The sequence below is a fragment of the Callorhinus ursinus genome, unplaced genomic scaffold (genome assembly GCF_003265705.2).
Source record: "Callorhinus ursinus isolate GAN/ISIS: 27379988/994484 unplaced genomic scaffold, GSC_fseal_2.0 scaffold10, whole genome shotgun sequence".
In the NCBI taxonomy this organism is placed as follows: Eukaryota; Metazoa; Chordata; class Mammalia; order Carnivora; family Otariidae; genus Callorhinus; species Callorhinus ursinus.
This window is the reverse complement of record NW_027397072.1, coordinates 78,420,521-78,684,531: the sequence shown is the minus strand read 5'-3', so window position 1 is coordinate 78,684,531 and position 264,011 is coordinate 78,420,521. Positions and strand designations below refer to the sequence as shown.

At 43.7% G+C, this 264,011-nt stretch overlaps 2 protein-coding genes and 2 pseudogenes across 12 annotated transcripts in view; 3 read left to right on the top strand and 1 right to left on the bottom strand.

Annotated features, from left to right (window-relative positions):
- Positions 1 to 22,024: 22,024 nt before the first annotated feature.
- On the top strand, positions 22,025 to 156,697 carry CRACDL (CRACD like). 7 transcript variants are annotated; one of them, XM_073897831.1, is made up of 10 exons: positions 22,025 to 23,085; positions 106,590 to 106,669; positions 114,727 to 114,895; positions 121,730 to 121,865; positions 122,215 to 122,379; positions 127,973 to 128,200; positions 133,503 to 135,150; positions 153,464 to 153,636; positions 154,876 to 155,020; positions 155,870 to 156,697. In XM_073897831.1, the coding sequence occupies exons 2-10, from the start codon at positions 106,600 to 106,602 to the stop codon at positions 156,010 to 156,012; spliced, it is 2,877 nt and encodes a 958-aa protein (XP_073753932.1). In that variant the 5' UTR covers positions 22,025 to 23,085; positions 106,590 to 106,599; the 3' UTR covers positions 156,013 to 156,697. The 7 variants fall into 7 exon arrangements, with proteins under 7 accessions (XP_073753932.1, XP_073753937.1, XP_073753931.1 ...); XM_073897830.1 differs by lacking the exon at positions 22,025 to 23,085 and adding an exon at positions 23,739 to 23,760 and having other exon boundaries at positions 155,873 to 156,697; XM_073897829.1 differs by lacking the exon at positions 22,025 to 23,085 and adding an exon at positions 23,739 to 23,760.
- Positions 66,127 to 68,820, bottom strand: LOC112821667 (ras GTPase-activating protein-binding protein 2 pseudogene; annotated as a pseudogene).
- On the top strand, positions 77,610 to 90,008 carry LOC112821523 (large ribosomal subunit protein eL19-like; annotated as a pseudogene).
- Positions 156,698 to 218,015: 61,318 nt separating the features above from the next.
- Positions 218,016 to 264,011, top strand: part of MGAT4A (alpha-1,3-mannosyl-glycoprotein 4-beta-N-acetylglucosaminyltransferase A) — a 124,631-nt gene continuing 78,635 nt past the window's right edge. For 2 of the 5 annotated variants that reach the window (XM_073897849.1, XM_025868975.2), the window contains exons 1-3: positions 218,016 to 218,155; positions 222,395 to 222,724; positions 263,846 to 264,011. The exon at positions 263,846 to 264,011 is cut by the window's right edge and continues 2 nt beyond it. In XM_073897849.1, coding sequence (XP_073753950.1) covers positions 222,631 to 222,724; positions 263,846 to 264,011 — 260 coding nt within the window. In that variant the 5' untranslated portion in view covers positions 218,016 to 218,155; positions 222,395 to 222,630. Of the gene's footprint in view, positions 218,156 to 219,535; positions 219,853 to 222,394; positions 222,725 to 263,845 lie in introns of those variants that run through there. The other 3 variants (XM_025868976.2, XM_073897848.1, XM_073897847.1) reach the window with 3 other exon arrangements.

Sequence of the window (264,011 nt, the reverse complement as noted above, 5' to 3'; positions counted from 1 at the left end):
TTCTTTCTTTCTTTCTTTCTTTCTTTCTTTCTTTCTTTCTTTCTTTCCTTCTTTCTTTCTTTCTTTCTTTCTCTTTCTTTCGGTCTTCTTTGATTTCTTTTGACAATGTTTTATACTTTTCAGTGCACCTGTTTTTATAAATTTACCTCAAAGTGTTTTATTCTCTTAGATGCTACTGTTCAATTATTTCTTAACTTTATTTTCAGATTATTTATTGCTATTATATAGAAATGCAATTGATATTTTTATAGTGATCTTAAATCTTGCAATCTTGCTGAATTTTTTATTTAATAGGTTTTTAGTGGATTCCTTAGGATTTTCTGAATACCGTATCATGTCATCTGCAAATAGAGATAGTTTTACTTTTTCCTTTTCAACATTTTTTTCCTGCCTATTTCCCTGATTAGAATCTACAATAAAATGTTGAATAGAAGTGATGAGAGAAGATATCCTTGTCTTGTTCCAGATTTAAGGGTCATAGTAAGTGTAGTTAGCTGTGGGTTTGTAATAAATGCCGTTTGTCACAGTGAGGAAGTTCCCTTTTATTCCTATTTTGCTGGACTTTTTCATGAAAAAGTGCTAGATTTTGTCAAATACTTTTTTCTACATCTAGCAAGATGCTTATATAGTTTTTGTCCTTTATCCTGTTAATATGATATATTACAAGAATTTATTTTTGGATATTAGACCAACAACCTTGCATTTCTGAAATAAATGTACTTCCACTCGATCATGGCATATAATCCTTTTTATAATCTTTTTTATGTGCTGCTGGATTTGGTTTGCTAGTTGAATATTCTTTGAATATTGGTTAAAGGGAAATTTATACTTGTAAGCACTTGTATTAAAAGAAAGATCTCAAATCAATAAGCTAATATTGCAGTATAAGAAACTTTTTCTGTTTCATATTCTGTTGAATATTTTTTGCATCTATCTTCATAAAAAATTGGCCTGTAGTTTTATTTTATTATGATATCTTTGGTTTTGATATCAAGATAATACTAATCTCATAGAATTAGTTGATTAGTGTTTCTAACTCTTATTTTCTGCATGGGTTTGTTAAGGATTGACATTAATTCTTTAAATGTTTGGTAGAATTCACCAGTGAGACCATATTGTCTTGGGTAGCTTTTAAATTCATTCAATCTCTTCACTTGTCATAAATCTTATCAGATTTTCTATTTCTTCTTGAATCAGTCTTGGAAGTTTGTGTTCTAGGTATTTGTCCATTTCATCTAAATTATCTAATTTGTTGGCATACAGTTGTTCATAGTATTCCCCTATAATCTTTTGATTTTTTGTAAGGTTGTTAGCAATGCCCTCTTATATTCTTGATTTTAGAAATTTGAATCTTACTACCTCCCCTCTTTTATAAGTCTAGTTAAAGTTATGACTTTTTGCTTATATTTTGTAAGACTCAACTTTTGGTTTTCTTGATTTTCTCTGTTATATTCTCTGTTTCACTCATTACCAGTGTAATCTTTATTAGTTTCTTCTGCTTGCTTTGAGTTTGTTTTATCTTTCCTTTTTACAGTTCCTTATATTGGAATATTAGGTTATTGATTTGAATTCTTTTTTTTTAAATAAAAGTGCTTACAACTATAAATTTCCCTCTAATCAATGCTTTAACTGTATCATATAAATTTTGGTATGTTGTGTTTTCTTTCTCATTTATCTCAAAACATTTTCTAATTCTGCTTGAGATTTCCTCATTGATCCATTGGTTATTTAGGAATATTGTATTTAATCCTCATATATTTTTGAATTTCCCAAATATCCTTTATTATTGATTTCTGATTTTTTTCTTTTGTGGTCATAGAACATACCTTAATGATTTCAGACTTCATAAGTATATTGAGGCTTATTCTATGGCCATATATATGATCTATTCTGTGTATCTTCCATCTACACTGGAGAAGACTGTGTGTTGTACTATTTTGAGGGATCATGTTCTAAGGTACCTATTATGTCTTATTGGTTTATAATGTTGTTCAGATATTCTGTTTCCTTGTTGATCTTCTGCCAAATGTTCTATCATTATTCAAAATGGAGGATTGAAGTCTTCAATTATTATTGTTGAATTGTCTGTTTCTCACTCAGAATCTATCCGTTTTTACCTCATGTATTTTGGGACTCTGTTGTTAGGTACATATGCTTATAACTGTTTTATCTTCTTAGTGTATTAATTCATTTATAATTATAAAATCTCTCCATTTACCTCCAGTAGTATTTTTTGTTTTAAAGTCTATTTTGTCTAATATTTTTATATAGTCATTCTATTAATGTAATTGTTCCTACTTGCAATAGTGTATATTTTCAATACTTTTACTTTCAACTCATTCTGTCTTTGAATCTAAAATGTGGATTTTGTAGACAACATACAGTTGGATCTTGTTTTTTTCCCAGTCTATCACTGCCTTTTGATTGGATTGTTTAACATTCAGGTTTAATGTTATCATTAATATGGTTAGATTCTTAAAAAGATTTTATATATTTACTTATTTGAGAAAGAGAGATGCAGAGCATGAGCAGGGGGAGGAAGAGAAGGGGAGGGAGAGGGACAAGCAGACTCTGTACTGAGCATGGAGCCCGATGCAGGGCTTGATCCCAGGACCTCAAAATCACGACCTGAGCTGAAACCAAGAGTCAGACACTTAACCACCCAAGCGCCTCTAGTATGGCTAGATTTACCTCTATTGTTTAACATTTTGTTTTTTATATATGTCCTATCTTCTTTTCCCTGTGTTGCTATGTTAGTGTCTTCTTTTGCATTAAGTGAATATCTTCTAGTGTAACATTTTAGTTCATGTAACGACTTTTTAACCATATTTTTAGTTATTTCCATAGTGATTATTCTACATATTATATATCATATTAGAAATGACTTCATATTTTGATTCACTTAATTACAGTTATATATGGAAATATTATTTCTATATAGCTCTATTCTCTCCCTTTTTGCCTCTGTGTGTGTGTATATAAAGCGTAAGATACAGATTTTAGTTCTTTATATATTATAAAGCCAATAGTACATTGTTATATTTACTTCTTATAATTTTATGTCTTTAAGGAAGCTTAGAGAAGAAAAGAAAGAAAAAATATATAGAGTTAAAAAATACATTAACCTTCTTATTTATCATTTTTTATTTCTTCCTGTGAATTTGAATTACTAACTGGTGTTATTTCCTTATGTCAATTCAGTTCTGTTACCACAAATCTCCTTTATGATGTTACTGTCAAAGGTATTACATTTCTATATAGACCCAGTAGTTATAGGCCCATTAGCACAGTGATATACATATTGTTTTATATAATTACTCATAAAAAATTATGTACTTTTAAAAATTGTGATAAAATACACATAACCTAAAATTTACCATCTTTCCCATTTAAATGTATAGTTCAGTAGTATTAAATACATTCATATTGTTGTGCAACCTCACCATCTCCAGAACTCTCTTCATCTTGCAAAACTGAAACTCTATACCCATTAAACAATAATTCCCCATTCCCCCCTTCCTCCAGCCCCTGAAGACTACCCTAAAACTTTTTGTCTGTCTGAATTTGACTACTCTAGATACTTCATATAAGCAGAATTTTACAATATTTGTCCTTTTGTACCTGGCTTATTTCACTTAGCATAATGTCTTGAAGATTCATCTATGTTGTAGCACGTATCAGAATTTCAGAACTTCCTTTTTTTTTTTTTTAGATTTTACTTATTTATTAGAGAGAGAGAGAAAGAGAGCACAAGCAGGGGAGTAGCAGGCAGAGGCAGAGGGAGAAGCAGGCTCCCTGATGAGCAAGGAGCCCAACGCAGAACTAGATCCCAGAACCCTGGTATTATGACCTGAGCTGAAGGCAGATGCTTAACAGACTGAGCCACCCAGACATCCAAGAATTTCCTTCTTTTTAAGGCTGGATAATATTCCATTGTACATATATATCAAATTTTGTTTATCCATTATCTGTTGATGGACATTTGCATTGCTTCTGTCTTTTGGCTATTGGGAGTAATCCTGCTATGACCATGGGTATACAAATATCTCTTTGAGACCCTGCTTTCAATTCTTTTGGGTACATACAGAAACATGGAAATGCTGGATCATATGATATTCTACTTTTAATTTATTGAGGAACTGCCATACTGTTTTCTCTAGCAGCTGAACCATTTTACATTCCGACCAATAACAAAAGGTTCCAATTTCTCTATTTCCTTACCAACACTTGTTATATTCTGGGGTCAATTGGAAAGTCTTCATTTCACTTTCATTTCTGAGAGAGAGTTTTGTTGGATATAGAAATCTTGACTGAAAAGTTATTTTTCCTAGCACTTCACATATGTCCACACTTCACCCCTTTTTATATGGCTGAATAATATTCAAGCATATGTATATATACATACATACCACGTTTTCTTTATCCATTCATCTATCATTGCACACTTAGGTTGTTTCCATATCTTGGCTCTTGTAAATAATGTTGTAATGAACATGGAGGTGCTTATATCTTTTTGAATTAGTGTTTTTATTTTCTTTGGGTGAATACCCAGAAGTGGAATTGAGGGATCATATGGTAGTGCTATTTTTAATTTTTTGAGGAACCTCTATACTATTCTCCACAGTGGGGTATACATTCCCACCAACAGTGCATAGGATTCCCTTTTCTACACATTCTCATCAACACTTGTTATTTCTTGTCTTTTTTTTTTTAAGATTTTATTTATTTATTTGCCAGAGAGAGAGAGAGCACGAGCAGGGGGAGAGGAAGAAGCAGACTCCCCACTGAACAGGGAGCCCAATGCAGGGCTCCATCCCAGGACCCTGGGATGATGACCTGAGCCAAAGGCAGTTGCTTAATCTACTGAGCTACCCAGGCACCACTCTTGTCTTTTTGATAATAGCCATTCTAATGGGTGTGAGCTGGTATCTCATTTTGTTTTGATTTGCATTTTCCTTGATGATTAGTGATGTTGAGCACGTTTTTATGTAGCTCTTGGCCATGTGTGTCTTCTTTGGAAAAATATCTATTCAGAGCCTCTGCCCATTTTTTAATTGGCTTGTTTGGGGGTTTTGGCTATTAAGTCATATGAGTTCTTTATATATATATGTGTGTATATATATCTTTATATCTATATATCTTTATATATATTATATATATTATGTTGTATGAATTCTTTATATCTTTATATATATTTATATATCTAGATACTAACCCTTCATCAGATATGATTTGCAAACATTTTCTTCCATTTTATAGGTTTCCTTTTCATTTTGTTAATGGTTTCCTTTGCCGTGCAGGAGTTTTTGTGTTTTACATTTTTGTTGCCGTACTTAGAGGAAATTTTGCATCTTATACCTACACATTTAGTAAAATGAATACCATATTTCATAAAGCTTCAACAAATAAAAGATAAAATTTATACATATTCTACTTTTGTCCCTCAGGAAATGAAGAATTAATATTTTATGTTTATTTCACTTTTTTGAAGTAATATTAATTATGTGTATGGTCACTGAGCTGGTATCTATTTAGGTATGACAAATATGGTGGCCTGTTTCAATAATTTAAGGAAAAATCCATCATCTGCTTGCTACCTAATTATATGTATTTTGTTGAGCTAGATTTAAACCAGTTTTATCTCAGTATAATACAGACTTTATAGAAATTATTAATGCATTTGCATCATCTCTTAGGCTCTAGCATCTAATATAATAGAGATGCTATTTTTCAGTATTCTGAAATAGAAATCTTCTGACTCTTCAATGTGATAGAAATGTTTTCTGCTTCCTCAGTTTTTTTAAAACGCTGTGGAATCTCAGGAATTATTATTAAAGGACTAGTTTCTTTAATGATGTTTCCATCAAAGTCAGGGCAATTTGATGTAAGCCTAGCTCAGGGGCAGCTAATTAACTTCATCTGTTCTTGTTTATACTTCAGGATAATGGCCTCTAGACAAATAGGCCTATGGGTTGATTTACTTCTGATGACAGTAATAGAATCAAGACTGTGTCTCGTGGTTATCTTGTTTCTGATTATTTTCAAAGGAAAATGTTTTTTTGTAGGTATAATGGATATAACATTTTATTAGTTTCAGGTATACAACATTATGATTTGATATTTGTATATATTGCAAAGAAAATGTTATCTGTATTTAAGTATAAGCTTAATTTGGTATTTAATTTCATATAATTCTTCCTATTTTTCTTTCATTGGACTATTGCAATATTTTTCACCAATTTAGCCTTAAGCACCAATGATTTTCGTATAATAGATGTCCAATAAATATTTGTTGAATGAACACGTGAGTGAAACGTATTTTTCACGTTTATTGGGGCAAAGGGTTTCTCTCAGTACTTTTCTTTAACTCTAGGAACTCACTGAAATTGCACTTCAGTGCAGCCCCATGTCTCAACATGTTTCCCATACATCTGCCAAATGGCTGGTAAAGTACATGCCTCTCCATTGGCAATATAGACTTTGCACTACTGAGGGGTTCTCTTCAATTGCATTTAAGCTTTTGAAACATGGCCCACTTATCTCCACCTTCTAAACATCTCTAACTAAACAAAACATAGCTTTAATAAGTCTATATAATGATTTATATAATCATTTCTTCAGAAAAAAGCAGACAGCAGATCTTTGCACAAGTGAGTGAAAGGCAAATCTGAAGATAGTCACAAGCAGGAAACAATTCAAGAACACTCCTCAATAGAACAGGGTTATAAAATTCAATAATGAAGCTAACCCATGAGGAAAAAGTTACTTTGAACATTTTCAGGACTTCTGTTTGGAAGATGGCAGCTAATTCTGGGTTTTGTAGGCATTAATATAAGGCCTGATTACCTCTATTAGAGGAAAACCATATTGAATGCCTTAAAGAAAAACACCCCTTAATAACAACTATACAGACTGGGAAAACTTTTTATAATAAGTGATTGAATGTATATTTATATATAATATATCCACAGAAACCCAGAAATTTCAATTTCCTATTGCAAAAAATTTCCATGCATTAAAAGTTCTAAACTGTATTTGTGATCAGACTTTGACACTTGCTCTAGAAAAAAAAGATTCTTTCTTCCAATTCTGTACCTTGATTGAATTATGGCAACTGCTATAACTGATCTACATTTGACTACTGCAGCCCCATTGTAACATCTTTCAAGTCCCTCTGCTTATCTACAAACCTTAGTTATTTGTGGGTTTGAGTTGTTCAGAGGATTTTCAGCAAGTAGATCCAAAGATATAAATGACTTTAGATTTTTAACAAGTTTCCATCTAGGAGTAGGTTAGCCTTCAAAGGTTTTGAAATAAACATCTTCACTGGTGTAAGTGGGTAATTCATACATGAAGTAATAGAACAGTATCTCCCTTTATAGCAATGAATGGCAGATTTTTATAGGGTAATTCTTGATGAGACAGAATGAATAGAAATTATCTATTGAGGAGTTTCCAGAGATCATCAAAACCAAACAGGGTGGACCATAGTCCCTCTGGGTGCTTCTTTGTACTATTCCTCTTGTGTACTATCGCTCATTGTTTTGGAGCTATCTGAGCAGAATAAACCAGACATCTCTGAATTCTTCAAGGGGAAGTAGAAGTTTTTCTTTTTCTGGCAAACAATGTTATTGTGACCATGATCTCATAGGATCACAGACCTGATATCAGATATGTCAGATATATTGAGAAAAGCTAGAAAAAATCACCTGTAGGGATGAGGGAAGAAGTATTTGATCTCAGTTTTCTGCATTTTATTATGAGAAAAATCTAATCATGAATAAAGATAATAATACTTAGCAATACTTCATAGAATGCACTTTTTGTCGTAAAGTATTATAAACATACAGAAAAGTACACAATACAAATGTTTTAGTGAACTAAATTATCACAAATCCCCAAAGAACTACTGGGTGAAGATATGGAGTACATCAAGTATCTCAGCAGTTATCTTGGCACCCCATCTCAGTCACTATTCCTGTCTCCCCAAATAACTAGTGTCCTGATTATTTTATTTTCTTATCTAATTTATTTTCTGTTAATTTAGTTTTTCTTATAATTTGGTCTCCTATCTGGAGACTTATAAATGGAATCATAGTGTATATATTTTCTTTTCTTTTTATTTTTATTGAATATTTTGTTTTTGAAGTTTACCTCTGTTGCTAAATTTACCCATATAGCTGTAGTTTCAGTTTGTTCATTTTTATTGTCCTGTATTACTCCATTGTACAAATATGACACAAGTTATTCATTCTTCTGGTAGTGGGCATTTGGGTTATTTCCTGATTGGGGCTCTTAAGAATGAGGCTGCTATAAACATTTGTGTGCATCTCTCTTGGTGGACATGATACATCTAGAAGTGGAATTACTAGTTAGAGAGTATGCATATGTTCACCTTCATAAATAATACCAAACTGTTTTCCAAAGTACTTGTGTTAATTTACACACCCCACCAGCACAATGGGAGTCTAAGGGAGTTCACAATGCCCCACCAGCTTCATATGGTCTGTCTTTTCATTTTTTGTCATGGTGGTAGGTGTAAAACGGTGTCTCACTGTGGCTATAATTTGCATTTCCCTAATGTCTTAATGTGGTTGAACTCCTTTTCAGATACTTAGTTCCCTACTGATGTATTTGTGAAGTTCCTATTCAAGTCTTTTACCTAATTTTTTTGTTAGGCTTTCTGTCTTACTAATTTATAGTTCTTTATATGTTCTAGTTACAAGCCCAAAACCTTCTGCAGATTGCTTTTTCACTCATTTAATGGTGTCTTTTAATAAACAAATTCTTAATTTTAATAATGTCCAATTCATCAGTAATTTTCTATATGAATAAACATTTTTTCTGTCCTGTTTAAGAAGATTTCCCTACCTTAAGGTGATAATGATGTCTCATATTCTCTTTTATATACTTTTTTGGTTTTCTTGTTAATTTCAGAACTACAGTCCCTCTGGGATTGATTTTTGTGTAGAGTTGAGGTAGGCATTGAGATTTTTTAGAATTCCATTTAAGGTTCCCAACTAACTCAGCATCACTTGTTGAAAAGACTGTCTTTTCCCCACTGGTATGCACTACTACTTGTCCAAATATGTGTGACTTTGTTTTGGGGCTCTATACTATTCCATTAGTCTATTTTTCTATCTGACAAATAAACCTTGTTTTAATTGCTATAGCCTTATGATGAAGTTTTGCTATCCTTCATGTTACTGTTCTTCAAAAGTATTTTGGCTGTTTTTGCTTTTGCATTCCCAAATAATTTTAAAAATCATTATTGAAATTCCATTTAAAACCTGTTATGACTTTTAATGTACTAAATGAAATCTATGGATACATTTGGAGAGAATTGACATCTTTCTAATATTGAGTCTTCTAGTCCATGAACATATATTCTTCTATTTTTTTTACTTTTTTCAGTAATATTCATAGTTTTCTGTGTTAAGGTGTTGATCCACATATTTTAAAATATTAAAATATTTGTTACTAGGTATTTGGATTTTTTGATGCTTTTATAAATGAGTACATATTGTCTTAAATTATTTTTTTATTCTTGCTGATGTATAAAATTCATTTGAATTCTATATTTTGACCTTATACTCTACACAGCAACCTTGGTAAAAGTCACGGATTCATTCTAAGAATTTAGTGATAAATTCTTTTGGATTTCCTACATATTTAATCATATCATCCATGAAAAATCATATATTTATTTTGTCACAATTCTTATACTTTTTATCTTTTCTTGATATAGTGCACTAGCTAGGACCACCCACTTGAAGCTGAATAGAAGTGATAATGGACACTCTTGTCTTCTTTATCATTATAGAGGGAAAGATTTCAACATTTCACCATTAAATATGATATTTGCTATAGGCTAGTGTTCTTTTTTAAGGTACTATTTATCAGGTTAACAAAGTTAACTTTAATTTCTAATTCAAGAGATTTAATCCTAAATGGATGTTGACATTTATCAAATCGTTTTCTGCATCTATTTTGGTCATATTACTTTCTCCTTTATTATGTTGTTGTAGTTAATTTGTGTTGATTTATTTGCAAAGGTTAGTTTAACCTTGTACTCATGGAATAAAGTCAACTTAGTTTTTACATGTTAGCCCCCTTTTTTTGAGAGAGAGAGAGAGTGTGTGTGCACTCAGAAGCAGGAGGGGCAGAGGGAGAAAGAGAATCTTAAGCAGGCTCCACACCAGGTGCAGAGCCCTAGGTGGGGCTCAACCCCACAACCCTGAGGTCATGACCAGAGCCAAAAACAAGAGTCGGTCACTTAACTGATTGAGTCTCGCAGGCACCCCTATACATTTACCTTCTTATATATTGGTAGATTTGATTTGCTAATATTGTGTTTGATAATTTTGCTCATGAATGAAATTGAGCTGTGTAAATTTTCATTCTTATAATGGTCTTATCAAGTTTTGGTATTAAGATTAAGCCAGCCTCCAGAAATGAATTAGGAACTATCTATTTTCTGGGAGAGTATTATAAGAGTGGTGAAGCCACCTGAGCCTATAGTTTTCAGTGTGGGAAGGTTTTCAATTACAAATTCATTTTCCTTAATAGTAATAGGGCTATTCAAATATCCTTCTTAAGTCAGTTTTAGTATTTTGAATTTTTTAAAGGAATTTGTCCATTTAACTTAAAATTTTAGACATAATATTGTACATAAAATCATGCAATTATCTCTTTAATGTAGCAGGATCTGTAATGATGTCCCTTTTTTCATGCTTCATATTGACTACTTTTGCCTTCCTTCTCATTGTTTTCACAGTCTCAACAGGAATGTATCAATTTTATTAGTCTTTACAAAGAATCAATTTCTCGTTTTGTTGATCCCTTTCACCGTGCTTTTTTTTTTCCTTTTTTTTTTTTTAAAGATTTTATTTACCTATTTGACACAGAGAGAGAGACAGCTAGAGAGGGAACACAAGCAGGGGGAGCAGGAGAGGAAGAAGCAGGTTCCTGGCTGAGCAGGGAGCCCGATGCGGGGATGGATCCCAGGACCCTGGGATCATGACCTGAGCCAAAGGCAGATGCTTAATGACTGAGCCACCCAGGTGCCCCGTTTTTTTTTTTTTTAAGATTTTATTTTAATTAGAGAGAGAGAGAGAGTATGAGAAGGGGAGGGTCAGAAGGAAAAGCAGCCTCCCTGCCAAGCAGGGATCCCAATGTGGGACTTGATCCCGGGACTCCAGGATCACAACCTGAGCTGAAAGCAGTCACTTAACCAACTGAGCCACCCAGGCGCCCCAATTTCTGTTTTCTTTTTTACCAATTTCTTCTCTATTCTACATTTAAAGGATAATTTGCTGTTATTTTGTCTGAATTCTTGGGGACAGATGCTTACATCAGATTTTCAGTCTTCTTTTCTAATATGTGTGTTTTGAATAGAATAAGTTTTCCACTAAGGCAAAGTGTTTAAGTGTATCTCACGATTTTGTAAGGTCATATTTTCATTGTTGACTGGTTAAAAATATTTTATAATCTTGGGATACCTGGTTGACTCAGTCTGTGTTTTTCACTTTTAAAAAGTTCGATACACACACCTATAATGAAGAAACAGATGGGATAAACAGAAAACAAATAACAAGATGGCAGATCAATCTCTCATCTACCAAGAAGGAATGAAAGCTAGCCTATTAGTCTTCTGCCAGAACCATTGGATGTCTGAATGTGAAATCAAATACATTCTGAATGGTTCCATCTTTTTATTTTACTGATAGGAAAATTAAAGTTTAGGAAGTTTTAGAAACTTGCCTACAGATAGACAATTACTTCAGGCTGAGCTAAGTCTAGGACCAGAGCTTTTTTTACTAATACTAACACCACTTGCATTTATTTTACCTTTCACAATTTAGGTAGCATCTTCTTATGCTTTTTGACCTTGTTTATTGTGTTGTGCCACTCATCCTATGCAGATGGCATTTCTCCCTACTTTTCTTGGGGGAGAATCTTGGGAGATTTTTAAATATTTGTTTCTCAGAACCCCCGTGGTTCTGCAGCTGATTCTACACCCTCAAGTTAAAAACAATTACAGGAAGAAAGCCGTAGCATATCTCCTTGTGTTGTCCTACTACAGGCCACATATTGGTAGTCACAAGAGAAACAGTCATCTGTTTGAGAATTCCCATTCTGCCCTTGTCACTTCAATACTAAAGGGCTCAGAAATGGTCTTATACTTTCAAAGGGGCCTGCAATTGTTGGTGGTTTGCTCTTTAATGAGTCTCATTTTAATAAGGAATAGCAAGGTTGGGTTGCCATTCTGCATGTAAGTTTTTGCAGTGAGTCCTTCAGAGTATGAAGAGTAAACCAATTCATATTGCTCCCAAGACTTTTTCCTTCTTTTTATCTCTCTTTTTTGGAAGGTTACTATCTTAAAGCATATATACATTTGTAGATATAATAAAAGATAAGGGAGATTGTGTGAGGAAATCAAAATATCTAAAATAATTCATCAGATATTAGAAATTAAAATTCAAGGATGGGATGGAAAATGATATATTTTTTCACTCCAATGTAAAAGCTGTTACATACAGTCCAACTGTCTGCAGAAATGGGAAGGAAAAGATAAGACACGAATTCAGTTGCAGAACAAAGTGGTAGTCTTGGATTTACAGCTTTTAAAGTGTTTAAAAATAGGCTGGTCATCTAATACCTTCCCTGAACAGACCAAGGAGGATAATTTTAATTCACTTATTAATTAATTAAACTGCTGTCTAGCCAGCAGTTCATGGAAAGACACACTGTCATGTGACTACATCCAGGTTTTTCCAGTCCAATCATAATATTTGAGCCCACTGGAAGGAGATAGCCAGATTTGCTTTGGGGGGTCTGCCTGTTGATCATGTAGGTTCCTAAATCACTAGTTTAACCACTGGGTGAATATCTAGTGAAAATTCCCAAATGAGGCATGGTCTTCAAACGTGTAAAGTTTGTCGGCAAAGTCTTTAAAGAACTCTACTGAAAAGTCCAACATTTCTTCTGCCAGTCCCTCATAGGAGTCTCACCTAGAGAGATTTGATCTAAGTTTCTGTTTTCCTCAAATTCATCAAATGGTCATTTGGCTTTTTGATGTTTAGCATCTGGTTGAGGCAATGCAGGTACAAACAAGGCACAGCCTGTGGAGGCTTGCGAGCATGGAGCATCCCCCACTGACCACACCACCTCCTCACCTGCTTTCAGGTTTTATGTATTAGTTCACTAGGGCTGCTGTAACAAAGTACCACGAAAGGAGTGGTTTTCAACTACATGCATCTACTATCTCACAGTTTTGGAGGCTAGACATTTGAGGTCATATGTGAATGGAGCTGGTTCCTTCTGAGGGCTGTGGGCGAGAAATTATTCCCTGCTTCTTGCTTAGCTTATGGTGGTTTGCTGTATTCCTTGGTTGGTAGAATCATCACCCTGATTTCTGTCTTCAAATTCACATGGTGGGGTGTGTGTGTGTGTGTGTGTGTGTGTGTGTGTGTGTGTGTGTTGCCTGTGTTCAAATGTCCTCTTTGTATAACGACACCCAGTCATATTGGACTGAGGCCGACCCTACTCCAATATGATCTCATCTTAACTAGTTACATCTGCGGGGCACCTGGGTGGCTCAGACGGTTAAGCATCTGCCTTCGGCTCAGGTCATGATCCTGGGGTCCTGGGATCGAATCCTACGTCGGGCTCCCTGCTCAGCAGGGAGCCTGCTTCTCCCTCTCCCTCTGCCTGCTGCTTCCCCTGCTTGTACACTCTCTCTCTCTCTGTCAAAAATAAATAAATCTTTAAAAAAACCTAGTTATATCTGCAATGACTCTTTTCCAAATAAGGTCACATTCTGAGGTATTGTAGTGGCGAGGACCTCAACATATGAATTTTGGTGGGGACACAAGTCAACCCATAACCCTCTACTGGGGTAGGTCTAGAGGATAGATAATCCAGGGAAAGTTTAGCCCCACTACTAAGGATGACCTCTGGGGTCTTCACTGAATGAACTGTATGATCCCCAAAGACTTTCCCCTCTGGCTGGTGAAAGCTTGCCTATCCCCTTGATGTGTGTGAGCACTGGGAATGACTCAGCTTTTAACTTGGATTGTCCCAGCCTTGTGGAGCTTCACTCTCTGCATGTACAGCTAGTACTCAGAAGAGATTAGGTTTCTGGAGCTCTTCCCCCCCATGGCGTTCTCCTTTCCAGAGCTCTGCTGTGCAAATTCCAGCTTCTTCAGCCCCTGTTAATTCTAATCTCCATTTCCTTTTTCAGCAAGGCTGACACCTCTGTCTGGAGTCTTTCTCTTTGCCTATGCAGTCCAGAAATCACTTTCAGGCAGGAAGCCAGGGTGGTCAAAGATCCTGTGCTACCTATATTTAAATGTCTGACCATAATTGTTTTATACCTTTGTTCCAGTTTTTTAGTTATTAAGTCTGGTCCTTCTTACACCTTTGTACTCAAAGGCAGAAAATCGGGGTGAGCTTTTAAAAACTTTTACTTTTAAAATTGAGCTCTAAAGTCATCTGTATTGATGTAAAATTCACAACTTTTAGATGTCTTTGGAGCATTGAATACTGAGATGTGCTGCTTGCACATCATGGCTTAACTAAAAGGACTGCAGAGCCATCTTCTGACAAAAGCTCATTAGTGACGTTAATCACAGATCTTCTCTCAGCCATAGCCTGTTTGTGTACGAGTAAGCAGGAATGTGTTAGTTGAGCTAAATCTGTTCTCAGGCCACAGGAGGAAGACAAAGTCATGGGAGACAAGGGGGTGGCATCGCTAGGCTTCAGGCAATTCCAGAGAAGCTTGGAAGTCAGCTTCGCCATATGAAGCTCACACAGCTGACTGGTTTTAATGTTATGCCCCATAAGCTGAAAAGAAATACATTTAAGTGTCTATCAAGCATTTGAGTTCAGAACCACCAAATTATCTTAACCCAATTATCAAAATTTCTTCAAAGTCTTTATAATGGAGAGGAAGAGAGGCAGGCCCCATACTAAGTGCTAGAGTCAGCTAATCTAGTCAGACTAGAGTCAGACCAGGTTGGGTCTGAATTCTGACTTCTCCAATCTCTAGCTATGTGAACTTCGGCAATCCTCTCTGAGTTTCCTAACTCCTGAAATGGAGATATTTATTTATAGGTGGATTGTGAGTATTAAATAGCAACGTATGTCTGACACTTAATAAAGCCTGATGTCTGACTGGCATCCATGGAAAAGAAGATTGGTCTTGGTGGTGTGGTGGCAAGTTACCAGAGAACTCCACCCCAGCATCTGCTCCCCCAGTGCCCTGTCTTGTGTTTTTTACCAATAGGCATGCCTTTCTTAGGACTTTTTCTTCCAGGGATTTAAACAAAAAATTACACATACCCTTATTAAATGAAGATAGAGACAGGAAAGTAATATGTCAGTACTTGCCATTTACATCTTTGAAGGGATTAGTTTACTACCACGTTGGTTTAAGGCAGGTGTAGGACACCTGCTGAGTAAGTCTCTGAACTTCAAGAGGACTCCAAGTGCATCAAAAACAAGCTTCACCTACATCATAACTTTGCGTAGGGTCGGCACCCCCTGTGCAATTTTGCATAGAATCAGTGTACATCAGGCAATAATAAATTTTTCTATAAAAATACAGTCCAATAAAAACTTCCATATACACATGAAATAAATCAGATTCATAGATGTTTAGAATGGGAAGAGATCATAGAGATGGCAGTGAAATGATTAACAGCTGTTTAGAGAGTTATCATGTCAGTGGACCCCATTCTATTTCTTTTAAAGAAGTCTCCAAATCTATCTAAGGCTTCATAGACAGTCAGTGGATACATCATTGCCACTTTCCTATTTTTCCATGGAAACAATGAAGAAATTATTCCTCATCCTACTTTCACTCCAAACACTATTTTTAGTGTTAGCATTTGCTATGGAAACATTCACTTAGTTCTTTCACCTTAATGTCATATCATTTCACCGATAGAGACAAGGGGGAGCTGCTCCAGCAGTTTCCAGAAGAGAGCCTATGTTTTGGGTACCAAACAACTGCCTTAAGAGCATGTTTTTGTTCATAATGCTGTCAAAAATAAGGAACTGCCCAAATAGTGACAACATTCTGTGATTGGAAAGAACCCTACATTTCCTTTATTTGTTTATATTTTATTTTTTAAAAAGATTTTATTTATTTATTTGACAGACAGAGAGACAGTGAGAGAGGGAACACAAGCAGGGGAAGTGGGAAGGGGAGAAGTAGGCTTCCTGTAGAGCAGGGAGCCCGAAGTGGGGCTCAATTCCAGGACCCTGGGATCATGACCTGAGCCCAAGCAGATGCTTAACGACTGAGCCACCCAGGCGCCCCTGTTTATATTTTATTTTTTATTTATAATCTATCAAATGAATAATGTTGCTAATTTGTTCTCCTAAGGTAATTAGCTTTCTGTCAAAATTTTGTTGGTGATTACCAGAGATCCAGGAAGCTACAGGATGAGTGAGAGGTGGGCAGGTGCCTAATACAGCCTCCTTTAGAGGCAGGTGTAAGTTGTAGCTCTGTCATAGATGTATAACCTGTGGCTAGTTGCCCAATGTGATCCCCCAAACAATGAGGCTGAAGAACATGAGCTGTAAGATCCTGGATAGATCTAACCTTCCAAATTTGAATTTTAGTCACGTAGCACATTGTGCTGGGGAGGCAAGACAAGCTCCAGGAAGCTCCATCTAAATGAAAATTGTGAACTGCATTGGTTACTCAGAAACACAGCAGTGTGTTCATTGGCAGAGATTATCACTCTTATTCAGTGCCTTACATTTATACTCCCACATTTGTTCTCCTTGCTTCTAAATTAGTCAGTGTAAAGGCTTTTAAAAGATTAGCTAGTTTAAAGCCACATTTGCAAAAGAAGCTATGTGGGCCAGCACAAAAATGAGATATATGCTTGTTTTATCTCTCTGCCCAAAAGTAGCAGTTTAGACTTTTTCTTCATAAGCTTAATTAAATTTCTCAAGTATCTTATTTAAAATAATCTTCCATATAAACATAAAATGGGGACTGTTATGGGCATTGTTCCAAAATAATCTTTTAGATTCATACCCAGTCCAGGAAGCTGATACTTTGGACAACAAATATTTGTTAGGTTAGAATAAAAGTTTTATGGAAAATAATATTAGTGTTAAAAACTAGCAAAACTATGATTCTTAGATGGCATAATGAACACACTTTGTTTTAAGAGGGAAGAACTAAAAATAAATCTCACAAAATTTGGGCAAGTTAAAATCGAAAATGTTTTTGAGTTGCCAGTATATACCGTTATGAACAATCCTGAAAGGTCTATAAGTTGTTGAAAAGTATTTAAGTGGCTGCCCAAGGGTCCAAAATTTTAGACTATCAGTGTTTGGTATTAGTCTCAGCTAAGAGTCTGAATCCCATTAGAGCAGTCTGAATGATAACCTCCATTTAAAATATTAAATTTAGGGGCACCTGGGTGGTGCAGTCAATTAAACATCTGACTCTTGGTTTGGGCTCAGGTCGTGATCTCAGGGTTGTGGGATTGAGCCCTGTTGGGCTCCATGCTCATTGAAGAGTCTGCTTGAGATTCTCTCTCCCTCTTCCACTGCCTCTCCTCATGCTCTCGCTCTCTCTCAAATAAATAAATAAATCTTTAAAAAAATAGAATAAATAAAATATTAAAGTTATTGAGCTGGAATTCAGCCAAGGCATGTTTAATGGGACCTCTGCTATAGACTGCCAGTGAGTAGGGATGGAGAAGTGGAGTTTCCAGCAATAAGGGTAGGGAGTTCTAAAATAAATTTTGTATTAGTTTCCTACGGTTGCAGTAACAAATTACCATAAATTTAGTGGCTTAAAACAACACTAATTAAAATTCTGGAGGTCAGAACTCTGATACGTGTCTCATTAAGCTAAAATCCAGGTGTCAGAAGGATTGTGAATCCATTTCATTGCCTTTTTGAGCTTCTAAAGTCTGCCCACTTTCCTTGACTTGTGGCCCCACCCTACACCTTCAGAATCAGCAATATTGACTTAAGTCCTTCTCATGCTACCATCTCTCTGCTCCCTCTTCCCTTTTTAAGCACCTCTGTGATTACATTGGGCCCACCTGAATAATCCAGGAAAATCTCCCTATTTTAAGGTCAGCTGATTAACAAACTTATTTCCATTGCTGGTAACTTGAATTTTCTCTGAAGAAGGAAGCAAACCCATCTGTTCAGAAGAGTGTGATGGGGACTGAGAACACACACAGCATGAGAGCAGTTAGGGCTAGTTGCCGTGGGGAACAGAGGAAGAAGCTGCCCAGAGACAAATTAAAGTGTTGTCCAGTTGTGTCCTTTGGGTCTTCTTCCTACCTTCTGACTCAGTCAGACTCCTAGACCCATTCATAGCCACTGACTCAAGAATTCCTCCTCTGGATCTTTCCTAAGGATATAATTATAAATGCAGACAAATTACGCAGATATTTGTCAAAGAATGTTTTAGAATACCTTCAAATTGAAAACAATGCAGTAGGGAAACGGTAAAAATCAATCGATATATCCACATAATGGGCTATTAGCCAGTTATGAAGATTTATATTTTTGGAGACTTGGTTGTCATATGGAAGATACTTGTATTATAATGTAGTTGAAAAAATCAGGACTCAAAATTATGTATTTGGCTTCATCGCAACTGTGTAGAAGACATTTGAATTTGCAGGCTAACTCCATTGCCTTTTTTATAAAAGAAAAACTGGAAGGAAAAACAATCAAATGGCAACAGTGATTCCTCTGGGGTTGGAATCTTTCCTTCTTTCTTATTTTATGTATTGTCTCACTTGTTTTTCAGAGAATGTTTAAAGGTAGTAAGGCCCAAGTAAGGCTGGAGACTGTAAATTTTTGTGGCTTTGGTCTGCATGGTTCTCTGATTTTCCTTGGCAGCATGGAAAGGCCTGGCTGTAGGAAGAGAGGAGCCTGATGTAGAGGTGGGGTTCCAACCAGGAAGGCAGAGCAGGAGGACCAAGAGATGAGGGCACTGGTAGTACAGAGGAGCAGTTGTGGTGATGTCCATGAGGATCAGGACTGTGAAGGATGGATGCTATGGAGGAATGACTCTTAGGACAAGAGAGCAAAGAGCAGAAGGCCACTAGAATGTGAAAGAACAAAAGGTTGGGAGAGCAAGACCAAGGTAGGGAAGAGTTGGAAAGAGGGAGTGGGTACTGTAGATTAATACATTTGAGGTAGATAGAGCAATCCAAGGTTGTGACAAGTCATGGTCGGAGTTGATGGATTAAGATGGATAAATCCTTAAGAGGATTTATCAAGCAACTACTGTGTAGAAGCACTCTGCTAAGTGCTGGATATGCAACAATCATGCTCAAAACTGATACAGACTCTGCCCTCTTGGAGTCATGTTCTGATGGAGGACTCAGTATGAAACCAAAAATAACCCCCTACAAAGTGTGATATGTACTCTAAAGAAGAGGTGCAAGTGGGAAATACAGGCCAGGAATAAAAGACCAAAGGAAGTGACATTTAAGCTAAAACCTGAAGGATAAGAGGGAGTTAGCAAGGTGAAGTCAGGTGAGGGTAAGGCGAAGGGCAGAAACAAAGTATTCCAGGAGAGGGGGCTGCTCAGGCAAGGGCACCAGGGCAGGAAAGAAGTTGGAGTGTTTAGTAACTGGAAGAAGGCCAGTTTGGTGTGCAGTGAGTGGGTGGTGGTACTGAAAGGAAGCCCATGAAAGAGACAGGCAAGGAACAGATCAGGCTCCCTTAAGGGATTTGGATTTTCTCTTAATTGCATGAAAACCAACGGAAGGGTTTTGAAAAAGAGAAATGACATGCTCATTCATATCACTGGAGGAGGTTGGGAGGGACAGTGGCTGGAATCTGGATACTGTTGGATAGCCAACTTATGGAAAAAGTCCCTCGGGAATAGGGTTCATGTGGCTTCTGTGAGGCTATTCAATCTGACCTGTCACCAAGGCTCACCTGGGCATAAGAAGGATGGCATCATTTTTTCCTAGATGGTTCCTGGCTGATCCTTCAATTCTCTACCTGGGTAGGGATGCCTGTGCCTATGGGGTCTATTTTTGGAACTCAAAGAAACACAGGCATTTTGTTTGTCTAATGAGGACCCAAGAGCAGAATCCTGGGATGAAAACACTAGACTTAAATACTCTCATTTTCTGATATCCCAAAGGATTCCTCTTCCTGAGTGTGGGAAGGGCTACTTCTCCTTTCTTTTCTAAGCTGAAGGGCGGTTTTGAGTTTGCGGAATTAGTTGCCACTTTTAGAAAGGCAGCCTGTTCAGTGCCAAGCGTGCAGACTGGGGGTTCTGCCACTACTTCCTGCATGACCGTGCACACATCACTTGCCATTTTCATGCCTGAGGCTCTTCACCCACAACATGGAGGTAATAGCAGAATCTCATCTCGACAATGTGGGTAATGGCTGATCTTAGCTCAGGGTTCTTCTGGGGACTGAATTATTTAAATGAGAGATAAATTGTAAATGGCTTAGGACAGTGCCTGGCATTTGATAAAAATATGTTCCCAGATGAGGTGCAATATACTCAGAAATAGCAGAGTCTTCTTTGCTTTGCCATATCAGTGAGGTTCTCAGGGATAGCTGTGAGGTTTTCTGGAGCCATGGGGAGGGAGGAGTGGAAAAAAGAAACCCTTGATCTTAGCTTTACGGTTGTCTATGCAGGCTTCCAGAAACTACATGGTTCTCTGTTTCCTTTGAACCTTTAGCAAAGGCTTGCTAACCTTTTAGCCTTTTCTCAACCCAGCTTCAAGGTTTGGTCCAAGGTGCATTAAGGAGGGAAAGAGCTCTCTTGAGCCACATGGTAGGGCCTTGGGGACTGGAGTACTCAGCAAAAGGTGGAAGTGACTGGGAGGTGGGAGGGGGACATTTTTAAAGGAGGAAGGTGCTTGCTCTACCAGGTGCCAGATAATTTCCCATTTTCCTAACATATTCACATAGTTCCCTACCACTTTCTATTTTGGGTGTTGACACCATGTTCTTTCTCAGCCTTAGCTAATCGCCAAGAACCTTGGTTTTTGTTCTCTCAAAACCGCCAGTAACTTCAAAAGCCACCCACAGCACGCACAAATAAAGCCAGAGGCTTAAGATACTCTGGAACAAATAAAATTCTTAGGTGAAAAGGTGACTTAGAGAGTCAATAAATATTTAGCAGTTACAACAACAACAAAATGTGATTTTGAATAGCAAGAAGTAGAGGCTCAAGGTGAGAGAAGGGTGTGTAGATTTGCTTGTAGTTCAGTTTAGTTTGAGGATTTTGAAAAGAGGACACACAGGGAACAAAGTCATTGTCTCTGAGAGTGATGAGTCACCTGTCCATTTCAAATGCAGGTTGTTAACTTGGGGGGGCTGTAGACTGATTCCCAATATATATTTATTCCTTTCATGCAAGGAATTAATAAAGCTCTTAACCATCAAAGGGGGCTCTTCAGTGAATAGCTTGTGCCAAATGGATATTTAAAAATTTTAAAGGAAACTTCTCCTTATATGCTCAAGTAAATGGGATCTGTCTTTAGCCCTTTTTCCATGCCTCAGATTCTTCTATTTGGGATTTTGATCCTGCTTAAAGCCAGAGGTGGAGAGAGCCCCTTCCAGGGTTCTACCCTGGCTCTGCTGCAGATAGTTGTGCAGATGTTGGTTTCTCCCTGTCCTCACTTGTCTGCAGTGAGAAATCATCAGACCCACCGTCCTAGGATGTGGTGCAGATTCTGGGTGGTCCCCACATAACACCGCCGACGTCGCTGATAATTGGACATCGGGTAACCCTCCCTGACATTAGCTTTAATCTCTTCTAGCTGGAGCGTGAAATTTTCTCGCGTGTAAGCTCTGGTGGCCTCTGTCTCTGCAGGGACACAGTTCACGTTCATCTTCCCTCCTTGCCGGAAAAGCTCCCTGCTCTTGGGGCACATGGTCCTGGGCTGTGCAATCAGCCCACCACGGCTTCCCTGCGGGCTCTCCAGTTGATGAGCTGAGCGACCACCCGAGGCCAGTAAGTTTCCTAAGACAGTCTTCTTAAATGGACGAGCCTGTCTTTAAAAGGAGAAAAAAAGGGGGGGGGGAGCCAGCGAGCCTGAGAAGTCATCAGCAGCCTTTCTTCCCACACTTGTGGTATCACAACAATGATTCACCTCAACACAGGGCGGCAGCTTCCCTAATTAGCCTGGAGACGCTCGGACCCACACGGTTATAAACACACACACACACACACACACACACACAAACACACACACAACTTTTACTTTTATTCAAATGCACACTTCCCACCCACTGCGCCTACTTCCTTCGGCCCCCGGCCCGCGGGCCGCCTGCTGTGCTAGGCGGATCCGGAGCGCCCCAGGCCCCGCACCGTCGGACCGCAAAGCCCCCTGGTGACCTGGAAGGTTGAGGTTCCAGTCGGGCCGAATCTCTCTCCTCGAAGGCGCGCAGGGGCGCCGGGGCGTGGACGCCTTGTCCTTCAGGCCCGTCGGGGTCGCTGGTGGACCCCGGCCTCGCCAAGGTAGGGGTGGGCTGCCCAGGAGCCCCGACAGCGCGTCTGAGCTGGCCGGCCGAAGCGGGGCGGCGGGAGCAGCTTCAGGGTGGCAAGTGGTCCTGGCCAGGCGCACGGGGACAGCGAAGGCCCGTCGGTGTCTTCCCCCACCAGCTGTCGGCCACGACTCGGCCCGCGGGCCGGCAGGGCGGCGACTGCGGCGGCGGCGGCGGCGGCGGCGGCAGGAGCGGCGAGCCGCGGGGGAGGTGCGCGCGGCGGCCGCAGGCGAGCGGAGCGGAGCGGCGCGGCGTCCGCCCCCGCCGAGCCGAGAGGAGCCGAGCGGAGCCGGCGCGCCAGTATCTGGGAGCGCGCGCCGAAGCAGGCTGAAGGCCGTCCCCGCGAGGGTCGCGCCCGCGCCCCGCTCCCCGGCCCCGGACTGTGGCGAGGCCAACGGCCACCTGCTGCGTCGCGCCGCGGGCCTCAGCGTTCCGGCGGGGGCGGCCGAGCGGTTTCGGGCGGGGGCCGCCGGGCGCGCGCGTCCACGGCAGAAGCCTTCCCCGCACCCTGTGGACGGTGTCCCTCCTGCGCTTCGCCGAGCCGGGGCCACGCTCCTGTGCCAGGTACCGCGGTGGTTCGAAGCGGGTTGGCAGCGCGGGGAGACCCGGGCGGGGGCGGCGCGGACCGAGTCGCGACTCGACGTCGTGCCATGTGGGACGGCCAGGGCAGCGCCGGCCCGGCCAGGTGCCCCTCGGACCAGGGGTTGGGGGCGCGATCCCCGCGGCCGCCTCTTGGGGCAGCGCGGGCGTGGGCGGAGGTGAGGCAGACGCCCTCACCCAGGTGCCCAAAGTTTCCCCTTGCTCACTTTGCTGGACTTAACTTTGAATTGTGAGGTGAAGCCTAGCAATTTCAAGCTTTAAGAAAACACAAGAACAGGGAAGACGGTCTTCCCGGGTGTGGATTGTTAGTGTACGAAGTATTTGTGCCTCCTGTCTCTAAAGGCCATTGCAGGAGAAATCAGTGGACAAATTCACTGTCTTTTTTATGCATTAGTTAATGGTTTATTTGTAAATAGGTTTTAGGCTTCGATTACAAGCCAGCAGTAAGCAATTTGGGGTTTGATCTAAGAAATATTCAAATTGGGGGGTGTGATTTTTTAGTTGACATGCAATGTTATATTAGTTGCCAGTGTACAACATAGTGATTCGACAGTTCTATACGTTATGCAATGCAACGCTCACCACAGTGTTCTAATTGTTAATCAACAAAGTAGATCTTGAACAGATGCTTCATATCAGGTAGGGCTTTAATGTGAGTTAACAAGTGATCAGAGCATAGGTAGTTACTCAAATGAGCTAACATTTGGCTTTTGAAATGCCAGGAAAAAGGAATGCCACCGTTTGAATTGGGCTTGTGTAGGTACAGGCTGACAGTTGGCATCGTGTCACTGCTGAACACTTAATTTTGAGCCAGGAAATTTATCAAATGGGAGACAAGCAGCTGTGTCATCCTTTCAGAGCCCACCCCATACCTTCTCAAGCTGGTATCTTAAAAAATCCTACTCCCTTATTCAAGCCGGCAAGCTTCCTTCATTTACATAACACTCGCTCAGGACCATGGACTAAATCTATTTAGACCTCTGGTATTCAACCTGGAACTCAGCCACCCCCCCACCCCCACCCCTGGAATTATGGTGCATGGTGGTCACTCCTAAGAGCCCTTTGAGGTTGTAAAATGGTGAGGGGAAACATCTGGAGACGGCCCCGCAGTGGTATCTGGGATCCCTGTCTTTGGGGGCTGGTGAAGGGTTGAGGTGGCTGGTTTCCTGGCTTTGCCCCAGTGCCTTGCTGGGCCATGTTGGAGCCTGAGGCAAAAGGGAAAATCACCAATATGAATCCTGTCTTTATTTAAAATTGTGATATTTAGTACAACGTGGATTTTGTGCTCATTTTGCTGTTTTGAAACACTGTGTTAAATGTTCGTCTCACGGGGTTTTTCGGTATCTCCTGAAATATTGTGCCTGAGGTACATGCCTCACTTCCCTCACTCTAGTTCTAGACTTGCCTGTGAGACCAGTTTCTTAACTTCTGTAAGCATCGGTTTCCTCATTTACAAAATAAAAAAAGTGGATCCTCCATGGATGTTGCCCAGCTAACGCGCAGCATCCGGCTGTTGCACAGGGCTAGGCATGTGGGGACTGTAAGACGATGGCTGTCCTATTTCTCTTGCCCCTCAGCCTGGTCATCTTGAGCTAGCCACCGAATCCTGCTGAGTCTCGGTTTGCCATTCCGCAAAATGGGAGTAATAATAGCCAGCTCACAGGGATACTGGCGGGATTAAAGGAGAGAATGTGTGTGAAGGCAGTGGCCCTCCTGGAGGGTGAGTTTTCTGTGATGGTTTGGGGGGCCTGGATTTGCCTTGCAAGCTTGCAACCACTTGCTTTACCTCTGGTGGTTAGCCTTATGCCTTGTCATACACAGACACTCTTAAATTCTGCTTGTTTTGCATGAAGACCCTTCAGAAGCAGTTGAACCAAAGTAGAGATGTTTCCTATTGAGGGTTTATTTTGGAGTGGTGAAGTTCACCAGCCGCAAGTCATAGTATGCAGAACGTTTTATAAGTGAACTTAATTTTGCTACTTCAAACAAAATGACTTTGGTTCCCTTTTGGTATATTTAGTCCTCACTCATGATTGTGATTTTCTGGAGCCCAAGTCAAGTAGTATTATCTCAGTCACTATCCAGCTTAAAGCAGCTTGGTCCCTTGAGAGTCAGTGTCTCAGTCTCTCTGGGTTACCCTTGGAGGCCCCTTCTCCCCACAGGTAGTCTCTGGGCACCAGGAGAAGGTTGTAGTCACATCAAGGTGTGCAGGAGAGTGGCCTCTTGCTGGCCGTCTGGTCCTCTTGCTGTCCTCTGGTGAGTTTCCCCTTATCACGACTGAGCCTCCTTTCCCTGTTTCCACTGAGTGTGGTCCAGCTGGGTTTCAGTGGGGTAAGCCACAGCTGGGACCTGGCTCCTGCATCTGGCCTTGAGCTCTGCACTCTCTGGGTCTCTTCTAGGTCTCTCCTGGGCACCTGAGAACCTGCCCAGGTTGGGTGGCACTATGCTAGCTTCCATTTCCGCTGTACCAAGCAGTCCCCAGTGTTCCCAGGAGGAAGCAGGATGAAAACTTCCTATGCTTTCTGTGTCCCCCTCAACCTACAAGGGGTTTTTCTTCCCTTACCACCCCTTCTCCTCCAGGCAAGGTACACAGGGACGAGGGACTCAGTCTCTCCAGGTTCCTCTTTTCTCAGTACCAGCAGAGTTTTGGGGGTTTTTTTAAGATTTTATTTTCAACTAATCTCTGCATGCAATGTGGGGCTCAAACTTACCACCCTGAGATCAAGAATTACATGCTCCACCACTGACCGAGCCAGCCAGGTGCCCCAAGACCTTTTTTTTTTTTTTTTTTAACTTGTGGGGCAGGTCTTCCTTAGGTCATACCTTCTGTCCTCTGTACATTATGACTTAGAATAAAGCTTTGGGATCAACCCTTCTAGGCTCTCCTCTTGATATGCAAAGGGAATTCAAACATCTTTTTCTATGATTTCCCCCCACCCTGCCCCCCGCCTCCCACCCCGGAAAAAATCAGATGCATCCTGGTGGTGTGGGAAGGAATTAGGGAGGAACAAACTGGGAAAATAGGGAAGAAGTTCCCTTCCTCTCCCCCTCTCCATCTTTCTGGCAGGCTGACCTGGGTTATGTGCACTGGACTTCTTAATATGTGAAAGCTGTAGGACCTGCTGGAGATGCCAGTCTGGGAGGAAATGGGAAAAGGGCAACTTTGAAGCTTTGGTGGTGGATGGGAGAAGAGACTAGCTTTCTGCTTACACATTACTGAGTCCAGCCCAGTAAACCAACTTCATGTGGATTAATGTCTTTCAGACTATCACCCCTATTTATGCTGCTGTTTCTTCATCATCAAAATGATCCACTGTGTACTCGGCATTTACTAAAAGCATAGGAGAAATACAGAAAAATCCAAGTCGCAATTAGTTGCTTCTTCAGGGTTCCTAGGAATTATTTGGAGAATAATATTAGCCTTTAGGAAGCCTAAAGCTGTAAAGCTAAGCTCTAGGTTTTGTTCACATTCAGTGGAAGATGAAGTTGTCGGGGAAGGCTTCTTGGAGGAGGTGACTTTAAGTAACATTAAGACTTTGCCACACATGGGGTGCCTGGGTGGCTCAGTTAACCGTCTGCCTTCGGCTCAGGTCATGATCTTGGAGTCCCCAGATCGAGCTCCACATCGGACTCCGTGCTCAGCGGGGAGTCCACTTCTCCCTCTGCCCCTCACCCCACTCGTGCTCTCTCAAATAAATAAAATCTTAAAAAAAAAAAAAAGACTTAGCCACATGGATGTGAGATGAAAGAGAACTTTCCATGAGAAGGAGTTCTCGAGTGCCTAGAGACAGAAAGCCTGCCCAGGGGTGGCCTTTCAGGACCCACTTGTGGCTTGACCCTTCCTGGTGTCATGCTTCTCCCTTTCGTTGTCCAGGTACCTGTAAACACTGACACAGTTACTGTCATCTGTAGGTAGGACAACAGGGAAGGGCAGCATTCTAAGTTCCTTGTGCTTTCCCTACACAATGGAAATCAGAGGAGTTTCCTTCTAACCCTGTTTTCTTAGATAGATACTTGTATCTGGAAAATAATTTTAAACTTTTAGATCAGGTCAGTGGTCCTTGAGACCCATTTCTAATTCTCAGGAATTACCTGAGAATTCTTTGTATTGCTTTAATGTGCTATCACCTGGAATTCTGAGCTCAGCAGGTCATGAACCAGAAGATGCCATGGGAATTTAGTGGCTAACCGACAAGACACAGAGACAGGTGCAACCAGGTAGCCAGGGGTCCCTCCTCAGACCCTGACTCCATGTAGACCCTTGCACTGTTCCTGTGCACATTCCTGGGAGGAAGCACTCTCAAATATTTTTCTTATCGTTAAAGTGTATGTGAAAAGAAATTACAAAAGATCCTTTTGAAAGGTGAGGAGTGGAAAGTTATTTATTTGCTCAGGCCTCTTCCTGGCCCCCATGGGTGTGGCTGATTTGTAAAGGTATGAAGTTTGAGAACTTCCAGAATGCTTGGCCTCACCTCTGAGGCCCACACACCAGTTTCTCCATGGTTTCTGCCCCCCAGATTCTCATGTCTGTGGGAGGCAATAGAAGCATTAACTGTGGTGTGTGAGTTTCCCAAGAAACTGCTTGCAGAACAGCCGTTGTGAATGAGGGATATGAAAATGTCAGGGGGGTTTTGCTTTCTTAAAGCAGGTGGTCCGGATAAGGGGGGGGCAGTCAGGGCTCTGGTCTCAGCTGTGCCACGTAGAGTCCCTGCAACTTCGGGCACCCCATAGTATGGGGTGGGGGGTGATACACACACACACACACACACAAGCATCACTTCGAGGTACTGTATCAGCAGAAGAAACGCTTCATAAATTATTTATGACTATTATTATTCCATTGTCTTTTTTAAGAAGGTACAAGGGCACTTATTATAATTCCCAGTTAGGATCCCCTAATAAGTACCCTGAAGCAATAAAGGGTCCTTCTGCATCTGAGATCTGACGGCATTTAAGGAAAATGAGCAGATCTGCTGCAGAGTGCTCCTGAGCAGAGCTAGTGGTGGATAGCATGTGGGAAGCACACAGTGAGGACTAAGGGGAAAGGATGGGGAAGGGAGCACGGGTAGGAGAGGGTGCGAGTAGGTGGGAGACCCTCAGCACCCGGGTCCTGGGGTATACCATGTTCACGTGTTCTGTGTCTCTGTGCAGCCTTAGCTTTCCCTGCTGACATGTGGTTACAAGGAGCAGAGTTCAAGTCCTAACAGAGGAGTCACAAATGGGAGGTGCCCTGGGCCAATCTCTCTCTCTCTCTCTCTCTCTCTGTCTCTCTCACACACACACACACACACACACACACACACACACACACACACACATTCTCCTGGTGAGATGTAGGGACAATTGTGCCCTGCCACATCTGTGGCTCCCCAGTGAGCCTGATGAATAGCCATGAGTTAGAGGATCAGAATGGGTGTCACCAATGGGTAACCAAATTGCAACCAATATTAGGTTCCTCTTATGTATTTAGTCTCATGTATATGAATATATCATGAATATTTAGTACCTTTACAGCATTTAGTGTATCATGAATATTTACTGCCCAGCTGCCTTAGGTATATTTAGTGTCTCATGAATATTAGGTATCTCTTGTCCTTCCACACCTTTCTCTCTATGTTTAACACACGTCCTCTCCTTACTGAGTTTCATCTATACTAAACATATCTTACAAGTCATCCATCCCTTTGCTGTCTTTTCTTTAGAATTGAATATTCTCAAACAGTATACATTACACTAACTTAGGCTCTTAAAATCAGGGTCCAGGTTGACGATATCTTTGCGAAGCCATTGTCCCATCGAGACGGGTGAGTCTGAGGTGCGTGGGGACGTCTGGGACCAGGTGTGGGTCTGTATAGGCTCATACAGCTTGCTCATACCCACTCCAGGTGTGCAAACCGATGCTGAACTGCATACTCAGGGCTGGTTTCTGCTCTTGGCTCCTCAGGAGAGAAGTGCCCATGGGAGGATGCCCATCAGTGAGGCTGTACATGCTGCTTTGAGCCTTGGGCAGATTAGCTCTTTTTGGTTGGTTGCAGCTGTGTGGCCAGGCACAACATCTGCACCCAACAGGTGCAGGGACAGGAGCACTGCGCATGGGGTCACTCTTGTCCCAGGGCCTAGGCTCAGAGCTGGGCATCTTGACTTCTCCTTACTGGTCTGCAGCTGATGTGGGCCATGCAGTGAGCTGCTCTGAAGCTCCATCCCCTGTCTGCACCTGCTGTCCCTCCCTGGGTTTAATACCACACTCCTCGTCCCGAGGTTCATTCCCTCATCTCGCTTTAATTCCTTAATTACTCGTCTTTTCTTCCTCCCCTCCCCCCAAGAAGTGGTAGCGAGAACTTTTTTGTGGGTCCCCTTTCTGCGTGGAGGATTTATGACTTGGACGCCACAAGTGCTAACTCTGCTGATGGACGCGAGGAGGAGAAGGACGGGGTTTGTTGGTGGGTCAGACCCGCGCACTTGACGTCCAAATCACTTGGTCAGGCCGCTTCACCTGGTGGTTCACTCTGTGAACTGGGAGTACCTCCACAGGATTAGAAGTGGTCACGTATATTTGGATGGTTGCTGGGTGTCAGCCGCATGCTCCGTTGGAAGTCAGATCTTTGAATCACCATGTAGTAGGATTTCCAGTGTGCTGCCTGGGTCAAACAGGCTCTTAAAGTACAAACACAAAACATTTTGCAGATTTGAGTCATTGTTTTCTGAGGCTCGGCCAGTGTCATCTTGTTTCCCTCATGGCCTTCGTGAGCAAAGATGGTTCTTTCAGTTGAGGTGTTCAGGTAGGCGAGGCTTCCTCGGTACCGTGTTTAGAACTGAAATCACTGGGTGTGTTTAGTGGGTCCTGGGGCATCCCAGGGGCATCTCTAGGTGGTGAGGGAACCACTGCAGACAGGACTTGGCCAGGCCGGCAAGCAGGGAAGGCCCAGAAGGCAGCGAACTCGGCGCGGAGCAGGTGGGCCAGCCGTCTGGAGTGCCGACCGGACTTGTGATTTGGCTCCTCACAGTCAGGCTGCGTTTTGGCTGCTCCCTCAGGTGGCATGAGGCCAGGTGCTGCCCAACGCGCTGTCTCCAGCACCCAGTGAACCGGGGGCAGAACGGGAGTGGGCATCTTGATAGGTTTGGGCGCGTAGCCCTGCAAACTTCTGTCTGTGCTATACTGAATATATGTGTCTCTGTGTGTGTGTGCACAAAAGTATATATTTAATATAAAGATGTAAGGTCGGTGTTGTTTTGTGCTGCCTTTTCAGAATTAGTGGTATGTGTTGAGTCTCCTTCTCACATCATTAAATGTTCTTCCTTCACGTCATTGGTGCGGCTGTGAGGAACTGCCATCGTATGGGGAGGCCCAGCCAGCTTGTCCAAGTCCTCTCTATTGGGTGGATGTTTATTTAGGTTATTTTCGACCTTTTGCCTCTTAGTAACAGCACGACGGTGAACATCCTTGTCCACGCTCTTCTGCACACTTGTGTGGTTGGTTCTTCCAAGTACTAGCTCATAAGTAGATTTCCTGTGTATGTACCTGTCTCCTCCTTTGATATGCCCTGCCTGGAATAATCTTTTTTCACACTAAACGTTTGTTTGTTTATCTATCTATCTATCTATTTATTTATTTTTGGATGAGATTTCTTGCCTCTTGGTCGACAGTGTCTTCAGCATCTGTATTATACAGGATTTGCTCTAGTTAGTTTAGGCAGAAGAAGATTTAATGCAGGAAATTCAGGGCTGACAGAATTGTTGGAAGCTTGGCCCTTGGCCGGACAAGCAAGAGTGACCCCTAGAGCCACACTGCAGAGCTGGCCAGCTGGGAGCTGCTCTCTCCCATCCCAGACCCGTTCCACAGAGGGTCCCTCCTTCTGCTCAGTGGACATCCATGAAACTGGGGAAGAGGCTCTGGGACTTCCACCACCCGCCCCCACCACGGGAAAGCCTGATGTCTCCATGTTAGCAGAGATGCACAGGAAACTCCTCCACATGGGGAGCCTGGCAGGGAGCGAGGCTAGGAAGTGTGGCCTTTGGTTTTCTAGACTCCAGGAGGCAGTACACAAGCCTGGCCATGTGAATGGCATCTCAGCCTTTATTTATTTTTCTAATGTTGCACTTTTAATGTTGTATTTGATGCAGGCAGAGGTAAGATTCACAGAATGTAGCCACAGGTACGGTAGGCCTGGTCCCTGTCTCACAGAACCAGTCATTCTGCCCTCAGAGAAGGCCCAGGATCTTTCACGGACAAGGTTTTCGTTTCAGTCCCCGTGGACATGAGCCCCAGCCCCCTTCCTGCTCTCTCTCAGAAACCAGATTAGAAGCTTCCCTAGCCTGAGCTTTGTTCAAAATAGGTGGCAAAACAGTGTGAAGCCACATACAAATAGTTCCTGCACACTTGCCTCGTCTGTAGACTATGTAGTTGAGAATCGGTTCCCCAGAGACCTGCCTCAGTAGGAAGGGTATGGGCTGTCTGGTTTTTTCTCTCAGCGCTGGAGACCCTTTGCTCTCTCTGCTCCTTTCTTGGCGGTATCACATTCATACTGAACAGCCCTCAGTTATTAGGCATGGGGAGGAAGCATGAGTTAACATGCTGCTAAGTTAAGAGCCAGATTTTTTTTTTTTCCCATGAGCCATAATTGATTAGCAGTCAGTTGTTGAACTATATTTCTCCTTGCCTCTTCAAACAGGCTTTTTTGCATAATTACTACAAATTCAGGTGTTTGTATAGTGCCAGGGTCACCCTCTGAGTGGATTACTCTATTTTCAGTTGTTAAGAAAAGCATCGTTGAGGCACCGTTCCAGGAAAGAATGTGTCTTTAGCAACTCCGAGCCCATTGGTGGGCCAGGGTGTTCTGGTGACTGATGGTGCACACCTTTCTGGCCCTAAACGGGCCCTCTCCCACTTAGAGTAACTGTTACCCCTTCAGAGGGGGACTATTTAAAGCAACCTGTTGGCCCTTAACTCGAAGCTCCAAGGTGGATGCTGGGGGTGAGGAGAGAAGAGCCCACCCTGTAACTCAAGGTGGAGTGTGACAGACCTTGGGACTGGTCAGTGGAGGGCCCAGCAGATCATGTTTTAGAAACCCATCAAAGAAATCCTTATCTTTTCAAAAGGGGAAAGTAATAGTGATTCCATGTATCCCAAGTGATTCACCTTGGATTTCTACAGCATCTTCCTTCTAGGAATTAAAAATGGGACTTAACTTATATAAAATGCTGTTTCTCTTTCTTTAATTTCAGGGGGTGTACCCTGATTGTATATTATGAAGTAAACTGGAATAATAATTCTACCAGCAACAGATGTTTTTCTTTCAGTCCTTCCAGCCATATAGAATGAGATTCTGAGGTGTGTGTGTGCGCACGTGTGTGTAGTATATAAACACTGGATGATCCAGGCTGCCTGTCCCTCCACTCCGCCACTGATCTTGTGCTTTAAAGTAATAAAGTGTGAGTATGGGTGCGATTAGAAGAGTCTCTTTCCCTCCCAGAGAGTTAGTGATGTCAGAGCTAGTCACTAGATCTGTTGAAGGCAGGGCGCCATTTGGGTGCCTCACCTTCTCTGACGGAAGCCTTACAGTCACCCTGTGCCTCTCTTTGTAAATAAGGAAACTAGGGCCCCCAGAAGTGAAGTAACATGGCCAAGGTCCCTCAGCTAGTGATTGAAAGAGCTGTGAACCCAGCTTCACCGCTCACCCCGTTTCTCTCAGGAGATGATTTTCCCCTGAAGACAACCCAGGCACTTACCCTCTGCTTGCACAATGCTGTGTGGTTGTTGGCTCTATTGCTGTGAGGTAAATCGAACACCAGTTAGTGAACACACCCAGGTGCTGTCATGGTTGCTTCACCCCTCACTATTCTTAGCCCCATTTTACAGAGGAGCAAACTGAAGCACAGAGAGGTGATGGGACTTACCTATATCACCAGTACCCAGTGGAGTGGGGATTTGAATCCAGTGTCCTTTGTTGCCTTATTTTTAACCTGTCTTGAACTGTTAACTTGGCAACGGCTGGGAAGTGTCTTTATAACTCCCCCAGGGTTTTACTTATTGAGTGAACACGCTTGTCAAATTATTCCCTTGGGTGTGCACAAGGCCTGGGGCATGGGAGGGGCTCCGTATTCCCTGGTCAGCTTCCCCCTGAGCCCACCTCCCTGACTTCCCACCCACAACTGGAGTTGGCCTGGAGACCCTTTCCTCCTGCCTCTCCTGGCCAGCCTACAGCAGCTTTTGCAGGAGAAGAGGGGAGGGGAAGGTCATGGCTGGGGGCTGGGCTGACCACACCCTGGCAGGTCCCTGGCTAATTGGGTCACCTTGAGGACAGCCTTGGGCTCATTTTCCTCCTGTGCACACTGGGAGGTTGAGATACATGCCTCCCAGGGTTGTTGGGAGAAGCAAAGGCGATAGATCATGTGGAAATGGCAGATATGCTGTAACCAGTGGATAAGAGTGAGTTAGAAATGACATTTTATTATAATTAAGCCCTTTTTATTAATACATTTCTAGTTAGAATAAGGCCTTGTGACTGGGGGCTCTGGGCCCAAGGGCTGACTCTCCTTTTCTCCAGCCGTGTGGTCTCTCAGTGCTGCCATTCCCCATCTGGAACATGGGGATGGGACTAGTACCCACTTCAGAGGGTTGTTGTGTAGACTGGCTGGAGTGCTACTGTCGGTAACGTGCCTGGCCCAGGGTGTGCACATACTTAGCCCCTTGCTCACCTGAAGGAGTAGAAGCTAAATGGCTGCCATTGATGTGGAGAACAAAGGCCAAAGAAATACAGAAAAAAAAATTAAACTTCCTTACTACTTACAGCCCATTGACAAGTCCTTGAAACAAGCAGAGTGACCTCCTCCAGGAACTCAACTGCCTGGATGTTAGTAGTTTGCTAGAGGCAAAAGGCAACCTTAGCTTGACGTTAGCCTGACCTTCAGGATCCTGTAAGTCTACTTTAACATATGAAAATCCCTTTTGGAAAATTTCTTTAACTTGACCGCCCCTCCCACCCCCAAGACAGTCATCCTCCAAGCATATGGCCCATGATACACACTGAAGGGTTTTATGACTAAAGGCATACTGGACAGTAATAAATGACCTTTTCCTAACAACAGCTAGCTCCTCAAGGTCGCTTCCAAATTCCTTAGAGACTTAACACTATCCCTAACCCCCTCCCAACTTGAAAGTATACACAACCCCAGTGCAGCTCTGTCCGTCCACAGGTCCTATTCCTGTGCTTTAATAAAACCACCGTTTTTGCACTGAAGATGTCTCAAGAATTCTCTCTCTGAACTCTGACATTTCACATCATTACCATCTGTGAGAATAAAACCTGAAGCGCTACAGTGAGGGGGAATGGATTGGAGCCACCATGGGCTGAGCACGTACTATATTGCAGGCACTGTTAGGCACTTAAGGAATATATTATCCCACTACTTCTGGGAATAACCTTTAAAAGTAGAAATGATTATTCCTGTTTTGAGGTGAGGAAACTAAAGCTCAGGGAGGTGAAAGTGATATGCTTGTCCCCATCTGAGGAGACCTAGGGAGCTGTGACCTGAGGCTTTCTGGCTCCATGGGGCCATCCTAAGTGAACTGTTCACCATGTACCAGCATGATTAGCTGCAGGAACAAATACTTCCCAAACATCATCTGTTCTAGTTTCTCCCCTGTTGCCAAATAAACATTTCTGTTGTGATATCATGTTGAGATTCTACCAGTTCTCTGCTCTTCCAGTGAACATAGAGTCTTTTGTACAAAGTTACAGTTTGAGCCCCTTACTGCCAACCAAACTGGAATTCCCACCTGAACTCACATCAGTAAGCAAGGTCCAGAATGGCCTGTCATGGTGTTTGGTTTCATAAAGGCTGTAGGTTCTCCCCTAAAGCCAGAGTGCCTGGTTTCTGAGAATGAGGGTCCCTTTGTAACATTGAACAATTTGGGAAAACTTTCAGATGACAGTAACTATGTTTTCATGAGCCATCAATGAGGGAAATATATGTAAACAAAAATACACTATGAATTTTGAAGCTCATCTAGATAACTTTTTGTATTTTATTAATCATGTCTACACATATTGAAAAAAAATGACTTGTATATGTATGGGACATAATATTAATGCCCTTTCCAGATAATGCTTGTAGATCAGGGATTCACATGTAAAGAACTAAGGATATATGGTGGAAATTGCGTATCTGTAGCCTTAAAAAAAAAAAAAAAGTGGATGTGCCCTTTTGCAGTTTGCTTTTTCCTGGTGGGTACTTTGCTTGCAATTTCAGTATGTTCCACCAGGGGGTGCCTGGGATCAGGATGCTTCTGCAGTGGATGAGGCTTCACCCCAGCCATGAGACCAAGTGTAGTTTTCTCTTCCCAAATGCCTTCTTTTTAGGATAAAAATACTTTAATTGAAAAAATAAATATAAAAAGAGAATATGATCTAAACGAGGTAACCAAACATGAAGACAAATTTAAAAGATGTAGCAGGCTAAATAACACCAAATTTCCAATGATTAATTATTGCTTAGTTTTTTCTAATTCCGGATTTACTTTTTTCTTAGCTCAAAGGCATTAAAAACAATCCCAAGCATTGGCCACTGCACTACTTCCAAAGGGTTTGAGGCGCCACAGCCCAGTATAGCTTTAGTATTAGAAATATACAGATTGTCTTAGCCGCTAAGGGACCATGAGGCACCCCACACCCCTCTCTTTCACCTGGACTCCAGCAGAAGGCTCTGGGACTCTCGTGGCCAGATCTTTCCCCTACTAACCCAGTCTTGAAGGGTGCCCTGGCCTCCTCTTCACCTGTGAGAGTTAGCTGGGTGTTGAGCTAGTTTGAATACGAAATACACAGCCACAAGAAACTCAGTTCATCTGGTTAAAGTTCACGTGTTTATTCTATTCAGTGTTCTGTCAGTACACACTCATCAAGGCCCCTGTGGAGCTCACAGCCCATACAGTAGCTCCAGATAGATCCGTATAAGTGCAGTGAATGTGACTGGTGAGGGCAGTGGATTCCACTGGGGCAGTGTGTGGGGTCTGGGTTGTGGAGACACTGGGCAGGCTTGAGCTGGGTCTTCCACGGGGCATTTCCAGGGAACTCCACTGGGCTCATGGTAGGATGGGGCTGACTGGCCCAGTAGATGTGGGAGGCATGATGCTGAGGGTCCATACTAGTTTTAGGGGCCCACAAAAAGGTTTTAATTTCCTTTAAAATCAGACGGGAAACATGAACTTTAGGTTCGGCAAGATGTTTTAATACATAACCATCTTTATGCTGATGCAATTATAACATATACTTTTTAATTTTTCTTTAATAGAGGAGAGGATCTATATAGGCAAAGGTGCCAAGAGCCCAAAAAAGTCTTAATGCGGCCCTGGGTGGCAGAGTAACTGGCCTGGACAGCAAGTGTGACAGAGGGACCTCCTGACCTGGGGAACTGCCTAAGGTGGGGGTGACCCAGGCTAGGAAGGGACCACTCAGTGGCCTGGCTCAGCAATGCACGGGTGCAGACTGGGGGGCTGGAGGAAAAGCAGCGACCCTGAAAAGACCATCTCCACCTTGGCCACAACCTGTTCATCAAAAGCAAACAGCCCTTGGTTTTGCATCCAAGTGCTTGGGTACCTCAGGCTTAGGTGTCACCGAGAGATAGATGCTAGGGAATTTTAGGACCTTCAGAGTATTAGCTAAACCTGACACAGTTGGATTTCTCAAATGTGGGGTTTGTTTTTTTTGGTTTTTTTTTTTGGTTCTAGTCCCAACCTGGTCACCTGGGGGTGAGACATACACCTTTGAATGTGTTTCTTCATCTCTAAGTTGGGACAGTAACTCATACAGTTTTGCTGAGGGAATGAGCTAATTCATGTCAAGTGCCTTCCTAGCCTGGTGCCTCGCCTCTGGGCATTGTCAAATGTTGATTTCCTTCTCCTTGGCTTGTCTACTTTGCCTCGTTCAGGGCAGGCCAAGGAGGTGGAGGTGCGCTCCCCTGGGCCGTGCCTTGGCCTGGTACCAGCACCACTTGTGGCTGCCCCAGCCCCACCTACCAGGCTGACTCAGGAGGTCTGGGTGGGACCCTGGTTGTGTTTAACAGGCTTTACAGGTGAATCTTCTGTGTGGCTGGGGTTGAGGCCTTTGGCCTTCACTGGAGCATGTCTGGGCCATGGTTTGGCAGATTTGATTTCCAAGACGGAGGCTCCCACCTTCTTGAGGGAGGGAGGAGCCCGAGACCTTGTCTGGGGAGAGTCCAAGAGTGCAAGGCTGGGCTGGCCTGCGTCCCATCCACTCTGAGAAGGCACAGGCGCTCCTTTGTCCTCAGCCCCATGGGCCTCCCTGTCTTCCTGGAGTACTCCTTCCTTTTGGCTTAAGGAATAAGCAGGGACAGCAGCTTCTGCACACCCACGTTTCCAGTTTCCCTCATCTAGTTTGTCAACACACGTTTGTTGCAGCCATGTGCACGGCACTGTGATTCGAGTCAGGAGAGCTTAGATGTGGGTCGGGCCTTCGTGGCATCACCTGATAGAACACAGACTTGTGAATAACCCTTATAAAGGAGACTGAAATAGGGGTTCCTCCAGAAGATGAACACCCCGCAGGGATAATGGGTTCCGATTACGGAGGCAGCACCAATGGATCTGGAGGAGTGAATCCAACTTGTGCAGTCAGGGAATCACAGGGGGAGGGAGGGGTGTGGCATGTGTGGGACGAGCGTGTCTGATAGGATCTGATGGGACAGGATGTGGATGGCACGGAGGGTTGAGGCAGGCAGAGGAGTTACAGAAGTAGGCTACGGCTGAACTGGGAAGGAAGGCAGGCTCCCTGCAGGCAGTGCTGGCCCCCTTCAGTGGTCACGGCCCTGGGAGTCAGGGGTGACCCCTCAGTAAGGGCTTGGGGGAGTTGCAGAGACGGTGCCCCCATGCGGAAGTGTGCGCAGTTCAGCCTCTATGCCTATCAGCAGGTCAGGAGACATAATGCGGAAGCTGTCCCACTCGTGACAGAATCAAAGATGGAATACTTAGGAAGGGCACTTAGTAGGAAACGTGTAGAACCTGTATGCAGAACATGATAAGGTGGCGCTGGAGACACAAAAGGGCAATGGTATAAATAAAAATGTTTGGTGTGCTTCTGGAAGGGAGGGGGGAATAGTTTACATATTTAAGTTGTTCCCAAATGATGGCTTTAACAGCATCTCCCAGCCGGAATCTGGGTGGGTAACCCACCAGATGTTAAAACAGTATAAATTTGTCATAATTTAAACATTTTGATATAGAGATAGTAATAGAAAACATATCCATGGAACAGTCTAGAAAGTCTGGAAAATAGAAGTTAACAGATTTAGTTGATACTTAACCACATGGGAAACTATCAGGTCCCTCACTCATCAAACCTCAAAATATATTAAATTTATAAATGAAATTATTAAATTCACTGTAAGTATTTGAGAAATTATCAGCTGAGAAACATCTTTCTATCCATGACGCCAGAGGCAGAAGCCACAATGCGACAATTGTTTTGTTTGTTCATCGGGGGAATAAAAACTTCAGTATGCCAAGAGAAGAAACCCAAAAACAAAATCAAAAGTCAGTTGATAAACTAAGAAAAAACTCCTGCAATGTGTATGACACATACTCTCTTATGGAAAAAAAATCTAATAATTGATAATGAAGAAGTGTTATGAATGAACTTGCCAGTAGGAAAGTGGGTGAAGGATATGAATTGATTGGGTTTATTTATTTATTTATTTTTAAAAGATTTTATTTATTTATTTGACAGAGAGAGACACAGCGAGAGAGGGAACACAAGCAAGGGGAGTGGGAGAGGGAGAAGCAGGCTTCCTGTGGAGCAGGGAGCCCGATGTGGGGCTCAATCCCAGGACCCTTGGACCCTGACCTGACCTGAAGGCAGACTCTTAATGACCGAGCCACCCAGGTGCCTATTAGAGAGAGAGAGAGAGAGAGAGAGAGAGCGCGCGCGCACAAAGGAGCGAGGGGGAGGGGCAAAGGAAGAAGGAGAGAAGCCGACTCCCTGCTGAGCAGGGCTCCATCTCAGGACCTTGAGAACATGACCTGAGCTGAAATCAAGAGTCGGACGCTCAACCAACTGAGCCACCCAGGTGCTGCAGTGGCAGTAAATGTGAGAAAGGTCAGTCTTATGGTAATCAAATAGGTGCATATTAAAATTAGATACTAATTTTTGCTATCAAATTAGCAAGTTTTCGGTGTGAATTGTTTTGGTTTGTTTGTGTGAATGGTGGTGCTCAGCACAAGTGGACATGTGTGGCAAGGACGCCCCTGTGCCTTGAGGAGGGGAAGGTACAAGCTCTCTGTCAAGCAGCTTTGGCAGAATGTCCCAAAACCCTTAAAAGAATTCATCCCTTTATCCTGGTGATTCTGCTTTTAGGAATTTTTCTCAAGGAAACAATGAGATCTGCAGTCAAAAAGTTGCTAAACAAGGATGTTCCTCACAATGTTATTTATAAAGATGAAAATCTGGAAGCAACTTAAACATCCAGTAACAGGGAATGAGTCATTCTCATGCCGGAGCGCGGTCGAGCCCTTGAGAGCGTTTGTCAGGATGCTTAGTGAAGGGAACGTCATGGTCTAAGGCTAAATGAAGAAGGCAAGAAGGCAGATGGCAGCCAGAGCTGGAAGGGAGATGAAGGGAGAGCAGGACCAGAGGGAAGGAGCCGGGAGCTAGAGTGAGGATGGCAGAGGTGTTGGGTGAATAGGCCGGTCAACACATTTTTTTAGATTCCCTTGGACAGATTTTGATGGAACAGGTAGTGGGTACATGGCACTGTCATTTCGGCTCAATCTACAGCACAAGGGGGTTTGGGTGGACTGACCCCAAGGAAGGGGTGCAGACACTCCCAGAGACTCGGGCAGTCTGTCACTGAGGGTCAGCAACCCATGCCGTGCTGCGTGTCCCGTGTCTGCCCGGCCTCTCTGGACAGGCTGGCTGTGGGGGCTCCACCCCTCTCCTCACTGCTCTCCCCTCCCTGGAGCTGCTGGTCCCCACCTCCTCTTAGAGTGCCTGAGAGACTGGCATCTAAAACCAAACAAAAAACATTTGGGAAGCACCATTTTAAAATTAAAAAATATAATTCAGAACATAAAACTTTCTAAAAAAGAGATTGCCTTCTACATAAAAACAAATTCGTATATTATTTATGTTTGTGTATAGAGAAAATACCGGAAGGAAAACATTATCACGATGTTGTTTCTGGTCAGCTCTGATAGCATTATGGGAGATTTGATATTTTTCTGTATTTTTTCTTCTAATTGCTATGGATGACTATTTTAAAAACAGCTTTATTGAGATATAACTGACACATAATCTGCACATGTTTAAGTACACATCTGATTAAGTTTTGACACATGTACACATCCATGAAACCGACACCCACCTCAAGTTAATGAACATATCCATCATGCCCTTCGTAATCCCCTCCCTCCATCCCTACAAGGCGACTACCGATCCATTCTCTGTCACTGTTATTCAATATACCTTCCCTAGAATTTTATGTCAGTGGAATCTTGCAATATGTACTCTCTTTGTCTGGCTTCTTTGAGCCTCTTATTATTTTGTAGTTCATCCATGTAGTTGTGGGTATTAGTGATTTTGTCCTTTTTATTGCTAAGTAGTGTTCCATTGTGTGGATACTGCGGGTTTTTTACAGCCCTGTGAATTACTTTCATAATTAGGAAAATCCACATTTTTCTAAGTGTACACTGAGATTGGACAGTGTCATGGGAGTTGGGGTTCCTACTGTCCATCCCTCTCTAGAAGTTTGGGGCAGTTTTCCAAGCCTGACACAGTGACTTTAAGGGCAGCAATCTGGTAAGCCCAGAGGGACCACATGCTAGCATTTGCCAAACAAAGGCTTGGCCAAGCCTTTGAACACTTGTGCTGTATATGGTCGGAGTTTGGTTTTGGTTCTAAGGAGACGAAGTGCTGGTTAGCAGACATTTGGAAGACCTGCCTTTGTGTTTCACCTCAGTCCTTGAGTCAGAGAAAGCTTTGTTGAAGGAGCTTGACCTCTTGGCACAAATTGGCACTGAGTGTGTAACTTTCACCTATCACATGGACCCTGGCTGTGCTGCCCATGGATGACTGGCCTGCCTGCCCGGCCCCCCTCAGCTGACACCGCTCTCCCCCTGCCCCAGAAGCCCCCTCTTCACCTGCCCAGTGCTTCCCCCGCCCCATCTCCCTGCAGCTCCTGCCCTTCCCTTGGACAAAGCTGAGGCCATCCTCCCCCTGCTCTCAGGTGATTTTCATGAGGTCTCCCCATCTCCTGGTTTAGCACAGACCTACACAGCTCCTGCAGGACTCCAGACTCCCGAGGTCTCAGGAGAGTCATATTCTCAGGCATTGCTGGTCCCTGTGGGCATGGGGACAGGCGTTGACATGTTCTTTTGTTGACATTTTTGTTGCCTTCGTCACTGGGGGGTCCCAGAAGTTGCCTCTAGTGTGTGCTCAGAAGCCAGTCCACTGTGACATTCTGCTCTGGTCTTCTCTAGATACTCCTAGGCCAAAAGGAAGGACTTAGCTACCCTTGCAGAAAGGGGCAGCCCCTCTCCCACACTTGGTATACCTCCTTGTCCCTGGGCCCCAAATCTCCTAAGGTCTGTCATGTGATGTCCTTTTCTTTCTTTATCATTCTGAGTAAGGGTTAGACTGAGTCCCTGGGCCAGGCCAGGAAATGGACACTCCCATCCTTCTGCCCTCCCTGCCTCCATTATATCTCTACCCTGAGGGCCCCATGCCAACTCCTTCACCAAAACCACCCATCCTGGAAGAGACCCATGACTGACCAGGGAGCTGATGCCCAGGTGCCTGGGTCTCCTGCTCTGGACTGCACTCCTTTGCCCACTGAGCACCTGCTGACTGCCAGACATTGTCTCAAGGGGCTGGGGCCCTGCTCTGGGAACAGCATGGGGGGTGGCTGAGAGTCATGTCACCCTTCCCTTCCTTCTTTCTCAGGGGTCTTAGATTCCAGGGATGAGACTGTCAAAAACAGAAGCAGGAGAACGGGTGGCTGGCTCTCCCTGGAGGGGTGCTGGCTGATGGGTCCCTGCCCCCAAGGCCACCCCTGCTTGGGGCCCTCCTGTTTGGAGACAATAGGGGCCCATTGGTGGTGAGGGCCCAGGTCCCCTGCCAGTGAACAGTCACCTTTGTAAGCTAGGCCCTGCTCCCCAGAAGGTGGAGAAGGGGACGGGAGCAGGGTTCCTCTCTCCCCAGCCAGACTCTATTTTTTTTTTTTTTTTAAGTCTCCTTCAAAGAGGATGAAAACAAACAGTAGGTTTGCCTGGACAATGTCCAGCTCGTGTAATCTTAGAGCCACTGTGGGCAGTGGTGACAGGAGCCAGCCTCTGTAACCCAAGCCTGGAACAGCGTAGAGGCAGTTTTTCAGGGAAGCTCCAGCGGGCTCCCATGGATATGTGTGTCACTGTAGCCTGCAGCAAGTGGGGGTGCCGCCTGCCCACCTGCACACGCAGGAGCTCTGTGGGGACCTTCAGGGAGCCTGTGCATGAGCATGCAAGCCCAGCGGGGTGGGGGCCGCCCGGAGCATCAGGGTGGGCAGGAGCCTGTGAGGTTTCTCAGGGGGCCCTCCCTTGTACCTGAAGCTGCCTGAGTGTGCCTTTTCTGCATGTTTATAGCAGCGGGGCCGTGCCCTGCGTGGAGAGTGGGACCTTCCCCCTGGGCACCCGGCTCCGTGGCGCTTCCCGCCTAGGGTGGAGGTTCAGAGGCCACCTTGAGTCAGTTTCCATGCTGCTTTGAGCTGGCTGGGTTGCCATGTGGTGCTGGAGGAGGTGACCAACTTCTGAAGTGGAAGGTTCCGTAGAGGAATTCCAGGAACACAGTTACCCCGGCTTTTTAGCTCATGCGTGCTCCCTCTGGCCTGGGCTTGACTTTGAGTCCTGGCTCCTGACAATGAGTGGGGCATGTGTGCCAGCCTGCCCGCCCCACACTGGCCGGTGGGTCATGGGGAACAACAGAATGATAATAAAAGCCTGCAATACAGAGATAATTTCTAAGCCTGGTAACAGGGCACATATTATTCCCATTCTTGTTGATGAGGCTGGGGCTCGGAGGTATGACATAATCTTCCCCAGGTTGTACCAGTTCTTAATGGTGGAGCTGGGGTTTGACTGCCAGCTTATCTGGCTCTAAACTGTGTACTCTCCCCATCATGTCTTACTGGGTCCCTGCAGGATCGCTGGCCACGGGCCAGAAGCTTTGCCAGGGGCTTCTCCATAGCTTATTTAATCCTCAGAACAGCCCTGCAAGGTAGGTTTTGTTCTGATTGTTTATTCTGATCATTGTGAGGCTCAGAGCATGTGAATTACTTGCCCTGCTGCATGCATTGGGAGGGTCTTTCTGCTCCTGAAGTCCCCATTTTCCCTGACACTTGGATGCCCAGACCTGCCTTTTGCTGGCTTGGTGTCTGGCCGCGTAACCACTTCTGATACCTGCCCCTCCCCTCACTGCCTGAAACTTGCAACCTTTATTAAACTCCCCGTCCTCCAGACGTCAGACCTGTGTCCTTGCTGCCCACCGCTGCCCACTCGGTCCGCCCAGCGGCCTGGCTACAGGTCACTCTTTCTCCTCCCTTCCTTCCTGGGCAGAAGTGACTGTCCCCTGTCACTTCCCTTCTGTCACTCTATACGTACCTCCATTACGTATAGAAACGACTGTCTGCTTCCCCCACAGACTGAGATTCCTTGAGGGTGGACACTGTGCCTTAGGTTCTGGAAACATGGAAGAATAACACAGAATAGGTGTTCAGTAAATGGTTTTTGAATTGGATAGAATTGAGCTGCTAGATGTAAATACTCTCCTTTTCTGATCTCATGCTTTTTATGTTTGAGTGCTTTAACAGGGTGAGAATTTTCTATGTGCCAACATGGGTTCTGGAGGTAAGAGTAGCACAGGTTTAATTTTTAACTCCAGATTTTAACTCCATGCTATGTGTACTATGAGTCTATGGCTATGAGTATATGAATCTGAAGATATTCATGGAGTTTAAAATTTGGCCTTGACTCCTACCAGTGTGACGTGGTTGAGGTGGTTAGAGGTCCCAAATCCGCCTCTGGGTTCCACTGCCGGGCCTTGAAGACCCTGGCCCTGGACTGACGGGGTGCCTGGTGGTACCTTGCAGCCTTTCTCCTGGCCCCTGCTTCTGGGAGCCTCAGAAATGAGTCAGAACATGTGCAGCGTGGGCTTGTGCGGGTGGCAGGGAGCCCAGAATTAGCTCAGCTGTGCTGCAGCAGGGTTGCAGCAGGGAGGAGGTGGCTGTGCCGGGCGGGGGGCCCAGAGGCAGCACGGGGGTCAGCTGCCTGAGCTGTGTGGGGGTGGGCTCTCAGGAGGCAGCCCTGGCACCAGGGCATTGGGGGGAAGCCTGCTCTGTGCCTGGCATGCACGCCAGTATAGACGAGCAGGGGGGTCCGAGCTGCGGGCCTGTGCAACCACAGCTGGTGTGGCCCTAGCACAGCTGAGACAGATGTAGGTGCTGGGAGGGCACTGGTGTTCTGCCCAGGATGCCGTGTTGTCGCGGGCAGCTACCTGCTGCTCGGGCGGGGAGGGGCCTGGCACTTGTGTTGCCCCCAAATGAGTCAGCTAGGTGGGACGGTGAAATGTTTAATCGTGTGTGTGTCAGCGTTCTAGAGAAAACAGTTTCAAAGATTCCGGCATGCACTCTGGGTACCTGATGTTACTGCCGTGGTTTCCCCGTTGCCATGTGAAACGCACGCAAGCTGAGTGATTGGTGTGCTTGGGGTTGCCATGGGTTTAGTCGTGTGAGTAGAACAACTTGGGGAAGAAAACAACGCATCCGAAGGTTTTCAGGGTGGCCCAGCTTTGAAGCTCAGCAGGTGATTTCTGCCTTAGAGCCTGGGCCTGCCCTCGATCACCTGCGTTTGTGCTCAGGAGGCCACAGCGGGCTGAGCCTGCCACCATGCCCTGTCCTGCAGAGGATCTGCACTCCCCGTCCTGTAGGTGCCTTTCCTTCTTGTCCTGGCAAGTGGTGATCCGGCCATCCTCGTCAGGGCTGGATATAGGATCTCAGAAGGGGTGTGTTGGGCCACACCTAGACCTAGCAAAGGAAGGGAGAAATCCCCCTCTGTGACAGTCTGAGAGCAGGGACCACGCTTCCGTCAGCTTTGTCCCTTTAGTGCCTGATCTAGTGCTCTCCACACAGAGGTCCAGGACCCTCACGACGTCCCTGTGGGCTCCCTCTGCTGGTACCTGGGGCCAGTCCCTGGGGACATTTGTGCAAAGGGTCCCACAAGTCTGAAGAAACTGTCCTGTTGTTAGAACCATCTGGTTTTTTCAGGGCATACCATGTACCCAAAAGTCTTGTTTGGGTCCCACGTCAACTGTGAGGTGGGCAGGGCCAGAAGTAATGTGCCTCTTTGAAGGACAAGGTAGCTGAGGCCCAGACAGTAGAACGGATGTGCCTGCGTTGGGGGCAGAATGACAGGCATAGGGGCTCTCTGGCCTCTCACTTCCTCACCTTGCCCAGGTGATGGCCTGCTGCCTGGCGCTCTCCCACCAGGCTGTCCCACCAGGCCGCACCCAGAACCCTGGGTGTCATGACTCCATTGGTGAGCCTCAAACAGGGGAATCTTGGAGCAAGAGTAGATCCAGAGATTGGACAACTTCTCTATTTTCCAAGTATGAACACTGAAGCCAAGAAGAGTCAAGTAATTTGCAGTAGGCTGAGTGTTGGAAAGAATTCTTTGGGGAAGAATTAAAAAAGAAAATCCCAGTCAGGGTTTATATTCTTGGCCAGCAACATTGGTATGATACTTGCGTAACAGCTACTCTCAACATTGAGATGCCTCAGGCCTGGAAGCTTCGCTGGATACTCCACTTCTTGACAGCCACCTGGGTTTGAGGACAACTTCTCAACCTTTCTTGAAAAATAGAAGGTTTCTTAGATTGTTCTGATTTTCTGTGCCAAGCTCGTTGGAACCTGAGTCCTGAACTGTCCCTTTCACTAAGAGGTAGTTGTGTACAAACTTGAGCTAATCAGTTGATCTTTATCACCCTATTGAATCCCCCCGTTAACCCCCGTGAGTTAGGTGCAGTTACTAGCCCCACTTTGCAGAAAAGGAAACATGCCCTTGCCGGGCTCACCCACGTAAACAGACCCAGGCCTGGTGGGCTCTGAAGCCCACACCCTAGCACAGGGTGGATGTAGGACACACGCAGCTTTGAGGCTCCTTGTTGGAGGGGAACGGTTTTCATCGTGAGCCAGAGCTGATTCCAGTTCTGAGGGGGTCCTCAGAGCAACAGTTTGGGAAATAAGGAACTTCTCAGAGTAATTTTCAGAGATGTGCTGACTGCTTTTCTCAAAAGGCATGTGGGGTTTCCTGCCTGAGCTTGGGTCTGGCCCCCGGCCCCTTTGGTGAGAGGTCCCTGAAATCTGCCGCCTGCAGGTAGGAGCAGTCAGAGGAGGGGATGGAGCCCAGGTGGGAGGCCGTGCCAGGCAGGGGGCAGGGAATAGAATTCCCCCAAGTGGGGTGTTGGGGAGAAAGGACGCGATGAGGACTACTGTTCGATGTTTTACGAAGCTGGAGGGTTGAGGTCTGTACAACACTCAGCAGTCTCCCCTTCAGGATGAAATCACCCTGTTACGAAAGCTGCCAGAGCCCTGCTACCCTATTCCTTTTGTTGTGGTTTCCCCTTAGCCCTTTTGCTGGCCCTTTGCCAGGCCCACTGGTGGGCTTCGGACCTGGGGACAGGCTCCTTGAGATCACAGGTGGCACAGGAGAAGGATTCCTTCGGCCGAAAGGGAACGAGGGAAAAGGAGCAGCTAGTCAGGTGGCTTGGGGTGTGCGACCGGATGGAGGGTTCCTTGCCAGGGCCCTGCTCCCCTGGGAGGCCGGTGAGCCTCAGCCTGGGCATCAGATTTCACTGGACCTGAGCAGGTCCACAGCAGGAATGTGTGGGAGGGAGGAAATGCCATTTTGCATGGCCAGTGTTTTCTCCTTTCGCGCAGCCTGACAGCTCGTTTCGTTTGCATTTGCAGTTTTCATGAACTCGAGTTTGATGACAGTTGCTTGGGTCTAGATTACATGGAAACATTCTGAACGGCCTCCGGCTTCCTTTATCCAATAATCATGACTGTTTTTCGCAGACATATCTTAGGGACTTTCCCAGACCTGTCCACGTCTTCTTATAAGTTGCAGCAATTACATGGCACACCTGTTACATGTGAATCAGAAGAAAATTGAACCAAATAAAGAAAATAATTTTATGAACAAATAAGTATCCCTTGAGAAGCACAGGGAATCTAATGCAAATATCATCAGGGAAATTTAAGAATTTGCTACTGCTGTCTAGGGCTCTGGAAAATATGAATTTCATGGTGTGCTCAGAAGCCTTCCACAGAAACTGCCTGACAGTTCTCTTCCAGTCTCTCCTTAATCTTCATTGGAGGGTCCTCCCAGGCCTCTGTGAGGGACTGGGGTTTTGCAAATGCTGATTCGCTGTGTGAGGCTGAAAATCAGGGCACATTTATACAGCCTCTACATAAGCCTTTAAACATAGGGTCAGGGAAGACAAGTTTCGGGTTGTGGGCTTTTACTGTGTTGACCTCTGAACCTTTAAGACTGTTCTGGCTAGTTGTACAAAAGAGAATAGGGACTCAGACCCTGCTGAGAGAAAATAGACGAGGTGTAAATGAATTTCTGTATAAAGGGGCATTTAGTGGAAATGGTGAGGCGTGGTCAACTTCTCAAGGACAGACCTTGGCCTTTTGTAGATTGCGAAGGCTTCAGAATTCTGTTCCTTCTCTGTTGGATGCAGTGCCACAGGGGGGGAAGGTCACTGGATCCGTAAGCCACCTTGGAAACCCGAGCCTTGGTCTGTTGTCCAGGGCAAGTGGCAGCTTGTACCAGGGAAGGGAGGGGACGGCTCTTTCAGCTATTTACCTGCCTGATAGACATCCACAGTGATAGGGCGAGTTTGAGTTTGAGTTTTTATTTGGGCTGATAAAATCTTTCTGTTCACATTTAAACTGTTTGGTTGACAAGCCATCCACAGGCTTTGGACGGGAGAAGCAGTGGAATCCTCTAGCCGGGTGGTCAGGAAGGACTACTGGCCTCTCCCCTACCTGTACCCCTATTTGCAGGGCCATAGCCAGGCATTTACTAGGAAGATAACTTTTATTGGAGGATTGACTTGGTCTTGCACCTGTAAGAGAGAGAGCACATGACCCATTCCTGCTCCACAGCTGAGGATTTGGAATTATCTAGAAGAGACCTGATAGTTGAGGGTGATGTCAGAGCTCTCCAGGCCATACGTTTGGGTTCCTCCGCCCTCGTGGCTGGTCGTCCAGATGAGATGGCCAGTCTAGTGGACCTCGGCCAGTCAGCTCTGAACTGGGAAGGAGCTTGTGCAGAAGACAATAGGACATGGTCCTTAGCATTCTGGAAAAAAATATCCTTCAAAAATAAATGTGAAACGAAAACATTTTCAGATTGACAGAATTTGAGAGAAGCTGTTCTCTACAGACTCGCAGAATAAGGACCATTAAGGAAAGTCTTCAGCCTGAAGGGAAATGCCACTAGATAGAATATGGATCCATATGTAGGAATAAAAAGTGCCAGAAAAGGGAAATGTGTTGTAAATATAAAAGAACTCATTTTCTCATTTTAAAAGTTCTATAAAAGACAATTGATGGTTTAAAGCAAAATAGTAGCAATTTATTTAGGAGTTTATAATATATGTAATAGTAAGATGTGTGACAAAGGATGGGAGTACGGCAAATGAAAAAAACACAGACATGGGATAGGGAATAATCAATAAAAACAGAAGTTGGCTCTTAAAAAGATTAATAAAATTGATAACCCCCCAAGAAGACTAATGAAGGAAAAAGGAGAGGAAACCAAATTGCCAATATTAGCGAGGAAACATTTTCCAAATAATTAGAGAAAAACATTTTCCAGGTAATTTCATGAGGCCAGCCTAACCATGGATTAAAAAACGAAAAAGAAGTTACGACCAATATTTCTCCCCAAAATAACAAAACACTAGCATATTGAATACAGCAATAATGATACCTCATGACCAAGTGGGGTTCTCCAGGAATGCAAGGTTGGTTTAACATATGAAAATTCAATGAATGTAATACACCACATTAATTGAATAAAAAAGGAAAATTATATGATCTGTGCAATAGATGCAGAAAAAAGCACGTGACAAAACTCACAGCCTATTTATGATCAGAAATTCTCGGCAAACTCAGAATAAAAGGGAGATTCCACCATGTGTTAGAGGACAGTTTTCAAAAACCCACAGCTGAAATCATTCTAAACTGTGAAACATTGAATGCTCTCCCCCTTCGATTGGGAGTAAGGCAAGGAAGTCTGTGTGCGGCACTCTGTACAGCACAGGACTGGAAGTCCCAGTCCGTGTAATCAGGCAACAGAAAGAAATGAAAGCCTTAAGGGTTGGAAAGGAAGAAAAATTATCTTTGTTTGCAGAAGGCAGAATTCTAAATAATCTTAGTGAATTTAGCTTGATTTATTTCACTTAGCATAATACCTTCCAGTTCCACCCATGTTGGCTAATTGAACTTAATAAAAAAAAATAAGTGAGTTTAGCAAAGTCATAGGATATACGGGCAACATGCAAAAATTGATTGTGTTCCTGTACACTAGCAAGAGTAATTGGAAAATGAAATTGCTTTGTGTCACAGTGGTACCAGCACTCCACTTGGAAGCTACTGATGGCATCTTCCTTCACTCAGAATGAAATCCAACGTCTTGCCCGTGAGCTACAGGGCTTGTTCGCCGGGTAGGCTCCTCTCCCCGGGCACCCACCGTGTCTCTGATCTGTCCCTGTTGCCCCTCTGGCTCCCTCTGCTGTGTCCAGAGGGACTTGGCTCTCCCTTGTGCCTGCACACCGGTCCCCCACATACAGCCCATGGCTCACTGCCTCACTCCAGTCAAGTCTCTGCTCAACTGTCCCCTTCTCAGAGAAGGCTTTCCTGATCACCTTATTTAAAATAGCACCTCCTGGGGCACCTGGGTGGCTCAGTTGGTTAAGCATCTGCCTTTTGCTCAGGTCATGATCTTAGGGTCCTGAGATCAAGCCCCAAGTCGGGCTCCCTGTGCAGTAGGGAGCCTGCATCTTTCTCCCTCTCCTTCTGCAGCTCCCCCTGCTTGTGCTCTTTCTCTCTCTGAAATAAATAAAATCTTAAAGTAAGATAAAATAGCACCTCCCAACCTCGCTTTGTTTTTTAAAACACTTAAAGGTGAGTCTTTCCCTCATCACCCCCTGGCATATTGGATATGTTTGTTCCTTGTTTCATCCCCTTGGAACATTAGGACAAAAATTTTGTCTTTTGTGGTTGTTTGTTGCCCAATCTATAGTGCCCAGCACAGTGCCTGGACCTTAACAGTAGTCAATAAATATTTGTTTCATGGGTGATTGAGAACAAAATGTTGTGCTGATAAGGATGGGGCTTGGGGGGTAAACCCTAACAGGAAAGTCCTTGGTGTGGTAGGCCCTTGAATCTGCCTTTTTCTTTTTTGAAAAATCTCTGTATTTTAGTGTGAAAGCAAGTTTTCAGTTAAAAATTGTGATGTCAAGTCCTGAATCGGGACAGGGCACATCTGCAGGGCACCTGTTGTTTGCGTGGCACTCCATCATTTGCAAAGTGTTTTCCTAGACATTGCCACACTGGATCCACACAGTGCCCAGTGATGCAGTGGGTTGGATGGTGAGTCAGAGAGATTCGGTTACCTGCTCAGGGTTGTACAGAGCTGCTAAAGCCAGGAGTCCTGGATTTCCATCCCATGTTCCTTTCTATGGCATCCTGTGCTGGGAAACAGTCCCTGGAACCAAGTTCTTGCATGGTCACCTGTGGGTAGGGCAGCCCCCAGGTCCAGTCTTCATGAGGTTAGATGTTCTGGTATCTCTGTTTTGTGTACCTGTGCTGAAGGTGAGGCAGCAGGTGGGAGGAAGAGAATGTTGCTGATTTTTGAGGTCTGTTTTGAAGACGGGATCTGTGGGAATGGAGGCTGGGTCAGCTCAGCAGATGTTTTTATTGTGTAGAGGCACAATAAAAGGGCCCTGCTAGCCCTGGGGTTGAGTGAGGGCCCCCTAGATCCAAGTCCTAAGAGCTCCGGAATGTGGACTGTCTTCACCTATAAGGAGAGCCCCGGGAGGCTCTGGGAGGGTCTGTGGGTGTGAGCAGTTCCGTTAGGGCCTGGCTTTTGTAATATATACTCCCTTGAGCTCTGTGGGAACCCATGGGGAGAAATAAAAGTGGCCTTTTTCTTCTCTGATTGACATTTGTGTCAATAAACACTCATGGGTCCATTGCCAAATGAAAGGGGATTGAGCATTTGTGTGCATGTTATCTCATTGGATCCTCAATGTAGACAAGAAAAATGCCTTCTCTGTCTCAGATGAAGAAATAGGCAGGGAGCAATCATATGGATTTCCCAGGAGTATTTCCATATTAGGTAGCACATTTGGGACAAGGACCAGGTCTTAGAACTCCAAGGCAAGTGCTCCCTAGGAGGGCTCCACCCGAGATGCCCCATACATCGGACAGATCACCAAGAGTGATGGGGACAAAGAGTATCATATCATGACTATAAAACCATGATAACCACTGTGCACGGGGAGGCTTCGCAAAGATTGTTCTGGAGGAAAGGATGAGAGAGTGTGCACCCAAAGTAAGGAAAGGGATTAAAATGTGGGTACCTTGATGCCTACTTAAATATTTGGTGTCGGCTTTTCTCAGTAGCCTCTCACTTTTTATAACTCTGTTGGGATCATTTTACCTAGTCCTCACCGGTTTGAGGCTCTGGTCTGCACAGAGCTGACGGGAGCTCGGAGTATCGCTGACAGCCCTGATGAGCATGGCTGGGGCTCTTATACATGCGCTGTTCTTTGCAGATGTCACTCTGGGGGCGAGGCCGGGCCAGAGAGTGCCACCCCGACTGAGGGCCACAAAAGCAGCACTTCTAACTGCAGCAGCGTTTCTTTTCTTTCTTTCTTTTTTTTTTTTTTTTAAGATTTTATTTATTTGACAGAGACAGAGAGTGTGCGCACAAGGAGGGGGAGAGGGAGAGGAAGAAGCAGGCTTCCTGCCGAGCAGGGAGTCCAGTGCAGGGCTCGATCCCAGGACCCTGGGACCATGACCTGAACCGAAGGCAGACGCTTAACGACTGGGGCACCTGCACACCTGTGTGTGTGTGTGTGTGTGTGTGTGTGTGTGTGTGTATAATGCTGGAAAGAATAGTTTCTCACTCATAACGTGATACATCAGAAATACAAATTCTAGGATAAACTTGCTGAACAATTGTCAAGTGAGGCATGTTAAGAATGATTAGCTCACAGAGTTTGGGTATAATCAAAGCACAAATGTGCTTTTATCATTGCTATATCATTGCTAAATTGTTGTTTTAGGAAGAAAAAGAAATCTATTCCTTGACTTAAGTGTTTGTAGTAGTTTAAAACTCCTCCTGCCTCTCGGTGCCCACTGAGCCATGGCTGCTTCCCACAGACGGGATTATATGACACAGTGAAGCGTGACGTCCTCTCTTATCCTTCACTGAGAAATCCTAAAAGGACTCCATGATTTTTTTCTTAGGTGAGATTTTTGGTCAGTAGGGGGAAAATAAAGTGTGTTTTCAAATCAGGGAATTCTGGAAAGTAATATGTCTCAGAGGCGTGTGCATGGCGGGTTGAGGAAAGCCCGTCCCTCCGCCTGGTTGTTGCCAGGCACTCGCTGGCATGCTTGTCCTTGTGTTGATGTGCATAGTTCAGGGACACGGGTGGGAGTGAGCTGCTCCTGCTTCAGGCTGTTTGGATTCAGGGTGCTGGCTCTGCTGGCTTGCAGGAAGCCTCAGGGAGCTCTTGCCTGCCTCTGTGCTGTCCTGGAGAGTAGGTTTCCAAAGGGAGGGAGGCTGAGCCCGCCGCACAGCCGATGGGAGTGAACGCCTGGTCTGTAAGTACAGTCCCCCTTCCCCGATGTGCATGAGGCAGGTGAGTGTGCCAGTGTGCCCAGAGGGGAAGGGTTTTGTCATCTCAGGATGCGAGCTCCCCAGAGGAGACAGTGGTAAAGCTGGTTGTGGACACTGGGACAGTTAGTACATTTTCCTTAATAGGTCTGGTAAACTTGGGGCTTCTTGGCTTGTCCTAGAGAGATGACCTGTAGACCAGGATGTGTCCTCTGAATGAAGAGGTGACAGTTGATCCAGGAACACTGAATCCATAGGTCAGGCGGTGACTCAGGGTTGCAGAGTTTAGGGAGGCAGGCCATGCTGAGTCCTTTAGAGTTGGTGCTTCTGCCCAGCGGGGAGACCCCTATCTAGTGTGGGACCCTAGGTCCTCCCGAACTTTCCCTCCAACTTGAGGGATGATCAGGCCCTGTCAGTAACCAGGGATCTCTTCCCCCACCAAGTGCATTCAGAACTGCTTTGAAAGCTGACAGCCTGGTGTGCAGGTTTAGGATGGCGGAGACGTCTGCTCCGAAGACCAGCACATCTGCTCCTGCTGTTCTTATTAGACACCTTCCTGGCCCCCACACGCTCGCGGAGCACACTTGCTACTCAGGAGATAAGCTGTGCACGGAGTTCTCCAGTGAGAGCTGTTCACGGTTAGGGAAGGAAGGTTTGTTGTTTTTTTTTTTCTGGCTGTGAGACAGGGGGCCTCCTTTGCCTCCTCCCTGGGCCTGACCCTGGGCCTTGCAGGCCAGAGCGTGTGTGAAGGCTTCCAGGGACGCCCTCACCATGGGTCTGGTGACACTCTGAGAGAGGCGAGCCTGCTCCCATGTCTGTGACTACATCTGTCCTGACTCCTTTCAGTGGTTCTGGGGGTGGGGGGGGGGCTGACATCTAAATCTCATTTGCATGTATTTCCAAGTCACGTTTTAGGATTGGTGAGCCTCCCCATAGCCAACTCCATCATTCCGTTTGCAGACCTTCGTAACATTCTCTGTTGCTGTCCAGTCGTGAAACGTTTTGCTGGGATTTGTTCCTCTACTGTTCGTGTCTTACTACTTCAACTCGTTCTTGGGTTCCTTGCGAGGAGAGGCTGTATTTGATTCTGCCTTGTGCTGCCAGGCACAGCGTGTTCTCAGCCAACTGTCGTTCCCACTTGCTGCCGCTGGATTACACTTGCTGATGATGCACACCCGGACGAGGTTCACCAGTTTTGCCCATCCTGGACTCTAGTGAAGATCTAGCCCCTAAGTCTGGATCAGAATCTCTAGACTCTGTCACTCTTGTGATTCAGGACTTTAAGAGAAGACGGAAGGATTCCTTGTGCTGTGTGGGCTCTGTGGTCTGATGTGATGACTTTATGTATGGTTGCATCATACACAGGGAAGCATCTGGAATCAGATGCTCAGTGGATGTGACATCAGCCTGCGGCCCCCTGATTGAGGCGCCGCTGCTGTGTCAGGACCCCCAGGCCACCTGGGATGTCCACTCCGTCCCCCAGGGCCCTGAGCTCTGAAGAAAGGGAGCCCTGGGACGATGCTTTTGTCGATGCCCGTTGTACCAGAGACGGGCAGACCCTTGGCAGGGAGACTGCTTTCTCTGCCACGTGGGAACCAAAGCCAGAAAACCACTTGTGTGATGCTGGCAACTTTCCCGCTGCGGCAGAGGCTCCAAGGCCTCCTGATGGTTGAAATGGTTACCGTTTATTGAGCTCTTTCTATGACCAGGCCTTATGCCAACGCATCGTCATTGAATTCTCAGCAACCCTGCCAGGAGGCATGGTCCCATTTCAGAGATGAGAAAGCAAAGAGAGGCCACCTTGCTCTAAGTGGCAGAGCCAAGATTGAAACTCAGGGCCTGCAAAACCCTGTGTTTTTAAAGCCCTAACCCCAGCGCCCCCCAACCCCCAACCCCTTTCTTTGTTGAACCACTTCCTTCCCTAAGTGAGGAGAGGGGTGTGGGTCTTCTTCCTGTGGTTCTTCTTCTTCCTTCACCCAGCCACTGCTCCGGTCACAGAAGGTGGAGCTGGATGCCAGGCTTCTTCTGAGACAGGGCTCCGTCCTGGCAGCCACCACCAGAGGGGAACTGAAACCATCTCTGATTGTTTCCTGTGGCTGATAAGCAATGCCCAGCAAGGCTTTGGGGGGAGGTGCAGATTCTTCTTGGTTGGGTTGGGGCCCTTGTGTCATTTTTGGGGGGCCAGTCAGGATGGGCCAAGTGTGCGTGGTTCTCCCGGGAGGCCTGCCCTCCTCTGCCCCTCCCCACGGGGGCACAGTTGACAGGCTCTGAGTCCCACCTCTGCTCTTTTTTGGCCCTGGCCCCCCACAACCCCTGGAAGAGCTGTTGCTGCGTGGGTTTTGTGGCCTGGCTCTGGCGGCACGGGAGAGCAGGGCACGCCGCAGTCCACACGCTGAGCCACCAGCCCAGCCCTTGCCTTCCTGCTGGGCCAAGATTTCCCAAACACACAGTGGGGGTCCCAGCCTCAGGCATTCATTCCATCATTGGGCCCATACCGGTTTTCCAGCCTTTTTTCTTTCATGTTCTCCTGAGCCACACTTTTTTCTCCCCTCTGATGGGGCCAGTCTGTCTGCCCACTGCATCTTACCCTTGGCTCTCAGTTGCTTCCCCTGGGGCTGCACTGCCACCCCCACGCTGTTTCTTCACCTGGACCTACGCTTACCTGTCCTTCGGAGTGTGGCTGCAGTCCACGTCAGAACGCCATCCCCGGTGTTCCAGACCTAGAGCCATCTCAGCCATGTGCCCATCCAATTTGGCACTTGCACACGTGCTGCCTTCAGGACATTTTTTCTTTCTCCCGGAGACTCATTTCACTTTTTATGTCTGTCCTCTCCACAGAACTACAAGGTTGTACGTGGACTCATGTTTTGTAATTTTTGTCATCCTTGGGCGCGTACTAAATAGTTTTCACTTTGAGACAAAGGGTTAACGTCCTGAGGTTAAGAGACCTTGTCGTACCCCTTGGCGTTGCCAAGCGGCCGGTGCCGTGCCGGGCCCAAGGCCGTTTCTTGGCAGTGGGCAGACGGGCTGTGGGAGGAAGAGTGGCTGCGTGGAGTTTTGCTAGGATTGGAGCCTGGGCTGAAGGGCCTGGCTCCCGCGGCAGCAGGTGCGTTTAACGTCCTCTGCCACCACTCTGCCTGGAGCGCAGGTGACCCCTTCTGTACTCCCGGCCCCTCTGATGTTCCATGAGGCAGAGGGTGTGTTTGTGGTGTCCTGGCTGTGGGGGGACCGGTGGCCATGAGCTGGCCCTGGGTTTGTCCAGTCACCACACAGGCCTGGATTGTGACTCCTCTCTGGATTTCAGCCTCTGTCTTCCTCCTTTTGGGAAAAAAAGCACCCTTTCTGGCAGAAATTAGTGCATTCTTCTACTTAAGAAGAAAAAGAAAGGTGTGTGAATAGACTTCTGCTGTCCTATGTAGGAAAACAGTCTGCCCTCATGCTGTTTGAGCATAGCGGGGGCATTTCTGTAGCCTTTGGCCATTACGGTTCGCTGTGATGGGATACAGGGCCTCCCTTCTGCACATCCGTGGAGGCTCCATGCTGTGCTGCTGGGGTGGAAGAGGCAGCAGGAGGGTGTTTGGGGTCTGGAGGACCCTGATGAGCTTTGGACAGTGTGGTAGCCACGAGCAGGTGCTGTGTCTGTCTGGGCAGACAAGGCCTGGCCCCAGGAGATCAGGGCTCTCAGCAAGCCCGTTTGAGCCACGTGCATGTGCCCTGGGCCCAGAGCATGCTCAGGGTGGCTCAGTAAGAGGACTCCAGCTGTGTCCCACCTGACCGAGATCCTGGAAGAGCTGATTCTGGCCCTCCCTTTTGTAAACTTCAGGACATTTATCATCTGAGCCTCCCATTGACACTCATCATGGGATGCCGTGCTTTGATGCTTTTCTTGTGGGCACATCTTCTTTCCCCCATAGTCTTAGGGAAGTAAGGACTCAATCCTCAAATCTCTTCAAGACCCCCATATTGCCTACCAAGTTGACTTACACATGGCTCCTTTAATGAATATTGATTGTTGACTGTTTTTTCTTCTTTTTTTCTCCTAAATTTAGAAGTTAAAAATGATCAAAAAAGTTATACCAGCTAGAGCCTTCCGGGCTTTAGTGTTTTACTAATCTGTTGCAGCTGAAGTTGCTGATTTTCCATGTACTCGTTAGTAGGGATCTGGTTTGCAGCTATCAGGGCACCTGTGGCAGAGAGACGATTTCTTTGGCAGCCGTGAAGGAGACAATGTAGGTGATAAAAGGAGCAAAACAAATATACATTTGCAGTGCTTTTGCGTTTAAAAAACACAGTAAACCTCCAACAGCTAGCAATAAAACTCTACATTCCAGACAAGTGACAGTAGAGAATTTTCCTTCAGCTGATCCCATAATCTTTGTATCTTGCTCTTTAGAGTAGTTAAACCCTAATACAATCAATTCTTCATTGCTATGTGTGAATTCACCGTTTGGGGATTATATATGACAAACTCTAAGTGCCATATTAGCTTCCTCCATTGCTCAGCAAGCTTTGGGGCTCTGTGACCCACGTCATTGATAGTGAAAGCATTGATAGTGAAAGCTTGAGGAGCACTGTGATTTATTTATTTATTTTTAAAGATTTTATTCATTTGTCAGTGAGACAGCGTGTGCACACAAGCAGGGAGGGCAGCAGATGGGCAGAGGGAGAAGCCGGATCCCCACTGAGCGGGGAGCTGGATGCGGGACTTGATCCCAGGACCCTGGGATCATGACCTGAGCCGAAGGCAGACGCTTAACCGACTGAGCCACCTAGGCGTCCCAGCACTGTGATTTAAATTGAACTAAGCAAGCTACAGTGAGGAAAGTCCACTGGCTGCAGGAAACCTCACAGTGGGCTCTAGGGTTTGGGGACTATCTGGAACCCTGTCCCTTGAGGGCAGAAGGATGCACCACCTCTCTGTTCCCAGCACTGTGCTGTGCATACACAGGCACTCAGTAATGTCTGTGGAAGAAACTGTCAAACGAGTGAGCATGCCGACCAGAGTTGCCTTGTAGCTCAGACTTCTATCTGTCACTGAATACATGAGTGCTCTGTGCTCCTTCTCCTATTTTGTAAGAATGGTAAGGAAAACCAGAACTAAGGCTTAATTGTATCTCCCAAGTTAGGTTTGTAACGAATTAAAATAAAGGTTAATTTTTCTTTCTTTCATTGGGTTACATGGAGCATCCCTAAATTTAGGAGTTAAAAATGATCAAAAAAGTTATACCAGCTAGAGCCTTCTGGGCTTTAGTGTTTTACTAATCTGTTGCAGCTGAAGTTGCTGATTTTCCATGTACTCGTTAGTAGGGATCTGGTTTGCAGCTATCAGGGTACCTGTGGCAGAGAGACGATTTCTTTGGCAGCCGTGAAGGAGACAATGTAGGTGATAAAAGGAGCAAAACAAATATACATTTGCAGTGCTTTTGCGTTTAATTCCAGAAGGGTAAAAGGAACCGCTATTGATTTCTGCATTGGCTTGGACGAATCTCAAAAGCATCATGCTTAGTGAAAGAAACCAGTTACACACTGGTTACGTACACACTGTATGATTCCATTTTTGTGACATTCTCGAAAAGGCAGGACTGCAGTGATGGAGAACAGATCAGTGGTTGCCAGGGATCGGGGGAGGGAGAGCGTGTGAGTGTAAAGGAGCAACCTGGGGGAGCTTTTTGGGGGGTGATGGAACTGTTTTGTGGCCTGGTGTGGTGGTGGCTACATGAATCTATACATGTATCAGTACTCACGGAACTGTACGCCACAGACAAGTCGGATGGACTCTATGATCATTTACAAATACTAGCTGAAGAGCAAGCAGTGCCTGAATTGTATGGTCACTGACAACAGGTTCGGGCCCCCAGGCCTCTCCCAGAAGTAACTACCTCTGTGCTGAGAGGTTTAGAAAAGCCTCCAACCCCGGGCTCAGGTCCAGGTCCTGAGTGTCATTCGGCAGACGGTTGTCGGGATGCACCCATGGTTGCGATCTGGTTTTCTCTGCTGTGTGAAAGATTGTGGCATTGGCACCTCTGCTCCAGACTTGCCCCCCCTCCAGATGGATGTGGGGTGCAGGTTTGAGTGAATTTTTTGGCCACTCCCAGGGTGTCCTTTTGTAAGTGTTCCTATGAATGTTTACAGGAATGTGTTCATATGAAATTGATAGATTTAGAACAGTTACTCCTTTTTGGCTGTTAATTTCTCTCTTCTCTGAGAACATGCATGTGTGCAGATCTCCATGCATCTTCATTTCCCTCTGGCCAGCACTGCTGAGGCCCCTGTCTCAGGGAGGGATCCACCATCCACTCACGTGCCTGATTTTGAAACCCAGAGTTGATCCTTATTATTCTTGACCAGCCCTACTTTACACACCATGTCTTGTATATTCTGTCTTCCAAATAGCCCTCAGATCGGCCCGTTCCTCTCCATCCCATGCTACCACCCTTGTCCCCACATACTCCTGACTCAACCCTTCAGCCAAGGGGATCTTTCTGAGACTCAGATATCATTCTCCTGCTGAAAATATTGTCAAAATAGAGCCCAAATCCCTTAACATGGCTTAATATTCTAGAGTCATCTAGCTTTCCCCCGCTTATTTCTCTAGCTCAGTGTCTTTACCCTCCTCCAGTCCAGTGCTCACACTTCTTCTAGTGGTTCGAACAGGTTTTGTTCACTTAGTATTTGTCCAACAAATTTTCTGTTCATTTACCCATCCTCAGCCTAGGTCCCACTTTCTTCCGTGCTGAGCATCCCTCCTTCCTGGCCTCAGAGTTGCCTGTTCTTCTGTCCAGGCATCTGCCACACTGTATCATAATTGCTCCCAGATCTTTGGGTCCTCCCTGTGTTGTCACTCTTGTGTCCCGGGTGCCTAGCCCAGTGCCGAGCTAGAAGGTGCTGAGGAAAAATTTTACAATGATGGACAGAGTCCTCTGTAAAATCCCGGAACCAGTGGACCAGCAGGAATCTAATGACCTCAAGGAGCCGGTGCCTGCCTTCTGAATTGCTTATGGTGTGGTCAGGGAAACAGTAACTGTTAATCCACATGACACGGACTCCAGGTGTCCCTGCGGGAGAGCCTGGGGGCTGAAGTGGCATCTGGAGTTGAGGCTGCTGGGAACCTTCCCAGAGCTCCTTTCCCCACATCTCTCTGCCTGTTGTGTCTGCCTCTCACCATGGACTGATCCCCCCTTCTCACACCAGCGCTGAGCCAAGCGGGCCTGTGCCTCGCTCCCTATGGGTGGCTTCAGGGGGCTTCCTGTCACATGGCAGGGGGAATCAGTTATGTGGCCACTATACCCAGCATCTCTCTCTCTCCTTCACACTGTGTTTACATGGTGTGCTGGTGTGGTTGCTTCTCTGCACTAGTCAGCCTGGAAACACTTCCCAAATTGGCCTCTGGTGCGCTCTCCCCCTCCTGCAGAGTGGTCCTCAGCCAAATATCTGTAGATGTGTGGGAGTGGGGCTTTCTCTCCCTTCTTCCCTCTTCCTGCTCCTCTGGACTCCTCCTACACCTTAAAAGATGGCTTTCTGCTTTCAATCAAAGTTTGAGCACATGTATTGCTGATTGGAACCCACGAGGGGTTCCAAAAGCAGTCTCTATCTTGTGGTCTGCCTGGGAGCTGTTCCCGGGAGTGCCTGTGTTCAGCTCTGTTTGTCGGGGATTTCTAGACGCTCTGGGGTTGAGTCTCTGGCTCATGTGCTTGGGCCCACAACCCAGGTAATTGCAGGTGCTAGGCTGGGTGAGCACCCTGCTCAAACAGTCCCCACTGCTGGACCCCTGGCCAAGGAGGGGGGTGTGCTTTGTGCAGAGGCCTGGCTCAGCCATCTCTGAAGCTGGGTCCAGTGCTAAGGTGAGCCAGCCTGCCTTCCTGGTCTTAGCATTCCTTTGGGAGAATTTTGCTTTGCATCTCCCAGCCATCAAGATTGCCAGAGAGAGCTAAGAAGAGCTGCGGGCTTCACTGTTCTGCCAGGGCCAGGGGCATATAGCTGTCCTTGTTTGAGGCCTTGTCTGATTTCCTGATTGGAAACACACCTCCAGGAACTCTCATGGTCTTGGCTTCCAAGCACTGCCTGTGTGGCAGGACCCTTGATTTGTCCTGGCTTCCCACTGACCAGCTGATGGGGCACATGGGTAAGTCACTGGCCTTTCTGGGTCTCTGTTTCCTTGCCTCTCCCAATGAGGGATTCAGATGAGGTGTGGTCAGTGTGATTCTCTTCAGAAGTTTGATTTAATAAAGCTGTTGTTCTGGGAGTTCTAAGTTTGGGGTGGTAGACTAGGCACATCCACTTTCTTCCCTCCCGGGTCCCCATGAAAGGGTAAATGAGAGGCAAAAAGAAGTGAAGTCCTAATACCCTCAGCAAACTGGGAATGCACAGGAATTTCTAGAAGGTAAAACCAAATTGGATTGACAAGGAAACCAGAGCAGAAGACACTACAGCCCAACACCTAGACATGAGTCTTTCATGGGAGCCCTGGAGATGCTCCAAGCACCATGCAGTTAAACAGAATTAGAATAGTCCTCCACCGGAGCACCTGGCTGGCTCAATCAGTTAAGTGTCTGCCTTTGGCTTAGGTCATGATCCCGGGGTCCTGGGATCCAGCCCTGCATCTGGCTCCCTGCTCAGCGGGGAGCCCATTTTTCCCTCTCCCTCTGCCCCCCACTGTGCTTGCTCTCTCTCTGTAGTGCATTCTGTCTCTCAAATAAATAAAATCTTAAAAAAAAAAAAGAGTCCAGCTTGCCCCCAGGACAGAACCCTGAGAGCATTCTCTTCAGGATGCTGAAGAGACTGGGTATGTCCTGGTGGTGGTGTGGGGTCTGAGAAAGAATTGCACAGTCTGAGGTGACTTCAGACCTTCAGGAGCATAAAAAAGGGAAAGATGATGCTGCCCAGGAGTAAAAACATCACATACTTTCCACCCAGAATGAAGCTGTCTTCTTTTTGGCAGTTGTGAGAGAGAGTCCCACCAACCCAGCCAGAGCCCTGGCCAGCCTCCCATTCAAAGGAGAGCCCTGAAGGAAATACATTCCAGCAAAACTTCAAGATTGTAAGGATGAAGAAATACTGTTAAAACTTCTGGAGAGAAAAAGCAGGTTACCAACAAAAGCAGACTCAAACTAGCAGCAGAGTTCTTGTCAGCACCATTGGAAGCCACGGTGGTGTGACATCTGCCAGGGTCTGGGGGAGATAGTCTCCAGCCTAGCACACTGGTCCCTACTAAACTGTTAATCAGGTGCGAGGACCGGAAAAGACATTTTTGTGCCTGGAGGAGCTCAAAAATTCACCTTTACATCCCATTTTGTGTGTGGGCGGGGACAGGGGAATCATTCAAAGAGACCCTCCAGACAAGGAAAAAAGCAAAACAAAACAAAAACACCAAAAAAACAAATACAAAGATTGCATGATGTACATGAAACAGTGGTAGCTGATGATCCAGAATAAGTGAAGAAAGCTGGAGAAAAATGGAAATGCTTTAACAGACCCTGACTCTTGAAGGTTCTGAGGTCCAGTTGAAAGGGTCTCTTTTCCAGTGGACTGGCCACACTATTTGGTGGAGAATGAGTGACACTGGGGCATAATGTCAGCCCTCCCACGCCTGGCTGTGGGTTCCCATGGCTTGATCTCCTCACCAAATGCTGCTTCTACCTCTGCAGTGTCTCTCCAGCTCCACTGTATTAGGAGGAGGTGGTGCTGACCCAGGAAGGGGAGCGGGAGGTGGGTACAGGGATGGCTGGGAGTGGTTTGGGCCCTGTTGAAAGGAGCAAGCCCATGGCTCCTGAACCCTGGCTGCACATTAGAGTCCCCTGGGGAGTTTCTAACCCATCCTAATGCCCAAACCTCTTCCCCACCAATTACATCAGAATCTCTGGGGATGGTACCCAAGTGACTCTCTGAGAGCTCAGGTGGATTTGGGTGGACATGAGGATTCAGAGCCTTGGCCAGGCTCCTGCTGATGGCATGGGTGTCGTCAGCAAAAGACAGTCTGCCTAGGCTGAGAAGGTCAGAAAATAGACTCAGGAAACATTTTTTTTTTTGGTCTTTAATTATCTTTTAATTACATGAGTAATTAAAAAGAAAATCAAACACTACAGAAGCATATAGAGTAAAAAGCTATAATCCCTTTTCCAGAGATAAGCCACCATGTATCTTTTCAGATTTTTTCTGTACTTTGACACGACAGAATGTGAAGCAGCATTTCCTTCTGCATTCTTGACTGAGGACAGTCGTGTGGTACTGCACAGCCCTTATTATTTCTACAGTGTGGTGAGGTTAGGGGGCACATTGGCCCCAGCTATCTCCAGCCTGCCAAAGACCTAGAATCTCAGGTGGAGAGAAATTCTTTGGAGACATTATCAGTGAGCCCATTTCCTTCCCTGAACCTTCCCACTGGAAGGGGAAAGGGGCCTTCCTGGCACTTTGTGCCCAGAGGTTGAGGAAAGCACTTGGGAAAGTCTCTGGACTGATGGCAGTCCTGCCAGAGGTGTGACCAGGGTGAGGGCTTCCCAAGAGGGACTTGGCCAAAGGGATTCCTGGAGAGTTTGGGAACCAGCAGAGGGGAGGTAGGGCCAGGTCAGGGGCAATACTCCTGGAGGAAGGTGGAAGTAGGGATGGAGAGGAGGGTTTCAGTCCACCTGGAGGGCCCTGGCCCTGGACTGGGCCTGTCCTTGGGGACCCTTTGTCCAAGTCTAAGCCAGGTGGTGGGCCAGGCAGGGAGGTGCCCACACTTTCCCCCATCAGCCTCTGGGCCTCCATTAGCCAGGGAGTAAAGATAGTTTCTCGTGGAAAGGACTCTACCTTCCAGTCAACTGGAACTGGAAGTGCTTGATGCCAAAAATAGATGGTCTATTCATCTATTTCAGAAAGCCTGGAAAAGCTCTGGCTGAGATGTGTGGAGGTGGCAGGAAGAGGTCCACAGAGTGGGTTTAGTAAGAGTGTGAGGAAGGACGCCGTAGGTTTCTGCTTTTACTCTGAGGAGTCCAGCCTGGTCTATAACTGGGTATATTTACACAGACACACATACATGTTGGGGTGCACATTTTTTGCAAAAATGAAATACTATGTTTGCATACTTTCCTGCAGATCCTTAAACTTCATAACCTATTTTATAAGTACTTCCATGTCAGTAAATAGATCTACTTCATTTCTTTTAACACTCCTTAGTATTCTAAATAATTCAGTTAACCATTCCCATATCAAGGAATATTTATGATATGTCAAAATTTTAATACAAATCTGGCTGTGGGGAACATATTTGCTCATTTATTATGTGTGCTTCTGAATATCTCTATAGAAAAAATTTCCAGAAGTGGAATTGCTATGCTACATTTAATATTTTGATAAAAACTGCCAAATGGCTGTCCAAAAAATGTATATCATTTTTTAACTCCTACCAGGAGCATATATGGGAGTACCATTTCTCACACTCTACCAATGGTGAATAGCATCTACCTTTTTTTTTTTTTTTGCAGACATCAGTAGTTTATTGTTTGTTTAGTCCAAACACATTCAAAATGGAAACTCAAAGAATACTTTTCCACCTGAAACAATTAAACTAGGTTCTACTAGCATATAATGCTTAACACATTACAGCAATAAAGATGGTAATCCATTGTCTTCTATACCTACTAAAGCCAAGATGGTAAAGCCAATTTGGTTGCAATAGTGTCATAAGGATAGAATATTACCATCAAAAAAAAAAATCAGCAAATAACAGTAATGGTCAATGAATATTTTTACTCTGGTTCACTGAAAAGGGGACAAAATGTTAAAAGTCCACAGTACTGCAGGTGAACAATCACCATGTAAACTTCTCCATGTAATGTTTTAATGTTTTATTCATGGTATGTAAAGACTGAAGCTGAATGGCTCTTTAATTTTCTATTACACTTAACATTTGTCATTACTTTTGGTGCCAGAACAGAGTTTTCATGGGTGGCAGGGCAATATCCTAGATTGGAAATTATATATATATTTAAAATGGGAAGGAAAGAAATAAAAGAATAGAGGAAAAATATGCTATAAAAAACAACAAAACAAAACATTGACAATAAACCACTTATTTAAAAGTAGTTTGAATAAAGGCTTCAAAACTCAAAAGTAATTTTCTGGTAAGAACTTCAAGTACTATACATCAGAAAGTGTAAAAGTGTTCAAACAGGAAAAAAATCTTTAAGCCCCCCCAGATGGAAACTATGAGAAATCTGTGTCCCCAAAATATATGCAAATAGTGCAAGACTTTTCCCCAAACATGGAAGACCTCATTCAAGGGGGAAAAAAGGACAGATTTAATTTCACTTATATTGCCCAGTACATGAAAAACAAAATATGTGCATCATTTGCTAGTTTACTAAATAGCAAACAGTTTCATAATTCAGATCCAGTTTGCTACTATGTCAAGTGCATTTTTTTTGTTTTTACTAAGAATAGAGAAGTCTTCCATGCTAACAAGCAGCTTTAAGTGGTCACACTTAATTTACCTCACTCCTAGCCTGAAACATCAGAAACTGTTACGTACCGAATGCTCCAAGCATAAAATTGGATATCCTTTGCCATACTTGTGGTTTACTGGAACTTGCTATAAAGACAGACAGTAATCCAGCAGCTACAAACTTTGCTCACAGAATTGTTTAGAGATTTATGTAAAAATAAAAGATGTCGTCCCAGACTTAAATTCAGAGCCACTCGGGTGCTGACATCAGTTCAAGAATTGTGCAAAATGAATGACAGTTCCCTGCCCCGCCAAATAGGAAATGCAAACACTTAGGAGCTGCTGTTCTTTTCTCTGAAAATTGCAGTATCCTCACTTCAGGTTTACTTGCCGTTTATGGAATCTTACTGCTTTAAAAAGGTCATAAAAAATGTACATCAAGTTGATTGACTTTTCCAAGCACCTCTCGAGTGATACGCTTCAACGTTCACATTCGTGCTAAGAGAAAAGTCAACAAGAGACTTACTCAAATAACTGACTTCCTTCTCCTCCCCTTTTCCTCCTGAACACACAAGACTCCCTCCCACAGAGAACACAAAGTTGTTAACTGAAGAACAAATAATATGCTGGTCAATTTTACTGATTTTAAAGATACTGCAATTTTTATACACTTCAATGATTTTTCAACATTTTGCAGCTGTTTGGCTTTGCAGCACAGCAATTCATACACTATACTGTACAAAATTACCAGCAAGACTGGAATGATGTATTAATAGAAGGCACCATCATGCTTATTACATTACAAGAGAACAAAAATACAGTAAAGACAATTTTCACTGTACACAGCTTAAAGAAAGGAAAAAGGGAGGAGGAGTGGGTTGAGCAGCCAGCCATCCCTGTACTGAAGAGGGGCAGGTAGAAAAATCTTAGATATGGAGCTACTAAATCTGGTCTAATATTCAAGACCATAGCATTTGAAGTTCTGATTTTTGTTATTTAGTTCATAACTAAATGATTCCCTTCTGGAATATACTTGTAGTCTTGTTAAGGTTTATGTGTACACACGCTGGTCACAGCAAGCAGATAAAATTCCCTCATCATTTCATAAACTATTCTCTACTGGAAAAAAAAGATGAAAGATTTTTTTTTCCCCTGTTGCCTCCTGTTGCAGATGTCAATGTTAATGAGTTCAGAGTACCCATTAGTGCATTTTGATAAATGCATAACCAGTTTCTGTTGGGTTGTATTTTGGGGGGGAGCCAAGAAAAAAGGCAAGATTCTCCAGTTGGACAAATTGCACTATTTGTGTTTCCAACATTAATAGGCAGAAACAGTAACACTTAAACAAAATGTGCAGCAGAGGATTTTTTTTTGACTCAAAGGACCCGAATTCAGTTGGGCATGTCCTTTTAAGTTCATTTTGTTGTAGATAGTTTAAGATATGGTCATTTCTCAGTCCTTAATTCTCCAAGTCTAGATTTATAAATTAACAACGTGAATCCTGTTGTGAAATTGGGGAAATAATGTCCACCTCAATTTAACTGATAACCAAAAGATGCTTTTCACATCAAAGAAATGATCAAAAAGGCTGTGTCACATTCCAAAGCCAAAAAAAAATAACAAGAATGCAAACACGATGAATAATGAACCACTGCCAAGACTTTGCCAACAGTGGAGCTTCAGCAACACTGTCCTGTGAAGTGGCCTTCCATCTGCCCGGTTCCTCTTCCAGAGCCCAGTTTCTGTGCCATGCCACCTCTCGGAGGAGGTCCTCTTCCATCCCGGTCATGCATCATTCCACCACCCACAATGCCATGTGGACCACCAGGACCTCGATCATTGCGCCTAATATCCCTGCGATCATCGCCACCACCTCTGGTTTCTCGCTCTCTTGCAGCTCTTGTTTTTTTCTCTTCCACATTTAAACATACTTCACCTCGGAACATAATTGGTTTTGCAATTAAGATTCTCTGAACTGGTTCAGAGTCATCAAAAACCACAAAACCAAAGTTTGGAAGCTTTCCCCCAACACCCTTGGTATTGATGTGAAGTTCCACAACGTTTCCAAAACTCATGAAGAACTCTTTCAGTTCATTTTCATCAATATCATGTGGCAAGTTACCAACAAAAAGCTGATGACTGTCTGGATAGCGAATTATTCTACGGTTGTCAGATTCGTTCTGTTCAGTATCTCCTCAGCCTGGTCTTGGTCCTCTAGGAGGGAAACCAGGTCGTTCTCCAGGTCATTGTTCACGCACACGAGGTGGCTGAGACTGAACTTCTGGTTTAGCTTCAACTCTTGGCTGTGAGACTGGTGCTTTAACATGGGGTGGAATTCCAGAGGAAGAAACAGTACCACTAGGAGGCAGGTTTTTACTGGTCACTGAAGCCCAGGAGAAAGACTTTGGTGGTTCCTGTGGCAGAGAAACAGGTTCAGCGGGAGGAGGAGAAGTAGACTTCTCCTCTAACTCTTCTAAGTTCTTCTCCTCCACTTGGCGGCTTTAGTTCTTCAGTCTTTGTTTCAAATTCTGGCTCAGGTTCAGGTTCATGAGAGGATTCTTCCAAAGGCTCCTCTATGCCATTAGCCACAGGGTGAACTTCATAGTAACCACTATCAGCATTTTCTTGCACAGGTTCTGGAGATGGTTGCCTTTCTTCTTGTTCCTCTTCTACCTCATCTTCTGATTCTTCATCAAGTTCTGGTTCAGAATCACCAAATACTTCATCTTCATAACGAAACATATCATTGTGAACATAAAACTTATTTGGAACAGATCCTTCAGGAGCCAGAACAAAGGTTTGCATAAACTTCCTCTCTATCTGACCACTGTTAGATAGCAAACCCATAACCTGGACAACTACTCCATCACTCAAGGTTGCATGAGCATCCACATGACGAATTTTAGTATGACATTCACTGAAGTTGAGAGATAATACTTTGTGGTGTATATCATTTTGGCCATAAACAGCTTCCTGGGGCTTTCCACCAGCATCTACTCCACCATGAACGTAGGAAGAATTCCTGCCATAAAATCTGTGTAAATATTCTGGAACTTTATTCAGCAAAGTATAATATTGCCTCACAAACTCCCACCCTACAAGCAGCGGACTGGGCTTCTCCATAACCATTTCTTTGCTGCACAATGTCAAATGCTCCAACCAACAGCGGTGGTGGGTATGTCGCGCAGAGGTCAGCAGGAGAGTCGCCGAGGACCGGCTGCAGCGGATTCTTCTCCCTTGCTGCCCCCTCCCTCCGACAAACCTCAAGCCTCGGAAGCCGGAGAGCCGCGAGCTTGTTTCCCTTACAACCACCTCTTCCTGGGCGCCAGGTGCTCTACCATCTACCTTTTAAAATTTCTAATAGTCTTGTTACATTTGGTTAGTGGAGTTGGCCATTTTTTATACACTTACTGGCTATTCCCTATCATGTGAATACTTTTACATATTCTTTGCCCACTTTTCAATGGAATTGTTTGCATTTTCCGTATTGCTTTATAAGAGCTCTTTATAAATCAGGAATATATATTCCCTTTCTCATAGATATTGCATATATTTCCTCCTCACCTGACTCATGTCATTCAACTTTATCAAAAGCTTTCACAGTGTAGAAAAGGTTTGGAGGAGATGAAATAGAAAGTCACCTGCTTTTAAGATTAAAAAAAAGGATGGGGGTGTGTAATTCACATACAACCATCCAAATAATGTTCGACTTTATCAAATAAGAAAAAAAAAGATCCAGGAATTATATTGTTACAACTGTACTAGATTGCTTTTGTTTCCCCCCTTTCTAAATAATTGAGATATAATTCACATATCCCACCAGAGTCCAGAACATTTTCATCATCTCCCAGAAGAAAGTACATTAGTAGTCTTTAAACATTTGGTGGAATTCACCAGTAAAGTCTGAGCCTGGGATTTTCCTTGTGGAAGGTTTCAAAATTCCCAGTTGTCTCTTTAGTTGTAATAGGTCAAGTCTGAATTTCTTCTTGAGTCAGTTTTGGTAGTTTGTGTCTCTCTCAGATTGTGTCCATCTGGGTTATCTAGTTTGTTGGCATATAGTTGTTCATAGTATTTCCTTATAGTCATTTTTATTTCTGTAAGGTCAGTAGTGATGGTCCCTTTTTCATTCTTGATTTTAGTAAGTTGAGTCTTTTTTCCTTTTTTCTTGGTCAGTCTAGCTAAAGGTTTGTCCATTTTGTTGATCTTTTCAAAGAACCAACTTTTGCTTTTGTTGATTTTCTGTATTGTTTTTCTCTTCTCAATTTCATGAATTTCTTCTCTCATCTTTATTATATTTTTTCCTCTTTCAGTTTAGTTTGTTCCTGTTTAAATTTCTTAAGGTGAATTATTAGGCTATTGATTGAGATCTTTCTTCTTTTTAAATATAGGCATTTACAGCTGTAAATTTCCTTTTAAGCACTGTTTTAGCTGTATTCCATAAGTTTTTGTTTTTATTAATCTCAAAGTATTTTCTAATGTCTCATGATTTTTTTCTTTAACCTATTGTTGCTTAGGAGTATGTTATTTAATTTATTCCAGACATTGTGAATTTCCCCAACTCCCTTCAGTTATTAATTTCTAATTCTGTTGTGGTTGGAGAACATACTTTGTATGATTTTAATCTTTTAAAATATATTGAGACTTGTTTTATGGCCTAAAAAATGTCCTATCTTGGAGAATGTTGCATGTGCCCATGAGAAGAATGTGCTTACTATTGTTACTGAGTGAGTGTTCTGATCTGTTAGATCTAGTTGGTTTATCATGTATTCAAGTTTTCTGTTTCCTTGTTGATGTCTAGTTGTTCCATAATTATTGAATTGGGACACTGAAGACTCCAACTATCACTGCCTAATCGTCTGTTTCTTCCTTCAATTCTGTCAGTTTTGTGTATTTTGGAGCTGTGTTATTAGGTGCATATATGTATATAATTGTTAAATCTTGATTAATTGACCCTATTATTGTAGGGTCAAATTTCCCACATTGTTTCTAGTAATTTTGTCTTGGAGTCTGTTTTGTCTGATACTGGTATAGCTACCCCCTGTCTGTTTAGTTATTGTTTGCATTGTATATCTTTTTCCATCCTTTCACTTTCAGCTTATTTGTGTCTTTGAATTTCTTTACTTATTTTTAAAGATTTTATTTATTTGACAGAGAGATAGTGTGAGCAGGAACATAAGCAGGGGGAGTGGGAGAGGGAGAAGCAGGCTTCCCACCGAGCAGGGAGACCAATGCGGAGCTCAGTCCCAGGACCCTGGGATCATGACCTGAGCTGAAGGCAGATGCTTAACAACTGAGCCACCCAGGTGCCCCTGTGTCTTTGATTTTAAAGTGTATCTCTTAAAGACAGCATATATTTAGATCATTTAAAAATCCATCTTGTCAGTCTCTGTCTTTTATTTGAAGTATTTAACCCATTTTCATTTAATGTAAACATTTGCCTTTCATTGTTTTCAACAAATACCTCAGTGGAGGGAAAAGGCTTTTCATACTGAGGGAGCTCTGACTCAGGTCAGATTAGGGTTTTCCAGGGAACCACCAGAGAGGTAGAATGATAGTTCTCTGGGAATGGAGCTTTGAAGAAGTTCTAGCTTGGTTCTTCCCCCTGTAGTGGCTGCCAGACCGCTGATTTACAGAGTAATTGCGAAGCTGTTGGCTTTCAAGGCTACCATGGAGTTAAAAGAGCAGGGGGTTGGAATAAGGCAAGTTAAAATGCTACAAAGCTCACTTCGTACTAAGATTCAACCATGTCTCTTGATTAATGCTCCATGGAGTGCTGCAAGCTTTTGGTTAGTTTCCAGAGTTGTGACAAAGTTGATCCTAACATTTTCCCGTTTTCTCGTTGCTTGTATGGAGGAGAGATTTTTTTGGAGGTCCTTATTCCACCATTTTTATTGATATCACCTGCTTACGGTTTTATTATTAAAAGTATTTTGAGGGGCGCCTGGGTGGTTTAGTTGGTTAAGCGTCTGCCTTTGGTTCAGGTCATAATCCCCAGGGCCTTGGGATCGAGCGAGCCTTGCATCCCTCTGCCCTTCCCCCTGCTTGTGCTCTCTCTTTCTCAAATAAAAAAATAAATAGGAGCGCCTGGGTGGCTCAGTTGGTTAAGCATCTGCCTTTAGCTCAGGTCATGATCCCAGGGTCCTGGGATCGAGCCCCACATCGGGCTCCCTGCTCTGTGGGAAGCTGGCTTTTCCCTCTCCCACTCCCCCTGCTTGTGTTCCCTCTCTCGCTGTGTCTCCTGTGTCAAATAAATAAATAAATCTTAAAAAAAAGATAAAAAAATAAATAAAAGTATTTTGAATCACATTGAATCATTGTATTTGATTAGCTAAGAGGACTGTTTTGTTACTAATTCATTGTGTCCCTGGGCAAGTTATAGTGTAGAACCTCTCAGCTTCAATTCCATTGCTTGAAAAATGGTTAGTTGTCAAGTGAAGACTGCAGTGTTTACCACCTCTGAAATTCTAAGCTTCTAAAGGCCATAGCTTCATTTGCATTTTCGGTTCTTCCTGACGCTTTACTGAGTTAACTTTTTTTTAACCTCTTATCACACTCTGTCAATCATATTTTTTAATAATTATTTTATTCTGAACCGTAAATATTCTTCCAATAGCATCACTATGGCTTTTGGCTTTTATTCTTCTGAGAAACTAAAAATGCAGCTGCTGTGTGTTTTAGCATAATAAAAAATGCAGTTTTTCTTTCCACCAACATCGTGGGTTAGCAGCTCCTTCCCGTGAAGGTGAAGGAGAGGCCTTTAACTCAGCCCTGGTGTGCAGGGGGTGATGTCCTAGTCTGGAGGTAAGATGCCATGTTCCCTGAGCCCTTTCTTGCAGTTGCTGGAGAACTCAATCACTGAATTCACTGTCCAGCCGCGGATTTCAGTCTCCGTCTTGACAGAATCGTCTCCATGAAGTGCAGCCCCTAATCTTGGGCTTCAGCTTCCTTCCCATGGTCCTGTGGTACAGATGCCTAATGGACACGGACCCCCTCCCCATACTCTCGCGCCTGTCTGTGCCAGGCGCCCTCTCACTCCCCTTCTTGTGAGGTGAAGCCAACTCTTTGTTCTCTTGTTTCTGGGATTTGAGGTCAGGGCACCACTCTCTGGAAAGCTCAGGTTCACCCTCCCATTTTTCAGGTGCCTACAGGTGGGGGGCTCAGAGCATCATCCCTGCTTTTCTCTCTCCAATGAGTGGGGCTGGCTGGCAGGGATGAGGCAGAGGGATGTCCTGGTGGTGTGGCCAGGCAAGCTGGCTGTCAGTCATTGTGGGAGAGGGTGGCCTTCCAGTCAGCCCTCCCCACCCCATCTTACACTCCTTTTCACCTGCTTCCAGCCCCTGCACATTTCTTTGCTTAGGGCCGGCACATGAGGTTGTGATGGGTCCGTGGTGCCACGTGGCCACCTCCGTGTTGTGTCCAGTCTCCACTCCTAGCTCTGTGAGCTCTGCGGGCCCCTGAGTCATCTGGCCCGTGCAGGGCATTTGCTGCTGATCCCCGCTCGCCCTCCTCAGTGCCGCTCAGACCCTGGCAGGCAGCGGCAGGCAGGGTTTTGCTGCCGGGCACCAGCTTCTAACCCACGGGGCCCCTCACGCCCTCTGCTGGCCGGGGTCTCCAGGTGGCTCCTGCCCCGTGGGTCCGCCACCTGTCCCTCCCTCCCTGCACAGGCCGCTCCCCAGCCACAGAGCATCTCCTGTGGGCGGCACGAGTTAGGGACAGGACAGCCAGAGCAGGCCTTGTGTGGAGGTGGTGTGGGTGGGCGCCCATGTGCTGCATTCTGAGAGATGCCAAAAATAACAGTGAGCAATGATCCCTCCCATTAGCTCCATCCTTCCTTTATGCATTACATCACCTCATTCTGTCCTCCACAGCAGCCTGTGTGACAGGTCTGGTGAGAAGTGGTAAACTGAGGCCAGGCTGGAAAGTGACAGCCAGGGCTCCAGTGCAGACCCAGCTTTTCCCCTCTATTTCTTTGTGGGTTTTTTAAATTTTTATGTAAATTCCTGTTAGCACGCAGTGTGATATTAGTTTCAGGTGTACAATATAGTGATTTGCTGCTTGCATTCATCACCCGGTGCTCATCACAAGTGCTCCCCTCTATTTCAACGGAGAATTTTATCACTTCTGGTTCTTTGTGCAAGTTGCACTTTGCGTTAGCCTTGTACAAACGCATTCTCCCCAAGGTGGAATGGGGCCACTGGGAGGAAGGTGCGATCGCTTCTGCCCCAGGCAGAGCCCCCAAGGTGCAGGTCTTGAGACACGCCACCAGGGTAGGTGCTGAGAAACAGCTTGGTTTTCCTACAACTCAGTTTCTTTTGTGCTTTGAGCTCCCAGAGGTGTGTGGTCACCAATCTTAATCTCAGCCAGTGTAGTGTTTCTTCCAGCCCTCAGCTGAAAGTAGCACCTGTGTTCTGGGAGGTGGCCTGTGGTGCTTGGTATCTGGATGGGAGAAATGCTGCTGGTGCTTGGTGCCCTGACCCATCAAGACCTCTGTCCTCCCTCTTCTGTGCCAGTCACTGCGGGTTGGCATTGAGGCCTCCCTCGTCATAGTCTCTTTGAGTTCGGTGACCTGCCTTACCCCAGGCCACCCCTGAGGCATGGAAGTTCTTCTCCTGCCCTGCTCCTCCAGGGGCTCAGGACACCCCTGGACACAGGAAGCCTCGCTTTCCTAAACACCCCTCGTGCCTCTTTCCACCCAAGAATCTTGTTGCCACTGCCTGTGTCCACCTGAGTTTGTGTCACTGTAAGGCCCTTGCCCTTCATCCTTTGCCAGGCTGTTTTCCACCAGAGGGAAGAGGTGAGGCCCTCATGACACCATGGGCACAGGCGGGGAATGGCACAGAGCTTAGAGTTTGCTTATTCTGCTGGCCGCTGGGCTGTTCGGTGGTGACTCTTGACACAGAGGGATCACGCCTTTGCCCCTATGCAAATCTACAATGAACCTGGTCTTCACTCACTGATATCTGCTTTATCCTGTGTCCCAGCCTGTCCTGGATGCAGCTGTCCTGAAAGTATACCAAACCGCCTTGTCCTACAGATCTCAAAGTAGAGCCAAACAACGCATGTCTGTGCCTTCAGAGGGTTCAGATAGTTTGACACCACTCACCCAGTCCCTGTTTGTGCAGAAAATTAGTTGGGACTCTTTATTTTGTACATAAGGCTTGCAAAAGGCTGGTCTGGCATTTAAAAAGCCAGAGAGACAGACTTTGTGGCTCATGTAAGTGGAACATCATGGATAGCTGGCTTTAGGAATAGCTGGATCCAGGACTCTAAAGAGAGTGGGTGCATTTGCTTTTCTCTCTTCGTGTCTTGGTGCTGCTTTCCTCTCTAGACTCACATCCTCCCAGACCCAACAGAAAAGAAATATTTTCAACAGTTCCATAAACTCTCTGACTCTCTCAGGCCTGAAATAAGTCGTGTGCCTGTCCCTGCAGCAGTCACTCTTGTCCGGGGCTCAGCTACATTGACCTGGGCCATCGCTGTAGCTCCTGGATGGGGCCACAGCATGGACTGAGAGGCACACCTTGGCAGGTTCTTACTAAGTCCGTGAGCGCACACGGTTTCCACCCCTGCTGCGCCCTCCCTGTTCAGTGGTGCCCAGGAATGGAGTTGCTGCCTCTGCCAACCATTTGAAGTAGCATGCAGCCTGAACGGTCTTCACCTTCCCCTGCTGCACGGGTTTCTGTTCCTAAGAGGCTGCAGTCCTCAGTTTTCCTTTGTTCGAACTTCAGTAACTTAAAGGAAAACCCTTTGTTAGTGGAGTCTGTAGCATTGGATGCAGAGCCATGTGCTCCCCACTCCACCCCCAGTTTGTGCTTTAGCTGCATCACCCTTACTGTTCCCTGGCCCTCCCCTGGGGGCTGGAAAGCTTTCTGTCCCTTCCTCCAGAAGTCCAGTTTTCCAGCCCTTCTGAGTGCAGCCTAGCCACAAGTAGGGCATAGATCTTTCTGGGCTACCCTAAGCATGTATTGTAAGAGGCACCTCAGAAGGGGGCTGGATCAATGTGAAGAGCCCTCTTCCCCCAACCAGTGATGCTGTGTGCTCAGCTCCCACCGCGAGGTCACGGACCAGGATACACTGGAGGCCACAAACACTTCCTTGCCTGGACGGCACAGGCACCAGGCTTGCGACAGCTCCTTGTCCTTGTGGGCGAGCACCGTGTCCTCACACGTGGGTCGTGTGACTCACCTGCAGGCTCACCTAATGATGTGAGGGCCGCACTTACAGGTCTTGACACATTTGCGGAATAGTGGTTCTCTACCCTGGCTACGTTTGAAATCACTAAGAAAATACTGACACCTGGGTGCCATGGCCAGAAATTGGGCTGGGGCATGACCTGAGTATCAGGAGTTTTAAAACCTCCCCAGGTGATTCTGACATGCAACCAGGGTCGGGAACAACTGCTCTAAAGCAGTGGTTCTCAAACTTTGGCATGCAGAGGAATCACCTGGGGGGTCTTGTTGCAGTGGGGATTTTGAGCCCATAGGCCTGGGCAGAGCTTGAGAGTCTGCACCACTCACCAGCTCCCGGGCGATGCTGAGGTTGCTGGTCCCCAGGGGCAGTCAGTAGGGACAGGTGGGTCCCTCCCTTGCACGGCAATGGGGGTGTCAGATTTGGCCACAAGGTTAGCTGATGCAGCTCCCAGAGAGAGCTCTGGGGAGGGGGCTCCCCAGCACCTCTGTCCTCCCTCGAAGCCCAGTGTGACTATCAGGCATTCAGGGTCGCTTCTTGCTGCAACGCCCTAGTCCATGGGGAGAAACTAGAAATAGCAGTCCAGTGGTCTGTGGGCTCACGGGGGGGAGGGCGGGGGGGGGCGCCAGAGACTTCGGGACTCCGCCCCGTGCTGTGCTCCTGCTTCTTGGTTTTGCCCACTGCCACCTGGTGATTCTTCCCTTGATTAACGACTCAGAGTTGCCTGGCATGGACGAGACACTCGTAGTACTCGATTCAGCCAACATTTAAAGAGTAAACGTATATGAAGTATTTACAGCAATTCTTGGCACATGGTGAGCTGCCATCATCATCAGGCTTTGGCTCACTAGAAGGTGGAATTTGAGAAATCCCCAAGGTTCTCAACGTGTTCACGAGGTCTTGCCAGGTCAGCACACCTGCCTTTCTGTGGTCACTTTCCTGTGCATCAGCCAAGTAAAGAATGTATGCCGTTCTCCCTTCATGACTCGAGTACTGTGCTTAGTCCTGTGTCTGCAAATGACCCTGGCCAATAGGAGGAGTACATGGTTTATATGTTGCACTGTGTTCATCACTGGGCATTTATTAAGCAGCTGCTGCACACTTGGCACCTTGGGATATACAGAAATAACCAGATTTATTGGCATTGTCCTTAAAGAATTCACAGTCTAATTGAGGAAGCCAGCTATGACCCATGACACTGCAAAAGTCATTCATTGCTAAATGTTGTGGGGCATTTATGTACTATACCCAAGTCCCATGGAAATATTTCAGAAAATGGGGATTTTGCTGCTTTTTAAAGGTCTTCAAAATACAGAGAGGCTGGAATAATTTGGAATATTAGATATCTTCACATAACCAGCCAAATGTAAGTTCATATTGCTCCATGTCCTTACTCTCCAAGCGTGATGTCTCTAGATTACAGCATAGGAAGATATTTATGTCAAACCCAGCCAGCCCCCACATCTGAATCACACAGGAGCACTTTGTCAGACAATCTTACCAAATGGCTGAAATAAAATCAATTATTTGAGAATATTTTTTTTCTTAGACATTCCAAAGAAAGTTAAGAAAGTGAAAGACCTTCTTAAAAGTGTTTATGGGTTTGTTACCTAACGCATGCCGCCCTTGGATTTTAGGTGCATCATTGGTGAGCCTCACGCATTGAGCACACATTTACAAAACACCTACTGTGTGTAGGTGTGAAGGCTACAGAGATGAAAAGAGCTTGTGTCTGCCCTTAAGAAGCACAAGGTCCAGGAGCAGAGATGTGTAAGAAAGAATGTGGTGACCGGCTAGGGGCTCCCAGGAAGGATGCAGGGTGCCCGACAAGCACAGAGATTTCCCAGGGCCTGGGGTGGTGGTGGAAATTGCTGACAAGTGTGGGAGGTGGAGAGCAGGAATTCCTTGCAGGTGTGCTGAGTTTTGGGCATGGCTGCCCGTGGCTTCGTGGGGGAGCGGGGGGAGGTAAGGGGGGTGGGCCAGACAGGAGGGTGGCATTACCACTGAACTTCCATTTCTGGATCACAAACAAGCAGTACTTTGAGAACTCGAAGGTGCCTGGTGGCTTAGTCGGTTAAGTGTCTGCCTTTGCCTCAGGTCGTGATCTCAGTGTCCTGGGATCGAGTCCTGCATCGGGCTCCCTGCTCAGCAGAGAGTCTGCTTCTCCCTCTGCCCCTCCCCCCCTGCTCATGCAGTCTCTCTTTCTCTGACAAATAAATAAAATCTTTCTTCTAAAAAAAGAAAGAAAAGAAAACGTATCTTCACTATACATTGTCCTCAGCTCAAACGGGTTTTATATGTTGGCCGACTCACACATCTTCACAGAAAAAGAAATTTTGTGTCAATTTTACAGACCTTTATTTTTCAGAAGTAACTTTAATGGTCCCTTCGAGATCACATATGAGTCCAAACCACTGCTATCATAATGAAGATTGAGGCCCAGAGCGGGAAATGATTCACTCCAGGTCATTCAGCCGGTTAGTAGCTAGTTACTGGTCGAGCCAAGGCTAGATGCATTCTAGAGATGCATCACCATTTCTGCCAGTGGTGTGGCCGCCCCAAGCAACCGGCAGTAGCTCCCTGGAGTCCTGTGTGGGGAGCCCTTCTGAGAGTGATGCTGTGTTTGATTATCGACGTGTGCCAAGAGCAAGCCATGGGAGAGTGGCCATGGGTGTAGCCCGGGTTGCCGTACCACCTTATCTCTCCTTGTGATGATAAAAACGAAGTAGTTCAGAAAAGCAGAAGCTATGGTTTGTGGTCACTTTAAGAATGAAGCTTCCAAGACATTCATGTAAGTCGGTAACCACATATTGGGCTCTGGCATAGCCCTCGGTGCTGAGGACACAAAGCCGCATCCCACGCAGCCTGGCCCTTACTAAGCTCAGTCTCAGGGCCAGCGCCGTGTTCAGTAGGGAACGTCAGCAGCTTGTAACAGAATGGGAAAACTGTGAAAAGTAACTTAACAGATTTCTGCTCTGCGGTGCATTTGTACTGGTCGTCTAAATCAACTATTTTCTAAGTTAACTTAAAAACGAAGTGAATACTGTTTTAACAGCTAAGCTAGCAAGGCGATTTTAGACTTATAAAGGCATTAAAATAAGATTACCTGTATTCTTACACAATTCAAAAGAAACAAAGGCAAACAAGTGCAGACCCAGAATTTGTGTTCAGTAATTTTACACTCTCCTCAAATCTTCGCATCTAACCCCAAACCTGAATGTTCTCCAACTCAGAGAGCTCACTGGAGCATTCTGGCTTTTGCTCTCAAAAACAGGAAGCTAGTTTGGGGGCTCGTGGCTGAACCCGGGATCAAGCTGGCTGATGAAAGATCTGAGAGAGAACTGACCAGAGGCAAGTGAACAGGCCAGCAGGCCACATTTGTGTGGTGACGAAAAGTGTCATGCATGCCCACGAGGGCAAATCCTTGGCGGCTGCAGATGTCCAAAGTGCAAGCCTACCATGGGCAAATGTGTCATTTCCATTGGCTTCCTGGTTCCTGTTATGTTTATTTTTTAATTTTTTTTTTTATAAATGTGGATACTTGCACTTCTTTACTTCCATCAGCACAGCAGAAGCCCATTCTCTTAACCTGTTACAGTGTGTCTTTGTCTTTGTGTTACTTCTTAGGCCGCAGGGACCTTCAGCGGGGTTGGCCCAGTGCCTTCCGGCTGATAGCACAAATGGGATAACTGCTCACTCTTCTGGGCTCGCTCTGTTCTTTCCTGTGCTGTCCCTCTTGGCTGGGGCCTTCCCCTCTGCCCTCTGTCAGAGATAGCAGGGACCTTCCTCAGCAGAGTGCAGGGACTTTTCTTTGCATCTCTGGGAGTTGGGAGGATGGGCCGGGACATGCCGAGGGTGACCAGCCCCATGTGGCCCAAGGCGGAGTGACTTCTGCCTGCAGCCGGTGCAGGATGCCTCCTGATTCTTAGCTAGGGTCCTATCCTTGGGTGTCATTTTGTGGTTTCCAGAGAGTTGTGTTCAAGTGGAAGGAATGGTGAAAAAACGTTCATTGTGGCAGCATGATCCACAGCTACTCTTTCTGGGGTGGTGGTGGTGTTTTTTGGTTTTTGGTTTTGGTTTTGGTTACAATCCATGTAATTCATGATGGCTGTTGGGTTCTTTATAATGTCACTTTGGGATAGGAAGCAAGTAGGAGATACAGATGTCACACTTACCACTTTGTAAAGGCTAACTCTGAACAACACATAGCAAGGGGAGATTTTAGAGTTACCTAACTCATTTCTGACCCTTGTAAATAGCTACTCTATTTACTACTCTAAATAGTAGTAAATTTATTTTACTAATAAATAGTAGAAATAGAAATATATATTATAAATCACTACTCTAAGTAACTTAAATGCTCCATGGAGCTTTGAGGCCATTAATTGTTTGGTTTGACCGCCTTTGTGGCTGAAAAGAATTTATTGATAATGAACCCATCTTTTCTCTTTGTGTTTAAACAGACCGAATGTTCAAAATAGTACTTGAGGAAAACAACACTGTGATATCTTTAAAATCCCAAGAGGGACTTTGTGCGGGCTGCTCTAGAGGAGAGGCTAAGTGGCCTATGTCCCGGGGGGTCTTCCCCAGCTGGCTTCCTGGCAGGCCCTCAGGGTCCCCGGTTCTGCATCACTGTTGCAGGGCAGTTCAGGGGGGCCAGAGTACAGTGGGAGGGGCCCGCCAGAGGGACAGGAGGCGCAGTGGAACCAGAAGGGAAGCTGCATCCTGTGACAGAAGCTCGCTGTGGGCCAGCCTGCATGGACATGCCTCGCAGCCTTGGCCAAGAGGCTTGCCTTCCTTGCTGTGCTGGGCTCTGTAGGCTCCACAGTGGTACTTTTCCCTCCAGCTCGATCACAGAAACGATGTGGAGACACGGGGAACAAGGGTGAAAGTACCTTGGAAATGGCAGGAACAGCCTCTCATAAACGAGCTCCTGGTTCTAGCGGATGAGATCCTGCCATGTGCCCGGCCCTGGGCAGGAACTTGCACTCCGGAGCTGCCCCAGCTCTAGCCGCTCCTCGGGCTGCCAGGTCAGGAGACCCAGACTCAGGGAGGGAAGGCCCTGAGTCCTGGTCTTACAGCCCCTGCCTTGTCTTCCAAAGAAACTATTGGGAAAAAAAAAAAAAAACTATCGGAGCTTCTCCTAATTATGGACAAAATACAGGTTCAATCGGAAAAATTGCAAAACCTAGAAAAGCACAAAAGGAAAGCTTAAAATATATACGATTACATGACCCAGAAATAACTGCAGGTCACATCTCTTTGTGGTCCTGCCTGTATTCCTCTTATGCAACCAGAGGCTTTAAAAAAATAAGGGGTTTTACCGCACACACTATTTTATAACACGGTGCTCGTCCAAGGAGAGTCCGTGGACCGCATCACTGGCATCACCCAGGGACTTGGTAGAAATACAAGACTCTCAGGCCCCACCCCAGACTGACTCAAGCCACATCTGTGCTGGGAGGCCTGCAGGTGGTGGGCCTGCAGAGCCACCTGTGGAAGCACGGCTCTTCGCCACTCTTAGCATAGAGAATGTGCCTGTTCTCCTGTGTCAATCAGTATTTTTGTGTAATGCGATTTTGGAGGACTACCTAGCATTCCCTCATATGGCAGTGTCCCAACACCATAACCATTCTCCTGCTGATGAGCTTTTGGAATGTTCCTGGGGTACTGCTGTGCCCTGTTCCAGGGTACTTGATGATCTCCTGAGGGCAGATTCCCAGAAGTGCAGTTACTGGGTCAGAAAAGATGTCAAGGGCTGTTGATACACGCTGCCAGATTGTCAGCCCAGAGAGGAGATAGCTTGACCATCACTCCAACTCTTGGCCTGCACTTCTTAGGAGGCAGCTACTCTCATGGGAAAGAGCTCACACTTGGGTGAGGTACAGGCTTTGATTTGAGGGTCAGATTTTCTACTTCCTGGCTCAGTGATCTTGGACTGGTTGCTTAACTTCTCTGATCCTGTTTTCTCACCTGCAAAAAGGAGATGAGATGTGCTGTTTAATTCAGAGAAGTTTGTGAGCATTCAATGAGAGAAGGCATAAGCCATCTGGGATCTGGGACCTGCTTTATTCTCTTCCCTTTGAATAAAATGAGCCCAGGGCCCTGACACAAAGCCCTTTGATGTCCTTGCATAAAAGATATTCTCTTGGGGGTTTATAGACTCCATTATAATAGCAAAGCACCAGTGGTGTTATTGGCCTTTTGGTTTGGTTCTCCCATGTCCCAAGGGATGTATGGCTTGGGCACTGCAACGAAGAGCAAAGAAAGGAAATTCCTGAACATTTTTCTTGAAATTGAGCAGAGGTTTAAGATGTCCAAACCGTGCCATGGAGCTCACACTGGGAAGGTGGTACAGAGGTGTGAGCGGCCTGGCCTGGAGTGCATCTTCCTCTCCTCCTCCTCCTCAGTGTGCCTCTCGGTCCTAGGGACATCCAGCACTGTGACCCCAAGATGGGGCAGGCCTTGGCAAGCGGCGCTGGGGTGGGCTTGGAGCTCAGTGTAGCTGGTGGAGGCTGGCCTCGAGCAGGAGTGGGTTGCTGCTGTGGGTCTTACTGGGTTTGACCAGCTCATGCCTCTGGGAGAATGCTGCTAGCTGGGACCTCTGAGACATCAACCCTGAGGCCAGATCTGGCCCTTCAATAGTTCACTCTACCACATGGTCCCCTCAGCTGCCTACAGGGTCCAGGGGACCCTGCCAGCCTGTTGTCCCTCTTCCAGGAGAAGGCTAAACCCTTAGCAGCTGACTCCTGCAAGCATCCAGGCAGAGGCCTTCATCCTCTAACGCACACAAAGGTGAGTATATATAAAAACCTTCAAAGCTCTTGGTAATTGTTTCCCAAGTTCTCTAAACTCACTGCTTTCTTTTGTCACCATCACATAAATGGCTCATGCTTTATTATTTAAATTATGAACTGTCTAACTAGAACTTTATATAGATGCATTTTGGAAGACAAAAGCAAGCTAGGACTTTCTTAGAACCATCTTCAGAAGTCACCCCCACCCCCTGCTGCCCGCATGCTCCTTGGTTTCAGTGATAATACAGAATCATACTTGTCATCTAGAGCCTTCTACCAACCCTCCAGACGTTGCCTGGAAACTGCTGACTGTCCTGGTTACGCAGCCTTTAGACACTGGACAAACTTGACGCAGGTGGCATTGTGAAGCTGGGAGTCTATCACTCCTAAGTGGCTCAGCTGCAGATACCAGAGAGGACATCGCCAGGGAGGGTGGCGCTGTGCTGGGGAGAGGCCGGGGAGCCTTGCCAGCAGGCTGCAACTGGCGCATTCTCCAGTGGTGTGGTCTGTGCACCTGCCAGTGTGGTCTCTAGCAGGGGGTGCTGGGAATCCTGTCACTGCCACGGGGAGTGGGGTAAGCAGGTGCCCCACTAACACAGGCATTTGGAAGGTCCTAGGAAAACAGACCACAAAACCTTTCATCGACCTGTGAGAACATGATGGGTCTTTAAGAACAAAGAACAAGAAATCCAAAGCTAAGGAGCACGTGTTCGGTGGCAGAGACGAATGTGTCCCCAGCAGTGGCTGCTTGCTCTGCAGGCACACTTCAAGGAGGGCAGGCCGTGCTGAGTGTTCCTGGGGCCAGAATAAGAGGGAGGCATAGGACTTGGCTGTGTTAGGCTCAGAATCCGCTTGGGATTTTTTTCAGCATTGGATCTTATTTCTTCCTGGGATCAGCCCCTACCCAGATGGAAAAGGCAGCCTTATCCCTTCATTGCCCTCTGCCCGCCTCTGTGCAGAACCCAGTGAAACAAAGTCCAGGTTTGTTATTTTTCATCCTCAGCAATTTGGCAGCGACTCCACTTAGAAGGAGGCAGGTGCCGGCTCGGGACCAGCTTCCTGCAGTGTCAGGCCGCCCCCAGCCCTGGCCTTCCCACGGGAGTGAAAGAAGCAAGTGCGTGGGTTTCACCCCTGCCTGGGGGCTTGCAGGGCCTCAGGGGCGCTGCGGTTGGCAGAGGCCCCACTTCCTCATGGCCAGGAGGTGCAGGGGGGGCCAGGCCCAGTGAGGCTGCTTGGAGAGACAGGGAAGAAGGCTCTGGGTCCGCACTCAGTGGTGTCCTGAGGGCCCTCAGCTACCGTGGGATGTGGGGGATGGGACAGGGAAGGCTCCTCTCTTCTGCCTGCGGCTGGTTTCCAGCAGGACAAAAGCGTGGGAGGCTTACTGAGCATCCAGAGGGTGGCTTCCTTTTAGCAGTGCCTCAGGCCTGAGCCCAGGTGGGCTTTGGAGCACGAGAGATGGGGGTTGGGGGGGGTGCCGCAACTGCCACCCCCTGGGGCAAAAGACTAGACCTTCAGCATCTGTTGTTGTGTTTCCTAGTATGCTTATGACCTTCACTGCAGACATTAATGTATCTCCTTGGATTGTGTGAACTCTGGGGCGAAATAATGATTTTCTTTGTTTGCGTGCATATATTGAGAGGGGGGAGCAGGGAGCGGAAGTGGGGGTGGGGGGAATGAAAGGAAGGGAGAGGGGAAAAGGACTGGGAAAACAGAGCATTTTACTCTTCCTGTGCCACGCCTGAAACTGGGGTCCACATGGCCCAGTCTGTACACTTTGCGGGGTGGGAAGATAGCAGAGGCCAGAGTGAAAGGCCATTAGAATTATTCCCGTCCCTCAGGGCCCAGCACGGGGGAGGCTTGTCCGCAGCAGGTGGACTGGGCTGTGGGGGCTGCCCTCCCGCAGCTGACCGCATCCTCTGACGCTGTGTGGCTCTCAGGGCATTGCGTTCTGTCACAGCGGTACCGGGGCAGCTTTGCTCAGGATAAACGAGTCCTATGTCTCGTTCACCGGATGGAGATTGCCCAGTATGGCAGCCTCGGTCAGCCCAGGCGATTGTCCTGTCTGCACCTCACTTGGGCCGGTTGGACGGTCTTGGGATGTAGATGGTGCACCTTCAGCAGCATCCATCTTGGCAATGTGGGGGACGCTCAGGGACTTGGGGGCAGATGGTCCACCCCACTGAGCCTCACTCTCTTCTTTTGTTACAAAGGGTCAGTAACCCAGCAACTTAGGATTCCTTGTGAACCCAGGCTTCTGTGCTATGTAAAGCCCTGTGCATGGAAGTCCCCCTCATCATTGTTCTTGTTTCATAAAAACCTTTTTACTGATAATTATTCAACCTCGGTGTCTGAGTCTGCCTGTTTTTGAGTGGGCCAGAATGAGGGCTGGTGTTATGTCTCCTTATTAATAGCCCTTGGAGCATGACTTCCTACCAAAAACAAAAAAAAATCTCAGCTCTGCATCTGCCGTGCTACAGAAATGCCAATCACATATGTAACATCCTAGATAAATTAAGCTGTAAGAACTTTCTTCGTGTCGTTATTTTTGGTACACGTGCATTTAAAAAGGGAGTTCTATTGGGGTGCATGGGTGGCTCAGTCGGTTAAGTGTCTGACGTTGGCTCAGGTCATGATCTCAGGGCCCTGGGATCGAGTCCCATGTTGTGCTCCATGCTCAGCAGGGAGTCTGCTTCTCCCTCTCTGCTGCCCCTTCCCCCGCTCATGCATACATGTGCACACGCACATACACTCCCTCTCTCTCTTGCTCTTTCTCAAATAAATAAAATCTTTTTTAGACATGGGGACTTTATTATCTCAGTAAACTGATGAAGTTAAACGTGACCCAGCCCTGAGAAAGCTTCCCTGTGCCCTGGGTTCCAGTGTCTCATTTGTCAGATGTGTGTGCCGCCATCTGCACAAGGTGCACCTCTCCCTCCAAGATGGAAAGCTTGTAAGTTACACAGCATCTCGGCATTAGAGTGAATTTATATTCTGTTTTCCCAAGAACTGTGCAAATACAATATCTACATTAAGGTTGCAAAGCTTGAAGTTCTTATGCTTAACCTATTTTTGAAGTAATAGTTTTGTAGATGTCTCTAATAGCATTTTTTTCACTTTAATAACCCAAGAATGTCTAAACTAGTGTTCTTCAAATCTCATATGCAAGCATTCACTTCTGGATGTGTCATGCATCACAGTCTGAGACATAAGTTTTATTGAGGAGTGTTCTTAAAGGCTTAGGCTTCATGTGTGAACACAGGTTCATGTGTGCATGTCTCCATAATGCACCGTATGCATTCCCAGCTAAGTAGCTTATCAGTTTGCCAACTTACGAGGATTCAGAATACCATAAAATCAACTGTTATGTAAATTTCAGAAAAATGGTGTAGGTTATCTAACATAAGATACTTGTTTACGTGCTTAAAAACTGTGCTGTTTGTCTTGTGGACGACCAAGTTTGTTTGAATGAAACTTGTCATTTCTTTGCAAAGAAACAGCACAGTGAAATGTGGCCAGTGCCTCATTCTTTCCGCAATTCCTCGCTGTTCCTGCCCAGCCCATAGCCAAAGGGAAGCCTGAGAATGGGGACAAGGCATCTGGAGCAGGGATGTCCTCTGCATCCATGTTCCTTCGCTCCTGAAGGCCACTGAACTTCAGCTCTGCATGGTTGTCCCTAAGTAATGTCTAAAGGAAGACCGTGGACAAGCAGAGCTCAGGCTGAAGAAGTGTGATGTAGTTTAGCTAAGTGGAGTGCAAGGTGGCCTTGGGAATTGACTGGGTAGTTGATGCTGTCCATTTTTATCAGGAGGTGATTCTTTTGTCTAGCAAGTGTTATAAGTGCCTCTGATTCGTTCGTTCCTTCATTCATTCTTTCTTTCATCCATTCATCCATTCAGTAGGGTTTATTGAGCACCTGTTATATGGCAGTACCCTGCAGGTGCATGTTCCCTATCCTCAAGGAGTTAGTCTTCAAGTTTTGATATGGGATGACTTGCTTCTCTAGTCCAAGACTAATTTTAGTAAGATAAACAATTACAGGATCCTGGAAACTTCGAAACTGACCACCCGGTATATTCCTTTACTCTCCCCTCTTGCTCCACTCAAAGCACCGTGACTCAGTATCTGAGTTCTCTGGTTTCAACCCTTTGCTCATAAGACTTCTTGGCTTTCTTTTCTCCCAAATGTCAAAGTGGATCTATCCCTTTCTCCCCCCTGTCCTTTCTGACAGGTAGAGAAGGTTTTGTGCACACACATCTAGGTGTCAGAGAAATGGCTGTGGTGAGTCCAGCCTTGACACCCCTGTCACTTTGGGGTGGGTGCAGTGGTCAAGTCCTCTGCTCTGGAGGATAATAATATCCATCATGAATCACTAAACTGCCACAAATTTTGAAGAGAGATTTCTCACAGGAACTTTGCAAGCATTACACATTCCATTTGCCTCAGTAATGTGAAACTTATTTTTCTAAAAAAGGTACAGGCAGATCCTGGTGTGACTCACTAGAGAACAATAGTTAAGTCACAGTTTATTTTCGTCTTTTTCCCCCAAGAAAAGGAAAAATTGATTAAATGTATAGGGAATGTAAGCAGGCTTAAATCTATAAAGCAGAACTGGATCAAAGAATCATGCAGCAACAGATAATGATTAAGACTGGCAAGTGCTGTGAACAGGAAGTGTGTTGTGGGAGGTCCTGGGTCATCCTGAAGGGGCACATCGGTTTTCTTGAGGAAACAGAACTGAGGATAAGTAGGAATGAATAAGAAAAAAGTAGGTGTGAGGGCAGGGAAGAGCATGTTCAAGCAGAGGGAACAGCATCTGCAAAGGCCCTGGGCTGGAAGGAAATGGAACGTTGTGTGGAGAGAGAGCAGGGCCAGGGCACACATTTGTGCCATCTGTGCACAGGGCCTCTGGCTGAAATCCAGACTGCCTACCCCTCTTGTCCACACTCAGGTTTACTCACGTATATATTGCTCTCCATTCCTACCCACATCTCCAAGCTTCCATCTGAGATCATATCCTTCTTCCTTTAGTACTTGTTTTAGTGTGGGATTGCTGGAGACAAATTGTATCTTGTCTTCTGTTCCAAAAAGCTCTTTATCTTACCCTTTTTCTTTTTTCTGGTAACACTTTTTTTTTTTTTTAATCCAGGAGCTTTGTTGACATATAATTTATGTACCATAAACTTCACCTGTTTAAAGTGCACTGTCAACAGGTTTTATTAGAGTATTTATAGAGTTGTGCAACTATGAACATAATCTAATTTTAGAACGTACTCATCTCCCCCCAAGAAACCTTGTAGCCAGTAGCAGTCACTTCCCACTTCACCTCTCTTCCCCCACACCCCACTCCCCAGCCCTAGGCAAACACCAATCTACTTTCCATCTCTAGGGATTTGCCTATTCTGGATATTTCATAGAGGTTGTGGTCTTTTGTGTCAGCTTCTTTTCACCCAGGGTAGTGTTCAGAGTTGATCCATATTGCAGTATGAATCAGTACTTCATTCCTTTTTATGGCTGAATAATATTCCATTATAGGTATATACCACATTTTTTATTTGTTCATCAATTGATGAACGTTTGGGTTATTTCTACTTTTTGGTTATTATAAATAGCGCTGCTGTGAACATTGGTGGACAAGTTTTTTATGTTCACTCTTTTTCATTTCTTTTGTTATAAAGTACACACGACAGAAAATTTATCATCTTAACCATTTTTAAGTGTGCAGTTCAGTGGGATTGAGTACATTCATATTGTCATGCAGCCATCCCCACTGTCCATCTCCAGAATGCTTTTCCTCTTGCAAAACAGAAAGTCTGTTCCCCTTAAACAGTTACTCCCCATTACAGCACTCTTCAGCCCCTAGAAACCACCATTTTATTTTCTGTCTCTATGATTTTGACTCTTCTGAGTAGTGGAATCGTACAGCATTTGTCTTTTCGTGATTGGCTTATTTCACTTAGCAAAATGTCCTCAAGTTTCATCCACGTTGTAACTTATTTCAGAATTGCCTTCCTTTTAAGGATGACAAGGAAAAAATTCCTTCTGTCATTTTGCTATTTTTTTCTGTATCTTATAGATTTTTTATCACTAATTTCATGCATTACTGTCTTCTTTTGTGTTTAGTTGATTTTAAACATCTCAGTTCCTTTCTCCTTTCCCTTTGTACATATTCCATAGCTATATTCTCTGTGGTTCCCATGGGAATAACACAACATCCTAAAGTTGTAACACTTTAATTTGGATTTATACCATCTTAACTTCAGTAACACACAAAACCCCAGGCCCCTTACATGTCTGTCTTCATTTGTTTCAGTTGTTGATGTCACAGAATAACATCTTTATGCACTGTGTGTCCAAAAACATAAACTAATAATTTTTAAAAACACTTCAGTCTGTTATGTAATGTAGAAAACAAAATGAGGAATTACAAACCAAAACTACAACACTGTGAGCTCTTAGACTACTAATTGCTTTTTTGAAAACTTGTTAGTGTGGGGCGCCTGGGTGGCTCAGTCAGTTAAGCGTCTGCCTTCAGCTCGGGTCATGATCCCAGGGTCCTGGGATTGAGCCCCGCATCAGGCTCCCTGCTCCATGGAGAGTTTACTTCTCCCTTTCTCTCTTCCTCTGTCTCTCCTCCTGCTTGTGCACGTGCTCTCTCTCTCTCAAATAAATAAATAAAATCTTAAAAACAAAACAAAACAGTGAGGCACCTGGCTGACTTGGTCAGTACAGCATGCAACTTTTGATCTCGGGGTCGTGAGCTCGAGCCCCATATTGGGTGTGGAAGCCTACTTAAAAATAATTTTAAAAAACCAAAGAGGTAGATTAATTCTCTTCAAAAAATGAAAATAAATAAAAAATATATTAGACTGGAGTTCATTCTTTCCACCACTGTGGCTGCTGCTCTAAGTATGCTCAGGCTTTGGAAGAGGCTTCCTCTGGTGTCCTCCATTGTGGCAAAAAGAAGGTCTGGTTGGATCTTAGTGAGACCGATGTAATTGCCAGTGCCAACTCCCATCAGCAGATCCAGAAGCTGATCAAAGATGGGCTGATCATCTGGGACCCTCTAACTATCCATTCCTGGGCTCCATGGCAGAAAAACAATTTGGCCCCGCCAGAAGGGCAGGCATATGGGCATAGGGGAATGAAAGGCTACTGCCAGCACTCAGATGACCAAGAAGGTTACCTAGATGAGGAGGATGAGAATTTTGTGCTGGCTGCTTAGAAGATACTGTGAATCTAGGAAGATTGACCGCCACATGTATCACAGCCTGTACCAGAAAGTGAAGGTAACATGTTGGAAAACAAGCAGATTCTTATGGAACACATCCATAAGTTGAAGTCAAACAAGGCTCACAAGAAGCTTCTGGCTGACCAGGCTGAGGCCTGCGGGTGTAAGACCAAGAAAGCATGAAAGTGCCTTGAAGAGTGGCTCCAGGCCAAGAAGGAGGAAATTATCATGACTCTGTCCAAGGTGGAAGAGGCCAAGAACTCAGACTCCCCCTCTTTTGTCTGTACATCGTGGCCTCAGTAATTACGTAGATCAGTCATTCAGTAAAACCTGTATCTGCCAAAAAAAAGGTCTTAGTCTTCTAAATCATATAGAAAACAAAAAGTGGAGTTACAAACCCATGTGCCCGTGTGTTTACCTTTACTAAGATATTTCTTCATACGGCTTCAAATTACTGTCTAGCGCCCTTTTATTCAACCTGCAGGACACCCTTGAACAAATATTCCTTTCAGGACAGGTCTAGTGGTAATGAACTCAGGTTTTGTTTATCTGGAGATATCTTAATTTATCCTTCCCTTTTGAAGGGCATTTTTGCCACATATAAGGTTCTTGGTTGACATTTTTCCCTTTTAGCACTTTGACTATATCAGCCCATTGCCTTCTGCCCTCTAGACTTTCTGAGAGAAATCTGCTTTATTGAGGATCTCCTGTATGTGATGACTTGCTTCTCTCTCGCTGCTTCCATGATTCTTTTTGTCTTCGGGCTTCAGTACTTTGATTATAATGTGTCTCAATGGGGTATTTTTGAGTTCATCCTGTTTGGAGTTCATTGCCTTCTTGGATGTTTATATTCATGTCTTTCATCAAATTTGGGAACTTTGGAGTCACTATTTCTTCAGATATTCTCCCTGCTTCTTTCTCTTCTCCTCTGGGACTCCCACAATGCATAGGTTTGTCTACTTGCTGGTGTCCTTAAGCTCTGTTCATTTTACTTCAGTCTTTTTCTCTTTCTCTTCCTCAGACTCAATAATTTCTATTGACCTGTCTTCACGTTTTCTGATTCTTTCTTCTGCCTGCTGAAATCTGCCCTTGAATCCCTCTAGTGACTCTTTCATTTCAGGTATTGTACTCTCAGCTCCAGAATTTTTTTTTGTTTCTTTTTAGGTTTCCTCCTTTATTGATATTTCCATTTTGTTTGTACATTGCTTTATTGACTTTCTCCACATCTTTCTTTAGTTCTTGGAACATCTTTAAGACACTTGTTTTAAAGTCTTTGTCCACAGATCTGCCTTGGGTCTTTTTTTAGGGATAGATTCAAAACTGGACATTTGAATCTAATAATGTGGTAACTCTGGAAATCAGGTTCTCTCCCTCAGGATTTGCTGGGATTTTTTTTTTTTTCAATTGCTGTAGGCTGTCTCTGTCTCAAGGATCAGCCATTAAATTAATTGATTTTCATATATTAAACCAACCCACATTCCTTGCATAAATCTCACTTTTATATTTGTTGGATTTGATTAGCTAGTATTGTCTCAGGAATTTTTGTGTGTATATTCATAAGTGATACCAGTCTGTAGTTTCCTTCTATTGTGATGTCTTTGTCTGGGTTGGCTTTCAGGATAATACTGGCCTCATAGAATGAGTTGGGAGTTGTTACCTTTTTTTGTTTTTTGGAGAACAGTTTGGAAAGAGAAAGTTTGCTATTAATTCTTCTGTAAATGTTTGATAGAATGCAACAGTAAAGATATCTGGGCCTGGGCTTTTCTTTGTGGGAAATTTTAAGTGACTAGTTCAGTCCCTTTTCTTATTATAAGTGTAGTCAAATTTTCTATTTCTTATTCAAATTCAGTGGTTTTGGTCTTTCTAGGAATTTGTCCATTTCATCTAAGTTATCTATTTTTTGGAATATAATTATTCGTAATATCCTTTTATTACCCTTCTTATGTCTCTAAGATCTGTAGTGATGCTCTTCATTTTTGGTTTTAGTAATTTGAATCGTCTCTCCTTTTATTAAGTTTAGCTGAAGGTCTATCAACTTCATTCATCTTTTTAAAGAATCAACTTTTGTTTCATTGATTTTCAAAATGTTTTCCTATTCTCTATTTCATTAATTTTTGCTCTAATATTTATTATGTTCTTGCTTCTGTTTGCTTTCTGTTTAGTTTGCTCTTCTTTTTCTAGTTTCATATAGTGAAAAGTTAGGATATTGGTTTAAGATCTTTTTCTGTAGGTGTTTATAGGTATACATTCTTTTAGGCAGTGTTTAATTGCATCTCACATGTCTTGTGTTGCGTTTTTGTTTTGATTCATCTCAAAGTATGTTATAATATCTCTTGTTATTTCTTCTTTGATCTGATTGGTTATTTAGCAGTGCATTATGTAATTTCTGCATGTATGTAAATTTCCCCAAATACTTTATACTTCTGATTTCTAACTTACTTCCATTGTGGTTGAAGAATGTGCTTTATTTGAATTAATTCATTTTAAATTTATTGAGTCTTGTTTTATGGCCTACCATATGGTATCATGGGTAATGTTCTATATGCAGGTAAGGCAACTATGTATTTTGTTGTTGAATGGAGTGATACGTATGTGTTTATATACAGACACACACTCTGATACATACATTCATACATATACATACCTGCCAATCCCACAACACCTTCCAGGCCATGTTCAGATCCCTGTGGTATTCTTTCTATTCTATTGTATAAATACAAGAGAATATTGAATTGAATAGAAATCTATTCTATTTCTGTTGTATAAATACAATATATATATATTGTAATTGATTTATACACTTGCTTAATTCCTGTACATCATTCTTGAGTTTCTGCCTATTTGTTCTATCCATTTTTGAAAGTGAGGTCTCCAGTTATTGAAGTTGCCACTATTATTATTGAATCGTCTCTCTCCATTTTATCAATTTTTGCTTCATGTACATTGAGGCTTTGGTTTTAGGTACATACCTGTTTATAACTGTTCTATCTTCCTGATGGGTTTACCAATTTATCATTATAGAAAGACTCTATTTATCTCTGTTAACAGTTTTCTCTTAAAAATCTGTTTTATTTCTGACATTAATATAGCCATTTCATTAGTTATTTATGAGTGTATTATTTAATTTCCACATATTTGTGACTTTCCCAAATCTCCTTCTCTTCTTTATTTCTAATTTCATTCCATGGCCATGGTTGTCAGAAAACATACTTTCTGGAGCGCTGGGTGTTATACGCAAACAATGAATCATGGAACACTACATCAAAAACTAATGATGTAATGTATGGTGATTAACATAACATAATAAAATAAAATTTTAAAAAAATTTAAAAAAATTTTCTGTACTTTCAAGCCTTTTAAATCTATCTGGACTTGTTTTAGGGCCTAGCTGTGGTCTATTCCGTAGAATCTCTCATGTGCACTTGAGAAGGCTGTTCATTCTGTTGGGTGGAGTGTTCTATAGATTTCTATTAGATCTAGTTGGCTAATGTTGTTCTTCAAATCTTTATATCCTTATTGATATTCTGCTTAGTTGTTCTATCAGTTATTGAGAGTAGGGTATTGAAATCTTCAATTATTGTTGAATTTTATATTTGTCAGTTTTTGCATCATGTAGGAATAAACACTAGATCTGAGACTCTCAATTCTCTCTCAGTGTTCTCCCATTTGCAGGACATTGAAAAGCAAAAGACTCCAGTGATTAGATGATACTTTCAAGGCAGATATTTGGGAATGGTACTAGGATTTTCAGATGATTTGGCACATGAACATTGGTATTAAGATTCATTTTGATTTGCTTCTAAACAACATAAACTGCATTTGTGGATCTGTGATCATTGGCTTTTAATTTTCTTAAAAGTTTCTTAATTGTAATTGTCATCACTCACCCTGAGAGTCTCAGACAAAGGTAGAGTCAGCTTTTTCCAGGATCGGAGCCACAGGCACTGGAAAAAGCACAGGAGAAGCACACACAGATTTGGCCTTACTGAAATACCGTCACTTGGACCAAATTTACCTCTGTTTTTAATCTTTTCAAAGTCTTGTTGCTTTGTAAAGAAAATAGAGTTTCCTTCAGTTCTCCTTCAATTTCCATTGAGAAGGGTCATGACAAGGATTATTTATTGTTTTACAAAGTCAGGTATCAGTTTCCTGGAGGATTTTCCCAGGCTTAAATCAGATTGTAAAAGTAAGATCTGTTTCTGGAACTGGATGATTTACTGCATTTCATTCCCTTGGTACCTCTGTCAGTCATCTGAAGAAGCCTCTCTCATTTTGTCGGCTGTCTCGTTCCTGTGTTGTGTTCAGTTCCTTGCTCCAGGCACTGTCCTAGGTACTGGTAGGAGAGCAATGGACGTAACTGGCACAGAGCTTGCCCTACCAAGCTCACTGTCTTGGAAGGGGGGGAATGCTAGGCATACATCTTATAAATAAGTCTTGTTGATGGCATTGGTGGGCATTGTGAAAGAAGGTACAAGGGCTGAGAAAGAATACCACAGGGATCTGAACATGGCCTGGAGGGTGTTGTGGGATTGGCAGGTCTGTAGGGATGAACACTAAGGCTTTCATACATAATTATGTGCTCAGGTTATGCAATCAGGATATGGGTATTTTTCTTTGCCCTGTGTAGGTAAATATAATGGATTATAACCTTTAAAATACCGTATTAAAATCTATTCTCATTCTTCATGTAAATGAAGTTTTGTAGAATTTTTCAATAAAAGCTGCAACTAATGAAATTCTGCCATAAGCTGGGAAGAAGCCTGTGGTTACAGTTAGGGTTCAGAGAGAAGGAGTGGGGCAGCCCCCCCAGGGAGCCCTCATTAGAGGCAGGACTCCCCCTGCATTCTGTAGGTGCCCAGATCACACTGATGAGTGCTGTGAACTATAGAGGGGGCTAGAGGCTCAGTCCCTTTTTAAGTGAGAGAACCCCTTTCAGTGAGAACCCCTGATGAGGCCCCCTCAGGTCTAGATTTGAAGAATAAGTTTTTTTACCTTGGACTTGAGCTGTCAGAACAACAGGGGTTGGGTGTGGTCCTAGAGGGCAGAAAGCTGGTAGAGGGGCCATTGAGGTGGCCTGAGGTGGACTTTGAGTTCAAGCAAAAGGGGTGCTGGGTGTTATAGGGTGTTTGCCATATTGCCTTTCTCATTATGGTTTTCTTTCTTCTGGCTTGTCCTTGAATTTTACTAGGAGTGGGAGAACATGTGTTTAGACGGGCAAGTCCTTGGGTCCAGTAGAGAAGACATTTCATGGTAACAGCTGTGGAGTATTACCCCCTGGGGTGTCTGAGTGAAGAGGAAAGTCCTCCATGTGCACACTCCACAGTCTCAGAGGGCAGACATTCCTCTGTGCCTGGAGTGTGTTCTTACCAGTTACCTGGGAGTGGTTTGATTCACTTTGCTGGACAAGGTCCTTCAGGCTGCAGGGCTTTGGGAAGCACAGGGATCCTCTGGGAATCCAGATGTCTTGATCTTTGCCTAGTAACGTTGGCTCTAAAGTGAGCCTCTTGCACAAGGGACTGTCTTCATGAGATAGAATCAAACTCATCTGCCCCCGGGATGTGCTGGTTGGGTGTACTCTTGTTTATGTTTATGCAGAGACATACATTAGCACACAGGGAGGAACAAGCTGCAGAAACTGACAGCTGTTCTCAGCAAGGGCTTTGTGTACTGTGTTCGCAGTCCATTTAAATAAAGCATTATTGTCCCCATTTTGTATATGAGGAAACTGAGGCTCAGCACTCAGTTGTGTGGTGGGGTGACACTTCAACCCCAGGGCTGCCTGATGTCCCAGGCTTTGCCCTTTTCCTCTGCACCATATTGCACTCTTATTGGTATGAAGATGTTTGGGACAGAAAATATGAGCAGGTTTTAAAACTTCCCATGTAAGGTGAGCCTGATTCCTATGTGATCCCTTCATCTTTTGCCTCCGTGTGTGAGTCCATTAGCAGCCTTGGTATCTGGTGGTGCTGTCTACATCTGGCCCCACCAGGATGTGCCTTACAGCAAGGTGAAGACTGGGCCATTCTCTTGGGCCTCCCCACCACCCACCTGCTCCCAAACCTGCTGCCCTGTATGACTGCATCACAGCCACATCATTCACGCCAGGCAGAAGCAAGTGTGAGCATCTAGATCTGCTCTGCACTCGGTGGTATGTAGTGCCCTTCTACACCCCATCCCATGGGGCTTGTGCACACACTCTCTCACAGAGACCTGCACGATCATGACTTCTCAAGAGTGATAATAGATATATAATGACAGCCTCAAGCCCCTTCCCCCTAAACTAAGATACTCTGGCAAACCCAGTGGATGGTCTCCTGGGGCCTCTGGCCTCTGGGCACAGGCATGTTTCTGCACAAGGCTGCTTGACACTCAGAGTCATTTCAGTGGGAGATGCATGTCCTTTGGATTTCCTAGCTTCCCTGAAGCCCCTCTGAGGACAGCTCAGGACTCTCCCCTTCACTGGGTCAGCACCTGCAAGAGGCAGGGAGCATGTCAGTCTCATCCATCACTGTATCCCAGGCTGCAAGAGTGCCTGCCCTTGCTAGATATACAGTCAACATGAGTACACAGGTGGTTGTCTCTGCTTTGCTACTTTGAGCCAGTTAATATACTTATTTAATGTATGTTCTCAGTCCCAAAATGTGAACACTAAAGAGTCCTGGGGTTAAATGAAGTAATTCAGATGATACACTACATCCTTGATAGTTCATTGCAATTGTTGTGGTTCAAGCAGTAGAAAGCTCTTGCACTTGGACTTTGTAGTTCAGGATGGTACCCAGGGAAATAGCTGGTCACTCTTAACCAGTCCTTACTATTTTTGACTCTCCTTGCTTATGTTTTCCAGCTTTTCCTTCTTTGCTCCCTCTTTATTTCCATATAAATGCCCTGGTACTCCTTCCCCCTGCCCCCACCACAGTTTCAGAGAACATCAGGACGCTATGGGATCAGAGAGTTTGAATAGGGAATGCATTGAATCTGGACACTGCTTTGGGGAAATCATAACAATAAGCCTTCCAGTCCATGAACAGGAGATCTCTTTCCATTTTTTGGTATCTTCTTTAATTTTTTTAGCAACATTTTATAGTTTTCAGTGTACAAGTCTTTCATCTCCTTGGTAAAATGTATTTCTGAGTATTTGATTCTTTTTGATGCTATTATAAATGGAAGCATTTTTCTTAATTTTCTTTTCAGATTGTTCATTGTCCATGTATAGAAACAACTGATTTTCATGTGTTCATTTTGTGTCCTGCAACCTTGCTGAATTCATTTATTTGTTCTAACAGTTTTTTGTGTTGGGGGGATCTTTATGGTTTTCTACACATAAGATCATGTCATCTGCAAACAGAGATAACTTGACTTCTTCCTTTTCAGTTTGGGTGCCTTCTATTTCTTTTTCTTGCTTAATTTCTCTGACTAGGACTCCTAATACTCTGTTGAATAGAAGTGGTGAAATCAGGCACCCTTGTCTTGTTCCTGATCTTAGAGGAAAAGCTTTCAGTTTTTCACCTGTTGAGGATGATGTTTGCTCTGGGTTTGTCATATGTGGGTGGCCTTTATTATGTTGAGTTTCCTTCTATTCCTATTCCTATTTTTTTAGTGTTTTTATCAGGTGAGGGTATTGAATTTTGTCAGATATTTTTTTCTGCATCAGTTGAGATGATCATGTGGAGTTTTCCCCTTCGTTCTGTTGACCAGACATCTTTATCACACCAAATTATATGCAAATTGAGGAGCAAAGCCAGTAAAGTGTTGTTCACCTTTTCAGGAATTGGCTAATTGGAAGGTGGATATTTGGACATTAAAGACCTAAGTGTTAGATCCAACTCTGGCAAAGACCAACAACCCCTTTCCTCTGTGAAATATTTTCTTTTTTTTTTTTAAAGATTTTATTTATTTATTTGAGAGAGAGAGAATGAGAGATAGAGAGCACGAGAGGGAAGAGGGTCAGAGGGAGAAGCAGACTGCCTGCTGAGCAGGGAGCCTGATGTGGGACTTGATCCCGGGACTCCAGGATCATGACCTAAGCCAAAGGCAGTTGCTTAACCAACTGAACCACCCAGGCGCCCTGAAATATTTTCTTTGTATTTCTCCCATTATTTCCCATTATGTGCTGTGTACAAGTGGTAAATGTTAGTTGGCTAATTGGATGTTTGAGCCCCTTGTAAAGTCTGAGGATTCATAGTAACTGCCAGTAATAAATAGCTTTCCATATAAATGGTGAGAGTAGAAGACACTGTTTTAAAGTCAACTATGGAAGGCAGGGACACAGCTTGAATTTGACTTCCACAAAGAGGGCTTTTTAATTTAGGAAGAAACCATGGGATTATATGGATGAAATGATAATATCTGGGATGATTTGCTTTGAAATAACCTTGTGGGAGTGGGAGGGGGAGAAGGTGTAAAAATGAAACAAGAGTGACAATATGTTAAGTTCATTATATATTCTCTGTATTTTTGTATCTTTGAGATTTTTTTCATAATAAAAGTTCAAAAAAGGAACTCAGTATACATTAATGATGTTGCAGCTATATATCTAAATATTATATAGCCATTACAGTAACACTTACGAAGAATTTTATTTTATTTTTTAAAAGATTTTATTTATTTATTTGACAGAGAGAGACAGCGAGAGCAGGAACACAAGCAGGGGGAGTGGGAGAGGGAGAAGCAGGCTTCCCGCTGAGCAGGGAGCCCGATGTGGGACTCGATCCCAGGACCCTGGGATCATGACCTGAGCCAAAGGCAGCGACTGAGCCACCCAGGCACCCACTTACGAAGAATTTTAATGATGTGATATAAGAAAATCAAAAAGTCAGTCTTCCTAATAAGATGTAGCATGCATATACACACAAATATCTGCATAGACAAAAATATTGGAAGGAAGTTAAAACATTGTGGTTACCCTTGGTTAAGGTGGGATTTTGGGTAATTTTCATTCTCTGTATCATCTAAACTTTCTACAGTGAACAAGAGAAAAACATAATTTCCTTTTCTTTCTGAAGGTATAACTAATATACAGTGTGATATCAGTTTCAGGTGAACCATGTAATGATTCAGCATTTCTATACACTGCTCAGTGCTCATCATGATAAGTGTACTTTTCTTTTTATTTTCAAAAGATTTTATTTATTTATTTGACAGAGAGAGACAAAGTGAGAGAGGGAACACAAGCAGGGGGAGTGGGTGAGGGAGAAGCAGGCTCCCCACTGAGCAGGGAGCCCAACACAGGACTCGATCCCAGGACCCGGGGATCATGACCTAAGCTGAAGGCAGACGCTGAACGACTGAGCCACCCAGGCGCCCCATGATAAGTGTACTTTTTTTTTTTAATTTTATTTTATTATGTTAATCACCATACATTACATCATTAGTTTTTGATGTAGTGTTCCATGATTCATTGTTTGTGTATAACACCCAGTGCTCCATTCAATACATGCCCTCTTTAATACCCATCACCAGGCTAACCCATCCCCCACCCCCCTCCCTTCTAGCACCCTCAGTTTGTTTCTCAGAGTCCATAGTCTCTCATGATTTGTCTCCCGCTCCGATTTCCCCCCTTTCATTTTTCCCTTCCAACTATCTTCTTTTTTTTTTAACATATAATGTATTATTTTTTTCAGAGGTACAGCTCTGTGATTCAACAGTCTTACACAATTCACAGCGCTTACCATAGCCCATACCCTCCCCAATGTCTATCACCCAGCAACTCCATCCCTCCCACCCCCACCACTCCAGTAACCCTCAGTTTGTTTCCTGAGATTAAGATTCCTCATATCAGTGAGATCATATGATACGTCTTTCTCGAATTGACTTATTTCCCTTAGCGTAATACCCTCTAGTTCCATCCACATTGTTGCAAATGGCAAGATTTCAGGGTTTTTTGATGGCTGCATAATATTCCATTGTATGTATGTATATGTGTGTGTGTGTGTGTGTGTGTGTATATATATATATATATATATATATATATATATATATATATACATACCACCTCTTCTTTATCCATTCATCTGTCGATGGACATCTTGGCTCTTTCCATAGTTTGGCTATTGTGGATATTGCTGCTATAAACATCACGGGGCACGTACCCCTTCGGATCCCTACATTTGTATCTTTGGGGTAAATACCCAGTAGTGCAATTGCTAGGTCGTAGGGTAGCTCTATTTTCAACTTTTTGAGGAACCTCCATACTGTTTTCCAGAGTGGCTGCACCAGCTTGCATTTCCACCAACAGTGTAGGAGGGTTCCCCTTTCTCTGCATCCTCACCAACATCTGTTGTTTCCTGACTTGTTAAATTTAGCCATCCTGACTGGTGTGAGGTGGTATCTCATTGAGGTTTTGATTTGGATTTCCCTGATGCCAAGCGACGTTGAGCACTTTTTCATGTGTCTGTTGGCCATTTGGATGTCTTCTTTGGAAAATTGTCTGTTCATGTCTTCTGCCCATTTCTTGATTGGATTATTTGTTCTTTGGGTGTTGAGTTTGTAAGTTCTTTATAGATTTTGGATACTAGCCCTTTATCTGATATGTCATTTGCAAATATCTTCACCCATTCTGTCGGTTGTCTTTTGGTTTTGTGGACTGTTTCATTCGCTGTGCAAAAGCTTTTTATCTTGATGGAGTCCCAATAGTTCATCTTTGCCCTTGCTTCCTTTGCCTTTGGCGATGTTTCTAGGAAGAAGTTGCTGCGGCTGAGGTCGAAGAGGTTGCTGCCTGTGTTCTCCCTTAGGATTTTGATGGACTCCTGTGTCACATTTAGGTCTTTCAACCATTTTGAGTCTATTTTTGTGTGTGGTGTAAGGAAACGGTCCAGTTTCATTCTTCTTCATGTCGCTGTCCAATTTTCCCCACACCATTTGTTGAAGAGACTGTCTTTTTTCCATTGGACATTCTTTCCTGCTTTGTTGAAGATTAGTTGACCATAGAGTTGAGGGTCCATTTCTGGGCTCTCTCTTCTGTTCCAATTATCAGTGTGTCTGTTTTTGTGCCAGTACCATACTGTCTTGAGCATTACAGCTTTGTAATAGAGCTTGAAGTCCGGAATTGTGATGCCACCAGCTTTGGTTTTCTTTTTCAACATGCCTCTGGCTATTCGGGGTCTTTTCTGGTTCCATACAAATTTTAGGATTATTTGTTCCATTTCTTTGAAAAAAGTGGATGGTATTTTGATAGGGATTGCCTTAAATGTGTAGATTGCTCTAGGTGGCATTGACATCTTCACAATATTTGTTCTTCCAATCCATGAGCATGGAACGTTTTTCCATTTCTTTGTGTCTTCCTCAATTTCTTTCATGAGTATTTTATAGTTTTCTGAGTACAGATTCTTTGCCTCTTTGGTTAGATTTATTCCTAGGTATCTTACAGTTTTGGGTGCAATTATAAATGGGATCGACTCCTTAATTTCTCTTTCTTCTGTCTTGTTGGTGTATAGGAATGCCACTGATTTTTGTGCATTGATTTTATATCCTGCCACTGTACTGAATTCCTGTATGAGTTCTAGCAGTTTTGGGGTGGAGTCTTTTGGGTTTTCCACATAAAGTATCCTATCATCTGCAAAGAGTGAGAGTTTGATGACTTCTTTGCTGACTCGGATGCCTTTGATTTCTTTTTGTTGTCTGATTGCTGTGGCTAGGACTTCTAATACTATGTTGAATAGCAGTGGTGAGAGTGGACATCCCTGCTGTGTTCCTGACCTTAGGGGGAAGCGCTCAGTTTTTCCCCATTGAGAATGATATTCGCTGTGGGCTTTTCAGAGATGGCTTTTATGGTATTGAGGTATGTACCCTCTATCCCTATACTCTGAAGAGTTTTGATCAAGAAAGATGCTGTACTTTGTCAAATGCTTTTTCTGCATCTATTGAGAGGATCGTATGGCTCTTGTTCTTTCTTTTATTAATGTATTGTATCACATTGATTGATTTGCAGATGTTGAACCAGCCTTGCAGCCCAGGAATAAATCCCACTTGGTCGTGGTGAATAATCCTTTTAATATACGGTTGGATCCTATTGGCTAGTATTTTGGTGAGCATTTTTGCATCCATGTTCATCAGGGATATTGGTTTGTAATTCTCCTTTTTGATGGGGTCTTTGTCTGATTTGGGGATCAAGGAAATGCTGGCCTCATAAAATGAGTTTGGAAGTTTTCCTTCCATTTCTATTTTTTGGGACAGTTTCAGAAGAATAGGTATTAATTCTTCTTTAAATGTGTGGTAGAATTCCCTGGGAAGCCATCTGGCCTTGGGCTCTTGTTTGTTGGGAGATTTTTGATTACTGCTTCAATTTTCTTAGTGGTTATAGGTCTGTTCATGTTTTCTATTTTTTCCTGGTTCAGTTTTGGTAGTTGATACATCTCTAAGAAAGCATCCATTTCTTCCAGATTATTTAATTTGCTGGCCTAGAGTTGCTCATAATATGTTCTTATAATTGTTTGTATTTCTTTGGTGTTGTTTGTGATCTCTCCTCTTCTATTCATGATTTTATTGATTTGGGTCATTTTTCTTTTTGTTAAGTCTGGCCAGGGGTTTATCAATCTTGTTAATTCTTTCAAAGAACCAGCTCCTAGTTTCGTTGATCTGTTCTGCTGTTCTTTTGGTTTCTATTTCATTGATTTCTGCTCTGATCTTTATTATTTCTTTTCTCCTGCTGGGTTTAGGCTTTATTTGCTGTTCTTTCTCCAGCTCCTTTAGGTGTAGGGTTAGGTTGTGTATTTGATACCTTTCTCGTTTCTTGAGAAAGGCTTGTGTTGCTATATACTTTCCTCTTAGGACTGCCTTTGCTGCATCCCAAAGATTTTGAACAGTTGTGTTTTCATTTTCATTTGTTTCCATGAATTTTTTTTAATTCTTCTTTAATTTCCTGTTTGACCCATTCATTCTTTAGTAGGCTCTTTAGCCACCATGTTTTTGAGTTCTTTCTGACTTTCTTCTTGTGATTGAGTTCTAGTTTCAAAGCATTGTGGTCTGAAAATATGCAGGGAATGATCCCAATCTTTTGGTACCAGTTGAGACCTGATTGTGATGTGATCTATTCTGGAGAATGTTCCATGGGTACTAGAGAAGAATGTGTATTCTGTTGCTTTGGGATACAATGTTCTGAATATATCTGTGAAGTCCATTTGGTCCAGTGTGTCATTTAAGGTCTTTATTTCCTTGACCTTTTGCTTAGATGATCTGTCCATTTCAGTGAGGGGGGTGTTAAAGTCCCCTACTATTATTGTATTGTTGTTGATGTGTTTCTTTGATTTTATTATTAATTGGCTTATATACTTGGCTGATCCCATGTTAGGGGTATAGATACTTAAAATTGTTAGATCTTCTTGTTGGATAGACCCTTTAAGTACGATATAGTGTCCTTCCTCACCTCTTATTATAGTCTTTGGTTTAAAATCTAATTTGTCTCATATAAGGATTGCCACCCCAGCTTTCTTTTGGTGTCCATTAGCATGGTAAATCGTTTTCAAACCCCTCACTTTGAATCTGGAGGTGTCTTTGGGTCTAAAATGAGTCTCTTACAGACAGCATATTGATGGGTGTTGTTTTTTTTATCCAGTCTGATAGCCTGTGTCTTTTGATTGGGGCCTTTAGCCCATTTACATTCAGGGCAACTATTGAAAGATACAAATTTAGTGCCATTGTATTGCCTGTAAGGTGACTGTTACTGTATATTGTCTGTATTCCTTTCTGGTCTGTGTTACTTTTGGGCTCTCTCTCTGCTTAGAGGACCCCTTTCAATATTTCTTGTAGGGCTGGTTTCGTGTTTACAAATTCCTTTAGTTTTTGTTTGTCCTGGAAGCTTTTTATCTCTCCTTCTATTTTCAGTGACAGCCTAGCTGGATATAGTATTCTTGGCTGCATATTTTTCTCATTTAGTGCTCTGAATGTATCATGCCAGTCCTTTCTGGCCTGCCAGGTCTCTGTGGATAGGTCTGTTGCCAATCTAATGTTTCCAACCTAACCATTGTAGGTTACAGATCTCTTCTCTCGAGCAGCTTTCAGGATTTTCTCTTTGTCTCTGAGACTCGTAAGTTTTACTGTGAGAAGTCAGGGTGTTGACCTATTTTTATTGATTTGAGGGGTGTTCTCTGTGCCTCTGGGATTTTGACGCCTGTTTCCTTCCTCAAATTACGCTGTAATTTGCTCCAGTATACCTTCTGCCCCTTTCTCTCTTCTTCTTCTGGGATCCCAATTATTCTAATATTGTTTCATCTTATGTTATCACTTATCTCTTGAATTCTGCCCTCGTGATCCAATCTTTTCCTCAGCTTCTTTATTTTCCATCATTTGGTCTTCTGTATCACTAATTCTCTCTCTTCTGCCTCATTTATCCTAGGAGTTAGAGCCTCCATTTTTGATTGCACCTCATTTATAGCCTTTTTTATTTCAACTTAGATTTTAGTTCTTTATTTCTCCAGAAAGGGTTTCTCTAGTATCTTCCATGCTTTTTTCAAGCCCAGCTAGTATCTTTATAATTGTCATTCTGAACTCTAGTTCTGATCTTACTAATGTCCATATTGAGTAGATCCCTAGCAGTCGGTACTGCCTCTTGTTCTGTTTTTTGAGGTGATTTTTTCCGTCTTGTCATTTTGTCCAGAGGAGAATAGATGAATGAGAGAACAAAATGCTAACAGGTTAACAATGTCCCCAGAGAATATACTCTAAACAAATCAGAAAATACCTGAAGCCAGGAGAAAAGAAAGGGAAAGAAAGAAAAAAGAATATGATCAAATATCAGGCTAGTGAATAGATCAGTGCCACACACTAGATTTGGGGCGTATTTTGGTCTTTTAGAAGAAACTGCCTCCCAAAATTTTAAAGAAAGAAAAACTTATATATGTACAAAAATAAGGGTATATACGATGAAGGGATGGAATATGAGCATAAAGATGAAAATTATAAAAGATTTTATAAAAGGAATCAATAAGAAGTTGGTTGAAAAAAGGAAGAAATTTAAAAAAAAAAGGGAAAGAATGTGATCAGGCAGGGGAGTAGAACAAACAATACACTAGAGATTTAGGGTATATTTTGGTCTGTTAGAAGAAACTGTATCCCAAAATTTTAAAGAGAGAACAACTTATATATATACCAAAAATAAGGTTAACTACTATGAAGGGATAGAATATGACTCCAAAAATGAAAAAGAAAAAAGAATTTTAAAAAAGGGATTGATAAGATTTGGTTTAAAAAGGGAAAAAGAAAAATTCAAAAAAAAAATAGAAAAAAAAGAAAATGAAAAAAATTAACTTTGAAAGGGTAAAGAATCATGGTAAAAAAGCCATGAATTCATTGTGCAGTATTCCCTGGCTGGCATTCTGCCGTTCTCATTGATCGGTAAACTTGGTCTTGGCTGGCTGTACGTGCTGATCTTCTGGGGGAGGGGCCTGTTGCAGTGATTCTCAGATGACATTGCCGTAGGCAGAATTGCATCACCCTTTCCAGGGGCCGGGCTAAGTAATCTGCTCGGGTTTGCTTGCTCTCCGGAGGTTTTGTTCCCTGCAGGCTTTCCCTACAGCTTTGGAGGATGAGATTGAAAATGGTGGCCTCCGAATCTCCGCCCGGAGGAGCCGAGAACTTGGGGCCCCACTCCTCAGTGCGCCCCCAGAGAAAAGCAGTCAATCACTCCCGTCTCCCCGGTCTCCAGCCACCTAGCCTGTGACCGAGTGTTTCTGTCTCTGGCGCACGACCCCTGTGGAGTCTCCAAACCCAGCAGATCCCTGCGGTGCGCTCCCGCGCCGCTCCTCCCGGGGGAGGAAGGGGAGTCTCCCCAGATCTGCCTCTTGTTGGGTCCCTGCTGGAGGAGCAGTGGCCCGACTGGGCCGCGGATCACAGTTTATGGCCACCCCGAGCTGAGAGCCCCTGCCTCGGCTCCGTCGCTGCAGCCGGCTTCCCCGCTCCGATCCCTGGGAGCTCTGCCGCACTCAGGCACCCCGGTCTTCCTGTGACCCCGAGGGTCCTGAGACTGCACTGTCCCGCGAGGGTTCCACCCCCGCTTAGCCACTGGAGCGACGTCCCTCAGCGGAGCCGGCTTCTAAAAGTTCCGATTTTGTGCTCCGCGGCTCTATCACTTGGCAGAGGCGGCCGAGGGAGGCCCTCTCCCCCCGCCGTCTATCCTCCCCAATATCGCCTCGGATTCCCTTCTCCGCACGTCCTGCCTTCCAGAGAGTGGTCGCTTTTGTGGTCAGAGGGTTGTTGCTATTCTTTTCTTCGATCTCCTGTAGGTGTTCAGAATGGTTTGATCCCTATTCAGCTGAATTCCTGGGACCAGACGAAATCCAGGTCTCCTACTCCTCCGCCATCTTGCTCCTCCCGCCGATAAGTGTACTTTTTTTTTTTTTTTTTTAGGGATTTTATTTATTTATTTAGGGGGTGGATGAGGGGTTGGGGGGACGGAGAGGAAAGAGGGTCAGAGAGAGAAGCAGACTCCCCGCTGAGCAGGAAGCCCGATGCGGGACTCGATCCAGGGACTCCAGGATCATGACCTGAGGTGAAGGCAGTTGCTTAACCAACTGAGCCACCCAGGCACCCGATAAGTGTACTTTTAATCCGCTTTATTTCACCCATGAGAAAAACATAATTTCTGAAAACACTTTTTTGAAAGAAAGGAAACAAATCTGCGTTGTATAAATTAGTGTAGCATTTTTGTTCCAGTTAATTGATTTCCATGAAATTGCTGTGGTCAGTGATTAGATAAACACCTGAGTGGCTACTAATCTTGAGCACTGGACTTGTGTTAGGCCTGTGCTGCCCTGTGCTCTGCCCTGGCGTCTCTCTTTGGTGGGGTGTGTGCAGGTGAAGTCGTGGGCAAAAAGCAGCCAGCAAAGCCATTTCACTCATTGTTACCTTCCGTTAAGCTTGTCCCCTTTAACATGAATTTCCATCTGATTTTAGTGAGCTGGACATGATTTCCACAAGGGTGATGGATATTAAGCTTCGGGAAGCTGCAGAAGGCCTTGGGGAGGACAGCACAGGTAAGGCCCTCACTTTCCCTGCTCTGGGAAGAGCCCGTGTCTGCTTGTGGGCCAGGGAGAGGGGCTGATGGAGCCAAGCCTTTGGGGTTATGTGTGTGGAGGGTGGGGTTTCAGTTACAGTGTGTTCAAATACCCCCAAGCCCTTCATACTTTGACGAGAGAGCACATCCAGATGACATAAGGCCACTCAGGGCGGTACCCCTTTGCTTCGCTGTCAAACACGGTGTTTTAAAGTCCTTTTACTCATTCCTAGAGGTAAATCTGTCCCCATGTTTGGTTGACTTGAAAGCAATGGAGTCATTTATCACCTAAGAACATCCAGAGGATCAGTAGGAGGTTGGAAAAAGTATGAGATGGCCTGATCATGCAGAAGAGATAATATTATCAGGACAGAGCCTTTGATCTCTCTCTTTAATGGCTTTTATTCACCTTTATGATACCCCTTACAGAGCTAAACTCCAGGGCCATGACTCATCATCTCATTACATGTTCTAAGAGTTACCCAATTATGTGATTGAGTTCACTGTTATCCATCGATTGCTATTTGTGTCTTGATAGAGTTGTAAAATTGGCATTAAAAAACGCCAGTCTCCGGACAACGTACCTTTTTCGTAGAGTAGCCATTTATACCCCCTTTATTTCAGTAACAAAGGTCTCCATCACTGTCTTGTTTAAAGTTAAAATGCCAGTAATTATTTTCTTTGATATAGTTTGGGAGGAACAACTTCCAATAGTATTAAATCCTAGATGCTAAGCCTTAGTAGCTTCAGATACTAATTTCATTAAAGATTCTATTTAATATATTACAGATTTTCCTTATTTTCTCATATTAGAATTACTTATCCTCTGTCACATTTTGATAGATACCAAATAAGCCCAAATGCAAGGTGAGGTTTTAAAAATTAAATCTGAGAAAAAACAGAATTTCAAAATTTCTCATATTACAGGATATTGAATTATTACTGATTTTAAACAAGAAAATACTCTTTGAAGAAGTATTTTATTAGTCTGAAACAGCTTCCAAAAACACTATTTTTGGTTACTTACAGAGGTTACCATGAAGAATCAGTTTTTTAAAATGAGAGAAACTAAGTATTCTTTTTTTCCGAATAGTGAACTATGTTATTCACATCAACCACTTCCCTAAAATTTAAAATTCTAGATAAGCTTCAACAAATGGTGTTAGGAAAACTGGACAGCCACAAGCAAAAGATAATTAAAGAAAGTTTGAAAGTATCTGGAAGGAAGCAGAAACTTTTATAAAAGGTGTCCTAGCACCCAGCCAGTGCTCGAAGGCAAGAGAGAGAAATAAAAGGGATACAGATGAAAGGAAGAAATAAAACTATATTTGCAGATGTCATGATTAAACAAAATAATCAAAAAAGTACTTAGATCTGTCTCTTAAGTTTAGCAAGACTGCTAGATGCAAGGTCAAAACACAAATATCGATTGTATTTCTGCATAACTAGCAGTGAACAACTGAAAAATTAAATTTTTAAAAGTACCATTTACAATAGCACAAATAAAATTTGTTGGTATGTATCTAGCAAAATATATGCAGGATCTATATATTGAAAAATATGAAAAAAATTGCTTAAAGAAGGTCCTAGATCAACAAAGGCCTAAATACATGGGGTGATATATTATGTGTTATGGACTGAATATCTGACTTTCCCCCAAAGCTCATATGTTAAAGTCCTGACCCCACCATGTGATGATATCAGGAGGTGGGACCTTTGGCAGATAATTAGGTCATGAGCATGGAGCCCTCATGAATGGAATTAGGGCCCTTATCAGAAGAGACCAGAGAGCTTCTTGCTTGCTTTCTGTCATGTGGGGGAACAGCAAGAAGTTTCAGTCAGCAGCCTGTAAGAGGGCCCCCGACAAAACTCCGCTATGCTGGTTCCCTGATCTCAAGCTTCTCGCCTCCAGAGCAGTGAGGAATGAATTTCTGTTATTCGTAAGCCACCCAGTTCATGGTACTCTATTAGAGCAGCCTGAATGGACTAAAACCACATTTATAGATTGGAAGACTCAGTGTTTCTACAATGTCAGCTCTCCCCCAAACTGAACTGCAGAATGGTGTGTTAGTATATGTGGGGTAGGGTATACTGTGTATACGTCTGCTGGGGAAGGCTGGATGTGGTTCCGTATTCTGTAGCAAGAATATTGACCAGTGATCATTTATTTGATTTCCATGACGAGCCAAAGGTTTTTTTTATTTAGGAAGAAGCCAAATCCATACGGATGAAGTGATAATAGTATCTGGGAGGATTTGCTTTGAAATAATCTGGCAGGGATGGGAAGGAGGAGAGGAATAAAGATGAAACAATCAAAATCCCAGCAAGATATTTTTCCAGCATTGACAAGCTGATCCCAAAATTTTCATGAAAAAGCAAGAGAACTAGAATAGTGAAAACAATTTTGACAAAGAACAAAATTGGAGGACTCATATTACCTGATTTCAAGACTTACCGTAAAGCTACAAAAATGAAGCCAAATGCGGTACTGACGAAGGGTTGGATGTATACGGGTAGAACAGAGGCCAGAAATAGACCCATACAGACAAATATGGTCAATTGGTCTTTGACAAAGATGGAGCAGTGATTCAATGGAGAGAGGGTTGTCTTTTCAACAAATGGTGCTAGAACAAATCGAACATTCCTATAAAAAAAAAAAAAACAACTTTGACCTATACATCACAGATGATACAAAAATTAGCTTAAAATATATCATAGGCATAAATGTAACACTATGAAACCTTTCAAAGAAAACAGAGAAAATGTTTATGACCTAGAATTACATAGAATTCTTAGATGGGACACCTCAGTCCCTAATTTGGACTTCATTAAAATTTTAAAATTTTTCCCTGTGAAAGATCCTGTTAAGAAAATGAAAAGACAAGTCACAGCCTGGGAGGCAATATTTGTAAATCACCCTTGACAAGGGACTTGTGTTTAGAACTCTCAGAATTCAACAGTAGGAAAACAAACAACCCAAATAAAAAATAGGCAAAAGTTTTAAAAGATGCTTTACCTCCGAAGAGATACCAATGGCAAATCAGCTCGTGGAAAGGCGCTCCACATTAGTTAATGCAAGTTAAAGCGACAATGAGATATGACTGCACACCTGTTAGAATGGCACAACGAGACAGTAGCAGGTGCTGGGAGGGTGCAGGGCAGTTGAGTCCTCCTATTGCTGTTGGGAATGCAGAATCGTACAGCCACTTCCAAAAATATTTCAGCAGTTTCTTGTAAAATTAAACATACCCTTAGTTCATGACCCAGCACTCCTGCTCCTGGGTATTTACCAAAGAGAAATGAAAACTTATGTTTACATAGAAGACTTTTTTATTTTTTTCTAAGACTTTATTTATTTATTTGGCGGAGAGATATAGCGAGAGGGAGCACAGGCAGGGGGAGCGGCAGAGGGAGAAGCAGGCTTCTGGCCGAGCAGGGAGCCCGATGTGGGGCTCGATCCCAGGACCCGGGACCATGACCTGAGCCAAGGCAGATGCCCAACGACTGAGCCACCAGGCGCCCTCTACACAGAAGCCTTTGACAAGGGGCGCTGGGTGGCTTGGTCTTGATTTCGACTCAGATCATGATCTCAGGATGGTGAGAACAAGCCCCAGTGTCTGGCTCGGCACTCAGTTTGGAGTCTGCTTGAGATTATCTCTTTCCCTCTCCCTCTCCCTTTTCCCCTCTCCCCATCCCCCTACTCATTCTCTCTCTCTCTCCAAAAAAAAAAAAAAAAGGAAACCTGTAACAACTTTATTCATAGTTGCCAAAAACTGAAATGAATCCAAATGTCCTTCGATTTGCTCAATGTTTAAATAAAGTGGTCTATCCCTACAATGGAATTGTACTCAGCAGTAATAAGGAACAAATTACTGGTGGACGTAACACTATGGATGAGTCTCTAATGCATTGTGCTGAGTGAAAGAACCCAGAATCAAAAGGACATACTGTAGGAATCCATCTATACGACATTCTGGAAAAGGTACAACTAGAGGAACAGAGAAGGTATCAGTGACTTCTAGGGGTTAAAGACAAGATGGATTTGGCTACAAAAGGACAGCATGAAGGGCACTGGGATAGTTCTGTATCTTGAGGTGATTATGTAGGTCTATCTGTACCAAAAAAAGCAAATTTTACTATGTAATTTTTTTTCTAGAGAGAGAGAGAGGAAAAAGGGAGAGGGAGAGAAAGAATCCCCAGCAGACTCCACACCCAGCACGTTGCCCGACATGGGGCTCAAACTCACGACGCTGAGATCATGACCCGAGCCAAAATCAAGAGTGGGATGCTTAGCCAACTGAGCCACCCAGGCGCTCCAGTTTACTATGTAATTTCTAAAATAACTTTTTAAAAAATGATACACCATATTTGAAAACCATCAGATGGGTTTTTTAGAAATAAGTATAACTGTTACAATTGGAAATTCAGTGGATGAGTTTAACAGCAGATTCTGTCAGCTCAAGATAGATCAGTCATAAGAAAGTATACAGAACGTAGCATCGAATGGTAAAATGATGGGAGGTACAGAAGAGAAGAGGCACAGAGGTACGTGGAAGGGTAGACACGGTCTCAAGAGAGGAGAGAGTAGCAGGGAATTTTTTGGAACAGGTTTAAAAAAAGATTTAAGAAATCAAATGAAACCCAAGAAGGATAAATAAAAAGAAATCCATATACAGTGAAAATATAGAAAATCAAAGACAAAATGAAAAATCAGTCTGAGAAAAAAAGATGACCTTCAAAGGAGCATAAGCTGACGACTGACTTCTCGACTGCACAACAGAAACCACAAAACAGTGAAATAGCTTTTTCAATATTATTAACTTAGAAAAAATGACTGCCAACCTAGAAAGTTATACCTAGGAAAAATATATTGTAGGAATGAAGGAGGTGTATGAAGGCATTTTCAGACAAAAAGAAACTGAATTTGTCATCAGCAGACCCTCCCAAAGAAGATTCTAAAGGAGAATTGCCCTAGATGGAAGGTCTGGAACACAAGAAGGCATGACAAACAGGGAAAGTGAGAAACAAGCAGATACATCTAAATGAACATGGAAGAATATCTTTTGGGTCTTTCAAAGAATGAAAACAATAGGGCATATAAATAGGATTATAGTATTCTAAGTTCTTTGTTTTGTCCTATAATAGAATGCATAGTATAATTTCTAGGGTAATTACTGAAAAAACAGAGATTAAAGGGCATAGTTTACAAACTCAAGGTGGGAAGAATGGAATAACTTTTAAAAAGTCAGCTAATCCAAAAGACAACAAGAAAAAGAGATGAAGGAAAAATATAAGATGCAGACTTTTTTATTAACATTGCAGTAATTACAGTAAGTTTAAGTAGACTAATTACATTAATTTTTCCAGTTAGAAGCTAAAGATCATCAGATCGGATTTCTAAAACTCTTAAGTCCTAGATAGAAGGATTTAGAAAAGTTGAAAGTAAAAGGATAGAAAAACACACATCTTGTAAACATGAGGAAAAAGGAAGTTCAGTAGGTATATTAAAAGCAGTCAAAATAAAATTTAAGGCAAAAAGCATCACTAAAGATAAAGAGTGCCCTTTCACAAAAGGTTCATTTCCCCTGCAAGATAATAATTGTACCTTTCTCTGCACCATTGTAATGTTAAAATTTGTAGAGGAAAAATTGACAGTTAAATAAAAATAAATAAAATCTGCAGTCAGAGTGGGTTATTTTTATTGTCAAGCACACTGGGGACATTTACAAATTTATGGTAAACTGTAAAACAAATCTGAACACATTTGAATGGTTTCAAATCACCCACATACTCTCTGACCACAGTGCACTTAAGCTGGAAATCAATAACAGAAGGATACTAAGAAAATCTCCAAGTGCTTGGAAATTAAGATCTACTTATCTAAATAACCTTTAAGTCTAAGAAGGTATTATAATAGAAATTAGAAAATATTTCAACTAAACGACAATGAAAGTATATCAAAACATGTGGATGCAGCTAAAAGATTTAGGGGGAAATGTATTGCCTTAAATGTGTGTACTATAAGAACAAACAAACAAAAAAGCCTAAAAATTAATTAGCTAGGTATTCATCTCAAGAAGTTTAAAAAGATAGCACAGTAAATCTGAAGTAGGAAGAAGGAAAGAATAACGATTAGAACAGAAATTAATACAATGAAAAGATAAACATTCAACAAAGAGAATTAACAAAGCCAACTTTTTTTAAAGGCAAATAAAACTGATTGACCTCTGGTACAACTGATCAAGGGAAAATGAGGCAAAAATAATATCAGAGCTGAGGAAGGGGGCTTTATTACAGGGGGTGCGGATGCTAAAACAATACGAGGATATTCTTAATAACTGTATGCCAGTAAATTTGAAAATTTGGGAAAAATAGGCAAATTCCTAGAAAAACATAACTTCATAAAACAGATTCGAGAAGGAAAAGATCCACATAGTTCCTGTGACCATTAAATAAATTGAATTTAACAGCCTAGCGGGTGAACAGATCTAACAGGGACAGGCCCCAGTGGCTGGCTGGCTGGCTGGCTGGTTGGCTGGCTGGCTGACTAGACACTTGCAGTTCAGACAGGAGTGTTCAATGGTTACCCTCGGGGTCTTCGTAGCCACTCTTGTTCATTAACCCAGAAACAGCATCTCTGACCGCAGAGGGAGGTGAGGCTGCACGTGTGTTCAGACCTTCAGGGATAAACCTGTGTGTCAGCTAGGCAAAGGCCAGATGTGTCCTGGCAAATGCAGAAAATTCTTAAGAGTCTTTCCAAATAATAAACTCTTACTGAGAACCATCAGTTAGCAACATAAACTTTGTGATTGTTAAGGTAAGGAAACTTCCACTAGAAGCTAAGAAAACTGAGTTATAGGACTGATTTCCCCTTCTGCAGGGATCTTCCCCACCTAAGGTAATATAAGGACCCCCATCTAGAGTAATCCAAAGTAATTCTCCACATTAAGGCAAGATCATGTAAACTTCCCAAGGGGACATTCATATAAATATAAAGATACTGTGTTTTTTTAAAAAAGGAAGTCAGCTTGGGGCACCTGGGTGGCTCAGTCGGTTAAACATCTGCCTTCAGCTCAGGTCATGATCCCAGGCTCCTGGGATCGAGCCCCGCATCGGGCTCCCTGCTCGGCGGGGAGCCTGCTTCTCCCTCTCCCTCTATCCTTCTCCCCTGCTTGTGCTCACTCGCTCGCTGTCTCTCGCTCTGCTCTCTCTCTGATAACTTTTTTTTTTTTAAAAAGTCAGCCCACAAAATTGTTTACTTGTAAAACTAATAAATTGTTTTAACAAATGTTCAGGATATGTTAGTATCCTGGTGATCTCTGCTGTTACATCCTTCTGTTGTTAGTTCTCATAAATATTCAGAAGAAAAGGAACGAAGTTCTCTGAGCTGCTCATGTGACGTCACAGGATCCTGAGCATGGTAGAATTTGTGGGTGAGAATAAAGGAAGCATCAGAGAAGAGATCACAAAATGTTTCAAACTGTCATAATTTCTAAGAATCCAGGAAGCAGGGCGGGGGGTGGGGGAATCAGTGCTGCCACCACCATTTGACGTTTTCTTTTCCACCAAAAGTTGTTAGCTCCTCCCAGCGACTAGCACTCCAGCAAGCACCACGAGGCTGGGTCTCCTCTGATTGTCCTTGGTGCACGTGTTCATGAGAAATGAAGCAGTTGAGGATTATTCGGAAAAATAATTTGAGTTACACATGGCCTTTACCCCACCAGGACTTTTTGCTTTCGGCTATGTATATTTTAGATATTAAAACTTGCTCTCGTTTGTACAATGGACTATTTCTCAGCAATTAAAAAAAGAAGCGTGCGGGGGCACCTGGGGGGCTCAGTTGGTGAAGCGTCCGAGTCTTGATTTCTACTCGGGTCATGATCACGGGGTCATGGGATCGATTTTTTTCAGATGTGCCAGAACGGTCTTCTGTGTACTTCCCATACTTCTGTGTGGAAAGGGACTTGCAAATAATGGATGCATGGTGCACACCTCACGCGTGCTTGGCAAGTGCTCACATGCGTTCTTTCTGCATAGGAAAGAAAAAGTCCAAATTCAAGACATTTAAGAAGTTCTTCGGGAAAAAGAAGAGAAAGGAATCACCGTCTGCCACAGGAAATAGCACTTGGAAACAGAGTCAGGCGAAGAGTGAAGTGATTGCCGTTGAGTCGGGGCCAGTGGGCTATGACTCAGAGGATGAGCTCGAGTAAGTTGCCCCGCCCATCCTTCAGTCTCCTGTGCCCCAGTAAGCTGGTGGGGGCGCAGGAGGACCCAAATACTCTGTCTTATTGTCCTGGTAACTGGCTGGATTTCTGAGCCCTTTCCCTCCTAGGAAATTCCACTGGAGGTTCCTCCAAAGAAGTTGTATTTTCTGTCTTTTCATACATAGGGATGGAGAAAGTTGTGGGAAAACATTATCAGGTACCTGCTATGTGCCAAGTGCTGTGTTTATTAAAAGTCTACAATCACTGTGGGGGAGGAGGTCAGAGCTACCGTCTTATAAATGAGCAAACCAAGCTTTAGAGAAATTTTGGAGAACTTGCCCATTGCCCTGCAACTGAAAACTGCAAGGTTAGGATACAAGCCATGATTTTATTTGACTCAGCACTCTTTGGAGGACTTAGATATTATACCAGGAAAATGCATCTCTCTAAGCCTGAACTTTGAGTTATCTAATAAGAAGATTTTCCATTAGAAGGAGAGAGGGGTGGGGGAAGTCTTCTTGCTGTTAAGTCTTGGAAAAATCATCCAAAAATCTTGTTGGCTACAACAGAACCAGTAGGTATGAAAACTTGGGGAAATCTAGTGAAGTAATCCTTATTTCTATAACTTGTACTTCACCAAAATATAGTTACATTACATGTGCTTCAGTGATTCCAGAAGTTACATCTGTGAATAAAAGGGGGAAAAAACCCAGATTTGTTGCCATGCAACAAACATAGTTTGTTTTAGTTTGAGAATAAAACTCCACAGAAGATGTAACGACCCTTGGGACTGGGGACTAGACCTCGCTGGGACGGGGCCGCGCGCTTCAGCATCCCAGTGATGCTGTCTGGGCCCCCCTTTCCTCCCCAGGCTCCTCGCCTGTTCTTAGAGGAGTAGAAATTACATTGACCACTTGGTGGCACCAAATGACTGAAGCAGAAAGATTCAAGTTTTTTCTTTCAGGGTTTTTGTTTTTGTTTTTCTTTCCTGGTGCTGGTAGGGAGCAGGAAGGACCCACATTATACCTCGTGGAGAGCCCAGAGGACAGGCGGTGCACGCGTTTTTTGAGGCAGTGTGCTCCAAATTCTGGGGGAACAAGACATTATCGCGATAAGATTGCTAATTATTCACTGTCTTCACTGGACCAGCCCCAGGGAAATTATCACACTCACTCCCCCCCACGCCCTGTCTCTGACCAGAACATACGATGGCCCTTCCAACCAGAGAACAGGATCACAGCAGAGGGGGCGCAGGGTGTGTGTGTCTGTACGTGTGAGAAATGACCGCTGCACTTGTGTGTCTCCTCTTTGTCCCTGGAGCGCATCGACAGTGGGGACAGTTTCCTTTTTATCTTTACGTTCCCAGCACCTGGCAGGGGCCAGGTCCTCAGTTACTGGTAAAAATTTGCTGAAGGGCCTCCGGGGTGGCTCAGCCAGTTAAGCGCCTGCCTTCGGCTCAGGTCATGATCTCGAGGTCGGGCTCCCGGCTCAGCGGAGAGTCTGCTTCTCTCTCTCCCTCTGCCCCTATCCCTGCTATGCTCGCTCGCTCTCTCAAATAAATAATAAACAAAATCTTAAAAAAAAAAAAATCTTTGCTGGAGCGATGCTAGGCTAGGAAACGTAGGGGTGGGGTGTGATGAGGCCCAGGAGGTGCATTGCTTTTAGAGCAGCACAGCGGGAGAGACGAGATCTTTTCTCCCCCAACTTTATTGGAAGAAAATTGATATATAACATTGTGGAAGTTTAGGACATATAACATGTTTTAATACACATATATATTAAAAATTGATTACTACCCTAGAGCTAACACTTGCATCATATCACCTAATTACTATTTATTTATTTTGTTTGTTTTTTTAATATTTACTTATTTGAGACTATTTATTTTTTAAGGTGAGAATATTTAAGATCTAGTCTCTTACTTTCTGAGTACGTAATACAAGAGTATTAGCCATAATGACTGTGCCATGCAAACTGTGCTGTCATCTCCTGAACTTCTTTAATCTTATGACTGGACTTTGTACCCTTTCCCCCACCCTGCAGCCCCTAGTAACCACCATCCACTCTGTGTTCTGGGAGTTTGACTTTCTTAGATTCTGCATCTAAGTGAGATCATACAGATTTTATCTTCCTCTGTCTTGTTTGTTTCACTTAGTGTAACACCCTTGGGGTTCATCCATGTTGTCACAAACCACAGGATATCCCCCTTTCTCGTGACTTAGTAATATCCCACGTACACACACACACACATTCATACTACATCTTGTGTATCCATTTACGTGTTGATAGACATTTGGATTATTCCCATATTTTGGCTGTTGTGAATAATGCTGCAGTGAATATAGGAAGGCAGATACCTCTTCAAGATCCTATTTTCATTCCCACCAACGGTGCAGAAAAGTTTCTTTTCTCCACATTCTCCCCAACACTTATCTTAACATTTTGATGATAGCCATTCTAACAGGTGTGAGATTTACATTTCCCCGATTATGAGTGATGTTGAGCATCTTTTCTTTTTCTTTTTTTTTTTTTAAGATTTTATTTATTTATTTGACAGAGAGAGACACAGCGAGAGAGGGAACACAAGCAGGGGGACTGGGAGAGGGAGTCGCAGGCTTCACGCTGAGCAGGGAGCCCGATGTGGGGCTCGATCCCAGGACCCTGGGATCATGACCTGAGCCGAAGTCAGATGCTTAACGACTGAGCCACCCAGGTGCCCCAAGCATCTTTTCATGTGTCTGTTAGCCATTTGTATGTCTTCTTTGGAAAAATGTCTATTTAATTCCTCTGTACGTTTTTGAATCGGATTTTTTTTCTTGCTGTTGATTTATATGAGTCCTTTATATATTTTGGATATTAACCCCTTATCAGATATACGATTTGCAAATATTTTCTCCCATTCTGTAGGTTTTCTTTTCATTTTGTTGATGGTTTCCTTTGCTGTGCAGAAGCTTTTAAATTTGATACAGTCTCACTTTTTATTTTTGCTTTTGATGCCTTTGCCTTCAAGAAATTATTGCCAAGACCAATGTCAAGGTTTCTTACTACATATGTTTTCTTCTAGGAGTTTTATGGTTTTGGGTCTTATGTGCAAGTCTTTAGTCCCATTTTCATTTTTTTTTTATGGTGTAAGATAGGGTTCAGTGTCATTCTTTTGCTCATGGCTATCCAGTTTTTCCAGTACCCTTTATTGAAGAGACTGTCCTTTCCTCATTGTATATTTTTGGCTTCTTTGTTATAAATTCACTGACTATATAAGGGACAGAATCTTAGAGGCACTTTTTAGTGCCTTTGAGAGTCTGTGTGGCTTCTAGATTCTGCAGCAACTTTTCATCCATCACGATAGGCAAAAGAGTTCCATTTGCCAAGGTACATTAATGCTGGCAAACCACATGGGACCCTGGGGGTTTAAAAAGGCTGACACCCATTTATTGTGTCTATGTTGTTATGCTTTTTAAGTCTCTTAATCTATAATGATTTTCCTTCCCCCTCCCCACCCACCCCACATTTTGTTTTCATGTCATTGATCTGATGAAAAAGCAGGGTTATTGTCTCTGCCAGATATCCCACATTCTGGATTTGCTTTCTCTTCGTATGACTGAACTCATTTTTATAGTCTCTGAATCTCTTGTAAAGTGTTAGATGGATCTGGATATTTAATTAGATTCAGGTTCAAGATGGTACTGGGTACTTACTGTCACATCACCTCATGAGGCACATGTCATCTGGTTGTCCCACTTCTCATGATACTAAGACTGAGCAGTGGGTTCAGGGGGTCTCTCTCAGTGTGATACCGCCACAGACGTTCACCTAATGGTTTCAACACCTGCTGATGATCATTGCCTAGATCCATTATTTTATTGCAAAATGGTGGTTTTTCTAATTGTGTCACTCATTCTGCATGTGTTAGCTGGAATTCTTACATGAAGACCTTTACTTCATCAATTCCTTACTTTCTCTAATATGCGAGATGTCCAGGAAAGGCAGAATAATGCCTGGTTCTCCTTTACCAATCAACCTTCAGAGTAACGATCTGGTACCCCAGCTGGTACCCTAACTTCCAATACTGACCAATGAGTTTTTTTTTTTTCTTTTCTGTTTTTTTTAATATATATCATTGTGAATGCATGGATTTTTATATATTTGATTTGCTTTAGCCCATGACAGTCTGTATTCGTTTTTATACTCACAATGCCTCATCCTACACTATTGGGAGTCACTTCACATTAGCTCCTGAGTTCTTTAGACATGACCCCATTTGTCTTTGAAATCTTCCTTGCTTTCTTTTACAATGAAAAATCCCAGCTTTATTTTGTACATTTCCTGTCCTAGACCTACGATCAGCCACCTCTTCACATGGGCCCGGTTCCTTTTAGTATGAAATGGTTTTCAGAGACCACAGTCTGGCTGCTAGGGGTGATGATTGCTAGCTGGCTGTCATTGCTTCTAGACTTCTTCAGTAGATTAGGTACTCAAAAATACATTTTATTTTTTTAAGAGAAAAATAGCTCACTGATATTTCCATTTCAAACTTAAGACAAAATTTTTACTTTGATTATTTGAATTCACTGTTCTCTTATGCTAGGAATCTTAGTTCCTAGTGATGTTAACAAAATTACTCATTTTCTTTTTCATATAATATACTTATAATCTCATTACCCCGATTTCCCACATAGAGGTTATGTTCTATAAAGATTGTTGTGTACTATTTTTAAAAATCAGTACTGCTACCAGTAAGACTACTGAGTATAATTTCATATCTTTGATGGCTTTTTTTGTTCTTGGAATTTATCGTATTATGAATGTAGAGTCAGAACTCACTTTGGGGGTGCCTGGGTGGCTCAGTCAGTTAAACATCCAACTCTATTTCAGCTCACAACGTCTCAGGTTGTGAGATCAAGCCTCTTGTTGGGCTCCATGCTGGGTGTGGAGCCTACTTAAGGTTGTCTCCCTCTCCCCCTTTTCCCCTCTCCCCGCTCTCTCTCTCTCAAAAAAAAAAAAAAAAACAAATCACTTAGATGTTGAGTTAAAATCACTTGAAATCATTCTTTTCTCTGTGCCGTTATGCCAACAACACAATATAAAATTAGGCTCGTTTGTTTCTGTTTGTTTTCTAGTTTTAGAGATTCTCTTATTTCCCTTTTTGTTTGACTTTGTCTTTTAACTATATAAAATATTTACATAGTTTCAAAGACAAAATTGTGAATGTGTAAGTAAATGCCTTGGCACCCTGTCTCCCAGTCTCGTTTTGTCCTCCCCAGCGGACACTATTTTTATTCATTTGTTGTTTATCCTTCTATTTTTATGTTTTAAAATGTAAGCAAACAACACAACTCTTCACATATATTCACCTATATTCATACTCCCCTTCCCCACGTAGCGCTAATACGCCATAAACGTTATTCTGCACTCTGCCTCATTTTCCACTCAGTGCCGTCTTGTGCTCCCTCACCCACATGGTCACCTGCAGAGTCTCCATTAGATGATGTTCCATGGTTTATGCAGGTACCTACTGAGGGCCATTTGGGTTGTTGGGGGTCTTTTCCTTCTGTAAATGTAGTGAATGTCCCTGAGCATATGACCTTCTGTGTTTTTGCCATGTATCTTTGCAGAGGCCTTTTCATGCTGTCTCAACTCCTACTTACACCTAGAGTGGAGGCATTGGGGCAGTGGTTATGGTTTTCAAAGCGAGTGGCCATGGGCTGCCCACTGTAGGAGGGAGAGACAGGTGTGCGTGTGATCTTTGTAACAGGAGCTGCTGTTGACAGGGAGGGCTTGCTGGGTGCTTTCACTTGAGTGAGGACACATTCTTCTGGGAGCCTGTGGGTTCCTCACTTGCAGACTCAGTACTGTGAGCTAGGAGGAAGTTGCAAACATCATTAACCAACACAACGTGATCTGCAGTGGAGCGGGACCACCCCTAAGAGTTCCTAATGCCTCGCAGAGGACAGGATGCCTGGGGCGGCGTGCGGGTGGGGGAGTGTAGAGCACAGATGCAGGGCCTGTGGGGGCAGGCTTTCCTTCCTTCATCATCGGGTCTCCATCATCTCCTTCCACCTATTGTTCAGGCAGCCACTGCTGCTAGGAAAATCTGACAACTAACTCCCACATCCTCTTAGGACATTTTGTGAATGTCGTGTGGGTTCGGTTCCTCATTGGAGTCTCGAGCTCGGGGCTGGGGCAGCGGCGGGATGGGGATGACAGAAGGGCCCACCATCTGTACTCCAGGGCCTAGGCACACAGGCTGGATTACACAGCTCATTCATAGCAGATGATGAAAACAGGGCACGGCTTCACAGATTTGCAGTTCTCATTTCAAACCCACCCTCTGGATGTGTGTTTTGGACCACCTTGCAAGGATGCCTCCATCAGGCAGGCCCTCAGCCTGCTATGCAGACATGACCTCTAGCCCACTGAGGAACGGCCATGTTTGCCCGCAAGGAATGATTTCACCTTCCTCGGGCATCCACCACAGTCTTCCGCACACATACACTCCTCCCCCCCCCCCCCCCCCCCCGCCCCACCAGCCCTTCCTCTCTGCAGGCCTCCTGTCTTGGACATCACACCTCCATCAAACCCTGATTTTCCCAGTAATAAAAAGAATTCACACAACCTTCAGAGCCATCAGGAAAATGCCTACCTCTGCGGTGCTCCTAAGCGTTGACTGTGGTATTTGACAGGGCGGAGATAAACCGGAGTCAAAAGCCATCAAAAAATAAATGCAGCCGAAGGCTTATTGTGGCTGTGCTGTTAGGCCCCAGCCCGCTTGTTCATCCTGAGCCCCCTGCGTGAGACATGGAGGAGCGCGGAGTTTCACGGTGCCTCTTTTATCCTAGGGAGTCGAGGGGCACGCTGGGCAGCCGGGCCCTGTCACACGACAGTATTTTCATTCCTGAGTCGGGACAGGACCCTCCTCGGCCTGTGCGGGTGTTTTCCCAAGAAAATGTGTGTGACCGGATTAAAGCCCTGCAGGTAAACTTCTCCTTGGCAGTGACACTGGGTATATACATCAAATACGAGTTGAGAAGTTGTCGAATTATTTCTGCTTGGTTTATTTGACATATCTTGAATATAATTGCATGCAGGACATACCAAATTACTTACAACTGGATCTTGACTCATCCTAAGTTGTAACCGCTCATTTTCAGGATGAAAGCAGGAGAGCTGGGGGCAGACAACTCTTTTCAGTTCAGTCTACTCACTGCCCCACAGGCAGGGGTGTTGAAAATAGCCCCTGAATGAATGAATCGGAGCAGGAAGATTTGTTGATAAAAAAAGTTGCTGATGAAAACAAGAGCAAATGTTCTTTATTATAATCTAGCTAAAAATACAGTGTAATGTGAAAATGGGGCCACCACCTCCTCCGGGGGGCCTTCCTGCCAAGCGGGGAGATGACACCGGCATGAGTTCTGAGGACGACGGTCTGCCCAGGAGCCCCCCAGAGATGTCCCTGCTGCCTGACATCGGTCCCGGCACAACCATAAAGGCAAGTGAGGCCTGTGCCACCTCTTGGCTTGGTGTGTGCCCACTTTAGAGGGTGGGGCGGGGGGGGCATTCTGGTGGCCCCCGTGTGTTCCTGTAAGAGTCCCACGGTCTGTGTGGCCAGGCGGTATTCCAGACCAGGTCCGTGGAGCTCACAGTCAGTCCTTGGGCTGCATTTTTCGTTCTTTGAGCAGAAATGTCCATCTTGTCAGGAGATAGGGTTTGGGTAGCCTTTTTCGTAATGGTTACAGATCTGATACAATCAACCCTCTCCCTGGTTTTTCCTGTCGGAGCAGATGACCAGACCGGGCATCCCATCTGAAAGAAGGGAAACACCTTTATGTCTGTTTTCTGTTGTCATGACGTTTGGCTGGAGGGAGAAGGGAGTGGTGAACATATGTGACTTAATCTGGACTCTCCGATCTGAGTTTAGGGCCATGAGAACCTGTTGGTCTGGGGTAGAATGTGACATATGCTGCTGGTAAACAGGGCAACAGGGAAAGTTTGACCAGCAAGAGGGTTATCTATGACCTCAGCAGGGCAAGGGAGCCGATCGCGGATAACACCCTCCCCCATTAGGAAACAGGAGGAAGCACTGAGCCCTGTGGAAGTAGCCCTGCTCCTGGTGCCGCCATTTTAAGCCCATACGCTGTATCTGTATGTAAACGATCATTTTCCCTTTAGACCAGCCCTGCTGAAGGGCGGATAGAATTGAAGTTATATGTGTAATGCTGGCACTTGAAAAACAAAGGCCAGAGTCCATGTTTTATAGCCACTCCCCTGCCCTGTGCGTTCTTGGAGCTATGGCTCGTGCCCTGGTGGACGGCTGTTCACTGGGAATCTCGGGGATTCATTGTGAACCACCATCTTGCAGATTCTGAGCTGCTCTGTAATACGTTCAGCAGTCATTTCAACTTGGACATCCAGAAGCCCCCTGGCAAAGGCAGAGGAAAGAATACTTACCTAACTTGGGTGCGGTTATGGGTTCCCAGAGCATCACCGGTAAAATCCAGAGGGAAGGCTGTGGTGGAGCTGAATGTAAGTGAGCCCCAGGGTTGGGGGTTCACCCAGAGCTGGCTAGAGAATTATTCTCTACAGAATTCTGCTCTAAGGTGAACCTGTCCCTGCTTGTTCCATGAGCAGGGTCTAAAAGACAGTGAGCTACCCACACCTGCTCTCCCAGGTTGAAGAGGAGAAGACAAGAAGGATGATTTGGCCCATTTCCTGGATTTCAAGCTAACCCTCAAAATACTGGAGGGGAAGCTTAGTGGGCTGTGGCTAACTCCAGTGTCACATGACAGACCCCTCTTGTACTCTGAGACGCAGAGCTTCAGCGTCCCCAGCCTCGGGACCAGATGGGACTTTGTATGTTTCAGGGCCACATGCTGGGGAGATGACTCTCACGAGCCATAGTTGATTGGCTTGCCCTCACTCCATCCCACAGTTCTGTGGCTCTCTCTGCCTTTAGCTGGGACAGTACAGGAGAACAGGGAGTTTCTAATTCCATTCATTAAGGCATGAGCCCACCTTTGAACCTGCAAAGCACCACAGTGCACAGGTCCCATAGTTATAGCTGTAAGGGAGCCACTCACACCCGGCAGGGCTGGCCTCTTCTCAGCATCCTTGGTTATGTTACTGAAAAAACAAGGTTCTGAGATTTTATTAACTAGGTAATTTTATTGGGTAATAGGAAACTAAAATTGGAGCCTTTAAGACTTAAAAAATATGTGTAATCTTTATTACCATGGTTTTGAAGACACAGTGATCATATTTTATGCCCTGAAAGTTTCTTGGGCACAGTGGACTGACTGGCTGAGAGGAGGAAACAATGCACTCTTTAAAATGTCTTTATATAACACATGATATTTGATATAATGGTACCTTCAATCCCAAAAGGATGGGGTTGTGGGCACTTTCATTTTATCCTGTTGCGACTCCGGAAGCAGGCCCACATGCTTGATAGAGAAACTTAATGAAGATTATTGTGATAAAAGGTTTCCAGTAACAAGTATCTCATGACGCTGCCAAGGTGATATTTCCTGACGGAATGAGTTTTTCAGGAAATGCACGAAATTATTTTTAAAACCTCATTACCACGTGAGGTGACAACTAAAGAACCTTTATTTGGTAGTTTCTAAGGTAAAATGACATCCAACTAGCCATCTGCCTAAGTGTCCTGCCATTAAGTAGGAAGCACTGGGTAGAGGGTGGCAAGCTGGGAAGTTGTCCTGGGTGATGAGGGAAGGTAACACACACAGACAACATGGGCTCTGGCAAAAAATGCACCCACTGCTGTGCAGCCAGGCAGCGGGCAGGTTCTGTCATCTATAGAATCCATGTCCTTGGAGGGTTTTGGAGAGGATTATGTGAGATCAGGTAGGTCAGTGCCTCCCCTACCCTCAACAGGAAAGGCCAGCTGGGGTGCAAAGCCAGGAGGCTCCTCCTTCCCAGAAAGGCCCATGTCTGCGGGCTGTTCCCATGTGCACCGGCCTCAGCCCACTCCTGGGTGGCTGAGCCCCTCTTTGAAGACAAACACTGTAAACCAGCTGTCACCCAGGGTCACCCCTGAAAAAGCCCCTGAACCCCAGGCCATTTTCCCATTTGAGTCCCATTCCTCCAATGAAGGGCTGGCCACCTGCTAGACTTTTTAAATCATTCACTTCCAGAATTATCCAGAAGCACAGATTTCAGGACCAACCAGGTGACTTGGAGCAAGCGGGGCAAATGGGAATGCTTCCAGCCCACAGATAAAAACACAGGTCAGCTTTCCTGCCCCGTCCTACCTTACCTCACATAGTTGCTTCATTGATCAAAGACAGGATGTGTCGTTCTCCTCAGTTATGAAGGTGTTGGTCTTTTTTGGCCCCAAGAACTCTTGGAGTGACCACAGAGACGGAGAAGTGAGAATCTGGCGCCTTAGCAGGAAGACCAGCCGTGACAGCCAGTGCAGGGGTTTTGCAGGGACGGAGGTCATTGTGGTCAGAGTTTCTGGGAAGTTAAGCTCCCTGCCAGCTCGCACCATCCCCCCGGGGGCCGGGGTGGGTCTGAGCCCAGGACTGGCTGCTCAGGCAGTGCAGGCGCTGGGTGGGCTGAGTGGAGGGGAGGCAGGGAACGTTTGTCCTTTAGGTTTATAGGGAGGTGACCAAAGCCCATGTCCTTACAGAAGACAATCATTCTCACCTGGGAGTCACTGCATTTGCGAAAGCAGCTCATCTTGCCTGTTCTCTTAAGTCCCACGCAGTCAGAAAAACAAAACCCAAAATTTTACCCAATGTATATGTACATTGTTCCTCTAGACGAAGGTGAAAATGAAGGATTCTATATGATCTTTGGAATGTACCCATTCTGGTCGTGACCCTTAGGGAGGACACCTGGGAGAAGTGTCACCTGTCCAGTCTTAGGTGATGTACTGAGTCATCAGCTACAGCAGTGGAAGCCAAAGCCACAGGCACAGAGGAAGCCGGAAGTCCTGTCCTCGGGTTTAATTTTTAAATAATTTTTCTTGCTTTATTCCCATAAGAACCCAAGCAGCTGAAACAAGAGAACTACAATAGATTATGTCCACTTATAACCCCTTTCCCCTCGTTGTAGTAATCATCTTCTCCCAGTTGGCAGAAATAAACTTAATACTTGCAGGACAAAATACAAGGAACCTTTCTATTAACAGGGAAAATACATTTCTCTGAGGAAGTTCCCTTGCAGGGGGAGTCCCTGCATCAGCTTATCTCTCTAACAGTGACATCCTTCTGGTGCCCCCTAGTTAATTAAGCAGAGGCTGCTGGAACCTGCTCTGTGTGGGGCTCCAGGGTTGTGGCGAAGAAACTGAGCAAGATGTACCCAGGCCCCTGGGAGTCCGCCTGCTGCCCACGTCTTGTTTGCTGCCTCCTTCCTAAGGAGACCATTTTCACGGGGGCTCACTAAGTCATTGTGAAGTGCCTAAAATTATGGTCTTAGATTAAAATGTAAGCTTGACACCACCTCGTACCCATCAGGATAGCTCCTATCAAAGAAATAGAAAATTACTCATGTTGGCAAGGATGTGGAGAAATTGGAACCCCTGTGCCCTGTTGGTGGGAATGCAAAATGGTGTAGTCACTGTGGCAAACAGTATGGAGGTCCCTCAAAAAATTAAAAATAAAACCACTGTATGATCCAGCAATTCCACATCTGGGTATATATCTGAAAGAACTGAAAGCCAGTTCTTGAAGAGGTATTTGTACACATGTTCACAGCAGCATTATTCACGATAGCTAAAATGTGGAAGCAACACAAGTGTCCATGAATGGATAAACAAAATGTGGTATCCACATACAATGGAATATAGTTCAGCCTTATAAAGGGAGGAGAGTCTGACCCAGGCTACAACATGGATGAACATTATGCTAAATGAAATAAGCCAGACAAAAAAAGGCAAATACCGTGTGATTCCACTTAATGTGAGGTACCTAGAGTAGTCAGATTCGTAGAGATAGAAAGCAGAACGGTGGGTGCCAGGGGCTGGGGGAGAGGCAATGGGGAGTTGTTGTTTAGTGGGTGCAGAGTTTCAGTTTTACAAGAGAAGAAGTTCTGCAGAGGGTTGTTCGACAACAGGAGTGTACTTAATGCCACTGAACCGAATGGCTAAAAGCGGTTATCATGGTAAATTTTGTTGTGTGTATACATACAAAATTTGGAAGACAAAAAGCATTGGGAGAAAAATGTAAACTTGACACTAATAGCACCATACTAGAATAGAAGTAGGGGGCAGGGTTGTACCCAAAGCCCGGCACCTCCCAGTTTATCTCTCTGCACCCTGCTCCCCATGTGGGCTGCATTTGCTCATGGGTGCGCACTGAGTACCCCCTCCACCACTTCACGCCGATAAATGTCTTGGCGGTAGAACCCACTGAGACCTCACTCAGTGAAGGGGATGGCCAGGTTCAGTGGGCAGGCAACAGCATGTTACCGTCATCCTTCCAGGTGACTACTAAAATATCCTTCCTCCCTGGCAGCACTTTTGCCCTTGACAGTGTCAGTGCCTCGTTGCTGAGGTACAAGCCAGTAAAATGTTTGTAATGCCAGATTTCTCCAAGAGGACACATGAAGATACAGAAACCTTCTAGAATGAACAAATGCAGCTTCAGAGATGGGCTGCTGGGTAGTGGGCTTGGCCCATCCTGTGCTCGCTCCAGCCTGTAAAATCACACCTCTGGGCCACCCTCTCGGCTTCCGGAGGCAGGAGCAAGCCTGTTCTTGGAGAGACCAGGTGGGTCTGTTTCATCGGAGAAAGAAGCCCTTGTCTGAAGTGGCTGTACCTGCTTGGGAGGGTGAAGGCAGAGCTGTCTCCCCAAGGCTGCCTGGGACGCAGGCTCTCTGCATGGCCTTGGAAATGAGTGACAAGTTTGCAGGGGTTGGCCCAACATTTAAAACTCCTTTCTAAGGAGGTACCCTAGAGTCCTCCCTGTTGAGAGTCAGATTTTAAATCCTTCCCCTCATGTAAAGGCCAGAGATGGCGTGGGAAGACTGAGCACGATAAAAGAAGGGAGCTGGTATGTTGGCTGGACCCATTTCATACCGAGAAGTTAATGCTTGGCATGCTTGCTCCTTGTCCCATGAAGGTCTCTTTAGTTTCCTCATCCCGGCCACAGTCTCCGGACCAGCTCTTCTCCAGGCACGCAAGCGACGCCAGCATCCCCCCCCGTATCTCGGACAGCAGCGTGGCACCTGTGGCTGATTTCGATTACCCTCCAGAATTCTCCTCCTGCCTGGACAACTCTGCAGCTAAGCACAAGCTCCTGGTTAAGCCCCGCAACCAGCGGTCCAGCAAAATGAGGCGGCTGTCTTCGGTAATTGGGCTTCTTCCTACATGCACAGGCAGGACAGGCAGGCCTGGTAGCCCACCCACCCCCCTTCCCACCCTGGCCTCTCTCCTCTCAGGGTCATGTGTCCCTTCTGAGAAACCCCCACGGTCAGTGGGACCATCTGCAGGAGCTGGAGTTGCTCCTCTTTTTCAATATACATCAGATACGTCTCTTCCCTGCATAAACATGCCATCTGTTCATTGGTTCTGCAATACCTCCCCCGAAGCCGCTATGCGCTGTGCATCCCCTGCCTTCCCACGGCACTCCGTGTAAGGTCTGCACTCCAGGCCTGGAACAACCAGGCCCTGCCTGCCTCTCAGGCTTCCTTTTATTCTCTCTCTCTCTCTCTCTCTCTCTCAACATACTTTGGCCTCCAGAGCTGTCTCTGGCCTCAGGCCTGATGCCTGCTGGATCCACTGCTCGAGACACTCTTCTCCTGGCTGGCTCCTTCTCAGTCTTTGGGTCTCAGCTCAGAGGTCCTCTCCCCAGAGAGGTTTACCTCACCATCCTATGGAAAACAACCCCACCTTCCCACCAGCGCGTTCCTTTCCTTCATACAGGAGTGAGCTTTGTAAATGTGTGTACTCATTTGTTTATTGCCAGTCTTTTTGTTTTTAAAGATTTTATTTATTTGTTAGAGAGAGAGAGAGAGAGAGCACAAGCAGGGGGAGTGGCAGGCAAGGGGAGAAGCAGGCTCCCCGTGGAGCAAGGAGCCCAATGCGGGGCTCGATCCCAGGACCCTGGGATCATGACCTGAGCCGAAGGCAGACGTTTAACCGACTGAGCCACCCAGGCTTCCCTATTGCCAGTCTTTTTGAGACCTCGTCCCAGCCCTGTGTCCAGCCCCTAGAGCAATGCTAGCCACATGGCTGGCATTCAGTGCACATTTGTTGAATGGATGAATGAATGAGGGAATGAACAATGACAGATAAGCTGACACACTAGCTCGGACTCCTGCCTTGGGCAAGGACCTACTTAGTAGTGTGGGGATTGTGCCCCTCTGAGGACAGAACACCCCCCCATCTTTGGGCATGCTGCCTGTGTAGTGGTCAGCTCATAGTTCTAAGAGCCAAGAACTCATTCATGGAGGGCTTCGGCTTCATAGTACCAGTGAGTTAGAGGTCCACATAAGATTGTTGCCTTCTCTGCTGCCCAGTGGTGCCCACAAGGTCTCAGTGCAGGAGGAGCTGAGAGAGCAGGGTGTGGGGCCAGCCTGGCCATAGAGAATGACAGTGCTGAGAATGAGATGCTCATAGACCAACATTCTCTCCTTCCTTCCCTGGAGACAAGATTGTGGGGTGTTGATGAAAGGCCCAGGACAAGCTAAGGTGCTCAGCTAGGGACGGGGGGTTTTCCTTTGGGCATGTGGAAGGTGCTTTGTAAACTTCTGCCAGCAGGGGTGACTTTAGAGGGCGCTAACACTGGAGAAAGAAGTGAGCTGTGGTTACCCTGAGGCTAATATGTCCTTGTGCAAGTTGGGCACTAGGGTACTTGTGTAAATGCTTGCATGTCCAACACACTTACAGTTAAAAGCTTGGTGTTGTGGGACTTGGCTAGGACTGGTAACTCCAACCTGCCTGTCCTCATGCTGAGGAAGCCACAGGGCAGGGACAGAGCCAGCTCCCTCTGGCCTCAAGTCTGGCCTTTATTCCCATGGGGATGTCTTTTGCCTTGGCAAGGGTACACGTAACCAGCCACAGCCTGGCCAGGCCTTTGTGGCAGAGGGAAGCCCAGCTCATACTGCAGGTGGAAATGTGGCATCCCCTCTCGCTGTCCACTGGACAACACTGTACCTCTCATTCTTTCAGCTTGACTTAGCTCTGAACCCCATTTTTTTAGACTAATAGAAATTCTGATTTAGGCGTTCTGGGTAAACATTTCTTGATTTAAACTCTGTCATTTACATATGCTCCCTCCTCCTTTGCTTTCCCTTATTGGTAGGGAGTAGGCATGGATTAAAACTCTTTAAGATTTTGACTGGGCAGAGGTGTCTGGCCAGTGGTCACCAGTGTCACTATTGGGGCCTAAGGTGGAGGCCTCTGTCCTTCAGTGTTCACAGCACTCTTTGCCCTTTGATCATGAGGCACTTCCTCCCAACCGTGAAGATTTTCCTGGTACTCTGGCCCCTCTTGGGGGATCAGGGTGCTTTCATACATTCCCGTTCTGCTCTGAGGGTGACGAGGAACCACCACCCTGGCCCCTCTTGGACCCAGGGGACTTCTGCAGAGGTTCAGGGTTTCTTTTGACTTCACTGAACAGTGAGGTCCAAGTTTCCCCTACTTTTCTGATCCCCCGTAACATCTGAGATTTCTTTCTGCCTCACCCACTTTTACCCCTGCCCCTACTCGGGCATCTCTGAGTCTCCACTTCGGTCTCTTTCCGCCGCTGTCCACATTCTGTTCTCTGTTTGGGCAGAACAGTTGTCCAGCCCCCCAGGCATCTTCCAGCTCTGTCGTGGGGGGCAAACCCTCTACCCCACACCATCCAGGCTCTGAATCTTTTGGAGCTCTAGAGGAAAAAAGGGGTGGGGGCGGGCTTTTCTTACCTTAAAAACTCCATCTTGGCACAGTTAAAAAAACAAACCAACCTTGCCTATTAAGACTGTGATATTCATTACAAGTTGGAAAAACACTTCCAAGAGTGCATTTGGCCGCATCCTTCTGCCCCACCAGAGCAGAGGTCGGGGAAGAGAAACACACAAAAGACAAAAGCTGGCTGTTATCTCAGCATTTTATCCTGCTGCTCAGAACCGGGGCCTGCGTGTGGTTCTGACGTGCCAGAAGCAGACGCCCGTGAACATTTACGCCAGCGTCTCAGCACCCTGGCTGGTCCTCATCCCACCCCAGGCAGTGCCGGGAGCAGGGAATATTAACTCTCTTTTAGGAGGAGCAGCACGATTCTATGAGTAGCCCCAGGTTGTGGCGGACAGAGCTGCCAGCTACAGGTCCTGGGTATTAGAGCCTGACACTACTTAGCAGCAGTGTTCTCTGCCCAGAGATGACACAGATGATGCCCCAAGACTCTTTCTTTCTGGTGAGGGGAGGCCGATGAGCAGGCAGCCAGGACGGAGGCTCCATCTTGGTGCAGGCTGAGCAGTGGGTCCTCCACTCCCCCCTCCAGAGGACTGTAGGGGGTGAGACTGCTGTGAGGGCCCAGAGGAGGAGGGCAGGGGGGCGGCGGCGGAGATGGAGCGGGTATGTGCAGCCCTCCTGCTGTACCCGGCGCATGAGCCCGGGCTGAGTCAGAAGCCGCTTTGCTCCCTGAGGAGCCTCTGCTCAGTGTCTGAGTCCACACTCCATGCTGCCTTCGTCCTGCCCAGCCCTTCACTGTTACTTCCTTGTAGCTGCCGGTGGCTTAAGGTGGGATGTGCCCAGCTGGGCCTGCTTCTCAGCTTTCTGCTCATTTTGCGAGGGTTGTGATAGTTTTAAAACGCGACCCACATCCTAAACAGGTTTCAACATCAGTGATTTCCTGTAGTAGCAAAAGGCCAGTAACACCTTTTGAACCTGTGGCTTTTGAAAATTCTTCTGTGGATTTCTTTGAACGTCTTCATTTTTTTCAAATCCAGGGGACCAGGATTGTGCACCTTGGCAAGAGTTGGCTAAGGTATTGTTGCAAACATCCGAGTTATCTTGTGTTCTGTTAGCAAGCAGATGCCAGCTGGGAGATGTTAACATAACACCAGCAAACAACAACAACCTAACACAAACACTCCTGTACACTTCTTAACCTAAAGGAAAGGAGGTCTAATGCCCTGAACTTTTTTTTTTCCACGAAGAAAGAAGTGTTTTCTAATGTCCTGAAGTTTTTTTTAAAAGATTGACCTTAACACCCTCAAGCTTTTGGTCATTTTCTCATAGTGCTTTTGAATGATTCGTGACTACCTTGGTCTCTTCTCCTTCCTAAGCAAGCAGCGACTAACTTTGGGTATGGCAAGGAGGAAGTTGGACTAAATTTAAATTCCAGAGACTTTTCGGAAGGAAAGTACAAGGCAGTGTTTGACTGTCAAGCCAGTAGGGCTTCGGGAGAAGAAGAGCACTGTAAGCTCCAGGAAGAGGCAAGACTTCCTGTAGGAGTGGAGTCTGAGACTGTCCTTGGCTGGTGCCGGTAGAGCACCCTGGAGGTGTGGGGAAAGAGGAGCTGGCCATTCGGCCCAGAGTCTGGCACATTCAGTAGTGGGGACTCGGCTTGACCTGAGCAGGGGGTGGGAGAAATAATTTAAGACCAGAGAATATAAAACCTTTAATTTGGCTGAAAAGTTTGGACTTTATCCGTCAGCTATGGTTTGGGACGTTATCTAACAAGCTGTGGTTTGCTCTTGACTGTGTTTGAGGTGATAGAAATCACCCTTTAGGCAAACCAGTCTCCCTTCACCATGGGGCCCATCCCTGGAGAGAGAGCACTGAGATGGGAAATTAGCTCTCAGGCAGCACGGAGAGAGCACCAGCTTTTCAGATGAGGGAATAGGCTCAACATTGACCGAGATGTGGCCCTCTCTGAGCTCCCAGTTCTCCAAGTGCAAAAAGGAAATAGTCCTTCCTTACTGGGATGAATCAAGAGTAAATGAAATAATAGGCGTGGAGTGCAAAGCATGGCAGACACCTGGCTTATTTGATCCCCTTTGCTTCATTTTTTAGAGCAGTGTCCTGGTTTGGTAGCTCGGCCACTAGAGCCTTAAGCACTATTTACTTTAGGAGCATAGCCGCAAGACTGTTGAATCACAGATCTGTACCTCTGAAACAAAGAATACATTATATGTTAAAAAAAAAAAAAAAAAGAAGAAGATAGCAGGAGGGGAAGAATGAAGGGGGGGAAATCGGAGGGGGAGACGAACCATGAGAGACGGTGGACTCTGAGAAACAAACAGGGTTCTAGAGGGGAGGGGGGTGGGGGGATGGGTTAGCCTGGTGATGGGTATTAAAGAGGGCACGTTCTGCATGGAGCACTGGGGGTTATACGTAAACAATGAATCATGGGACGCTACATCAAAAACTAATGATGTAATGTATGGTGATTAACATAACATAATAAGAAAAATATGCATTCAAAAAAAAAGAGCATAGCGGCCACTGTTCTGCTGAACGCTGAACTTGTAAGGCAAGTTTCCAAATAGACCGGTAAGGGAAGGATTAAGAAGAGACACCATGTGTGAATGTCTGCTTAGGTGCCGGCTTTAGAGACACACTGCTTCCTTTAAACCATATTAAGCCTTGTACAAAATGGAAAGGTCATAGGCTTCCTAACATTCGACATAATGATGCTGTCTTTTGTCCTTTATTTCTCCAAGCGAGCACAGTCTGAATCCCTTAGTGATCTGATGGGTACCCCCGAGGAAGAGGAATACGATGAGAAGTCATTACCCAGAGTTGGCACAGAAGAGAGTCCTAGTTCTGCACAGCAGGATGTGGTACTGGACAGAAGCCCAGAGCCCCAGGGGCCAGCCACCATGCTGCAACCCGGGGGGCTGCGTGCTAGGCGGGCACGCCTGCAGCACTGCCCAGCCCTCAGTGCCAGTGCTGAGGAGGAGGAGGACAGCTTCCTTGGGGATAACCCCTCCAGCCGCGTGGCCACCCCCGAGGTCACTGACCCTGTGTCAGGCCCGGCTCCCTGCTCGGAGACCCTATCTCTGCCAGAAGGTTCCCCACACCATAATCCCAACAGTGAAAACCAGAGGGAGGAAGTGTCCCTGGAAAGCACATGTCCCCCAGCCAGGGAAACAGCTGATGAGGTGGTTTGCCCTTCTGGAGACGTGGAGATTCGGCTGTCTCCTTCCATCCCTGAGGAGGACACGACACCTCCTGAGACTGACCCTGCCACCACCTCGGAGACTCCCCCTGGTCCAGAGGGGCCAGACCAAAGTGTCCTGAAGGAAGTGGAGCTGACGCTGGAAGTGCCCGTGGAAGTGCCCGTGGCCGTGCCCGAGCCCGTGCCCGAGCCCGAGCCCGAGCCCGAGCCCGAGGGAGCAGGGAAGGGATCTCCCGAGGCCCCCACCCCAAGCCCCCTGGCCCCCAAGAGCTGCCTGAAGCACAAGGCCCCGGCGGTGAGCGCAAGCCCTGGCGCGCCGCCCGCCTGCGAGTCGCCTGCAGAGGAACGCACTTCCCGGCCCCTGGACGGAGAGGCCGCCTCCGCCGAGCAGCCCAGGGCCGAACCCGCGGAGCCCCCACAGGGGGGACCCGAGAGGCTGGCGCCGGAGCGGAAGGTGGAGCGGGGAGGCAGCGAGCTGCGGGCCGTGAAGTTCTCGGTGTCGTCGGGCCGGATGTGGCCGCGATCAGGCAGCGCCCGGGTGCTGGAGCACACCGGCCCCGTGGGCGCCTCGGCCGGCCGCCTGCCGCTTCTGAAGAGCAACCTGGTCTGGAGGAGCGAGGCGGCGCTCGACGACCTGCAGGCGCCCCCCGAGCCCCATGGCGGGAAACCCGCGACGGCTGGCAGCGGTTCTCGGGCCTCGGGGGACTCGGCGGCCGGGGCGGGCCGGACCCCCCGGGATGCCCCTGGAGACCCCTGCCCGGCCGCCCGCGAGCCGCCCTCAGGGGAGGACAGAAGACCCTTTCCCGTCAAGCTGCGCTCCACTTCTCTGTCCTTCAAGCACAGGGAGGTGTCCTCTGTCGAAGTCAGAGGAATAAAGAGATACAGTACTGAAATCCGGTTAGGAAAAGGGGGGCTGGCTTTGCTCCCCAAAGACGAGAAATGTCCGGTCGCGAAGGCCCCCTCCCCTCGAGGGGCACGGTCCCCGCACGAGCAGGGAAAGGGGAAGGCCCGGCCCTCGGAGCCGCTCAGCGCCAAGCCTCCCCTGCCCAGGAAGCCGCTGCTGCAGAGTCGCCCCCTGCCGCCCCCAGACACCGGTCCCAGTCCCGGGGAGCTGGCGAAGGCCGCGCCATCCCCGGACCCCAGACGGGAGAGCCGGATGGCCGAGACGCGGTCGCCGCACAGGGCAGCTGGTAAGAGCCGGAGTCGCCTGATGGGGAAGGGGCGGGACCGTGGGCAAATCCCACGTCCACGGAGTAGTCAGCACTTGGGGTGGAAACCTTGCAGGGGAACTGGGATTAAAAATCAGAATTTCTCCTGGTACCGCTAATACGATTGGTCAAGAGTTAGAAACTGAAGAAGGGGGAAACAAATAGCAGGACTTTATGGCGGTTCAGAGAAGTCAGGAAAATGAAAAACATCTTGCTGCATATTCCCTAAGAGGAGATGGGGATCACTCAGGGTATCACTCAGCTGCTTCTTTCATTTCTTCCCTCAGGAGCTCAGTGAATTCCAGAATCCTGGGATACGGGTACTCTGGTAGATGGAGGTACTCCTGGGTACTCCTGAATCTTCTGGCTCCTCTCTCACTTTAGTGTCCTTCTGACCTACCCCTCACCCCCAGGAGGAATTTTTTTTTTCTTGTTTAATAATCTGGCTCATGTGGCCCAGCCTCATGCAGGAAGCATCCCATTTATTGGAGTCACAAGCCTTTGTTAAAAGGGGAGCCCCCTCGGGGTGGGCGTTAATTTCCTGTCCCGAAAAAGAGATGTGTGAAGGTTGGGGTAGAATGTAAGAATCTTCTAAAGCAACTGTCCTTTAAAATGAGCAGAGACAAAATAGATGACCTTTCTATGTCTTTGACATTTGTCACTTTTTATTTTTAGTGTTTCAGATGAAACGAGAAATCTGTTGGAAGTGGGTATTTGTGGCAGAGTTAAAGAATAGTTCTTTTATCAATGGAAATCAGTGTGCCAGAAACAAAACTGTGCAAACGAGTTATGTGTGCATGTGATGAAGGCCCCAAGGAGAAGTTTTCCATGGCAAATTTTATTTGGAAAAAAAAAAACAACAAAACTTTCAGGATGTTTTAAGTGGCTACTCTAAGTCCGGAACTCCACGGAAACACTGCATTGTGAGACTGAGGAAGTAGAACCCCGCTCTCCTAGGGACCCCACACCCTGAAAAGAAGATGAAGTGCACACATATGAGGAAAAAATGAGCTCACAGAAAGCAATGTAAAGACAGGTTCAAAGAAATTCTTACCTTTTCTGCCTCCCTCCTGGGAAGTGAGTGAAAATGCGGTGTGTGTGTATATATGTATATACACATATAGTGCTTTAAGTTGTGAAGGTGACAGTTCTAGGCAGAAGTGCCAGGAACATGCCCTCAAAGAGCCCACATGCGTGGCCTTCCTGATCCACGGCCCCTTGACTCAGCGGTGGTTTTTTGCTATTGCTGTGGCCCTTACATTAGGATAGTCAGTGAGGGAGCCTTGGGAGAGGTTCAAGCTGGAGCTCATGATCCACTCTGCAAATCGCCAGTGAGGTTATTGAAGCTATTGTAGAGTGTTTCAGAAACCCATTGAGATATCAGGGGAGGAGGGGGTTTGCTCGGTGCAGATAAAACCCTGACATCAGCACCGTCCACGTTCATAGCCCGTTATTGAAAATGCCTCTCAGGGGCTTGCTGATTGAATGGAACTTAAACACAGGATACTTGGGTTCATGGTCAGAGCTGGAAAAGCAGCTTCCAGGGGCAATGCTTGACACGTTAATAATTTATAACTTCCTCAGCATAAGCTGTGAGAGTTGGAATTGTTCATTGTCAAATGCCTGGAATGGTCTATAAAGACCTTATCTTTTTTTCTTTAATTTATAAAATACAATATAGTATATATTAACAGCTTGACTTAAAAGTATAGCATAAAAGAATTGTCTTGTCCATTTGTTAACATTTTCTAAGCCACAGAAATAACTGATCCGGATGAATTCCAGGGTGAAAGAATCCAGGTTACTTTAGGGCGGGGGTAGTGATTTTCATTTCAGTGCAGAGAGAGGAAGGGAAGAATTACCCTCATTCTGCTTGAAACCGACTCTCCCAAAGTGTGGTTGGTATTTGAGGGGCAAATATCAGGACAGGCTGTGGCTGCTGCCTGGGACCTTGGAGTCTGGGGGATGCCTCATGTAGACCAGAGCAGAATCGCAGGGTCTTTGCTGTCAGATCCCATTAGTGAAAGCAGCCTCTGTGTATCCCCCAGACACTGGATCTGCTTGTGGTTTAATTCATTCTTATTATTTCTGTCATTCTCATTGCTCCCAAAATCTAGCCACTGGAAGCAATGAAATTCATATAAAACATACAGATAATAAAAGTTTTAATAACAGTATTATTCAGTTTTCCAGAAAGGCCTAATTACTGCTGTTTATTATCTTGTGGTAGCAGGCACTTTACCCAGAACTCCCAGATGGGCTGCCACCCCTGTACCCCTTTCAGGGGCATACACCATAAAGCTAGGTTACTGAGGTGTCGCAGATGGGACTCAAGCACTTTGTCCTCAGCACTCCTGCTTATCCTTCCTCCTCTCGTCCACATTCTGTCTTCTTTCTCTGAAGGCGTGGAAGAACCCTTCAGCGGGGGAGGCAGGGAGGATTCCCCAGTTGTTGCAGTAAACAGAGGAGCCCAGCTTTGCCAAGTGGGCTGGACCTCACAGGGCCAGTTGGGGTGGTTACCGCAAGGCCAGTACCATATTTGTGCTCATCAATGCAAAGGAGACCATTAATAGGAGGTGAATGGCTCAGGGTTACCAGCCTTGTTCATTTGTGCAGGACATTACCCCTCCTCCTGGTAGGCCAGTCCATATCGGAGTCTAAATGACAGGTCGGAAAGCACCCTCCTGAGCACAGGATGAGTTAGGCAGAAGAGTTAGAGATTCTCGTGTGGAAAAATGGTAAAATACACAAGGTATATAGAAAAAACCAGCCACTTAGGAGTCCGCTTTCTAGATATTGTCCCTGTTGGCCTTTACTTCTGGTCGTTCTTCTTTCTCTGTGTGTAATTTATATTTCATGTAGTTGTGGTCACATGTGGGATATTTTGGAGAATAGCTAGACAAATTGCCATTGTCACTTAGGGGCCTCATTTGATAATGAGCCTTAGCCTCCAGTCAAGCTCATTAGGTCCAGATGGGCTGGTGATAACAGTGGCACAGCCAGGTCTCTGAACCTCTTTCTGTAGTACTCACTCATTATGCATCCATTCTTGCAACAAATATTTCATGTATTTCTGCCATGCACACAGCACTGTGCCGTCTCCAAAAGGCAGTCAGGACAAACATGAGGACCTCCTCCTCAAGGAGCTTACCAGTCTGAGGAGGCAGGTGGCAGCTGGATGCCACAGGGGAGTGTAGGTAGATGCCCATCTTGTCTTTGGGTGTCGGGGGCATTTTCTGGAGGAAAGCAACTGTCACCTACTCTAATGATATAGTTACTTTAGATGTATTCAAGTTCATTTGAGTAGGGGGTCTTTTTTGGTATCATGCTAAAAAATATACAGATCATTGAACAGTGCAGGGCCTAAGGGCACTGGCCCCCTGTGCTGTCAAAAAATCCACATATAATCCCCAAAATTAACTACGAATAGCCTACTCTTGATCCTTTATTGATAACATGAACAGTTGATTAACATATATTTTGTGTTATATGTATTGTATACTGTATTCTTACTGTTAAGTAAGCTAACAAAAAGAAAATATTATTAAGAAAATCATAAGAGAAAATATGTTTACAGTACTGTACTCTATTTATCCAAAAAAATTCAAATACAAATGGATGCTAGCACTTCACACCTTTGTTGCTCAAGGGTCAACTGTGTTCATATATCTTGAATTCTTAAAGAAAACCAAGTCTGTTCATGCCTGTCTTTTTTTTTGGCCTGTCCTCCCCTTCACCATCCCTTCCTGACCAAGTATGGTCAACACTCTGGGCCTCTGTTTCTCCACCTTTCCTGTGCCCCTCAAACGGCGTATATTTTCTCATCCTTCGTTGCCTCCCAGTGCACCAGCCTCTCCTTGGTGCCCCCAGACAGAACACATCTCAGGTTGCCACCTGTTTCCTCAAATTCTCTCTTCCCTTGACCCCCTCAGCCATAGCAACCAGCCCCTGGCCATCTGTGGGCACAAATCTCAACATTCATAATTCAGTTTATCCACACCTCCCCCACCCCAGATCATTTTCCTTCTCAGTTCCCCCATCTATGCAGATAAGCTAGAGATCTCTGAGTCGTCAAAAAGATTTTAATATGGAAAATACTGAAAGGCCTAAAAATTATAGGGAAAAATCACCTTGTAATCCTGCTTTTCTGTAGTTACATAAAAAGGGACATGCCTTTCTGACCAAAATGGAGTAAACACACACCACCCTATCTCTCCCACTGATGAAATTTAAAACCCTGGACAAAATGCAAGAAGTGAATGTCGGGATTCTGAAAGGCAGGTAAGAATGGATGGGCTGGGTAGCGAGATCAGGACTCTGAAGACCTCCCTGCCCTACCACCGTGGTACCAACAACCCTTACAGGCCCCAGCTCTGTGATTCTCCAGTCCTGCTGCTCCTGCTCCCAGCCACCACCAGGCCCAGCTCCAGCTCCAGCTCCAAAGGACAGAGTTTGGATGGTCTTGGCCCTACTCCAGGTGAGCGCTAGCAGCTAAGCAGCAAGCTGCTGTATATGACAGTAGTCCCAGCAGGGTGGAGCTCCTTGGATTTTTCTCATCCCTGCGCCAGGCAAGTGCCAGCAGCAGACTGGAACCTCTTGTCCTGGTCGCTGTGGCAATGGCATCTTTTAGGGCAGAGCTTTTTTTAATCCTTCCAGTCCTACTCAGGTGAGCACCAGCAAAAAGGCACCCACCTCCACCCATAGCAGCACCTGAGGGTCAGAGCCCTTTAACTCTCTAGAGAGCACCCTGGCAGAGGTCTGGTAATGAAACTACAGCCCCTCCACAGCAGTGGCAACAGTGACAGGTGTGCTGGTGGTGGTCCCGCAGGCTTCTTTCTCTCGCCACTCTGCCCTGAGGGGCCCCAGTCACGAGAGCACACCGCAGTACAGAGGCTAAGCCCTGGTTTTCTAGCCAGAGAAACTTGGGGGTGGAAATCACAAAAAGGAAACACCTGAGGAAGGGTCCTTTACCTACGTGTATGAAGTGCAGGATTCTTCTCCAAGTTGCACCTGCATGAGACCAACTAGAATCAGCACAGCAAAACCTTTGAGAATTTTAACGGGACCGAGTCTCAACATAACACTCAAAATGTCTAGGATACAAACCAAAAGTGTCCAACATACAAAAGAATCGGGAGAACCTAAAAAATTCTCTAAGAAAAAAGCAATCCAACACACACCAACCTTGAGGTGATCCAAATGTTAGCATTATTAGACACTTTATTTATTTTTATTTTTAACAATAGTATTTATTTTTTAAAAAATGCAACAAACTCATGAGTTTATGGTTTTAAAAAAACTGCTTATTTTGTGCCCTCTTATGCTTGAATATAAAGCTCTCTGTGAATATTAGTAAGAGCCACTATGTGAAATTTATTATTAATCGTCTTTTTTTAGGCACAAAGCTTTGCTATATTCTGTTTTAGCAGCAGAAACTGGAGTTGAAGTTAGACAAAGACTTGAAAACAAGTACACCATTTTCTATGAAATAAGAGTGAGCACTCTTGAAATGAATGGAAAGATAGAAATTTTCTCTAAAGAAACAGAAGCTATTAAAAAAATACAGGCTTCTTAGAACAGAAAAACACAGTAACAGAAATAAAAGAGTCATTAGAAGAACTCAGTAGAATAGAGATCACAAATGAACCCATGAGCTTCAAGACAGATGAATAGGAAACATCTAGCCTGAGTGTGGAGAGGAAAAAAAAAAAAAGCCTCAGAGACCATTGGAACACTGTTAAAAAGTCTAACATTCATATCATAGGAATTCAGAAGGAGAAGAGAAAGATTTGAGCCGAAAAAAATATCTGAAGGAATAGTGACTGAAAACTTCCTAAATTTTTGAAAAACATGAATTTACAGATCCAAGGAGCTCAGGTGAATTATTTTTGCCTTTGTTTTTAAAAAGCCATATTTGCATGGGTTTATTTCATCTTCTCAACAAATGGTTCTGGAGCATGTGAACATCCGTAAGCAAAAATAGGAACCTTGACCTAAGTCTCACATCATGCACCAGGATTAACTCAAAAGGGGGCCAATGAGTTAAATATAAAGTGAGACTATAAAACTTTCAGGAACTTTTAGGAGAAAATCTTTGGAACATAGGACCAGGCAAAGAGTTCTTAGACTTGACATCAAAGCATGATCCATAAGAGGAAAAATTGATAAATTGGACTTCACCGGAATTAAAACTTTTGCTCTGCCAAAGACCCCATTAAGGGGATAAAAAGACAACCTACAGAATGGGAGAAAATATCTGCAAACCACATATCCGATAAAGGATTAGTATCTAAAATATATAAAGCATTTCCAAAAGTCAACAGTACAAAGCCAAAAAATACAGTTAGAAAATGGGCAGAATAAATGAGCAGATATTTCACCAGTGGGAATATACCAATGGCAAAGAATCATGTGAAAGGATGTTCAACATCATAAGCCGTTACAGAAACACCAATTAAGACAATACTGAGATATCATTACCTATTAGAATGGCTGAAATAAAAGAGCTAATCTGACCACATGCTGGGGAGGACGCAGAGCAACTGGAACTCTTATACATTGCTAGAGGAAATGCAAAACGGTGCAGTCACTTTGGAAAACAGGTTGGCGGCTTCTTAACAGAATTAAAAATACACTTACATTATGACATAGCAATTCCACATCTAAGTATTTATTCTAGATAGATGAAAACTTAGGTTCACACAAAAGCCTGTACATGAATGTTTATGGCAGCATTATTCATAGTCACCAAAAACTGGAGACACCCCAAATATCCTTCAGTCAGTCATTCAAATAATGGAATATTACTCAGCAATAAAAAAAAAGAATGAACTGTCAGTGCACATAATAATGTCTTAAGTACATATGCTAAGTGAAAGGAACCAGTCTTAAAAGATTACAAACTGTATTATTCCATTTATATGACATCTGGATGAGGCAAAAATATAGAGACAGAACAGATCAGTAGTTGTCAGGGGCTGGGGGTAGAGGTAGGGTCCCCCTACAAAAGGGTAGCATGAGAGAATTCTTTGGGGTGTTGACAATTTGTGTTTGTGACTTTTTACAAGAATCTAAGTGTGTTAAAACTCCTAGAACTGTATAACAAAAAAGATGAATTTTACTCTGTAAATTTTAGAATAATCGTTTAAATGGCACAAAAAAGTGACAGTCGCCTCTTCTCCACCCCTCTCTGAACCTCGGAAATCCCACCCACAGAAAGAACCACCACCAGCTCCTTCCTGTGCACTTTGCAGTCAGAGCTACATCAATATCAACATACAGATAGAGGCACATGAGTCTTTTTTTTTTCCCCACAAAAGTGTTATACGTATTGGCTCACAATTTGATACTTTTACTCCACAATAAGACATGGGCCTCTTTTCTGATGAGAATGAGTCACTCGATCTCATTCCTTTTAAGGGCTACAGAGTACACATGTCATATTTTATTTAACCATTCCCTACTTGAAGGGCATTCGGAGTGCATTGAGGGTTTTTTTTGGTTTTTGGGGTTTTTTTTGCTGCAATAACTATTCTTTTTTATTTCAATGGAATCACACTGTTGCTTCTCTAGGATAGATTCTTAAAAGTGGGCTTTCTGACTCAAGCTTCAGATTGCCCCCCGTACCAGTTTACACCTATTCTAACAGAATAGAGATTTTTCTCCTCCCTCTCATCAGCACGAGGTGTTGTCAGTCTTTTTTTTTTTTTTTCAATCCGATTGATGAAAATGTCCTCCTTGGTCAGCAGGTCCTGGCCATCCTAATGTGGAGTGTCTTTATCCTGCTCCCAGGTCAGCCCTCTTGGTCTTTAACCCGACGCCCACAGCACCTCCCTGCGACTCTCTCTTCCCCGGTCTGGGTCTAACCATGGAGCTTTCCTCTTTAAAACTCTCGATGCCTTCCCACTGTATACGGGAATAAAAGACGCCTGGGGAAGGCATTTAAGGCTTTGTAGATTCTGGCCGAGGTCAACATTTCTGCCTTCCTAAGTTCGCCGGCTACTCCTTCACTTCCTCTGACATCTCCAGCCCCACCCATGCCACCAGCTCCCCTCCCCACTCTGCACACACCCCTGCTTGCCCCGAGTGAACTCTGCATTCCTGAACTCGATCTTGAGCCCCCTGAGCACATCCACGGTTTTGTTTTTCTCTGTGGAGTGTCCGTGCCTGGGGTTCTCCTGACCTGCAGTGGGTGTACCCTGCCGTGGTTTGCAGGACACCAAGGGCAAGGCGTGGGGCTGGGTGGTAAGATTGAAGAGTGTGGATATAGAGGTTTTACTCGAAGGTCCAACCTTCAGGGGCTGTGGGGTTCTGAGCAAGTGACTTTCTTAACCTCTGAGTCTTCATTTCCTCCTTTGTAAAACAAGGTTATTAGTAATACACGGGGCAGCAAAAGCATTGAAACTACAAAATGTGCTGCAGTTTCAGCCATAATTTCCTAAGGACAGTCATAATTTCCTAAGGATGTACCAAAGTATCCTCATCAGAGCTGCATAGAACAGTATGTGGGAATGGGATTCTCTCTGTCCTGGTTTAAATCAGTGAAGACACCAACATGGGAAGACGAGACCCCAGAAGAGTGTGTGTGTGGAATATTGCAGAATAGAGACTGTTTCTCAACCCCCATCAGCACTAGGTGTTGTCAGTCTGTCTTTTTTTTTTTTCAATCCAACGGATGAAAATGTCCTCTTTGATCAACAGGTCCTGGCCATCCAAATGTGGATACCAGGAAGGTATGAGAATCTTCTGGTTCCCATCTGGGGCAGGGTAATGGACCATAGATCAGGGTCGTGTTCTGCTTTGCTCTCTCTAAAACCTGGCAGCCCAGCAGTCAGGTTCCTACAAAGGTGCAGCCCACTCCCTAGGGTGTGGAGGGTCAATGCCACCCACCATCCGTCTACCACACTGATGCCGCTTTGAGTGCATGAAGCACTTTTCTCCAGGGCAGTCGTAAACCTCGTGTGGGGACTGAAGCCCCCTGTGTGCTTAGCCCAGGGCCCAGTACAGTGGGAGAGAAGTGGGCTTGAAGAGGGAAGGCAGCATCTTCATGACAGAAGCGGGTGAGTATCCCAGGCAGAGAGTGCCAAAAACCTGAGGGGTGAGGCCAGAGTTGAGGATTGCAGGGACACCAGCAGGATAGCCCTGGGAGTGGACATCCAGACACAAGGCAGGGGGCACTGGCTGATTTCAGGGAGCGTTCGCCAGATCCTGGAACAGGGGCATCAGCCCAGCCCAGGAATTGGACCACCTGGTCAGTTGGGCACTCTGTGTCAGCCAGAAGGCATCGTGGGCTCTGCAAGGCTCCCTCAAGCCGGAAGCTTGGAGCAGCACTGAGATCATTGGTTCCTAGTGCTGGCCGCAAATCGGGGTCATCACCCCCACGGGCTCAGGTAGATGGGTGCAGGGGGAGCCCAGACGATGGGAGTGTTAAAGGCTCCGCAGGTGATCCTAACGTGAGGCCAATGTGGAGAACGCCTGTTCCAGGGCAGTGCTTCTCAAACTTACAGATGTCTGTGAATCTCCTTTAAATGAAGATTCTGATTCTGATGAGGACAGTACTGCTGGTCTACAGATCAACATTTGAGTAGCAGGCATCCATCTGTGTTAACTAACATGGAACCGTTAGCCTCATGTGGCTGTTTGTTTATTTATTTATTTATTTATTTTAAGTAAACTCAATGTGGGGCTGGAACTCAGGACTCCAAGATCAGTTGCACGCTTTACCGACTTGAGCCAGCCAGGCACCCCACATGTGGCTGTTTAAATGTAAACTTGAATTAAAATTAAATTTGAAAAAATCAGTTTCTCAGTCACACTGGCCACATCTCAAGGACTCAGCAGCCCTGTATCTTATGACTAGCTGGCAGCACAGAGAGCATTTCCACCACTGCAGAAAGTTCTATTAGATGGCACTGTTATGGGGCAAGTAGCGGCTTCCGTCTGACACCCTGTAAGAGCTGTGCACCTCACCTGTTTGTCTGTGTGTCTGTCTCCCGCACTGTATCAGCTTCCCAAAGTCAGGGTCTGCAGTGGATTTACCACCACTTAACACTCAGTATACAGGTAGATAATGACAATAATAGTTAATGTATATTAGGCACTCACTAAGTGCCAAAAATCATTAAATGCTTTACATTTTAATTTCCAACAATAATCCTATTTTATAAATGGGAAAGCTGGAACGCAGCGTAAAGCGAAAGAACTTGCCCAAAGGAACATAGCACGTGACCTGGGGAGGGGAGTTTGGTGCCATGTAGACGTCCTCTGCAGCCAGATGTTCTTCACTGTTCTGTCGTTCTGTGGTGGTTCTCCATTGGGGGCAATGTTGTCCCCCAGCAGACATTTGGCAGTGTCTGGAGACCTACTTGATTGTCACAACTGTGGTGGGAGGGAGACGCTACCAGCATCTAGTGCGAGGGGTTAAACGTATCACAGTACACAGGACAGCCCCCAACGCCAAAGAATCATCCAGTCCCAAGTCTCAATAGTGCCAAGGCTGAGTAACTATTGTTTGCCACTCAATGAATAAGTTATCATGGGGAGAGAATGGTGTATAGGAAAAAGGGGGGTGGGTCCTTTGATGTAGTGAATGGAGAGTAAAGACAAAGCCTGTGTTCAAATCCCAGCCTTGTTACATATCAGCCATGTGATCCTGGACAAGTCCTTTACTCCATGAGATTCTGTGCTCCTGTCTCTGAAATGGGGGGTTGAAAAGGTTCTTACAGGGAGGTTTGTGAGGATCATTAGGAATATGACACTGCTCTGAAAATCAAGACTGAATAAACCTTAGCCGTGAACATTTCTTAGGTGGGGAGAGATTTCCCTACCTGTCCGGGGGTAGCGAGGGAGGGCCAAGGGATAACAGAGGAAGGAAAATCTAAGCCCTGTGGACAAGGGTCATCCCTGAAACTAATCACTTGTTCTCCAGTGGCCACTTGAGACAGATCTTGCAGAATTCCAGCTGTCCCTAGAGAGCCACAAAGAATCCAAGGTGGGGTGTTTGTGTCCATGCTGAATTATAAGAGAGTGCCATGTAATAGAGTTTCGCTACTTTTTCTCCTTCGTCTGTGGTAGCTCAAAATTATTTTCAGATCAATAGTGTCTCTCCGTCCCCAGTTACATTATCTGGCAGGTAATGGAGAGCTGTCTCCATGCCCAGAGATGGACTTTGGTCACTGCCTTCTGCTGAGAGGCTGTTTTAATTGCACGGTGGCAGGTGAGCAAATGGACTTCGAGTCCAAGCTTGTTTATCACAACTCTATGTCCTCGAGCCTGTCTCCAGCTTCTGGGGTCTGCACTTTGAGATGAGGAGATCGGGCTGGACAGCTTGGGGATGTCTGCTAGGCTTGCCCTGAGGAGCGCTGGGCAGCTGTACCTGAAGCTAAGCCAAGAGTGTGACAAAGCCTCTGATGCCTGGGGTGCCCCCAGTAAATGTGCCTGCACATGACCAGTTTCCCGACCTCACACATCCAAATGCACATGTGATTCGTGCATTGCTATTTGTTTATAAATGCTTTTTCACAGATTTCTCACCTAGGAGCAACAGAGTCCTAAAGCAGTTATAGCTTATGCTATGAAAACAAGAAAGAAGGCAAAGCAGGCCCCAGGCCCCCACTGGGGAAAAGACTCACATAAATTGCCACCTTGGAGGCCTGCATAAACCCCTGCCCTTGGACAAGGACTGACCACTCCCCTGCTGAGGAACATGCTGTGTTATCAGACCCTCGTAAATGCTGACCTTGGGAAGCCTCTGACTCCATCGGCCCTTTGCCCAGGCCTGCATCACTTATAAAACCGTGGCGCCCTGAGAGCGGTATCGTTTGACGGAGTGTGCCCCGCGTGGGTGAACAAGCGGGACATGCTCCCTGGAGACTGTCCATGAAACCAGGAAAAAGGGCACAGTCTTGGCCCTCACAGGCTCTCACCTCTTATGATCCAAACAAGCTACCAGGACTGTTTAAAAACAACAGTGGCATTTTTTTTTTCCTGTTAACGTGGGTTTGAAGATTGTGAGAGAGGAAATCTGTAGGTCTGAGGGTGGGTCTTAGGAGCTGGGGTGAGGAGGAGACCCCAGCAGTGTCTCCTGACCTGGGAGTAGGGAAAAGCCATAAGGACAGTTTGGCCCTGGTGGCCAGGAAAGAGGCTCCCAGACACAGTTGTTGTCCTCGAGAGCACCATTTTGCCATCAGGCTGTGAAGTGACTGTTTAGAGAGGTATGTCCTCTGCCCCTGCTGACCCATGAAGTCTCATTTCGGGGAGGAAATGGAGGAGGAGGGATTCAGGATAAACCTTCAGAGGATGGAGCAGGAGGGCGATGGGCTGGCTGAGGGGGGACAGCAGTAGGAAAGGCGAGTGATCCAAGGACCTCCTGGTATTTTGAGGGCTGAGGGGATGTGAAGAGGATGGGAAGGTTCTGCTGACGAGGGAGGGGACATCCTTGGGAGAACCCCGGCCCCCTTCGGCAGTAGCCTTGCCTAATTGCGGGGTGGAAACAGCTCCGTGGTGCACACTTGCCTCGTTTCTGTATCTGGACAGGGAGCTGGACTTTTCCTCCTTGCTATCCAAGCACCAAGTGAGTCCTGATTATCCCAGAGTAGTTTTTGTGGGTTGTTTTGTTTGTTTTTTACTAAGAATGATACACGTGCAAAGAAAGGCACAGGTCATATGTGTGCAGCTTCATGAATTTTCACACACCGAACACACCAGACAAGAAACAGAAGGAGACCAGTGCCCCAGAGGCCCCTCGTGCCTCCTGCCAGCGGGCTCTGGGATTCATTCCTGGACCATGGACCATGTGTTAGCTGTGGAAGGATCCCTCTATTCCTAATTGCTCTTTCAGAAGAGCCTGTATGCAGGGCCCTGGAGAGAGGTGTTGGATTAGAAACAGCCTTCCTGTCTGTAGACTCAGCACTTGCCACGGCCTGGTGCCTTGTGGGCACTCATCAGGTACAGTTGATTCTCATTATTTAGAGTAGTTATGCTCCATAAAGTTGCTGTGAATACTGAATTAGCGAATACCGAACCACTGCTCCTAGAAGAAATAGAGTAGAAATCAGAGTTAGTGAGCCTCTGATTCCATTTCGTCAACTGATCAGCATATAACCTTGTTTTATGCGTGTTTCTGTTTAAAGACACCGTATTGTATGTATTAGTGATTAATTACCATCCAGCTCACAGCCAACAAAACTGAAACTCAGGCCTGAATGAAGTTCATCTGACAAATGTATTTCCTCCGTGAGGTACCTCACAGTCTTCTTGTGCTCAGGAACACTGGACAGCACTTTAGCAGTAGATGGGGCTATTTTAGACAGTAAAATCCCCCAAAAGAACCCCCCAAAATGCAAAAAAAATGTGGCACTAAGTTTACCGCAAAAAGGACATTTGTTTACAGTATGAAAGCAGAAGCAGGAAAGAAACTGAGAGTCCCCTTGTTCGACATCAGCTGGGACCGTGCTCGTCCAGATACTGAAACTTTTCACTGCTCTGCATATGTCTGCCGATGCCCGTGAAGGCTCACAAGAACCGGTCTGGGCATTACAAATACATTTTAGTGAGTAGGGGAATTCACAAATACGGAATCCACAAACAGGGAGGACTGACTGTATGGGTTGAATGAGGAGAGGGAGGAATGGCAGTTAGTTTAATTTGGAGGTAGAAGTAGAGCACACCCCCATCGCACATCATTCAAAACAGGAGCTTGCTCTGTGAAAAGCCCTTACTCCCCAAACGCTCAGCACAGTTTTGAGACAGTTTGCTCACATGAGAATTAAAAGCCCAAGTTCTGTAAGATCACCCAGCCTCACTCATGGACAGCACTGGTGAGGAGCGACTGCAGACTTTGCCAGCATGTATTGATCAGGCACTGTCTGTGTAAGCTGAGACTGACAATCGATCAATAAATACTTTTTAAAAAAACCCCAAACCCTCACCTTTCATATAGGAAACCTGGCATAAACCCTTAGCATAGGTGAGGCCTCACGTGTCCCCAGAGTCCAGGATCCCACCCCCACTCCACCAGGCCCCTTTGTGTTGACACACCTCATCGCCCCCATGTAACCCAGGGCCGCGGCAGAGGACCTGGAGGGGAGACAGAAACGGAGGATGTTTGCTGTTATTGGAGCACCTAGGCACTGTTCTGGCTCTGGCTAGTTGTGACAGATGTTAATGATGCATGCACTTTAGATCATGTGTAAACTCAGGCCTCTCCTTCCACAAAGAGTGTTTTGAAAAGCTGGGAATGAGCCGTTGATACGTATTTTTAAGATGACAGCATAATGGAAAAAGATTCTTAGGAGCGCGCCAAAGTGTTAGCACGGTTTTCCTGGGTTATTGGTTTACGGAAAACTTTCTTCTCCTTTTTTATACTTTTATCTGCCTTCTGAATTTGTACAATGTGTGTGTGTACTTTTATAAACAAGGAAGACATTTGTGAAAGGAGAAAGATTCTTAAAAATTGCGGCTTCAAAAATGGCAGCATATGCTAAATCCCGCTGTCCTGCTGTGTGTTAGCTTAGGGCAGAGATTTGCTTTATTTTTCTCACCCAAAGAGCAGGAAACCCTGGTAGTTTACACTGTACAGCTCATTGCCTCTCACTCAGAAGATAGCCTTCATGACAGCTCCCAGCTTCCAGACTCAACAGCTGTGTCCTGCCTGTCACATGGGGTGTAGACCACTGTTGGAGTCCCAGCCTCATCCCCTCAGTGGGTCATTACAGAAATCTTTCTGAATGAAAGAAACTGTACCCAAGGCCAAATTGTAATAAGCACCAAAAAGAAAAAGAAAAAAAAAAATCACTGACCAGTAAGTCAAAATGAGGTGAGAAGAGTCATCTGCCTCATAGAGGGCCAGTTGACTATCTCTAGAAATGGTGTAACATTGAGGATTTTGTGAATGGTTAATTTTAAGTCTTGTATACAAATAGCTTGGTCAAAATGCTAAACGTGGGTCCAAAAGCTGTGTGGTTTTCTTCCCCATTGTATTTAGAGTTGGGGCGGGGCGGGGGGGGCATGGGTATTTTCAGAGTGATATATATAGTAGGCTCCCAGGAAGATGGATGAAAATTGGGCTGCCATCTTGGGCAGTGTGTACTTGCCTCAGAGTCTGCCTGCCAGCTGGCGGTCCACAATACATAGCATCTACAAGAAGGAATAGAGTGCTTGCTATTCTAGAGAGTGTAGCTTCGGTGAGCACTGCGTTGCTTGGGCCAGGCTCCTCCATGACACAGACCGCATGGCTTTGTCCACCCTCCCCAGCCCATGAGGGACAAGGCAACTGTCCTTACAGTGTGGTTCATGAGGAGACAAGGACACGCACAGCATCAGGATGTAGTCCATGAACCATCATGGACCGTGTCCTTGGCAACCAAGAGTCAGCCTTGCCGCCTGGCCCAGCAAAAGGCTGGGAGACAATCCAGTGCTTGCTTTGGGTTTGTTTTGTTTTATTTTGTTTTGTTTTGTCACAGGAGAGGACACTGGCAAATGGCTTACTGGCCTCCATCATGTCCTGGCTAGGATGTGACCAAAGTCTGCATCTCTCCTCAAGTGGGAATAACAACAACAGAATAACAGCAGTACCCTTTGCGGGGGCAGCTCGCACTCTTTAGCTCACTCGGTGCCAGACACTGTGCTAAGTCCTTCCCGTGGGTGATCCCATTACATCTTCACAATCACGTAGGAGGCGTAGATAGTGGATGATCTCGTTCAATCTTCAGTCACATTAGGAGAGGTACACACTGCTCCTTTCCTCATTTTACACTGAAATTGAGTCACAGAGAGGTTCTGGAATTTGCCCAAAAGCACCTTGCTAGCCTGAGGCCTTCTTCTAGACATGGAGGCCCCAGGACCACATCAGTAGCTGCTCTGTTTCCTGGCCCCAGGGAGGAAGCAGTCCTCATTACCACAGCCTATTGAACTAACCCTCAAGAACGAGAGCTCTTGGAAATGAATGCTTGAACAATAAATATACTTTTCAAATTAAACCCTTGAAGTGGGAAAGCATGTTAAGAAGAAGGAATCTGGAGAAAAACTAATGTATAAACTCCTCATACCCTCCCTCTTTGACAGAATCATATCCTCAAAATAACAACAACAAATTATTTTCCCCTACCAAAAGTTGCCCTCCTATGAAATTAGGTTATCTAGGGCAAGCTTTGTGGCTGTCACAGCTTCCTGCATCTAGAGCATTCCGTCTCCCAGAAATTTTACTCTACTTATGCTGTACAGCAGGTCAAGTCTGCTGCCTTTCATTCCAGGCGAGATGTGTTTGGGGGAGTCCCTCTCTTTCAGGCTCTCAGTTGAGGAGATCACACAGATACAGACATGAATTGGTGGTTTCCTGTGCGTGAGAAACGTTCCTGGGCTGTTTATTGCTGTCCCGGGCATACCTGACAGCTTGCAAAACCTGTTGGCATTTGGGGAAGAGAAATTGAGATGTCAAAGCCCTTTAGCCAAATCCCCAGAAGATTAAGGTCGTCTGTGTGTTGAGGCAGAAAGAAGAAAACAAAGGAGTGTTTTCAGCTCCTTTTAATCTGCTGCCACATCTATATTATCCTGGGAGTAATGAGATTTTGAACATGTCTAATCTCAGAAGCTGTTTTATGGTTGACCCTTGACCCTGAATATTCAGCTGTAGAGCCACAGCATGCTGTGGGGGTTTGGCGTCTGAAACCCGCCTTATCCCGCACGGTACGTGGGTCTTCATTCCCTCCTCCTCCTTTTCCTTGTGGGATATGGCACATGTGCCCTCCCCAACCCTTGCTCCTGCTGCAGTGCCAACTGCGGACCAGAGTGGCCACCTGGGCGTTCTGCCCCAGAGCAGAATGCAGTCTCAGCCCGCTGCTCTGCCTGGGCTGACCTGGGACAGGCCCTGACTGTGGGTTACATGAGGCTCCAGGTGGAATCGCAGGCCTCTCTGAACCATGGTAGGATGGTAGGATGCTTAGTGGCTTTTCTCCATCCTTCCCGGTGTCTGGAATGTGCCCCACCCCTCCTGTGCCCTCCACCCATGAGGCTGGCCCTGGACCATCCTGTGAAAGGGTCATCACTAGGGGTTCCCTGGAGACCAGCGAGGTGGAGGCCTCAGGGAGCAGCCGGGAGAGCGAGAGCCATTCTCAGCTGTCCAGGCCAGGGAGAGGTCAGTGTGTGAAGCCAGAGGCCCTTCCCAGCTCTGACACGAGACTGAAGCTTGTGGAGCCCTGGCTTCCGTCCCCCGCCCCTCCTTGGTGAGCTGGGGACGGAGAGAAAAAGACTGCAGGCTGAACCAGAGGCAGGAACAAGAACAGAGAGAGTAACGTCCTATGACAGCCGAGCAAGGGGTGGTGTATGCCAGGCCACCAAGAACAACGGCACTAACTCATCCCAGACGTCTGCATGCGTTGCAGGACATGGACCTTGCCTCCCCTTGCTGACTGGGATGTCAAAGGGAAAGTGGGAAGGGGCCAGGGGCCAGGCATATGGGGAGGGACTTGTGTCTGTGTTTTGTGTGGTGGCAGGCAGACATTCAGAGAGGCAGGCTCGTGGAGAACCTTTGGATTCAGCGTACTTTCGATATACCTATGAGAAGCCACTAAGCCATAGGTTTCCTTGAAGTAGGCTTGCTGCTTTCTTCTGTGCCTGAAGGTAGTAAATTTTCATCATAGAAAATACAAAAATACAGAAGAGTTGAAAAGAGGGACAGCAACCCATGGCGTTCCCTTCCAAAGATAAGCGTTGTGGACACAGAAGAAGATTCAACAAAACCTTGTGGTTTTGAAGGCACTGTTTCTCGTCTCTCTAGAACATTAAGGAAAACAACTGTGGCTAGTTTTGGTGTCACTGTCTGCAAAAGGAAGGTTATGCTTACAAGTTTTTTAAAAAAAGAATAACAGTGTGTCTACAAAACTGCCAAGCAAATTAGGAATCAGGTAGTATTCCCCCTAGTAGTATTCCACTAGCCCCCAAATGACGGGCTTATATGAAAGAAATCTTACCTATTTATGTGCTTGCTCTTATCTCATTCCAGAAAGTATTCTGTGGGAGGAAGGTGGCTTTAAAATGTGTGGGTAGGAACAGCTGCATTTAATATTTTGTGGCTCAGACTAGAGGAGCATCATCTCTTTGATGCATCCTTAGATGAGAAAACCAAGTCCCCTAAAGAAAAGTAATAGTCTTGCCAGAAAGGCTCCCAGGCCCTCTTTCCTCCTCCCTCACCCACCCGGCCTCCTGCCCCTCTGTGCGGTGTTCTTTGTGTGGGGGAAGCCCAAGGTGAGACTGGACAGGGGCTGGGAGGTTTTGCATAACCTTGTGTCTTTACCCACAGAGAAGGGTCCCCCTCCTGCAGCCGAGGGCCAGCCTGCACCACCCTGGATCACCATCGCTCGGCAGAAGCGACGAGGGACCTCGGACCAGCCCCCAAACCAGGAAGACAAGCCCGGGGCCCGCACCATGAAGTCTGAAATAGGAAAGCAAGCCAAGGCGTCCGAGAGAGCCCAGGTGCTTAGAGCAAACGCTTTCTGTCTCTGTGGGTCCCAGAGGGACCAGCCCGCTAGAGCTGGGGCCCTGCACCCCACGCATCCTGCATGGTTATCACAGGGACGCTTGCCTGTGGTGTTTGCTGATGTCTGCCCTCTCTCTGTGCCGGGCCGCTGGAAGTGGGTGGATTGCTCAGGCATTGAGATAGCTCTCTGCTGCCTGCCTCCTAGGCAGCATGGCTCAGCATCTGGAGAAATGGAACGGGATTAAAATAACTTCTCAGTTAGCAGCGTGGTGACCATGTCCGCAGCCCCATCTCAGCTCGTTGCGCCACGTGGACGAGCCCTACGTTTGCTGCGGGGCTGGCTGCCTGCTGGGGCTCCTTCTTCCTCACCGCGGGCTGTGGGGCCGGGACCTGGGGGTTTCACTTTGCACTCTGGGCTGAAACAGTGTTTTCACACCCAAGCAACTGTGCTTGGAAGCAGGATGAGACCCACAGCTTTTGTATTCCCCCTAATAGCCACCACGATAAACCCATACGCATGTTTCAGTGGTGTGAGGAAACAAGCCTGAGCCTGCAGTAGGACCTGCATCCCTTCATTTGGACCCAAACCTCCATCACATCTACCCTTGAAAACCTTCCTGCAGGCTGAGGGAATTTATAAAGCAAATATTAACCAGTCATCTTGGTTTGGGGCATCCATGTTCATACCAGGTATCCTGAAAAATCCCAAAACTATTTCCAAACACAGTTCGCTTTGACTTTTAAATGGAGTCCCTGCCATCCAACATGTGGGGCTGAGGCCCGGTGTGGGGACAGGCAGATGCGTGTGTGGGCTGAGTCCAAGGCCCCATGCTAGCCAGAGTCTGCCATTCTGAAGGCCCCTCTCAGCAAGGGCACAAAGCAGAGCTCTGCCAAGAAGGAACCAGTGGCACGACTCATCTTTGTACAGAAATGCCATAGCCTATTGCCTTTGGTTATGTTTGCCCCCTGTGAGAATCTCAGGTCACCAAACAGCATGTGTGTCTCTCTTGTGTCTTTTTTTTTTTTTTTAAGATTTTATTTATTTATTTGACAGAGAGAGATACAGCGAGGGAGGGAACACAAGCAGGGAGAGTGGGAGAGGGAGAAGCACGCTTTCCGCTGAGCAGGGACCCCGATGTGGGGCTCGATCCCAGGACCCTGGGATCATGACCTGAGCGGAAGGCAGATGCTTAACGACTGAGCCACTCAGGCGCCCCTCTCTTGTGTCTTAATAGGAGCCCATGAAGCAAGCCGACTTCGTCCGCAGCAAGTCTTTCCTGGTGGCTCCTGCCAGGCCCGCTGTGGACCGGAGGCAGGGGACAAAGCTCTGCCTCCAGGAGGGGCTGCAAAGAGGAATCTCGTTGTCCCATCAGAACTTGGGTATGAAGCCTGCAAGCAGTACCAAACACTTTGAAATACGTTTCCGGGATTGGTCCTGCTTTTTTTGGTTTTCTTTTCTTTTTCCAAATTACTTTGCCACATTGATTTTTTAAACAGCTTTTACTGACACGTCGTTTAGGTGCCATAAAACTCACTGGTTTTAAGTGTACAACTCATCAAGTATATATTGACAGTGAGAATATATTTACCAACTTGTACAACCGTCACAATCCAATTTTAGAACACTTCCCTCACCCTGAAAAAAAAAAAACCTCATGCCCATTTACAGTCATTCAGTGTTCATGACCCCAGGGCTAGGCAACCACTAATCTACTTTGTCTCCATATTACTTGTCTTTTGGGGACATTTCTCATAAATGGAGTCATAAAATATGTGTTCTTTTGTATCTGGCTTCTTTGACCAAGCATATTGTTTTCGAGATTCATCTCTGTTGCCATATGCATCAGTATTTTTAAATTTATTTTTCACTGTGGTAAAATTCATAAAACAAAATTTGCCATCCTAGCCATTCTTCAGTATACAGTTTGGCAATGTTAAGAATATTCACACTGTGGTGCAAACCAATCTCCAGAGTTCCCGCAGTTTTATTCTGGAAGTTTCTCTCGCCTCACTGCGTTGCTGGAACTGTTTTTGAGCCTGCTGTTCTGAAGTCTTTTTAGTACATAAATTATTCTATGCCTAAATCTTCTTTACATGTTTAAGCATTAATGGATTTTATGTTTGAGACCACAGTTAAGACCTTGACGTATATTTTAAAGAAACACAAGAGGCTTAAGTGGAAATCCAAACTCATTTCTCATGTTTCTGTTTGTTTTGTCTTCTTTCCAGCAGCTCAGTCTGCAGTGATGACGGAGAAAGAATTGCATCAGCTGAAGAGAGCCAGTTATGCCAGTGCAGATCAGCCATCCTGGATGGAACTTGCCAGAAAGAAATCGCAAGCTTGGAGTGACATGCCCCAAATTATAAAATAGGCTGACAGCCTGCTGCTAAAGAATGTCCACTACCTTGACTGGTCACTGAGTCAAAAACTGCCAGTAAATCAAGGCAAACAAACTGTGAAACTGAAGAGTGATTTTATCATCAAGTTAGGGGAGAACGAGCTTGGGGAAGAGGAGGGAACCAGGCCAACAAAGACAGACACACAGCCACAATCCTGGGCCCGAGGTGCCCTAAAACAAGAACACCATTGAAAAGGGCCAGGAACAAGGTCTTGTGCCCAAAGGTATGAATGTGAGTCTTTGAGAATTCCCTTGATAAAGAGGGCTCGGGCAGGAAGAGAGTGGTAGTGAACCATGAATGCCGAAGTCAGGAGCACCTGCAAGGTCCGAGGAGAAGGTCTTCCAGGAGAACATGTGTCTCTGCTTCCACCCGAGATCAACCTGTGTTTCCGGTTCTCGTCTTGCCTGTGGATCCCGTCTTCTTTCATGTTTACTATTAGGCATGACATTTTTGGTAAAACAGGGATGCCATTTCCAAGAGCAGCTATAAAACCATCTTCCTGAAGATAGTCACTCTAAGAACGAGTGGATGGAACATAGCCGGGTTCATCAATTCACAGACTGTTTCCAAAAATAATTTTTAGACTTTTCCACAAGGCATCTGTGTCCTTAACCATTGCACAATGCATTGCCTGTTCAATAAAAGGTTTCAAACATGCCTCTGTCATGTGTGTAAATGTTCTTTCTACTGACACTTGGAGAATGTCCTCCAGCAATGAGTGAAATGCAGTGTATAGAGTCAATGTGTGCGTGTGTGTGTGTGTATAAAACTCAGAATCTCAATTGGGTTGATTTGGAGTTTTTTGAGATTCTTTTTTCCAATAAAATTTCAGTGTTTATTTTTGGAAATCAGAAGATAATGTAGGTTTTTTTTTCTGTTTCCATCTACTTGGGGCAACATCTTAAAAACATAAAATTTCTAAAAAGTTGTAATTCTTTAGCATCAAATTAATCTAACCTGCACATTTCTGTTGAAAACTAGGTTATCAGCATATTAGCCAGGATGACCCATGAATGTAGAATGTGGAGAAACCAGCAGAGGAAGAGCGTATATTTAGGATCTCAGAATTGTGTCTCAGTTATATAATACCTCTATTTTTAAAAATATTTCCAATTTGTTCCATTGAATAAGCTAATCTTCATAGGAATATGTACAGCTGGGAGCATGTAGCCACCAAAATCAGTAAACCTTTATAGATACTATAATTTGATTTTATATACCCTGAGTTCTACTTTTATTGTATTTTCTATCCTCATGAATAATTATTTTTCTAGCTGTTAGAACTACATTTGATCTTGATGAACTAGAATTTGACCAAGCCTGCCTTTATTGAAAAAGTCCCTGGATAACTCTTTTTTTCCTAACCAGATTGATTTATTAATTTCATTCTCTTAGAGAACGTCAATACCGAATGCCATGGTAAATGTGCTCTAAACAAGAACTCAATCTGTCTAGAATTGCTCCAACAGCTTAGACATAAATAATTTTAACTAGAAAAAAAATTCTGTTGGCTATTACTACCCCAAACCACCATTCCCTATTAGTAGAACATTTCAGATGAACAGTTTTGAGGCAGTAGATTTGACTGTAAGATCGAAAGTACTTGGTTCAGTTTATTCAAATAGAGGTTGGTATTCTCTGTGTGTTTCAGGACTTGGTTTCATGCTGTCTGGCATCTGGCAAGTTAGAAGAGTATAGATTTTTAAGACACCGGGAGAATTCACGGGGTAGGTGGCCCTGTATCTACCACCCCCGTGCATGAAGGTTGTGATCCTCTGCCGTCACAAGAGAAGCTGAGACAGTGGCCAAAATTTGAAGATGCTGAATGAAGTCTAGAATGGCAGTGGAGATGGTCCGAGTCTGCAGGGAATTGCCATGGCTGGTTTTCCTGAGAAGAAAGAGGGAATGATTATTGAGTGCCTTCTGTGTACCAGGCCCTGCTCTTAGTGCGTCATATGTATTACCCTAATTCTCTCCACAATCCTTGGGGAGTAAGCTTATCTCCACTTTGCCGATGAGGAAACTGAGGCACATTAAGGTTAAGGTCACCTGTCCAAGATTTCACAACAGGTGAGCACCTACCTGGTAATTGACTCCAGCCTTTCAACACTACCCTTCAGGGACGGCCCCATTTTTTAAAAAAGCATTAGTATGGAGGTCAATCTGTGTCCTCGAAAATATAATATAGACAAGGAAGCCCTGAATTTGACCTTAAGGGCTTTTATGTGGCTATAGCTGAATGTTTGTGTCTCCCCAAAATTCACGTTAAATCCTAATACCCAGTGTGATGATATCAGGTGGTGGAGCCTTTTGGAAGGTGATTAAGTCTTAAGAGTGGATCCTTCATGAGTGGTATTAGTGCCCTGATAAGAGTTCCCAGAGATCTCCTTGCTCTTTCCAGTATATGAGGACACAGCAATAAGATGGCTCTCTGTGAACCAAGAAGAGGGCCCTCATCAGACACTGGATCTGCCAGTGTCTTGATCTTGGACTTCCCAGCCTCCATCCAGAACAGTGAGAAAGAAATGTTTGTTGTTTATAAACTATCCAGTTTATGGCAGCCCTAACAGACTAAGACAGGTATCCTAGAGACAAGCATGATGCTCCCTGGGTGACTACATTCACACTTACCTTCAGTTCCCAAGAAGGACTGGAGAAAGTATGAGGGTTCTTTTGTAATTTTTAATCATGAGTACCTACACGAACTATGAGATGTTTTCATTCATTCTTTCATTCAGTTGACAGTTCCGGGCAGGCGCTTGACCAGGGTACACTGGTGAGCAAATGGATAATAGGCATTCTAGTTGGGGAGGGGGGCCACTAAATAAATAAACATGAAACATGAGAAAAACATGGGAAAACAACAATACCTGCAATGGTGAGCCTAAAACAGAGGGACTTTTTTGTGGCAGAAAAGGTTATTTGAGAGTGGCTAGTTAGGAAAGGATATGCTGAAGAGGTGACCTAGTTATAAAAATGAACCAGCCATGCAGAGATCTGGGGGAGAACACTCTGGGCAGAGGCAGAGGTGACAGCTCTATAAAGTCCCAGGCCCTCAGACCTGGTATGTTCAGGAAGCAGTGTAGCCGGTGTGTGTAGGACAAGGGGGAGAAGCAGGTGCAGATACCAGGAAGGCTGGAGCAGTTGTGAGGGGCCTGGCAGGCCATGTGGGGAGGTGGATTTCTTCTAAGTTCTTTGGGAAGTCAATGAAGAGAAGTGAAGGGAGGTGATGTGTTTTACATTCCAAGAAGACGGCTGTAGCTTCTAGGTGAAAATGTATGGGGGCACAGGTAGAAACAGGAAGCTAGAAGCCTGTTCCATAGTCCATGTGGGATCATGGTGGTCTGGTCTAGGTGTGATGATGGAGGCAGAGAGAAGTGGGTGGATTCAAAATACTTTTTAAAGGGAGTATAAAATCCATCATGCTGGTGGGCTTGATTTGGTGTGAAAAGGAAAGGGTGGACGTAGAGATGACACCTAGAATTTTGGTTGGAGCTCCCAGATGAGTAGTGACATTATTTACAGAAATGGAGTTGGGGGAGGATTTGCCACAAAAAGGAGTCCAATGTTGGACATTTAAAAAAATTCAACTGTAATTAACATATGGTGTTATATTAGTCTCAGGTGTACAATACAGTGATTCAACAATGCTATACATTACTAGTGCTCATCAAGGTAAGTGTGCTCTTAATCCCCTTCATCGAGCTCACCCATCCCCACCCACCTCCCCTCTGGTAACCACCAGTTTGTTCTCTATAGTTAAGAGTCTGTTTTTCTCCTTGTCTCTTCATTTCTGTGTTCATTTGTTTTGTTTCTTAAATTCCACATATGAATGAAATCATATGGTATTTGTCTTTCTGTGACTGACTTATTTCACTTAGCATTATACCATCTAGATCCAACCATGTTGTTGCAAATGGCAAGATTTCATTCTTTCTTATGGCTGAGCAATATTCCATTGTATATATATGCCACCTCTTCTTTATCCATTCATCTATAAATGGACACTTGGGTTGTTTCCATATCTTGGCTATTGTAAATAATGCTGCAATAAACATAGGTGTGCATATATCTTTTGGAATTGGTGGTTTCTTTTTTTTTAAGATTTTATTTATCTATTTGACAGAGAGAGCTAGCGAGAGAGGGAACACAAGCAGGGGGAGTGGGAGAGGGAGAAGCAGGCTTCCCGTGGAGCAGGGAGCCCGATGCGGGGCTCGATCCCAGGACCCCGGGATCATGACCTGAGCTGAAGGCAGACGCTTAACAACTGAGCCTCCCAGGCACCCCGGAATTGGTGATTTCAAATTCCTAGGGTAAATACCCAGTAGTGTAATTAGTAGATGATATGGTAATTCTATTTTTAATTTTTTGAGGAACATCCATACTGTTTTCCACAGTGGCTGCACCAGCTTGCATTCCCACCAACAATGCACTGGAGTTCCTTTTTCCTTATATCCTCACCAGCATTTGCTATTTCTTATCTTTTTGATACTAGCCATTCTGATAGGTGTGAAATGATATCTCATTATGGTTTTGATTTGCATTTCCCTGATGATGAGTGATGCTGAACATCTTTTCATGTATCTGTTGGCCATCAGTATGCCTTTTTTGGAAAAATGTCTATAATGTCTTCTGCCCATTTTTAAATTGGATTCTTTATTTTCTTGGTATTGAGTTGTAGAAGTTCTTTATATATCTTGGATATTAATACCTCATCAAATATGTCATTTGAAAACATCTTCTCTCATTCAGTAAGTTGTCTTTTTGTTTTGTTGATGGTATCCTTCACTGTGCAAAAGCTTTTTATTTTGATGTAGTCTCAATAGTTTAATTTTTCTTTTGTTTCCCTTACCAAAGGAGACATAGTTAAAAAAATGTTTCTACAGCTGATGTCAGAGATTCTTGCCTATGTTTTCTTCTAGGAATTTTATGGTTTCAGGTGTCACATTTGAGTCTTTAATCCATTTGGGTTCATTTTTGTGTGTGGTGTAAGAAAGTGGTCCAGTTTCATTCTTTTGTGTGTAGCTGTCCAGTTTTTCCAACACCATTTGTTGAAGAAATAGCCTTTTTCCCATTGTATATTTTTGCCTCCTTTGTTGTATGATTTTGGACATCTTAAATTTGAGATTCCTGTTAAACAGCTAAGTGGAAATACAAAATAAAGTTATACAGCTGGAAATCATAAGCATTTAGATTGGATAGGGATTCAAGGGTCTGGAAAAGGAAGAGAAGTGTCTCAGAATTGACCCTAGGATATACCAACACCTAGGGATCTAAAGAAAGCAGAGCCAGCAAAGGAGACAGGAATTATCTATGAAGGAGCAGGAAAAGCAGGCAAGAAAAGAAAGTGTTGGAAGAGGGAGGAATCAGCTATGTAGGCTGGGATCTAAGAGATCCAGCCAGATGCGAACAAGAGAGACCACGGGCTTGGGAAATGTGGATGTTATAGGTGATCTTGACAGGAGCAATTTCAGTGGAATGCTGGGGGCAGAAGCACAAGTAGAGTGAGTCAAGGTCAACCAGCCTATTGAGACATCAGCTGTATTCAACTTTCAAAATTTTACTGTGAATGGGATAAGAAACGGCACTAGAAGGGGGAAGGGGTGTGTGGCCAACAGAGGGTTTGTTTGTTCATTTATTAGAAAAGACAAACAAGAGTGTGTTTATGTGTGGATGGGAATTACTGTGTAGGAGGAGAGAAGGGAAAATTGCTGAGGCAGGTCTTTCTGAAGCACACCTTGCCTTCCAGAGCTTCCCACAAGGATGAATGCCTGCATTGTGGGCTGCTCTTGTTCCTAGAAACGGGAGCCCCCAGTTTTGATCCAGCTTCCAAGGGAGGCCCAACCGTGATGACAATGTCCCGGTTATGTCCTTCCCCTGCTTGCCCTGGGTCTTCCATTCCCACAGCCACTTTCCTTCTTGGGACTCATGCATCTTTGTTGCTGTCCTTCTCCAGAACTTGGCTCTTGACGGTCTGCAGAAGAACTCCATGTACACCTGACACTCTTTGGTCAGGTCTACTAAACATTTGAGGGTGGAGTCACACAGCAGCGACCTATCCTAGAGGCCATATCCCTCTCTAGCCTCCCAGGCCTATAGCCCAGCCCCCCCCCCCCCCCACCATCAGGACAAATTGCTCTCAGTTGTCTCAAGCACTTCAGGCCTGCCTTTGCCTCTCACAGTCATATACCACACTAAAAGGCTTAACAGAATTTCTTCAAAACAAATGGAGTCATTTTGCTGAGGGAAATTTTGATGAATAAAATGGTCTCCACTTCATTCAAGCCTATCCCTTGATGTTTAAAACCACCAGCAGCAGGATCTGTGGCTCCTGGGAAGTTCTTGTGACTCCATCCATCCTGAGTTGTCATGCTTCTCTCCTCAAAGCATCCATTTTATAGGACTCCGTATAAAGCCCTGGAGATGCTCTCCTTCTGGACTTCATACAAGCTTGAATAAGTCTCTCCCTAAGACTACAGTCACTGTCTCTAGCTTGAGCAAGCCTGCCAACTGCAGGATAATCAAGGCTCCCTCATCCACACTGAGGAGAGGCCGTTCGTCTGTTTCACAGGACAGAAGTCATCAAGAAGAAGAAAAAAATACTGAGTAAATACAGGTGCCTGGGAAATTTTAAGAAAAGTGCAATCAGTGAAGTGGGTTCTAGATTTGCAACAGTTTTAAGTGGAAGACGGAGGAATAAACAAAGTGGAAAACCTGAAATCTTTATATTGGATCCTGAGAGAAAACAATAGAGAAATATTTCTTTGGCAGCTGCAGTGGTTTTAAAATATGTCTACGAATTCTCTGACAATCCTGCCTTCAAAAGTAGAGCCTAATTCCCCTTCCCCTGAGTGTGAGACAGACTTTATTCCCACTTCTAACTCTAGAATGTAGCAGAAGTGACCATGTGAGGTTTCCAAAGCAAGGTGATGGAAGACATTGCTGCCTTTACCTTCTGGACGGTTCTCTCCAAGAGAAGCCAGTCGCCATGTCTGGAGGACACTCAAGCAGCCTGTGGAGAGACCTGTGCAGAAGGAACTGAGACCTTATGGGCTGAATTGTGTCTCCCAAAATTCATACGTTAAAGTCCTAACTCTGCCCCCAGTACCCAGAAGGTAACTGTTTTTGGAGACAAGACCTTTAAAGAGGTCATTAAGTTTAATCGAGGTAATCAGGGTGGACCCTAATCCAATATGACTAGGGTCCTTATAAGAAGAGGAAGTTTGGACACAGATACACACAAAGGGAAGACCATGTGATGACACAGGGAGATGGCCATCTACAAGCCTCGGAAGAAATCAACCCTGCCACCACCTTGATCTCAGACGTCCACCCTCCAGAACTGTGAGAAAACCCCTTTCTCTTGTTTAAACCACCTAGTGTGTGGTGCTTTGTTACAGCAGTGCAGGAAACTAATACACCTCCTGCCAATCACTAGCACCAACTTGTGAGCCATGTGAATGAGCCACTCTAGAATCGGCCCCTCCAGCCTCAGTCAAGCCTCTAGATGACTGCAGCCCAGCTGACATGTTGACTGCCATCTCATGAGAGATCCCAGGACTGACTGTCCAGTGAGGCTGCTCCTGATCATGGCCTGCTGAAATTGTTAGGTAATAAATGTTTAATATTGTTTCAAGCTACTAAGGTTTGGAGTTACATAGCAACTGGTACCTAATACAGTAGTTTCATATACTTTTTCTGGGTCATAAAGTGAAAAGTCCCTTGTTTTAAAGCTAATATTTTACTTGAGGTTAAGAATGTAACCATAAGCACAGTGTGAGAGAATTTTACTTAACACCTCCCAAACCGCAACCTGTTTTAGGGTCTGAGGCAGAGATAACTGTGGCGGGGGGTGGGGAGTGGGGGGTGGGGAATACACAAAGGTCTGTGATTTCCTTGCATAGTATGAAGTTGTTTCTAGAAGCAGATGTCCAGCCAGTGACTACATCTCCAGCTGCAGCCCTCTCCCACCCAGCACATCTACCTATACGTAGGACCTTGTCATTGAGTTCTGGCTAAGAGAATGTGAGTGGCAGTGACGTGCATCCCACATACAAAGCCCTAACTTTCTAGAGAGAGCTCAGGGGCGGACAACCAAGATGGCAAAGAAGTGTCCTGTGCAAGAGACTTCAGAGAAAGGAGATGTTTAGCTCAGAAAGACCAAGGGGAGGTAGAAGAGGCATCTTCAGATGTTTGAAGAAAGAAGAGGAATTGACTTATTCTGTGCAATTCTCCAGGGAACAAACCAGGACCAGAAATGAAAGTTCAAGAGGACAAAGAATGTTCTGTTATTGTTGTCCATCGTGGGACAGGATGCCCAGTCAGAGTGAGCTCCCTGACGCTCAAAGTGAGCAAGCTAAGGGAGGATGGCCGTCCCTCTGAGAGGCTTTCCAGATCTTCACCTTGGCAAGGAGTTTGGACCCGGTGGCCTCCTCGGGACTAGAGCTACTCTGTATCTACAACATGCAGTAGTCTGAGGCAGGGCCTCCTACATTAGTTTTATAATGTAATTACATTACATTGCTCTTAATACTAATTATTACCAAGAAGTAATCATCCAGAAAATGATCCAAATGGGCTTTTATGTGGAATGTAGTTGTCCAGAGTGCTTTGAAAGCTTTTTATTACCAGGAAGAGGAAGCCACGCAGAACCAACCAGTCAGAAGATGGGGCCTTCATGGTTCCTCTCTATGGGTGAATGTGATGGGGGGAGGGATGCAGATCTGCTTCCCCAGCTGCACCCCTGAATTGTCCTGTCAGTCTCTTTAACTCCCAAGTGTAGGGAAATATTTATTTATTCATTGGTAGATATGAGTAATCTCTAGTGAATAGGTTTTTTAGGACCAAATAGCAGAAATAAGGTAGGCTGAATGCATGCATTTGGGGTAATAGCACAAGTGTTTGGGAGGTGGTTGACATTTGCTTTATATGCATTGTCTAGCATCCTTCCTGCCTTCTCCATAGGGAAATTATCCTTATTAGCATGGAAATAAAGGAGAGATATGTTTGTGATGCCCAGAAGATTATTAAAAACAACAAGGGTCAGGCTGGTGGTTGGAGTTTGCTCATTAACCTCTCCTAAGAGCACCCTGAAGTATTTGCAGAGAGGCCAGAAGCCTCCAGATGAGGAGAGCAGCCCTCCCTGCCAAGCACCTGGTATGACAATTACTATTACATTTGCAGAAAAATAGAAATTCAACATTTAGCCCACAATCTAATAAAGAACAACTTGCATCTGAAAGATTCCCCACAAGGATAAGAATTCTGGTATCAAACTTAGGAAAATGCAAAATTGCTACGGAGACAAAGGAAACTGGAGGCAAATCACCAGGGAGTCCTTTAGACAAAATAAACCCAATCTTTCAGAAGCTGAAGCCTTTAAATGTAGATGCCCCATCATTCTTCCCCAAGGTAGGGGAGGAGGAACCACGGATCAGATTGTTTTCCTTATCACCCACTCCTGCCCCCTCATCTACTATCACCACTTATCACCCACTCCCGCCCCCTCATCTACCATCTTGTCTGTAAGGATCAGGCACTCCCACCAGGTGGGGGGCCCAGGCTCCCAGGAGGCCAGAGCAGGAGGTAGAGGTTAGATGCCTACAACCATGCTGTAGGCATGAGTGGAGGGCATCCCTCAGAGCCCCTGCCTCGAATTACCCTGTCCTCTCAGAGCTCCAAGCATAGCAAGAGTTTACAAAGGAGGTGGGTCAAGCACTAACCTCAAAGTGGCCAAATTGGGAGCCAGCTTTCCTGGTAGTGGCTGGAGCCAGACACGTGCTGGGTAACCTGGTGAACGCGGAGGTCCCAGCAGCTCCTGCCCTTAAAGGCTGTGGTTCTGTGCATCTACTGGACACCTCTGCACTAGCTATAGCAGGTTTCCAGATATTTTCTTCTATTTATGATCTCTTCCCACAGGGCACTGGACTTGCAAGCTGTTATAGGCTTCATTGTATCCCCCCAAATTCGCTGGTCAAAGTCCTAACCACAGGTACCTCAAAATGTGGCTGTACTTGGAGACAGGACCTTTAAAGAGGTAATTAAATGAGGTCACTAGGTTGGGCCCAAAGCCAATACAACTGGTGTCCTAATAAGAGATTAGGGCATGCGTGCGTGCATGTGCGTGCCCGCACGCGCGCACACACACACACACACACACACACACACACAAAGGGAAGGAAGACCATGTGACAACACAGGGAGAAGGCGGCCATCTACAAGCCAAGGAGAGAGACCTCAGAAGAAACCAATCCTGCCAATACCTTGATCTTGGACTTCTATCCTCCACAGTTAAGTGAAAATAAATTTCTGTGGTGCTTTGTTATGGCAGCCCTAGCAAACTAATACACAAGTCTAGTGTGATCTGTATTTAGGGTTTAGAGTTCAAGTTTACAGTGGTTTGGAAATAAGTATTGAAAAGTAGGAAGTGTACTTTTCCCCCCACTTTAATTTTCTTTTTTAAGAATCAAGATAATGCATGGGGCGCCTGGGTGGCTCAGTCAGTTAAGCGTCCAACTCGTGATCTCAGCTCAGGTCTTGATCTCAGGGTTGTGAGTTCAAGCCTCACCTGGGGCTCCATGCTGGGTGTAGAGCCTACTTTAAAAAAAAAAAAAAAAGGAATCAAGATAATGTGTGCAGGGTACCTGGTGGGCTTAGTTAGTAGAGTATGTGACTCTTGATCTTGAGGTCGTGAGTTCGAGCCCCACATCTAGTGTAGAGATTTTTTTTTGTAAAGGATAATGCATGCAATTTTTAAAAATCATAATGTTTTGTAATCCCAGTAAACTTCTTCTGTAAAAGGCCAGATAGTAAATATCTTAGGCTTGCAGGCCATAGAGTAGCTGCCATAATTAATCAGTTCTGCTATTGTTAACACAAAATCAGCCATAGGTAATATAAATGAGTGTGACTGTGTTCTAATAAAACTTTATTTACAGAAACAGGCAGACTATCTGAGGCCATATTTTGCTGACACCTGAGCTACAGGATAATATGAAATGAAAAATCAAAGCCTTGTACTCCCAGAGGCACTCCCACTCACCAGAATAACCACATTTACCCAGTTTTGTATTCTTTGGGTGATTACACCCATAATTCTAGGTAATATGCTTATAACTTTATTTCCTGATTTATTAATTTTACATGGCATCTACTGAGGCCCCTATGAAATATGATAAAATTGTGTGACTCATATTACCTCTTCCCTCCACTACTCCCTTTATTTGTTTACCTTTATTACCTTGTTGTTTCTTTTTCTGTTAACAGGACACCATTCCTCTTGATTCTCCATGATGTGAGGATCTGGTTATTCCTTCATCACCTTGTACTCTTCCCTACCCTTGCCCAACTGCTGTCCATTCTTGCTACCTTTCCAGTACCCATGTTATAAGATTTGCATTCCATTTTGTATATTGACTAGGTCTTTGGTGCTCTTCCAGAAGTTGATTCTAAAAATGCAAACTAAGAAATAGCATTCACAACATTAATTATATAAATATTAATCACTATAGAACCAAGTAGTGTGATTGGAGAAAGAAATGTAATCCTCCGATTACTAAATCCATCTCTCCACAGAGAACGTTCCGAGCATCAAAGCCATGTGGATTGTTTTTCCTTATACTCCAACAAATACTCAAAATTGTATCATGCATTAGTTGGCAGTCTTATCCTAAAAATCCCATCATTAATCCTCAAGAACTCTGGTTCTCTGCTCCTTTTCCAGAGCATTCTTGTTTCATGGAAGCAATGCTCTCTCATGGCACTCCAAGACTGCTGTTTTTTGAATTCTCTCTATCCTTTCCCTGGGAACAATCCTTGGGTTTCTTGTCTTAGTCCTTCTCTTTGAAACTGTTGGTTATCCTCAAGGTTTTCTTCATTTTCCATTTGTATTTATGGATGAAAGCCAGACTGGTTGATCTGGGGAATTTGTTGTGGTTTCTTCTGCACTTGTGTAGCCTTTCTCTCCCCAGATCTCCTTCTGGAATAGGAAGACCAAGTCCATGGACAGGGTAGGTCAACTGGTAGGCTTAATTGTGCCCGGGCACAAAACCATGAATTCTGAGCATAGAGGTGTTAGAAGCCAAGACAAAGGCTCTGTTGTCAGGCAGTTTTCTCTTTTGTGTCTTCTGAGCTGTGGCCCACTCGGCTATGTCATTACATTCACTTTCCAGCTTCCAGAATTACATCCAAATCTGATCTCTGTTGGTATCCCCTTCTGTTCTCTGCTGCCTTGTGGAATTACTCCATTTCATACTTGATTTTATAGTTTTTTCAGTGAAACTGTGGGTAGGAGGCAAGGTAAATATGTGGGCTCACCTTCAATCTCATCCTTCTTTTGCTTTTTAAACCATCAGCAGGAACCCAGAAAAAACTGAAGCTGTGGGGTACAATCGCCCACTGGTTGAAATACACAAGATAGATTTACCTTTGGGGAAAAAAAATGCCTACTACTAGGTATTTACCCAAAGGATACAAAAATGCACACTCAAAAGAGTACATGCACCCCAGTGTGTATAGCAGCATTGTCAACAATAGCCAAACTATGGAAAGAGCCCAAATGCCTGTCAGCTGATGAAAGGATAAAGAAGAGAAAGAAGAGGTGTATACACACACACACACACACACACACACACACACACACTGGAATTCTACTCAGCCATCAAAAGGAATGAAATCAAACCATTTGCAACTACATGGATGGAGCTAGAGTATATCATGCTAAGTGAAATAAGTCAATCAGAGAAAGACAAATACCATATGATTTCACTTATATGTAGGATTTAAGAAACAAAAGGGATGAACATTCAGGATGGGAAAAAAGAGAGAAAGGGGGAAACAAGTCACGAGAGACTCAACAATAGAGAAGAAATTGAGGGTTGATGGAGGGAGGTAGGTGGGGGGTAAGATAGATGGGTAATAGGGATTAAGGAGGGCGCCTGTTATGACGAGCACTGGGTGTTGTATGTAAGTGATGAACCACTGAACTCTACTCCTGAGCCAGTACTAAACTGTATATCAACTAACTAGAACTTAAATTAAAAAAAAATAAAACAATTGCTTAGATTATTCCATTATTTGAATATAAGGAATAAATACTGCTAAAAATGAGATGTGCCTGTGCCTAAATGTCTTTAAGACAGAATTTAAACCTGGATTTCCCCTTCTCCAAAGAGTAAGTTCTTGGCCACAGTTCTTCATATTTTAGGGGTATTTAAAAGAATATTATTAACCCTTAGGCAGAACTTTCTCCTTCCTCCCTGCGTATTGATATCATTGATCATATTATCAGCCTGAAAGCTGAAAGCAAAGTCAGCAGCCTAAGCTGCACTAAGTAGGGAGTGAGTTGGTTGTTCCTATAGGAGCTTTGAGCTTAACACACCGGCTCGTGTGATCCCGGTGCTCAGCGGTCTGAGCAAAGGCTCTGAAAACCCTCAGTCAGCATTTGGTGATTGGACGGGTATTTTCAAACAAACAAAACAGGTTTGTTTGCTTGAAGGATTCTCCCTTGGGAGAAAAGTCCTTCTAGCATCTCAATCCAGATGTTGCCTCCCCTTTAAGGTGTTGAAAGGGTTAATCCCTTGACTTTCTGAGACAGAGAAGCCTGTGTTCAAGGGGCTGAGCAGGATGCACAGAAATGTAAGATGTGAGTCACTGGTTCCAGGAACTTAACATTCCTGACGAAGAACCATCCAGAACAGCCAGCAGTAATGAAGGCATCTTTAATTGGACTCCTTCATAAATCTAAAGGATAAATTAAATAAATGAATCGTCTGAGGTCAGTTGATTCACAGTTTATATTTCTTCTGCAAAGACTCAACTGCAGATTTACTTTTGCATTTCTGAAGCCACATGATTTAGTGCTGATGCCTTTTTGAGGCTTTGATAACTGCCATGATTATTAAGGCCGTGGAAGGTATGCGGATGTGTTTGCCACAATATTCACTTAGGTCCTCTGTACAAAAAGCATAACCATGTTGCCAAGAACGTTACTTAAAATAGGAAAAAAACAAAGGTCTTTTTTTTTTTAATTCTGTAATGCACCACTCAAATATTCATCTGCAAATTGTAACCTCTCAACTGGCAATTTTATTACACTGTTGGGCCTGTGGAATAAAAAGCAGTTTCTAGTAGTGATACAGAGAGACACACCGGACTGGGAACTTTGTTTTGGAAAGTGCCAAAGCGTGTAGTTGTTCACTAGTTTGCATTTTCAACAGTGTAAAAGGGACACTGCCTAACCTTTCTCTGAGCCACTTTGAGGGAAAAAAAACTACCATGGCCTCTGATGGTTGATGTTGCCTGTCAGGTTCCCTAGATCACCCACATGCCAACCTATCTGGTTAAACATTATCTCTGGGTGTGTCTGTGCGGGTGTTTCCAGGAAGAGCTTAGCATTTGCATTGGTAGGCTAAGTAAAGCAGATAGATGGTCCTCCCCAAGGTGGGCATCTCCCAATCTGTTGAGGGCCTGAAGAGAACAAAAAGGTAGACGAGGGGTTGGATCTGCCCTCTCTCTGCCTGACTGCAGAGTTGGGACCCCAGTCTCCTCCTGCCCGCAGGGCTCCTGGGTCTCAGGCCTTCAGACTTGGCCTGGAATCTTCACTCTTGCTCTCTGGCTCTCAGGCCTTGAAACTACACCTCCAGCTTTCTTAGGCCTACAGCTTGCAGACAGATGCAGGAACGAGGCTAGGGTTTGAAGCCCATAGCCAAAAAAGAATTCCTGGGTGCAAAAGGTGGTTTTTTTAAAGGACGGGGACAGTACCTGTGGGCAGAAAGCAGTGTGCCCTAGGATCAAGAGAAGTGGCCCATTTTATACTTTCAAATTGGGAGGGGGTTAGGGATAGGGTAAGCCTCCCAGGTATTTTGGAAACAAGGTTTCCAGGACCCTGAGAGGGCTAGCTGTTGTTAGGAAAAGGTCATTTATTACTGTTTAGTAAAAACTCAGTCATGAGACTTTTCAGATGTATATCGGTGGGTCATACGCTTGGAGGATGTTTACCAACATGTATCTTGGTGGGTCGAGATAAAGGAACTTTCCAAAGCAATTTTTATATGTTAAAGTAGACTTATAGGATCCTGGGGGTTGGGTGAAGATTGCCTTTTGCCCGTAGCAAAGTATTAACCTCGAGGCAGCTGAGTCCCTAGAGGAAGGTCACTCTGCCTGTTTCAAGGACTTGTCAATGGGCTCTAAGTAGTAAGGAAATTTAATTTTTCTTTTGCCTTTGTTTCCCACATCAGAAGCAGACTGGGACTTCTCAGCCTCCAGAATCCTGTGAAGCAATACCTTAGAATAAATAAAAAGGTAAACAAACAAATACTATTGGTTCCATTTCTCTGGAGAAATCCCTCTTAATACACCACCTAACACTTATTTCAAGTGTTGTATTTCAAGGACAATAACTATCTTGTCTGTCCTCACACATTTCATTCTGGAATGACATTGGGAAGTGGTTGTTCAGACTGATAATACACCCGCTGTCATTTCCCCCCGCTTTGGAAACAGGTTGGTGAACCCGGGTGGACAAGAAAGTGTGAAGCCGCCGCCCCCCCACCCTGTCTCCCCCCAACCCCCGGTTCAGACACGAGGGTGGGGCTGTGGGGCAGGAGGGGTCCGGGGAGAACGTTGGGATAACTTCCACTTTAAAACCAGTGGCAGGAACAAAGCTCTGTGTTTAATTTGACCTGGACATCGCCTCTGGTTGGCAGCCAGCTTGGAGAAAGGTGAGCGTTCACCCATGGCCCTGCAAAGGTTTTCCTCCAGCTCGGAAGGAGGGCTTGGGAAGGGGACAGGATCGGGACTGTCCTCCCCGCCCCCTCCCTCCCACTCACGGCTGACTGTTGTTCTCTGGGATTGTACCTCGAGGTCCCCGGAGTGACGCAATCTATAAAACACAGGTGCTCGTGGGCCTTCTCCTGACAGGCTTTTGGAGTCTTAACACCTTCCTTGTGACTAAACCACAGCCCGGCAGGTTTGCTGTGAGAGCCAGCCTTGCGGGGACACGGTCCATGCACACTTCCTCTGGTTGTTGCCAGAAAGCCACCTCCAGGTGACTGCCCAGCCTGGGCCTCAGACCTTTCCTGGTCTCTCACGGCCATTCTGCTCCTGGGGTATTCTGCAGGCACCTGGACCCTGAGCTAGGAATCCAGCTCAATAAAAAGCAGGTACAGACATTTCCTACTTGATTTGAATAGCTGATACCTGTTCCAGGAACCCGACAAATTGTGTTATGCTTGGCACCTAGCTCAGCCCCAGGTAGTAAATCTAGAATGAAGGGACATTCTGTCACCACTGTTGTAACCTGAGGAATCCCTGAGTTACCCAAGGAGGCCTCATGCCAGTGGCTAAATCTCAAAGTCACTGTCTGGCCTTCCTGCCGGAGCAGTTTACAATCCAACGGCCTCGACGCTTCGATGAGGGGGCAGATCAGCACTTTGTGGTGTGTAACTAAGCTGTAAATGGATGTAAATAATGTAATGTAAATAATAAGAAATTAGAGCTTGAGGGGCATCTGGGTGGCTCAGTGGGTTAAGCGTCTGCCTTCGGCTCAGGTCATGATCTCAGGGTCCTGGGATCAAGCCCCGCATTGGGCTCCCTGCCGAGCGGGGAGCCTGCTTCTCCCTCTGCCTGCCCCCCCACTCGTGTGCTCGCTCCCTCTCAAATAAACTCTTTAAAAAAGAATAAAGTAATTAGAGCTTGAGGTCTAAAGAAAATATGCATGAGAGCAGCGAGAGAGGCAGGCGGTAGCAGCTGGGTTATCTCCCCCAGGTGGGCAGGGAGTTTCACGGAGTGGTCAGGCTTTCCAGACGGGTTCGAAATGTGGCCGGAAAAGGGGAGGTTGACGGTGAGGGAGCAAATAATCACGTGTTCCTGGCATCTCTGGGAGCCTGGCACCTCCAAAGGTCCTCAGGCCTTCCTGAGTACACAGTCTCCAGCACCCAGGAGAGACTGGCGGGACTCGGGTGACCAGATGCTTCCAACACCAACAACATTGGGATTTGCATTTTTTGAGGCTGGCTCATGGCCTCAGAAGGCTCATTTCTTAACGACTTCTTTGGACAACATGTACTGACCATCCCTCACGAGCCAGGGACTGGATATGCACTGGGGGAGACACGGAGGAAAGAGTCAGGCCCCACGGCAGAGACAGCGTGGCCCTCCTGTGCAGTGACCCACGTAACACCTGCCATAGAGACAGAGGACCCCATGGGAGCAGGCAGGAGAGGCACCCCTGACCCTGACTCAGGGGAGGGTAGAGGAGGTGGCGCTGTGTCTGGGGGGATTGCATGAAGACCCAAACCAGGAGTAGGAATTAGCTGAGGGGTGAAGGGTCCCTGTGGGAGACAATGTCCAGGAGTTTAGAGTTTATTCTAAAATCCATGAAAAATCACGGCAAAGCTTCTGTTTCAATCTATGTGACATGACAGTCCTCCCTATGCTAATGACACCCAGCCCTGTGTCTCCAATCCCAGACTGCTGCTCGGAACTCCATCTGCCTTCCCGGCTCCTCCAGAAGCCTGGTAGATCTAGACACCTTCCCTACACACAAGTCTGGTCTTCTGAGTGGTCGCTGTGTTACTGTGACACAGTGAGAAATACGTATGCGGTCTTTGTCCTGGTTCCTGGCACAAGAGCTCCTCAAATCCTACAATTTCCTGGTACAGGTGAGAGGAGAGTCTTTTGCTTTTAGTCCCAACTCCCTTTCAAATATACCTGAGTTCATGCTAAGGAAGGGACTCTTGGAAGGTGGGGGCCAGCTGCCAGAGGAATAAGCCATGCACTAGGAATTGGAACGTTCAGCCTCAGCCCCAGACCTCCAAGGAGGGCTGAGGGGTGGGAGACGGAGTTCAGTCACCAACAGCCAATGGCTCAATCACGTGAACTCCTACAAAAACCCTAAACAACTGGGTTTGGAGAGCGTCTGGGTTAGCGAATACAAGGTGCTGGAGGGTGGTGTGCCTGGAAAAGGCACCTCCTTCCCCACACCTTAGCCTACCTACCTCTCCCTTTTAGTTGTTCTTGAGTTATATCCTATATAGTAAACCCATAAATATAAGTAGCAGAGCCAGACTGTGGTAGCTAGAGAACTGAATGGGAGGTGAAAAATGTGGCAGTGAGGTTGACTGGCAGCAGGAGAGCCGAATGTTCAATTTTGGGGGATTTTGTAAGCCAGGTGTCAAATATGGTCAGTATTAAAAATTATGTAAACTTAATAAATTACATTTAGAAAAGGTAATAAATACTCAAAACTCATCTCTTCCTAACTATTAGACTACATTTTACTAATGGCTGGTCTCTTGAGGCTGCTTACCTCGATGGTGTCCATATGGTAAAAATGCTCTAGACAATGACGCACATCTGTGCATGTCTTTGAACTCTGCGCTTAGTGATACCACACTGGTAGCTTGTAACTGGCCTTGATGGGAGTATTTACACCACAGAAATCAGTGGACTGTACAAACAGAGTTTTCTCTATTCCCAGAGAGCCTGGTATTAGGCATTCAGCAGGGCCGTGAGATGAGAGCACTCAGTGGAGTCGCGGTGGGCGTCATCTTGGCAAACAGGAAGGAGAACAGGTGGCAGCAAACAGAGACGGGTTTGTGGATTCAGGGCTGAGAAGTGAGGACTTCTTCCCGGTGATTTCCATTCTTTTTTTTTTTTTAAATAAATTTTTATTGTTATGTTAATCACCATACATCATTAGTTTTTGATGTGTTCCATGATTCATTGTTTGTGCATAACACCCAGTGCTCCACGCAGAATGTGCCCTCTTTAATACCCATCACCAGGCTAACCCATCCCCCCACCCCCCTCCCCTCTAGAACCCTCAGTTTGTTTTTCAGAGTCCATCGTCTCTCATGGTTCGTCTCCCCCTCCGACTTACTCCCCTTCATTCTTCCCCTCCTGCTATCTTCTTCTTCTTCTTTTTTTTTCTTAACATATATTGCATTATTTGTTTCAGAAGTACAGATCTGTGATTCATCAGTCTTGTACAATTCACAGTGCTCACCATAGCACATACCCTCCCCAATGTCTATCACCCAGCCACCCCATCCCTCCCACCCCCCACCACTCCAGCAACCCTCAGTTTGTTTCCTGAGATTAAGAATTCCTCATATCAGTGAGGTCATATGATACATGTCTTTCTCTGATTGACTTATTTCACTCAGCATAACATCCTCCAGTTCCAACCACGTCGTTGCAAATGGCAAGATCTCATTCCATTTGATGGCTGCGTAATATTCCATTGTGTATATATACCACATCTTCTTTATCCATCTTGGCTCTTTCCACAGTTTGGCTATTGTGGACATTGCTGCTATAAACGTTGGGGTGCACGTACCCCTTCGGATCCCTACATTTGTATCTTTGGGGTAAATACAGGTGATTTCCATTCTTGCATGTCACTGGGGCTGAACTCAAGGGCTGGGTGTGAGGGAGGAGAGGAAGAGAGAAGCATGGAACCAGAGATCCAAACTGGAGAGGCTGTGAGACAAGAGGTGGGAGACAGACAGAGAGCAGGCAAGGGACCCAAGGCCGTCAGGAGGAATGACACGGGAGTGCTAGCAGAAAATGAGGAGGCCAACTGCAGGGGAGAGGTGTCAGGGGCAGGGAGAGTATCTGAATGTAAGACTTTTGAAAGAATCCGAGAGCTGCCCATTGCGCAGGCACAGAACTAAAGACAGTGGACACACGGTGATGACTGAGACAGACACAGCCCTCCCTGCATTCTGGGGAGGAAGACAAGCGGTAGGTGAAGGCACATAATTACAGAATTGTGGCAGGCACTCTGAAGGAAATAAAAGAATGCTGTGACACCAAGTAATTGGAGGTTTGCTTTTTACAGGGTGATGGCCATAAATAGAACTGAAGATTGGGAAGGAGAAATCCATTTAAATGTCTTTTTAAAGTTGGAAGGTGAGTAAAAGTATCTTATGAAAAGTAACTCTCCCTCCCATCCCTGATGCTGGACTCCAAGGTTCTCTCTCTAGAAGCAGCTATGGTTTGTTACATCCATTTCCAGAGATACTCCAGGACTGAGCCATTTGAAGGCCAGTATGTGCAAAGACCCCGAGGTAGAAAGAGTTTGTTGTGTTCTAGTCTATAGCAGTGCTTCTCAAATTTTAATTTGCATACAAGTCACCTGGATATCTTGTAGAAATCCTGACTCTGGTTCAGGGTGTCTGGAATAGAGCTTGAGATTTCTAACAAGTTCCAGACAATTCTGAGACTGCTGAGCCAGAAATTTCAGTTATAGTAGGAAAGTCCTAGGGGACCACTGGAGGCCAATCTGGCCAGAATATCATGAGAGACATGAGAATGGTTCAAGATGGGGCTGGAGAGGGGAGTGGGGCATGCTCAGTCAAGGCCTAGGGGATAAAATAAAATAAAAATGTACATATTATTCTAAGCACAACAGGAACGCACTGAAGGATTTTATGCAGACTAGAGGGGTAGAAGTGGCATTACACGACCAAAGGTTTGTTTCTAAATCATTCTAGCTGCTGGTTGGGCAGGCAAAGTGACAGTGGGGAGACCCATTGGGAGGCTATTGCACAAATGTCCTCCAGAGACGATGCTGACCAGACCCACTGTGGTCCTTGAGGAGATGGATAGACATGGTCATACTCCAAATGGATTTTGAAGGTAGAACTGAAAGAGCTCCCTAAGAGTTGGGTACGGGGAGTGAAGGAAGGAGAGAAATTAAGGATGCCTCTTGGGGTTCGGTCTTGAGCGGGTGAGTGGCTGTGTTGCCATTTACTGAGACGGAAGGAGGTGTGGTGACGGGAGGGGAGGAGTTTGGAAGCCTCGAGAATTGAGTGAATTGAAGTGGAGATGTCCAGGAGATACATCTGTGAGTCCGGGGCTCAGAGGAGGCTCTCGGCTTGACATATAAATTGGGAGCTGTCCGTGTCAACATTTGCTACGGCCATGAGAAGGGAAGAAACCAACTAGGAAAGGGTTGTAGATAGAGACAAGCAGAAGCTCTAGGAAAAACCCCTAGGGACACCAACATTTAGAGCCTGGGTAGAAAGAGCCACCAGGGGCAAGATCGGGAGACTGCACACAACCGCCGCCATTGGCTGTCATTGGCCTAAGGACCAAATGCATTTGCATTTTACCTTTCTTTCATCTGGCATTCATGGAATTGCTCTAGAAGAAAAAAGAAGGGCAGGAAGGTGAGTGAGGACCATGTGTGGAACCCATCTCCCAGCTGTGGGGAGACCAGCCCAGCATCTGGCAAATCATAGCTGCCCGGTGGATGCCTATTGCGGTAAAGGTGAAAGCTGCCAATTGCCTATCAACATCGATCACAGAGCAGGAGCAAATGCCGGCCCATTCCCCTTCCTGTTCTCTTCTTCTTCGTGTTGACCTATTACTCTAATAATTTATTCATTGTGTACCAAATGATCACTTTCTTCTAATTTCTTTATTACTGTTTCTTGATTTACAATTTCACATTAGATTTTCACACACTGGAGCCTGGGGGGACATCTTTGTTTATTAGTTTATAACTCAAAATGAATATTTTATATATACACACATTTAAAACGAAGGCAGGAAAACTGTTAACCCAGTTTTATCTTAATGCTAAAATTTTATTATCACTAATTCTCAAGCCTCCGTGCACTGTGCAAACAGTCCTTGAGGAATGAATGTTATCAATTATTAATAACCAGTAAATTAGCATGGAGTTTGATTCTCCCCTAAGTACGCTTCATGACTGTGGAGCAGGGAGAAGGCCTCTGTTCCCCACCAGGTCTCCTGCTCAGACAAAACTGAACCCCTCTCAGCAGCCGGGCTCTTCCGGGGTAGGCCAGCCCCTGAGCCTGCACAGCGACCATCCGGGCTCCGCAGGGCACCTCAAGCCTAGGACATCTTCTTGGATGGAAGAATGAACCCATCTCCTGGGAAATTCTTCGCAGGACCATGTGACCCTGATGTTTGCCACAAGCTGGAGAAGGAGGCTGTGTTTGGAGTTTGTCCTCTCCATCACCTGTTAAGGGCCGAATGGTGTCCCCATCAAAATTCCTTTGTTGAAGTTCAAACCCTCAGGACCTCCAAATGTGACTGACTTTGGAGGCAAGGCCTTTAGAGAGACAATTAGGTGAAAATGGGATTGTTAGGTACCTGCCCTGTTCCCAGGGCCTGTTTACAACAGCTGTCCCCAGCCCCAGATGGACACTGTTCTTCCCTGGAAGCCCTCTGAGTCTTGGCCCCAGGAAGAAGGAGTCAGAGACGACATAAGAGCCTGATGAAGTCTTTGTGAGAAGAGATTAGGAAACAAACGTCCCAACAGAGGGACAACCGTGTATGAGCCAAGGAGAGAGGCCTCAGAAGAACGCAAACCTGCCGGCACCTTGATCTTGGACTTCTAGCCTCCAGAATTGTGAGAAAATGAATTTCTGTTGTGTAAGCCCCTGTCTGTGGTCTCTGTGAGGGCAGCCCGAGCAGACTAATACACCATCAGTGCCCCAGGCCCTGGACCGTCCTCACTGCCCTCATACTGTGTCTCCCACTCCCCTCTGCTTCTAAGGGCTCCCCACCCAGGCTTGCCCTCATGGAGATCTCTCTCTCTCTCTCTCTCTTAAAACCTGATCTTGGCAGCTGTGCTTTGGAGATTATTAAAGTATAAGGAACTGTGACAGCTTCATATATTACCCTGATCGTGGCAGTGACCCAGCCCAGGAAAGCAGAGGCCCAGTTGAGCTGTACTTTGAACCTCATCAGCCACCTTTGAGCAGAGAGGAGATACGGGGGAGCGGAGGCGCCCATCTGTCCTGTCCCCACTCCACCCAAGGCCATGCCTTGCACCTGCCTTGTTCCCAGGGCCTGTTTGCAACCGCCATCCTCGGCCCTAGGTGGTCACTGTTCCTCTCTGGAAGCCCTTTGAATCGTGGTCCTGTGATGCAGGAATCAAATATTAACTGCTGCCAGGTGTCCCCTCAGGCCACGTCTGCTTGTCTCCTCAGCCTGGGCCATCCCATCCTAATGAAAGGGACTGGAGTCTCTTCTTGCAGTGGGAGACCTGGAGACGCCTCTGGTGGAGGGTGGGAGAGAGGCTTAGGAAGACCATTCCCCTCCCCCCACCTCTGCCCCTGCTGGAATCAGCTGGGGTACGCTCTTCACACGAGTAAGGATAGTGATTTTTTTTTTTAATATTACACATCTGTGGCTGGAAAGAGCACAAGAAAAAGAGGCTCTAAGAGCGATTTGCTTTGTGGGAATTTCTTCCTCTAGCCAGGGTCACTGAACCCCAGCAAAATAATCCTCAGTCTGGAGAAAACAGATTTCGGGAAGGGATCTGAATATTATAATTGTATTCATCTAGCTACATCAGCCATGAAAAAGCATTTTTAAACATATTCCACCAAACCTGCCCCTCCACCCCAAAGTTAAACCAATTAAATGCTGTTATCATTAGGCTAGGGACAGCCTTGTCAAACGGGCCTGACCTAGAAGCAGAGACTGGCAAGGAGGATGAGTCCAGATGGTTTAAGGACAGGTGGAAGGTATGAACCTATTGCCCGATTGCTGGCTCCGCAGAGACCGGGAACAGTTGGCCACTATCCATCTTATCGCGGGGTGTCTGCAAGGAAGAAAACCTCCCCGGTCCAGAGGCTAGAGGTCACCAACATTGGGTTAACCAAACAGAGTAGAGGCAGCAGATGAAGGACTGTTCCTTGCCCCTTTTAGAAGAATAGGAGCTCAAAGGACCTAACATGAGTCCTGACCTCTTTCCTTGTACTCTACACACAAACCTCTAAGACTGACCTGGGCTGGGGGCGCCTGGGTGGCTCACTCAGTTAAGCGTCTGCCTTCCGGCTCAGGTCATGATCCCAGGGTCCTGGGATTGAGTTCCACATCGAGCTCCCTGCTCAGCAGGAAGCCTGCTTCTCCCTCTCCCTCTGCCTGCTCCTTCCCCTGCTTGTGAGCTCACTCTGTCAAATAAATAAATAAAATCTTAAAAAAAAAAAAAAAAAAGACTAACCTGGGCTGTCAAGTGCAGAATGGGGAGGTAGGTGAGGCCTCAGAGCTCACCTAGCCTCCCAAATCCCCCAGGAATTTCCTCTCTGCTATCAAAACCATGTGAGAAAGACAACAAATATGCTAGAAAAATGTCAGAAACTCTCTGTCTGTATTCTCAGGTTGGAAGGTCTACAGGAGCCTGATGAAGCTTCCCTAGTGCCCCCAAAAGAGCCAACTCCCTGACTGAAGCTAGGGACTGTCCTCCTTTTAATTTGTGCAGCATCCTATCCACGGTGCCTTTTGAAGGATGTCTTCCTGTTAGATACAGGGACCACTAGGACCTTCTGCTGTGTCCTTAGTGGACAGCACACACATGGAAGAGACACAGGCTTTGGAATCAGATTTATTTCTGTTTGTGTCCCAGATCTGCAATTTAATGAACGTGACCCTGGGCAAGGTCATTCTTTCTGTGCCTCAGTTCCCTCATATGTAGGAATGGGATGATGATGATAACTACTTCTTTTGGTATTCTGAGGCCAGTTTCAATGTGAGTGTGTGTAGGGCTGCCCCTGCAACTACAAGAAGTAATGCTCTGACACCAGCTGGGTGTCCTACAATTCAATTCGATCGTGACACGGTGTCCCTGGAGAGAGCCTCGGGTCCCCCAGGTAAAGGGTGCTGTCCTGTGAGACTTCCCCCACTCCCACTTGAGATGCCAGTTGCAAGTCCAGGTTGTTACCTTTGCTTCTGACCAACTGGCTCTAAATCAAAGGTTCCCATGACCTCCTCCTTGTGTTCAATTATTTTGCTAGAGCAGTTCACAGAACTTAGAAACATTTTACTCACTTGATCACCAGTTTCTTATAAAACGAGCAGGCAGGTGGAAGAATTGTGCAGGACGAGGGCTGGGGAAGGTGCAGAGCTTCCCTGCCCTCTGATGCACCACTCTCCTGGAGCCTCCAGCGTTTCCCAAACTGCAAGCTCTCGGAACCCAGTCCCTTTGGGGTTTTACGGAGGCTTCATTACATAAGCAAGACTGATTAAATCATTGCCCACCGCCACCTGATTCAACCTCCAGCCCCTCTCTGCTCCCCGGAAGGCGGGAGGGTGGGACTAAAAGCTCCACCCCTCTAATCTGGCTCGGTCTCCTGCCCTTGGGTGTGGCCCAGAGACTCGCCTCATTAACATAACAAAAGACCCGTGTCACTCTCTACCGGGGAAGTTCTGAGGGTTTGGGTAACTGGGGCAGACGTGGGGACGCAGACCATGTCTGTATTTCATGACCTCACAGGGTTAGTGAGGATTAAATGAGTTAGTACTCGACCACAGCACATGGTAAAAGCGTTCAGTAGCATCGTTGTCAGGATGAGGTGTGTGAGCCTCAGTTTCCCCATCTACAGCATGAACCTATTACCGTAAGGATTAAATGAGATCCTGTCTCAACTAATGTGTATTCCTTTTCTGCTATGGTAGGGAAAACTGGTAATTCGGTAACACCTCATCCGGCAGGAACATCCATTGACACAGACGTCCTTACCTGGCTAAACAGACCAAAAGCCAGGATGAGTATCACCAAAGCCCCACTCTGAGGACTGGCTTCTTGGTGGTGACACTTTCACTTCCCAGACACAAAGTTTTTTTGAACACTCATGCTGAGTCAGACACAAAGTGGCCACATTCCAAGCTTTATCTCATTTAATCCTTATAACAATACTATGAGGTAGATATTATCATCACCGTTTTTACAGATAAGGGAACTGGGGCTTGGGGAAGCTAAAGAATTTGCCCACAGTCACACTGATGGTGTCACAACGCAGTCCTTAAACCCAGGTCTTTCTGCCTCCTGAGCCTGGCCTGGAAGCTCTGTGGTTTCCAGAACCAGAGTGATGGCAAGTGGCTGATGCCACAGAATGTGTCATGGGCAGACATGAGGACAGGAGGGAGAAGAGAGAGCAGAGTAGTCCGGGGCAGAGACTGAGTAGGAGCTTAGTATCTCAGGTTCCTCGCCAGCTGTGCGGTGCAGGCCACCCTCCCCAGCCTTGCTCAGGTGTCTCTTCCTGTTCGCTGAATATTGACAACCTGTTGTTGTTTTCTTAATGGCCTTATTGAGATATACTTCACATAATACAGAATTTTCCCATTTAAAGTGTACAGTGCAATGGCTTTTAATATATCCACAGAGCTGTGAATCATTAGAACATCATCACTGTCCCCAAAAGAAACCTGTGCCCCTGAGCCATCATGCCCTGATGCCCCCAACTCACCCCCTCTAGGCTTTAGGCAGATACCCATCCATCTACTTTCTGTCTTTGCAGATTTGCCTCTTCTGAACATTTCATATGAATGGAGCCACACACTATGTGGTCCTTTGTGGCTGGCTTCTTTCCCAAAAATCTGGTTTTAAAGTAAATTTAAAAATGGTTAAAGTTCAATATACAGTACTTGGCACAAAGTAGAGATGCTCAGGAAATACTTATTGAATTGAAATTGATCATAAATGATCGCCCTGCCTCATCAAGAAAAGGCTATATTATACTCATTCTTTATAAAAACAGTGATAGCTTTTTGAAAATTTTCCTTTAAAAATAGATAAAAACCTAAAATTTATGCTTAAAGGTGTTTCAGTCACTGGAAAGTTGGCTTTCTGGAGGGACTTGTTCTTGGAGACTCCAGGAGGTGGGAGTTTTACTATACTATGTATTCACCCCATTTTTTTTTTGGCTTAATTTGTTCTTTATTGTACCTGATGCTGTCAAACCCCATTCCATACATCTGTGACTTTTGATTTCCAAGTCTTTGTCTCCCACCTTAGATGGAGAGTTAGTGTGCTAGTAGGTTCTAACCCCACACTGGGTCATCTCTCGTGATTCATTTATTCATATGCACCATCTTGTACCATCGCTGATGAAAATTTAGGATATACTGGCCCAAGACCAGCCTTTGAAAACAGTGTGTTTTCTAATACCGACACTTTGACCGTATTTTTCTGCTTATTGAGTGGTTTATGTGGGATGAATTTAAAGCCCTTGCTGAAGTTAATATATATCATGTAAAAGATAGCCTTTGATTTACCAAACTTAGAACCAGTAAAGTTTTACCAGTCTGGCAGGATTTGTTATTCCTAAAGCCAGTGAATAGCATTTTGTGTTTATTCCTGGGGTGGGTTAAGTAGTAAGGGGTCCATAATTATTTGGAAAACCCTTAGGGCCAGGTCTCTGAAGAGCAGCGTGGAGGGATTTGAGGGAGCCCATACCTGTGCCCAGCAAGAACATGCCTGCTAAGAGTGTGTGTGGAGGCCAGAGTGAGTGTGTTTCAGAGTGCCCAAACTCCTCCACTGGGGTCCCCCAAAGGATCCTTGCTGGGAGTTGGCCAGCCCCCTTCCTGCCCAAGCTCCATGTAAGCCCCCAGTTGGCCTGCCCTAGCTCCTGAGCCCAAAGCCAGGGTATCCATAATTATTAGGATTAGGTATTTTCCTATGTGACAATTCTGAGAATTATTTTCTTTTTAATTGAAGTACAGTTGGCATACATTTTATTAGTTTCAGGTGTACAACATAATGATTTGACAATTATGTAGGAAATGCGCAGGGCAATCTAAGTGTAGTTACCATCAGTCACCGCACCAAGTTATACAATATTATTGACTATATTCCCTATGCTGTACTTTTCATCTCCATGACTTGCTTATTTTATCATTGGAACTTGGTACCTTTTAATCCCCTTCACCTGTTTCACCCATCCCCCACCCGAGAATTCTTTTCACCAGTTTCTTATTTAGGTACCTTGCTAATTCTCCTAAAGTTATCCAAATCAGTGGCGATTTTTTAGGCACTCTAAATCTCCAGGACTCACATTTTGTGTGTATCTCTAGTTTAAATAAAAATAAATTCTTTACTTCCACATCATCTCCAAACTCCTAATTCTACTGTTGAATCTTCACATAACCTAGAGCCTGCTGTTGGCACTAGACGATGCTGGCTCAGGCCAAACTTAGGGTGTGATACTGCCTCCGGGGTGTTCCCCACAACGGTCAGTGACATCCTCCTGACAGTTCCAGGCACCCGCAGAATTATCCTCATAGATTGCACCGGAGGACCCTTGCCTTTTCTGGAAAGTTCTGTGATTCATCTCCAGCAGGCTGCCGCTTGGGCTACAGTGGGGAGTCCAGCCAGCCCGGGGGTATCACAGACCCAGCCCCTCCTTCCTGCAGCTTTTCCCCTTCCTTGGCCCCTCTCCTCCAGCCCCTTGCCACTGTCTCCCAGCCCCCACTTGGGCTTACTGTTTCTCCTGCAGCCTCTGTTCCTAGCTGCTCCTAATTGGCAGGCAGCCAAAAACCTCATCCGCCAAGTGCGGAAGTCAAGTCTAGTGCAAGTTCCCCTTTAAAACTTGGGGCTGACCCAGCATCTTCCCAATTGTATGGGCCTTCCTCAGTCTTAGGACTTGATGGTGTTTGATTTCCAGGACTGACAAATGTTTCTCGTCTTCCATGCCCATGCCAGTCTCTTCTCTGGAAATTATCTGGCTCACTCCCAAATTTCTGCCGCTCTGCATCCTGATTACGAAATGTGGAAAATCACATAGAGAGCTTCATAGAAAGATAAATAGAACCCCCATATGTAGCTACAATCCATCAATTCTCAATCTATTACTTTCAAAATGTAGTTGATCATTCAGTTCTGAGACCAGATGGTACAAAAATTATCATTCCTCAATTGTTACAATCTTTCAGAAGGGTGATTTAGTAATGTGTCAGGACCCTTAAAAACCCTTAGAATTACTCATTCCACGCCTCGAAATTTATCCTAAAGACATCAACAGATGTGCACCAAAATTTGTGTGCAAGATTATCATGCAGAATTTCTATTTTGAGAAAACTTGGAAACAGTCTAACTGCCCCAAAATAGGACTAAGTAAAATATGGTACATCAATATAGTGAAATATTATATAACCATTAAGTTATGTTTTTGAACAATATTTTTAAAATAAGAGAAATTCCAAAACTTCTGAAGAACCTTTTAAAAATAACAGTACATATAAAGTGAAAAATGGGATATAACACTTTATATAATAATATTATCCCAATTTTGTAAAAAGAAAGCAAAACGTTTCCATGCAGCCATGCTTAGGACAAACACAAAAACATTAATGGTATTTATCTCTGGGTGGTAGAATTACTAGTGATTCAAAAAATATATTTGCTGTATTTTCCAAATCTTCTGCAACGAATGTGCTATTTTCCTAATCAGAGAAACTATTGTTATTTGTTAAAAAGAAATTAGGCCACAAAAAAGGCAAAAACAAAAGGCCTTTGCCTGATGTTTTTCTTGACTGTTTCATCCCATCCTTTCTCACTGATGTAGAAAAGGGGGGCTACTGACATTTATCCTTCTGAGAAACTAATTTCAACCTGCAGCTCCAGAAGGGACAGATTTTTCCCATTTTAAATGTAAGGAAACAAAGTCACAAAGAAAAGTGTGGAGGGGGCGCCTGGGTGGCTCAGTTGGTTAAGCAACTGCCTTCGGCTCAGGTCATGGTCCCAGGGTCCTGGGATCGAGCCCCGCATCGGGCTCCCTGCTCGGCGGGAAGACTGCTTCTCCCTCTCCCACTCCCCCTGCTTGTGTTCCCTCTCTCTCTGTCTCTCTCTTTCTCTGTCAATTAAATAAATAAAATCTTTAAAAAAAAAAAAAAAAGAAAAGTGTGGAGAAACCAAGAAGTGAGCACAGGTCCATCAGCTCCTAAGGTGTGTGTCTCCTCTCCCCACTTCCAGAGGGGCCCAACAGAAATTGACAAGAGGCCAAATGTGAGTTTCAGGCAAGGCCTTACCCAGGCTTATGCTCTGCACAAGGGAGACCACGCAGGGGGGAGTGTCTTCAGGCTGAGTCCCCGAGGAGAGGTCAGGGAGAGGTTTTAAAGACACTTAGGTGGGGATAAAGATGACATCTAAGCGCGTAGAGGCAGGGATTTATTAGCACCTGTGCAGTTAAAGGTCATGCTTCTTCTTGTGTCCCATGTCTAATAAACATTTTTTTTTAAAGATTTTATTTATTTATTTGACAGAGAGAGACACAGCGAGAGAGGGAACACAAGCAGGGGGAGTGGGAGAGGGAGAAGCAGGATTCCCGCCGAGCAGAGAGCCCGATGTGGGGCTCGATCCCAGGACCCTGGGATCGTGGCCTGAGCCAAAGGCAGACGCTTAACGACTGAGCCACCCAGGCGCCCCTCTAATAAACATGTTAAATCTCCACTCCTGGGGGTGTTTTTTAGTATTATAATGAGGGGGAAAGTCGGTGAAAGGTCAGCACTGGGGTCCACCTTGGGGCAGATTGGTTTGGTCTCATCTTCGCCAATCTTTGTAGTAAGCATCCTCCCGCCACGTTCCTGCAAGTTATGCTATTCAAGAGGCACAGAGTTTGAGCTCCCCCCCTTACAGAGGCAGCCAAGGAACGCTGGATTTTGTGGGCAGGGCTGAGGGGTCCCTGCTCTGTCTCATTCCCCTCTGAGAGATTTTACTCTCCTTATTCCTAAGGAGAAGCAGCCAAAGATCTCATCTTCTGAAACTGCTTCCTGCTGAGCAGGGGCTGTTGTCCCTATTCTACCCTGGAGGGGTAAAAATCTCTCCTGACTGTTCCAGTGATTTATAGGGACTGGGCTCCTCCCGTACTGGTATATGTTGGAATCCTTGCATCACCCTTAGCTTGACTTGGAATTGCTGAAGCCTGGAAGACACCAAGATTACCAGGAGATTAAAAAGAGCCCCCAAAAGTAATAGCAATAAAATGGCCACAAAGGGCCCAAGGAAAGGCAAGAAACAAGGAGAATTCAGTAGGTACCATTAATGGAGTCCCAGATGGTCTGAGGGCTGACATTGTTAAAATTACGTAGCCGTGTAGCCTGCTGGAGAATGATGTCAGCCCTTTATTCCACCTCTCCAGAACAACCAGATGTATTTGTAATAGCGCATATTCCTCTTTGTTTAGCTAGCATATAATCCAAGGCAAATCGGTGGGCTAAGACCATTAAAGCCAGAGAATCCAATGATTTTTGTTATGAGTTTAAAATCTTGTCCTGTTTCAGCCACCACTGTAGACACAGTGGCTGTGACATTTTGCATGACAGCATTGTTGTAAATTATTTCCCCGGCTAGTTCCCTCAAGGAAACGACCAAGTGGACTGTTTTGGCAATCAGCAGACCCATCTCTGATCTGGACCTTGGTGATAGCAGACTTACGCAATTGTCGGGGAGTCTGTCCCGTTGTCCAGCTGTTTAAATAATCATAATCATATGACCATGAAAGACTTTTATTATCCCCACCGAGTCACAGGCACGAAGATTGTGCAAACACGGGCCATTGTGGTCATTTCTCTGAAGTTTACCTCAAGTTGTCCAGCGTCAGTTTGCAGGGCTTGAGGAAAAAGGACAGTTTTAGTTCTAGTTCCGAAAGATTCCAAGTCAAGAAAATGAAAGAAAATTGGAGGCCTCAGTTCGGAGAGTCATAGCCAGATATCCGAGGAGACCAGGACAATTTAGGATCCAGCCCAGTTTTATAGGCAAACAACAAATATTTAAAGAGAATTGGAACCAGAAGCTAACATTCATAAGGGTGTGTTATTGAAATGTAATCTTTCTCTCTAAAGTTACCCTCACTTTTGTCAAAGAGAGTCAAATTAGGACTCATTTGTTGGTAAAAGAAGTACAGTTTTAACAAAGTTGGCCTGCTTATTTACATCAGCACAGCAAAAATAGTGACTGACTGTATAGATTTTTGTTTGTATGTTTGGTTGTTTTTTAAGGGGGGAATGTGGGCAGAGGGAGAGAGAGAGAGAGGATCTTAAGTAAGCTCCACACCCAGCCTGGAGCCCAGTGTGGGGCTCAATCTCAGGACCCAGAGATCATGACCTAAGCCAAAATCAAGAGTCAGATGCTTAACTGACTGAGCCAACCAGGTGCCCCTTGTTGGTTGGTTTGTTTTTAAATCTGATTTGCTGGAACTTTTTATAAGGAATTTTAGATGGAACTTTTAACAGCCGCTGAAGGCTAGATGCCAAGGAAAAACTTGCTGTCAGATTTGCCTGCAATACCCGTAGATTTGGGTGTATTCCTCTTCTCAAGATCCCCAACACATCCTGAGGTTTCCTGCACCTGCCAGGAAGTGACATTCTTTACTGCTGGGAACTCTGTAAGCAAGGTATCAGGCCAACATTTCCAGGGGGCTCTATTGACTCCATAAAGTCAACCTAAATTCCTTAAAGCTGTCTGGTCATATCTACGTCTATGTATGTCTCTCAAATATGACATTCCAATCAAAGCCTTGGTAAAAGAACCCATATTTCCAATGGTGTCCTGTTACAAAGAGAGCAGATTCTTATTGAACTTTATGCAAGCAATTATAATTGCCATGAAAAAAAGAATACTCACTGAGAGTTTCTGAATTCTGAAGGGTTCAGATAGGGAGAAGAGATAAATGCTTCAATTTGTTCACAAAAGAATGTTTTAACATATTTCTGTAAGTCATAGACACCTTAAGAGAAGAAGTTTCCTTAAATCTGGAAAAGCAAACATTAGAGAACCAGCAATGTTTTATACAAGAGTCATAAGAACTATAGTCATCTTTCTTCATTTAGTTAGCCCCACATTATTAATTCTTACTCTGTTTGAATGTAGTTTTCCCCTTAGTTCTGGAAATTCTTACCCAGTTTAGTTTTATGATCTTAAAGATAACAGAAATCTGTATCTCCTTGAAGATGAAACACATTTGCAAGAGCATCAGAGCAATAACTGTAAATGACAAAAGACTCAAACATGGACAAGGTTAAAAATCTGATGAGAGCTCATTATAATGCAGTTGACAAGGAAATCTAGCTCTTTCTGGGACATACAACATTTTAATAATTAGAATTATATTTGATATTATAACAGAACATATTAAAACTAAGAATTTCATATACTTTCTGGAACAGTTAGCCTTGCTAACTAATTCATCAAAAAGGACTTTATTTAGAATTTGAGCCTTAGGAAGTTTGTTTAAAAAAAAAAAAACAGAAGGTTTTAAGGCACATGCCTAAATAGGATCACAGATTATTATAAAACTCAGAACTTACTTATCTATTTAACCGAGGTGGCAATAAAAGATTCTAAAGGCAAATGCATTCCCTTTATATGGCTGAGTAATATTCCATTGTATATATATGACACATCTTCTTTATCCATTCATCAGCCAATGGATGCTTGGGCTGTTTCCATAGTTAATGCTGCTATAAACATTGGCGTGCATGTATCTCTTTGAATTAGTATTTTTGTATTCTCTGGGTAAATACCTAGTAGTGCAATTGCTAGATGTTACATAGTTGTTAGCAAAACTTAGCTCTTGAAATTGAGGAGATTTAACCTTATTCGGTAATCAAAGACCTGATAAAGACAAAATGTAGAAACTGTTTTTCCAGACAAAGAAAATCTTTGTTTACAATTTCTTACAAAGAGCAGAACAACAAGCTAAGAAAACTTTGTGTTTTTTTTTAACAGAGAAAAGCCAAATTTTAATCTCATACCAGGGTACTTTTTAAATTTATTTTTATTTTTTAAAAAAGATTTTATTTCTTTACTTGAGAGAGAGAGAGCGAAAGCACGAGGAGGGGGAGGGGCAGAGGGAGAAGCAGAGTCCCCACTGAGCGGGGAGCCCAACCCGGGCCTGGGTCCCAGGACCCTGAGATCATGACATGAGCTGAAATCAAGGGTCAGATGCTTAACTGACTGAGCCGCCCAGGTGCCCCACTAGGGTGCTTTTAAAACTCATTTATCTCAGTCTTAGCCCTTACCATGCATAAAATTCTTTTCTAAAGATTCTCTTTTCACAAGTTTTCTAAATTTTTTTTTAATTTAGATTTTGTCCTAAGCCTTCTTTCTCTAAATAACCAGTCTCATTTTAGGACCAAAGTATTTTCTCTCCCTTCAACAGAAATATATTTTCATTTCTCATACCTTTCTTATCAAAAACATATCTTACTTTCCTTGCATATGGAGTTGTTTTCCTTCTCATTTCTAGTTGTATCAATAACATTTATCAGAATTTTAATTCTCAGAAACCTCAGTTTCTAGTAAAAACTAAGCAGTAAGCTATTGTTACATCAGAATTCTTTAGATTGGAAATTTATGCATACTGTTCATAATTTTTAGAAATGTGGGTTTTTTTATAGCACAAGTTTCAATAAAGCATAAGACGTGCTTACTAGCAGACCTAAATTTATCTTTAGTTTCTCTGTAATAAGCCAAAGCCAAAGCAAAAAAATGGCCTAAGTAGATAATGTTCAGTAATCAATGCTCTAATAGTCTATCTTATTTGGAAAAGACAGATATCTAATGAACTTAACTCAGTTTATCATTTAACTTAGCAAACCTTCAGAGTTTTAGGTTACCAAAGATTGTGAAAAATATACACCTTTTGCTTCTTCAACCTACTTGTTCTTAACAATTACCGTGAAAACTTGGAGAGAGAGACAAAAATGAACCATCATGGGAAGTCATCTTTTTGTTGACAAACTGCAACAGAGATAACATGAGCTTATTTGACCTTTCATAAACCTTGGTAGATTCCAAGTGTTATGTTTAATGCTGATAACCCTAAAGACATGCCTCTTTCAATTAAGGCAACAAACCTCAATTAGCTTTAATACAAAATGTGTTATGCCTGTGTCCACTAAAAAGTCATCAGTCTGTTCCCCACTAGGAACTCCTGGGAGGTCTCCTTGCGGTGTGTGTGTGGGGGAGTCTGAAGTGGGTGGGGTAAGTGCAGGGGAGCCCCCTGGACCCATTCATGTCGATCTGGGAAGTGCTTTAGTTTGAACCTCCTAAGGAGGTGGCCCAAAAGTTTGGGGGGTTTTTTGCTCCTTGATAGTGAGGGCAGGAGGAACAAGAGCTAGGGAGCTGGAGCCGGGGCATCAGGGATGGTCTAGGAGCTGACTACTCAAGTCATGCTGGTGGTGGTGCAGAAACGGGGAAGGGGGTGCAGCTGGCAAGGCCAGAGGCAGATTTAAAGTCTGGACTAATGTTCCTTATTCTCCACCTCTCGTCTCTCCCTCCTGCAAAACAGGCTTTTCCTCTGCACCATTTATTTAAAATATGTCCTAATAGATTTTTTTGGGGGGGGGGCGAGGGGGGAACAGGAGTATCCCCCATCTTCCTAGGCAGAAGTTCAGAAAGAACTATAAATGAAGCCCGGAGTAGCCCTGTGAACCTGTGTTCCTCCCCAGAAGTTGAAGCTTCACCTACTGAACCAAATGGCTTTCTTGATAAGCTAAGAGAATCAAAGCCAAACCCCCTATTTGAAGGCAACCGAATGGGAGCAAGGAATGCGAGAGAGCCAGTTAGTAGCCATCTTTTCTCTTGGCTTAACATATACATAGGCCAGGGAGTGTTACAATGAAATAATCACTTCCTTTTAGGTACAGGATCATAACTGTAAGTATGCCTAGCAGACAGAATTCACCCCAGCGGGCTCTGAGATGGGATGGAATTAAGTACTCCTGTCCTTATACAGATTCCAGAAACAGATTCCCCTCCTTCAAGGAGAGACTGTACAGAGTCACTTCTGAGTAATTTCTCTTTGGAGCTGAATGATGTAGTCACTCATATTTCTAGCCAGAAAATTTACTCAAGCCTTATATTAATAACACCAATTAGTATAATGCCCAGTGAAAACAATCAACCCATCAGGTTTAGCCCCTCTAGCTTCTTCCCACCCCAGAACATTACCGGTAACCCACAACAGCTTGAATAAAAGTCAGGACCGTCACCTCAGATTGAGGAGGTCTGGGGATCAGGAGAACTCATCCATACATCGGTGGGGTGCTGAGAAGCCAGAGGGGCACAAAGGACTTGTGCTGGCACCGAATGCCGAGTTCCAGAGGAGCCCCAGGTGTTCTCAGGCTAGTTGCTGTGTTATCCTGCTGACTACACCAAGAAATGTTGATGCAAAATGAACAAACTTTTTTTTTTAAAGGAAAAGAGTTCCATTCGAGCCCAAGTTAGGACAGCTGCTTGGGGTACATAATCTTCACAAAGAAGAAAGTGCTCTGGGGAAGGAACATTTGGTGCAGGGTTAACATGATAAGTTACAAATCAGTAGACAAAGGACATTTAACGTTCTAGTCTGTGCAAGGCTGCATGGCGTTAGCCTCATGGGAATGTGGGGAGGTTTTACTCTTTATGTTAATTCCATTTTGGTTATTTTTTAAATGAAGCAGATGTACAACGTGTGCTCGAGCAGAAATAGAGCCCATTCTCTAAGGATTTGTCCAGTGATTTTGACCTTGGTAAATGTTCAAGTAGAGTTTCCCTGGGAGCCCAGGTATTATTTAGGGGGTCTTCACAGAGACAACAACGAGATCTAACCAGGAGATAAATCTGACCAGAGAGGAGACAGGGCAGTCCACACAGTTCTTCTCCCCACAGATGGGAACAGAGTATGGAGAAGCATCCAGGCGTTTCAAAGAGAGAAACAAAACATGGAATCTCCAGGTTGGAAGTGGGCAGTGGGCAAAGTGGAGGGAGCTGGAAGAGGGCAAGGGAAAAGGAGAAGAAAGAAAGAAATGCCTTTCAACCCATCCCACAAAAACGTCTGTTCAGGCAAAGGAATCAAACGGTGACCAGTGGAGGGACGCACTCTGTCCACTGCCCAGGGAGTGATCAGGCCCAGGGAGTCAGCCTCAATTCGCCTTCCTGCAAGTGTCTATTCAGGCAACTCAGAGAGTAGAGAAAAAAAAGAGTTTCCTTTGACTGTCAGATTTCCAGCCACTACATGATGTGAGGGTTACACATCCACTGGTCTCATGAGTCTGGCGTTGGGGAGAGCTTGTGGAGACCCAGGCCTGTGGGTACGTGGTGGCCGCTCCCACCTCCACCGGTCGGTTACTGCGCTGGGAGCATGTCGGCGCAGGCTGAGCATAGGAAAGCGGTGGCCATCTTAGAGTCAGCCCACACTATGGGAAGGAGGGAAAAGAGCATGGAAAAGAAGAGGGAGGTTAGGAGTTTAGGAAGGAAGGAAATTGGAAGGAAGGGAAAAGGGGAAAGTGTTGCCTGAATGGGAGTAGTGGGAACCCCACAACACGGGAGGCAGCCTTACCTCCGCAGTGATACAGAAACACGTTCCAAGATGGCTAGTCAGCTGCCAAGGGGTTGCCTCTGGCTGCCCCCAGGGGTCCCACGCTCCCTCCTGGATGGGAGAAAAAGAACCTCTGGGGTCCTAGCAGTGTCCCTCCCCCCAAATATGATACCAAACCAGGCCCTTGGGCTCCCTAAACAATAGAAATTGACAAGAGGCCAAATGTGAGTTTCAGGCAAGGCTTATGCTCTGCACAAGGGAGACAGCGCAGGGGAGAGTCTTCAGGCTGAGTCCCCGAGGAGAGGTCAGGGAGAGGTTTTAAAGACACTTAGGTAGGGGAAAGGATGACATCTAAGCGCGTAGAGGCAGGGATTTATTAGCACCTGTGCAGTTAAAGGTCATGCTTCTTTATGCATCCCGTGTTTAATAAACATGTTAAATCTCCACCCCTGGGGGTGTTTTTTAGTATTATAATGAGGGGGAAAGTCGGTGAAAGGTCAGCACTGGGGTCCACCTTGGAGCAGACTGGTTTGGTCACATCTTCGCCAATCTTTGTAGTAAGCATCCTCCTTTGAGTAAGCATCCTCTCTCAGCATTCCTGCAAGATGGCATACTTAAGAGGTATGGAGTTAGAGCTTTTCTTTTTTTTCCTTATGGAGGCAGCCAGGGAATGCTGGATTTTGCCTTCAAGGATGAGGGGATCCAGTCTCTGCTCTGGCCCATCCCTATTTCTGATATTTTTAAGTTGCATCTTATTCTATACTGGAGCTTTCAATTTTCTATTATCAGAATAAACTTCCCCTTTGATAACAAAAATACTCTCCTTTATAGTAAATTCTCATTCTAGCTGACTTTCTTTAGCTAAGATTTTACCTTAAGAGTGTCAATTCTTTGAATAATTATATTAAAAAGGCAACCTGATTCCTAGAAACATATAAACTACCAAAACTGAAATAGGAAGAAATAGAAAACTTGAACAGAGCTGATAGCCAGCAAAGAAATTGAGTCGGTAATTAAAAATCTCCCAATAAACAAAAGTCCAGGGCCAGATGGTTTCACTGGGGAATTAACCAAACATTTAAAGAAGAATTAATACGTATTCTTCTCGAACTATTCCAAAAAATAGAAAAGGATGGAAAACTTCCAAATTCATTGTATGAGGCCAGCATTACCCTGATACCAAAACCTGATAAAGACTTCACTAAAAAGAGCACAGTCCAATTTCCTTGATGAATGTGGATGCAAAAATTCTCAATAAAATACTAGCAAACCAAATCCAACAATACATTAAAAAAAAATCATTCACCACAATCAAGTGGGATTCATTCCTGGGTTGCCAGGGTGGGTCAATATTTGCAAATCAATTAACATGATACACCACACTAATAAAAGGATAAGAACCATATGATCGTTTCAATAGGTGCAGAAAAAGCATTTGACAAAGTACAGCATCCTTTCATTATAAAAACCCTCAACATAGTAGGTTTAGAAGGAATATACCTCAACATAATAAAGGCCATATATGAAAAACCCACAACTAATATCATCCTCAATGGGGAAAAACTGCAAGCTTTTCCTCTGTGGTCAGGAATCAGAGAGGGATGTCCACTCTCACCACTGTTACTTAACATAGAACTGGAAGTCCTAGCCACAGCAATCAGACAACAAAAAGAAATAAAAGACATCCAAACTGGCAAGGAAGAAGTCAAACTTTCACTCTTTGTGGATGACATAATACTCTGTATAGAAAATCTGAAAGCCTCCACCAAAAAACTGCTAGAACTTATACACGAATTCAGTGAAGTGGCAGGATACAAAATCAATGTATAGAAATCTGTTGCATTTCTATACACCAACAATGAAACAGCAGAGAGAGAAATGAAGGAATCGATCCCCAAAACCATAAGATACCTAGGAATAAACCTAACCAAAGAGGTGAAAGCCCGTACTCTGAAAACTATCCAATGCTGATGAAAGAAATTGAAGACGACACAAAGAAATGGGAAGACATTCCATGCTCATGGATTGGAAGAACAAATATCGTTAAATGTCTATACTACTCAAAGCAATCTATACATTTAATGCAATCCCTAACAAAATACCACCAGCATTTTTCACAGAGCTAGAACAAGTGATCCGAAAATTTGTAGAAACCACAAAAGACCCCAAATAGCCAAAGCAACCTTGAAAAAGAAAAGCAGACCTGGAGGCATTTCAGTTCCAGATTTCAAGTTATACTACAAAGCTGTAGTGATCAAATAGGATGGTACTGGCACAAAACAGACACATGGATGGATAGAATAGAATACCCAGAAATGAACCGACATCTATATGGTCAATTGATCCTCGACAAAGCAGGAAAGAATATGCAATGGGAAAAAGACAGTTTCTTCAATAAATGGAGTTGGGAAAACTGGACAACAACATGCGAAATTATGAAGCTGGACCACTTCCTTACACCATTAACAAAAATAAATTCAAAATGGATGAGACCTGAAACAATACAAATTCTAAATGTGAGACCTGAAACAATACAAATTCTAAAGGAGAACACAGGCAGTAACCTTTCTGACTTCAGCCATAGCAACTTCTTTTTAGATATGTCTCCTGAGGCAAGGGAAACAAAAGCAAAAATAAACTATTGGGACTTTATCAAAATAAAAATCTGCACAGCGAAGGAAACAATCAACAAAACTAAAAGGCAACCTACAGAATGGGAGAAGATATTTGCAAATGACATATCTGATAAAGGGTTAGTATTCAAAATATATAAAGAACTTATAAAACTCAACACCCCCAAAAAAATAATCCAATGAAAAAAATAACCTCCCCCAAAATAATCCAATTAATAATCTAATTTAAAAAATCCAATAGGCAGAAGACATGAATAGACATTTTTCCAAAGAAGACATACAGGTGGCCAACAGACACATGAAAAGATGCTCAACATCACTGATCAACAGAGAAATCCAAATCAAAACCTCAATGAGATACCACCTCACACCCGTCAGAATGGCTAAAATTAACAAGTCAGGAAACGACAGATGTTGGCGGGATTGTGGAGAAAGGGGAACGCTCGTACGCTGTTGGTGGGAATGCAAGCTGGTGCAACCACTCTGGAAAACAGTATGGAGGTTCCTCAAAAAGTTGAAAATAGAGCTACCCTAAGACCCAACAATTGCACTACTGGGTATTTACCCAAATGATATAAAAACACTAATGCAAAGGGAGATAATGCACCCTGATATTTATAGCAGCATTATCTACAATCGCTAAACTATGGAAAGAACCCAAGTGTCCATCAACAGATGAATGGATAAAGAAGATGTGGAGTAGCTATCTATCTATCATCTACCTACCTACCTACCTACCTATCCAGATAGATATGGATATAGATACACACACACACACACAAACAATGGAATATTACTCAGCCATAGAAAATAATGAAATCTTGCCATTTGCAATGATGTGGATAGAACTAGAGAGTATTATGCTAAGTGAAATAAGTCAGTCAGAGAAAGACAGATACCATACAATTTCACTCGTATGTGGAATTTAAGAAGCAAAACAAATAAACATGGGGGGAAAGGGGAGAGAGAGAGAGAGACAAACCAAGAAATAGACTCCTGACTATAGAGAACTGATGGTTACCAGAGGGGAGGTTGGGGGGGGATGGGTGAAATAGGTGATGGGGATTAAGGAGGGCACTTGCTGTGATGAGCACCCAGTGTTGTATGGCTGTGCTGAATCACTACATTGTGTACCTGAAACTATTATGCTGTATGTCAACTAACTGGAATTTAAATAAAAATAAAATTGAACAAATGAATGTTCAAATAAGCTGGATACAGCATTTTTGCATGCGTTTTGTTATTTTGGGACAGTAATAATTGTAAAAAAATATCCGACACGCAAATCTTAGACAAGCTACAGTTCACTGTGATAGGGTTAAGGAAGGTTGTAATTTTTTTATATTGATGACATGTTTCAATGATTACTTGGGACACATCGAGTTAAGTAAAATGTATTATTCAAGCTCATTTCATCCTTTTATTTTTACCTTTTTAAAACGTGGTTTATTAAACGATCTTACATTACCAACGTGATTCACATTGCATTTCAGTTGGTCAGAGGTGTCACAGAACCTCTGTCTCTCCACCTGGGAAATAAAGTTAACAGTGGGACCACGTGCAAAGTGCCCAAGGAGTGTCTGTTCCATAAATGGTTTTGTTCATTCCCGCACCACCTGTTCTCACCATAACACCCGAGTCTCATGACTTGGACAGAACACGAATTTCCAGAAGCTTTAAAAGAAACATTGTTCTCCTATTTCCATCCAGATTCCTCTTTAGCAAGGACATATTTTTTAGTCATGAGTTATTCAAAATCTTACGGCGTTCGGTTGGTAAATAGCAAGTCATAAATTTGGAAACTCAGGCCAAGATCCTGAAACCGCCTCGCCTAAAGCAGAGCTGTTAGAGAATGCGCCCATTCATAAACTTGCCACGGACCCTGGTGAAAAGATGGACTGACATGTAGTCAGGAAATGCACACAAGGTAATTCATGGCCATTGACACTCACTGAGCATCTCTCTGGTGGTGATCTGAATTATTCATGGTATCCCCCTTGGCACTCTTCTGTTGAAGGTTGATGTCAAGGCAGGACCTACACTCCCCTCTCTGACCCCCGTGCTGAGAAGCTGTGTACAGAATGCCCCACCCTACAACTGGTTCTACTCCAAGTGGGCCCAGAAACTGGGAGATGGGCCACTACCATGAGGCTTCCTTGTCCAACTGCCGGAAGACAAATGAATTCCTCTAGCACCAGCCCCGCACTCCTGAGTGTAGAGCTTGAGATAATTTATGGAATTGATTTATGCTATTCCTCTTTCCACAAGAATTCGTGGTGGCTCTCGAAGTGGCCTTTTGTTGAATTTACACAATCATCCTCTAATTTCATGTTTCTGGAGTCCCAGTCAGAAATGACAAATGCTATGGCGCTCATGTAGTTACAGCGCTCAGGAGTGAGGCAGCGGGGAGGGGTGTGGACTGTTCCCAAGCGGAGAATGCCTGGCCCTCCAGACCCCAGCAGCTTGGTGCCTTGTGAGCATATACATCTGGGGTTGTGATTTTTCACAAGAAGTCAAATTTCTAGATTTGATTTGTGGAAATCTCCTGTTTTTTAAATTTGGGGACTGAATGAACCCTTCTGTTGGTCCAAGTCAGCCAGGCTATTTCTAATTTCTGATCTGGTTTGTTTGTCTGTATAAATGGGGCCTTTGTGGGGAGGGACTGTACCTTTTATTCTCCTGTGTTCTTTTTTTGCTCTCTCTCCTCCTCACCCCACCAGGCACGTTGCATAGCATTTATAATAACTATGATTTCCAGAACTAGACACTTATTTGCCACCTTAATCATTGTTTTAGGGCCCTCTTCTTCTCTTTTGTTACTCGAGGTTCTCCAGACACCAAGAGAGAAGAATAATGGCTCTCTCCTGGCCACATGCCCTCATCTGTAAGACCGTGTAGGCAAAGGTCCCCTTCCATGGTTTATGTATCACATTCCCAAGGCATGACCAAAGGGGGCAGGGGCTCAGGAGAGAAGGGAAGAATTCCAGGTCAGGATTCAGAGGAAGGCCTCTCCTTTGATTTAAGGCAGTGCTAGAGTAATAGAAGGCATGCCCGACCCATCTCCATTCGCCCCACCTGGCTCCCAGCTCCCCATGTGCTCACCATCTCTGGGAACTTGCTCCCTTTTCTGGGGGTTTCTTTTGTGATAAAGGCCTCTTGTCCCCTCATGCTCTCCCCCATTGGACCAGATACTTTGTCTTTGATGGCATGCCCTGAGGTCCCCAAGAAACCTAGGCTGTGTCTGCGTAAGTCGCCAAAACCTTAAGTAAAATTCAGGTAGGGAACTGGCTATTGTGAGCCTAACAGGCAGTTTGTTTGGTTTTTGTGTGTTTGTTTGTTTTTGTAGTATCGAGAGAGTCACAAATTTAGTTCTGTCCATAGGAAGCAGATCCAGACCACTTTCTTACTGATGCTGTGAAGTCAAAATTTTGAGAACTACACTAGAGCCACAAAAGGTAGTAAAGCACGGGGGCGCCTGGCTGGACCCGTTGGTAGAGTGTGTGACTCTTGATCTCAGGGTTGTGGGTCTAAGCCCCGCACTGGGTGTAGAGATTCTTAAAAATAGAATCTTAAAAAAAAAAAAAAAAAGTACTAAAGCATGTGTTAGGGAATTGAAAGAAGACAGCTGTATTTTCAGGAAATGAATTGAGAAACACTGAGTGAAGCAACATTTGCTTCCACCTATGCAAAAACCCAGAGAGACGTGTAGCAGGAAGTCTGCTGTGTCTGTGCACTCATGGACCACACCATGAATAGATGGATATAATGCTGATGGTGGCGGGGACCAGACTGAGTTCTGTCACAGTACATCTACTTTGCTGGTAACAGTACAGGAAGAACAACTTCCTGTGAAATACTTTAAGTTGGTAGATGAAACATGTGATACAAAGTTTTACTACTGTTCAGGGAAATCCAGCATACACACAGAATTTGTTTCAGAAGACCCTGGTCCACCCAGTCTTGGAGTTTATGGGACTTTCTTAGATTTCTGCAGCTAATGACATCAACACAGACCTTCCAAAATTCTCTGTAGGGAACAGGGAACAGCCTGATCCCCACTTTTGAGGATATGGAGTATTCAGAGACTATGTTTTGTATGGAAGGGCACACACTTTTGCCTCCATGTTTTGTTTTGAGCAACACTGACTTACCCTTGGTCTTTGGGATCTCCCAAGTAGACTGTCTTCAGAGAATAGATTGCATGCTCTGAGTGTGCCCTCCCCATGGTCTAGCAGATAAGGATACATGTTTGTTGCCCCACACTTTGCAACTGGGCTTCAGCTAGCAACCCCTGAGTTCTTTTTTCGGGCATACTACAGGGAGTACATTTTCTGATGTAGGACATGTCTTGATGCTTGACATTTTGTGTTTTGGGTACAAATTGCTTCCCAATCCCATAATCTGAAGTATAGTTTATGGCTTATGGAGTGTGGCAGTCTATTGTTTTAGGCATCCCAAGCTCTCTGTGGATGTATGTCCAAATGCATAGTGACTAGGGGCTGTGGCTGATTTTCTTCCAAGTCCAATCCCCATAGAGGCTGCATTAGAGAAATGATCATACAGGAAAACACAATCACATAGCTTGGTGTTCAATAGGAAAATCTAAGTTTCCTTAAAGTGAATGTGCTGCCCCCAGTCATCTGGTGTCCCACATTTCTTGGTATTGCTTCCCGTCATGCTTACCTTATCTTCGTGATAACTGAGGAGTAGGCATTTTGAAAATATACAGTTCAACCGTATTGAAAAATACAGTTCAGACTGGGCGCCAGGCTGGGGCTGGACTTTCACAGTGCCTTTGTCAGTCCCATCCCCAGGACACAGCTTGGGGGCCAGGGTGGGGTCTCGACCCACGTGAGCTAATCACCCTCCTTCTCTGGAATTTTAAGACTGGCAATGAGAAAAAATAAGCGTCTTCCCAGTGGATGAAATTATACATAGGATCATGTAGACAGAGGCGGGTATGTAGTCAGCAAGAGGGAAGTCACACATGGGGGAGATTGCAGAGCTGAGGGGACAAGGGCATTCCAGGGGTGTTTGGGTCCAGCTGTTCCCGAGGCTGTCTTCATCCCTACTCTCCTACAACTTTTAACCTAGCATTCATCCATAAAAATCCCCTTTTTTGCTAATTTTTGTTCTAACTGGGTTCTAGCACTTAGAACCCAAGTTATTCTAATCATTACAGTGACGTTAGGTCATGTGCAATCAATATAGACAAGCACACCGGAACTGCATTTACCTCAGGGTTATGGTCCTCGGGACCTTTTACACTTTATACTGGATGGTATGTTCTCCAGCCAAGATGGCCCCGCCATGTATCATTACTATAAACAACATGCAATTTACTTGGTCCTCCAGTTTTGATTTGTGTCAAAGTTTGCCGGATTGCTTTTCTTTGTTGAAATATTCAGAATTTGGGTTTGGGGTGGGATTTTTGGTGGTTATAAAAGATGTCCAAAAAATTCTTCTACATTTCTCCCTTCAAAAGACAAAAGACTTTATAGATACTTCTAAACAGTTTCCCAAAGTAGTGGTATTAATTACCCTCCCATCAGCAGTATGGAAGATGTCCGGTTACCTCATATTTTCAGCCACACTTGGTATTGCCAGTCTTCTTCGTTTGAGCCATTTTACACCATTATACAATGGCTATACAATGGTATCACATTATAGTTTGACTTTGCATTTTCCTAATGACTAGAAGATGGAGCACCTTTTCATATATTCATGGCTGTTTGGATATTGTATTTCATGAAGCGTCTGCTCAAGTCTTTAGCCCATTTCCTGTTGGTTGACTGCTTCTTACTGACTGATTGAGGTTCATTATATATTCTGGACATGAGTCCTTTGTTGGATATATGTAGTGCAAAGATCTTCTCCCACTCATGGCTTTCCTCTTCATTCTCTTAGTATCTTTTGGTGAAGAGGAATTTTTCATTTTAATCAAAATGAAAAGAAAAGCCTTCTGATTTTTTCTTTCATGGTTAGTGCTTTTTATATTTTATTGAAGAAATCTTTGCCCCAAGGTCATGAAGTTATTCTCCTGTGTTTGCTTCTCAAAATTTTATTATTTATTATTTTACCAGTCCTGGTTAGGTCATCCTTCCACCTTTAGGTCAGATTTTATGTAGTAGCTTGTGTGCTCTTGATTATCATCCTAACTAGAAACGCACTGGGTGGCTGAGAATGAAGATTGTATCTGTGAGCCATTGAATTTGGCTGCAAGTAACAAAAATTGGGAAAACAATGGCTTACATAGAGTAGGGCAGCAGTCCTCAACTTTTGGTTCACTGAATCATCTGGAAGTTTTAAAAAACTGCATGTCCAGGCCGCACCCGATATCAATCACATATAAATCTTTTGAGGTGAGGCCCAAGCAACAATATTTTTTTAAAGCTCCTCTGATGAGTCCTATGGGCAGCTCAAGCTCAGAACCACTGATTGGGGTTTGTTTTTCTTTTATGTGACAAGAAATCTGAAGTTAGGTTGTTCAAGTTTGGTGTGGCAGCTTCCCAAAGCATTAGGGAACCAGACTCCTCTTAACCTTGAGCTTTACTATCCCTGGGGGGTGTGGTCACAAAATAACTGCTTGTTAACCAAAAACCCACAGACACCCAGTAGAGAGAGTTCTCTTTGTACCCCTGAGACTCCTTCAGTAGCTAGCGGAAGAAACACTGATACCATACGCTCTAATTATAAGTGAAATAAAAGTGTGCTTTCTAAAAAGATCAAGATATATTAAATCTCATTTTTTACATATGTCTTATTGAAAAAGAGGTCTTCAGCCTAAAGAGACATATTTCTTTTCTCAGACATTTTTATTGCATAAGGCCCCTTGTGATTGAAAATCATGTTTTTCTGAATAGTATTAGGAAAGAGAAGCAAAAATGGTCATGTGTTTTTGAGAAAAAAATATGATGAGGGACTGTTGGCTGGGCAGGAAACAGCACATCCGTGGCAAGCTTCGAGGGCCAGGCTCCGGAGTTTGGGGCTCATCCTTTGCAGTAGATGGAGTGCTCCGTTCCTCCTACCACTTCCCAGTCCTTCTACTAACTTATCACCAGGTGTGCCCCAGTTTTTGGTTCTAGTTCTTGGCTCCATCTCTCATGAAGCCCAGACGAATCCCTTTTTTACACTTTTAGCTAGCTGGCAGGCGTTTCTGGAACACTTTTCAGGAAGGCTGATGTCATGAGGGCTTGTCCTAGTGAGGAGCCTGGAGAAATGGGATCAGATGCCTGTACGGTTTATGAAAGGCAGACGGCCGGGCGTTGGCAGCTCACCCCACGGGCAGGAAGAGAAAGGGAAAGGAGCAGAGGCTCAGTCTGATATTTCTGCCTCAGCCGCTGTGAGCAAGGGGATACTAATCCCTCAGATGGGGGCGGGCGCAAGAGAAGATGTATTTTGGAGAAAGATGATGAGTTTGGTTTGAGAAGGGACGAAGGAGGGGAGCTGGTTGCTACATCTGAGGAGAGAGTCCCCTCTGGGGTCATGCTTTGTTGGACAGTCTACGGGCGGGAGGCCATCAGACCAAGATGCAGGCGTGGCCGTGATGCAGAATGCTAGCTTCCTGAGAGGGAGGCTCTGGTGGAAAGCAGAGGGAGAAAGAAGACGAGGGGCCTCCGCTGAGCACCGGAACTTGGACCCATTTACATGACAGGGTGGGAGGAAGGCATAAATTCAAACCCAGGAAGGGTGCAGAGCAGCAAAGCGCTGTGCACAGTAGCACAGAAGGAATTTCAGTGGTACCCCAGGCTGCTGGGAGAGGGGAGAAATCCAGACTGAGGACTATCCGGTTGGGAGGTCGAGGGTCCTGGGGTAAAGTGGCTATTGCGCGAGCATAAAGGTACATAAGATACAACTGGAACTCTCTTAGCAGCCCCGCCCCCAACCCCCGCCCACCGCCACCACACTTATGGGCTCTCCACCACGATGGTTTCCATACTTGCCGTATCTATGTATACCTTTTCCCTCGTATGACGTTAGAATTGTATTTTACACACTGACTGTAAGTTGCTTTCATAAACAACATAACGTGACCACCACAGTGTCTGGGCAGGGCTGGGCTAGGGCAGAACTTGAGGATCCAGGAGCTGCAGGGGCCTCGGGTGCAAAGCATGGCGGGAGAAGCTACCCTCTGGGCCTGGAAGGGGCCACTTCCTGCCCTGGGGTGTGGCTTCCCCAGCCCCTCCCTGCCAGAGCACTCTTTATTCATCCTTCGTCCCATCTCAAAGGGTGAATGCTCCTGGAGAGGACACTACTGAACTTCACAGACGCTCAACCAGTCAGGAAAATATGAGAACCGAAGATGAGAAAATGTGTCCAGTCTTCAGCAATACTCTCTGTGGCTGCTCCTGACTTTTCCCCCATGTCCACCAGGCCCCTGATCCCATTCCCCCGTCTGCTTTCTGCTGGCCCTTAACACAATAGCAAATCTAGGAGGCCTCGGGTGTCAGGTAGCTCCCCCAGGACCTCCAATCAGAATGGGAAAGAATGTAGACAATAGATCCTCATGACATCCCTGCAAAGTAGCCAATGTCATAATTATTTCAGAGGTGTGAAAACTGGGCTTCTAAGTGTTAAGGATAAGGAGGCCTAATTACTTGATATGTTAATATAATATGCATATATATATAATATATAACATCTATACTAATATGTAATATAATATATAACATATAACATATATAATATATATAATATATAATATATAACATCTATACTAATAATATATAACATCTATACTAATTATATAATAATAATATATAACATCTATAATATGTGACATAATAATATATAATATATAATTATATATATTATATATAACATATATATATATAACATCTATACTAATATGCAGCACATACATCATTAAAATATATATCATAGGGGCACCTGGGTGGCTCAGTTGGTTGGGCGTCTGACTTGATTTTGGCTCAGGTTCTGATCTCAGGGTCGCAGGGTCTGTCAGCATCAGGCTCCACACTCAGTACGGAGTCCGCTTATCCCTCTCCCTCCCCCCATTCACACTCTCTCCCTCTCTCAAATGAATAAATAAAATCTTTTAAAAATATATATATCATATATTCATATATAACACATTTATTGGGGAATGGAAATTCTGGGATTCAAACTAAGTCTGAGGATCAGATCCATTGGTTCACATTAAGATATTATTAACTAAGAAGATTTTGCAGGGGTTGGCAGCCAAGATCCGCAGTTCAGCTATGGCTAGAAAATGTGTCTTCCTTGGTCCACCTGCTACTTTAAAATAGGGAAAATTACCATTAGAATCAGAATTTCAGTTTCTTCTGAAAAAGCAGATCTGGCTCCTCTGGGCCTCTGTCCCCAGGAGGAGACAACTGGCTGGAGCTGTGTAGCAGCTGGGTGACCGAGCGGGAAACGTTCCCTCCCAGCCCTGGTCACTGGCTGTGAGGACCTGTCTGGACCCACAGGCCTGGGCCAGCCTCTTGGTGTAACACAGTGTCCTTTCCAGGGGCATTTCCTCTTAAAAAAAAAAAAAAAAAACCCCAACCGAAAAGCTTTATTATAGAATAATTTGACAAATATATTGTATATATTAAAAGTGTACAGCATGATTCGATGAACTTATGTATTGTAGAATGATTACCAAGATCTAGATAATTATCAAAGAGAAAATCCTTACACTTAGGTGATAAGTCATTACAAAGTACTAACGTTCAGGCAGCGGAGAATCACCAAGAAAAATATTTTTTGTCTGGGGTTGTCCCACTATCCCTAAAATGAAGCTCATATAAATAACTTCCAATTCTGCATACTCTCAAAATCAAGCTGGACACCTGTTACATTTTTTATGTAAAAAAGTGGGCCGTTTGTGTGTTTGTTTTGACCTCTTACCTCTGTTTTTGTGTTTTTTTTTTTTTTTTTTTTTTTTTGCTGAGGTGTAATTGACACATAACACTGTATCAGTTTCAGGGATACAGCAGAAAGATCCCCTATTTGAACACATTGTGAAATGATCACTACAACAACTCCAGTTAGCATCCATCACCATACATCATCAGAAAAAAAATTTTTTTCTTGTCACAAGGACGAACAGCGTTTTGTATTTTCCTGAAGTCATTTACTTTAATCATACAAATAGAGCGGCCTCAAAACGTCACGCATCTCCAAGCAGAACACGGAAGACGATCATTGATTGGATCATCATGACTTCGCCCTTGCCTCGCCTGCTTACGAGATTTAACACCACCCCAAAAGCTCTAACAGTTTTGGGAGAGGCCGTTATTCTGCAAAATGTGCTTTCTGTTTCTTGGCCTTATGTATAGGGCCATTTAGGGAGCAGCCGTGTTTGCACAGTGAGTTCTTCTGTGGAAAGTTGTTTTTGTGAGAGACACTCATTTAGTGTTTTCACATTACTGTGTCCCTGTTGGCAGCAGAATGAAAGGCCAATTAAAGGTAAAAGTTACTAACTGCCACTCATACGGTGGGAGCCTCCATGTTAAGAAGAAATGGGCCTGTACCAACACTGCGCAGCTCCGGTCACTGGTCCAGACCACATGTGTGCTCTCTGCAGGATTCCAGAAGCTTCTGCTCAAGTTATTTCCTTCTTCCCTAGTTGATCAAGGGGAGATCCATGCTCTTCCTTTGCATGTGTCTCCTGTAATTATTCACTCACGTGTGGGTCAATTAATGAATTTTTTTTCAATTAATGAATTTTAAAACATTCATTAAGCACTTGTGTGCCAGGCCTCATCTGCATCCACCCTTTTTTCTGGGCATAGATAGTGTAAAACCCTGGGTGGGGGTGAGGGGGTGGGTGGAGATGGGGAGAAATTAGGAAATCACTTGTGCCAAATGGCTGACAGGAACACACAACCTCAGGAGCTCTCTCAGGAAAAAGCCTGGGGACAGGTTGGTGTCGCTCACCCTCATCCTGAACTGGGTTCCTGTGTAGCCTTGCCCAGCTGCTTCCTTCCTCCCTCACCACACCTCCCTCCCCTGTCTCCACCACCTCCAGCTCCTTTGGGTGCAGTAGGAAGACTCAGGACATTGAGTTCCGGACTTAGGTGACCCTAAGCTGGTCATGTGACCTTGGCCAAGCCACCCTGCTGCTCTGGATGGGGGTTTCTTTCTTTCTTTCTTTCTTTCTTTCTTTCTTTCTTTCTTTCTTTCTTTCTTTCTTTCTTTCTTTCTTTCTTTCTTTCTTTCATCAGAGAGAGAGAACAAGCAGGAAGAGTGGCAGACAGAGGGAGAAGCAGGGAGCCCAATGCGGGACTCGATCCCAGGACCCTGGGATCATGACCTAAGCCAAAGGCAGAGGCTTAACTAGGTGAGCCACCCAGGTGTCCCTCTTTTTTTTTTTTTTTTAAGATTTATTTATTTTAGAGAGACAGCAAGCAAGTGGGGGGAGGGGCAGAGGGAGAGAGAGAATCCTGAGGAGACTCCCTGCTGAGCTGGATGCTGGGCTCCAATCCGGGACCCTGAGATCACAACCTAAGCCAAAATCAAGAGTCAGATGCTTAACCGACCTAGCCACCCAGGAACCCCAGATGGTGGTTTCCTTTTATGTGAAGAAAACACTTGACCAGAGGGACTTTAGGGTTCCTCCTCACTCCTAGGGTCCTCAACTCTAGGCTTAGGATGTTGGCAGATTTTTCAGCTTCCCTACATAACTCTTGGCCCTGAAACAGGGATGATGAACTTAGCCCAAGTCACTCTCTAAAATGAGTCAGTCTCAAAATAGTATTTGAAAGCTTTCTATGATTGTGTTTAGTTTCTGTAAAGTTCCTAGGACTCCTTTTATACCTTTGCAGTGGTTGGGGGAGGCCAGCATCCCAACTAAAGGCACAGACTCGAGCAGGACACCTGGGCTGAATCCCAGCTCAGTGACTTCTAGTTGCATGAATTTACACGAGTTGTTTAATGTCTCTTGCCTCAGTTTCCTTGGGTGTGAAACAGGGAAAAATTAGAGTTTCAACCTTTTAGAGCTGTCGTGGAGATTAAATTAATTAATATGTTGAGAGTTCTTAGTGTGATGCCTGGCAGAGGGTAAATGTTCTGGGAATGCTAGCCATATTTATGATTACTTCATTCTTATTTGCAATTATAGAAAAATAGCAGAGACATAAGGAATGATTAGGAATCCTAAGCTGGCAAATCTAAAAGGGAATGCTCTATAGGATGTAGCCAGTTATGAGATTATGATTTATCAATTAGATTGCCTTTTTCTTCATCTTCAAATGTTTCTGATCGTAACAAGAAAACCAGAAAGGCTTCTCTCCACCCTGTAAAGCGTAGCTCACACTCACTGCCTTCACTTCCTGACCACCCACTTATCCTGGGCAAATGGCCTTGGAGCCTCTCGCTAACACAGCTCCCTGAAATGGTTCTTGTGAAGGTGGCCAGTGACCCAGCAGGTAAACCCTCATGACCAGGTAAACCCCATGGCTTCTGCTCACAGCCATCCCTCTCCATCTTGCTGGCATCACCTCTGTCTCCTAAGGTCTGATGTTCATTTCCCACTCCTGCCAAAGAGCTTCATATCTATATCTCTTAATAGCTCCGATTCAGCAGAGCCAGAATTCAAGTCATCTCCATCACTAGTTTGGTTGGGGATGCTACTATCAGCCCCATCACTAGGCTCAAAATCTCCATGCCACTTTTACCACCTCTTCTCTCTTGCTCTCTTGCTCTTGCCCAGAGGATCTCCCCTCCCTCTCCTCCACCCCACAGTGCAGGCTGCCACCAGGAGGATCAGGATCCATGTCCTGACCACAGCTCCCACCAGCCATTCTCAAAAACATCTGATGACTTCCCACAGTCCATACTCCTTAGGCTAGCCCCAAAACTTTCCCCCCATCTCCTCCCCCCCACCAACCAATCCCAAACACCAATCTTTCAGGACAACCTCATTTCTTGCTATACTCCTGCCCTTACCCCACACTCCAGACAAAATGAAGAACTGTGTTCAATTGTGTGTGTCACACAGTGCTCAGTGCCCAGAACACAGTAAGCCCTCAGTAAATATTTGTTGAACAGGAAAGAAATATGATATGTGGCCAAATAGCAAGTATGGCAAATGCTGAAATGAAGAAGAAGCTTCCTAAATATTTGTTCTTCTCTGCAGAGGCCAAGATGATGACTTTTCCTTTAGCACTGGAAGTTGCAGAAATTGGCACACATACTTTTCACTGCAAGGTTGAAGCTTTCATTTGAAAGGAGAAATTATTTCACATTGCTGGGCAGAGGAGACTTTCATAATTACAGAAACATTTGACAGACACTCAAGTGTAATATCCCTTTATAAAAGGGCAATGAAACAATAAATTATGAGAATCATAAGATGATTTGAGGGATCAGAGGATGAATTTTTTTTTTACTCTTATCAGATTTTTCTAATAAAAACTCAATTCTCATTTGAGGCAAGTTCCTTTGGGCACATTCCCAATACAATTCCAATTTATTTTTCCATTAGCTGGGAGCAGTTCTTACATTTTTTTCATTATAAGCCCACAGTGCCAAATCCACATCCTGCTAGAAGTTTGAGAGTCCAACTCCCTGGTACTTCTGAATATCATCTCTGTTACCTCTGAATGGCAACATAAATGTGGCCAGTTAGATAGGATTCAGGTTGGAAAATTAGAAGGCTGATGTAAAAAGAAAAAAAACACACACACACACAGGCAGTTCTAATGAATGCTAAAACGCAAGAGGATTTATCTGAGTGATCTCATGTTTTGGGTTTGTGGAAATTATGATCATCATGATCAGAAATAGATCATTTTTTGTCCTCTATATGATGGTTTTAGAATCTGTACATGAATAAGTCACACATTTATCCAACCCTAGCCTTCTTGGATCTCTGGATGCCTTGATGAGCTTCTGCAGCTTGGCCTCTCTACCTTTTCAACCCATGCCCAATTGTCTTAAATTCAAATTTCAAAATGGAAATAAGTATAATTACCTACTTTTTTCAACTAACGGGTGACAGGAGAATGGAATAGTGGAGCACATAATATAAACTGTGGATAATCTAAAATATGTCTTTGATTCCAGAATGTTTGAGGTTTTGTACTTGAATCTGCATATGTGATCTTGTAAGAGCTCAAGGTCCTTCACAAAAACAGTCAAGTCGTTTTTATGAAGACCAGGCAGCCTTCCTCAAACCCCTGGCCCTCTGCTCTGCCCCCCATAAAGAGTCGTGGGAGGCTAAGTTTTGTGAAGAGCAGGAATCAAGCCTTCAGCCTCCTGGACAAGTTCAAGTCTGACCATCTCTGTTCTGCCCACAGTAGGCTCTCCTGTCCTACAGTGGCTTGGCCTGACAGGCTGGTCCAGCACTGCCTCAGTCAAGCCTCCACTGCTCAGTCTGCTTCCCCATCAGGCTGCTGCTTCTTACCCTTTCATGGACTCGTTTCTTTTCTCTCTGCTTTCCTCTCTACCTCTGGCTTCCTCTTTGCTCGTGGCTTCTGTCTACTCCATCCTCTGTCATTCTGCTTCTGCCCTGATGCTGCATGTCTTTGTTTCAAAGCCCTTCAGAGAAGAGATTTGATGAGTTCTGTTGGTCTCCATCCAGTTTAAATACAGGACGGGGTCCAAGTGTTAGGGCCCTGTATCCTGGGACACCAGCTCGTCGGTTAATGGCTAGCCATCTTTGAGTCAGCCAACACATTGTTGTGAGTCAGAACTTTTGATTATGTATGTATCTGTCTGTCTGTATATCTATGTATCACCAGATAAACTAGGAAAAGGATTACTCAATATATTTAACTTGTTTGCTGCACAAAGCATTAGGTAACATGGAGTCTTTATGAGAACGGACAGGAACAAAAGGTTCTCTGCCATGAAAGGATGTGGCAGTTATTCAGGTGGTGAAAGAAGTCAACATCTGAGAAAAAGCCAGGCCGGCTGGCTGGACGATGGCACAAGGCAATGAACCAGCCCTGGGGGCCCAGAGGAAAAGGAACAGGGTCCAGCTTGTACCAGACTTGAGTTCCTCTAGAAGGAGGCCTCCTAACTCAACTGTGTACCTGTTCGAGCTGTTCTCTTGCCCCCTAGCCTGGGAAGCACTTGCTGACACCCCTCTTACCTCCAGGGTATGAGTGGAACCTTGCTCCCCCATCCCCTTCCCATACAGAACCAGAGGCTGGTCACTCTTACAGTGTGTACCCTCAATAAGCATTTGTTAAGGACACAAAACAAATGGCTGTCCAAAAACTTTGTAGAGAATTTTTTAAAAATTAGTTTTACAAAGCACTCTGTGGTGATTGCCTTGGAATGTCTTACTGGTACTTCTGTGCACCAAGATTTTGTAGTCAGAAGACATTCTCGATTGCTTACAGTGTTTCTACCTCCCCAAAGTCCTCATAATGAGCATGACTTGAACATGTCTATTGAATGGAGTGTTCAGAATTCTGGAAGATTCTTTCCCACGGAAGAGATGCCTTAGTTGTCACGATAGTTCATTTCTGAAGTGATATTGCATTTTTGGTTGCATCTGACACACCAATATTAGAACGTTCATTTACTGAAGAGAAACTTTGCTCTCCATTCTCTTTCAGCATTTCATAAACCTTGTGATTTTGATCCAAGACCAATGTAAAATTTAAAGTAGGAAGCACAACCAAAGCAATGAGCAAATATTTACTAAGTGCCTCTAGCAGAGGTATGCAGATGGGCTGTATAGTAGCAGTTCAGTAAATGTCTGTTCGATAACCCCAAGACCCATTTTCTGAAATTCAGATAAAAATGCTACAGCAATTCTCTCGCTGGTGCCAATGACATGAGGATTCCTCTACCCTTGAATATTTTTTTGGTAACAGTGCTTTTCAATTCAGAAACCTACAGTGCTTTCCTCTTACCCGAGCCTGAGGCTGGAACTCTCCCTCACTTTCCTCCATAACCTGCCATATTTTCCCCAAAGCCTTTGTTCAGCCCCTCCTGCCCAGGTGCCATGAACGACCAGTGTGCGCTGCCCTCGTGTGTGTGTGTGTGTGTGTGTGTGTGTGTGTGTGTTTGTGTGTGTGTGTTCCTTCTCTTGTAATGCTTTTTTCCCTATACCTGCCCAATTCCTACACCTGTTCTTGAAGCCTTAGAGCAAGTGTGTCTTGTTCCACAAAATCCTCCCTCATTCCATCAAGGAACATTTGCAGAGTAGCTCCCACGGGCCCACCATACAATGCTTAGTAAGATGACCCCAGCCCTCAAGCAGCGTAACAGCTGAGTGAATGAGGCACAGAAGTCTGCGGACCATATCAGTGCGGCCCACCCTTTTTCACTTAACAAAACACGGAGAAAATGATAAGATTCTTCATGGCCCCCAGGCTGCTTGTAGCTGGAGGGTTCCAGCTGCCCCAGATCTGACCCAATCACTCCAAAGGCAGAGAGGGGCCAAAGCTTGCCCTTCCTCCAACTAACACCCAGCTTGGAAACTCAGGGTAATGCTACAGAGTGATGAATCTGCAGGTAGGAGTTGGCACAGGAGAGCCATGGGTCCCTCTCCCAGGCTCACAGGTAAGGAAGGGCTTCCCAGGGAAGTGGCAGCGAGCTGACTCTTGAAGGATGCTCGCTGGCCAAAGATGGTGGTGGAAGGGGGATGGGGAGTGGGTCGCCAGAGGCAACAGCCTGCACCCCTCTGTGGAAGGCAGGGAGTGGGATCAGGATGGCATGGCGTGGCTTGAGGGGCAGGGGACCGTGGCTCTAGGGGCAAGCGGACATGAGATGAGGAGAGCCGTGGGTGGTCTCCCAGCCAGACTGTGAACTCCTTGAGGGAGGAGACCGCATTTGATAATTCTGTGGCTTCTACACTGCTGATCAGGTAAGGGCTTAATACGGCCTCGTTTGACAGAAAAGTCTCCCTTTACTAGTGACAGTGTCTTGATGGCTGCCATGAGACATGTGAATGCTCTCTCATGAGAGCAGCATGGAGGTGAACTGTGTTTTCTAGAGTTTGGATAAACCCCACTGGAGCGGAAAGATCTGACAGGCTTACAGTTCTCCAGTCCCTCCTGTTTCCAGGACAAGCTCCTCATTTTGCTTTAAAGAATGCCTGACATGGCTTTTTATTCTGACACTGGGTTGGTTATCTACAATTGTCTCTAACCTCACACGTGCTGCCTTTGTGTCCTCTGCTCTGTGATGCTGGAGCTGGGAGTGAGCTAGCTGCAGTTCCCCAGGCTTCCTGGAGCTTTCTGTTAGTGTCTTTCTACAGCAGGCACTGGTTGGAGATCAGAAGGCAGAGAAAAGCGAGAAGCCTCCCGCTTCTGCCACCAACGTGTGGCCATTGCTGGAGGTTGTTGGCAACAGCTGCATGAGCTGGGGGGGTGATTACTGTCTCCAGCCCTCCAGGTGGAGGCAGCATGTTTTTAGGGTTCCAGAATCAATAGCAGTGGTTCTTCAATAATGCAGCAGTAGGTGCAAGTTCCAGGTGTCCACCCCGGGGGCATTAGCAACCCCTGAGCTTGGGTATCCATCCGGCTTTCTTTTTGCTCTTCACCCCCTTCTTTCTTCTTTCAACCCTTCCAACCCCTTTGCAACCAACCTCCTGTGTATTAATTCCTCTGTCCAAAATACCTAGAATCATTTCTTTTTTCTTTTTTTTTTTTAAGATTTTATTTATTCATTTGAGACACACAGAGAGAGAGAGCATGAGCAGGGAGAAAGGCAGAGGGAGAGGGAGAAGCAGGCTCCCCGCTGAGCCAGGAGCCCGATGCAGGGCTCGTTCTCAGGACCCTGGGATCATGACCTGAGCCGAAGGCAGACGCTTAACCATCTGAGCCACCCAGGTGCCCCTCTTTTTTTCTTTTCTGACTGGTGCCTGGTTGATACAGACCCCTGCTTGTAGGGTGGTGATCCGTCACTCTAAGAGAGGGTAAAGAAATACCGGTTGTTATGAAAAAGGTCAATGATTATGTCATCCAGCTATCCATAGCTCCAGATGGTCCAATATTGGGCAGTGATGGTCCTGGGTGTATTTTTCCAGTGAAGGTTTTTATCCTGTTTGAAAGGAATTGATAGAGTAGCACAGTTGAACTGCTGAAATTGGTTTTATGCATGGATGGATTTCAGATGCAGGGCTGTTGATCCAGCATCTTTTACAACTACCAAATTCACAGAGGAAGAAAAAGAAAAGAAAAAAAATCCCCAAAGCTCTGCAATTCCCTGGCGCACAATCCTCTTCCATCGTGGCTTCAGAGTACGCATCAAATATAATAAAACCAGTGAGTCAGCGTTAATGGTGTGGCTAAAAAGGGAGTGATCCCTCCATTCCTCCTAAACACCCTTGGCAGAGACTTTTTCCTGCCACGGGGCATTGGTGATTGTTCTAACAATGCCTGGAAGGGAGCCCTTTCCCGGTAAGATGGTAGGATTCTCTTTTGGGGTTTTCTTGAGCAATTTTAGCCATGTCTTGTACACATACACAAATGCCACTGACCACAGCACTTAAGTATGGTGAGGTCTCATAATTCCAAAATTACATAGCTGTCCAGGTTGACTTTTGTCTGCGTAATAGGGTAGGCCCATCTGCCCCAACAGTGTGAAGGCAAATGAAATGGGAAAGGCATCTTTCAAGGCTTCTCTCACATCAGGATAAGCAAAGGTGTGAGGAGGAAGTGTAAAAAATAAAAAAAATGAAAAAAATAAAAATCATTTAGCTCTCTGCTCTCCTTCATCTGGATGAACTTTAATGTCTACCTAGAGTTGAATATTAAATAGGTTGGTTCTATTTGAATTGTTTCGTTAATTTCTTGGTCCCAGTGTGCCCTGTCTGATTACACAACAGAAACAGTTGGGACACTGTGTCTGAAAACATGTAAGATTTTACTGCCCATCCTGGGCCTAGTTCCCCTGCAGCTTCTAGACTAAAAGTGATAGAGCACACTGTTTATCAAGTGAAATCAGAGGGTTCCTGCCATATCTACAGGAGCCAGGAAAGACCTCCTGGGGTGATTCCTCTTTAAGCCTTCATAATTGAAAGAAGATCTCATTTAAGTGAGTAGCCAACAAACCAGAATCACAACGTTTATTTATTTTTAAAAGATTTTATTTATTTATTTATTTGAGAGAGAGCGCTAGAGAGCACAAGGAGGGGGAGAGGGAGAGGGAGAAGCAGGCTTCCTGCCAAGCAGGGAGCCTGATGCGGGGCTCGATCCCGGGACCCTGGGATGGTGACCTGAGCCGAAGACAGATGCTTAACCGATTGAGCCACCCAGGCACCCCAGAATCACAACATTTGTAAACATTCATATATGCTGCAATTTGGTTGCTAATGCATAGGGGGGACTGGAGTTGAAGCGAACTACAGATCATTTGCTTGATTTCTTAGAAGTCGATTGCTGTAGGCATGGCCCCACCAACAACTCTGCACCATCCAAGCAATAAAGGGAAAAGATTAGCTGCTGTTTTGGACTCTGCTTTTAGCTCAGGTGTCACCTCCAGGAAGCCTTCTCTGCCCCTGAGAATCTCACTGATGGCCCCATCCTATCTTCTGTCCTAGTACCTTGAACTCGTGGCACTGTCTTGGGTTTTAATTCCTTACCCACCTCTCCCGCTAGTGTGTGAGTGTCCTGAGGTTAGATGCCGGCTGCCTCTGCCCCTCATAGGCACTCAGAAAATGTGGAAAGAACATAGCAGTTTTGTTGCGGACAGAATACAGATTGATGATGTTACAGGCAGAACTTCTTGCCGAAGCATTTCCCTTATTTCCACTGGCTCTGAACTAAAGGCCTGGAGAAGGCAAAAAGAAACTGCATGGTAGAGAAGGAACAAAAGGGAATCATCATGGAAAAGATAAGAAAAGAGGACTCAGGGGGCTTGGTATGACTGCTTTACTAAACAGATACCATAGATGTGATTGGAAAATCCAGGATCGTGTGCTCTGCAAAGTTAGGATGAATGAGCAACCAATTATGACCTATGCTTTAGAGGCCCATATTCCATGTCATTCCAGTTCTTAGGACAATGAACTGAAATCCAGATTTTCCTGAGCTAAAACATGAAGGGTTTGTGATGAGTTTAACTATAGGGCCAGATTTTTTCCAAAACCTGCCCTTCTGCTGACAGATGGAGAAGCAACACGTTATCAGAAAGGCCCCAAAAGGAAGGCAGTTGTTTTTTCTGCTTGCTTTCTGGCTTCTGCTGTAGGTTTTGCCACTAACCAGTGTCCAGGGGGAGTTCCTGCCATCTTCCTGAGAAAGCCCATTGAGTCTGCAATTGAAACTTGGCCTTCCAGGCTTTCCTTTCTCCTCTGACATACGCCTCTGCTTACAGAATGTTTGTGAATGCTTTCATCTCTGTCTCTTACTGAGAGGGAAAAAGATGGAGAAAGCGGAGAGGAACATATCTTTTTGATATTCATCCATTCAACAAAATTTTGTCCATTGCTGAAGGCTCAAGCAGAGAGGTAGTGTGGTGGAATTGATGTAGGAGCTCTGGAATCAAACAGACCTGGATGTGAATTCTGGTTCTGTCATTTACTAGCTGCCTAAATTACTATTTGCATCTGCTAAACTAATCTCTCAGGGCTTCCGTTTCTTCCTCTGTAAAATAGGAATAGTAGCTACCCGTGCTACTTGGTCTTTTGGCCAATCTTGGGGGCATGGCTCCGTGGTTTTCTCCATCCTCTGTCAAATGGCAGAGATTTCTCCATTTGCAAGAGGCAGTTTGCTTGTCTGTCACTAAGAACAATGTGTAATAAGGTCTAGGATTTTCCATTCCCAAAAGATATTTTAGTCAAGATGTATCAATCAGTGTCTCAAAGGTTGTGTCTCATAATGGTCTGTCTTTATTGCTTACATCTGGTCGTGAAATCTTGTTGCCAGGTTGCTACCAGGAAATGTCTTTGTCATAGAGCACAGGAAATCTGGTTCTCTGGCCCCAAAGCAGAGAGAAAAGTTGTCATTTGATGTCATGGCTGTCATGCCTAAGTTATGTTCATGGTTCTGGGTAGTGGATGAACCTTTTTGTCTGTTCCCCCTGAATCAAGGGAGGACCACGGGAGGAAGGAATCATGTATGTCTTCCTGGACCTTTAAAACAGCTCAACAGTCATGGAGAGTGATATCACCATGGAAAAGCTAAGAAACCCATGCATGTCATAGTTGATTATTAATTACTGCTATCGAGAGAAAAGAAAGGAATTTTGCTGGGGGGAAAAACTATTCTGATTGAGGTTTGCCTCTTAAGAGTTTTGAATTTTTGGATAACTGGTTTCTAAAAACCTATTTATTACTTCCGGAGCTTGGCGGGAAGAAGGGTGTCTCCTTGATCTTCGGCCCCCCTAGTTCCCTGTAAATATTAACTTGCAGGGTTGTTGTGAGGATTATTGTAATGGTTAAAATAACACATCTTTGGTGTGTATCCAAAAGATGATATGCCCAATGGTAGTTACTATTAACACAAGTTGTAGTACATAAACACTAAGCAAAAGAGAGGCGGATCACTCAGGCTTTCTATAGATGATTACCTATTTGGTTAACTTCAAACCTTTTGACATGGTGAAAGATTAGGACATGGGGCCCAGGAGAAAGGGGCAGGACACGCGATGAAGTGGTAAAATCAAAGGCTTTGGCACCCAAACGAGCTGCCCTTAAACCTTGTATTTCTTCTTCCTATGCTTAAGCTAGTCCTTCCTCCTGAGTCCCGGTATATTGGAGATAGCGATGCCTATCACTGGGGATGCCACGAAGGTCAGAGACAGTCGGTGAGGTGCCTGGAACTGCTGGACCTCGGAAGCTATTGTTGGATTAGAGTGGGACCTGCTCCTGGGACCTGCCCCTGGGACCTGTCGCCAGGAATGCTGCCCAGGCCGGACGACCGGGGAACGGGACCTGCAGCTGGGGCCAGGGGCTCCAGTTGAGGCAGCCCGGGGTGGTCGGGTCGCGCGCCCAGGCGGAGGCCGAGAGCTCCCTCGGGCCTTCCGTTGGCAGTCTGAGCTGCCTCTGCACTCGCCGAGGAGGATTAAAGCCAGATGTGGGGGGGGGGGGGAAGAGGGGCGGTGCGGAGACGCCGAGCTCTCGGAGCCTGGGACCGGAGACCAAGACGCAGCTCCAGACCTCGCCGTGACATTAAATGCAGCGGGGGGAGGAAAGGGATCGCAGGAGAGTTATATAGGCTGCGAGACGGCGCCCCTAAATGACAGCCCGGCAGGCCACTGAGGCGAGCGGCTGTGCCGCGCGGGGGCGCCCAGTGGAGGGCGCGCAGCACCGGCGGCCAATGGCTGGCGGGGTCGCGGGCGGGGCCGACGGGCGGGGCGGCCGCGGCGCTCCAGCGGCGGGGGCGGAGTCGCGCTGGGGAGGCGGGGCACTCGGCAGCAGCAGCGGCTGCAGCGGCGGCCACAGCAGCCTCGGCGGCGGCCGCGGCAGCACTGGCAACGCCAGCGGCGGGTGAGGGGCTCACGGCTCGCGGCGGCGGCGGCGGCGGCGGCGGCGTCGCGCGGGCGGCCTCGAGGTGGGGGCGCAGAGCGGCTGCGCGGAGGGGCGCGGGATGGAGGGGCGGTGCCGGCTGCTGGGCTCCGAGCCGCCGGGGTCGCGAAAGATCCACCTGCTGGTAACGGAGCCGCCCGCGCCGCGGCCCGCCCGGGAGCTCGCGCCTCCGGCTGCTGCGGGGCCGGATCGGGGCGCTGGCTGGGCCTCGGGGCGGGGCGCGGGCCGGGGCGCCCTGGCCGCGGGGTCAGTCCCGCGCCACCGCCGCCGCCGCTACAGCCCCTCGGTGCCGCGCGCTCTTGCGGTGGCCGGCAGGGCGCCTGGTGCGTTTCCCGGCGCTCCCCGGCGCAGCGGGGCTCGTCGACTTTGGGGCAAAGTGGAGGAAAGTGCGGGCTTAGGGGGTACTGGGGGGGGGAGGGAGAGTTGCCCGCGGGACCCGGCCGCCAGGGCCCACACCCGCCCCGGGGTTGGAGCCTTTACAGGGCCGGGGGCAGGTGAGGCGGGGGCCAGGAGGTCCGGGGCATGGAGGCAGGGGTGCTCCCAAAGAGGCGGAGGCGGCATGCAGCCCTCGTAGCGAATATTTCTACAAACTGAAGGTGTGAGGGTCGGGTGTGAAAGAGCACCCCCATCCCCCCAGGCCCCAGTTGTCCTGAAGGGGGAAGCTGCAAATGGGACCCTTAGGTTGGGTCCGGGTGATTGCACACAAAGTGTACCAGGTGACACCTCCGAGGCGTGTTTTACGAGCTGGCAGTCATACCACTTGCGCGCCCGCTTTTATTTCTCGCAGCGTGTGTTTCTCTTGAGCCCGTTCATTGCTTACAGTCCGAATTGCGAAATGTAAACCGACATAATGTATGTTTTTAATGCTTTCCATGGATTTTGCTGTTGTGCTTTTGCTGTCGGACGAGTTCTCGTGAAAGATAATGATAGCGTCGCTCGGTGGCATACAGAACCTAAATTTAGAATCAAATATTCGTTTTGTGGTTTATCTTTCTTTTTCTGAATGTTAAAAAAATAGTTTTATTAACAGGTTATCGTGGCATGGGTTTCTTTAGCCCGCACTTGTAAATCCAAAAACGTACTGGACGATGAAATTATGTAAACTGTATTAATGAAAGATATTAATCCTTTGATAAATTTAAAATAAATGAACATAATTACTGTGTATGAAGTTATATAGCTTACGTCATGGATTTCATGCTTGTGCCTTTCTTCAGGCACCTCTGTCCTGTCTGTGGGATAATGAGGGAATATGCCAAGTGTTCAGCAAAGCGTTCTCAGCCATAAAATGTATTGAATGTTTCAGAGAACACCTTAAATGAAGGTTTTTGTATCTAATAATAAAACAATAGGACTGAAGCCCTTAAAGGACAGTCAGTCTGAGGTCTAGAGTTGAAGTTCCATTTGTCTTTGGCAGGATGAAGAAGATGATTAGTAATTTTAGCCACCACCTTTTTTATTGTTAAAGATTCAAATATGTTAAGTGATAATCTCAGAGCATTAAGGTGTTGGATTCAAATTTTTGCAAATGTGGACACCGAAAAAAATGAGTCACTTTGTTTTTTGCCTTAGGAAGTCAGTCAATCCAGAGGGCCCTTGGCTGTCCAGTCTGTGACTGCCTCCTCGTTGAAGAACATGGAGATCATTAGTTTTGCTTTGGTCTGGAGTCTTCACTTGTACTGTGCAGTTAAACTTCATTAGTTTGGAAACCCTAATTAAAATGTATGACTACATTCTTACTGAGTAAAATGCTCTTACATTTCTCCTGCAGAATTGCAGGTCTTATTTGTTAGTAGAATTGATAAGTATCTTCTTCAGAGCTTAGTAGCTTCCTGGATCTAATTTTTAATATTTGGTATATTTTTCACATATTACTAATAGTATATCTGTAGTCTACTTTGATTTTAGAAGTCATTCACTTTTACTGTATTTATACGGAATTTTATCATGGGCTTTCTTTGTATTTAATAAAACTATTTTAAAATATCCTTTATGATTCCTTCTCTACTTCCCCGTAATAATTAATTGGACATTTACTCTAATAACCTGTATACTTTTAGGTCTTTCACTAGGAAAAAACCCTTCCTGAAGTAGGGTGCGGCTAAATATGTGGCAACAGAAAGTTATACACATTTTTATATAATGTCACACCAGGATTATAATTCTACATTATATAATTCACTGAGTTAGCACATCTATTTTTATAATCAGAACTCATTATTGGGTGCTTATTGGTATAAGACAATATATTAGGCACTTTTAAGAATTTAGTTCAAATTGTAGGATTTTGCCACAAAGATTTTAAAGTCTAAACCATCAATGTGAACGTGTTTGATGTTAACTTGTCTTAACTATAGAAAGTGAGTCACTTTGGTTGTAGAAAATAGTGATAACTTTTGAGAATATCTTTGGAGTTCTTTGTTTTCAGATAGTAAGAGGAAGCAAGGAAGTAGAGGGGTTCAGTGCTTCTAGAATATTATGCCGCAGTGAGAGCTGCTGGCCAAGGAGGGTTAAAAGGCATGCTTCGGTGTATGTGGGTGTGGGTGGGTGTGTGTGTGTGTGTGTGTGTGTGTGTGTGTGTGTGTGTGGTGGGGGAGGGGTGCTTAGCCAGAGGTTACAGGAAGTGAGAAATTTGTTTAAAGTCTTAGGTTTAAACTTAGAAATTTCCTATTAATTTTGCAGCTTATTTCATAATAGATCCATATTCGTTATAGAAGAGAACATTTTTGAAATTCACACACTGTTGGATAACGTTAATACCTCAGGAAGGTTCTCTAGACAGGGAGTGGCCCTAGCACTTCTCTTCGTACTTACAAGGTGCAGGTGGCCCAGTTTGAGAGGCAAAGGGCGGTAGGTAAGATTAGTGTTCCCTCTCTGGGTTAACAGTGCCTGTCTCATTACACCTGAAACTAATGTAACATTGTGTGTCAATTATACTTCAATTTAAAAAAGGCCTGCCTCTTAGGGTTTTGTTGAAGATTTAAAGCATATAATGAAGCATAGGAAACACTCAGTACCTTGTTGCTTCTGTCATTGTTACCATTAATACTATGCCCTAGAGTAGCAGAGATTTCTAGTTACTATGTTCAGTTTTACAAAGTAGCTGAGATGGTGGTTTCTGAATTGCCTACAAATGGCTACTTTAATCAGACATACTTTGTAGCTGAGGGAATTGTCCCTTGGGCTTGTTAGGCATTTTTGGAGGTGCATTAACTCACCCCAGTAGAGCGTGTCTTAGTATGTTGCCATGTGCATCTTACGGTCCCTTTGAGGCCACTGGGAATCAGTGGACATCTTGGAGTGACTGACATGCCCCCAGGGAATGAGACTGGCTTTGCAGAGTGCAGACCAAACCCTTGGCTGGCTGCAGGTTTTTGTTTCTTTTTTTTGATTTGTTTGCTTTTATTTTTGAACACAGTTAACATTTATGGAGAACCTATTAAGTGCTAGGTGACTATACTTAAGTACATATAAGGACTTGATTGAATTCAAATTTCTCAACAGCTCTGCTAGCTGGGTGGTGATCTCCAGATTTTCTGAGTGTTCTGGTTGGGTTGCTGCATTTTCTACATCCTTTCGTATTCCCAGTTGACACCTTGGGAGCCGGTTAATCACTGGAACAACTACATTTCTTTTATGATAATGATAAATGGCAATAATAACTGTGACCTTTCTATTTAACATTATTTGTGTCCTAGAAGTGGAGCCAGGACAGGTGGTTTGCTCAATTTTATGGATGAAAAAGCAAGGCCTAGATCAGTGGCACATCTGAGGTCCTATATAGAATGATGTTGCCGGATCTAGAGCCCAGGTTTTTTGATGCTTGCATGTTGTAGTTTTGTCAGTTTTTCTTAAAAATTTTCAAAACATTAACCATTATTTTGCAGTAGGAAAACTGAGGAGTGTGACGATTATATTACTTAGGAACTGTTGTGTGATCCTCAGAGTTATCAGCTTGGAATCTGTGGCTTACTATTTGTTTAACAAGCCCTGCAACTTCTCCCTTTAAATAATGAACCATAACTTTCTTTTTGCAAACAAAACAGAATCAATGAGGAGGGAATATAGTTTGAAGCTCTTTTTCTGGAGGAGAAACACCATATGATTCTAGAATATAATAAATGAATTGTTTAGATGCGGGGATAATCTTTGTAGATGGAGGTTAGCCCAGCCAAAAGTATGTTCATAATGGTGAATGATAAATGAAGAAAATAATATTTTGCATTACTGAACAAGTTTTTCTTTCTCTTTTTTCCCTGAATAGGAAGAAAGAAGCCTGAGACAGCAGCCTATGAAGACTGTGAAGACAATCCTGAATAGCAATTATGAATGGTGTTGCTGCTAGGCTTGTTCTGCAGAGCATCTGAAATGAACCTCTCTTATTGATTGTTTTTATTGGCCCAGAGCCAGGAGTACTGGATTCAGTTGACTTCAGGATTAAAAAGAGAACAGTCCTGGTTATCATCATAAACATATGAACCAGTGTGATGGTGAAATGAGATGAGGCTCCGAAATGGAACTGTAGCTACTGTTTTAGCATTTATCACTTCGTTCCTGACTTTATCTTGGTATACTACATGGCAAAATGGGAAAGGTAAGGCAAATATCTCCAAAAATGTGCATGAAATGTAGTAGTAAAGGGTGCATAAATGCTTTGGTTAAGTACCCCAATGGTCTGCATGTTGCATGCTCTCTGCTGGTGGCCTGCTAGTTTCTTTCTGATACAAAAATGTATTCTTGGACAGAGGAGACAGAATTTCTAATTTGAATGGGGTTTGTTTTCAATTTCTTATAATTGCACTTGGAGAAATACATACTGATCAGTGGTTATATTATACATGGCAGCCAAGTTGAATAATAAAGACTTTTGTTTTGGCATTTTATTTTTATTAAACATCATAAATATTTAATAAGCTTCCTTGTACTGGATGTTGTTTAAAGTGCTTAAAAGGACACAATCAGCGCCTTCATGAAATTTACATGCTGATTATAGTAATGATTTGGTGCTGTGTAGTTAATGATTTAAACTACATGTGGTGACAGATTGCTCTTCGGGCAAGAGTATTTATGAAGTGGGTGAGGATAAATTCTTAAAAATTGGAAACAAATTTTAAGTTTATTGTGTTTTACTGTTGAATTATGTCTTTAAGGAAGGTTATTTGTTAAGTGATATTCAGGGATAATGCCTTTGCTTTTTTTTTTTTAACGTTATTTATTTATTTGAGAGAGAGCACACATGCATGCACAGGGGGAAGGGCAGAGGGAGAGGGAGAGAGAGAAAATCTTAAGCAGGCTCCATGCCTAGCACAGAGCCCGGCTCCAGGCTCAATCTCACAGCCCTGAGCTCATGACCTGAGCCAAAATCAAGAGTTGGATGCTCAGCCTACTGAGCCAAGCAGGTGCCCTCATTCCTTATGTTAATCTAGGGAATGTTGATGGCAAAGAAGGATGGAAGTACATACTTGGTTTTTTAGAATCAAGTTAGAGTAGTCATCATCACCAGGTTATCTGAGGGTCCTATTGCTGGCGTTATTTTATTAACTTACATGAAGATAACTGAAAAGGTGCATTCCTTATTAAATTTGCCTCTGGCATGTATATAGATATGTATATGTAGATGTGTATATATCTGTGAGTACATATGTATAAAATAAGCTGATTAAAGTGGAAAGCATATGATCTATTCTTTAAGCAAGTATATTATCTCCCCCCCGCCTTTTTTTTTTCCGAGTTGGGCTGTAATTTTGAGGGGAGCTATACCAGGGAGAAATGAATGAAAAACTTGGTGAAGACCCTTATTCTTTGTGGACAAATATATACATTTTAGATTCCGTTTTTTAATTGTACCAAAAGGAGAAGACATACTTAGGAAGACCTTTGACCAGTTAATTTAATCAAACTATTTGATTGTGCCAGACATGACCAAAACAGATGACTGGCCTTAAAAGTTTACTTAAGAAATAAGAGAATTGACCATAAGGGGAATATATGGATTTTTTTTCTTATCAGGAAACTTATCTATTCAGAGTTATAGTCATGGAGAAATGTGATCCTTCTCACTGAGTCTTATGTAAGGGATTAAAATTTTTGTAATCTCCATTCCACTTGTTTCTTGTGTAAAGGCATTGTAAGCATTATTTTCTTTTTGTATTAAGCTGTCTTTAGGGGCGCCTGGGTGGCTCAGTCAGCTAAGCATCTGCCTTGGGCTCAGGTCATGATCCCAGGGTCCTGGGATTGAGCCCCATGTCACTCTGCTCAGCGGGGAGCCTGCTTCTCCCTGTCCCTCTCCCTCTGCCTCCTACTCCCCCTGCTTGTGCGCTCTCTGTCAAATAAATAAATAAATAAATAAATAAATAAATAAAATCTTAAAAAAAAAAGTTGTCTTTAGAATCAAGGTTAAAAACATATAAATATTCTTTCATCCTGTGGTATTAGATACACACAAAGTCCGTTCTCTTTGATTATCATTCTTTGACCACCTCTGTAATCCTTTCCTGCATATTCTTCTGCTCTCTCTTCTTAGTGTTTTGTCCAGACTTTTTCAGGTATCAACAGAGGACTCCTGTTATGGTTATGTAAGATCCTCTGTCTTTTTTATTTTATTTGTTTAAGATTTTATTTGTTTATTTGAGAGAGAGAAGGAGAAGCAGGCTCTCTGTTGAGCAGGGAGCCCATCGTGGGGCTCAATCCTCGGACCCCTGGGATCCTCACCTGAGCCAAAGGCAGATTCTTAAATGGACTGAGCTACCCAGGCACCCCAGTCCTCTGTGTTTTAATGCTATCATGTATGTAACTGATCTAACTGCTGAGCATTTGGATTCTTTCTAGATCATTCTGGCAGTCAGATAGCCTGGATTTTCCAGAGCAGTCCTGATCTCAGATACTCAGTTCTAGTATACTCATCAACCATGTGCTCTGATTTTTATATTGAAAGTATGGTTTCCATAATCATTGACTTTGCTGGGCTAGTAGTTTTTATTTTTCATTCACTCATTGGTCCCTTTTATAGGTACCTGTCCTGCCTAGCACTGCATTAAATACTATGAATATGAAAGAAATAGGAAACTTAACACCTCTTGAGAAGCTCAGGGACTAGGAGGGGAAGATTCAGGTAAACAAAACAAATATGATACCATCAATAGACTGAGATAGAAGCAATAACATGGTGCTGGGGAAGCATATTGCATGTTATATATGATTTGGTTTAATCCTTATAACAACCCTGGGAAGAATTACTACCCCCTTTCACTAGATGAGAAAGTTGAGGCAGAGTGTTTGAGAAATTTGCCAAGGTCATACATACATTTAAGTGGTAAAGTGAAGTTTGAACTCTGTCATGCTGGTTCCAGAGATTATGTTCTTAGCTATTGGTCTGCTTCCCAGAAGAGCAGAGACTGAGGCTACTAATTCTTGAGTCACTTCAAGAAGAATAAATAGGAAGGTGATGCCAGGCAGAGTAGTAGACAGTGGGCATGTCAGGGAGAAAGAGCTCCTTGTGCAGCCACAAAGTTCTGAAAGGGTGTAGAGTATTTGTGCCTTGGAATTAGGAGACACTCAGTTTCATGGGCACATAGGACTCCTAGACTCTCAAGGTTTAGTTGGTAATCATTGTGTAGTTCTTAACATATTTTTCATAGGTCTTCATTTAACACTTGGAAGAAAACATGAGCTGGTTCATGGGTTTGGCATAAGTTTGGGAGGATGTTAGAAACACAGCCAGGGAAGATGGAGTTAGGGCTAGGACACCAGTTTTAGCAGGGTATGCAGAATTAAATGAGGCAGAATTCCAATTATGTGGAATGGACAGGTTGGGAAAGTTGTAAGCAGATGTTGTGAGTGGGACCAGAGTTATTACATATCTCACTTGTAGCTGGGGTTCTCCTAAAGAACTTCCTACTTTGGTCAGGCACAATCCAGAAATTGGGGAAGACGGAGCAAGCAATCTGTCCATAGGGACATAGAACATTCATGTACATGTTTCTGTGTGGATTTCTGTGTGGAATAGGTTTTCATTTCTCTTGAGTGGAATTGCTGGATCATGTAGTAACTCTATATTTAATCATTTGAAGAGCTGCCAGACTGTTTTCGTAGCAGCTGGACCATTATGCATTCCTTCTAGTAGCATATGAGGGTTCCGATGTCTTCACATGCTTTGACGACACTTATTATCTGGCTTTCGATTCTCATTCTAGTGGTAGGGAGATAGTGTTTTATTGTGATTTTGATTGGCATTTCTCTGATGACTAATGATGTCTGGCATCTTTTTATATACTTTTAGCAATTTGCACATATTCTTTGGAAAATTGTCTATTCAGATCCTTCGCTTATTTTTAAAAAGGGGTTATTTGTCTTTTTATTAAGTTATAAGAGTTCTTTATATATTCTAGATATGGTTTCCTTAGCAGATACATGATTTGCAAATATTTTCTCCCATTCTGTGGGTTGTCTTTCACAGTCTTGATGGTGCCCTGTGAAGCACAAGAGTTTTAAATTTTGATGAAGTTGTGTCCATTTTTGTTGTTGCTTGTGCTTTTGGCTTCATGTCTAAGAGTTCATTGTCACATCTGAGATAATGAAAATTCTGCTATGTTTGCCTCTAAGAATCTTGGCCTTTGATCCATTTTAGGTCAGTTTTTGTGTGTGGCATGAAGTAAAGGTCCAACTTGATTCTTTTGCATCTGGCTATCCAGTTGTCCTAGCACAATTTGTTTAAAAGACTGTTTTTCCCCCCATTGAATGGTCTTGGCACTGTTGTTGAAAATCAGTTGATCATAAATGTATGGATTGGTTTCTGGACTCTCAATTCCATTCCATTGATATTCCTTCTGCTAGTGCCAGGCTATCTTGATTATTGTTGCTTTGTAGTAAGTTCTGAATTGGGAAGCGTAAGTTCTGCTGCTTTAACTTTTTCAGGATTGTTTGGCTATTTTGGGTCCCTTGCAGTTCCATGTGAATGTTAGCATCTGCTTGTCAGTTTGTATAATGAAGTCAACAGGGATTATGATAATCTATAGATCAGATTTGGTACCATTACCATCTTAACAGTGTTAGGTCTTCCAATCCATAAAACACAGGATTTCATTTATTTAGGTCTTTAATTTTTTTCAACAATTTTTGTGTACATTTACACAGTATAAGTTTTATGCTTCTTTTATTAAATTTATACCTAAGTATTTTATACTTTCTGATAGCATTTTTGAATGGAGTTATTGTCTTAATTTTATCAATTTTCATCACAAGTGTATAGAAACACAATTGATTTCTGTATACTGATCTTGTATCCTGCAACCTCGCTGAGCTTATTTATTCTAATAGTGGATTCCTTAGGATTTTCTGTGTACCAGATCATGCCATCTGTGAATAGAAATAATTTCATTTCTTCCTTTCTAGTCTCAATGACTTTTATTTCTTTGTGTTATTTAATTTTTCTGGCTAGAACCTTCATTTCAGTGTTAAATGGAAGTGATGTAAGAGCTGACCTCCTTGTCTTGATCTTAAGAGGAAAGAAGCCAGTCTTTAAATTTAAGTGGGTGTTAGCTGTGGTTTTTAAGTAGATGCCTTTTTTTTTTTTCCAGGTGAAGGAATTTGCCTTCTATTCCTGATTTGCTGAGTGTTTTTATCGTGAAAATGTGTTGAATTTTGTCAAATGAATTTCCTCTATTGAGTGACTTTTTTTTTTGTTCTGTATTCTACTGATAAGATATATTACATGCATTGATTTTTAGGTGTTCATCCAACCTTGCATCCCTAGGATAAATAACACTTGGCCATGGTGTATAATTCTTAGCTGTTGCTGGATTTGGTTGGCTAGTATTTGTTGGGGATTTTGCATCCATAGTCATAAAGGTTATTGGTCTGTAGTTTTCTTATATTGTGTTTGTCAGTTTTTGATATTAGGGTAGTTTTCGTTTCATAGAAAGATTTGGGAAGTGTTCTTTTCTATTTTTGGAAGAGTTTGTGGAAAATAAGTATTCTTTGAATGTTTGGTGGAGTCAGCACTGACATCTTCTGGGCCTGGACTTTTCTTTGTGTGTGGTTTTTTGATGACTGAGAGCATCTTGTTACTTGTTACAGGTCTTTTCAGATTCTGTATTTCTTCTCCAGTCAATTTCTGTAGGTTGTATTCTACTAATTTGTCCATTTCACTTAAGCTATCTAATTTATTGGTGTACAATTGTTCATCATATTACTTTATAGTCCTTTCTATTTTTGTGAGATCAGTAGTAATGCCCCCTCTTTTGGTATTCTAATAGTTTTAGGTTTTTGTTTTTCCTTGGTCAAACTAGCTAAAAGTTTGATTTTGTTGACCTTTTGAAGAACCAGTTTTTGGTTTCTTGATTTTCTCTATCTACTCTCTATTTCATTACTTTCTACTCTAATCTTGATCCTTTTCTTCCTTCTGCTTGTTTTTGGCTTAGTTTGCCCTTCTTTTTTTAGTGCAGGTAAGGTTTTTCTAGAAGGCAAGTTTATTGATTTGGGGTCTTTTTTCTTTCATACTGTGGGCATTTATAACTATAAACTACCCTCTAGGCACTGCTTTAGTTGCATCCCGTGTTTTGGTATGTTCTGTCTTGATTTTCATTAATTTCATAGTATTTTCTGATTTCTTACTTTTGTCTTTTACCAGTTAGTTGTTTAGGAGAACATTAATTTTCTCATATTGGTGAGTGTCCCGAATGTTTCTGTTATTGGTTCCTAATTCCATTTCATTGTGGTCAGAAGACATACTTTATATTATTTCTATCCTTTTAAATTTATTTAGATTTTAAAAAATAACCTAGCATATGGTCCATCCTCTAGAATGTTGCATGCGCACTTGAGACTATATATGCTGTTGTTGTAGGATGGAGTGTTCTGTAGATGTTTGTCAGGTCCAGCTGGTGTATAGTGCTATTCAAGCTTTCAGTTTCCTTGTTGACCTTCTATCTAGTTGTTCTATCCATTATTGAAAGAGTATCGAGAATCCAACTATTGCTATAGAATTATCTATTTCTTTCTTCATTTTTGTCAGTTTTGCTTCACGTATTTTGGTGTTCTGTTATTGGGTGCATGTATTTTTCATTTCTAAATATTTATATTTTTATTTTATATTATAATTGAATATTCCGTTTTCTCTAGTAACATTTTTGTTTTAAAGTCTGTTTTGTCTGAGATTAGTATATCAGTATGTAGCTATTCCAGCTTTTCTGTGGCTTCTACTTGTATGCTATGTTTTATTCTGTTCTTTGACTTTAATAATCTATTTGTGTCTTTAAATCTACACTTTGACACCTGTCAACAATCTGTAGTTTGATCATGATTTTCTGGAACTAGTCTGACAATGTCTACCTTTTGATTAGACTCTTTATCCATCCATGCTTACTATTATTGATATAGTTTGATTTATATCTGCCATCATTTTGTTTTTCATGTGTCTCACATCTTTTTTCTTCCTCTTGTCCTTCTTTTTCTGCATCAATTGAATATTTTCTAATGTAACATTTTAATTTCGTTAATGAGTTCTTTCACTATTTTTTGAATATATTTTCGTAGTTGTTCCAGGGTTTATCATTTACATCACAATTTATCAGAATCAGCTTCAGATTAATGCTAAGTTAATTCCAGTAATATATAGAAATGTTACTTCTGTATAGTTCTATCACCCCCTTTTTGTGTTGTTATTCTTGTATACTTTACATCTGTCAATATTATAAACCCAACAATACATTGTTATTATTTTACCATCTGTTATTTCCTTAGCACATTGCAGCTTTATTCTCACCTACCTCCTTTGTTCTGTTATTGGCAAATATAATACATTTCCACGTGTTACAGACTTGGTGATATATTATATGCATATCACATTATACTATTTTTAAATAATTGAGAAAAAGTGTGCATTAACAGTGTCTATTATAATTACATAATCACTGGTGTGCTTTGTGTGGATTTAAATTGCTGTCTAGGATTACTTGCTTTCAGCTTAATGATTTCCTCTAGTATTTCTTGTAAGGATGGTCTGCTAGCAGTGAATCCTTTCAATTTTTATTTATCTTGGAATATGTGTATTTTACCTTCATTTTTGAAATACAGCTTTGCTGGACTTAGGATTCCTGGTTGATAGGGTTTTTGTTTTGTTTTGAAGGACTTTGTGTTATCCTACTGCCTCTAGCCTCCATTATTTCTTCTGAGAAGTTAGCCGTTGTTCTCCTTGGGGTTCCCTTGTCATTGATGGATCATTTTTCTTTTGTGGTTTTCAAGATTGTTCTGTGTTTGACTTTTATCATTTTTACTGTGATGTGTCTGTTTATGGGTTTTGCTTCCGAGATGTGTAGGTTACTGGTTTTCAGGAACGCTGGGAAGTATTCAGTCATTTTCTTTGAATATTTTTTGTTTTGTTTTGTTTTTACCTTTCCTCTTCTGGTATTCCCAGTACATTCATGCTGTTATTCTTAATGGTATCCCAAATTTCTATGAGATTCTCTTCATTTTTCTTCATCTTTTTTTCTCTTTCTTCAGTTTACATAATCTCTACTGATCTGTCTTCAGGTTGGCTGATTCTTTCTTTTGCCAGTTCGGATCTACCATTGAGGTCCTCTAGTGAATTTTTAATTTCTATTATTGTACTTTTCAAATCCAGAATTGGCATTTGGTTCTTTCTTAAAATTTCTGTCTCTTTATTGATACTCTCTTTAAAGCAGTATTGTCATGTCTTCCTTTACTTTTTTCATGAAGTTTTCTTTTAGTTCTATGAGTGTATTTATAATGGCTTCTTGGAAATATTTACCTGCTAAGTCCTACATCTAGTCATACTCACAGGGAATGTCTTATGCTGCCTGCTTTTTTTCTGGTGTATTGGTCATATTTATTTATTTATTTGCATACCTATAATTTTTTGTTGGAAGCTGGACATCTTAGGTAATATAATTTAGTAACTCTGGATACTCTCCCGCTGCCACCCCCAGGGCTTGTTATCTTTGCTTGTTTATTTGCTTATTTATTTGTTTAGTGACTGGCAGGATTATGTTAGCTTGTCTTCCCTCTCCCCTCCACAAGGTTGAGTGTGTGTGTTGGTCCTCAGGGAGACACAGTTTTGGGTATGCCCACAATCTTCCTAGGATGCTTGTTATTACGGGTAGGACTCTCTTCCACTCTTTCAGCAACCACTACACTAATTGCTGGCTGATTGTTATGTTGTTTACAAGAGTGCACTGGAGCATAAATTCTGCTACAAACTAATCAAATTGTGGTGCCTTTGAAGAAATGTTTCCGAGTTCAGTGTTTTTGCTATTTGTTCTGACCACAGGAAGGCTCCTCCTAGTTGTCCCTTTTCCTTGTTTTTTTCTTGCACACTAGCCACCAACTCCTACAATCTAGGTTGTATCTTCAGTAGACCTACAATTCTCCCAGTTCCCTTCACCACAACTTCTGCTGCTAAACTCCTCCACTTTCTTTTGCAAATCAAGGTAGTTCCTTCTAAGAGATTAAGAGCCATCTATTTTATGGACTGCTTTTCCACCAGGCAGACTTTCTGAGCCAGGGCTCTGGAGGTGGGGGTGAGGACAATGACTAGCTTCTCTCTGAGTGTACTCCCACTCTAGGAGCTGAGCACTAGGTCAGTGGAGGGGGCCAGTACCATGAGGAGGAGGTCTTGGCTCTGCCTCTCCTGGCATGGAACCACTGCCTCACTAGGCAGTGGAATGAGTTTTGGAGCCCTAGTATTCTCAGTACGCTGCATCCAAGATAGAGCCTTGGGTGCACAAAAAGTTTGGGTATCATATCCTGTTAGGGATAAAAATAGAGAAGCCAAATAAAGCATTTTGTTTAAAACTATGGATCTTATTTACAAATAAAAACAGTAAATGAAAAGCTTTTAGATTTTTTAAGTTTTCTTTACAAAATAAGAATGCTCCTTTCAAACAGAGTATAAGGGAAATTAATAGTAAATCTAGGGTTTGGAGTATACTGTCATAGTTCTGGCTAACCAAAATTGTATAATTGTGTTTGTCGAGTGACTTCTGTGTGTCAGGCACTATTAGAGGTTTGGGTCACATTACTGAACATGTCAGAAAAATCCCTACTTTAGTGTGGGGGAGGAGGAAAGGAGATAGCTGAAAAATAATACAGAAAGAGTAAGCTGATGAATAATAAATGTGTTTTTTTAAGCTTTTTATTTTGAAATAATTTTAGATTTACAGTAAATCCGAGGAATAGTTCACAGAACTCTCCTATACCCCCTAAAATGAACAACTTACATTACCACAGAGTATAATATTCTAAATCCTCAAATTGGCTTTGATACAGTACTGTTCACTCATCTACAAACCTTATTTGAATCTCACTCGCTGTTCCACTAATGTCCTGTTCTAGGATCCAGTCCAGGATCCCACATTGCATTTAGTTGTTATGTTTTCTAGTCTCCTCCATTATGGGAAATTTCTTTAATATCTTCTCTTATGTTCTTGGCACTTTTGAAGCCTTTGGCCAGTTATTTTGGAGAATGTCCCTTGATTTGAATTTGTCTGATGATTTCTCATGATTAGATTGAGGTAATGCAGTTTTGGCAAGAATACCACAGAAATGACATTGTGTCCTTCTCAGTGCATCATATCACAAGGAACATGATGCTGAAGTGTCTTACCACTGGTTATGTTAACTCGGATCACTTGTATTTTTTTCTTTGTAATTAATAAACATTTTGTGGGGGCTTCTCTAAAATTAAGGGGATATCATCTGTTTCTCATCACACTTTTTCCCACAAATTTTAACATCCATTGATTATTTTTGTCTGCAACAATTTATTCCTATGGTATTTTCCAAATGTGAGTTTCCATTTCTGCCATTTTTTTCTACATTTAGTAATTGGAACTCTGCTGAAAGGAAGAGATGTCTCTTCTTCCTCCTTTCTTTCTCATATCTTGGTATGAGTATGGGCTCATGGGTATTTATTTTGTTCTGTGGGTTATAATCCTTTACTATCCTTAATGATTTTGGTGTTTAAATTGTCCCAGAGTTGGCCATTGGGAGTTTCTTCAACTTGGCTTCTGTGCCTTCAACATGCCCCTCTCATATTTTTCAAATTTATGGAGGTGAAATTCACATAACATAAAGTATATTAAAGTGAGCAATTCAGTGGTATTTAGTACATTCACAGTGTTGCACAACCAGCATCTTGATCTAGGTCTCATTCATTTTTTGAACCATTTTTGATTTTCTAGTGCTGTAATGTGCTCCAGATTAATCTTGTATCTTCTCTGCCCCAGCCCTGGAAGTAGTCATCTCTTCAAGGACTCTCTAGTTCCTTTAAAGAATGGAGTCTTGGTGTGCTCATTCCTACCATGGCATCACCACTTAGCCTCTCAGTAGACAGTGCAAGAAAGTATATGTGTATATACACATATTCAAAAAAAAATTCATACTGAGCCCTCTCATTTTAATCTGGCACAACAGTGTTCATTCTGGTTTCTACATTTCTTTCTTTCTTTTTTTTTTTTTTTGTAACTTATCTCTTGTTTCCCACAGTTAAAAAAAAAAAAAAAAGGCTGTTAGTATCCCAATATAGTTATTTATTTACTCAATTACAGAATATACAGACAGTAGTTTCAGAATTGCTAACCAATATCCAGGTGAAAAATTTATTAGGGTACAATATCTGTGTACAGGTCTTTTTGTCTTAAAATTATATAGTGAAATGCTGTTTTCCAAAGTTACTTAGTTTATTACTTAGTCACTTTCTTTACAGTGTGGTTATCCCATTCAGTTATAATACATGTAAGCCCATACATAAGCCCATTTATTACTGCTTGTATTCTGTTTTGGGCTCCCCTCCATGTCCTGTTTATTACCATCATTTACATTTTGGATATGTGAAACATTATCTTGGTTCTGAGACTCAACTGTAAAAAAAGATAGCCTAAGAGAAATTTCCCTCCTCATTCCTTCTACCTCATTTCCATTTCTCCCTTCTTTGTACCCAGTTTCCATCTCTCCGTTGCAGGTATTCAGCCTCATTTTCTGTTTTATTCCTTTTGTATTTCTTGTTGCACAAATTGAGCAGAGGCATGAACATTTCCTCATCTCCATTTCTTTCTCAGGTGACGGGTAGCATACTAGACATACTCTTCTGTGCTTTGCTCTTCCCACTTAGCAATGTGTCTTGGAAATTGCTTCATAGCAGTTCATGGAGATCTTCCTCTTTTTTTTTTTTTTTTTATAACAACTTCATGCTCCGTTGTGTTGAATGTACCGTAATTCATCCAACCACTCTCCTCTTTAGGGGCATTTAGGTTTTTAATGTGTTTATTCAGTATTTTAAGCGCATATTTTCTGTCAGGCATTGTGCTGGGTCTTGAATAATGAAAATCTAGTTTATAGGGTTTTTTTTATGTTTAATTTTAGCCTTAATTTTTTTTTCTGAAACTATGGGAAATCAAGAACTTTATGTTTTGGAAGAAAACTGTAGTTGCCACCTATGTTGTAAACATGAAAGTCCGGAGGTAGAGTTGATTTACCATTTAGATTTCAGTAACTTACTCAGGAAAAGTAGATTTTGTCTCTCTCTTTGCTGAACTATATTTCGTTTGCATCCTAGACTTAGTATATAGTTTTCAAATCCTAAAGATAAAAGGTAGGCCAATTTTTAAGAAGCTTTATATTTTATTTATATATGTATACATATATTTATATATGTATACAAAAGAGGGAGAGGGAGAGAGACAATCTTAAGCAGCCCCCATGCCCAGTGCGGAACCCAACACGGGGCTTGATCTCACGACCTTGAGATCATGGCCTGAGCCAAAGTCAAGAGTCACATGCTTAACTGACTGAGCCACCCAGGTGCCCCTATTTATACCTTTTTGACGGGAAGCTAGAAAGTAACTTTTAAAGCAAATTGCAGTCAGTATTCTTATTTTTCCAATTTAAAAAGTAATAGTCACATGCCAGGCTCTTTACTCTCTTCACAGTTGAGGTGATCGGATACAATTTTCTAGCCAGGGGGACCCTGAGTTGGCATGTGTATCTTCATTTCAACAGGTTTTGATACTTACTGTCTTCAGAGCAATTTTATTTCTTCAAGTGTTGAAATATAACGTACATATAATTGTAGGAGTATAGCTCTGTGAATTGTCACCAAGTGGGCACCATCTGTATAACAAACTCTGGAAGGAGAACACTTTAGCGTTGTGTGTCTTGGTGTGTGTTGGTACCCGTTTTCTGGCGTTTTATCTAGAACTTGCCAATACAATCTTTCTCATGGTACTTCACTGAAGGAACCAAAGCTTGGATTTCAGTTCTATACTGCGGTTTGCATTTAGCCTTTCTGCTTGCCCAGGATTTACTGAATGCCGTGTGTGCCCATCTCGTACTAAGTGATGGGCGCACAAGGGCGACTGAGGCACAGGGCCTGCCGTACGAGGGAAGTTATTTTCAGAGACCATAGCAGTACTTCCGAATAAATATTGTTCTTTCTGCTCTCATGGAGAGGTGGACACAGTGCTGTGATAGCATCAGGGTAAAAACAGTTCATTGTGATAAGGGGTCCTAGAAAAGCTCCTTATAAGAAGTGACATCGAGTTGGTCTGAAGGATAAAGAGGAATTGATAGGAGAAAGGTACTCCCTGTGAGAATGGAGAGGGTAGATATTGGGTTGAACCACAGTGTATACAAGTGGCAGAAGACTCAAATGGCGGTAGCATTTGACCTGAGTGACTAGAAGTGTTGACCTCATGCATAAAAGGTGGAAGGAAAGTGGGAAGAGACTGAGGGAATCAGAAGGGTCTAGGGACTGGCTGCTTCTGTTATATCAGGAGCACATGTGATGGCAGGGAAGGAGGTGAGAGATCTGAAGAGCTAGGCAAGAGTTCATGATGAAGAGAGTCACTGTCTTATTACTTTGTCCTAAATTTTACTTCCAATAAGATAGCTCATTTCTTTAGACTTGGGTACATTTTTTGGGTAGGTGACAACATGGCCCTTATGCATGTGCATGCACACATCTTTTTTCTCATAGTTTTAAAGTACAGCTGTTTGTTTTTCATTTTCTTTTTTTGAGATTTTATTTATTTGGGAGAGAGAGAGAGAGAGAGAGCGTGCATGAGCAGGGTGAGGGGCAGAGGGAGAAGCAGACTCCCGCTGAGCAGGGAGCCCCATGTGGGGCTTGATCCCAGGACTTCAGGATTGTGACCTGAGCCAAAGGCAGACGCTTAATCATCTGAGCCACCCCAGGTGCCCCCAGTACAGCTATTTCATTTGAATTTCAAACACCTCAATCAGTAGACAAACAAGTACAAATACTGTAAAACTTACACCCATATTTATATAGAAACTTTTCTAAACTATCAATGTCATGGGCCTCATTCATTTCCTTATTTCTGAACCTTCCTAAGTTTATGGAATTCTCATTTTTATACCTTTCTGAGGTTTTAGAAATCTCACCAGCCTTGAGGGCGGGGAGTGAATGTCTGCTGAGACTCATGCTAAACATGACCAGGGTTATTGACCGAGTCTTGAGTGGGGCAGGGAACCTGGTTGCTTCTCCCAAGATGATTTAAATCTGGGCTGCTTATCTAGTTGGGTCCTTTTCTGCAATTAAACCTAACTTGTTAGGTTGAAAAGGCCATTTAAGCTTCTATTGCTAATATAGATTTTCATTTTTTCCATGTGGGTATTTCCATGCTGGTATTTTCCCTCTGGAATAGGATTCTTAATTGTCCTCTTATCATTACCCTGACCTGGTAGAGAGATTGCAAACTTTAAGCATGTCTTATTATAATCTTGTGATTAGAAGGCCACCTAGAGTTTCTTCCTCTGAGATAAGGGATTAGTCTAGGAGTTCGATCATTTTAGGACAGATCATGGAATATTTTCTTTTTTTTTTTTAACCAAATTTCTTTGTGTGACCATTACTCTGATCATTTTCCCCCACCCCCTTGTTCTTGTTACATTTCTTATTTTTTCCAAAGTTTTGAGCTTGCACAAGAATCCCCCCTCCACCCATTTCTTGGTAGACAGAGATACAAATTTATGTCTATACTTTATAAGCAGACATGCTTATTAGAGGAAACAAATACTCAAGTATATTGACAGTCTTCTACTTGTTGAACAGAAAACCATTTTCTGTTCTTTATCTTTTTCACATTTCAGCCTGTTTTTGAATATTTTATTTTTCTCTTTTTTAGTACTATTTACAGAATAAGTTTATTCTGTAATGTAATTTTTTACATTTTTGTAATTTTTTCTAAATGTAATTTTTTTTTCAATGCCCATGTAGTCACAACTTGTCTACTGGAGAACCTTTTAGGCTCTTTCTTTATCTCTTTAGAACTCTCCCTGACATCTTTGAAAGCATCCTTGCTTTGCTATCCTATTTCCACACTTGTAGACACATCCTGACCACCCCTCCATCAGTAGATGTGGAATTTACTTTCAGGAGAAATTGTATTAGAGACCAACATTTGGGAACCCATAAGACTTAATGATGGACAGAGTGTTGCTCTCGTTCATAGGAAATGGTCATTGGTTGGTTTTTCTGATTTAACTGATCACATTGCTGTGTCCTCTTTCCCTTCTGTGTGAGGTATCATCGATCAATAACAACTTTGCTGTATGCTGATGAACTCCAGCTCTCTGAAGAGGAGTTCTAATAGGATTGGAGTTTTGCAGGGAAACTCAGCATTCTGGGACTTGTTACTTAAAGAGAATGTGGAAAGTTGTACAGGATAAGAAGAGTGTTTGCCTGCTAGTTTATCTCTTTCTTCACTGTGGCAAATCAAGTAGCCAGTTGTTACTTGAATTTCCCTCTTTATGAGTCCTCACAAGCGTCTGTGTAGAGAAACTTTTGTTGGCACCCGGATTGCTATTTGAGAGTACCAAAAATTAAAAAAAAAATTTCTTGGGTGCCTGGGTGGCTCAGTTGGTTAAGCATCTGCCTTCAGCTCAGGTCATGATCTCAGGGTCCTGGGATCGAGTCCCACGTCGGGCTCCCTGCTCAGTGGGGAGTCTGCTTCTTCCTCTGTCCCCCCACCCACTCGTGCTCCCTCTCTCTCACGCGCTCTGTCTCTCAAATAAAATCTTTAAGCAAAAAAAATTTCTTCACAAATCCTGTGTATGAGTTATGGAAAAAAGAGGTAAATAATCCAGGAAATAGTATAATCCTAAACTGTATGTCTGGTGGCTTGCTGTCATGATAGACTTTTCCCTGGTACTTTGTTCTTTCATTATGTCAGTGGAGGTTAAGCTTAAAAAGTTGACCTTCAAGACTTGTGGTGTAATGTTTCCTATTTTTTGTTGCATGTCATAATTTGTATTTATCTCAAGTTGTCTCTTTTGTAGCTCTGTACCATTCCCCCAAATGTCTTATCCATTCATATTTCCCCTTTTTACTTTCAATCAGTGGTAAAGTCCTATTTGCTTGCAAATGGCTTTGCAGAGAAATAATAAGACCGATTAGGACTCTCTTATTGCTATATCCTGCTATTTCAGAAGAAATAAGCCTATAGTTCCATGACTGAACATAAGCATAGGGTTGGTATTTGGGAACAATGAAGAAAATCATTTGTTGGCTATGTTTGCATCCATGGTCTCATTTAGTTCTCACAACAGCTCGTGGGAAGTAGGTGAGTATTAAATCCCTATTTGACATGGAGACACTCAGGCAACCAGTAAATTATTTAATCCTACTCTATTGTATGACGGGAAAATGATAGAATATAGGATGTGAGCCCAGGTGTATCTGATGCCATGGCTTGTACCATTGGAAGCAGCTCTTAGAGACAGACTGCCCACTACCTTCTCTGCAGTAGAGTGTGTTACCTAAATGGGGTCTCCATAGAGGAGCTTCTGCAAGTCTCATTTTGTTGGTCACCTAATGTGACCTTTTCATGTGCTTTTTCTAAAACAGTATTTCCTTTGCTAGTATTTAATCATATTCTAGCCCAATTTGTTTATGTTACATTTTTTAAAAGTATGAGGTTTCAGTTTTCAATAAACTTAGCAGAAATCCATTTTACCTTGATTATTTTTAGGTTAAAACGTTAGTTCACCATGCCGTTAGTTAAAGGATACTCAAGTCATGCAAATAATCTGTTGTATACTCTAGCAAAATTACCTTTAAATTGAAATGTCTATATTATTGGTTGCCAGTATTTCCAGATGAAGTCTGTGTTAACTTGAGTCATGATGGATTTTTGTTACTGAGTACAGATGTTAAAGTATCTTCCTAGAAAAATGTGTGTAATACTTTAGAACGGCACAACCTTTTTTTTTGTTGTTGTTCAGAATTACAAAGAATATTAGTCTTGAGTAATTTAGGTTTATTGCTTTGATGCAGAGGAAGACACTTATAACTCTGGTGGCTTTGGTTAAAATAAAACACATTATCAATGACTATCGCAAATTTAGTATATTATGGATGTGAAAATCAGACTATTGTGAGTTGTGCTCACTGAAATAACCTTGACATCGAGTAAATCATAGACGAAGGCATAGGCTTGACTACTATATATTTTGATCTATAACAGAATTAATGATTAAGATAAACCTAAGGCAACATTTTTATTGGGAGTTAGAAAATGTAAGTTTGCAGCGTAGAACTTGTTACTTTCTAGGAGTCCTATTGAGGGTCAGATATAACATCAAATGTGTAGAATTTTTGACTTGTAACAGATGTTTAACTATTTGGAAGTCATAGAGAAAATCCAGAAAGAACTCCAGCAATTGCAAATAACCGGTGTTACTCTGGAATTAATAGGATTTGATCTCTTTTCAGAAGTGAAAGACAGGGTGGTGTAGAGGTTATTAAGCTCTTAAGATGCTGTTCATGGTTTTCTTTTCCTGAGGAATAATGGCAGTGTTACCATTTGGGAGAAATAAGAGTCTAGAGACCTTGGTTCCCTTGTAGCTTCCTCCTTGATTTTGGAAAAGTTACTTGAGCTCTGTGGAGGCTTTTTTTGTTTATGGTTTTTAATTTTAGTTTTCATTCTACTGGTAATGATCATGGGGCAATTTTAAAGATTGGGAAAAGTGCTACAAGGCAAAATGTAGGCAAACAGGGTTGTTTTTCTTTTTTCTTTTTTTTAAAGGACAAGATGGTGGGTATTGCTGATTACAGAGCTTGGCATTTGTGGAGATAGACTTCGTGACCATGAATGCTTGCTTATTTATTTATTTTAGATTAAAAAAAAAGATTTATTTATTTGAGATAGAGCGTGAGTGAGTGGGGAGGAGGGGCAGAGAGAGGGAGAATCCTAAAGCATACTCCCTGCTGAGTACAGAGCCCACTGGGAGTGTCAATCCCAGGACCCCTTAGATCATGCCCTGAGCCAAAATCAAGAGTTGGCCTCGCAACCAACTGAGCCAGCCAGGCACCTCACCATGAATACTTATAAGAAGCATCAGTGATTGCTAGTAGCCAGCAAAAGTAAACTAGGATTTAGTCTAGATAATGAATTTATTTATTTTTTTTGAAGATTTATTGATTTATTTAAGAGAGAGAAAGAACATAGGTGCATGCGTGAGTTGGGGTAAGGGCAGAGGGGGAGGGAGAATCTAAAGCAGACTCCCTGTGGAGCATGAGATGGGCTCAATATCACGACCCTGAGATCATGACCTGAGCCAAAACCAAGAGTCAGATGCTTAACCAACTGAGCCACCCCAGGTGCCCCTGTTTGTGTCGTCTTCTCATCCATTTTTTATACATTGATTTATGTCTGTCAATCCCATAATTGTATGTGTATGCATGTCTGTATATGTGTGTGTTTTAAAATGTTTACACAGATAGCATTATGCTATCTATGTAATAGTATCATGCAAGCATTATACTGTATGCCTAAAAACATCTTGGCTTTTTACTCACATTATTTCACTATTTCTGTGGGGGCAGGGGCATACCCTGGAAATCCCTACTCCACCATTTTTGCTGATGTCACACTATAGCCATTTTTCATACCATTCTGTCCTCCAGCTCCCAGCAAGAGTCTGGTCCAGGTTCTTCTAAACTAGATACATAACATTTTTATCCTTGTTCCTTCAGAAAGTTGTCTTTTAGAGTTTAGGTCGTGGCACAGCAGATGTGACTTTTTTGTCTCTACATACATGGTAGATAATGGTTAGGACCTCACAGCCTCTGTGTTGTTATCAGTCTCTTCAACATCCACATTGTAGTTCTCATTTTCAGTGTTTGGGTACAGTTGGTTCTTGATATTCCTACAGTAATAGGAATGTTATTGTTAGTTGATTTTCATTAAATTCAGACTACTCCATGATCACATAATCAGTTGTGTGACCATAGATAATAGTTCATTAGACATTATTTATTTCCTCTGCAGTTAGGGTGATGATATAATGTCCAACCTGGGGCACTTGAGAGTAAAGGAAGTGCTATTAACAGTTAGGCTGGGGTAATAGTTGTAAATGGGAACCATCCTGAGCAAAGATAAATATGTAGTCACCTTATCAGTGAAGTGAAAGACCGTGTTAGCGCTTGGCCCTCTTTGGGCAAAACAGGAAACTGATTGACTTGTCTGGGAAGTGAAGTTCAGTGATCTAGAACCATCATTCAGAATCATGGTGAGCCTGTGTACCTGAGAGACAGTGCACAATCCAGTGCATTAATCACACACGAGGAACCAGGCACAGGATTGCAATCAAAGCCTTAAGAAGGGAGTATAAACAGTGAGGAGAGGGGAAACATTTCCTGAGGTGGTAGCAAGCATTTGCTGAAGCAGTAATGAAAGGAATTATCTTTTAGTGTGCTGATTAATATCTAGAAGGTTAATAAACCCTCTTCTCAAGGGAAATGAGGTTTGCCCTTCCTCAGCCACTTGGATACAAGAGGAAAGATAACTGGGTTTCCTTATCAGAAAACTAAGATTAGAGACAAAGTAGAAATAAGACACTCTAAGATGTCCTCCTGTCACCTTACTTAAAAAGAAAGTTTCTTCTTGCATGTGCATTGTGCTTCCCCTGTTCTTTTTGGTGGACTGTCTAGAAGTTAATATGCTAACCTGTCTTAGTGCTTAAACTGCTACAGTAGTGAATTAGATCTTGAGGGAAATATACTAATCTGATTAGTTATAGGATATTAGGGGTTTATGGGCATAATGCTAATGGGACTTGTAAGTAGCTTTCTTCATATTGCTCCTTTCCCTCTCTTTAGCTTTGTTAAATCATTCATTTACCTAGTGTTTGTTGAGCATATAGAAGGTCCTGTTCCACTAGGCACCAGCAATATAGTGGTGAACAAGATAGGCTCTGTGACAGCAAGGATATCACCTATTTATAGAGATGCTAAGGGTGTGGGGAGTTACCCAATAATATTTGAGCAACCGAACAGGCTAGATTATTTTGGATAGCAATGATACTGACAGTAAGAAAGGCTAACGTGAGAATGCCAGAGGTGGGAATGAGGGTTAATACAGGTAGTCAGAGAAGGCCTCTCTGAGAAGGCTTAATTGAGGCCAGAGAAGTAGAGTGGAGAGGAGTCTTAGCAGTAGGAATAGCAGGTATGAAAGCCCTCAAGTAAGAATGAGCTTGGCATTGGGGCACATGGGTGGCTCAGTTGGTTAAGTGCCTGCCTTTGGCTCAGGTCCTGATCCCAGGGTCCTGGGTTCGAGTTCCGTATCGGGCTCTCTGCTCAGCAGGGAGCCTGCTTCTCCCTCTCCCACTCCCACTCCTCCTGCTTGTGTTCCCTCTCTTTCTGTCAAATAAATAAATAAAATCTTTAAAAAAAAAAAGGATGAGCTTGGCATGTTGAAAGAACACAAAGTCACTACGGGTAAAGCTTAGTAAGAGGGAGTGTGGGGTAGAGATGGGCATCAGAGTTCTGTGATTAATTTGAAAAGGGGAACCCTCCTACATTGTTGGTGGGAATGCAAGCTGGTGCAACCCCTCTGGAAAACAGTATGGAGGTTCCTCAAACAGTTGAAAATAGAGCTACCCTATGACCCAGCAATTGCACTACTGGGTATTTACTTCAAAGACACAAATGTAGTGATCAGAAGGGGCATATGCACCCCAATGTTTATAGCAACAATGTCCACAATAGCCAAACTATGGAAAGCCTAGATGTCCATCAACAGATGAATGGATAAAGAAGATGTGGTATATATGTACAATGGAATATTATGCAGCCATCAAAAAATGAAATCTTGCCATTTGCAGTGACATGGATGGAACTAGAGGGTGTTATGCTAAGCGAAATAAGTCAGAGAATGACAAGTTTAGTATGATCTCACTGATATGAGGAATTTGAGAAACAAGGCAGAGGATCATAGGGGAAAGGAGGGAAAAATGAAACAAGACGAAACCAGAGAGGGAGACAAACCATAAGAGACTCTCAGGAGGGGCACCTGGGTGGCTCAGTCGGTTAAGCATCTGCCTTCGGCTCAGGTCATGATCCCAGGGTCCTGGGACCAAGCCCCGCGTCAGACTCCCTGCTCCGTGGAGAGCCTGCTTCTCCCTCTCCCACTCCCCCTGCTTGTGTTTCCTCTCTCGCTGTGTCTCTGTCAGATAAATAAATAAAATCTTAAAAAAAAAAAAGAAAAAACTCTCAGGAAACAAACTGAGGGTTGCTGGAGTGGTGGGGGATGGGAGGGATGGGGTGGCTGGGTGATGGACTTTGGGGAGGGTATGTGCTGTGGTGAGCTCTGTGAATTGTCTAAGACTGATGAATCACAGACCTGTACCCCTGAAACAAATAATACATTATATGTTAAAAAAAAAAAGAGTTCTGTGATTAATTTGAGATGCTTAAGCTGGAGATACACATTTTGGTGTTCTTGGCATACAGGTGAAATTTAAAGTCACAGGAATGGATGAGAAAACTTACAGGATTGAGCCCTGTCACACTCCATCTCTGAGGTCAAGTAGAGGAGGAGAAGCAGTTGGGGAAGTAGGAAGAATGTTAGGAAATTGTGATACCAAAGAAATCAATTGAGGGAAGTGTTTTAAGGAGAAAAGCAGTCAGGCATGTGGAATGCTGCTGAGAGGTTGTGTGAGGACAGACCAATTTTACGTACAGCTCTCATTGCTCACCCTGGCATCTCCGTGCTCTCCAGGATTTAGCTCGTCTTCATCTCCTACATTATCACCATCCTCAGCACCTGATGTTAACCCAAAAGTGTTGCCTTTTTTTCACTTTTGCAAAAGTTCCTCCCCTCGCCCTCTTTGCCACAGCCTTGCCTGTCCCATAGATTCTAGCTTAAATGTCTTAGCACTCTGATGACCTCTAGCTGTCCCTTTGACCCTTCCTGGCACCTCCTTGCCAACATTTCACCTGCGCTCCATGATGGCCAAGAACTGGTCTTGGAAGTCAGGACAGAAACACCCTCAGCCTCCTGCCAGTATTGCCTCTTTACTCTCTCTTTCCAACTCTATTCCCTGAGTTCTATGATCATGACTTTTCCATGGTTCTTTCTCCTCTTCTTATTAAACAGAGCGGATCTTCTGGTTCTGTTTTCTAGGTCCTTCAATTAAAGCCATGTTATTACTATCTATCTGTGTGTTTTGTGCTTTTAAATTAAGGAACATTTTTATGAAATTGTAATATGCTCATAGTTAAAAAAGAAATCGGATAACACTGAAAGGTTGTATTAAAGAATGGTGTCCAGTTTAATTTCTCTATATTTTTCCAGTCTCAGTTCCTAGGAACTATTTTTATTTTTTTATTTTTTTTATTATTATGTTATGTTAATCACCACATATTACATCATTAGTTTTTGATGTAGTGTTCCATGATTCGGTGTTTGCGTACAACACCCAGTGTAGAAGGAGCTATTTTTAGTTCTTAGGCTGTTCTTTCTGATACTTCCAGATTTATAAATTACATATATCTATTTCTTGATTTTTTTTTTTTTTTTTAATTTTAGATACCCTCTCTGGACTTCCTATTACAGGTGAACATTCAGCTCTTATTCCCTTTTCTGTTCTCATTCCTCCAGTATGGTTACATTGCGATTTTTAGCTAAATCATTACTCCATATTTACATTATTGTGACTGAGTAAATATATCTTACTTTTGAGCCAAGTATCGGACCTTTCCTTCATTGTACAACTTTCTGTTTTTCCTGGTGTTCAAAGTTGTCTCGTTCTTCTTTTGTGTAATTTTCTGCATGTCTATTTTTTCCAGTTGATTGTCTATGCCACATGTCCACTGTAGTCTCTCCAGATGCTTTACTATGCCAGATAACCTATCTGTTTTATTTTCTTTCCCGTTAGTTTCTTCCTGAAATTCTGCCCTTTATTGTCCTGGGAGTTCCCTTTGCCTCCCTTTTGAGCTTCCATGTTCAGATCCTGAGTTGTTCTCTTTCTTGACTTTCTCCTTTGCTTTGCTGGAGCACCTTCTCTAGTAGCTTCCTGAATAGTTACATGCTTGAATATTTTTAAATTCTAGTTTCACACTAAACTGATGGCTGGATAAAGGATTTTAACTTGAAAAATATGTTTCCTTTGAATTGTTAAGACCTGCCTTTATTGTCTTGTAGCAGCCAGTGTGATTACTGAGATGAGTCCTGTGTTTTTGGTATGTCACCTATTTGCCCTTCCCCTTTAGAAACTTGAAAAATTTATGTTCCTCTTTCTGTCTCCCTCTTTCCCCCCTTTCCTCCGCCCTCTCCCCTTTCCTTCATTGTACCGGCTAGAAACTCCAGTGCACCATTGAATGAAAGTGACATTAACGGGGGCGCCTGAGTGGCTCAGTCGGTTAGGCATCTGCCTCTTGATTTCAGCTCAGGTCTTGATCATGGAGGTTGTGAGTTCAAGCCCTGCATTGGACTCCACGCTGGGTATGGAGCCTACTTAAAAAAAAAAAAAAAAAAAGTGACATGAATGGACATCCTTTCCCTGTTCCCATTAAGTATGGTGTGAATTATAGGTTTTTTCCTAATCATAAATGAGTGTTGGATTTTGTCAAATGCTTTTAATGCATCTATTAAAATTCATGGTTTTTTTGTGTGTTTTATTCTGTTAACATGGTGTATTAATTTCTTTTTTTTTTTAAGATTTTATTTATTTTTTTAAAGTAATCTCTATGCCCAAGATGGGGCTCAAACTCACAACCCCGAGATCAAGAGTTGCATGTTTTACTGACTGAGCCAGCCAGGAGCCCCTGGAATAATATTAATTTCTGATGTGAACCAGCAGATGGATACTACCATCTGAACCTGGGTTTTTTGTTTGTTTGTTTTTTGGGGGAAGCTTTTTACAGAGAACTAATTTGTGGCTTTATTGATTTTTCTCTATAGACTAAATTGGGAAGAAAAGACATCATGAAATATCTATTTAGATCTTCGTTAATTTCTTTGAGGAGAGTTTTGTAGTTTTCTGCATGTAGATCCTGTACATATTTTGTTAAATTTATAGCCTAGTATTTAATTTTGGGGGATGCTAATGTAAATGGTATTGTTTTTAATTTCAAATCCAATTGTTTATTACCAGTATATAAGAAAGCACTTGATTTTTGTGTATTAACCTTGTATCTTGAAACCTTGCTATAATTGCTTATAAGTTCCAGGAGTTTTTTTGTTGACCTTTGTAATCTCCCATGTAGACAACATCATGTGCAAACAGAGTTTTGTTTTTCTTCCCAATCTATATACTTTTTATTTCCTTTCCCTGTTTTATTGCATCATTCAGGACTTCCTGAATGATGTTGAATAGGAGTGGTATGAGCAGACATCCTTGCCTTGCTCCTGATATTTGTAGGAGAGCATCTAGTTTTCTCATTAAGTGTGGTATTAGCTGGAGACTTTTTTGTTGATATTCTTTCTCAAGTTAAGGAAGTTCCCTCTTTTCCTAGTTTGTGGAAAGCCATTACTTTTTCCATATATTTTTCTACCACTTTTTCTCTCTCCTTTCCCGAGTATGCTTGATGATAGCTCAGTTTTCTTCAGTCTTTTTTCTTTCTCCTTCAGATTGGATACTTTCTATTGATCTAGCTTCAAGGTCATGGATTCTTTTGTCGTCAGAAATGTGGGGTTGAGCCTCAACTGCAGAATTTCCATTTTTGTTTTATAATTTCTACCCCTTTGTTTTCTCTATTCATTACATCAGTTTTTATCACACTTTCCTTTAATTCTCTGTAAATGTGGTTTTATTTAGTTCTTTTATAGTAGCTGTTTTGAAGTTTTCGTCTGCGAAATCCAACATCTGGGAACACTCAGAGACCATTTCTGTGGACTGCTTTTTATTTTTTTCCCCTCACTACAGGTCACACCTTCTTTTTACTTTGTATGTTTCATAAAGATTTGTTGACTACTGTATATTTTAGATAATATATTGATGCAGCTGTGGATTCTTACTTTTTAAATTTTATCCCTGAAGCTGTTGGTGGTTTTACTTGCTTATTTGTTCAGTAGCTTGACTGGGCTAACTCTCCGAAGTCTGTCTCTTCCACAGTATGTGGCTTTCCACAGTATGTGGATAATCTTTCTACACTTTTGTTTTTATTTTTAAGCACTTAGAATAGTGTTTAGCCAAAGATTGGTCAAGGGTTATAGTCAAACAGTTTGAGCCAGTAAGACCTCCATTCTCAGCTAACAGGTTTTTGTACCGCAGTCAGACTTGAGGCTGTTCTCAAGTCTGTCTTGACTTTACTCTCCTCTTGCCTCTAAGTCAGTTGCTCTGTGTGTGTGCACGGGTCCTGTCAGCCAGGCGTGTGTGGGTGGCTTGGGCACACTCTGGTCCCTGCTATGCATGCTCATAGCCTCCAGTCAATCTGAACTGTGAAGAGCTTTTTGAGCTCCCTGGAGCTGTCTCACTCTCTGAAACTTCTCGTTAAGTCCCCTGGCTCGTCTGCCAGTCCATGGCTTGCTCCATATAGTACAGTAGCCTCAGGCTGTCAGAGACGCTGACTCTCCCTTTCATTTGCCTCAGAGATTGCCACTTGGACCCACACTCCAAATCAAGTGAGTCCCCTCTGGCAGTGACAGTGAATCTGCTGGTTTCAAGGCCCCCCCCTGCCTTGTTGAACTTCTGAAGTGATATAGCTGAGGAGGGGTGAGGGCAACACCTGGCAAAAAAAAAAAAAAAAAACTTACTCTGTTCTTACCCAAAGTGCTGTGTTTTCATGAATAAACAATTTGTTGTATGCCTCTGGTTGGTTTTTTGACTCGTTTGGCAAGCTTTACAGTTGCTATTAGGAAGAGGATCTGTGGGCCTCCTCAATCTGTTAAGGTAGAAGTTAGAAGTCCCCTGGGCACTTTTTAAATGTTCTGTCAGGTAATTCTGATTTGTAGGCAGGCTTGAGACCCATTACACCTAAGATTCTTTAAGCTCTAAATATATACACATAAAATCATGGCGTAAAGTTTTTGCCATATTGGATTTCTAAAAAAAAGAAAAGAAAAGAAAACTCTTCAGTGTCTGAGGTATTATAAATAAGGGGCTAATTTTAAAACAGAACCTGAAGAGGGGTTAGAATATAGACCTAAATTCTGCCAGGTAGGCCAGTCGCCTTTCTTATTTATATATTAAATTTGGCAGATTTAGCCCTTGGACTTGGTATGGTATTATTTTATGTTCAGCTTCGTTGGCTACCATCCATTTCCTAAAACATTTTCCTAATCTAATTTTTCCAGGTTGGAAAGCTGCTTAAGCACGTGCTGTGCTCAGAGGTTGTGTGGAAATCTATGCTTGACGTATTCTTAACTCTGAAAGGATATTATTCATGGTTGACATATTAGAGGACTAAATTGAGAGCACTGGATTATTACAGAACATTAGCTAACTGAATTTTTTGTGATGCTTTCGAAGGACTGCCAGCCAGGCTTTGGGGAAATGAGTAATTGTCCAGTTCTAGGCTCCATTGTTTAATGAAGTACATGGGTAAAGTGTGTTGCACCCTTAAACCGGTAGTGGACAAGAATAGCATTTAAAAAAAGCTATCAGATAAGTCTTAGTTAATAGAATATAAATGCACAGAAATCTGAAATAGAATGTTAGTCAATGGAATCTAGCACGTAGAACTATGTTGTTAACTTTTTGGTATAATATTCTTTCATTTTTCTGGACTGGTGGTTCTCACAGTGTGGTTCAAGGACATGAGGATTTCTGGGACCTTTTCAGGAGGTTCATGAAGTCAAGACTATTTTTATAGAAATACTGATAAATTATTTGGTTATTGCCTTTTTCATTCTCAAAAGAAATAGCAGAAGCGGCTATGAGAATTCAGCTGTATTTTGTTAAGCCAGACATTAGATTTGAGCAAATGCCACTCTACTAAATTTTTTTAGAAAATAGTTATTTTTTTGTAAAATATATTATTTATGTTAACATGCAAAGGGCTTATTGTTTTTAAAATTTTAAATATTTTATATGTTAATTGGTTTTAATTTCAAATATGGTAAATATTGATGATATAATTCACATAAACAAAAGGTCTTTGGGGTCCTCTAATTTTGAAGACTGTAAAGGAGTTCTGAGACCAAAAAGCTTGAGACCTACTATACTAAATATAAATGTAATTGGTATCATATTGGGCATGTTGCATAACCTGTCTTTTTGCTTAATATATCACAGATGTTTCCCATGTCATGGTTTTTAGTGGGTCCAAAACATTCTATTATATAATTACCATCATTAGCTTAACTGTATAAATAATGCTATGACAAGTTCTATACATATCAGTTTCTGATAATTTTTTTTTTTTTTAAATTTAAGAGGATTTGCAGTTCACTGGCATAGCTACTAATTACCTAGCATTCTACAAGGCATTGACATTTAGGGGAAAAAATTTTAAAATGTGATCCCTTCTGTAAAGAGAGTTAACAGATCTGAGACTGCTTATCATTAGAAAGGCCTGCTTGCGAGGCTGGACCTCTTGGCTCACATCTGGGAACTTGACTGGTAAACACTGATATAAAACTTACCCTCCATGGTAAGAGTGGCTTATTGTGCCTCAATTATTTGTATAAGCAATTTGGTTTATGCTGAACATCTGCTTTCCTTCTTAAAGAGCCTGGAATTTTGGTATGTGCTAGGCAGAGCTTGCCTACATGATTAGCCTCCAATAACAACCTTGGGCACTGAGTCTCTAGTGAACTTTACTGGTAGATAACACTTTGCATGTGTGGTCAGAATTCATTGCTGGAGGAATTAAATGTGTCCTGTATTACTCCACTGGGAGAAGACCTGGATGCTTGTACCTGGTTTCCTCCAGACTTCTATACATGTGCCTTTTCCCTGTGCTTATATGACTGTATGCTGAGTACTGTGAGCCCTTCTCTTGAATCAGTGAACCTGGATGTGGTCTTGGGAATTCCTGACATCTTTGCCATCATGGAACTCACAGTTTAGTAGGGGAATGGAGATATATATGTAATTATAGTACAGTTTAGTAGATATAAAATAGGAGTGTAATTAAGATAAAGAGGAGCTACAGTCAGTGCATCTGACTCTTGATTTCAGCTCAGGTCATGATCTCAGGGTTGTGAGATCAAGCGCCGCATCGGGTTCCACGCTCAGTGGGGAGTCTGCTTCTCTCCCTCTGCCCCTCCCCCCTCAAATATTAAAAAAAAAAGATAGCTAAACAGAGGACAGAGGTCAGAGAAAGCTTCATAGGGAAGACGACCAAGGAATTTTTGAAGGATGAATGGAATTTCATCAAATGAAGAACGAGAATGGTAGGTGTGATAAGCAGACAGCATGCACTGAGTGGGGGTTTGGAGAGACCCAAGCAGTTTGGTAATATTGAAGCAAGAAATAATCCTAAGTGACATTACAGGTAATGTTGGAGAGTTAAGTAGGGAGTCACTTAAGGGTTTCTAGTTTGGAAGGTAAGCTATGTGGTCATCCAGAGAATAGCTGGAGATGAATACCAGAAGGCATGGAAAACAGTTATATTCTAATCCAGGTGAAGGATAAAATGAGGGCTTACAATGGTATCTGTATGAAGAAGTGAGGATAGATGAGCACCAAGGTAGGCAAATGTGGTGAAATTGCAGGGTGTATGAAAAACTTCAGAAAGGGCCTACGGAATTTTTGAGAAGTATGCTCAGCCTATAAATGAGAACTTGAGGGTGTGTATTTTTTTGTAGCAACAGACAGCAGAGGTTGGAGTCTGTATGAGTAGGGCCATCCTCTCTGTATGCCCTTCAGTCCTTAGATGAAAGAGATGTAGAGTTGGATTAACAGTGCAGATGAGCTATTACTCTAATAGGTCACTTTGTTAGAGTGGATGAAGTCATGAGATGCTTGTTGACCTCCTTGATCTTTTCTACCCTTCCGCAGCGTGGTTCTAGAGCAGAAACCCCAAACACTGAGGTTGCCTTAGGTGGTGTGGAAAGGGATGAACTGTGGATGGAAGTGGCAGTTTCCCTAAGCTCAGTCTAAAAGTCCTCATTTTACCAGGAAAAACAATGTTTTATCATTTTATTATGATACAATTATGTGATATATTATGATTTTTATCATTATTTTATCATTGTTTATCATCTGGGGCCAGGGGACAACCTTCATCTATTTTTATTGTAAATAATTTTACAAATAATACAGAAATAAGAATAAAGGGGTAGTGAAAAACAACCTTATCGTAAATTTTAATAATTTAAATTTAGCAAAGCCAAATTTTTATTGCACATTTTTCTGGTTTGGTAAGTATACAAATTGAGATGGGCAACGTCCTTTGAACACAGCTAACTGCTCATTAACTCTCATGCTTGAATCTGGAACACACCTTGCTTATAAATTCTAATTCTGGATTTTAAATGCATCTTTAATAGGTTCTAGCTCATCATTACTTCTAGTTCTTTTGCACTTGAGTCATCGAAACACAAAACTTCTGGAAACTTTTGCAGCTGATAATTTTGTTGAAGGAGAAGATGGCTGTCTTATTTGCTTCTTAATTGCAAAACATTTTCATTATTAAATTGATAAACAACAGAATGATGAAGCCAGTGAAGTCTTTTCATTTCTGCATCATCTCTTTTTAATCACTTTTGTATGCAAATTAGCCTTGACCATTTGTCTACTTATGAACTAATCCAGTAAATGTTGCACACATACATGCTAGACATTTAATACCATTATCCATCCTTTTAGCAAAACAGGATGGTCTCACTTTTTATGGCAGATATTGTGAGGATGTCCGTCCAGTTATATGACCAACTGGATGAAAATGCTGTGTTTCCTTTTTGTCCTTAGAAATTATTGTTCATCATTTGGTTCTTTTTTGTTTTGCTTTTTAAAAAACTATTTAAAATAATTAGAGAATTACAGGAAGTTGCAGATGGTACAGAGGGATACAATGTAACCTTACCCATTCTAATGATTACTAATTCTAATGATTACTTGTTATGATAAGTTATATATGTGCAGTGTACAATGCCAAAATCGGGAAATTGACGTTGGAACTATGGGTGTGTATAGTTCTCTGCCATATTATCACTTGTACAGTTTCTCGTAACCACCAGCACCACCAAGGTAAAGAACAATTTTATCACCATAAAGATCTTCTTTGTGCTACCCCTTTATAGTCACTCCTGCTCCTCACCACCTCCCTGACTCCTGGCAACCACTAATCTGTTGTATTCCTTACTATAACTTTGTCATGTTGAAAATGTTATACAAATGGAATCATACCGTATGTGACCTACTACAGTTGATGTTTTTCACTCAGCATAATTGAAGTCCATCCAGGTTGTCGGGTGTTTCAGTAGTTCTTTTTTATTTTTATTTTTTTTTAAGATTTTATTTATATATTTGGGGGGGGAGCGAGCACACACAATGAGGGAGAGGGGTAGAAGGAGAAGCAGACTCCTTGATCAGTGGGGAGCCCGATGTGGGGCTCAATCCCAGGACCCTGGGATCACAACCTGAGCTGAAGGCAGACGCTTAACTGACTGAGCCACCTAGGCACCCCATGTTCCTTTTAATTTCTGAGTGAGATTCCATGGCCTGGAATAGAGATCATATAACTGGATTATGTATTTTTTTTTAAAGATTTTATTTTAATTTTTGAGAGGGAGAGAGTGGGAATGGAGGGGCAGAGGCAGAAGGAGAGAGAGTCACAGCAGACTCCCCGCTGAGCGTGGAGCCCTATGTGGGGCTTGATCCCACAACCCTGAGATCAGAACCTGAGCTGAAACCAAGAGTCGGGTGCTCAACCGACTGCACCACCCAGGCACCCCTGGATTATGTATTTTTAATCCACTCTACTAATCTCTCTTTTAACTAGTATTTTTAGACTACTAACATTTAATGTGATTCATGATGTTAGGCTTTATAAAGTCTTGTCATTTTATTTGTATTCACTATTCCCTCTTTTTTTTTGTTGTTTCTCTGTTCATTTTCCTAACTGCTTAAGGATTGCTTGAATGTTTAAAACATTGCATTATTATTTATCTGTAGTATTTTGAGTGTATCCCTTGGTATAGATATTTTACTGGTTGCTCTGTCATATATATATGACACCTAGAGCAACCACTAAAATATCTATAAATCTATAAAATCTATAAAATATCTGTATATCTATGTATATATATAAATCTTATTGCAGTTTACGGCTATTGGCATTTTATCAGTTTGAGTGAAAGCCCCTTTACCCTCCACAGTTTATAATTGTTTTAAAATATTTTCTCTACATTGAGAACGTACATAGACAATGTTATACTTTTTGCTTTAGCCACCAAGCATAATTTGGCAATCTTGTGTTTACCCTATTTTTGTTCTTTCAGTTCTTTCTTCCTTCCTGATGTTCCAAGATTCCTTGTTTTATCCTTTCCATTTCAAGAACTTCCTGTTAGCCATTTTTTTTTTTTTTTAGCATAGGTTTGCTGATGAAAATTTCCATTGGTTTTCCTTTGAGAATTTCTTGATTTGATAGTTTTGCCAGATGTGGAATTTGTGGTTGATAGTTCTTTTTTTTTTTTTTTTTTTCAGTAGTTGAAAAATGTCATGCCATTTCTTTCTGGCTGCCATGATTTCTGAGGAGAAATCTGCAGTTATTCAAATTATTATTATTTTTTTCCAGTAGATAATGTGTCATTTCTCTCTGGCTGCTGTCAGAATTTTTTCTTTGTCTCTAGTTTTCTGAAGTTCATTTATGTTGTTTCTTGGCATAGGTTTCTTTGGGTTTATCTTTTTTGTTATTTTCTCAGCTTCTTACATCCTTATGTGTGTTTACATCTTCTGCCAAATTTGGGAAAGTCTGGCCATTATTTTTCTAATACTTTTCCCAGCCCACTCTCTTTGTCTTTTCTTTCTGGGATCCTGTTGACAGGAATGTTAGATCTTAGATCTTTTGTTATAATTTCAAAGGTCCTGAGACTGTTAAAAATTTTTTTCTGGTCTGTTTTCTCTTTGTTGTTCAGATTGGGCAATTTTGGTTGTCTTTCTCAAGATTCACTGACACTTTCTTCTTTCTTCTTCATTCTGCTATTTAGTCCATACATTAAATTTTTTAAGTTTCAGTTATGGTATTTTCTGTTGTAAAATTTTCATTTGTTTCTATAACTTCTGTCTTCTATTTCTTTGCATAGGGTTTCTTTTTTTTTTCAATTTTTTAATTTGCCTGTTGTAACATTTTTATGATGGCTGCTTTAAAAACTTTATCAGATAATTCCAACATCTGTGTCATCTTGGTGTTGGCATTTACTGATTGTTTTTTCTCTTTCAGGTTGAGATTTTCCTGATTCTTAGTATGATGGGTGATTTTCAGCTACCTAGGGCATTGTGGGTATTACGTTATGAGACTCTGGGTCTTGTTTAAGTTGTCAGTCTTAGCTGGCCTTTTCCCTCCCTCCCTCCCTCCCTCCCTCCCTCTGTCCCTCCCTTCCTCCCTCCTTTCCTTCCAAAGATTTTATTTATTTGAGAGAGAACTTGGGAAAGTGGCAGAGGGAGAGATACTAGAAGACACCCCACTGAGCAGGGAGACGCATGTGGGGCTCGATCCCAGGACCCTGAGATCATGACCTGAGCCGAAGTCAGATGCTTAACCGACTGAACCACCCAGGCGCCCCTTAGCTGATCTTTTCTGACACCATTTTTGGATTTGGAGGGGAAGGTGGAGTGCCACCTTATTACTGCCTGGTGAGGTGGAAGTCCATCCTCCTTATTTGGTCTCTGTTGTTACCCATTGGGAAGGGGCTCCTCCTTCCTGTTGTGCAGAGGTGGGAGATTGGTTCCCTATTAGGCCTCTGATGACACTAACTTTGACTGGCAGAGGGGAAGTACTCTGTTACTGTTTTCCGTGTGGCCTCTACTGCTAATGCATTTGGGGAGCAAATCCTTACTGCTGAAGGATAATGTAAGTAATCCTCCCTCTTCACACAGTCTTCCTTTTTTCTTTTTTTTTAACTTATTTATTTATTCTAGAGAGAAAGAGAGCATGAGGGGCAGAGAGAGAGAGAATCTGAAGCAGACTCCGTGCTGGGTGTGGAGGCTTTTGTGGGGCTCGATCTCATGAGCCCGAGATCATGACCTGAGCTGAAACCAAGAGTTGGATGCTCAACTGACTGCACGACCCAGACGTCCCGCACAGTCTTTTCTGATATCACCCGTGTGTGTGTGTGTGTGTGTGTGTGTGTGTGTGTGTGTGTGTGTGTGGCCTTGTTACAGTTGGACAGGGGTGGAGGTCTAGAGTCCATGGTTGGCTTTCACCAGTGGGGTGGAGATAGGATCATGGTTGTTTTCATGGTCTTTGGTCAGAAATATAGTGTATATTGTTTAAAAGTTTTCCCTCTTGCTAGGTTGCTCCATCCTTAGTCCTTTGTCTGGAGAGAGCAAGTTTTTCTTGGCATGTTTTTATTTGCTCCTGTGGTGTTTCCATGATGCTGGCTTCTCCAGTACTCAATCTGGAATATATGAAGCAAAAAGAAGAGACTCAGAGAACTCACTGTTGTGTTGTTTCTTGGGTTCCACTGTCCCTTCTATCTGCCTTCTTCTCTCTACCTTTGAGTCATCTTTGTATTTGTAATATGTAATGTCTAGGGTTTTTATTATAGTTAGTGGGAAGGCTAGGGGGATCTCTGTTTTGATCTGTAATTGGAGTTTAGAGGGATATTACCTGTCGCTCCACATTCATTTTCTGATTTATTGAGTATTTGTGAAATGTTTTCCTGTCAATTTCCTTTTTTTTTTTGGCCATTGTGGTTCCAAGAAGGAAAAATCCTAAATTCTCAATTGTTTTCAGTGAGACAAAAGACAACAAAATTAGTGTCTCCAGGCAAGTGGACTGCTCATGCCAATTGGAGAAAAAAGTCCTCAGTAATATAAAACAAACACAGCAGAGAAGGTGGGGATATTGCAGGGTGGATGGGGGGAGTGTGAATAATACGAAAGAAGAAAGAGGTGAGAGATGGGAAGTTGGTGGACGAAAATGAGAAGTTCCGAAAGAAACACAGAAGAATTTGAAAAGGGTTTTGCAGAAGAGTATTAGGAGAGAAAGGTGGCAAATAAGAAACAAGAGGAAAGTAAGGAGAGAGGGAAGAAGAAAGCATGAAATAGATCATAAAAGGAATAACCAGATCTAGCGAGGGCAACACAGAAAGAGGACATGATGTTTGTTGGCAGGGCTATCTGTAGTGTAGGACTGGCTAGTGGTTGGTCAGTATTCTGCTTTTTAAACAAAGGTGCTTCTAATGTAGAATGTAATGCTCTGTCTTGAGAAATTCTTCATGAGGAAAATACATACCGTTACATCTTTTAGGATACAATTTTTCCTTTGGGAACAAAGCACTTCTTTGGAAAACGTCTGCTAATAATTTTAAATACTCAAGGAAAAGAGTTCATAACTGTCTGATAATGTGTACTCTGAGCTCCTTATAGCTTGATGAATTTTTAAAAATCAGGTTTAATAAAATCATTGTTGATATATTTTGAAAGTAAAGAATGGTTGTAAACATATGGCTAAGTATAGTCTAGTAAGCATCATCCTAAGTTATGCAATTTGTTGCTTTTTTCGTCTCATGTCACTATTGATAATGGAATTTGGGACTTTAGGATAATTGCTAAAAAGAGATTTCCCTGTCCTTGGAGAAATCAAGGAAAATTACTTGCAGCTATTTAGATTAAGAAGGTATATGCAACATCATTTGATTATCTTAAGGGATTGTGCTTTATAAGGTCAGTGGATAGATTTTAGCTTATTAAACCTCTACATGAAAGTCTGTTTTGAATGACATTGTTAATGATTATATTACTTAAGGGACATCTCAAAAACAGTGATTTTATTCCAGAAAACTTCTCAACCATAACTTGTCTGGTATTCATTCACTAGGTAGGATTCTGTTTTGTAAGCATAGTGAAAACATTCTGTGAGGGAACAAAGAAATTTTACTCATTGTTTTAATTTAAATAAAGTTTATGATTCTGTGTATCTATGAGCCCCATTTTCCCTTTTGAGTTTAGAAAGGTGCAGGTCTTTTTCTAATCCATGCTTGTATGGTGGATCCTGAGTGGAATACTCCAGAAACAGGGAATGATTTTGGTAATTCTACATAATTTTTAAGAGGACCTTGGAAATAGGTGTCCACTGGATATTTTGAAATCCCTCTGTGCCCCAAGTGTAATCTTGAAGATTATGTCCTGAACATTCTGTCCCTGGATCCCTTAACATGTAAGCCAGAGAGAGGAGAAGCAGCTAGTAGATAGCAGAGCAGAGCTATATAAATTTCTAGGCTGCTTGAGTCTAGACCCACTTTGAGGACAGTATTGGTTATCTCAGTTGCCCGTAAGCAGATGGCTTAGCATCACCTTGGAGCTTGTCTGAAAATTTTTTTTAAGAGGGGTGGGGCGGGGCAGAGGGAGAAAGAGAATCTTATGCAGGCTCCACACCCAGCATGGAGCGCAACGTGGGGCTCGATATCACAATACTAAGATCATGATGTGAGCAAAATTAAGAGTCAGACACTTAACCAACCGAGCCACCCAGGTGCCCTGCTTGTTTAAAATTCTTAAGTACCATGTCATACCCACTGAATCAAAATCTCTGGAGGTGAGGTCCAGAATTTTGTTTTAACAATTTCTTCCACGTGGTTCTTATGCACAGGAATGTTAGAGAATGAAATACCTCATCTTGTTTGTAACTTTTAGCTATATCCATTCTAATTAGAATTGTCTGTCCAAATTCCATTCAACCTAAGTCATTTGGAGTCCTGCTCACTTGTCTTTTGGCTTTTCTAGACTAGTTCTTCTAAATCCTTTCTGAATCCAGTTCTTTTTGTTTTTTAAGAGATTTTTATTTTTTATTTTTTAAAGATTTTATTTATTTATTTGACAGAGAGAGACACAGCGACAGAGGGAACACAGCAGGGAGAGCGGGGGAGGGGGAAGCAGGCTTCCCGTGGAGCAGGAAGCCCAATGCGGGGCTCCATCCCAAGACCCTGGGATCATGACCTGAGCCGAAGGCAGACGCTTAACGACTGAGCCACCCAGGCACCCGTTTTTTAGGAGATTTTTAAATGAGAACCTGCCCATAATTTCATCTGGGCCTTCTATTTTAAAAAACAGTTGTCTAAGAATGATGAATGTGAAATGAAATGTTTTTCAAAGGCAATGATTTCCTGAAAAGTAAAGCTTGTTAAATTGTGGAATCTATTTCTAAGGGAGCTCCTCACTCATATATATATACATATATATATGTGTGTATGTGTGTATATATGTGTATATATATATATTTAAGTATTTGTGTGAAATAGTTTGTTGTAGTACTAAAGGACAGAGGGATGAACCAGATTATTTATCAACATTCTTCCTGGTGCCAGAGTTTTATTGTTTAATATATTTTAAAATTAAATTTAAAAGTGGGTTTAATTTTTGGTAATTTTAATTTTAACATAAAAAGTCAGTTTTTAATGTTAGCTCATAGAATTCCATAGTATCCCCACATCTTGCTAATAAAGAGGTACTATTTGAAAAGTGAAGGTTTTTGCTCTGTTTTTTATATATTACATATTGGGTATTAGCTTTTAGTACCTTTTCGTTTGTGTTAATTTTTCATCTATATTGTTCACACATTTTTAAATTAAATTGTTGAGTCCAAAGCTGTTATTTTTAAATTGTTGAACCACATGAAATTGACATTTTTGTCAAAAATCAAATATCAGCAATTTCATCTGGTTCAACCTAATAAGTCTTTGAGGACCTATAGGTACACTTTCCTGTGGAAAACTGGCTTGATTATTTGTTTGAGGGAAATAAAGTGGTTTCTTTGGAAATTTTGTATGTTTTAGAGTCTTAGGTTCATGCAACATGATTTGTACTTTCATTGTCTCATCTGGATATATAATTTTCTGCAATTAAAAAAAGTTAGATTGGGTCTACAATAAAAAACAAACAAACAAAACTAGGCATTTCCCAGTAAGATGATAGTATAAGAGTTCCCACACAGTTTCCTGCCAATCCCCCAACAGAAACTGATTGAAATGATTAAAGAAAAGCAAAAACAAGAATTGTGTTACTAATGTTGAGAACAGAGAATTGTCAAACACGTGATCACTAATTTGAAGGAATTTTTTTTGTCTGTTATGCTAAAGTTTGAACTTCTGGGATGACCTATCACTCTCCTCAAGGGAGCAGTGTAATACTATGGGAAATATAGGTAGAGAAAATTCTAGAAGTCACTAGTGAGCCTGTGTTTGGGTAGATGACGGAGGATGGACTGCACTCCTAGGAGGGCTGTAGGGAGATTATATGTAACTCTTTTCTGTTGAGCGGAGCCAACAGCGTTCTGTGGTATTCCTAGCAGGTCTAGCTGAGGGCTTTACCACACATACTCTTTTTCATTGACATGGCTTTCTAGATGGGAGTATGGACTTGCTCTGATGTCATGGAGAGAACCCTTTTAATATGGAAGGATGGAGTTAGAAACCAGGGATGGCTGTGAGAGATGGGAAATGACCCATTTGGAGCCCTTTCATAGCTGTGGGCCTTGGGCTAACAGCAACACTAGCATCTGGGCTGAAAGAAAATACTTAGGACTTTATCTAGCACTCTGTGGGCCCAAGGGATCTTTTCAGAAGCCTGGCCAGGTCACCTCAAAGCAGGGCAGTGTTTTGGAATTAGGGGTGGGGACATTTCTCTGCTAGTACTAGTTGCTCTCCCTACTTGGTGAAACTGGCCTCTGGGAAGTGGCTTCAAAAAGTACCAAGAAAATGCACAGAAGGACAGAGACTGCCCTCATGTCCATTCCTGCCTTCCCAATCAAGAACTGCTAAAAGACCTAACCTGTATACCATCCAGTCTTCCAGCTTACTTTTTTTTTTTTTAAGATTTTATTTATTTGAGAGAGAGAATGAGAGACAGAGAGCACGAGAGGGAAGAGGGTCAGAGGGAGAAGCAGACTCCCCACTGAGCAGGGAGCCTGATGTGGGACTCGATCCTGGGACTCCAGGATCATGACCTGAGCCGAAGGCAGTCGCTTAACCAACTGAGCCACCCACGCGCCCTCCAGCTTACTTTTTAAAAACTTATTTTTTAAAAAAAGTTTCAAATGAAGAAGAGTTACAAGGGCAGTACAAAATGACTTTTTGATACATTTCTCCTGTTGTGACTGTTTTGCCTCCATAAACTTTCTATTTGTAGATAATTTGTTTCTTTTCAGAACTATTTGGGTATAAATTACAGAAATCATGCCTTTTTACCCCTGACTAATTTAATGTTTATTTCCTAGGAACAAGGAACTCTGCTAAAGTACTTAAGTATGAGTATCAAATTTAGGAAATTTAACATTGGCATAATATCTAGTCTGTAGCCTATATTCTGTTATTTTTTTTCCCCAGTAATGTTCTCTGTAGCGTTGAGTTTTTCTGGTCCAGGTTTCAGCCCAGGACCATGCTTTGCATTGAATTGTCATGGCTCCTTCAGTCTCTTTATCTGTGGCAGTTCCTCACAAGCCTTTGTCTTCAATGACCTTGACATTTTTTTTACAGTACAAGCTCTTTGTTTTGTACCTTGTCTCTCAGTTTGGATGCGTCCGATGTTTCCTTGAGATTAGATTTAGATTATGCATTTTTGGCAGGAATGCCACACAAATGAGACATGTCCTCTGTGCCTCACATCAGGAGGCATGTCGTGTCTGTTTTCTGGTTGCTGATGTGAACTTGATCACTTAAGGAAGATACCTGCCAGGTTTCTCCATGGTACAATTAGCATATTTTTTTCCTTTGTAAGTTAGTGAGTACTTTGTAGGGAGATACTCTGAAGTGACATACACACCCTGTTCCTCAGCACACTTTGACCTGCTAGTCTTAACATCCATTTTTGATTCTTGCCTGAATCAGTTATTGCTGAGATAGCTGCAAAATGGTGATTTCTTCCCAACATTCATCATTCCTCCTACGTTTATTATTTGGCACTCTGCTATAAGAAACCCATCACCTTCATCTGTTATTATCAATATTTATTTTGTACTTAAATGTGTCCCTAATTTGGTTGGGAGCCACTTAGGTACCTTTGCTGTGCCCTTTCGACAAGTCCTATGGTTTTTGTTTTTGTTTGTTTTTTTTTTTAATAGCATTTTCTTACTTTACACCAGATTGTTTGAGGTTCATCTTAAACTTATTCTCCAGAGAGTTCTAAATCTCTTTTGGGGGGATGGTGTCAAGAAACCACAATCTCAGCACTGTGTGAGTATTCAGGAGAGGATTTTAACTTGCTCACATAAAGAGGGAAGAACTGCAGGGACCGTTCACTCGTGCTGATTTCGGATGCAGCCTGCTTGGTGTAATTGGCTCTTGTCCACACTGTTTTAATTTCTATAGCCTTCTAGTGTGTTCTGATCTCAGAGCAAGTTCCCCTTTATTATTTTTTTTCCGTTTTAAATACATTCTCTCCTCTAGGTGAATTTTAGAATCACATGTAAAAAGTCATATTCCAAAAAAGTTTCATTATTTTTTTTGAAAGGTATTGAATTGAATTTATTATTTAACTTAGGGTAGAATTTATCTTTTTTTTTTTTTACAAATTTGAGTCTTCTCACTTAGGATTAAGAGGTGACTTCATTTACTCTTAATATAGGGGTCAGTAAGGGGTGTGTAGTTTTAATCGCATGAATCTTGAGTATCTCTTGTTATAATTTTTATAGTTTTTGTTAGGCTATGCTTATTTATAGTTTTGTGTTTGTGAATAGTATCTTTTTGACATTTATTTAATGAGTTTATGCGTATGGACAAGTGCCTGAACTATGAATGCATAATAATGAATTTTATTGGACCACCACCCAGGTCCGTCATTAGGACCTTGCTGGCACCTCAGAGCTCCCTATATGCCTAACCTAATCACAGCCTGCTTTCTCCTTCCTTCCCTCCTACAGCCAGCAAGTGAAGGCAGAATACAGCTGCTTACATGGCTGTCCTTGTTCAATATAGGGAAGAATGACAGTTGAGCAGGACAGACTTTTTTTTTTCCCTGCCACAAAATTCTGAAGAGATGTTTACTGTGTGGGCTTTTGTGTAAGGGACAAGGAACAACATAAATGCCTGTTTTTAAGACTAGCTTTATGAAACATGCAGATTTATTTTTTGTAAGTCTGTTTCTTACTGAGTCTATCCTTGAATAATGCAGAGATAATAATATTAGATAAAAAGTAGTCTTTCTAAAGTGTGTTTTGTTTAGATGTCAGAATAGTAGCCTTGGATTATCCAGCTTGATACAGAAGTTGAAAACCATTGTTTGGGTTTCTCTTAGTTTAATGAGGTTGTGGAAATTACTCCTACTATTCCCATAGCCTCAGCTATCTTTCAGCATTGCTGATCGAGATTAATGAATGCTTTTTCTTCCACCGTCTCTTAGATTTTGATGTCAGGTTCTGTCCTTAGGCCTCTCCTCACTCTGCACTTTGTTTCTCTGAGCTGTCTGATACTGTGGTTTCAATGCCTACATTTATCCTCATAAAATTCACTTTTATTTCCTAGACCAGGATTTCCTGACCTGTGATTCTCTCAAATTAAAACAGATGTCTTTTAACTGGGGTCATCCACTTTTTTTTTTTTTTTTACATCTGCCTGATAGGGTTTTTAGGAATCAGGAATTTGGCCAAAGTCTGGCCTAGTGAAATCTTTGCAGAATAGGAAGTACAGAGGAAACGGCCTATGGAAATAAATAATTATGCTATAAGAGAGGTAATTTAATATTAGATATATTACCATCAGTTTCAATACTTCATCTCTCTGTCTTCTTAATACAGATAAGGTCTTTATAATTGTTTGAACCTTTTGAGAAATGATGTTAGTATTATGCTTGCAGTGTTAATTCTAAAAACTTTTTCCCTTTTCTCCCTATCTTTACATTTCTTAAGTGATAAGTAGAAAGTGCTTGCATTCTTACAGATATTAAGAGCAACAGATGAACATAAGGGAAGGGAAGGAAAAATAAGATAAAAACAGAGAGGGAGACAAACCATAAGAGACTCTTAACTATAGGAAGCAAACTGAGGGTTGCTGGAGGGGAGGTGCATGGGGGACTGGGTAACTGGGTGACAGGCATTAAGGAGGGCACGTGATGGAATGAGCACTGGGTGTAATATGCAACTGATGAATCACTAAATTCTACCCCTGAAACTAATAAAACACTATATGTTTTCTAACTTGAATTTAAATTAAAAGAAATTTAAAGAAAGTCTCAGGAAAAAAAAAAGTTAGTGGAGGCTTTGTTATATATAACTGGTTGGGACTCTTTTATTTTCAGTTCTGTATCAATACATAAGTGAATATCTTTTTCTGGAAAATGTGACTTTAAAATTTCTGATCTTACAGTTATGTTTTATGTTTTTTTAAAATATATTAAAAACTTTTGGTTTTACTTCTAGAAAAACTGATTGCTTATCAACGAGAGTTTCTTGCCTTGAAAGAACGTCTTCGAATAGCTGAACATAGAATCTCTCAGCGCTCTTCTGAATTAAACGCCATTGTACAACAGTTCAAGCGTGTAGGAGCAGAAGCAAATGGAAGTAAGGATGCATTAAATAAATTTTC

What these genes read in the sequence shown, in the direction of transcription:
- CRACDL (XM_073897829.1), top strand. An exon ending in AAATGAGGCGGCTGTCTTCG is followed by an intron (nt 128,201 to 133,502) that starts GTAATTGGGCTT and finishes TATTTCTCCAAG; the next exon opens with CGAGCACAGTCTGAATCCCT. An exon ending in GTCGCCGCACAGGGCAGCTG is followed by an intron (nt 135,151 to 153,463) that starts GTAAGAGCCGGA and finishes CTTTACCCACAG; the next exon opens with AGAAGGGTCCCCCTCCTGCA.